Here is a 288,358-nt window from a genome sequence, read left to right as displayed (position 1 = left end):
AACCAAGTGGCCTGTGAAAACAGGGGCCTAAGAGAAGGGGCAGGCCGGCTTGAGGTAAGCAGGGAGTCACGAGACCAAGCAACCCCAACACTGCTTTGGGGCCTAACCTACTTTCCTTCTAGTGAAGCAAAATACTGTATGGCTTTGTTGGGGAGCTCTCTCAGCTACAGCTGTAAAAAAAAAAAAAAAAAAAAAAGGTTGTCCTGAAGTAGAAGTAGAAGTAAAAGAAATATGAGATGAAAGGATCTGCAATTCAAAATACTTTAAGAAATCCACAGTTCGATAGGAAGAATAAAATTGAAGTGACCTGGAAGAAGTTTCCAGTCTCTAAAGTAGGGTTTGTGTCAACTAGAATTTCTCTAGCTAAGGTGAGCCAGTTAGCAAACAAATATATCTCCCACTGAAAAGAAAAGTGTGGTTTTTAAAAAATATTTTATTTATTTATTCTTGAGAGACAGAGAGAGAGAGAGAGAGAGAGGGAGAGAGGCAGGCTCCCTGCAGTGAGCCTGATGCGAGTATCATTACTCAATCCCAGGACTCCGGGATCACAACCCTACTGGAAGACAGACGCTCAACCACTGAGCCACCCAGGCTTCCCAAGAAAAGGTATTTTTTTTTAATAGTGCTTACTTTTTAAAATAGGAAATTCTCATACATCTTTTCGTTTAAGTTCAAAAGTTACAACGGAGCATATAGTAAAAGTCTCCCTCTTTCCAAACCATTCCCCAGTCACTCAATTCCTCTCTAGTTCAGAGAGATTCTGAGACAGTTCATCTCTATTGGCTAGAAATATGGGTGAGTTGTCTGGTTTATGGGTAGGGGCAATAATCCAAGAACAAATCCCAGCAGAGTGGAAAAGCTGTTAATGATGCCCCCCCTTTAAGGATTTTTCCATATATGCACAATCTATCAGCAGCAGCATTATCTTTAGGTACGAAGCACAAGTGAACACCATAGAAGTTGTCGGTGACTCAAAAACATTTTGGCAAAATGGGAAAAGATAACACAACTTACCTTCTTTTGATTTTCTACAGGATGTTTGAAGGCTCTTGACGATCAAGATCTTCCTGCAAGTGTTTGAGTTGGGTTTGGCATCTGGTTTGACCTGAATTGCCCAGGCACAGCTGGCCCTAATTATCATGAAATCACGTGTGACAAGAAAGGCCTCTCTTGGCTTTGGAATGTTCCAAACGATCGGGTGTAAGATCAAGTCATTTTCCATTAATTTTTCCTTTCTTCTGATACAATTCTAGACTCCGCCTATGAAAGAAGCTCCTCACATCCCAAACATCACTCTGGTTCCAGGTTCCAGGAACCCAAGAAATGATCAGTGACAATTTGAGTGATTGCCTGTTAATCTTCTTCCCCATGGGGTTGCGTGGAAGAGAGGGTAGCAAATGTTCATTTCAGTGCCTGGTATTTTATATGTTTTATCTCATTTAACGATAGATGCCTACCCACTTCTCATATTTCCAACTTAATAAATGTCATGAAATGGAATCGATAAAGGCTTCCAGCTGTGGTCTGTGCATCCTGATCCCAGCAATTCCAGAATCATCTGTAGCTTAAAAGGGGGGGAATGAGTGGCACCTGGATGGCTCAGTGGTTGAGCATCTGCCTTCAGCTCGGGGCATGAACCTAGAGTCCTGGGATCGAGTACCACGTTGGGCTCCCTGCATGGAGCCTGCTTCTCCCTCTGCCTGTGTCTCCACCTCTCTCTCTCTCTCTCTCTCTCTCTGTGTCTCTCATGAATAAATAAATAAAATCCTTAAAAAAAAAGGAAGGGGGGATGAAGGGCCATATTTATTAGGCAAACATGTACCTTTATAAATGAGTACTTAAAGTTTTTCAGGAGTCACAAATATATTCAGCCATGGGTGATAAAATTCTGTAAAGTCTCCATATTACAATCTTCTGCACCACTGTCCCCAAGATAATTCGTGATAATTTAAATAATAAACGCGTGTGACTTGAGCTTCCTGGGTGTCATGACAACAAACAAATGCCAATGGAGATTTATCTCAATCAGTTCACAGATTATTGGGAGGTTACAGTCTTGCCCGCCAGTATTTTCCAAAGTACTGTCATATGCATCATACTCTTATAACTTTTTAAATGGATTTTAAAAATTGTGCCAAAACTATTTTGTATATAGTTAAGGGTCAAATAGTTCTACAATACTTGTTACAAAAAAATAAAATCGGGGCAGCCCTGGTAGCTCAGTGGTTTAGCGCCGCCTTTGGCCCAGGGCCTGACCCTGGAGTCCCGGGATCGAGTCCCATGTCGGGCTCCCTGCATGGTGCCTGCTTCTCCCTCTGCCTGAGTCTCTGCCCCTCTCTCTCTGTGTGTCTCTCATGGATAAAAATAATAAAATCTTAAAAAAAATAAAAAAATAAAATAAAATCGTACTCCACCTCTTGAAGTTAACATTTTTAGTGCTTCTAAATTATTGTTTTCATATTTAGCTTCAATTCTCTATTTTTAAAAACAAACCCTGACAGAGGTGCCTGGGTCAGTCGGTTAAGCGTGGGACTTTTGATTTCAGCTCAGGTCATAATCTCAGGGTCATGAGATCAAATTCCACATCCGGATTTACACTCAGCAGGGAGTCCGCTTGAGCTTCTCCCTCTCCCTTTAGCCCTCCCCACTCATACACACTCTCTCTCAAAATAAATAAATAAAATCTTCAAAAAAAAACTATAATATTTCTACTTAGGCTTTTAAAAAAAATTTTAGCATTATCTATTGATTTCCTATTATAGAGAACTGACATCTACTTTCTACTGTTTTGTGGCCAGGATCTTTCTCTTATTTTATTTACACTATTATGTGCAAACTATGTGCTATTGTAAACGCTTTAAAACAAATATTTCTAAACCCAGCGTTTTAGACTGATAATGTTTCCAGTTTTTTTTTCTCCATCCTAGTATTGTCTGGACTCTTGTTTACATAATATTTGTCTTTATATTCACTTGATTTTTATATGTTCATTCATCCTCATCAGCAATACTCATAAAATTATGGTTGGATAGAGCTATAGTCTCTAAAATGGTTATATTTTCTAAAATACACTAATAACAAAATCTGGTGTTATTAGTGTGTGGTATGCACTCCACTTAGGGAAGCATTACTTTAGTCCAAATAGAAACTAAGGCCTGGGGAGGTCACATGGGCTTGCTTTGGGTCTAGCAAATGGCAAAACTGGGACAGTGTTTGGATCTCTTGAATCCCCGACTTGTTCTTTATTACCACGCCAGGCTGCCTGGGTCTCTATCTAGATGTGCTTTTTTTTTAAGATGTGCTTATTAACTGTATACCTTCCTTAAGTTATCCACCACCACTTAACAATGTTGTGCCACTATCAGATTATCCAGCCAGCCACTAAGTAATAGACCTGATTTAAGCTCATAGTTTCAAATATGACCCACGTGTAGTCCCGAATAGGGAGACACATTGATGGAAAAACCAATGAGGTCACTCAGTATTATTTTCTACTCATCTGACAAGAATGGCTAGTTATTAAGTAAGCAAGTTTTCCATCACGGTTTCCAAAAGTCTGTTCATTCTACGGGAAATAAGGAAGGGCTCCAGAGCAGTGTGTATTCTTCTCTCCACCATGTGCAATGTATGGGACCTCCAAGTCACAGGGACCTTACGTATTTTCCCCAACAGAAGGTAGTACAGTTTGTAAGTGGTAGGATCAGTTTGTAAACACCATTTTTTCCAAAGCCATCATTTAAATAGAAGTGGCCCGATGCCAGCATTACTTCAAGCATAGGAATTCTCACATAGTTTATCCTCACCAACAAATTCCACAGTACCAAATTTAGCTTGCTGAGACCAGCATGTTGCTGAAAATACTTCCTGCGCTGTTACTTGGCAATGTTTAATAAAGGAGGAGCAGATGTTGAACTACAGAGACAGGTTAAATTTTGAAATTACAAATGTCATTATAGCTAATTAAAGCCAGAATGAAAGACACAAATTTAAGAATGATAAAATTATTGAAATAGCACTTTGGAGTTTTTTTGTTTTCTGGTTGTGCTGTTGTTTTTGTTTTGTTTTGTTTACCAAGACTTGATCTGTGTAACATATTTTGGTGCCCTACAGGGTATGTATTATACTTTTTAATGTACAACAGTCTAACTTCAAATAATATTATTCCACTTTAAAAAAAAAGATTTTATTTATTCATTTGAGAGAGAGAGTGAATGAGAGGAAAGAGAGCAAGAGCCAGGGGAGGGGCAGAGAGAGAGGAAGGAGCTGATCGGGAGCCTGATGTGGGACTTGACCCAGGATCCTGGGATCATGACCGGAGGTGAAGGCAGACGCTTAACCGACTGAGCCCCCAGGCGCCCCAATATTATTCCACTTTAAGTATAGTAAATGAATCTAACAACAGTATATTTCCATTTCTTCCTTCTTTGTGCCACTTTCATACATTTTGCTTCAACATGGGTTATGAACCTCACAATACACTGTGATTATTTTTGCTCTAGACAGTCAATCATTTAAAGAAATTATGCACGTATTTACCATTTCTGGCACTCTTTGGTCTATTTAAGTAGATCCTTTTCTCAAGTGGTTATCCTACCTACAAAACTTCTATTAATATTTCTTATAATGAAGAGCTTCTAGCAATGAATTCTCTCACCTTTGTTTGTTTGAAGTTTTCATTTCACACTTATTTTTATATTGCTTTCACTGTCTTTTTATATTGTTTTATTATTTATTTATTTATTTATTTATTTATTCATTTGTTTATTTTTATTGGAGTTCAATTTGCCAACATATAGCATAACACCCAGTGCTCATCCCACCAAGTGCCCCCCTCAGTGCCCATCATTCAGTCACACCAACCCCCCACCCACCACCCCTAGTTCGTTTCCCAGAGTTAGGAGTCTTTATGTTCTGTCTCCCTTTCTAATATTTCCCACACATTTCTTCTCCCTTCCCTTCTATTCCCTTTCACTATTATTTATATTCCCCAAATGAATGAGAACATATAATGTTTGTCCTTCTCCGATTGACTTATTTCACTCAGCATAATACCCTCCAGTTCCATCCACGTCAAAGCAAATGGTGGGTATTTGTTGTTTCTAATGACTTTTATATTGTTGTGTATTGTTTTTGCTGAGCATTAAATCCAAGATTGACAGTTTTTCTTTCATTTCCTTAAAGACATTGCTCCATTGTCTTCCAGATTCCAGTTTGTAATAAGAAATCTGCTGTTATGGTCATTTTTGTTTCCAGGTATGTGATGTGTCCCTTTTCCTCTGGTTGCTTTTTAAGATTTTCTTTTTACACTGATTTTGAACAATTTGCTTATAATGTGTCTTGTTATGGTTTTCTTAATGTTTATTCTGCTTGGTGTTTGTTGAGCTCCTTGAATCTGTCAATATATAGTTTTCATCAAAGTTAAAACATTTTTATTCATGATTCTTCAAATATTTTCTCCCCACCCCTCACATCATTTCCTTGACACTTTAATTATACAGATGTCATCCACTTGGATTATACATATACAGCCCACAAGTCACTAAGCTCTCTTAATTTTTTCAGTCTTTTTTCTCTCTATGCTTCCTTGTGGATAGTTTCTACTGCTCTGCCTTCGACCTCACTTATCTTTTTTTTCTGCAGTATCTGATCAACTATTATTCTCATCCAGTGTTTTTCATTTCAGATACTGCATTATTAATCTGTATTTGTCCCATCCATATCTTTTTTTTCTATGTCATCAGTCTGTCTTCTTATCATGTTTATGTTTTCTTCTTCTTTCTTGTACATGGGTAGCATGTTTTAAATGGCTGTTTTAATGCTCTTATCTGCTAATTCATCATTTCTGAAATTTTGGGGTCTGTTTCTATTGATCAGTTTTTCTCCTGGTTAGGAATAATATTTTCCTGCTTCATTGCATGCCTGACACTGTAATTCTATATTGTTCTTTGGTGGATTTTGTTGTATTCTTTGAAATAGTGGTGAACTTTATTATAGCACAAGGTTAAGTTGCCTAGAAGCAACTGGATCCTTTCAAGGTTTGATTTTAAGTTTTATTATGGGTGGATCCAATGCAACCTTTAGTCCAGGATGTGTTTAGTTCCAATAGTATGGTAGAACTGAATGAGAAGAGTCTCCCTCCTGCCTATAAACTATTCCCAGCCCTGTGTGAGCCCCAGGAAATGTTCAGCCTGCTGCTTTGAGGGGTTTTTCCCCTCCCATATACTTTCCTCTTGTGTGTAGATAGTTCAGTACTCAACTAAAGTTTTGAAGCAACCCCTCTGCAAATCTCTGGAGCTTGCTCTCTCTCGGTAGCTCCCTGTTTCTCATACCCATATCTATAAATTCTAGTGCCTTCAACATCCTTTCACCTGGATCTCTATAATTCTTCATTCCAATGAGATTATTGAGTTCTGTTTCTCCCTCTGCACTGCAATTTGGAAATTGCCCCGAGGTAGCAAGCTGGAACAATTATAGAACTCCCAGCTTCTCCTTACCTTCCACCTCTCCTCTCAAGGCCATAGTTTAATGCTGCCTGTTGTTTAATATCTGAAAACTATTGTTTCAATATTCTGTCCAATTTTCTAGTTACTGAGAGCAGGAGAGTCAATTCATTTCCTGTTATTCCATCTTGGCCATGAAATAGAAGCCTTTGTGCCCTTACAGTGAATGTCTGTGGTTAGAAAAAAGCTTTTCTTTTTCTTTCTTTCTTTCTTTCTTTCTTTCTTTCTTTCTTTCTTTCTTTCTTTCTTTCTTCTTTCTTTCTTTCTTCTTTCTTTCTTTCTTTCTTTCTTTCTTTCTTTCTTTCTTTCTTTCTTTCTTTCTTTCTTTCTTTCTTTCTTCTTTCCTCTACTACCACTAGTGATTCTATAGTTCCTTACCAAGTTTGAAGGTTGGTTTTGTTTTTTTTTTTTAAAGGTATTACTCATTTTTTTGAGAGAGAGTGGGAGAGAGAGAATACAAGCAGAGGGTGGGGATGGGCAGAGGGAGAGGGAGAAACAGGGTCCCCATGGAGCAAGGAGCCTGATGTGGGGCTCAATCACAAAACTCTGCAATCATGACCTGAGCCAAAGTCAGATGCTTAACGGACTAAGTGACCCAAGTACCCCTTTGTAGGTGTTTCACGCTAATTACTCATGCTGGAAACTTCACTTTGGTTACATTAGCAGCAGGCTCCTATTCCTTTCCCAACACCTTCCAGATCTGTAAAAGAAGGTAGAGTCAGACCCTTGGCTTCCCAGGTCGAGTCTCACCAATTTACTCACATATACTTTATGTAGTGACCACTGTTTTCATGTTTAGATCACCACAAATCATGATTGTGTGGAGCCAAGGAACTAACTATAGCTGTTGGAAATGATATATAACCAAAGTTGTGAGAGGCCAAAATTCTTTCAAGTGCCCTTCTTTTTTTCTCCTTCCCTGTCCTGGAGCCCCTACTTCTTAACTTTAGGCATTCAGTGGCATTCAGTTAGTTCCCTGATTCTCCAGAATCCCTTCTAGAGGCTTCACATACAAATACATCCAGTTTCAAAATCATATTTTCTTCTTTTTTATAAACCAATCAAACTCCAGTGATCTCGTAGGCTTAACCCATTTGCCATAAGAGGCTTGAAGGCAGAAACTAAAGTTATTTTTGGTGTTTCATCAGCCTCTAGAAAATCATCTGATGATGGAAGGAGATTCCCTTTCTATGCTCTGCAGCTGTGAAGCTAATAAAAAGTTGGGGACTTGGTGGCCATCCCTGCTACCAGGTAGGGAGAATGAGAATGAAGGCCACAGGGGAGATGTGGAGAAAAAAGAGAGCACAAAATACTGTCATGGAGACATGATCTGGGTTCCTGGATTCAGCTGCCTAGATTCACCCTTAGACTTCCCAAGGCCTGTAATTTCCCATCTTTACCTAAATTAGTTTGAATTGGGTTTTTGGCATCAATGACTTGAGGTAATCTTTTACAGCAAACACCAAGATGGGATTGAAGTATAGGGAAATGGTGAGGCACACATGCCAAGACAATAGGTGTCTTACAACACCTGCTGCTGCCCCATCTGAGGCAGCTGAGTCTCAGGAGGTAGGAATCAGGCAAAATCCAGAGTCCACCTGGAACACTGGAGGACCAGGGCTGGACAACTGCAACCTGCAGGGTCTTGCCATTTTCAAGTGCTGCCAAATGTCCCTCAGTAGGGGTGGGGAAATGGGTAGAGGCACTCCGTGCTGGCTTGAACAGAGACCAGAGACCAGAAATTCCCTTTCTGTGCCCCAAAGCGCTGTGGACAAGTCAGAGCAGTGGTTTCACATTTCACAGGGTTTCTATTCCCCAAGTCCTCATGGAAGTTTCCCTCTGTTCCACCAGTCTGTCAGGTCAAGCCCTGGTGACTACAGACAAGCATGTCTGGGGGTGGCTAGGAGAGAGGAGCACCCTACAGCCTCAGTGCTGATGGACTAGTTAGAAAAAGCATTGCTGCCTTTATTTCCCCTGGTTGGCTTTGGCCTCCGTCTCCCGGTTGTCGTTTGGCAGAGTGTGGAATGCTGATGAAGTACCTCCTGGACCTCTTCCAGAAGAGTCTCTGATCCAGGCATTTAGGTGAGAGCTGGAGGACACTTGAGTGGGCCATGCAGTGGGGCCAAGTGTCTCCTGGGTCAGGAGACCAAGTCTCAGCTGTGCCACTGATGGACCCTGAGGAAGGTCCCAATGAACCTAAGACAAATAATAACTCTTCCTTTTGTAAAACACCCAGGATGTTCAAAATAGCACTGGGTTATATTGCCTTGAATAAGCATAATATGTTTTGCAGTATCAACTCCATTTCCTGGTTGCTAAGATGAATTTGGCAGGAACCACATCCCTGACAGACAAATCATGGCAAAAATGTGTCTAAAAAGTAGAACTTTAAAAAAATGACTATTGTGGGGAGACCAGTGATAATGAACATTTTTGTGGGTAATCACTATGTGGTAGGTACTTTCAGAGACCACTTCTCTGTTTCTGCAAAGATGTTATTCCCATTTTACAGATAAAGAAAGTGAGGCTCTAAGAGGCTAAATAACTACAAAACTAGAAGTAGGAAGAATCTTTCCTCACCATCACCATGCCTCTTGCTGCCCCCAGGAGCTAATGAGTACCCCATGCTGTCCACTCGCACATGCAGACGAGAGGGAGGCAGATGGGCCCCCTTTCCTAAGGAAACTTGCCTTCCTGCTCTTATTTTCTGTCTAAAAAATCCTGAGGAATTAGCCTCTCTCTCCATATTAGTTTGTGGTTTCTGGGACTGCTTCTCCAAAAGAAAACCAGCAGCAGCTACCAGAAGAGCACACTCAGGCTAGTGTGATAAGCTGGCTACTAGTCACTTTTCTTCCACTGTCACAAGGTCCTTTAATCTCCAACGATGTTTACCTAATTTCCTTACTGTGATAAAATATGCATTACAAAATATTTACCCTTTTAACTATTTTCAAGTGTACAGTCGGTGCATGAAGTACCTTCACCTTGTTGTAACACCATCCCCACCACCGGTTCACAGAACCCTCTTCTTCCAGAACAGAAACTCTGTACCCAGCAAACAGTAACTTTTGAACAACCTTAAGAGATAGAAAACCTTCCTCATGTGGAACCCAGTTTGGTCTCCTTCTAACTGGTGTTCACAGGTCCGAGTTCAGTTCCTCAAAACATTACATGATATAAGCCAAATCCCTTCCCCCATGTCAGTCCTCTACTTATTTTAGGATGATTCCAGGTTGCCCTAGGACTTTCCCTTTTTGACCTTTGAAATCAGAGCCGAGGATGACATGTGTGCCCAAAGAGCTGCTTCTGAGGGGAGATACCTTCCATCTATCCATTTCCTGCCTCTAGGACACTGGGGATCCTAATGCCATTCACTCCATACCGATGGCCCCCTGCCTGGAAAACTGGCCAAGACAGTGGCTCATCTTCCCAGTCTTCTGGGGGCAGTACTGTCCACCGTACTCACCCAGCCCCGCAGAGCCACCAGGTGCCAGCCCCTCCTGAGGAGAGCAGAGCTCCAGCCTCCACCTTCAGACCAGGGTTAACAGAGCTGAGGAACAGCACGTGGGTTATTGGCCCCACGATATGCTTGTGAGAGATTTTCTAAACACATATTCCTGCTTCAGCCAATTATCTCCAAGAACACAGTAAGGATGGATGCCAGAATGAGAAACTAAATTGGTTACTCCTAAGATGGCCAATGCCGATGGCTTTGCTCTGGGTGGAAAGAGGAGATTTCACCACATGCTTCTCCCTAGAGATGGAGGGGGCCGATCAGGTTTCTTCTCACTCCTGCCCCACCCGGAGGAATGGACTCAGTGACACTGCAGGCCTTTTTCTTCCCTGATATCTTTGAGTCAAGGCGCCGTGTTGACCAAGTAGGTCAGATAAAGGACTGCAAAAGCATTGTCTGTATTGCCCGGGGAGGATGTAGCCAACATTCCTAGGTGTGTTTGCAAATATGGCTGAGAGAGTAGGTGCAAAGTGAGTGGTGTTGGCAAAGCGCACCCATGGGGGAGACCAGGAGTTCTCTCCTACTGTGGGTCCTTCCAACACAGAGGTACCCTCCTTCACACTCAACCACAGAGGGTGAATTCCACACTCCAGACTCCACGCAAGTAGGTTCCAAGATAGGACTCTGTTCCTTACAGTAGAGTTCTGCTTTTCCAGAACTTAGTAATCCATCAATTGGCAAACTTCCCTGGTACGTATTTTTAAGATGCTATTTATCACTTGCTCATTATTCACTTTGAAAATCATGGAAACTTACATTTGATGAATACCCGTGAAGTCACTACATCAAGGACCTATATACAGAAGTCATGTAACAAAATAGGTTCAAAGAAAATAACTATTCTATCAGAAGATTGAAGCTAATGAATTAATGAAATTAAATAGGAAGTTGAGCTCTGAGGTTCCTGGCAAAAAAACTAGGAAAGGAAAAAAAAAGTTAGGCTGCATATGTCCTATTATTTAATGAAAGAGAGCATACTGATCCATCAGGAGATGTTGCCTTGATAATTTCAAGTAAAAATTATTTATAAAAACTTAAGGATGACTTTTTAGGGATTCATCTACTATGTATGTAAGACCGATCTGCATGCGTAAGTGTGTCTGTGGGTAGGTATAGATGTATATATCTATCATCTACAGTTTCTTTGTGTGTGAATTTAAGAGATTTAAAAAAAAATCTATCAGGCATCTTAGCAAGAACTCATCTGTTTCAGTTTATAAGAACGGCTGCCTCTCAAGGGAAGAATCTGGTGGGGAGGATGAAGATAGAGGTAAACCTAGATCCCTGGAACATCTGCACACTTACTCTACTCTGCTAGGTAGCTGATCTGATCCTACACAAGCTTATTGTTTCATAATTTGGGACCTTTGGCCACTAGTTGGGGGAAAGGGACTCGATCAGTCTTGCTGTGCCAAGCCCAGGATCCAGGTATATGAGGAAAGCTCTTTGGCACCCAGGTGCCCTGAAAGCAGAGCATTTCTGTCTAAACCCGCCCCGTGGGCCAAGTCTGGCATATGACTGGGCGCCTGCTCAGCTCCCATTTGGCATTCCAGTTCTCTGCTGGCCCTGGAACCCGGCCCCAAACCACAGCTGCCTGGCTTGGGGCCTGACAATCTGCCCACGCCTTGCCAGAACACTCCTTTCTCTCTGGAGGGCCAGGACTTGTCATCGCTCCCTCCCCCCAGCTGCTGTGAGGGGTCCTGCTTCCACCACGATGGCCCATACAGGCCCTGCCTCCATTGAGGGCGCTTGCCTGTTGTGGATGTTTCTCTGCCCGGCGATGCCAACCACCCCATGCTTCCAGCTTTCTGATTAAACACCGTAGACTCAAGTTCACCAAACCCTGGGTAGTCATGATGTAGATTCTAGGCTGGGCTCCTTAGAAACCAGCTCGGACCAATCCTGGTTCCTCCCTTCTCCCCACAGACCCGCTGTCTGAAAGAGTTATGAAAGCAGATGGAGGTCTCACCACTCCTAGAGGGCTGCCCTCGTGAAGGGTGTGTCCAGGCCCCCAACGTCAGGGGGCTGTTTGTGGGACAGGGACTATGGAGAGGGCTGTTCCTCAACCCCACAAGCAAAATCAGGAAGGATTATTCAGAAAGATCCAAAGTTAGCACATTGGAGTGAACAAGGTTTGCTGGCTTCACCTGGCCTTGCTGTTAGACAGAGACTGGGACTATATGACCCATGGCCGTCGCCTTAGAGGGGAATACAAAGAATAGATCCCTTCTATGTCCCCTTTAAGGTGAGGAGAGCCACTGAGAGCTAAACTAGGTCCTGACCCCTAGGGCTTGCTGTGAGAGGTCAGCGGTTTGCGTTGATCCTAAAATAAACCAAGGTTGGGGGCAGGGGCAACAGTGGAGCTGAAAGAGCCAACTGTGTCCTGCAGGAGAGTTTCCAGGTGCCCCCAGCCAGGAGGATTTGTGATCCTTGGGAATCCCATTGGGAAACCCTGCCAAGCCCGGGCTGTGGAGTGTGTGCTGCCCAGGGCCGAGGGGTCCCAGAGAGTACCGACCACCGAGAAGGCCACCCGATGACGGCCACGTGTAGTCCCACCTGCTGGAGGGAAAGAGATGTTTGTAAGCGATCAAACCATTTCTACAGTGCCCAGTCCATGGTGGGCAATCAATAAACTTCCATGCGTCTTCTCCCCACCAGAGAGCTCTCAGCTGAGGTAGAGGGAGGGACATACCCCCTGGGTTTGGCAAGTTGCATGTGTGGCAGACCAGGGCCCCTTTGGGTGAAGTGGAAACATGCCTCTCCACACCCCTTGCTGAGGCCAGGCCTCTGGGGAGAAGCCATCACCACATGGAAAGAATGGTTTTCTCTGGGTTGACTCTGCCTTCCAGGAAAATATTCCTGTGGTGAGTGAGGGCCTGGAATTGCATGGTGGCCCGGTGGGGGCTGAGGCAAAGCGTATCCATAAAACAGTGATGGGTCACTGCAGTTTTGCTCTTCAGAGCACCTAACCCATGTGAGCTGGGCTCCCCCCACCCCCCCACTTTTTTTGTAACTCGAGACGCAAGTACGTAGGTATTTATGCTCTTGTAATGATTGAAAAGTAGATAAAATTCACAAATAGTGAGCCACAAGCCTTAAGTGACCTTCAAATAAAGTAGTAACAAGAAACAATTACATAAAGCAGTACATCTGATTTTAGATGTACCAGAGAGCTAAACAAAGAAAGAAAATCCATTATTTAGGCCAAATAAGACAGGGAACGATTCTGGACAATTTCATTATTTTCTTAAAGGAGAAGCGGCGCACTGAAGTCATCACCTGCAGTTCCGCTTGGAGTGCTGAAGATGAGAAGATGCTCACACCAACCTCTCCCATCCCCTCTTCCCTGTGGCTGCGAAACCACACGCTCTGAGCCTGCTGTGGGCTGGGGCTTCTGTTCTGGAGGAGCCGGTGTGTGGCGGCGCTTCTGTGGCTGGAGGCCTGCTGCTGGGAAGTCACAGAGCCAGGCCTGGGACATGGGGACAGCGATCGCAGAAGAGGCTCAGGGCAGGACAGGAGCGAAAAGGACAAAGTAATCATTCAACAGCAAAAATAGCTTCAAAGTCAAGTTTGCTAATGCTACTCAGATTTGGAAAGATGACTGCACAAATAATAGTTTTTTTTTTTTAAGATTTTGTTTATTTATTCATGAGAGACACTCAGAGAGAGGCAGAGACACAGGCCTGGAGAAGCAGGCTCCACGCAGGGAGCCTGATCTGATGTGGGATTCGATCCCAGAACCCCAGGATCACACCCTGAGCTGAAGGCAGACGCTCAACCACTGAGCCACTCAGGATCCCCTCAAATAATAGTTTAAAAAGATGCTGGCAACAGGGTAGCTCAGTCAGTTAAGCATCTGATTCTTGATTTCGGATCAGGTCACCATCTCAGGGTTGTGAGATGGAGCCCCGAGTCAGACTCCACACTCAGCACGGAGTCTGCCTGAGATTCTCCCTCTACCTCTTCTACTCTCTTTTTTCTCTGTCTTAAATAAATAAATAAATAAATAAATAAATAAATAAATAAATAAATAAATATTTTAAAAAATAGTTTAAAAAATCTATATCCATTTTTTTTTTGGATATAGATTTCTACATCAAAGCATTTCTACAGTGCCTAGTTCATGGTGGGCAATCAATAAACTTGATTTAGGTTCAGGTCGCGATCTCAGGGTTGTGAGATGGAGCCCAGAGTCAGGCTCCACACTCAGTACATGAATCACCGCTGGTGCATGAACTTGGAGAACAGCTGCCCCCCATGTTGCCTGTGCATGGGAATTGGGAAAAGAAGCAAAGACCATGGCAGTTCTGGTTTTCAGAGTGAGCTTCACAAGCCCCTTTCCTTATAGCCTCCAGGGTGCTACAGAGCTCTGGGCCCCCCTTCCAGAAGCTGGGTCAGAACCTCCAACGGTGGGGGGCCCAGGAATATGTATTCCTAAGCTTGTAAGTACGGTAATTTCGAAAGCCATTAACCCAAGGGGTAATAGACCAAATTGTTAACATGTATCTCCCCCTTAATCTTGCAATTGGGCACTGGAAAAGCACATTGGATTTGGAATCAAAATGCTTGGGTTAAAATTATGCTGCTTAGCCTGGAGCAATTCACTTAATTTCGTATGGCTCCAGTTTTTCTCATTTGCAAAATGGAAACTCTACCCAGGGTTGTAAACATTAATTGACAAAGAATGTAAAGGCATTTGCAGTGGAAACCCCATAGGAGTATATAAATGTTTATGATTATCATTATTCATTGTCATGGTATCAGAAGTCCCCACCCGCAGTGCCAGCACCCGGGTCTGGGCCTACCGCATCTGCCCGGGGGGCTGCCGTAATAGCCACTCTGAAAGCCACTCTTGCATCCCTCCCTCCTGGTTCATATTCTACAGATTATGCATCTCTTTTGCTTAAAAGTCTTCAAAAGCTTCCTGTTGCCCTTAGAATCCAGTCTAACGTCCTTAACAAAAGTAGCTCTTAACCTTACCAAGACCCAACTGACTGAGAGAAAGTAGTTGAAAAGGCACAAGATCCAAAGTATCAGTGGCTGCAGAAAATCCATCCAGGCTCAATGTTAGGATGTGGGAGCCTCAAGATGCTGAGGCCCAGTACAGAGGATGGGGCCCCTGGCTACAGCACAAGCCTGAGTCAGAGGTAGGGCAGGATTAAAGACAGAGCCGTGATATCACAGGCATGCCAAAGGCAGGCCCTATTAAAAAAAAGGACAAAGACACAATATTAAAAACACAGCCATTGGACAGGGTGGGCCTAACTCTGTGATTCTAACTCATCGTGTTCCGTAACCTGATTAGGTATGACGTAGGGGGTTAGAAGTGGTTCGGTTTTTTTTAATGCCAAGCTACTTGCTGATAGGCATGTTCGTTGATGGAAGCACTTCAATTTTTTTGAAATGACTTTTTATTTCATGATAGTTTTACAGTTACAGAAAAGTTACAAAGATAGCGCCAAGGGTTCTGGTACCCCCCTCAGAGAATCTCCCCTAATGGTATTATTCCTACAGAAACTGTGCTACAATGATCAAAAGTAAGATGTCAGCATTGGCACGACCCTGTTAACTCAGCTCCAGGTTTGGTTCGGGTTTCCTTGCGTTTTCTACTAATGTCCTTTCTCTGCTCTGGGATCTAATTCAGGATCCCACATTGCTTTTCATCCTCCTAGCTACATAGCCTCCTCTGAGCTGTGACTGTTTCTCTGCTATGCCTTGTCTTTGATGACCTGAACGGTGGAGGAATGCTGGCCAGATGTTCCGTAGAAAGCCTCTTGGTTAGGATTTGTCTGGTGTTTTCTCAAGATTAGACTGGGCCCAAGTTTCTTTTTTTTTTTTTAATTTTTATTTATTTATGATAGGCACACAGTGAGAGAGAGAGAGAGGCAGAGACACAGGCAGAGGGAGAAGCAGGCTCCATGCACCGGGAGCCCGACGTGGGATTCGATCCCAGATCTCCAGGATCGCGCCCTGGGCCAAAGGCAGGCGCTAAACCGCTGTGCCACCCAGGGATCCCTGGGCCCAAGTTTCTTAGTGTGGGAAACCACAGATACCGAGTGCCCATTTTCATCACATCATATCAAGGGCACATGCTGTCAACATGACTTACCGCTGTTACATTGATGGCCATCACCTTGCCAAGGTGATGCTCGTCACTGTAAAGTCCCTGATCTCCCCTTTGCGTGCTGCACCCACAAAACACAGCTCTCCGTGTTCAAAGTGCGGGGGTGGTTTCTTTTATTTTGACTGGGGGTGATTAAGCTCCACCTCCTGGAAGTTGGGTAGGCTCTCTGAAAATGAGTTGGAGTTCTTCTGTAAGGAAGAGCTGTCTCTGCCCCCATCCCTCATTTATTTATTTCTTTAGTTATTCACATTACATTTATATCATTTATTACTATTATTATTTATATCACGTTAGGAGCTCATGGATATTTATTTTATACTTTGGGTTACAATCCAATACCATGTCTTGTGCAGCTCAGACTATTCTGGATTTGGCCATTGGTTGGTCCCTGTATCCTTTTGACATGTAGCTTTTTTTTTTTTTTTTTTTTTCCTTTTGAGCTTTTTCTTATTCTCTGGCACTACAAGATGTTCCAGGATCATCTTAAATTTCCCTTACCCTAACCCTGGAGTTAACCTTTTTTTTTTTAAGGAGCGCAGGTTCCTTTTATTGGAGAATGGGATTAGAAACCAAGATCTGGGTGCTACATGTAAATTAAAATTCAAAAACATTTTCAGTGTTTATTTTTAATTATAAAATTAATACGAACCATTGGTAAAGTTTTCAAATAACACAGAAATAGATCAAGTAGGACATGGAAAAGTGCCACCTATTTTTTCCCCCAATCTACTTTGTAGCAAAACTATACTATAGTATGTATTTCTGCTTTTTAGAAATTAGTATAGCTTTATAGTGCAACATTTGAAAACTACAAAAACATATATATTAATTAGATTTTAGAATATTTGGAATGGTTTATACAAAAAACTATGTACTTCGCCCACAATGAGAGATTAGATAAAAATATTGCAGTTCATACATAAAACGTAACACTAGAAGCCTGATAATAACTATGTAAAAGAAAAAACACTTAATGACATGAGCAGTTACTAAACTATGCATAGTATTATACCTCCTTTTTTGTAAAAAAAAAAAAACTCCATATATTTGCATAAAAAAAGATTAATGAGGATATATATATAAAAATGTCATAGTGATTAACTCTTAATGTAATTAAGAGTGCTGTAATCAGAGGTGATTTTACCTTTCTTCCTTTTCTTTATATGCATTTTCCAAATGGTCTAAAGTTGGCACGCATTACTTTTGAATTAAGGAAACAAAGTAATACAGTCGTCACTTTGCATAGTATCATGTTAACTAAAACTACCTATTGGAACTGGGACCTTGATTTGCACAGTCTGTGATAACTGGTTATTATTAAAAAGAAAACTTTGGACTTAAATAATACGCAGTATGAAAAAAACACTAGCACCTGGAATGAAAATCAAGGTAACATATTCACTCATTCACTCAGCAAATATTTTAGTGAACAATTACTAAATGCCAGGCTCTATTATAGGTGTCAGGGATACCACAGGGTATAGACCCAAAGATGTTCTCCAATTAATTATTTATGAAAGTGAAACATTGAAAACAATTTAAATGTCAAAACTACATAAGAAAATTACATTATAGCCATAGACAGAGTAATATGTGGCCATTAAAAATCATGTTCTAGATCAGAGTTGTTGACACTAAAAATGTTTAAAATATATTTATAATCGTGAAAGGGCAGACAACAAAAATACATGTAGAGCATAATGCAATATTTTTTACTAAAAATGTACGTATTTTTAAGTTCGTGTATAAATATTTCATAGATACCTGCAGTCTATCTCTGAGTAAACCACCTTTCTCTTCCCAGGTAAAGACTAGGGAAGAAGATGACCCTTTTCTAAGAATTTATTCAGACTCTTTAAGGTGAAACCTCAAAGCATCTGCTAAATCCTTGGATGTGTAAACAGAGGCCTGGCAATAGCTCTGGGGTGGAGCTTCAAGAGAGTGGTATTGCTTTGTGTAAGAAAAAGGTACACATTAGAAGGTGTTCAGAGTGAGCAGAGAAAGGATGGCTGGAGTGGATGTCATCCACCTCCCTAAGCTTTCAATCAAGTCACCACGGGACGGAGGCTTTGACTTAATATTGCGTGTGAGTGTGTATGTAAATCAAGACTAATAGCCGACTTTTGTACTTAGGCTAATGCCTGTCCGTCAATGGAGAAAGGGCTACGAATGCAAAGAAGAACTCAGTGGAGGCAAGAAGTTGACACTAATGAGGGCCATGAGGACATAAACGTCATTGAGGAAAAAGGCAATATCACATTCGTGTTTGTATGTGCATCCCTGGCACCCAGCTAAGTGGCACCTTCATTTAAATTTAATTTAATAGGGGCTGGGGTACTTCAAAACCAAATAAATTTGCTTTTCTCAACAGTTGCCTCTATAATGGCAAGTACTGCAACAGTAAGAATGAAAGTTCAGTTTTGTATCCTTTCTGATTTCATTCTGTATATCTAGACTCATTTGTGATAAGCACAATCTTACCTCCAGGTTATGCATTAACCCCGACTTCTGACACTTCCTGCCCCAGTTTCTTTGCTCTTTACAGTGTCTTCATTATCAACATCAGCAGCACCTCACACATATCATAGCTAAGATACACAGTTGGCTCATTATACAGCATCATTCTAAAAGTTTAACTTTCAGAACAACCCCATGGGGTAGTTATAGGCAAGGAAACTGAGATACACAAGTTAAATTTCTTTTTATTCTTACTCTATATACAATTCTCAGGTACTCTCATTCACCCATACACCTCAAAGATCACTTATACACTGATACTCAGACTTTTTTTTTTATATTTTTTTTCAATTTTTATTTATTTATGATAGTCACAGAGAGAGAGAGAGAGAGGCAGAGACATAGGCCGAGAGAGAAGCAGGCTCCATGCACCGGGAGCCTGATGTGGGATTTGATCCCGGGTCTCCAGGATCGCGCCCTGGGCCAAAGGCAGGCGCCAAACCGCTGCGCCACCCAGGGATCCCCTGATACTCAGACTTAAATGTAAACTCTGTGAGTCCAAAAAATTTCCATAGCATCAGCCTTCGGCTCAGGTCATGATCCTAGATCGAGTTCCACATTGCTCGGCAGACAGTCTGCTTCTTCCTTTCCCTCTACCCCTATGCCCCATTCATCCTTTCTCTCTCTCTCTTGCACATGCATGCACTCTCTCTCTCAAATAAATATATAAAATCTTTTTAAAAATTTCTATGACTATAGAGTTCTCCCATATATCCCCATTAATCTAGTCCAATGGCTCCCACAAAGCAGACCTTTAATAAGTATTTGTTAAAAGACTGAGTGAATCCAGCCCAGAGCTTTTTGTTCACCTGTGGTCCTGCCATTTCTATTTGCATGCCCCACAGACACTTCATACTCAAAACATCCAGAACGCAACTCATCGCATTCAACTCTTTTCCACCCCCATATATGTCCTCTGTTTGGTATTTCCTCCTTCTCTATGAGTGACACCATCATCTCCCTGACATGGAAGTCATGTTTTCCTGATTCACATGTCCAGCCTGTCCCCAAGTTCTACAGCTCCAACCATCTACAGATCTCAAATCCATCTGCTCCTCTCCCTTTCCACCTTGATCTAAGAGGCAATTTAGAGCAAATACTCTGGAGATCAATTTCCTGAATTTAAAGTAAACATAGCTACTCACTAACTATGGGATCTTGGGCAACTAATGTCAATGTGCCTTAGGCTCTTCATCTATATTATTCAGGAACATTTGGATTGTAGGTAGCAGAAAACTCGAACCAATAAGAAAGGGAATTTTTTGGTTCATTTAACTGAGTCAAGAGGGTCCAGCTAGATCTAAGAGCTCATCATAGCACTTTCTCCCTATATTTATTTTATTTTTTTTCTCCCTATATTTTAGATCAGATTTTCTCTATGTGAGGCTCTACTCTCCATAGACTCCTCCTCCATAGTGGTAAGATCTCTTCCAGAGCTCCAGTCATGCATCGTAGCCTTTCAACTGCCCCAGAGGAGAGAAACTTTTTCTCATTTCCTAGCAAAATGCTTAGGATTAACATGGTGTTGATTGGCCAGAACCTATGACATGGCCACTCTGGAACCCAAGACTGGAATCAATCTCACCCAACCTCATGGAACAGGAGTGGTGTGGGGGGGTGGTAATCAATGAAAACAGGGTGTTCTTTCCAGGAAAATAAAGGGGGATGGGTGTTAGTGCTACAAATAGCAGCTATCTATAACACACACACATTCATGTGCATATATACATACTTATTGTTTTCTTTATATACAAATATACAATTTAGTTGCTTTTCAGTCAATTCTCCCGCCATTGCTGGAAATAGCTATCTATGATACAAATCTAATTATCAAAATACATACCCGTCACAGAGCAGTTACCAACCCATGTGCATCTTTAAGTCCCAAGCCTTAGCCCCATACCCAGCACAAGGTTGATGCTTAGGAAATGTGTTGAATGAAAGCCTCACAAGTACCAGGAGGTGCCTAGGTAGATGCGATGACCCGTGTTTCATACAGCAAAAATAAACCAGGAGAAAACAAATACAAAATCAATTTACTGAATACCAAGATGGGAAAGCAGAGGTAGGGTTTTGGCTACATCTTGAAAGATAAAGAAAATGCTTATGAATGTAGTACAGTGTCCCTGCTGAGCTGGGGGTGGGGAGGATGCTGGGGATGGAAATCTCCTTCCTGAGTGTGTAGGTGAACTAAGATATTGCTCAAATTCTGGCAGAGAAAGACAGATCCATAGATAACTTCATAATACGATAAGCCCATACTCTCCTCTGAGCTTTGCCCATGCTGGTCCTTGCACATGAATGCCCTTTACATTACCAGTCTCCTTTGCTTTATTTGGGGTTCAGAACTAATGTCACCGCCTTGCAGAGATTCTCCTTGATGTTGATATTTAAAGCGGCGTTAACTACATCATAACCCAGTTGCAATTTCTTCATTGTGTAGTCACTATCTGAAATTACCTTGTTTACTTGTTTGTTGTCTCTCTTTTTCCATAGGAACATGTGTTTCATTAAATCAGGGATCTTCACTGTCTAAACAAATGAATTAGCAAAAGGAATCACTCTTCTGGCTCAAGGCAAAGTAAATAAGTAACAGGTTTTGAGCAAGTCCAGCACATTATCCAGTACATAGCAGATCCTAAAAAAAAAAAAAAAAAAAGGTAGCTGTATGATTATGATTAATGGATGTCGTGAAATATCAGAAGCCCTGACTTCAATGCCTCCGACCCTTTTCAAAGGCAGCTGGGAGCCCAAGGCTGTAGGGGCTGAGCATGCCAGACAAGCAGAGGCAGGAGGGAAGGTGTGGGGTAGCTGCTGCTGCTTGTCTGAGAAAAGACCTTAGGTAGCACTGGGGCAGGGTGGCTCACCGAGGTGCAGAGCAAGAGATGGGGGTTCCTCAGACTTCCATTGGAGGCTGTGGGGACTGAGACTAGAACGGAAAAAGTCCAAATCTGAATCTTGTTTTCATTATAAATCGATGATGCCAAGGTCTAGTTCAACTCAACCTCAAAAGTCCAGAGTACAGCTTTCGAGCATCTGCTATGTTCAAAACACTTAGCCCAACATAGGATAGAGGCTGAGCCAGATACGGCTTAGGCCTCTTAGGAGACATATTCTCTTGGAGGAGACAGAGAGGCGTCCAGCTACATCTAGGAGCTCACCATAGCACTTTCTTCCTGTATTTTAGATCAGATTTTCTCTATGTGGGGCTCTGCTCTCCATACACTCCAGTAGGAGTCTCCATAGACTCCATAACTACAGTCTCCAATAGTGGTTCCCAGGGCATTGGAATGATCTTACAAAGGACCCCTTAGTAAGAGAGAGCTTGGCTGGCAAAACCGTGTTGGTAACTGAAGACACAAAATGCAGGGAGACTATCTATTTCTTGGGTTTGGGTTTTGTTTTGTTTTTTTTTCACTAAACTATCAACAAGTTCAGGGTCACCTCTAACTGGCAATAATACGGTTGGAAAAGATCATTTTGCTAAGATAGCCTGTGTATCTGAGGTCAGCATAGCTATCAATAATTGGTTTTTGTCTTTTCAGAAGCAAAATATGCTGAAATTCAAGATCTGGGCCTGAATGACTATCTGTGCGACTCGCCAAAGCTAAGCCACCTCCACAGTGAGCTGGGCAGAGCACGTGGGGCCCTTGGAACAGTGTCCCAGCCCTCTTTGCCGTGTCACTGCTCAGCACTCTGACTGCCCTCTGGGTGTTTCTGACTCTGTAAAAAATAATCAGATAAAAAAGCCAACTTCTCATAATCATAAAATATTCTCCATTTGGACTTTTCCCAGGACCTTAAGTTTAAACTGTTGAAATTCTTTTTTTTATTATAAATTTATTTTTTATTGGTGTTCAATTTGCCAACATATAGAATAATACCCAGTGCTCATCCCGTCAAGTGCCCCCCTCAGTGCCCGTCACCCAGTCACCCCCACCCCCCGCCCACTTCCCCTTCCACCACCCCTAAACTGTTGAAATTCTTTATCCCTGCTGCCCTTTCACCAACGTTTTGAAACAGAGAATTTATCTTTAAGGAAAATCTGTGCTTTAGTATATGAATGGTGAAAGTCAAGACTTTGGTTAACTCTCAAAAGAAACAAATTTTTGCTTTTAAATTTATCAGATTCTGTGTATATGTATATGTATATATGTATGTGTGTAAGCATATGTATATAATATGTATTATTTGTATATAATATGTAAAATATTTGTTGAGATGTATATATATACATCTCAACAAATATTTTACACGAAAAGGAAGAATTAAGGCACACTGACATGGATCATGCACCTGTAAAGATGTCTGTTATTAGGATTCTGCGTGTCATATACGGAAGTTAATTGAAAATGACTTACAAAAAAAGAAAGCAAATGAAAAGAACATGATAATCTTTTATAGAATAACTAATCTATCAGGCATAAAGTGGTCATCAAGCACTTACCATATGTTCAAAACCACCCTGCATTTACCCAAGTACAGTACAGACTGTCTCCAGCTTTACATAGAAGGTGTGTACCTAAGTTCATCGGTCAGTTTTTGTTTTGTTTCTTTTTTAAACTCAGAACAAATTTCTTGTAGGCATAAAGCTTTGTTCCTATGTTCTGCTTTTAATAGACTTTGGTGAGCTAGTCCAAGGTGTAGCCAGCATTTATCATTTATATGGAAACTGTTACCCACAGTTCAGTTTATGGTTCTGGACTGAGACTCACTACCCCATCCCTTTCCCCAGCCGTGACAAAATCCAAGGACTATGGTAGGAGGGATGGTATCACCACATGGCCTCTGGGCTGTATTCCATTCCCTCTGAACTTGACTTCTCAGGTGCTCAGCCACTTGGTCAGCTTGTAAGGAAAGGATTGGCCTCCCTATGACTTCTGGCTTGGGACTCTACCTTTCCTGATTTAAGTTGTCTTGGGGGTCTTCTGAACTCTGCTCTTGGACTCATGTCCTTTCCATCAGCCCAGAGAGGTGCAAGAGCTCCAAGGGCTGGTCAAGATCAGAATGGGAGATGATCCTGGGCCATCAGGAAAGGAGAAAATCTTGGCAGTTTTCCCTGGCTCCTCAGTTTAAAGTAGACAAGGTCTCAGAGCTCTGTCTTCAACTTCCCACATCCAAGCAGGAAACCCAACATTCCTTGCCTCAGATGACATGGAGATTAAAGCACCAACTTACGAATGTGAGGAGTCATCCGGGCAAAGGACTCATTTTCCAAATTTACCAACCATCATCAAAGTCCTCTTGGTTAGCACCCAACATTCACTCCTAGGACAAGTTCAGCGGCAATTCCAGGGACAGAGCATGAAGTCACTCCTGTCTTCAGTGGGCATTCTCCACTTGTCCTGCTTTTGCGGGGCCAACATGACAATGTGCTGAGTGACTCTGGGCAGGACTTTTTTTCTTGGAGTAACATGTAGTCCAACTACTCTGCCATAATTGAGGCTGGACCAATCTGTTGCAGAGATTCCCTTTGGCTGGTTTCCCAAATAGAGTCTGGCCACAGAACTCCAGCATGATTCTGATTTCGGGGTTGTGGGTGGGGGATAGGCACTTGGTACATGAAAAATTGAAAAATCTCATTTATTTTTAAAAAGTACATTTGAGATCCTGATATAGCCTCACTATATCTAAGTGTAGAGATCTATAAATGAAATTGCTTTCATCACTTCCAATGAATGGTAGAAGGGTAAGGAAGTCCAGGAGCCAGGAAAAACTGAGAAAGGAAGTTCAGTCCAATTCTGGTAGAGGAGGATGGTGGTCAGGAGTTCAAATTCAGTGTTATATTCAGGAGTAATTTAGAGCGAGCTCAAATCCATTGCAGGCACCAAAGTCTGAGAGAGCCAATGGATTGGGGGGAGGGTGCAACTCAGGCAATATTTAAGCTTCTGCAGGCAGTAGGAAATCTTGAATGAATCAGGGAAGAGTTGAGTCATCAGGATTCTACGAGGATTTATTAGAAGCATATCCTAGCCCCAGGGTTAAAAGCTGGCGTCAATCTGACAAAAGAGCAGACTCACCTGTTGGCTGGGTTTAGATGAGCTGTGGTGCTGGCTGAGAACCTAGACTCTGAAGATCCAGGCTCGGGGTCTATTAGGCAGTCCAGCTATGTACAGAAGATGGGGTGAAGGCCATCACACAACCATATCACTGGCATTTAGCACCATGTATCTATTGACGCAATTGTGAGTCATTCATAGCTTGGCCATGGACTCTTTATAGAGCATCTCCTTCATAGTGAGAAGTTAATGAATCAGTCAAGGCTCTTTTCACTGCAAGTGACAGAAACTCAACTCCAAAGTCTAAAGTGAAAAAGAAATCCATGGGCTGGATAACTAAAAAGCACACGAATGAAACCTCAGAGGTTATGAATTCAGGGATGCCAATGATGTAATTCAGAATATGTTCTTCTCCATCTCCTGCTTGTCTGTTAGTTTCAATAGTTTATCGTTAGCTTCAATCTGGTGATAAGATGACCATGAGCACCTCCAGACTTAATTTTCCTAAGCTTCTTAATTCTTCTAGTTGAGAGCCCCTACCCGGTAAATTCCAGAATCAAGTTTTTATTTACCCGGCTTCATCTCAGAAGAATCATTTCTGAACCAGTCACTGAGTCCAGATTGGCCACACTTGATTGGTACTTTGATTGGCCACACTTACATCACATTGGGCAGGCCAGTCACATGGATTAAGAAGTAGGAAAAAGATATTTCCATGGAAAATTGTACTATCATCAGAAGAAGATGTACATTTTTTGGGGACAGATTAAAAAGCAAAAACAAAAACAAAAATGTCCACTACCAATGACCAAATACAATTAATGTTTGGGTATCGTTAGAACTATATATAGGGACTGATGAAGTCATGGTGCGATAAAATATCACAGCATGTCTTACGAGGTCTTGTATTTGCTTAATGTTAGAGTTTTTACCCAGTGCTTTTCTCAAAGATTATGTTAGTAAATATTTTTTAATTAAATGGGCTACTTAATAAGAAAAAAATAATATCATTTCCATTTCAAGGATGGCAAAATTGAGGCTCTGAAAGCTTAAACAAAAGGCCCTTTTAATAACAGCTAATCTGGGTTGTTGACAGAATTGAGGCATAAACCCCGCTGCTAAATCTACTATTTATTTGACTCCCCTACAACTGCATTTGGGGGGAAAATATGAATTCAAACATTGCAGAAAGCTTGGTTCTTTATCTGTGAGGTGATAGGGAGGGTCATCTAATGAGACAATACCTTCCTTCAATACTCCTTGAAGGAAGGAGTAGTTCAAGGTTAATCTTACCGGTCAAGATAACCACATGGTTGTGTATACATATGATGTTAAGCCCATGTTTAAAATCCAATTAAAACAAATCATAAGGGTAAATAATAATACCGGGGTATCTTACAATACTTTTTATGTCTTTGTGCATTTATAAGGTACATAAAAAGATACTTATTTGGTAAAAACACTGAAAACTTCACAAAATTATTGAGAGAAACAAATCAAGCCCTTATAAAAATGTAGCTTTGAGGGAAATGGGAATTTTAAAGGCTTCTAATTAATTATTAATGCAAATGACCAAAACAGCAGATGATATTTTTATATTGGTAATGGGATGTCGGCAGAAATATAACTTTGTGCATATTTCTGCAGATTATTAAGGCAGCTGTATCATCACACGCATATACCTGTAGACAAGTGATTCAAATACTTTGACAACTGAAGAAGAGCTTCAGAGATTCACAGCCAAGACATTGTCAAGAGAGCTTCTTGAGAGAGCCTAGACCATACCAAGTTGGCTCCTTTGCCAACAGAGATCTGCAGTGAGCACAGCCGTGAGTCGGGGAGGTGTTCACACTTGCGTTGTCAACTCCAATAATGTGTTTATTTGAACTAAGCTCTCCTGGATTTATTTATTATTATAATCATGAGGGCATACTGTTGCATTTGAAATTTATAACTATATGGAAATGTTTACAATCTACTATATCACAGCAGGTTCCCAAGTTTAATGCATACTTTCACAATATTTAGACTGTGAAAGCTGGGGCACCTGGGTGGCTCAGTTGGTTAAGTATCTGACTCGTGGCTTTGGCTTAGGTCTTGAGCTCAGGATCCTACCATGGAGCCTCGCATGGGGTTCTGCTCTAGGGTGGAGCCTGCTTGGGATTCTCTCTCTTTCTCTCTCTCCCTCTCCCTCAGCCCCTCTCTCACACTCACTCTCTCTCTCTCTCTCAAGTAAATAAATAAATCTTTTAAAAATAAATACCATGAAAGCTTTGGAATATTATTTAAATTTTTGAGTTTTTTGACACTACAACTGCAAGTTGAATCCTCATTAGTGAACGTGTTCATTTTCCTTCTTTGGACGTTAGCTCCTGTCAAGCACGGTACGTAGAACTTTCTAGAATAGAACTCCTCATATGCTAGCTCTACAGCATTCAAATTAGATTCTTCTTGAGGCCAACTGTTCATTTAGGCACCTTAAAGCACCTCTAGTGCCTTCTCTACCCACAGTGCTTCTGCTCTGAATTCTCCACTTATTATGGATATTTTGAGTAGCTGTGCCTTTATAGTAATATAAATATCACACTCTTCCTTTTCTCCATGAAAAGGTTTTCAGCCCAGTGAAGATCATCTCTGATTTTCTTCTTGCTAGAGAACATTTCTGCAGGATAATTGCCACCCTTGGGCTATTCCCTTTGCTAAGTTGGGACCTTATGTATAACAGGGGTAGGCTATATCTCTGTCATCTTACTTTGCAGGGCTTCCCCCTAAAAAACCCCCCAAAACAAAACAAAACAAAACAAAAAAAATGAAACCTCCATTTCCCCCTCCCTCCCCTCCCCAAAATTGAACCTAGTGTTTATTATCTTATTCCTGAAATTTCAGCCTTGGCTTAAACCATGATGAATAGCTGTAGACCTTGCCAACCTTGATTGGTAATGACAGATGGATTCTGAGACCAACTCCAGGTTTAGCACAAAAGTGCTGTTGGGAGGACATGGAACTATAATGCAAGTTCCCCAGGAAGAAAAATCTTCCGAACTGTTGACAGTCATTTACATTTGCGTGGGGAAGAAATTCCAAAAGTAAGTGGAAACCGGAAGGAGAGGCATCAAGCGTGGGAGGAAGGACAGTGAAGGTGTCGTGGGATGGGGTGTCAGAGAGCCTCACAGTCGTCACTGGCTGTAACAAAATAAAAGAACGTGTTTTCAGAATGGAATTGTTAAAAGAGTTTTCCAAGGCTGGATATGAGGTCATTAAAGGACATTGTCTGTCCATTCTTGCTGGCCCCAGCACTTACTACAGTGCTTGGGATATAGTGACAGCTCAATGAATGTTGGCGTTTTTAATGAATTTTTAAAATTAGTGAACATCTGTTTTTTATTTGATTAAAAAAGCCTCTTCACTGACGGGGACAAATCCCCTGGCCAATGATCTTAGGAATGCATGCCTCTGGATCACAAGTGTGGACAAGTGAATACTAGGTTCATTCTCTGCCTTGATGGCAGCTGGGGTCCAAAGCAACCTTACCTTGGTTGAATAAGGGGAAGGGATGCAGATGGCCTAAGGGGTAGTAGGTGAAAACAGTTGCGACCAAAACGCATCTTAGAATATTTTGTCATTGCATCTACCATTCAAAAGAAAGCTTACAGTCACTTCCTTACAGAACACCCCACCACAGAGTCATACACATGCACACGCCACTCTAGGAGCGTCTCCTTTTATTATCCTCTAACAATTAACAAAGAGATTGTCTATGCTGGAGCCTGAGGCTAAGAGGGGTGAGGTGACATGCTTCTGTGGTCCCACCTAGATCATGGCAATGTTTCCTGGACTCAGATCTGGTGCTCTTCCCAGTATGCAAACAACAAAGCCCTAGAAATACTGCTCCAACGCATAATCCCAATCTACCCAGGTTTCTGTATATCTTATAATAACAATAATGTTGCAGGTCTTTAAAAGAGGGATATTTAAATGGAATTGGAGTGGACTTCATAAGGCTCTTAATTTAAGGTACACAAGAGGAGGTCAATGGCAACTTCACACCACTCACCACAGTTTGCTTCTTTTTCCGTGTTGTTGCTTGCCTCTGCTTGGTGACTAGGTCATTACCTGGTAATGCTAACTTCTCTTTCACCTTCCAGTTTTCTGCAGTTTCCATTTGAGATTATGCTGTAACTAATAAGAGCTGAAACTTGGTACCCACCTTCGCCACATTTGCTATGTGATCCTTATCTATTAATACTGGACCCCAAGAGGATGGAAATAGATCCCAGGAATCTCCATGGTACTGAGATGTGAGGATCTCTCCAAGGACTTCTCCATTATAAGGGGTTCACACCATAGATCATTAGATGCCATGGACCAATAATAAGGACGTAAAGGCATCAGCAAGCCCATTGAGGACAAAATCTAACTGGCTGTAAATGCCACCTAAGCTGGCTTTCTCTTCTCTGCTCTCCGGGTCAGAGGTCAGCACACTTTTTCTGCAAAGGGCCCGACAGCCAGTATTTTAGCTTTGTGAAGCGTACAGTCTCTGTCACGGTTCCACCCTGCTATTGCAACAGGAAGCTGCTTAGACGTTACACAAACAAATGGACGTGGCTGGATTTGGCCCCCAGCCATCGTCTGGCAACACCTACTCCAGGTGATAATATGATACATAACATTTTGAGTGTTACATACCAGGTACATTATTTTACTTAACCTTCTCAGCAACACTATGAAGTGGGGACTATCATTTTCATTCCCATTTTATAGATGTAAAATGTCTTACATGGATTAAAGGAGGGTGCTTCCTATAACACAGCTAGAAATCAGCATCATCAGGGTTTGAGTATGGGCTGGTCCCCTCAGAGCCTGCCCTGGTCCTTGTTAAGGGAGAAGAGTTGATGAGAGGGGCGGGCAGTGGGGAGGCCCATGTGAGAAGGGTTTGGGGGAAATGTGAGAAGATGGAAAGAGAATTTAACTGTGAACCTTTGGGTGATGTTTATTCTTCCGAGTTGTACTTGAGCTGTAGCATCACCTCCTTTGAGACTGAAGGTTACCATAGTTAGTCATGCCTAGCCCAAAGTTCTGGAAGCTGGGAAGCTAGGCTTTTTTTGGAATAGCTAGGCTATTTTATTACCTAGAGTGGCCATGGGTGCTGGGGAAGGTGAGCAGTGACCCCAGTAGAGGTAACAAATGATATTTTACCACTGAATCGTGTTTTATAGTTTACAGACTCATTCGGTTGTCATGGAGACCTATCTCTGTGCTGTGTTCCTATCGCCCCTCTACTTGGAAAGTCTTCCAAACCATCCTCCTGCAGGGTCTTGTTCAAATGCTTGTGCTTCCACAAAGCCTTCTCCAATGGCACCAGCGAGAATTAAAGTTTCTCTTACTTGAGTCTGCATCACTCTGCACCCCATCACCTAGATGATGTGATATTGTCTATTGTAAACATGTATCTACTGGTCTTCCTTCTTGTCTTCGTCCCTAAGTTCTGTGAATGCAAGAAGCAAGCCTTTTCCTACTTCTGTGCCCACAGAATATGACATGGTTGAGTGAGCGCTAAATATATACTTCATTGGCTTAAAAGTAATTCTCCTCATAACAATCTTAGGAATAAAGTGGGGCAAATGTTATCCTCTTTTGCAGATAAGAAATCTAAGGGCAAGAGAAAGAGTTACTTGTCCAAGGCATCCCACAAAAAAGGTGTTTGCTAGAATCTTCATGCATTGATTGTGTGTGTATGTGTGTGTGTTTCTTAAAAGATCTTATTTATTTATTTGAGAGAGAGAGCAGAGCAAAGAGCAGAGGGAGACAGACAATCAGACTCAGCAGTGAGGATCCTAATGGGGGGCTTGGGATCCCAAGACCCTGAGATCATGACCTGAGCAGAAATCAAGACTCAGATGCTTAACCAGTTGAGCCACCCAGGCACCCCTTCATGCATTCTTTACTAGACTGCCCCTCCCTGCACTGAAACTGCTCCAGTGCTTTCAAGTTCCTGGTGGTAACGGGCTTCCAGTGGCTCTGTGTATGCAGAAATTGAGTTAAAACTTGAGCATTCGTAACCTATGAATAACGGTTGCTGATGGCAGCTCTCATAGCCACAAGTATTGTCTTTACTCAACAATCATACCAATTGAGTTATTGTTGGGGGCACCGACCAATACATAGATCCACTCAAGAGATGCTTAAACTCTCATTAAATTTGCCACAAATTTGTAAACACAAAACTCCTTCTTCTTATTGAGGTATAACTTACACATACCACAAGGTACAGATCTTCAGTGAGTTTGTGGCAATTGTACACACTCCTTGTAAATACATCACTTCTTGTAGATCTAAATTTGTGTATGTGTGCCAGAGAGTGTATGGTACACTTGAGTCAGAAAGGACCAGAGCCAGGCACCAAGAGACGGACCCAGAAAGACAACATAAAGACAGACGTGTGAAAAGGACCAGAATTACTCACCACTTCTGACATGGTAAGTGGCCAAAGAAAAAGCAAAATAAATGCTGAACTCCTAAATAGCTTTCCTAGAAAAAGAGGTTAGGGACTGCTGAGTGATTCAGGGGTACGTGGGCAGAAAGGAAAAGATGAAGTTTCTGAGATCAAAAGCAAGTTCCTTTCTTTGACAACTCCATACACATGCACAAAGATAAAACCGTTCTTATCTGGGAAAAAGCCAACTATTGACAGCTACATTCCTGAAGAATAATTGGTCAGAGGAAAGAACTGTCAAAATGGCCTCAGGAGGAGGTCTTATATTCCAGAGGCTGAAATAATTTTGGCTCAGAGGCATGAAGAGCTGTGAAAAACAGCACATCAAGACTGAATCTGTTGTCTACTGTATGGATTTATGGGGTAAATATTTCTGTTTTCTTTATTCTAACTCTTGGTTTTTGGGACACGCATACACAAGCCACCAACAACCACTTCTGAGCATTTAGTTCAACTAAACAAGTCAAACAGTAAATCATGTTTCCATATTTCACATCCCTAGTAGCCAGACTGAGTTAAGTCATTAAGACGTCAGTTGTAAGTGAAGAATATTCCAGGAACACTGGCTTCAGATTATATTCTAGGATCTGAAAGTGTGACTCAGTACTTCCTTATCTTATCTGGATTGCAAGTCCCCTGGGTTGGCACAAGGCTTCCTTATCCAATGATTGTCCTTACATTCCACTTGCTCGATGATCCCTGTGTTATAAAACCAGTAGCATCTAGAACTGCAATACCGAATTGGATCACGTTTCTGAAGTCTTTAAACAGAACGCCATTTACCCAGAGAAAAGCTCTAAGTCAAATTGGCACATTCTTTTCACAACTCCTTCCATTTTGCACACAGGCCCGTGGTGCAAGACTCTGGAGTCGGGCTGCCTGGGCTCGGATGGCTGTGTGACCTTCGGTAAATCACTGAATCTCTCTGTGCAATTTGCTCATCTGCGGAGGAAGGCGCACAGTACCTACTTCACAGACAGGCCGTGAGGATTAAATGAACAATATCCATTCGTTTAACAAATATGTATTTTCTTGAGCACCAAGTAATTTCCAGATAGTGTTTTAAGCTCTGGGGACACAGCAATGAACAAAAGAGGCAAAAGTACCTGCTGTCATGTAGGTCACGTTCCAGCCTGACAGGCAGACAATAGACAATGCCAGATGGTGGTAAGAGAAAAGATAAGGGAAAAGAAAAACAGAGTCTAGGAAATAGGAGGTGGGGGGTTGCTATGCAGGGTGTCTAGGGACAGCCTCACCGAGGTGACCTTTGACACTTAGCAGGATATCTACCCACAAGCAAGCATTTAATAAGCATTACTGTTGTGTTATTATCATTATGAATGAGACCCATACTTAACCAAATTGGCTTAGGACAAACTCCCAAGGGATCTGAAGAGTGCTACCTTTCTCCCAGGGAGATTGCAATTGCTGTGAAATACCAGCCCAACCCTTACTATGTGCCCTCTCTCTCCCTACCGCCCCCCAGTTCCCACCATCTCCCCTGATCCTTGACATCTCCCCATAAACATCATCTTCCCAGATGCTCCAGCCTGGGCCGTGTTGTTGTATGACCAGCTCTTTTTTTTTTTTATCTTATCTTTTTTCTTGCTTGCTTTTTTTTTTAAATTTTCTAACATTTATCTCTCATATAATGAGAGTCTTATATTATTTATTCTGATTTCTTTAAGTCTGTCTTCCCAGTAGACTATTGTCCATAAAAGGGCAGGGATGGTATCTGCCTTGCTTACCTCTGAACTCTCCTCATTCTGTATCCGGCCTGCGAAGTGGATGGCCGTGTGGCTCCAGGTCTCCATTCATCTGGGCCCGTGATTAGGCAAATGGGGTGGGTAGGGCGTCCCCATCGTGGGCCTCTGGGTCATGCACATCTCTCCTCGTACTTCCACTCCACATAGTTTGACCTCCCCAGCATTTTCGTTGTGGACAAAGATCAAAGTTAATCTACAAGCAAACAGTCTTTGAAGAAACAGTAAGTATCCCAAGGTAAGGCCCGAGCTTATCATTCTAGGGAAACAGAAGGACCACCCCCACCCCCTCACCCCCACCACCAGGGAAATCAGAGTCTCCTTGGTACAGCCTGGTGTGTAGACCTTCTTGGCACGGTCTTATCTGCGGTCATTATTCTAAACCAGCTCTAAGCATCTCAACAGAAACTCTTGATTTCGTGACATAGGGAGGAAAGAGACCTCACGTTCCAATTTTGAGTTAGTAACCAGAAGACGCACGGAGACGGCAAACCAGCACATGGAGGGCGAGCGTGCGTGTGTGCACACACCAGGGAAAGGGCTCAGGGCAGACCACGGCAGGGCTGCACAGGCCGGATCCAGGGGCCAAACTGGTGTGTTCTGACTCTTCTCTGCAAGGCCCGGCGGCCAGGAAATAGTCATAACCACAGCATCACCTGCTGGGGGGTGGCGGGGGGTCATGGCACCCACACCAGTCGTAAGAAGAGGAAATCCAGCACCAAGCAGACAGAGGCCAGGAATGGTTTTCCAGAAGGTGGTCTGGCTCACCTGAGCACCGGTGATGTGATTCAGCAGGAAGTAAGTGAAACGTAGCGCAGCTGAGGGCTGTCTGCCTGGCGTATAGGTTAGTCAATCCCTCTGTCAATGCCCCCTCATCACCTGCATTTTCTTTTTTTTTTTTTAATTGTATTTATTTGAGAGAGAGAAAAAGAGAAAGAGAAAGAGAGAGAGAGAGAGAAAACAAGTAGGAGGAGGGGCAGAGGGAGAAGCCTACTCCCCACTGAGCAGGGAGCCCCATGAGGGCCTCAATCCCAGGACCCTGGCATCACAACCTGACTCGAAGGCAGGCAGACACCCAACTGACTGAGCCACCTCACCTACATTTTCTTACTGTAAGCCGTGATCACTCTCCATCGGTAGGTAAGCAGCAAGCAGAAGGAAGCTCTAGCATTTCGTTGCCCACTGATACTCCAAGCGAATGGCAGGATGTCATTTGCTTTGCTGTTGTTTTATTTCTTTTCTTTCTTTTTTTTTTTTTTTATTTATTCCTGAGAGACACAGAGAGGCAGAGACACAACACAGACAGAGGGAGAAGCAGGCTTACTGCAGGGACCCGATGTGGGACTCGATCCCAGGACCCTGGGGTCACGCCCTGAGCCAAGGGCAGACGCTCAACCGCTGAGCCACCCAGGTGTCCCAGTTTCTTTCTTTTTATACAGGATTCGCTTTTCTAGGCTATTTTTCTTTACTCCTGGCCCCACCTTCTAATACAATAGATGGGCAAGAACAAATTGTCAACAGCTTTGTGTTTTCCCACTTCTACTACAGGGCCTACCTACCACCCCCCACTCTGGGGGCAGAGGAGAAGGTTGCTTGAGGGAAGACAAGCGTGGGTCTGGTGAAGCCTGGGCCATTCTAAGGAAAAAAAGGAGGCATTTCAAGGGGGGAGGTAAAGAAAATGGCCAGGGTTCGGGTATTGACTCACCCTGAGAAAGTAAGTAGGGTGAACGTCGCTGGTCTATAGGAAGGGCCAGGTTGACCCCAGGGAAGAGAATGGGCTGCTAACGATTCGGTTGTGGTTTCTTCATGCAGAGCAGACGAGAGTCACAGAGGTGGCCGCCAACTCAAAAGAGGAAGCCCACTGACGAGAAATCAACTGGAAAGTCATGAGATGAAGAACCGAGGGTAGGTGGGGGCGGCCAGGGGAGGCGAAGAACTCAACTCATTGGCTGTGTTTCCAGAGGAAGACGAGAGTCTTGTCTCCCCTGCGCCCTGGGGGACCTCGCATGACATGATGGATTTCACACCCTGTAAAGGAGTATTTAAAAAGAAGCCTGGCTGGTTTTGAAATATGAGGCCATGGTGGGGCCAACTGTACATCTCTGGCTATTTTTTTCGGCAAGGCAATTATGTTAAGTGCTTAACATCAATCCAGACAGGAGAAATGAGGGCGCTGTGTTTTTGGTGGGAAGGTTGGGGGGGGCTACACTGTCTCCCTGCCATGGACAAACATGGCATATATAGAAAAGGAACCCCAGAGATCCTGCGTTCTGATGACAATGGCAAGGGAACACATAAAGGCCCAAGAGCATGAGGTAATATTAGTTGTGTCAACAATCGCATGTTACAAATGCTGAAGGTGAGTGCAACTTGCCAAGTGTTAATGGAACTGCTGGAAACAGATACAGCTGGGCACCTGCTGCGAGCCGCCTGACCTGGCCCACCCCACCTGAGCCCGGGCCAAGTGAGCTGTTTCTCTCCTTTCTTCTTTCCCCTTGGGTCAAAATAAAGGTTGTTCCTGAATGTGTTTTAGAACCTGGCCTGACCCCAGAGCCATCAGCCAATGTCTGAAGCTGTGCTGGGCAACAGATGCCAGGGAAGAAATGCCCCTTGCAGTTGCAAATGCCTCCCAGGGGCTTCCCAAGCTCTTGTGTGATCTTTCCTCCAGCTGTTGTTGTCCCTTCATGGCAGAGTTGGCACAGAAGGGTCAGCAGAGCCATCGGGGCAACGAGAGTCCCTCTAGAACATTTTGTGGAATCCGTACCAAGGACTGGTGGTGAAGGAAATACACAAGCAAATACCCCAAACTGCTGGTGCTGTTAGCTCACCTGGAAGCTGGAGAGACCACCTGACCTGAGGGAGCCCTCCACACATACTTGCAAAATTGATTAAATGATTCTATCCCGCAAGAAACATCAAATAATGGAGATGACAAGGCAAGTAGGGACTCTCCCCACAAAATCTATACAGATAAAAACCCAAACAAACCAAAAAAACAGGCTCAAGGAAAGAACATAATGACACAGAATAATCCCTTTGCGTTTTTCTTACTTGACTTTTGGTTTTTGCTTACTTTTGGTTTTGTTTTGTGTTTTTAGAGAGAGAATGTATGTGTGCAGGGATGGGGAGGATAGAGGGAGGGAGAGACTCCTAAGCAGCCTCCATGCTCTATGCTCAGCACAGACTCCAATGCGGGCCCATCTCATGGCCCTGAGGTGGTGACTGAGCCAAAATCAAGAGTTAGACGCTAACCGACTGAGCCATGCAGATTCCCCTTTCTAACTCGTTTTATAAGTATTTTCAAAAATAGAGAAAAGTAGAGAGAATAGTAGAACGAACCCCCATGTACCCACCACTCAGCTTTAACAAGGATCAACATACACACTTATTTTATCATGTCCCACCCTTCTTGTTTCCTGGAATATTTGAAAGAAAAATCCCAGACATTTTGCCCATAAGTATTTCAGAATGTATTTATAAAAGATTATTTCATTTGTGTTTTCTACAGAAATCTCTCTCTGGAATATTGAGAATTTAAATAGAAAAATTAGGGGAGATGAGCCTCGGGAAGGTGATGACAGAGTTTTGGGCACTCGTTCCTGCCTACCTGCTTCTTCTGGGGTGTCATCCAAAGTCTGGGGTGGGCACATGGTACTGACCACATCTTTGTGCAGCCTCGTCAGCACCCATTGGTTTCCGGCACCCATGGATGGACCTCTAGTGGTGACGTCTGCACAGATGGCCTGGGTTGTTTCAAGGCTAGAGACTTTAGGCCAATCAGATTCTCTCTGTTGGGGATTTGAACTTGGAAGCAGAAAAACGTGATCTAGATGGAAAGAAAAGTTCTCCTTGGTCCCGCTGCTGAAAGCTTGGAAGCTGTCCTTTCCCAAATGTTGGGAATCTTGGAAAAGTTCTTAGCCATCCCAAAGCTTGGGATGGACCAACATTTGATTAGATTCCGTGAGACACCCATAACTTTTGTAATAGGTTTCCCTTGTGGCTCAGTGGTTGAGCGTCTGCCTTGGGCTCAGGTCATGATCCTGGGGTCCTGGGATCGAGTCCCACATGGGATCCCCACAGGGAGCCTGCTTCTCCCTCTGCATGTGTCTCTGCCTCTGTGTGTCTCTCATGAATAAATAAATAAATAAATAAATAAATAAATAAATAATAAATCTTAAAAAAAAAAAAAAGATTTCCCTTTTGTACATTAGCTAGATGGAACGGACTTTCACTGTTGCAGCAAAAGGACTTTCCTACGGGATCTCTCTGAATGGAGAGCGTGGCCTAGAGATGCCAGCCGCACAAGACTATTACCGTGGTGAAAATATTATGAAACAAGCCTTATATGTCCCGTTTCACTGCTGTCCCCGCAGCACCCAGCACCGTGCCCAGCACAGAACGAGCGTTCATTACCTATTTGTTGAATAAATCGAACACTGATCTTCCCAGGAGGGAGAAGATTGTGGACTCTGTCCATCGTGGAGGAAGTCCTAGTGTCCGGTTAGGAACTTGGGTTTGGCTCCCACTCTGCCACTTTCTCTCTGGGTGGGTGAGTCACTTAGCCACTTTGGACCTCAGTCTCCTCATCTATAAACTGGTGATTATAAACTTAGCCAACCTTGCAGAGATACTGGGAGACCCAGATGAGGTCATGCTGCATGAAAGTGCTTTGTAAACTGTAAATTGTTTGCAAATGAAAGGTGTTATTATCTTTTCTAGCTGAGGATTCCATTCTGCCTATCTCAGCCTTCTGGCCTGAGAAGACTTTAGGGCAAAAGTGGGTGATGAATTGCCTCCTTCATAATTCCCCCCACCCCGTTCCCATCCTAAGCACTTCTTTTAAGCTTGGTGTCCACTCTGAGGGCTCTGGTTTTTTTAGATTCCACTGGGAGAAGCCAAGAGAACAAAAAAGATTCCTTTTTTCTAAAACCCATTGCTTTTCCATTCATCCCATCAGGTACTCGAGATAAATCTCGGCCACGTTATCGCATCCAGATGTCCCTCGGATGATCATTGGCGTAGAGGCAGGTAGAAATCCACTCATGTCACCCCCCCTTGGAAGACTCGCTCATTCATCTTCCAGGATGTGGGGGTCTGTGGAAAGCACGAGGCAGAGGAACAGGAGAAATAAGTCACTGTCACACTCCGTAAGGCTTCCATACTCATCTCTCCTGCCTGGGAGGGCCACCAGGTTGCAAAGAAGCAAGTAGGTTGTCCTAGTACCTGAGTCATGAAACAGCTTGAACTTGCCCATTATCTGAACGACGCAATGGTTAGAGAACATTGCTGCATTGTTCTAGGCCCTCGGGTTTCTCGGTGGCAGGCCAATCCTGGGCTGTGCCGGCGAGCACATGGCTGTGATGATTTGTCCGCACCTACAGTCATTCATCTAATTGAGTACACTGGGACATCATGTCATAATGTTACTCCCCAAAGAAACAGGAGTGGGGCTGTGGGGGAAGGGGATTACATCATCATTATTATTGTTATTCACTTATCAGATGATTATTAATTATACTTCAATTAAAGGCTTGCACTCTTTACAAGCATGAGCTCATCAGCCCTCACAATGCCCAAAGGAGGTCAAGAACCAGGAGACGGCTGATTTGCTCATGAATGCAGCTTACTTGAGCTTCAGAAATCCTGTGATCTTTTCTCCCCCTCCCTTCCCACCGGGGACCCCCAGTGGGCCCCAGGTATATGTTGCCCACGTTGCCGACTCCACACTCTAAAAGTAGCAAGGATTGAATTTTCCTTCCTCAGCCCTAGCATGGGTTAAAAAAAAAAAAAAAAAAAAAGCAAGAAGAAACGGTTAATCACCAGACACTCCAAAGCAGCCAGCTCGCCTTCAAGATAAATACGCCCAGGGAGGTAACTTCACTGGGGATCCGTGAATTTCGGTGAAGCCCTGCACAGTCCTCGGTCCACATCTTGGCCAGGGCAGGCGGGTGGGGCCCAGCTTTGGCAATCAGGAAGTCGTTTGTTGCCCGAGAGGTCAAAGAACAGGGCATCGAGGAGGGACAATAAACGGTGAGGGGGTGCCAGGGCCTTGCAGAAGGGGCTGTGCCACAAAGAGACGCTAAGTTGAGGGCCCTGGGGTGAGGGGGTGGGGGGCACAGGCCTGCCACCTTTGCAAGATGCAGTTCCTATGCCTGTGACAGCGTCCCTGGGGCCCTGCTTTTCCACCCCAAGGCACCTTGTAGCCATAAAACACTGCCAGCACTCAGCCAGACCCTAAGCCAGAGGAAAGCTTTCCCTTTAAAATCAAAATCCTATAGGGGTGTCTCAGGGGCATGAGTTCAGGCCCCATGTTAGGCTCCATGCTGGGTATGGAGCCTACTTAAAAAAAAGAAAAGAAAAAGAAAAAGAAGAAAAAGAAAAAGAAAAAAAGAGAAAGAGAAAAAGAAAAAGAAGAAAAAGAAAAAGAAAAAGAAAAAGAAAAAGAAAAAGAAAAAGAAAAAGAAAAAGAAAAAGAAAAATCATATGGAACAACTGCAGCGTTTAGGAGAGTTTTTTCCTTTTTTTTCTCTCTCTCTCTTTCTTTCTTCCTTCTTTCTTTCTTTCTTTCTTTCTTTCTTTCTTTCTTTCTTTTCTTTTCCTCTCTCTCTCTCTCTCTCTCTCTCTCTCTCTTTCTCTCTCCTCCCCCCCCCCCCACCAAAGAAGAGGATGGAGTGGGATCTCAGGACAGCAGGGGAAGATACAAAGTTCCATAGTGGGCCAGACACCCCATCCCACAGCCGCCACCCTCTACCTGGCTACGGAGTTAATAAAAGCTGAAGGAAATGGAAAAGAGACTAGAAACCTGAGGCCCAAAGAGCTTTATCTTGAAAGAGATCAGCGTTTTAGTTAAGGGAAAGGTTTACTAATTAAAAAGCCCTTGAAAGAAGTAAATAAATAAATCCCCAGTTAGTTATCCTGAGCTGGGTCAGGGGATGGGGCGGGAGTCCTGGGCTTTGTTCTGTCAAGGGTATGGGCTTTGCAGAATCATTTTGAGTAAAAGGAGTAAGGGCTTTACTCTCCCCATCCCTCCTCCCACTAGCTTTACCCAATGAGGCTTGTAGTGATCTAATCTGAAAGAGATAAAGCCCAATTTCCTCAGCTCGGGAGCTGATAAACACCAAGCCAAAGACCAGCTCGGTTCACAGGGTGACAATTAAAGCTCTCAGGAATCCAACCAGGATGGTGTTCAAAAGGACAAGGACAAACTCATATCTCTCAATGCCATTCTGGGCAGCTGTAAGCACCTGTCCTCCTGGTGGAATTTAACCCAGTGGAATTAGCACTGCCAGCATCCATGTCTTTATGGGTTCAGCTAGACCATATCAGCACAAGACCAGTCCAGCTAGCATATAACTCGCTGATCACAAACACCAAACACGCCTTCAGTTAGCACTCTGTAGGGAGGAAAAATTCTACAACCATAAACACGTATTTTCTGACTGGTTAAGGAAGAACCTAAAATTCTAGAAATTATGAATCCCACATGGAGGTATGGTGCCTTCGTATTGAAAAAACACACAGGGCAAGATACTACCTGACGCTGTTGCAATTTAGTAGTTCTGCAGAGCAAATTCTGTTCTTTGGAGTACGTGGGAATAGTACAATGCTGTGTGTGTGGAAGGAGATGGGGAGCAGAGGAAGCAAAGCAAAAGGGAAGAATATGCATGGTCATGCTCTCAACACCAAGAGGCTTCTCAAAGGTATAACCCTGAGAGAAGTGTGGGAAATCGGGGCAGAGATGAGGATACCCACCCCCCCACCCAGGAAGTCAGCTATACCTTAGTATGTTCCCCTGAGAACACATATGCCAACAGGACAAGTCTCCATTCGGAATAGAGCTGGTCCTGGCTGGAACAGAAAACATGCCTGTGGACATCTGGTGGTTCTTCTCTCTAATGCTTCGGGAGGACATATTGTGAATGCCTTAATAGGATCAAGAGAAAAACAGTCTTCTTGTAGTCTTAATGGTTCTCACTTTAAAAAAAAAAAAAGGTGTTTTTAACTGAATGCTTACTTGGAGCTCAATTACATAAAATAGATAAATATGATACTTTACTAACACAAATTTATTTTAAACATTTAGATTTTTAATATTTGTTCATCCATCAATGAGAACAGCAGATAAGTCTAATGAACATAAATATCTGAAATTGAATGTTAACGCTTTGCTTCGTATCGACTTCTGCATCCAAATTATTTCAGTTGTATTTGGTTATGTTTGGCCATTGAAAAAAAATGTGTGTGTGTGTGCGTATTTCAAAGTAACTAGAAAACCCTAGTTCACACAGAGAAGTAGATGAAAAAGGAAAGTATGTTTTTTTCACAGCTCTCTTTCCATCATAGTGTACCCTACAAATGAACTAATCTAAAAACTTAGTCAAGGAGTCAAAGAGATTTTAGTTTCAAAGTTTAACCACAACAATATATTACAATGGTGTGCACTTCTCATCATGATATACAAGTCAGCAACAAACACCCCAACCCTCAGTAAGTGCTAAAATATCTCTAGTAAAATATGATACTTTGACGTGTAGAGATACATGTGCCTATACCGTGAGTCTGAGCCTTGTTTGATATTTAATGAGCTGTATAGCAAGGATACACAATTTTTACTTGAGTAGAATTTTTTACTTGGCCTTTTAAAAAAATAATCCCATGAAAAATTACCAACTTTTTGAATCAATGATGCATTTAGCAGAATTTTAAGTATATAGTCAAAAAAGGTTGAAGTTCCAGGGGTACCTCGGGTGGCTCAATCAGTTAAGTATCCAGCTCTTGATTTCGGCTCAGGTCATGGATCCCAGGGTCACAGGATCAAGTCCGGCATTGGGCTCCCTGCTCAGCAAGGAGTCTGCTTGAAGATTCTCTCTCCTTCTCCCTCTGCCTCTCCCCCGCACCCCGCGACTCATGCATGCACTCTCACTAAAATAAATAAGTAAATCTTAAAAGAAAAAGGTAGAAGTTCCATCCTAAAGAACTAACTTGCAATCCAAATTAATGTATTAATGGTCCTCGGTACACAGAACTGTGATATACATTTGAGAAAGTTTTTATTATAGTTTCTTAAAGAGTTAAAATATATTTAAAACATAAATTTGTATCAAACATCATAGAAATACTGAAGAGCCTTCCCAGAAACCTACGTATCCAGTATGAGTGGAGTTTGGTGGAAAATGAGGAGGAGCAATAGATCAATGATAAAGGAAAGAGGGAGTCAGATTCTAAAGGGCCTTATACACAACATTAAAGAAGCTAAATTAGATTCCGAGACTCACGGACAAGAGAGTGACATAGTAAAGTCTGCATTTTAGAGAGATCACTAGATATGCTGTGGAAAAATAATAGGTTTGGGTAGGGGTGACAAGGAGGGCAAGAAGGGAGACAGACTGACCAGTTCGGAGCTGCTGTGGCATTCCAGGTAAGGGATGGTGATGGCCAAATCTAATGTTACAGCACCATGGCAGGAAAGAACAGGAGTGCAATTCTTTTTTTTTTTTTTTTAAAGATTTTATTTATTTATTCATGAGACACACAGAGAGAGAGAGGCAGAGACACAGGCAGAGGGAGAAGCAGGCTCCCCATGGGGAGCCCGATGCTGGACTCCATCCCAGGACCCTGGGATCATGCCCTGAGCCAAAGGCAGATGCTCAACCACTGAGCCACCCAGGTGTCCTAACAGAGGTGCAATTCTGAGATTGCTAAAGAAGACAGAGTTGACAGGATACAATCATTGGTTAGATGGAGGTTGAAGGATTAAGGAACAGAGGAGAAAGAGTGATGCTACATGCCCGGGCATGGGCAATGAAGTGGGCAGTGTCCCTATCACCAGGCTGGGGAATTCCAGAGGACGTGGGAATGGGTGCCGAGAAAGGAGCTGCTGACTTCAAAATGTTGGGTTTGAGATTCAATTCAATAAGTAGTCACCGAGGCCCTGCAAAAACTCTGCCAAGCGGAGTCTCATGCATAAAAACAAATAAGCAGCAGATGTCTCCTTCATGGAACTTACAGCAAATGTAAACAAACAATCTGACTATAAGGCAGAAGGGGTCAAGGTGTTAAGGGAGGTACGGATCTTTGGAAAGAGAAGAGACCGTATCTGAAAAAGTTTCACAGGCCTTAAAAGATGAATCTGATTTTGCTTTTCTGGAGCTGAGAAAGACATTCCAGGCAGGAACAACAGCATGAGCCAGAGATGGAGGCAAAAAAAAAAAAAAAAAAAAAAAGATGTGACATTTGTGGGGGAACTAGAATAATTCAGTTTGTTTGATTTGGGGTAAAGAAGTGCCAAGGAATGCTGAAAGGCAAACTAGTGCAGATCTGGGAAGGCCCCGACAGTTCTGCTGTATTGGGGGGCCTATTCTGTATATGTGGGGAGCCCATGAAAGGCTCTGACTGGGCAAAGTATGAGTTCATGGGTTCCAATCCCCGGAGGCCTGGTTTGCTCCCTCCACTCCCAAGGCTGAGGACTCAGGAGCTGCCGGGCAAGTAATGTCATCTCTTCCCCCACCCCTCCCCCCAGGTAAATGTCACTGTTAGTACAAAGGGAAATACCAGCCAGCAAGTGAAAAACCACTGCAGTAGGGCCATATGGGTGAAATCCTTCCATCTGAGTCACTAACGCTGCTCTTTAACTTATTGTGGAATCTTTGGTTTGTGGTGTGGGGGTGGATTAATTGGCAGAAATTACAGAAGGAGCTATTACTCCATCTTGATTTTAGGAGTTGTGCAGAGATTTCAGAAACTCTTCTTTTACTTTGGGGTCAGTGCCTTATCCATAAGCTTAAAAAGAGAGAGAGAGAAAGAGAGAGAAAGAGATCCTGATGTAATGAGGTGACATCCACATCCTATGTCAGTGGTCCCAAGAAGGCCCAGAGTAGTTTGTCATCAGAATGTAAAAATTAAACTTCGTTCCAATAGGAAGTAGAGGGGTTTGATAAACACTGAATGTAGAGCATGGAAAAGGAAAAGAAAAAAGTAAGAAAATTCAGTGCAGGCAGCTATTAATGCCATCTTAATTCTAACCACTGCCAATGGAAAAACCATGAGAAATGAGTCTGAAAAGGTCAAGGTTTTTCCAAATCAAGGAAGTTTCTCTAAGCTTCTCATTTTGTTTATTTTCTGTCTGGCTACATCAGACTACGACATACCTAGCCCGTATATCAATGGTTGGTTTTACACACAAAAACATATGCGCGCACGCATGTCAGGAAGGTAACAAGAAAACCACTTGTAGAGTTCTTTCTAGAAATTGTTTATTTAAGTGTACTTCAAAATTTTCAGATGATAAAAGATTTTACCCCATCTGAGATCTCTCTTAAAACATTTAGAAGCTTCCATGGATTACCAAATCTTAAATTAGTACTTCCCAGCCAAATAAATGTGTATATGTTGGAGAAGAAAACTGTTAAGAGTTATCATCAGAGACATCCAATTAGAAATGACTCCTGTCAGGAGAGTTGGAGAAGCAGACAACCAGATGGTCCCCTTCCAGCTAAGACAAGTTGGATGAAGCCGTAACAGGATTTTCCTATAAAAAGCTAAAGGAGGAGTAAGTGTCAACTCCCCAAAAGTAATTAGAAATGTTCAGAAGATCAATAAATTTGTTTTCTCCAACAAGTTACAAATCATGAGTCAAAGCTTTTAACCTGGTATGGAGGGAAATAAACTCTAATTGCTCTAGAGTTCCAAAGTACTAGAGACAAAGACAAATGTTTTTGTCCAGAGACATTTTTTTTTCCTGTTCTGGTTTTTTTTATTATTATTATTTAAATTCAATTAGCCAATATATAGGACATCCTTAGTGTTCAGTAATTTATCAGTTGTGTATAACACCCCTTGCTCATCACATCATGTGCCCTCTTTAATGCCCATCAACCAGTTATCCCATCTCCCCACCTACCTCCCCTCCAGCAACCTTCCATTTGTTTCCTATAGTCAAGAGTCTCTCATGGTTTTTCTCCCTCTCTGATGACTTCCCATTCAGTTTTCCCTCCCTTCCCCTGTGATGCTCTGTGCTGTTTCTTATATTCCACATACTAGTGAAACCACATTATAATTTCTTCTCTCTGATTGACTTACTTTGCTCAGCATAATACCCTCCAGTTCCATCCATGTCAATGTAAATGGTAAGTATTCATCCTTTCTTTCTTTTTTTTTTTAGTATTCATCCTTTCTGATGGCTGAGTAATATTCCATTGGATATATAGACCACATCCTCTTTATCCATCTATTGATGGACATCTCGGCTCCTTCCACAGTGTGCTATTGTGGACACTGCTGCTATGAACATTGGGGTGCAGGTGCCCCTTCAAATCAATACAATTGTAAATCCCTAGCAGTGTAATTGCTGAGTCGAAGGGTAGCTTTATTTTTAACTTTTTGAGGAACCTCCACACTGTTTTCCAGAGTGGCTGTAGCAGCTTGCATTCCCACCAAAATGTAAGAAGGTTCCCTTTTCTCTGCATCCTTGCCAACATTTGTTGTTTGCTGTCTTGTTAATTTTTGCCATTCTAACTGGTGTGAGGTGGGATCTCACTGTGGTTTTGATTTGTATTTCTCTGATGTCAAGCAATGTGGAGCATTTTTTTCATGTGTCTGTTGGCCATTTATATGTCTTCTCTGAAGGAATGTCTGTTCATGTCTTCTGCCCATTTCTTGACTGGATTGTTTTTTGGGTGTTGAGTTTGATAAGTTCTTTATAGATCTCGGATATACACTAATGATGAGACAGAAGAAAGAGAAATTAAGGAATCGATCCCATTTACAATTGTATCAAAAACCATAAGATAACTAGGAATGAACCTAATCAAAGGGGTAGAGGATCTGTACTCTAAAAACTACAGAAAATTTATGAAAGAAATTAAGGAAGACACAAAGAAATGGAAAAACATTCCATGTTCATGGATTGGAAGAATAAATATTGTTAAAATGTCTATGCTACCCAGAGCAATCTACGCATTCACTGCAATCGCTATCAACGTAGCATGGACATTTTTTCACAGAGCTGGTACAAACAATCCTAAAATTTGTATGGAACCAGAAGAGACCCAGAATAACCAGAGGGGTGTTGAAAAAGAAAACCAAAGCTGGTACCATCATGATGCCAGAGTTCAGGGTGTATCACAAAGCCATGACCATCAAGACAGTCTGGTACTGGCACAAAAATGAACACATAGATCAATGAATAGACTAGAGAACCCAGAAATAGACCCTCAACTCTATGGTCAACTCATCTTTGACAAAGCAGGAAAGAATATACAATGGAAAAAAGTCTCTTCAATAAGTAGTGCTGGGAAAATTGGGCAGCCACAGGTAGAAGAATGCAACTGGACCATTTCTTACACCTTACACATAGACAAATTCAAAATGGATGAAAGACCTAAATGTGAGGCAGGAATTCTTCAAAATCATAGAGGACAACACAGGCAGCAACCTTTTCGACCTCGGCTGCAGCAACTTCTTGCTAGACCCATCTCTAAAGACAAGGGAAACAAAGGCAAAAGTGAACTATTGGGACTTCATTGAGATAAAAAGCTTCTGCACAAGGAAGGAAACAGTCAACAAAACTAAAAGGCAGCCTACGGAATGGGAGAAGATATTGGAAAATGTCCAAAGACTTTTGACTCAAAAACAAGATTCAGGTAAACCAGGCAGGTCTCCTAGAGAGCCAGTTAGATGAAGCAATGGTAATTAAGTATTAATGTTAAATACTTATATCTGGCTCTGAGTTGCTTTTGTTTTTTTGTTTTGTTTTGTTTTGTTTTGTTTTTTGCTTTTGTTTTTTTAATGCAAGGTTAGTAATTAGTGAACCAATGATGGCAGTTACCTGAACTGGAGGCATAATTCTTGGGAGTAAATAACATCTGGAAGGCCATTCTTGTTTTCTTTTTTTTTTTTTTTTTTTTTAGGATTTTATTTATTTATTCATGAGAGACACAGAGAGAGAGAGGCAGAGACACAGGCAAAGGGAGAAGCAGGCTCCATGCAGGGAGCCTGACGTGGGACTCGATTCCGGGTCCGCAGGATCAGGCCCTTGGCTGAAGGCGGCACTAAACTGCTGAGCCACCGGGGCTGCCCCCATTCTTGTTTTCAATTGAAACTCATAAAATTGACCACAAATATCAAGTAGGTATTTGGGACTTCTGGCTTAAATAACTTAGTTTGAGCCTGCCTTTCAGTGAGTGACATTGGAATGAGCCAAGTTGAGTGTCTCCGTGTAGAAGTCTGCTCCTGGAAAACTCAAAACAGATCACAAACTGTCCTATGTTGCTCTCAGTGTAAGAAGCCTTAGCAAAATATTCTTGGAAACAGTATAAAAGCACCAAGATACAGCAGTGGTTAGTTTCATGGAGACAGCTGAGGACGGTCGCTAGAGATTGACAGTCTTAGTTCCCAGTTCCATCCCAGAAGGTGATGCTTCTACATGACTTCTGGCAAATGAGCTGAGCACATTCATGAAGCAAAGGATCAGAAAATGCCCACGGCTGGTTAGTTATCCTGGGATCCTCCTGGGATGTATACAGAAAGCTTCAGTCAAGGCCACACTCCTCTTACTTTTGTTCTTTTTGAGGACATTATTATTGTGTTACATGTTTTCATTTCACCAGAATATTGGATATTCGATTGATTGTCATTTTAAAGGATATTGCAATGATTTACTCTTACCAAGGGATAAAAAAGGACGCTATAAATAGATAAGAACAACATGGCACAGAAAACTCTCTTGGCCTTTCTGCCTAGCTTCCGTTTAACAGCTCAAATTCTACCTTCTTAAAAGCTTCTCTGGCCAAAATCTAATTCTTGTGGAATGGTAGTCAAGAATATGGAATTTGCCATCAAAAATATGTGTCTGAGTCAAGTCTGGCCTCTTCCTCGTAGCATTCTGTGACCTTGGGTGACAGAAGGTCATGACATCTCTGAACATGTTTCTTCTTCTATGATAATAAATAACAATAGTCCCTCACTTGATTCGAGAATTAAAAATACTAGCACAACATCTGACACAAAGTGAGCATTTAATACACATGGTCAGTCAGTAGTGGTAGTATTTTATGGTGCTACTTTTCAGCCTATTTAAAGTATGTGATAAACTAGAAACTCTCTATACCAAGGTTTGCAAGCGGTGACCTGTAGGTCGCATTGGGTGTACCTGACACAGTGTTTTTGAATGTATGAATTTTAACTCTACATTTAGGCCTGGCATTTATTCTTATTGAGCTATCACTTCCTATCATGATTTCTTGTTGCTTCCCATATCTGCATAACTTGTATGGTCCATGAAGGCATTGGAGTTTGTGATGACTGATCCAAGCTTTTGCTTTCACATCCTAAAAGTTCAAAGGAAGAGGAAGTAAGACTGGCCAACCTTCAAAGGCTATCATCAAGAAGGGGGACAGAGGAGAGACTGGGTGGAAGTTGGGAAAAACTCGCTCCGCTGACCCATGTCCCAGGACTTAAGAATCCCTGTCTATTCAGTAAGCACTGAACAGTTGACTGACATGTATTACTATCTGTTTGCCCATGTTTGTCTTATCTTCCCAAGAAGCCTGCAATCTTCTTGAGGACAGGAATGAAGTTACAGGGGCGCCTAGGAGGCTCAGTCAGTTAACCATCTACCTTTGGCTCAGGTTGTGATTCCAGAGTCCTGGGATTGAGTCCCGCATCAGGCTCCCTGCTCAGCTGGGAGCCTGCTTCTCCCTCTCCCTTTGCCTTAGCTCCTGTTTGTGCTCTCTCTCTCTTTCTGTCTCAAATAAGTAAATAAATAAAATCTTTTAAAAAATCAAGTTACGTACTTTTTAAAAATGATTTTATTTATTTATCTGGGGGGGGTGAGCACACGAGCATGGGGGAGGGGCAGAGGGAGAGGGAGAAGCAGACTCCTCACTGAGTAGGGAGCCTGATTCCGGGCTCAAACCCAAGAACTTGAGATCATGACTTGAGCCCAAAGCAGACACTTAACTGACTAAGCCACTGATTAGGTTTCCTGATTCCCCCAACTTTTTAAATTTCTCACACCTACCTCATTCCCTTCCCATAGTAACATGTCAGTAAATATATTTTCAAAATAACACTATGGCGCATCCATGGAGCACTTACTTTATGCCAGTATATTCTATTCTACCATAAATGCTTTGCTGTATTTATCCTGTTCAATCTTTTCAATTACCAAATGAGGCAGGCACTACTCTTAGCCCTACTTGTTAGATGAGAGAAAAAAAAAAACCAAAAAAACAAAAAACAAAAACCCTGAATCTTACAAAGGTTATGAAACTTGCTCCAAATCACATAGCCGGCAAAGGGCAAAGCCAAGACTGAAACCCTGGTCTATCTCATCCCAGAGACCATACTTTTCACCACTTTTGGATATTGCCTTCCAAATAAAGAAACCAACCAGCATTTCTTGATTAATTAGATGCTGAATAGCCAGACATGAATGAACTTTTTAAGCTCACTTGTAATATCTAGGTCACTTGGCAATAACTAGATATTTACTATTGTGGACGTTGGAATTTGTGTTTTAGTCAGTCAGCAGAAAGCTTTGCTAAGCTTGTGCCCCCAGGGATAGATGAATGAGATAATGTCATGGAAACAAATAATTATAAAACAAGGTAATACAGCTTTAATACCATTTGGAAAAATGCTATGGAAACAGAGAAGGCAAACTTGTTTTAAAATAATTCACCATAAAAAATAATAAAATAAAATAAAATAAAATAAAATAATAAAATAAAATAAAATAAAAGAAATAAAAGAATTCACCATACACAGCCAGCAAGTCGAGAATTTCCACTAAGTGCCTAGCACTGTGCTAAGCAATTTACAAATATTTATTTGTTCAACCCTCATAACTACTTTTATGAAGCAGGTTTCATTATCCATATTTACAAATAAGTAAAATGAGGTCTGAAGTTGGTAAGTGGCTTGGCCAAGGTCACACAGCTAATAACTAGTGGTGGAGCAGAAATGTAACCTCAGGTCTCCAAGACACCAAAGTCCATGGTTGTTTCCGCCTATCATGCTGTTACTTACTACACATTCTTCTGGTCCTTAGCATGAACCAGAAATCACCAAGGGAAGCAGTGTGTATAATAAAGGAGGCTCCGGATCTGTTTCTTTAAGGCACCTCTAGCCAGATGAGGGAACCAGCAGGGTCATGGGGCTGAGTCATTGTCTGACTTGGGGAAGAGATTATTTTGGTATTTTGTTTCTCTTTTATTTTTTTCCTCAGCTAGGGTTTGTAATCCCTATTGCTCTTTAGGATGGCACCAGTTTCTTTGCTTACTGATCTTGTTTAATGGTTTTTTGTGTAGTCCCATTATTGTATTGAAAGTAAGCATGGTCCTTTTGGTTTCTGTGTTCTTCCCTTCCCAATGAGTCGGTTGTTTGATTTGCCATTCTCATATGAAGTTTCTAGATGAAGGCCAAAGCATGATCAATAACCTTTACAACATATTTTAGGAAAAGAGAAATCAAGCAAATGTGGACCATTTTCAGGGGAACCCTCAGGAGATGCTTTGGGACTGCCCTCCAAAGTAGGATGAATTCTGGAGTCTGGCATGTATGTCTTCTATATGTAACTGAGGAAATGCGAGAGGAATGGGAGGACTGTGTTACAAAAGGAGAAAACAAAAAAGTTGTTGCTGATGGAGGGTATTTTCACATCCTGGAACTAACACCCTCAATACAAAGCCTAACTTGGGTCCACCAACTTCATTTACAGGAGTCTATTCTAAAGAAACAGAATCGTGTATAAAACAACGAGGGCAGCCCAGGTGGCTCAGCAGTTTAGCTTCGCCTTCAGCCCAGGGCCTGATCCTGGAGACCCGGGATCGAGTCCAATGTCAGGCTTCCTGCATGGAGCCTGCTTCTCCCTCTGCCTGTATCTCTGAGTCTCTCTATGTGTCTCTCATGAATAAATAAACAAAATCTTAAAAAAAAAGAGAGAGAGAGAAAGAGAATACTGTATAGTGATTTACATATCTTTAATGAACAAAAAAAGAAACCACAGTTTGACAATGGAAGTTTTGTCACTGAATTTTGATACATCTACACAATGGAATGCTACATTGAAAACTTCCTGTGGTAGAACAATATTTAACGACATGGAAATATGTTTTCTATGTATTTTAACCTTTTTATAATAAGATGTTTCAAACATCCACAAATTAGTGAAACTATTATTATAATGAGCCCGTCATCCAGCTACAACAATTATCTACTGTGGCCAACCTGATTTTGACTATAATCATGCTTATTTTCCTCCCTCCACTACACTGAAGTCCCAGAGCTCTCATCACTGTGTTTGCAAATATTTCAGCAGATCTCGCTAGAAGATAAGGATCTCATGAAAGAAAAAACCAGAACACTATTAATACTCCTAAAAATTTGACAATAATGTCTTAATATCATTAATGATCTAGACAATGGTTAAATCTCTTTGATTGTCCCATAGTGTTTTGCTTTTTTTTTTTTTTTTGAAGTTGGTGTGTTCCAATTAAGATCCAAACAGTCCGTAACTTGTACTTGATGATAGGTCTCTAAAGTTTCTTTTTTTTTTTAAGGTTTTTATTTAAATTCTAGTTAGTTAATTATAGTATAATATTGTTTTCAGGAGTAGAATTCAGTGATTCATCACTTACATACAACACCCAGTGCCCATCCCAACAAGTACAGTCCGTAATGCCCATCACCCACCTAGCCTATCTCCCCCACCTCCCCTCCAGCAACGCTCAGTTTGTTCTCTATTGTTAAGAGTTTGTTTCCTGTTTTTTTTTTCTCTCTCTCTTTTGTTTTCCTTTGCTTATTTGTTTCTTAAATTCCACATATGAGTGAAATCATATGGTCTTTGTCTTTCTCGGACTGACTTATTTGAGTTCACATAAGACACTCTACCTCCATCTATGTCATTGCAAATGGCAAGATTTCATTTCTTTTGATGGCTGAGTAATATTCCATTGTATAAATATGCGCCACATCTTCTATATCCATTCACCAGTCTATGGACATTTGGGCTTTTTCCATAATTTGGCTGTTGTTGATGCTGCTGCTATAAACATTGGGGTGCATGTACCCTTTTGAATTTGTGTTTGTGTATCCTTGGGTAAATACCTAGTAGTGCAATTGCTGGGTTGTAGGATAGCTCTATGTTTAACTTTTTGAGGAACCCCTATACTGTTCTCCAGAGTGGTTGCACCAGTTTACATTCTCACCAGCAGCATAAAAAGGTTCCCCTTTCTTCACATCCTAACCAACATTTGTTGTTTCCTGTCCTGTTAATTTTAGCCATTCTGACAGGTAGGAGGAGGTATCTTGTGGTTTTGATTTAAATTTCCCTGATGATGAGTGATGTGGAGCATAAGGTTTCTTTTAGCCTTTAGGGTCCACCTCCCTTTTTTTCCCTTGCTATTACAATTATCTGTTGAAAAATCCAGGCTATAAGTCCTATACTGTTTTTACTCCCTAGATTTTGCTAATAGTTTCCCTATGGTATTTTAAATATGCTTCTCTGTGTCCTGAATTTCTTTGACTTGATGTGTGATTTTTGACAAAAATACTTTATTGATTGTTTTGGGTTGAATTGTACCATCCCTCCCCCAATTAATTTATGTTCTAAATTAACATAAATTCATATGCTAAAGTCTTAAACCCCAGTATCTCAGAATGCGATTATATTTGGAGACAGGGTCTCCAAAGAGGTAATTGAGTTAAAATGAGATCATTAGGATGGGCCCTAATCTAATATAACTCATGTCTTTATAAGAGGAAATTTGGACTCAGACTCAGTACAGAGGGAAGATAATGTGAAGACACAGGGAGAAGAGGGCTATCCGCCAGCCAAGGGAAGAGGCCTTAGAAGAAACTACCCCACCAATACCTTAATCTTGGGGGATCCCTGGCTGGCGCAGCGGTTTGACGCCTGCCTTTGACCCAGGGTGCGATCCTGGAGACCCGGGATCGAATCCCACATCGGGCTCCCGGTGCATGGAGCCTGCTTCTCCCTCTGCCTATGTCTCTGCCTCTCTCTCTCTCTCTCTCTCTGTGACTATCATAAATAAAAAAAAAAAAAGAAAGAAATGTCACTGACTTCTGGGCATTGATTAAAAAAAAAAACACCTTAATCTTGGACTTCTAGACTTCAGGACTGTGAGAAAATAAATTTCTGCTGTTTAAACCACTTACTCTATGGTACTTTGTTACAGCAATCCTAAAAATGAATACGTAGTTGATATTGTGCTCTTTCATCAAAAGGCAAACAATCCATTCTTGAGTAGGGAATCCTATGGTGGTGAGGAAAAAACATACTCCAAACAGTAACTAAAAGGAAAGAAAAACTGTATAATAAGAACGGCTACCATTTCACAGTACATTCTGTGCCAGGCACTGTGCTAAATACATTACATTGATTATATTATTTGATCCTCACAACAGCCCAACAAAACAGGTGTTACTGCTACCATTTACAGGTAGTGAGACCAATTTAGTGACATTCAGACACTAACCCCAGGAGACACAACTATTTAAGTGACATTATTGGGACTCAAAGGTAGATCTGTCCAGCTCAGGCCATCTGCCTATAAGATGCCTGCCTGGGTCACTTCTATACCATGCACGCAATCGTTGGAAGTCTGGGCGATATCTGTCAAAGCTGAGTACCAGCCAAAATGGCTAAACTCAAACTGGAGAAGAAGCTGGATAAGGGAGATAGTTCTCGGTGAGAAAAAGAGGACCTCTTCCCCCCGGGGTACCTGGCATCTGAGGTCCTGACCCTGATGTTCATAGTTCCCTCTGCAGTTGCTAGCAGCTCTCTGATGCTCAGTGTTACAATGATCACAGCACTGATTGCTCTTAGATCATCATGGAAGATCACTGAGGCATTATCTTTCACAGACCTCCTGCCTCTTCCCTTGCTCCCGTAAGCCCACTAACGACACTGAACTTCACCTTCACGATCACAGCTGTTTCGTTCTATTTTCACTTACTTTGGATCAGATTTCTTTTCAATTTAGAATTAAGAGCCGGTGTGTAGGAGGCCATACAATGTGGAGGTTGAAAGCATAGGCCTTGGAATAAAGCAGACCTGGGACAAAGTCCTTGCTCTGTCCCTTTCCCTGGGCCACTTTAGGTGAGGGCCTTGTTTCCCCTAGGCCTTGGTTCCTTGTTTTAAAAATGAAATTAAAGATAACACCTACCTCACAAGGCGGCTGTGACAATGCATTAAATGAGGTAATGCATATAAAGCACACCTCGAGGGGCCTGGAATTTAATAAGGTAGCTTTGAAATGTTGGCCCTGAAGGGAGGAAGGATGATAGAAGGGAAGGATGTCAGCACTCCACGTTGGAAGGATGACAGCGTTGCCTGTCTCTGCAGGGAGTGGAATTCACCAGGGAAAAGCAGGTCAAGTGAGTCTCGGTGCTTTGTCACTAGCAGTACTGGACCAGAAAGTTTCAAGCACTCTTACTTTCCCTACTCTGGCTCCAGATCACATTTACGCTTTTTTCCAGTGACTTTTTAGCTATCTTATCACCCAATCAGCTCTGGATGAATGATGCTGACTTTGAAAGTTACAATCTGGTTACAGTTAACTAAATAACAGTAAATCTATGAAAGAGCCTAGAGCCAGTTTCCTCTTGTTTCCTCCTGCAATTCCTGGCCACTCGCTTTGACCAGCACTGGGAAATCTCAGGTCTGTTAAGCATGCTAAGGTTTTGTTGTTGTTGTTGTTGTTGCTTAAATTTGCTTATTTTAGAGAAAGAGAGAGAGAGCACACACACATGGGGGGAGAGGCAGAAGGAGAGAGAGAGAGAGAAAGAGAATCTGAAGCAGACTCCCTGCTAAGCGAGGAGCCTGACACAGGGCTCAATCCCACGACCCTAAGGTCATGACCTGAGCTGAATGGAGAGTGGAATGCTTCACTGACTGAGCCACCCAGGTGCCCCTAAATCTGCTAAGGTTTATTTTAGTGTATCGGTCTATGCCAACATTATCTCCCCCACTTCCCCAGTGGGAAAAATGCATTATATTTAGGATCAGCTGGCTGTGTTGTTTTTACCTTTGTTGGTGAGACCCACTGTGTTGCAGTCAGGCCTGGTCTAACATCTTCTCTCCATTGCCTCACCATCAGCTTCTTCATGCTTGCTCTCTTACTTGTTGGCCTGGTCATCATGATCATTGCCAGTATGGGTTTGTCTTCCATCTTCTTCATGATGGACTCCATGGCTGGGGAAGCACGATGCTGATTTGGTGAACCAGCATTTCTCCGAGGGTTGCTCTGCCAAGCATACGTTGGACCTGAAATGCCTGGGGTCTCTGGAAGTGGGGCAGCCTCTAAATAGTGTTCTTGCGGGTGTGGACACTTCCAGTATGGCCTTCTCAGCTTTTAAGACCTTCACTCCGCTGGGGTGGGGTGGGAGGTAGAGTTCAGTACAGAGAGAGCCTTTAAAGCTTCCTTTTTCACTTTCTATACTTTTTGCTGAGAAGAGTCTGAAGTTACATGTTTGAAGTAACTATTTCCAGAAAAGAGAACCATGTTGTTTTATCTGACATCCCACAAATGCCATCAAACCCAAACGTTCCTGGTAATCTTTGCAGTTCAAGTAAGATTTGGGAAGGCAGTCAGTGGTTTTTCTCCCTGAGTCATTTTTCACCTTTATTTCTGCTTCTTCTATTTTTTAACTACCCAAAAGGAGCAATTGATGTTTTTTGGTCAGTAGGTTTGAGGGCTGTCTTCCAAGTAAAATGTTAAAGAGTGACAGTCACAGTGAAATAATATTTTATCCTGTGAAAATAAGTTGCAAGAAACTTGCATTGGGTTCTGTGTTATATTTCACCAGAAATGCCCTACACGGCTTCTCTGAGGGGAAATGATGAGCAGAGCATTGGAGGTTTTGATGTTTGATTTACTTTTATCAACAACAATATTTCAGATGGACTCCATCTTTCATCCAAGAATTGCCACGTACATGGCATTGACTGCCCAGAAAAATAAAATAAATCCCTCATTCCCCCATTTGGGAAGCTAACTTATGAAAAATGAAGCATCTGTCTGGTTATTCACTGGCCAGTTCAGTGAGACCTGCAGTGAACAAACGGAAAAGGATAGATAGCTCCTAACTTTCAGTTCTCAGGAATCAAAAGTTAGCTTTTTCCCCCTTCTTTTTTTGTAAACTTCTGGAATTTCTGGAAATATAGGCTATGATCCAACTTTTATTCTTTCTTGGTCAGTATGAACTAATGTTACTATGATTAGACCTTTACTTGAGATCAGATTTTTTTCAAGATACAGATTCATATATTGCACCTAATTCTATGCATAGACCCACAATTCTCTTATCCTTGTTTGAGTCTTGGGCGTTGTTTAAGAATTCTTCATACAGGGAAGGAAAAGGGAACCAATAGACACTGTATATCAGCATGTGCCAGGCAACCACCAGACATCTATAAACATGACTTCAGCCAATCCTCCCTACCATCTCTAAGGAAGGTATTTTTTCCTATTATTTCTGAAGAGACTGGGACTCAGAAATTAAATAATAGCCTGCCCAAGATCATACAACCAATAAGATGATGGGAATTGGATTTTGACACCAGGATTCTCCGACTTCAAGATTGTACTGATTAAAAAAAAAGTTACATAGGAATCCAAATTCCTTACTTTCATATTCTCCCAGAGAAGGGAACATACAGACACAATGAATAGATATAAGAATATCTAAAGTTCAAGTGAATATGTGGCCTCTCTGAGGACTTGGCTATTTTCCACAAAGGATCTAAAAACAGACCAGAACCCTTATAGAAAATAATTTTGAATTTTCTGTCAAGTGCTGAATAGGAGCGAGGTGCTGATAACTGTCTGAAAATGTTGCTGGCAAATAGTACTATTTGGTTCAAAATTTTTACCTCTCAAGCACTGTCATAAGTAATCTCATTTCCAAATTTCTCTATATCATCCTAACCTCTGATAATAGTAACATGGTAACATCTAGAATGGGTACTCTCATTCTAAAAGTCAGACAAAAAAAAATGAGTTACCAAAAATGTAAATTGGCTACAGGCACAAAATAAATTATTGAAAAATAGACTGGTGCTGGAATCCTGACCCCTCATATTTTCTTTCTGACAGTATAGTTTCTTTCTAGATCATTTTATGAGCACAAATACTGATTAGAGGGACTTCCTGTTTTGAGCATATAGTTTGCTGTAAGGTTTAATCATCAGACCAAGAAATAATTAGTTACTATTGCCCTCATGGTACTGCTAACATTCAAAATTTTTAGACTTGGAGTTATGTCTATATTGGGACTCCATCATCCTATTTGAATGTGCTTTTATCTGTTCCAGTGTTCTCCCTCCTAATTTCTATGTCCAATAGAGGCTTCTCAATGTGGAGCTTTGGTGTGAAGTTGGAGACCTGCATGCAGCACAGAACAGTGTTTGGTGAGCATTGGCTAAAGGTGAAGATGTTCAGGACGTGCCAGAGTACCTTCACAGACAGCTCACCTTCTCAGAGCATAGCTGGGAACAGTGCCCCAGGGGCCCAGATCACATTACTCAATATTGAACTGGCTAAATAGCACCATTGCAACAAAGGAGCAAACAAGGGAAAAGAAAACTGAATACAAGTATAAAACCTACAGAGGGGAGGGAGTGAATGGGAATATAGGTGTGGGGATCGCATTGCTGAGAGTATTACTCTCTTGCACAGATTTGCAATAATAAAAAATATATATCTGGAAAGGATTAGAGAAAATACTAATCTTGATCTGCTTCCAGTATTATGAGACCTGGAATATTTGAGAAGGAATAAATATTTGAGAAGGAATATTTCGCAGTGTTAGAAAGAAGAAATCCATTTTAGAAGCTGCTAAGAAATTAGCCTTGTGTATGTGTCCACATGTGTGGGACATGCAACCACATGCCACATTTCGATCAATGTCAGTCTTATCCAATAGACTATAAGCTCCATGGAGCAAAACCTGATACGTAGTGAACTCTCATTGCTGAATGAATGGATGAATGATAAATATGTCTAGAAAGATATAAATAATGAAAATACTCAAGTAATTTTTCTTTGTGAGAGTCTCTGAATCTTTCTTTTTATAATATGTATTTGTCACTTTTTCAAAGATCCATCTCAAAAAGAAGCTATAGAGATGTATATGATGCTTTAAGCCCAAAGGAGAAAATACTTCTTGTCGAACAGTCCAAATTCTCAGGAAGACGTCTGCACAAAGATCTTCTACAGCATGTTATCTTTTAGAGAGAGAAGTGCCTGGGTGGCTCAGTTGGTTAAGAGTCTGACACTTGATTTCAGCTCAGGTCATGATCTCAGGGTCGTGAGATTGAGCCTCACGTCAGGCTCTGTGCTGGGTGTGGAGAATGCTTCAGAGTCTCTCTCTCTCTCTCCTTCTCTCTCTGCCCTTCCCCACCCCCTGCTCATGCTTGCTCCCTCTCAAAAAAGAGAGAGAGGGAGACAGGCCACTTGGCCACAATGTCAGGACTACAGCCCTACCTTTATCCCAAATGGCCCATTTCTTATCAGAGGAGAGACCTTAATCTGGAATCTTACACCCTATCCATCAGGAGTTGCCCCTATATTGGACTGTTGGGTCTTTGTGTTAGCCCCATGGGGAGTTGCATTAATCAGGGTTCTCCAAAAAAACAATGCTCATAGAAGGTATAGAGATAGAAAGAGATTTATTCTGAGGCATTGGCTCATGTGATTATGGAGTCTGGTAAGTCCCAAGATCTGTAGGGTGAGTTGGCAGCTGGAGACCCAGGAGAGTCAATGGTTTAATGCCAATCTGAGGCAGGACAAGTGATGGTATAATTTGAGTCCAAAGATGAAAAAAAAAAAAAGCCAATGTTCTAGTCAAAAACTGTCAGGCAGGAAGAATTCCCTTTTACCCTTGGGAGGCTCAGTCTTTTTGTTCTATTTAGGTCTTTAACTTCTTGGACAAAATCCACCCACATTATGGAGGACAATCTGCTTCACTTGATCCATTAATTTAAAAGTTAATCTCATCCAAAAACCCCTCACAGACAAAGTAATGTTTGCCCAAATATATGAGCACCCCATGGCCCAATCAGGTTGACATATAAAATTAACCATCATAGGAGTCATTCAAGGGCTGGAGCCTTTTTTTTTTCAACTCATGCTGAATGGTGAAGGTTATTTAAAGGGCTTGAGAGACTATCTTTCTTCTTTTCCTATATCGCTCAGAATTCCTAATTGCAAGCAACAGAAATCAAATCTGGTTAATTCAGGTGAAGAGGTATCTGTCGGAAGAATATCAGGTCATCAACAATATGGATAGGAGGGCTAGAAGAGGCATCCAAAGAGTAGAAATGAGCTTGCCAGGGCTCCACCATCACCAAATCACATGCAGCCCCCACCAATGGACACCACAAAACTGCCATTGCTAAAAGACCACTGCCATTGCTAAGAATTGAACCTCACCATTTATCTGTCTCTCTGTCACTTGGTCAAGGTCGAAGCCCCTGGTGGGAGGGTCCAACTGGTTCAAGCAAGCTATATGCCTTCATTCTGATGCCAGAGGGATGGGAGAGGAAACATTAGCTTTCTATTCTGGCTTCCTTTGTGGGAAGTGGGCACCTGCCCTCCATCTCTGCTACCACAGTGGGGGACTCCCCACAACTGGAATGTGGATTCAGATGCTGGGAAGCCAAAAACTAGCAATTGTGCACTACAGTCCTGTTGGAACTAATCTGCTATTTACGTGATTGGTCAATGCTTAGGATACAGTGGACTCAAGGCAAATGAGCCAATTAGCAAGCTTGGCATGGGGAATTACAGTCAGAAACAGGAAGCAACATCTGAGAAAGTGCAGTTTGCTAGCTTGTAAGATGGCCTTAATGTTTGTGTCCCAATCAGAAATTTTGGAAACAGTCCCTTAATCAATTAGCCTACTGAAAAGTACTTAGTGCACATTGGTTATGCACCTGGTGTGCAAAGAACAACCCTTGCAAAATCAGGAGGCCGCTGTCTCAACTCCTTGCATACTGTTTTCATTTAGCAGGAGAGGAAATGGAGGAAACTCTCAGAAGCTGGCTCCTTGTTCTGTCAGGAATCTGTTTCTCTTTACCTCTTGTACTTTCCTGGCTTCTCTCTTCATGTGCCCACAGGTTCCCAGGCATTGGAGCAACACTCACCATAGAAGGAAGCTGAGTGTGGGGGCGCCTGGGTAGTTCAGTCAGTTAAGCATCTGCCTTCCGCGAGGGTGGTGATCCTGGGGTCCTGGGATGGAGCCTCACATCAGGCTCCTGCTCAGCAGGGAATCTGCTTCTCCCTTTGCCCTTCTCCCCCACTTGTGCTCTCTCTCCTACTCGCATGTGCTCTCTCTCTCAAATAAAATAAAATAAAGAACAAAGCTAAGTGTGGATTGAGCCAGTAACTACACTCAGCAGTCTCTCTCTATGCAAAAGATTCTTTACCTATTTGGAAACCAGATCTTGTCTGATGAAAGCTGTAGTCCCGGTGCAGGTGTCCCAGCGTTTCATTGCATCTGTATCTTTGGGGTAAATCCCCAGCAGTGCAAGTGCTGGGTCGTAAGGCAGGTCTATTTTTAACTCTTTGAGGAACCTCCACACAGTTTTCCAGAGTGGCTGCACCTGCACCCCGATGCTTCTAGCAGCAATGTCCACAATAGCCAAACTGTGGAAGGAGCCTCGGTGTCCATCGAAAGATGATGGATAGAGAAGCTGTGGTCTCTGTATACAATGGAATATTCCTCAGCCATTAGAAATGACAAATACCCACCATTTGCTTCAACGTGGATGGAATTGGAGGGTATTATGCTGAGTGAAGTAAGTCAATCGGAGAAGGACAAACATTATATGGTCTCATTCATTTGTGGAATATAAATAATAGTGAAAGGGAATAGAGGGGAAGGGAAAAGAAATGGGTAGGAAATATCAGAAAGGGAGACAGAACATGGAAGACTGCTAACTCTGGGAAACAAACTAGGGGTGGTGGAAGGGGATGAGGGCAGTGGGTGGGGGGTGACTGGGTGGCGGGCACTGAGGGGGGCACTTGACGGGATGAGCACTGGGTGTTATTCTGTATGTTGGCAAATTGAACACCAATAAAAAATAAGTTTATTATTAAAAAAAAAAAGCTGTAGTCCCTTCCCTCAGAAAAAAATCCAGGTTCTTCACAAAACACCAAAACTTTTCTGAAAATCTTCAGAAACTTTACGAGCTCCCTGAAACTCAAAAGAGTTTAAGAAACCAAGATTAAGAATTTGTATTCTAAAAAAAAAAAAAAAAAAAAAAAAAGAACTTGTATTCTGAGGTTAAGAAAAAAAAATACCCAAAACCCACCATAACCATTACTTCCTTCCTCTACCTTGGGGTTGAGTGTGAAATGGGAAGGAAGAGCCAGCCCTCTGCAGAGAAGCACTGGCCTCAACCGCCTTCCACCAGACAAGAGTCTTTGGCAGCCAAATGTGCTAACAACTCAGTAGAATTTCCTGCTCCCCCTTTATCAGTGCTCAAAGACACTCATTCACTTCTTTGCTGTCCTGCGGTTTTAAACTGTTCAAAGGTCCAAAACTTTTAAAATTCTCTCAATATTCTAATGCATTGCGATAGAGTAGAATAACCAGTCTATTGGAACAGAATAGCTTTTGAACAAATGGTTTCCTTTCAAGGATCACAATCCTCCTCACCACCCAGAGTCAATACCTCAAAAGCCGTCATGCCCTCACTCTGCAATTCACCTGCTTAGCAAACACTATCAATTCTTCCTTTAGAATATTTCTAAATCTAGCACTTAATTTCCATTTTTCCCCCTGCAGCTCTTTCTCAGGCCTCTGTAACTTCATGCCCAGATTACTAACAATCAACTTTTAGTCACGCTGTCTCCTGTTTCATCTTCCTCCAGACCATCACCTACAATATAAGACTAATCCTCCTCCAAATACCAATTTTGCCCAATAGATGCCTCCATCATAATCCTCTCTGTTGCGACCGCCTGTACAACCCTGTGATGGGTTCTTGTTGGGTTAATTTAGCTAATCTGGAACAATATTTCCCTGATTTCCTTCTCCAAAGGGTTTAAGGTGGGGATTGCCTGCAAAAGGGCAGCTTTTCTTCCCAATTGCCAGCCTCTGACCTAATGGAGATTTGGGGCCCAACACCACAACAGGCAATGGCCTTACATAGGTCTTTCCACCAGTGCCGACACCAGGAGCTAGGACTCTCCCTCACGGCTCTCAGAAGGAACCAGCCCTACAACCACCTTGATTTAGACTTCAAGCCTCCGGAATCATGAGACATTAAATGTATGTTGCTTAGGCCACCCAGTTTGTGATACTTTGCTACAGAAGCCCCAGGAAACTAACACAGGCCCCCAACCCAGACATCTTTCCCAACCTGGGGCCCCTCCATACTGCTAGTGCTCTGCCAAGACCCTGCACCCGAGGCTTTTGAAAAGGCCACAGCTTTGAGGGCACCAGACTTTGTATTAGATACTTGACGTTCCTCATCCCATTCAATCCTCGGCTGGCCCTAGCAGGTATTCATTAGTATCCTCATTGTAGAAATGAGCAAATGGAGACAAAAGATTGTTCAGTGCTTGCCTGGGGTGATTGATGGAGGCGAGATTCAAATCCATGTCCAACCCCAAAGCCAATGCTCTTTCATCTTGCTTCCTCCTCCATCAGATTGGAAAAGAGTCAACCTTCCAAACCCTCCTGTGCTCTGACTTTTCTCGCTATCTACATTTCCCGAAGAAGACTCTCATAATTACAAGAAGAAAACAAGAGGCAGGGTTCACTTCATAAGGCTCAACTCCTACCTTCTGGCACTTGGACTCCGCACACCTGCCTATCTCATAGAGGTATTCATGGAAACCTCAGTGCATTCGACTGATTGTAGGGAATGCCAGGAAAAAATTGAAAAAACTAGGATTTACTAGATGGCTTTGGTTGCGATTTTATGACTTTCAAGTGTACGTAGAATACAAAATATGCCAACAAAGTACTGCTTGGGAGAGAATCCTTGGGGATCGGCTTTAATGAATAAATACGTATGTTTTGAAGTTAGCTTTCCATTGTCTATAGTAAATCCCAATGCAGGCCTGAAAGTAGTTGCTTTCTTATTCATGAAGAGAACTTCCCTCTATTGTCTTGTCTGTTGAGGGGATGGTGGTTATAGAGAACTTCAGTTCAGGGAGGGCCATTGATGCTCAACCCATCTGTCAGAGCCAACATCAAAGGGCAGAGGCAGATGCTGTCAGGCTCCGCCTAGGGAGGGCCCAAGGCCCAGAAGGAGTCAGCTAACCTGGCATCCTTGGGTCCTGAGAGGCTAAGCTGTAGGCCCTACTGCAATGAGCACTTCAGCAAATACAGACTTTACTGTTATAACCAAAGAGCCCTTGACTTGATATATTGGTGGGCTTGGACTCAGCTTCCTATATGTAGCATCTTGGTCTCGTTCATTACTTTATGCTGGATGGTCTCTGCTTGCCTCGCCCCCACTCCCAACCAGATCCATTTTCCACCCTGCTCTATATCCATACCCCATTCTTAGAACTCTAAAAAACTGTATCTTTGGACTTTTACCTTCTTGCTTCCATCTGGGTTCATCAATATTTGGAGTATTTAATACCCCAGATTCCTCAGCACTGGGGCCAAATTTAGCAGTAACTGCTTCCATCTATCAAAGGCCAGCACTGCTCTCTGGAAGTCCCATTCCAGTAGCTACATTCCTGGCCTGATTCCTTCACCCGTTGCTTCCCCTTCCCTCTCCAAGCTTAGCCGGTCACACTTCCTGGTACTGAGATCCTGGGGAGCATCCTCATCTTCTGCTTGTTTCTTTAGCTCCACCTTCTCCTCTGCAAATAGTCTTTTCATTAACCACCAAGTGTGCTACCTCCTTTCTGCTGGGACCCTGACTGATATGTCACCGGGTCTTCAATATCTAGCACTTTAGCGAATAGTAGGCACTTGGTAAAAAAAAAAAAAAAATCTGTTGGAGAAAAAAGAAGATTGATAAAGAGGACTGATGGCTAGGGAATAGATTTTGCTTCAGCTCTGAAGTAATTCTACTCTTCCTTCGCCCTCTCCCCAGTCACCCTCCTCTCCATTCCTTTCTTAAATTTTTGCCTCTTTGGCCTTTGTTTTGATGATCTTGCTCCCCACTTGCATCCAGGAGCAGATGAAGGGATAACAGCTTAGCCACAGTGACTCATCACTAACCCCCAAAAGAACTTGAATTTGAAACTTGGGACATCCAAATACCTGACTCCCTAAGCCAGGGTTTGGTTCCTGCCTAACATGTCAGTGGAAAATGTGACACAAGTGGTTGCTGAGAGGGGAGATGTCTACGTATGGAAGTCGGTGAACTGATAAATGAGGAGTACATCCCATCTGGCACAAATGGGCCACAGCAGAAAATAAGCCGAGCCCGTGGAGGGGAATTCTGGACTCCTACACACTGTGCCAGAGAGTTTCTCAGTTGGCATTTTAACATGCTGACAAGCTGTACTGAAAGGCCATCTCATTTTCTGGACCCATAATGAAATGATAAAGGAAAGAGAGGTTGTCAGCCGCCCTGGGCCCTTCATTTATTTTTTTCTTGCTTTTTTTTTTTTCTTTCTTTTCTCTTTTTAAAGTTGTTTTTTTTTTTTTTTGAAACATAGTTGAGGACCTAAATAGACATTTTTCAGAAGAAGACATCCAAGGGTCCAACACATGCATGAAATGATGCTCAACATCACCATTATTGGGGGAAATGCAAGTCAAAACCACAATGAGATATCACCTCACACTGGTCACAAATGGCTAGAATCAAAAAAGACAAGAAATAGCCAGTGTTGCCCCGGGCCCTTCTCTAGGTAAGGCCACCAGTGCTGAATTGGTACATCTGGATGGGGAAAGCTGACTGAAAACTAGTCCCCTGAAGTTTAGCGCAAGAGATTGGAACTAATCAGAAGCCAAGAGGAAGGTGTTCAGCTGGAGCTTCTGGCCTCCATAGCATCACTATATGAGAGGTGGGGGACTGATGGCTCCATTATTAATAGGAACTTTCACCTCCGTTTCATTTTATCCTAACTTTTCTCATAAACACTTTTTTCTGTAAACACCCTTGCTTTGAGCAAGGACACTTTCTGTGGCTTTTTTAGAAGAAACTCCGTGAATCCCTTCATATCTTTTTGGCTTTGTTCCATTTCCTATATTTGCCGAACATCAGGGACATTCTAGGCCTTCCAGATCAGCATCCCCAGAGGTGACAGGTTAGAGGAGGGGACTGCCCTTGGCCTATCAGGAGTTCGTAGCAGGTACATGCAGAGGACAGCGGTCAGCCGGAAGTGGGCCACGCTGAGTAGGAATGCTGGCTCTGCTGCTGTTAACTAGCTGGGTGACCTTCCCCTCTTCACGTCTCCATTTCCACAGGCCCACCGTGGGGATAATCCCTACATCACTGCATTGTTGGGGGGATTCAATTAGGCAACATGTGCCCAGTACCTAGAATTATCCCTGGCCCTCAGTAGGCCCTCAGTAGGCCCTCAGGAGGCAGTGTCTGGAAGGGCTCCTGGCTGCAAAGCCTGGCTGCATTGGTTGTCCACAAAGACCCTGGTGAGGGTGCACGATGAAATGAATCACTTTTGTTTCCTGATCCCCACTAAAGAAGTCCCCTGGCTCTTGCTGGGTGTAAAGCAGCCAAAGTAGAATGAGTCCTAAGAGCCCCCTTTGTCCCGACAGAAGCCTCATTTGTTGGACACAAATGCTGCTCTGGCAGTCCTGGGTGCCTGTGCCACTGTTACAAATCTGTTTGGGTTGGAGTCCCACCAGTTCACCGCTGTGACGCGGCCAAGCTCCCAGGCTGCCTGAGCCCAGCTGCAAATTCATTCAGGGTGGCCCCACGCACAGGGCTCTCCTAACCTCGGGCTTTCAAATCTGAGAATCAGCGATTAATTTTGATGACCTCGCTCCTCTCTGGGTGGAGGGTTCCCAGGGGCCCTGGCCTGCCAATGGGTCAGATGACTCCTGGACACACTCCTGGGACGGGGAAGCCAGCCTTCTGGGTGTTGGAAGTGTGGGGACCTGGCGGGATTCCTTCTTAAAGCCCGAGCATCACACACGTGAGCTGAGGAAGGCCGATGAATTGTCATGTAAGTTGTTAAAGAGACAAGCATGGAAGACGTCGATGGAATTTGATGGAGAAACTCGTGATGATCAGTTCCTCATTCTGCTCAGATGAACTGCAAACCTGAAAAGAAGAACAAATGGAAACTCCCTTCTCTGGCAGAGCATGAAGCATTTTCCCCCCAGAACTGGGGCTCTGCCAGGGAGAGCCTCACCCTCACCCCCATCCTTGTGGGGCCTTTACTGTTTCTACCCTCCTACTTGGAGTGGGGTGAATGATCAACAGAAACACACCACCAGTCTACAGAATTTACTGCTGGTGAACTCTCAAGCCATCTTTTTTTTTTTTTTTCCATTTTTATTTTAATTGTGGTAAACACATATAACAAAATTTGCATATAACAATTTTAAAAAATGTATTTATTTGGGAGAGAGAGAGAGCACAGGGAGCTGCAGAGGGAGAGAATCCCAAGCAGACTCTGCGCCGAGCATGGAGCCCGACATGGGGCTCAATCTCACGACCCTGAAACCATGACCTGAGCCAAAACCAAGAGTCAGACACTTAACTGACTAAGCCATCCAGGTGCTCCCCCCCCCCCCCCATCTTAGCCATTTTTGAGCGTACACTTCAGGAGTGCCTAGTATGTTCACACTGTTGCACAACCAGTCTCCAGAACTCTTTTCATCTTGCAAAATTGAAACTCTATACCCAATAAATAATAGGTCCCATCCCCCCCCCCACGCACCCCCAGCCTCCAGAAGCGACTGGCCTTTCCATCTCTGTGGGTGTGACAACTCTAAGTACCTCCGACATGTGGGCTCTTACCATATTTGTCTTTTTGTGGCTGGCTTTTTTCATTTAACCTAACGTTCTCAAGTTCATCCAGGCTGTCGCACATGTCAGAACTTCCCTCCTTGTCAAGGCTGATTAACAAGGCAAGTTATCTTCTAGAACTACAGTTTTTATCAGCGATTGTCTGAATATGCAGGAGAGCAAGGTTGTGTGTGGGAGACCCTTCAGGGTTTGAAGTTTTCATAAAGCCTACAAAGACTGAACCTCTTTATGGATGGATTCCCCTCACCATAGTTGGTATCCATTGTCGTGGCTGCCAATCAGGCAATCAAGGAATCTTGATCACTGACCACGAAGACAGCCTTGTGTCATGTCTGGCCCTCTGTACTGAGTTCCGGAGAGGACCAAGCCTTGAGAGGGAAACCCACCACAACAGGGCTCTGACATTTATTGGTGGTGAGATCCTGGGCCAGCCACGTCATCACTATAGTACCTCTGGGATAAAATGAATGATGTTATGAACCCACTCTAGGATGAACGGCAATTAAATGAAAGAACGTATAGCAAAGCTCCGATCATGGTACTGGGTAGGTTTTCACAGATGAATGCTAAATATTAATACACAGCAAATTAAAAATTAGATTCCTCCCATCACCAAGGGTAGCACCCACACAGACCAGTGGCTCTTCAACTTTTTTTGAGTCGGGGATCCCTTTGAGAGTCACGTATACAAAGACAACAATTTGGTGTTGAATTTCCAGAGAATTCTTGAGTCTTGTGATGCTCATCCACAGACAAAGCACAAGAGCAGGGATCCAGGACTAGACCGCAGAAGAGAAGGCCCTCATACACCAAGCAGATCATATTCTGTCCCAGAGTGAGTAACTGGCCTGAGTCCCATCCAGTGCTGAAGGGACACCAACACAGAGGACCAAAAGAGTCAGGTGAATCTAATCAGGAACACAGCCATGGATGTTCCGACGTTTCCCAAGAGCTCAGCGCTTACTCTTCATACTTCTGTGGGTCATTCATCAGTCTTAAGAATTCTTTGTCATTCACCCTCCTTTGAAAGCACCTATCCCCTGGGTAGCCATACAATGTAAATAGTGATTGGTGTTTGTCTTGTGGCTGGGTTGATGCACTCGCCCGCACAACTTTTATGCATTCTTCCTTGTGTCATAGGCTCTGGAGGGCCTGTCTGGTGCTGAGTGCCTCTCCCAGGGCCCCACAGACGCAACCCTTTTGATGAGAGTGGGAGTGAAAAATCACTCTGGGAATTGTTTTAAACTTTCAGATATACCACTGTCCCATAAGATGGAGTCGGTTCTCCACTGATTTAAAGTCACTCCGTATGTATTTCTATGGATGCTTGGCAAGGCGTGGACACACACAGCTTTGTATTTCGGACGGAATGTTTGTAAGGGCTTGGATGGCTGAGCCCTAAGATCCAGGGACCATCCTCTCCCTCATAGAGTTTTCTGTCTAAAATTAGGGATCAGGGCAGCCCAGGTGGCTCAGTGGTTTAGCACCACCTTCAGCCCAGGGCCTGATCCTGGGGACCCAGGATCGCGTCCCATGTCAGGCTCCCTGCATGGAGCCTGCTTCTCCCTCTGCCTGTGTCTCTACCTCTCTGTTTCTTTCTGTGTGTGTCTCTCATGAATAAATAAATTTTAAAAAATAAAATAAAATAAAATTAGGGATCAAAGGTAACAATGCAAGGAATTAATCTGAGTCCGGTCACCCTGCCTGCCACCCTACACCATTCGCCTGCCAGTCCAGGACATGGGGCATCTTACAAGCAGTTCTAGAAGAGCTGTCAATTCCAGCCCACTTCCACTGGCATGGTTTCAACGCTGATACAGATACCACCTCTGCACCCTTCCACCTGTGGCCTGGTGTGAGCATTTTACTCAATTTCAGTATCCTTGTAACCAACGCTTGGAGTGTAACATTAAAGATTTATGTGGTAACAAAAAGCCTCTTGTCTGAGCACGTAGGGGAAAAACATATAGGGGGTCTAATCTTCTAATTGCCTAGGAACTGGCAGGTTACCTAGCTCTCTGATTAGAGAACTTTGATTTAAGTCAAATGGCAAATCTATTAAATCTGATACCTTCAAATGGCTTGAGTAGCTGTACTGTTACAAACTACTTTAAAATGGCAGTAATCTGAGGAATCCAGGGTAAGATAAGAAATGAGTCTACTCACACAGCCAGAACAAATAACACAACTCCCCAAAATATGTTAAGCGTTCCAAACCCAGGACTACGGAAAAGAAAGCATCAATCAAAAGGATTGCTACCATTTCCTCAACCACCTCAATTCCAGCGAAGCGGATTCTTCTTGGTGGCGAGAAAAACAAGTGCACCTGTACGTTTTGTTCAACTTTGTTTTTAAAATAGCTCTTTCTAGCTAATTACAAAGTGTGTTTGTGCTTGGGGGGGGGGGCGGGGGTGGAGGCTTGGAAAACAACTAATAAGGGAAAGGTTACTTATCATCCCACTTACCAGCAAGGACAGCTTTAAGCATTTTAATATATGGCTTTCCGTTCTTTTGTTTTTATGTGGAAAGATAATTATTGTTAGAAAAGTGATATGCTGATACAGAATGTCATTTGGTTTACTGATCTATTTATTTCACTTAGCTAGATATAAATAAATATGTTTCTAGACCAATTGATTTTTTTCCCTTGGCATGTCACCTACTAGCTTTATGCAGTTTCATCATTTGAATGCACTATAATCACGTCCAGTTAGACATTAAGGGTATTATGATGCTTTTCTGCCATGAATTAGGCTGGGATGGACATCTTTATGGGAAAAGCTTTGAATTCATCTCTGTTCTTCGGACAACTTCCTACAAGTTTTACCTCCTGCCATTAACATATATGCATATACTTTTAATCTTGGGCAATCTTCAAGTGCTTCCTTTGATCCAATTTGTTTGGAAGTGATTTTACCACCAAACAATAACACAAATGTGGATGTAAAACCAGTGGAGCAAATATGCCTCCTGTAGACCCAGGAATATATCAGAAATAGAAGTTATTTGTTAAGGAACACTGTAAGGCCAGACCAGAGAGGAGCTATTTCCTGAACAGAACAGAAATGAGCTATCCCCTGGTGTTAGTGGAGAGACTCAAGAGAAGTTACTAAAATGCAATTGCAAATTGAATTTCCAACATATCCGAAAGCAAACGCCATCAAGGAAGGTAATGCGTTAGGAAGGACACAGGTACCCTGTGCAATAACTATGCATTATTTACAGTGAGTAATGTATAAAATTGCAATATGTGTAGATCAAATTGTCAAAGATAAAAACTGCTGATGGGAGAGTCACATCCGGTTCTGTTTGTTCCCTTCTCCCCATGTTATGTATGCATACATGTAAGGAGTGAAATCGTTTTACAAGGCTGATTACAGAAAATAGCAGCGGGCAGGGGCATTGTCTCTCATTTTCTCCTTGCCAGAGGCAACCACTTTTTTAAATCTGCTTAGCTGTGTCTCTTGCCATTTACTTTCATATTCCCAATAGCTTATTTATATGCTTTTGTCACCTAATATTTTTCTAGGGTTTTATTAAATCAGATTATTGAGATTACTTCCTCATTTTTCCAGATAAAATTGTCATACCTTGACGTTCCACTCTGGAGGATGAGACTCTCGCCCTCCTCACTCTCATCCACGTACTCATGCAGCCTCCCAACAAATGATCCCTCAGTCTGTGCGTGTAATTTTGGTTAGATCAATAATGAGTGATCACATTATCTTAATAGTACTCTCTGACCACTTTTCTGCACAATTTTGTTTTCCCGGGAACTAATTCTTATTCTCCCTGTTTGCTTAGTTTTGTATGTTCTTACTATTGACTCAACCTCAACCTCTCCATTACTTTCGTCAAGACTAAAGTTGTCCGAATCAGGACATTCGGCTGCACCAACCTTTCCACCATTTTCATCCTGAAGCCATCTCTCCTGGAAATCTCGACTACTCCAGTCGGATTCAATTGTCCTCACGCCTCACCCAGGTACCTCACCCTCATCCAGGGGAGTCCATTGGGGTTAGATCTTCTGTTTCCCTAAAACTCACATCTTCCTTTTTCTTGATAATTCTCCAGGAGATTTTCAACAAAGAGTGCTTAGGAATTAAACATTTTGTGAGTCAGAAATTGTTCTTATGTTACCCTCCCATTGGAGTGATATTTGACTAGAAGTGGCGTTCCAGTCTAGAAATAATTTTACTTCAGAAGTTTGATGGCAGTGATTCACGACTGCATAGATTTTAGAACTGTTGAGAAACATAGGCCATTCAGATTTCCAATCATTTGCGTAGGGCTTGGTTTTCTCCTCTGGAAGCCTATAGAAACTTCTCTTGTTTTCAATGGTCTGAGAACTCATGATGACATACCTTAACATGGATTTATCTTCACCCACTCTTCTGGTGCTTCATTCTGTGAAATTTTTTTGAACTAGTGATTGTTTCATCCCCTCTATTTTTCTAGTTTTATCTCTTCTCTTTTTTCCATCACTTCTGCCTTTTTGTTCTCTTTCTGAGATATTTCTACAACTTTCTTTTCCAACACTTCTAGTGAGTTTTCCATTTCAGCTATAGTGTCTTTAACTTCCAAAAATTGTCCTTTATTCCCTTGGTGTTTTTGTTTTGTTTTGTTTTGTTTTAAATAGCATCCTGTTCTTCTTTCATGCATGCTTTCTCTGGAAATATTAATTACAGTATTTTCTCCTATGGTTTGTTTCTTCAAGTTGTTGGGGTTTTTTGTTTGTCCATTTTTGCTGTTTGCTTGTGTTAGTCCCCATCTTTATTTTTGAAGGCTTACTTCAATTGTCTAGTGACCTTTTGTTGTCTAATCATATTTAAGAACCAAGCATTAAAGCTCTGCTTGGAAGCTCTGAGCACATGGGTGGGGCTTATCTGATGTCTGCTTCAGTGTGAGATGTTATGTGTGGGCCATTCCCATACAGAAAGTCTGATGTTAGTATCTTTAGGTCTTTTCTCTTGATCTGATTAAATTTCCCAGAGAAGGGTCATTTGCTCTCCTGCCTGAAGATTACAGGCCTGTCAATATTCCAGAAACTTAATGAGAGAGGAGAGGTGGGGGTCAGTCTCCTTTTTTTATAATATCCTTACTGTCGACTGTGGCTGCTATTGCTTAGGCCATTGGCCCTCTCTTTTAGCCTCTCTAGAAAACCATATTATCTTCTGCTGGAACAGGTGAGGAGCAGTCCCTGGGCTACATAGGGTAGGAGAAGATATCTGGAAATCTAATTATCTCTTAAAAGAACCTTTTGTCAATATTCAGGTTTCTTGTTTCACCTTTAAACCCAGTTCCATAGATAACTATATCATGGATTCCTGAGTCTTTGAGTATCCTCTGTAAAAAACTGGGCTGCTTTTTTGCTCTCCCTACTGTTGGTGTAGGATTCCACCCCCTTGGTTCAGTCAAGTTGGTCAACGTTCATCCATCTCCTTACTAGGTTCCAAAAATCATTGCTCTCATCTTTTCTTTCCTATTGAGGTCATGTCATGTAAAAATACTGTCGCTTTATTGAGGTTTCAAAATAAAAAAAGAAAGAAAGAAACATAGGTGCATGTATTCCTAGAAGCAGGGAATACTTTTAAGGAAGAGAAATCACAATAGGAACAACTATCACTGAAAAAATCAGAGGGCAGTACACTAAGGGGAGGGTAAGGGGACAAGATGATTCCGCAACTCAACTCTTTCTCCTAAAGACTGAAGCAGAATGCAACTGCATGACAGAGGAAGAGAGGACACTTCACGATAGCAAACCATGATTGGAGCAGAGTTTAGTATAATGTATGATTTTTATCTGCCCCTACCAATAAAAATAGCTACCATTTCCAGACTGAGTCTAAGTGTTGGTGTAGATAATTCACCTACATTAACTCATTTGATCCTCCTGATGTTATCATGCTCACTTTTCAAATGAGGTAACTGAGATACAAGAAGTTAAGCGAGCAAATCTAAGATTCTAGAAATAAGTGGTAGAGCCAAGACTTGCCCTGCAGCCATTCTGACACTAAATTTATCTCCCTGGGCCATATTCATAATATAACACACACAGGCTCTATTTCTAATATTGTGCTTAAAATTGGCCAGCCAGCCATATTTTCCCCACAGTTCCCCACTCCCCCGCCTTCCCATTAACATCCAGAAACATGTGCTTTGGATTTCTTATTTCTCTCGTTAGATTGTTTGCTTTCCTTTCTTTGTCACCGTGCTAATTTGTTTCCTTAACTTCTGGTTCTTCAATTAGTCAAGATCCACATCACTGACAGATGAGATCAGGGTGTGGTTCTTACCAATGTTTGTGGACAGCATAACTCAAGCAAATAATATTTTATGGCATACTTTGAGAACTTTGAGAAATTTAGCAGATTTGAAGAAAAGAAACTTGGCTTTATCTTTACCAAATGGATTAATAGCTAAGGACAAGAAATGATTTCTTGTGTGCATTATCTGTAACACAGAAAATGAGTTTTGTGTCTTTGAGTAATTAGTTTCTGGTCCATGCTGGGATGAACCAGGAATAAAGGTCATTGGCACTCTGGTTTTATATTCTGTTTTTTACACCTTGAGATTTTGTATTTTGCTACTCAGTTCTCCTCCCTTGCTAGGCTAACTTCTCTTCCCAGAATTAGCATGTTAAGATATTGGGGCATCTGGGTGGCTCAGTCAGTTGTGTCCAACTCTGGATTTCAGCTTTGGTCATGATCTCATGATCATGGGATTGAGCCCCATGCTGGGGCTCTGTGCTCATTGCCAGGTATACTTCAGATTCTCTCTCCCTCTCCCTCTGTCCCTCCTCCCAGCTTGTTCTCGCTCACTCTCTCAAATAAAGAAATAAATCTTTAAAAAAAATTAACACTTTAAGATATTAATATTCTGCAGTGGGTGTGGTCTAGTATGAGACCAATGAACCAGTGCTGCTCCTGTCCCCAATTCAGAATGTCACCACTGAATCTTCACAATGGTGCAATGTACCTCGGCCTAGAGAGGGGACAAGGGATAAGACAAATGAGAGATAAAAGAAGGGAGGTCAAGAAGAAATGGAGAGGGCACCTGTGAGCCACCTTAGTGAGTGTTGAGACTTTGGTTCAGGTCATGATCCTGGGAGTTCCAGGATCGAGTCCCACATTGGGCTCCCCACAGGGAGCCTGCTTCTTCTGCTGCTTTTGTCTCTGCCTCTCTTTCTGTGTTTCTCATGCATGAATAAATAAAATCTTAAGGAGAAGGAGGGGGGAAGAAGAAGAAGAAGAAGGAGAAGGAGAAGGAGAAGGAGAAGAAGAAATAATGGAGGAAGGAAGAGGAAACAAATAAAAAAAGGGATGGCCTTGGGTAAGGATGGCTAGTCTGGTGAAGGGGAGAGGTGCCTAGTGTCATCTCTGGCTCCTTATCTGGTTTTCCCAATGGGGACTGAGCAGACCATCCCAGGTCCAATGGGCAGGAGGCTTCCCCTTCCATTTTGGCCATAATATGGTTGTTTCAGTTCTTCTCTCATTGGCTTTAACTCATCCTATTTGCCTGTTCACGTCAAAACTCATGAATTACATCAGCCTCTGGGAATGATATAGCCCTTTAAATGTATTGGGATAGCCCACAGAGTGTTTTTAAAAGTGAATTTGAATGTCTTTAGACAGACCGGCATTTCTCCGTGTCTCAGGCTCCCACATGCCTTGTTTCACCCTCCACTTCTCTTGCTTAAGTAGCCTGCCTGGCTTTGAATGCATTCGAGTACATGACACCTGGCTCCCATACCTCATGTGCCCTTGCAAGTTTTTTTTATATGTTCATGTTCTTCACCCACCTCCACACAGTAAATGGATATTGGTATATCATTTCCTAAAGGCAGGCGCTCTCAGGAAAGATACATCCCTGATGCTCTGGTTCCTCCCAGCTGTAACGGGAACCATATGTGTTATATTAACTGCCATGTACTGAGTTCCTAATATGTACCAGGCTCTGTCCTAAACATTTTACATGTAATAACTCATTTAATCCTAAAACACAATCAGGTGGGGACACATGAGGACACTGAGTCACAAAGCTAGACCAAATTCACCACATAGAAAACCCAGGACCCCAACCCCTTCTGGCTTCACAGCTTGTGACCAGTCATCACATACCAAGTCAGTTGCTGCCGTTGGCCATGGACATCTATGGAATTGATTAAACTGGGAAAATCATGGGGAAGGCTGGGGGTCAAGGCCTCAGGATTCCAATCTACTCACTCAGTTCCTTGACTCATTTCCTCTCTGTGTGAAAGGGCATATTAGGCAAACAATTTCTTGTGTGCCGCAGGTGTTCTGTCTCTAAACTGGGGAGAACTGGGGTGCCCAGGTGGCTCAGTTGGTTGAGCATTTGGCTCTTGGTTTTGGCTCAGGTCATGATCTCAGAATAGTGAGATCGAGCCCTGCATCAGGCTCCATGCTCAGTGGGGAGTCTGCTCCAGGATGCTCTCTCTCCCTCCCTCTCTGGCCCTCTCCCTGCTCTCTCCTTCTTTCAAATAAATAAATAAATAAATAAATAAATAAATAAATCAGTCTTAATAAAATAAAATGGGAAGAACAGGCCACAATATCCAACTGCCAACCAGAGGAGCCTCTGTTGTTTATTATGCAATTCTTCACCAAAAAACAGTTAAGACTGCAACTCTTCTAAAGAAAGGTTAGGAAAAAACACTAAGCAAAATTGGAAAAATACACCTTTCAGAGCAAAGCAATAGCTTACTTTGTAAAGGCTTGGGACACATTTCTGAGTTTTTTTTCAGCCCTGTCTTTGAGCACTGTAGGAATGCAACACGCGGGGCATAGGCTATTTTCTTAGACAGTCCACAAGTTTGCAATACAAAAGCATTTGGGATTGCTTTTGAATGCTAGGTATTTAAAGTTCCCAACATAATGACTTATTAATAAACTCTCCACTGCTCATAAGTGAATGTTATTAACAAATCCTATTTAATCAGTCAATATAATCTGATTAACTGCAATAAAAGAGGCATCTACATCCTCAGTAATTTGCTGAACTTGCACTACACCAAGAGATGTCTATGCTGCAAACCAAAGTAAGAGCATTTTTTGAATGTGTGTGATAGGTATGACCGATACCTAACACATTTCCCAGGGGGCTATTGGCTTCTGGATTCATCCATACTCAGCAGCAAGCTCACCCTAGCCAAACCCTGCTGGCAGGATAGCTCTCATTCCTCTGTCTTCCACCTTCTGAAGTCACAAAATTATGCAGGCTCGTCTAATACCCGAGAGGCCATGAAGGTGGGGCAGGCAGGGAGGGAAAGGGACAGTGGAACTAGAGCAACCTCTGATTCATAGGGACAGAGAAGCAGAGGCAACCACCTGGGATCACCACCTGGGATCTATCACCTGGGGCCACCACTGGGTTCTTTCTATAGCCAGAGGTGGTCAGGACACCTGTTGCCACCTCCAGAGCTTGGGGTCTACTGATTGCCAGCTCCCATTGCCTTCCAGCAGGCTCCTTGGGGTACTTAAGCAGATAGCTGCTTTACACTGCTCAACCCCAAATTTGGGCAATCCCTGAGGGCAAAAGGGTAAGAATTAAGTAAAAAGTGTCTGCCTTAACATTATTTTTAAGCTCCCCAAATTCAAGGCCCTGATCCACTTTCCACTTGTATTTACCATAATCTATTGTTTTTCCCTCCACATTGCAACCAGCCCTGAGCATGCCTTTCATGTTTCCACCATGTGCCTTTGCTTCTGCCTCTCCCCGACCCCAAGTACCCTCTTCTTTACACTGAGGGGTGGGTGGGGCAAATGAAGAGGCCCCATGTGCTCGGATTCTTCTTCAAAATACAGGCCAGGGGACACCTGGGTGGCTCAGGGGTTGAGCTTCTGTCTTCAGCTCAGGGTATGATCCTGGAGTCTATCGAGTCCCACATCAGGCTCCCCTCCCTGCAGGGAGCCTGCTTCTCCCTCTGCCTGTGTCTCTGCCTCCTCTCTCTGTGTCCCTCATGAATAAATAAAATCTTTAAAACAAAACAAAACAAAATTCAGGCCGGATCTCACCTTTGGGGCTTATTCTCTGACAACTTGAATTTTGTTCCCAAATAGGAATTCTTGTCCTAAATTCTGCTAATATTACAATCAGTGAGTCATTTATTAACATGCAATGAGCCCAGATCATTTACACTCCATCCTCAGGGCTGAGGAAACAGAAAAAGAAAGCCTGGCTCCTGCCCTCAGGGGGTTTCCAATCTAATGGGAAACTTATGGGTGATATTAGGGCATGGAGGTGCCAAAACAGCTGTATGAACAAAGACGCTGAAGTGCTTCCTGATGGTGGGAGAAAAAAGTCCCTGTAATGGTCACAAAAAGCATGAAACACATCATTAGGGGTGCCCATGGGTGCCCACGGCTGCACACTTGGATGGCCGATTCAGTCATGCTCCACTTTGCCTTAAGCCTACTTCAACATACCATTCAAAGTATTTTTACTTGGATTTTTGTTGTTGTTGTTGTTTCATAAAGAGCCTTCCTTTTTTCCTCTTCCTTATGACTTAGCAGCTCTCGGTCCCCTACATCTCCCCAGTCCCTTGTGTGCCTTGCTGGGGCTCCAATCTGGGCTTCAACAGCCACCGGCAGGTAACAGTAACATTCCCAAACATTGCCATCCTGTGGCCACATGAAGCTATAACTGGAAATGGCCACCCCTGCCGCCATTTCAAGGGGGGAAGCCAAGCGGGTTTGCAGTCACCCACCGCCCCCAGAGGACGGCCAGCAACCCTAATGACAAATTCCTGACTAGGAACAGGTGTTCCTCAAAAGTAGCTCTGTGAGGAAGTCAGGAGGAAGCTCTGCACCTCAGGATATGATATTTCTCAGGAGGGCAGTTTCTAGGTGTGCTACAAGCCAGTCACTGCTTCAGAAAGCTCTGGGTTTAAAGAAAGTTGTAGAAGGCACGTTCTCAGAGGCTGCTCTCATCTTTTCCAGGACAAAGTTGCTGCCTTTTGTTTAAGTAAGACTGCTTGGAACACCACAGATTTCCAAAGATCTCCATGCAGGCCCCCTGGCCCTGGTAGCCCGGCCGTTAGGCCCTGACGGTGTTGACCGTATCTTCAGGAATCGTGAAGAATGCTCCCTGGCCAATGATGCTAGCAGGAGAGGGAGGGGTCTCTTTGTCTCTTGATGAATGTGGCCAATTGTTACTGAGGGTGCCTGGAATCGCACTTGGGAAGCCAAGCATGAAGAGAAGAATGGACCCCAAGCTCTGTCAAGGTGCTTGACCTGCTCGTGGACACCTGATAGGTAAGGGTACCCACCTGGGTTATTATGTGCCCGCCAGCACAGTACTGGTCTGGTTTAGGTAGCCAGTCATTCCAGACTGTCTTACATCGGTGACAGTCTCAGGTTTCTTTGCTCTGAGTCATTTCCTCTGCTCCCAAACACGGAAAAAATTGATGAGACACCTGCCGATTTGGTCATCTCTATAGCTTATCACACAAGGTGATGGCCAAATGACTTTGTTAAGCTGGCTGCAAATGTATTGGATTAGCTGCCCACCGACAAGGAAAATAGTCTACGCCAACCTCCTCACCCATGGTAATGGCAGCAATAGCTTCCATTTTCGTTGTGCTTTTTAATCTATGTACCATGAGAGAGATACTAATGGTTTGATTAGGAAATTGAGACTCCGATTATTTAGATTAGCAGAAATCAGAGAATGGAGAGAAGTTTCATAATTTTAAAACATAAGATTTGTTTTTCTAGCCTTGAGAAAAAATTACTAGTAAGCATAGTATAAAAACTGATTACTTTCTCTTATCTAACAGAAAATGATAGTCGTTCATGCCCATGATTAGAATTCTAATATTTGTTCAATGAAATAACACATTTGATGAGTCCCTATGAAGTATGCTGTGCAGACTCTAAAAGTGTGGGGGCCTGTGACCTAAGCAAGTATCTCCATTGCAAGGCAGTTGTGTGACCATGCGTCACATGCGTCGTAACCGTCCATTGCTACAGCACTGCCACTGCAAAAAGAGCTGTTCCCAGGCATAATAATCGTTGGCATGTGGGAAGAGGGGGGATTTTGAAATGATACTCAAGAACACCCAAAATATTTTGAGGAGCAAAACCAAAATAATGGGGGGAGGGACATTTCATACAGAAGGAACAGCTTGAGCATACACTTCCTGAAGCAGGAAAGTCTATTGGAAGGAAAACATGTGGTTCACTTTGGCCAGAGTAAGGGAATCTGGGAGATAAGTTGAATGGATAGTGTGAGGTGATATGAAAACCCCTGAAAGCCAATGTATGGTAACTCAAGGATCAGTCAGAACCTACAGTGCCATACGGGTGGGCCATTAGAAAGAATTTCCTTTTTTTTTTTTATTATTAAAGTTTGATTTGCCAACATATTAGGTATAACACCCAGTGCTCATCCCATCAAGTGCCCTCCTCAGTGCCCATCACCCAGTCACTCCATCCCCCTGCCCGCCTCCCTTTCCACTACCCCTTGTTCGTTTCCCAGAGTTAGGAATATCTCATGTTTTGTCACCCTCTCTAATTTTTCCCACTCATTTTCTCAGCCATTGGAAAGGACAAATACCCACCATTTGCTTCAACATGGATGGAACTGGACGGTATGATGCTGAGTGAAGTAAGTCCATCGGAGAAGGACAATCATCATATGGTTTCACTCATACGGGGAATATAAGAAATAGTGAAAAGGATTATAGGGGAAAGGAGAGAAAGAATTTTCCAAAGAGGGATTAACCACAAAGGTGTTGGGAGAGCTGAAGAGCTACCTAGGGGTTGGTGAAGTCACCGTAGAATGAGTACCAGCAGGAAGCTTTGAAGGGTGGAGCTTAGGAGCAGAACTGCCCCCAAGGAGAGCTGGATCCCCAGGAGAGGTGCCCAGTAAGAGCGGGGTCCATGGAGGGGGAGCTGGTCTGGTGGGACCTGTGACACAGGGAGAGCACGGTCCCTACAGAGACGCTGAGCTGCTCCATCTCCCTTGCCTGAGTCAGATGCACCTTGGCTGCTTCCTCCTGTCCTCCAATCTCCCACCAGTGCCCTGGCCAAACCCAGCCTCGTTGGCAAAGGCAATTTGCAGGGAAAGGGCCAGAATGGATCTGGGAGCAATCAACCAGGCAGGTTACTGCACAGTCGGGTTCTAGGAACAGGCTGTGTTCAGTCAGCAATGAGAGGCCATAACTGGGTTTCTGAAGTAGAATGGAACAGTCGTAGCGCTGGATGGTGACAGTGAGACCCGTTAATTAGCTATTTCAGTTGTGTCAGCTTGGCAGGCTGAAGACTGGCCCCGGAGGATCCCCAAGCCCTGATCCTCAGGATGTGTGAATGTACCTTTAAAGGTGGAAAGACTATAATTGTGATTATATTAAGGCTCTTCCCTGCGGGGGCCCATCCTGGGCTAATGTGCTCACAGGGTCCTGATAAGACGTGGAAGGGCCACCAGCCAAGGAACACAGACAGCCTCTGGAAGGTGGAAAGGCAAGGAAACAGATTCTTCTCGAGAGCTTCCAGAAGGAACCAGCCTTGCCAATAACTTGACTGTAGCCCATTGAAACTCATTTCAGACTCCTGGCTTCCAGAACTCTAAGACTCCATCCACATTGCTTTAAGTCACCAAGTTTGTGGGCATTTACTACAGCAGCTGTGGGAAACTAGTCTAGTACAGTAGCTTTGAGATAAAACGGGCCAGATGGGGGATCTGGGTGCTTGAGCGGCTGCCTTCAGCTCAGGCCGTGATCCCGGGGTCCTGGGGTGGAGTCCCCACATCAGGCTCCCTGCTCAGCGGGGAGTCTGCTTCTCCTTCTCTCTCTGCTGCTCCCCCCATCCCACTTGCTCTCTCTCTCTTTCTCTCAAATAAATAAAATCTTAAAAAAAAAAATGGGCCAGATGAATGGGTTATAGAGTCTTCATATTCCTGGGTACAGTTTCCAGGCCCTCCAGGCCATAACTACTCTTTCTCGCCCATGTAAATCCTCTGAAAATGTAAGTCAGCCCAGAAGCTCCCCAATAGGCGGCCACGCAAGTCCCTGCGGGCATGGCCAGGGCTGTGTGTCCGTCTGACACCCGAGGTGAGCTGGTCTTACAATGGCTCCTGGCGTTTGTGCCCTTGTGGGATCCCTGCCCTGGAGTGTGGCCTGGACTTAGTGACTTGCTTCTGATGAGAAAGAACTTGGCAAAAGTGATGGGATGTCACCCCCAAGATTAGATTATACAAGACTATACGACTGCCCTCCTGTGTGCACATTCTCTCCCCCTCCTTCCCTCTTCGTCACCCCCATGACCCCACTCCTGTGTGTGTGTGTGTGTGTGTGTCTGTGTGTGTGTCCTTCTCGGGAGCCAGCTACCAGATGCATCTAGGAGACCTCCCTGCCTGTGAGGACTCATTTTCCTCCTGAGGCCTCAGGCCTTGGATATGAGACCAAGAAAGGTCAGTGTTTATTTGTCTTGGGCTGCTTTATTTGTGCAGGCTGTTTTCCTGAGGTAACCCGACGCGTCCTCCTAAGCAGCGCCGGGGAGGACGGGGTGAGCGGCAAGCTCTGCAGCCTCCTTGTCTGAGCTACAGCTCCTGGTGAGAATGCTTGCATTTGTGTGAAGGCCTCCACAGGCCCCAACCACGATTGTTTATTTACATTCGAGAAATAAATCTTGAAAAATGCAAACCAAAACCAGCAGGAATTCAGACAGCAAAATTCTGGGTGGTAGGGAAGACGTGGTGATGATCTCACACGCAGGATTTCACAGAGGATTCCATCCTGGTACTGAATCATTTGGGGAATGGAGCACTCCCTTTGCTCACCGCTCCGGGTTTGATTCCAGGCCCGGGCTCCTTCCCACAGGCTCCTACCTTGCCTCCAGTTATAGCATATCTCATTTTATTTATTTTTTTAAGAGATTTTATTTATTTATTCATGAGAGACACAGAGAAAGAGAGAGAGAGAGGCAGAGACACAGGCAGAGGGAGAAGCAGGCTCCATGCAGGGACCCTGATGTGGGACTCGATCCCAGGACCCCAGGATCACGCCCTGGGCCAAAGGCAGCCACTAAACCGCTGAGCCACCCAAGGATTCCCTAGCATACCTCATTTTATTCCACTTTGCAGATACTGCATGATTTACACATTGAAAGTGTGTAGCGACCTTGTGTCGACCACATCCATCCAGGCCACTTTTCTAAAGCATTTGCTCACTTTTTAGTTAAGGTTTTTACGTCATTCTGTTTTTGTTTTGTTTTTGTTTTTTTTAGATCTAATACTATTGCACACTTAGGAGACTACAAAATGGCATAATCATAACTCTGATATGCACTGGGAAACCAACAAATTCATTTGACTGACGTCATTGCCTCACTTGCCATTGTGGTGCCATTGTGGTGGTCACAAGCAAATCCATAATATCAGCCGCGTGTACCCGTAGTGGGTGCCTACTGAATGCTGTGCTTGCTGCCACATGCTTCACGTGCCCCCCTCACTTAATTATCACAAATCAAGGAGGCTAGCACATTTTATAAGCAAGGACACCGAAGCTTAGGGAGGTCAAGTCATTTGCTCAAGGTCACAGAGCAAGAAAGTACAGACCCTGGCATCCAGCTCACACCCACTTGACTTTACAGCCATGCCATTAACCACCGATCTCTGCCTCCCCAAAAGACAACAGGCTTCTTGGCTTCTGCCCTTTTAAAAAAAACTTTGTTCTTTAACTTCTAAAGTGATTTCATTTGTCAACAGCATTGGGTAGAAACTCTCCCTCTTTTATTTTCAGAGGTTGATGTAGCGTTTAGGGTTTCTCGGTCTTGGCGCTGCTGGCACCTAGGCCTGGACAATCCTTTGCAGTGGTGCTGTCCAGTATATCGCAAGGTGTTTAGCAGCATCCCTGGCCTCTGCCTACTACCTGTCTCCTCTCAAGTAGTGACAATCAAAAGTGTCTCCGTATATTACCCGATGTCCTGAGGGAGGGGGACACAGTCACTCCCAACTGAGAACCGCCGGGCTAGGGTTATACCCAGTCACTATTTTAAAAGAAGCAACGGATTCCAAATGTTTCCTCCACGCATTCCCCATCAGCTCCTTCCAGAAAGTATTTTCAACCTTTGCTTAGGTTACATGATCCTGCCAGTAAGTTCATTTTTTATATAACCCACAAGAAAGAAGCCTGGAAATGACTTGAGGAAAAAAAAAAGTCCAATTTTTGGTAGGCAGTACAGCTGGGTAGCAGGTCTGTGGCTGGCTCCAAGGTGGCGGTGGAATAGCCGATAGAGGACTCGGCAGAGAGGAGGAGAGAGCACCAGCCAATCTGTCCCTTTTGGCATCAGCCTCCACAGGATCCTTTGGGGCCAACTGCACAGCTTCACTATTTGCTCCAAAACCTGCATCGTTCATGGCTGTCGTTGTCCCAAGTCCCCGGACTCCTAGAACCATGCAGATTTATGAAATGAGAAGAGAGATGTAAAGTGTTGAGGAAGTGCTCAAGAGAATCCTGCTTCGACTCACCCTGAGCTCGAGGAGATCCGTCACTGCCTTAAGTAGTGAGACTGAACACAACTTTTGGAGGTTGTTAGAGGCTTTATCTGAGTTTCGGCTCCTCCAAATATAGATCCTGCAAAAGGATCTGGGTGCTAGTGGTTTGTGTGGGTGGTGATCCCCGGAGCAGCGTAAGCAGTAGGTGAAGTAAGACCGGGAAGGGAAGAAAGCCAGTAAAGTCTGTTTCAGTGAATGGGTTACCTCTGTGGGGACGATGGCCTAGTTCCCCGGGGGGGGGGGGGGGGGTGTTCCTCGGAGGGACTGTGTGGAACACTTAGCATGGCCCCCCAAGAATTAGGCAGCTGGAACATCTGTCCATTGACTTCCATAAGTCGTTGGTTGACATCTCCCGGAGACATGGACTCCAGGACGCTTCTGGGCTGCACTTTTGTGGCTGAGCATATTCCTGTGGCCAGAGAAGGCCCTCGGTCAGGGAGAAGCAGGTGCTCGAGCTAAATAGACAAGTGAGTTGGGTTAGTTACCTATGGCAGCACCACAGATTTCCCCAAAATTCAGTGGTTTAAAACAACAGACATTTGGGGGCAGCCGGGTGGCTCAGTCGGTTAAGCACCTACCTTCAACTTAGGTCATGATCCCATGACCAGCATCGGGCTCCCTGCTCAGTGGGGAGTCTGCTTTTCCCTCTCCCCCCTGCTCATGATCTCTCTCTTCAAATAAATAAACAATATCTTAAAAACAAACTAAAAACACGCATTTGTTATATCCCAGTGTCTGTGGGCCGGGAATCCAGGCCCAGCTTAGCTGGGGGACTCTGCTCAGGTGTCTTATAAGAGCACAGTAAGGTTTCAGCTGGAGTCCCAGGCACCCAAAAGCCCCCAAACTGGCTTCCAGGCTCACACAGGTGGTTGTTGACAGGATTCAGTTGCTCACAGCTTGAAGGGCTGAGGGCTTCAGGTCCTTGCTAGCTGTTGGTCAAAGGTCTCCTGGAGGTCCTTGCCATGTGGGCCCTCACTTAGGGCAGCTCACGGCACAGCAGCAGGCTTCCCTGGAAGAGAGCGAGAGAGGGCGAGCGTGATCGACGTCACAGTATTGGTAACCTAACCTCAGAAGTGACATCCCATCACTTTTGTTGGGTTCTATGCATTAGAAATAAGTCACTAAGTCCATCCCACACTTAAGGGGAAGAAGTTACACCAACGAGAGATCCCCTGGGAGCCACTAAGGACGGTGACCAGCTCGGAAGTGTATGAGAACTGCTCACCAAAGCTGTGGGTGACCTCTGGGCTGAGACAAAAGAATGTAACCAGGGGCACTGGTACATGTCCCCCAGGGAAATGACCTCATGCTGTTACATCGTCCCTGGTAAACATTCCCGTTGTCTTCAAACTTGAGAGGCCCTGGAAAGCATCATTTTTAAAAGATAAGTGTTACTGTAAATGGGGAGATTTCATGAACCTGGTACAGACCAGAGAGCCCTTCTGGTTCTAGGCAAACCTGAAACAGACTTGACCCAAGTGACAGGCAGTGGGCTAAGTTCCAGAGACACAGAGTTAAGTCCAGAGCAGTCCCTGCCGGGGGTGGAGGAGATGAGCCAATGATTGCAGAACAGGACCAGAAGTACTGTAGTCCTCCAGATGTAGGAACATCAGACTGCAGGGACCCAGGCATCTACTTCTAGCTGGGCGGGGAGGGTGACAAGGGGACAAGGAGGGCTCGGCAGGTGGATTGACGAGGGGGTGACGTGGGCCAATCTTCCTGTGGTTATGGAACGCTGCTGCTGCCTCTGCTGCCCCGGATTGTCACCAGCATCCCTACCATATGCCTTGGCGTGCTTCATCTTTTGGGAGATCTACTCAGGGCCTCAAGAGGCTCGCTGTGCCCAGGCCCTGAAGGAAACCAGGGACAAAGGAGGAAGAAGGAAAAAAGGAACAGTGACAGAACCAAACTAAGTGATTCCAAATACATCAGAGGACAAGCACTGCCAATCAGTGCTCACTCACTGCCCCCCCAGCCCAGCCCTCTGCCCCCCCCAAGTATGCCACCCATACCTCTCTGCTGTGGACTGGGGTGGGGGTGGGGGGAGATCCAGGTGCTAATCTAATCTACACCTGCCTACCTACTACATTCAAACCACAAATGCCTCCAGAGCAAACAACTCCCTGCTGTGCCAGCATTTCCACCACCCCCCCTCCGCCCTTTTAGTTAAGAGAGACCTCATCTTCAGGTTAAATCCATTATCCCCCACATCGGAATAAAGCCCAACACCTGATGAACAGCCCTGTTGCCTCATTCCTGCCTCTCATCCATTCAGGCTAAATGGAGGGAGGTACCGAAGATAAAGCCCAGGGAAAATCCAGTGGCAGAAATTACTGACCAGACTTTCTTACTAGCGCATCCTGGGGCAAAGCTATATCTGGGTTTCTCAACACCTCTCCCCTCTTCATTAACTTCTATCTCCTTTGAACTTCTATTTTCCTTCTGGTCTTTTTTTTTTTTTTTTTTTTTTTTTTGGCCCCTTATATCCTTTTCCTTCTCCTTACACTTCTTTTTATTATTTTAAAACTAGCTTCTCGTCAATCACTCTCTTATCAGCTAACAATGAATAATTATTGATGTGAATAATAATTTAACTTCTTCAATGATTCAAATAACCACTTGCATATTTTCACTGCTGGCTGGCCAGGACGAGGGAGCTTGTTTCACAAGGAATGGGGGGCATCCAGCCCAACTGGAGTGGATACTAGGACCCCCATGGGAGAGCGCCACCCACTGCAGCCCTTCACAGGCGTCTTCCAAATTACACCTCACATAACCCTGGTGAGGGAAGAATGAGCTTCTTGTTTTACAGATGAAGAAATGAGACTTGGTTAGGCTCCCTTAAGTATTGAGCTGAAAAGCTGAACTCATACCTGTGTGGTTCCAAAGTCCACACTTCTCCGTCCGTGCTGATTGCTCCAAGTGCCCAAAACAAACAGAAGAACACTACTACATTTTTAGTATCTGCATTTAAGTTTAAAATCCATTGATCTTACCCTTTTTTTCCATTGCTCTGTCCTCACATGCACTCATTCCTTTACCTTTATTAAATCCCATGGCCGATCATTAAAATCTACTTTCAATCAAGATCGCTCCCTCACACGTACTTTATCAACTACCTTCCCTCTCTTTTAAGTAATCTCAGTTGACAAGTCTCCCATCTTGATAAAACCCACTCTCTCCCTACCTGAAAACCGCAGTTGACCTGGAGAAAAGCACACACGAGGATGATCACAATGCTCCCATGGGTCCTCTGCGTGACCGGCCATCCAACCATGCTCCCCCATGCCTCTCCCACCGTCCTCGCTCCTCCCCGGCCTCCTTCCCTCTCCAGCCAACCCCTCACCCTTGCCTGGTGATCCTGTTTTAGGGAGACACCTAAAACCCTCCAGAGAGACCTCCCGGATCTCCCCGACTGTATCCACACCCTTCTGTTACCACAGAATTGTCCGCTCCTGCCTAAGGATCACACTCCCTGCCCATCCTAGGCCGTTCGGGCTGCTATCACAAAATTCCACACACCAGGGGCTTATCAACAGCAGAAGTGTGTTGTGCAGAGTCCTGGAGGCTGAAGTCCAAGATCAGGGCGCCAGCAAGATCAGGTTCTGGTAAGAACCCTCTTCTGGGTTGCCAAGTTCTCTCTGTATCCTAACGTGGTGGAAAGGGTGGGGAAGCTCCATGGGATCTCTTCCAAAAGAACACTAATCCCATTCATGAGGCCTCCATCCTTCTGACCTAATACCTCCCCGAAGCCCTACCTCCTAATACCAGCACATGGGGGCATTAGGATTTCAGCATGTGGAAGCCATGGGGGGAGACACAGGCAGACCCTAGCAGTGCCTATGCCACCCGTGGGTCCAGCTCCAGCCATCCTCCCTCTCTTCTAAGGCATCAGGGTCTCTCCACTGAGTCATTCCCATCAGCAGTGAACAGCTACCTCTTCCCACTTAGAAACCCTCTCAACCCCATTTCCCGTACAGCCCTGGCTCCACGTCTCTCCTTCCTTATATGGTTAAACTCTTCAAACAAGTTGTCTACATTCTCCACCCCTAATTCCTTTCCTCTTACTCCCTGGTAGACCAACTATAATAAGACGTTTGCATCCTCGCACTCAAGCTCATCTTGTCACCAGTGACCTCACAGTGTAAACCCAGTGGTTGGCGCCCAGACCTGCTCTTCTCTGGGTTCTCTATATTTGACTCTGCTGATCCTTCCTTCCACTTAGAAACACTCTTCTTGGCTTCTGGAACTTCATGCTCTCCAGGTGTGCCTAGAGCTCACTCGCAGCTCTCAGGTCTCCTCTGGTCCCTTCATATCTCCCCACCTCCTACTATTGGGGTGCCCCAGAGACAATCCCTTTTATTCTTACCAACTCTTAACCCCCCGGGCGAGCTCAATCATTCTGGTAGCTTTACAAATCTATAAATGAAAAATATATGTATATATTTATAAATGCTGCAGACTCCCAAATTTACCTCTCCAGCCCACACATTTCTTGCCTGAACTCCAGTCACAGACTTATCTGTTTATTCAACACTTTATGTGCATGCCCAACAGATGTCTCAAAGGTAATCCGTCCAAACCTGAACTGCACCCATGCTGGTCCTTACATCCCTGCCAAACCTGCTGCACCGTGACTTTTCTCTACCCTTGGCCATTCTTAGTCTAGTTGGCCAGCCCCAAGCTTTGCTGTTACATGAATCTTTTTTTTTTTTCCTCAAACCCCATATCCAATAAATCAACAAATCCCTGTTTCCTTTCCTTTAAATATAGTCTTTAAATCTGACCACTCCCAAGCACTCCCACTGCTACTACCCTACTCTGAGCAATTATCCTCTTTCCCAGATTTTTTCAGTAGCCTTAGCATAGTTCCCTCTGCTCCTGCCTGTGCTCCCAGCACTCTACTCCTCATACTGCAGTGATCCTTTAAAAAACTCAGATCAGATGACACCCCACTGCTGAAAATCCTCCAATGGCTAAAAGAGTGAAAGCTGGGGTCCTCTGAATGACCTGAGATGCCTGTGCGCTCTGGCCCCTGCTACTTGTTGGTCCTCATTTCCTACCACTCTCCCCTTTACTCTTCATGCTACACTGGCCCCCTCTGTTCCTTAAACACACCAGGCATGTTCCTACCTCAGGGCCTTTGCACTTGCTGTCTCTCTGCATGAAATACCTCCTGCAGAAATGCACTGAGCTTATTCTTTCATTTCTTTGCTTGAATATTACTTTCTCAGTAAGGCCTCTCCTGAGAATCCTATTTGGAATTTTATTACCTCACATTTCCACACACTATTTTTTGTTGTTATTTTCTTTTCTTTTCCTCCATAGTGTTTGTCACTTCCAATATTCTATATTTTTTATTTTGTTGACTGTCCCTCCCGTGAAGAGATTAACTCCTTGAGGGCAAAGATTTTTGGTTGGTCTGTTTACTACTTGTATTAGCCAGGGTTCTCCATAGAAACAGATGCAGTAGGATACATATAAATTATACAGAAAGAAATTACCATGACGGATGGGCTCACACAACTATGGACACTGACAAGTGCCACCATCTTCTGTCTGCATTTCTGGAGGCCCAGGGAAGCTGGTGGTATAGTTCCAGTCCAAACCCAAAGGCCTGGGAACCAGGGCAGCCCATGGTGTAAGTCCCAATATGAGTTCTAAATCCAGAGAACCAGAAGATTAATGGTGTAAATCCCAGTCGGAGTCTAAAGGCCCAGGAAAGCCTATGTCTGAAGAGGAAAAGATGGATATCTCAGCTCAAGTCGAGAGAAAATTCACCCTTCCTCTGCCCTTTTGTTCTATTCAGACTCACAGATTTTGGGTAATGCCCATTCACATTGGCAAGGACAATCATCTCTATTCAGTCTACCCATTCAAATGTTAATCTCTTCTGGAAACACCCTCACAGACACACCCAGATGCAATGTTTTGCCAGCTATCTGGGCATCCCTTAGACCAGTCAAGGTGATACATAAAATTGACCGTCACTCTGCTCTTTCTCAGAGCCCAGAATTGTGACTGGCACGTAGTAGGCACGCAGTTCTCTACAGTGTCCACAGCCTTCCTTGGTAACGTAGGGGATCAGGAGATGCTACCCCATTATATGCCACTTTGGCATACTGATTATTTTGAGCTGGAGACACTTGAGAAACCACAGGTGCAGGAAGGCCTCTGTGACCTGATCCTTTCTACCTAAAATCAGGACACAATTTCCCATGAGAAAAGTGCCCTCCATGTCCCAGGAAGAGAACGTTCTTACCACCAGAGACTGGGAGTCAACACTGAAAAGAATCTGTACCAACAAACCCACTAAAATAATCCTTATCACCCATTAGGTTCCCTCACATATTTCCAGTCATTTTCCCACAATTTATCGCCCCTAACCCAAACCTTTGTCTTGGCCCAGCTCCATGATTTATCATTCTTCGTTGAATTGCTACATCTTTGGGTCTTCATGTCTTTCCTCTGAAGGCTCCCCTACCACGTAAAATATGAATATAAAATGAAATATGTATGTTTTTCTCCTGCTAATCTGTCTTTGGTTAATTTATTTCTCAGGCCCAGACCTACTGTCGGTGAGCCCTCTTACTCAACTCTAGACCTCAACAGTCCAAACCAGAAATAGACAAGCCTACTTAACTCATGCTGTAGCTGAAACCATTGCACTTATTTCTTATTGCACCTTCTTGAGCACTGACAAAGATGTTTTATAATGACCAGGCCAGAAAATCCCTGGCAGAGGCAGGAATTACCTAAAAGACCACACTCCAGATGTCCCCTCCCTCACCCGTGATCACTCATCGACCACACCCGGCCCCCTACCCATGATCATGTGCCGCCCCCCACCCCCACCCCCCGCCTGCTCTCTTGCATGGACCCCTGGGCCTCTCCCTAAAAAACCCTAGTGTCTGTCTTGCAGATGGAGGGGTTGGTTGTTAAGGTTTTAGCCTGCCACCTCCCTTGCTGCCCAAATAAAGGTCTCCCTTTTTCTTTTCCAAATCACCATCTCTTGAATTATTGGCTTCTCCTGTGACAAAGTTTACCCGAGTTTGTTCAGCAACTGGCTAAGGCTGTGCTCAGGATTTGTCCAGCACACCAGGGATTCCCTGGGACAGAGCAGTTGGCTGGGGCAGCATTTCCTGAGTTAGCCTCAAGGACAAATACATAGGTAGCACTAAGAGAGTAGAGGAAAACCTCTTCTATGCTCCTCAGCAAGAAGTCAGCTGCCCAGAAGCACCCAAGAGTCTTTCAGGTCTGGGAGGCAGTCTAAGAGTCAGCAACCTGTGGTCCATGGACCTTGTACTAATAGTGCCAGTGCCCTCCAGTGAGCCCTGAGCTCCAGGCTAGGCTTGACTCCCCACCCCAGCCCCCTGGCCAGGGAGTTAAATTTGAGATTCAACAGTGGAGCCGAAGAGGCAGCCCAACTGCAAGCCACCTTCCTGTCAAGCATTCCTCTGGCTGGTCTTCCTCATCTTCCCAGAATTAGGACTCATCCAGCACATCAAAGGAGACTGTAGCCACCCAGAGATGGTGTGGGGCTGGCCCAGGCCCTTGGGCAAATCCCATCCACAGTTGCTTCCCAGATCATCCCCACAGGCAGGGCCTGTCTTGGGGCCATGAGCTGCCAACTCCAGGTAACATTTGTCACAGTGATAATAAGGACTCCTATTCACCAGCTCTGACACTTTCTTAATTTCCAGAATCTGGAGAAGGGGGAAGAAAGTGAAGAAGCTGCAGAGGGAAGGCTAAGGATAACATTTAAAAGGCTGGATTTTCCCCTTCTTTAAGAACTTCATCAGTTGTGTCTCTAGGGGATTTAAAGAATTAACCCACCAACTGATAAAAAATACAGTATGTCCATATAATGGAATATTATTAAACAATAAAAAACGCAGTTTCGATACATGCTACAGCATGGATGAATCTTGAAAACATTATGCTAAGTGAAAGAAGCCAGCCACAAAAGACAACATATTATATGATTCCATTTATAGCAAATGCCTAGAACAGTCAAATCTACCAAGATAAAAAGTAAATTAGTGGTTGCCTCAGCCCAGGTATGTTGGGGGAAGCGGCTAGTGACTGCTAATGGGTACAAGGTTTCTTTTGAGGGTGATAAAAATGTTCTAAAAAGGAGTATGGCGATGGTTGCAAAACTGTGAATACACAAAAAGCCACTAAATTGTATACGTTTAGGTGAATTGTATGGTACATGAGCTATATCTCAATAAGGCTGTTATTTCAAAACAAAAAACTGTTAACACACCTTCTGGGGAAGTGGGGTCGAAGGTGGGTTGGCTTCTCAATTTTCTGGAGGGAGCCGCAGGGGCAGATTCAAAGTGACACCAAGTGTGAACTTCAGGCTCCTCACTTGCAGAGGCCCCTTTAAAATGTAGTCACTAGTAATTCTATATTCATAATTTATTATTCTTTTCCTTAAACATCTAGCCCTACATTGTATACGTTTTAGGACTCAGAAAACCCTGATCTGCCTAGATGCGAAAACATTACTTTTATAGTCAGAAAAGGTAATCATGATTTTTTTTTAAAATGTCTTTTTATTTGTTTTTTTTTTTAAGATTTTATTTTAAAAATGTCTTTTTTAAATCATCAATGTGCCTCCCCTGGTACAGTGCTAGAGCCCCAAAGAAAATAACCACTGAGTCTCCAGAGATCATGTCCCATAGTCAGTCAACTGCGACGAAACTGTCACATGACCTGTGGGACATTTGATTGTAGGATTCAGTAGAACAAGACACAGATTTCTCTGGGCACACAGTGCTGCCATGCAGACCACAGCTTTAGAGTATGGGCCCTCCAAAAAGACAGGGAAAACGTCCAAAGAAAAAACCATCCTTTCCTCGGGTCACTCAGGGGGTTGGTGGGGATCTGGGCACACAGTGTTGTTAAACAAAGGCAAGGGAAACAAAAGCAAAAATGAACTACTGGGACTTCATCAAGATAAAAAGCTTCTGCACAGCAAAAGAAACAATCAACAAAACTAAAAGACAACCTTAAGAATGGGAGAAAATATTTGTAAATGCCTTATCAGATAAAGAGCTAGTATCCAAGATCCATAAAGAACTTATCAAACTCAACACTCAAAAAAAAAAAAAATTCAGTTGCGAAATGGGCAGAAGACATGAACAGACATTTCTCCAAAGAAGACCTACATGTGGCCAAGAGACACATGCAAAAATGCTCTGCGTCACTCGGCATCAGAAATATAAATCAAAACCACAATGAGATACCTCCTCACACCAGTCAAAATGGCTAAAATAAGCAAGTCAGGAAACAACAAATGTTAATGAGGATGCAGAGAAAGGAGAGCCCTCTGACACTGTTGGTGGGAATGCAAGCTGGTGCAGCCACTCTGGAGAACAGTATGGAGGTCTCTCAAAAAATTAAAAATAGAGCTACCCTTCCACTCAGCAATTGCACTATTAGGTATTTACCCAAAGGACACAAACACAGTGAACCAGAAGGGACCTGCACCCCAATATTCATAGCAGCAATGTCCACAATAGCCAAACTCTGGAGCGAGCCAGATATCCATCAACAGATGAATGGGTAGGCCACAGCAACTTCTTGCAAGATACATCCGTGAAGACAAGAGAAACAAAAGCAAAAATAAATTATTGGGACTTCATCAAGATCAAAAGCTTCTGCACAGCAAAATAAACAGTCAACAAAACTAAAAGACAACCTACAGAATGGGAGAAGATATTTTCAAATGACGTATCAGACAAAGGGCTAGTATCCAAGATCTAGAAAGAACTTTTTAAACTCAACAGCAAAGAAACAAACAATCCAATCATGAAATGGGCAAAAGACATGAACAGAAATCTCACAGAAGAAGACGTAGACATGGCCAACAAGCACATGAGAAAATGCTCCGCATCACTGGCCATCAGGGAAACACAGATCAAAACCACAATGAGATCCTACCTCACACCAGTGAGAATGGGGAAAACTAACAAGACAGGAAACAACACATGTTGGAGAGGATGTGGAGAAAAGGGAACCCTCTTGCACTGTTGGTGGGAATGTGACCTGGTGCAGCCACTCTGGAAAACTGTGTGGAGGGTCCTCAAAGAGGTAAAAATAGATCTGCCCTACTACCCAGCAATTGCACTGCTGGGGATTTACACCAAAGATACAGATGCAATGAAACGCCGGGACACCTGCACCCCGATGTTTCTAGCAGCAATGTCCACAATAGCCAAACTGTGGAAGGAGCCTCGGTGTCCATCGACAGATGATGGATAAAGAAGCTGTGGTCTATGGATACAATGGAATATTCCTCAGCCATTAGAAACAACAAATACCCACCATTTGCTTTGATGTGGATGGACCTGGAGGGTATTATGCTGAGTGAAATAAGTCAATCGGAAAAGGACAAACATTATATGGTCTCATTCATTTGGGGAATATAAAAATTAGAGAAAGGGAATAAAGGGAAAGGAGAGAAAATGAGTGAAAATATCAGTGAAGGTGACAAAACCTGAGAGACACCTAACTCTGGGAAACGAACAAAGGGTAGTGGAAAGGGAGGTGGGCGGGAGGTTGGGGTGACTGGGTGATGGGCACTGAGGGGGGCACTTGGTGGGATGAGCACTGGGTGTTATGCTATATGTTGGCAAATTGAACTTCAATAAAAAAATTTTAAGAAAAACAGATGAATGGGTAAAGAAGATGTAGTATAGATATACAATGGAATATTACTCACCCATCAAAAAATGAAATCTTGCCATTTGCAAGGACATGGATGGAACTAGAGGGTATTATGCTAAGTGAAATAAGTCAATCAGAGAAAGACAATTATCACATGATCTCACTCATATGTGGAATTTAAGTAACAAAACAGAAGATCATTGGGGAAGGAAAGGAAAAGTAAAATAGGACAAAATCAGAGAGGGAGACAAACCGTAAGAGACTCTTAACTCTAGGAAACAAACTGAGGTGGGATGTGGGGTAACTGGGTGACAGGCATTAAGGAGGACACGTGAGGTAATGAGCACTGGGTGTTGTATGCAACTGTTGAGTCACTGAACTCTACCTCTGAAACTAATAACACACTATGTGTTAATTAATTGAATTGAAATAAAATTAAATTAAAATAAATAAATAAGCAGAGTAAGAACTCCACCATTTGGGACATCCCATCCGGAGAGGGTAGGATGGGAGGGAGGCTCTTCTAGGTTCAGAGTACATGGTGTTTCCGGAGCTCGAGAAAGAGGCTGAGAAGCAGTCAGAGTGACAGGACTCGTGTGATTCTGCCAATAGAGGGATGTCATCAGAGAAAGAACTACTCTGGGGGTTGGGGTAAACACACCCCCACTCTCCACCCGCTTCCACTGTGCAGACTCAGTCAACAACCATGCCACTTAGAGACTCAAGACTGCTACACTTCAAGCCGATGTAAGGAAAACAAAATGCAGTGCTTTTTACATTAATAGGAGATTTTATTGGTGGCCGCTAAAGAGATCTTATTAAATTCACAGGGTTCCAGGGTCCTGACAGTAATCCTTCACCACTGCTGGCTGGCCCTGCCATTTCCCAGTTCCTGAAGGAAGGTGCTCATCAACATTCAGGACTCATCTCTGCAGGCAAAACCTCTCATGCCTTTGGGATTTCCCTAGAAACCATGGATAATTTTAAATATTTAAAATGCCAAAAACATTTTGCCAAGTCTCTACACTTAAATAGCCAAGCTACACAAAATGGGAAAGAATCCACCTGAACACATAACATGGTGGGACATGGCAACGCAGTGCGCAGAGTGTGGGGAGCGGGAGGCCCAGCTCTCCCCTCCCACCCCCCCGGAGCACCCTCCTCACACCACAGTGCCTTGCCCCCTCCCTGGGGTTAGCCTCCTCATCGCTGGTGAGACACTTGGCCATAAATACCGTTTAAGCAGTCAGTATCAGGGGGAACAGCTAAGGTCAGTCAGCACCTCTCCGCTCTGGACAAGTTTAGCCATTATCAGATTTTAGCGTCACACCATTCTACAGACGGGCAGCCTAGTTGCTGCTTTTCTAAAGGAGATGCTCAGAGAAGTGGAGTAAGTAGCTCCAGGTCACCCAGCCACATCATGCGGTAGGGCTGGATTCCAACAGGCCTGTCTGGTGCCAAAGGCCTTTTCTTTCCTCTTCTTCCTCTTTTTTTTTTTTCCTTTTCCATCCTTTTTCGATTCTAAACAATAGGATTTTGGGCAATTAACAGAGGCTATGAAAGATGTTTCTGAGATTTTTATCTGGGGGCCCTCATTTAATTTATAAACATTCTAGAAGCCAGTAGCGGCAAAAGCGACTCCCAAATTTTTAACCAATCCAGTTTCTGCTCCCCCACCACCCCCCCGAACTATAAACCATAGATCTGATTGACCCCTCCACTTGGATGTCCGACAGATCTCTCCAATTTAACATGTCCAAACCAGTCTCCTGATCGTCCTCAAAGCTACTGCTGTCCAGGCCTTCCTGGCTCAGAATGGTGACTCCTCTGGCCAAATACCCTAGTGGCATCCCTGACTCCTCTCTTGCTCCCTCCCTGCATCCCACCCACCAGCAAATAACGTCAGCCCTACTCCCAAAAATGCACGCAGAGTGCAACCACTTCTCACTATCCTCCTCTCACCTTAATTACTATTTTGGAAACTGAAAGGGTCAACCATGCCTGGCCCTCCAACAATCTTAACACCACCAGTTGGAGTAATTGTGTTGAAGGGTTAAGTCTTATTTATCTTAGAGTAAGAGCCAAATCCTCACCTGACCCCATCCCTAAAATCCTGTGCTGGGGTCCCAGCGGCCCACTGCCTGCCTTTCTCCCTCACATGGCCCCGTCCCAGCTACACTGCCACTGTCACAGCTACATAATTACAGGAATATGTGGGTTTTTTGTTTGTTTGTTTGTTTGTTTGTTTTTTGTTTTTTTGTTTTTTTTGGAATATGTGATTTGTAAGCCAGTAATACCCAAAGTAATCACAGGAAGATGGTGCCAAAACCTTATATTCATGTTCTCATGCTTCCATTGGAAAATATTTTGTTTTCAGTGTTGTTTTTATTGCCCCATTTATTGCTTTTCACTTGACTCAACGTTTTTTGGTGTACTTAAAAAAAATAGGGGGAGACCCCTGGGTGGCTCAGTGGTTGAGCGTCTGTCTTTGGCTCAGGTCATGATCCCCGGGTTCCAGGATAGAGTCCTACATCGGGCTCCCCGCAGGGAGCCTGCTTCTCCCTCTGCCTGTGTCTCCCTCTGCCTGTGTGTGTCTCATGAATAAATAAATTAAATTAAAAAAAAAAAAAAGAGATGGATTGCTGTTGGGACCCCAGACAGGCAGCTCCTGCATCCTGCTCTGGCCCCAAGTCAGCCTGAGGTGAACCTCTGTTTTCTCTCAGTTTTCACCCAAAAGCCACCTTTTAGAGAAGTCTTTCCTGCCTGCCCTTTTAACTCTGCAACCCATGCTTCCTCTTCCCCACCCTATTTTGGTTCTGCCCACTAGTTACTGTCTAATACTCTCTGAATAAACTTTATTTTCTTTGTTACCTGCCCCCTCTGCTAGAATAAAAGCTACAAGAGAGCAGGGAAATTCATCTGTTTGGCAAAGTATCCCTACACTTGGAAGAATATTTGCACATACTAGGCCCTCAATAAATATTTATTGAGTGAATGAATGAATGAATAAATTCCCTCCTCCTAATCATAATTTTTAGTGCACACTATATACAAAGAAATTGGAACTCCATAATCCCTAAAGAATATAATTTGCCCAATGTTGTCTATGCTTCCAAATTCAGTTTTGGCATCACACAATTTTTTAAAATAATACTTTATAAAGTCTCTACAAAAACATTAGTATTTAAGACAGTAAATTTCTCTGTATTAATACTCAAGATGTGTAGGAATTAAAAACTTTATATAGATAAACTAGTGAATGAAGCACAAATAGATAGGCAAAATGGCTACTCAACTTGAGCTCTGTTTGTTTTTTCTTTGTTTTCCTTTTATTTTATTTAAATTCAATTAATGAACATAGAGTGTATTATAAGTTTCAGAGGTAGAGTTCAAGGATTCATCAGTTGCATACAACACCCCGAGCTCTGTTTAAATAAAACTTATTTAATGTAAGTCTGTTTCAGAGAGAAGACACATCCTATCACTTGGGTCTCATAATAGTGAAAAAGAATTAGCATTCATCTAAAACTTGGAGCACTACAGTCCTTCTGAAAAAGGCTTCCTGCCAGAAAATGTACCAAAAGTCATGTCATAATTAACTGCACAAACAAAATCTATTTGTAAAGAGAAGTGTCTTAGAGAATTGAAGAGAAGAGACCCATGGGGAAAAAGATGGTGTCAGCAGTCAAATTCTGATTTAACAAGAAAATGGATGGGTGGAGGATTAAGGAAAATATAGATTATAATAACCAACTTCTTTTTAAAAAAGTGAAAAAGTGAAAGCAAAGTCCACAAGGAAGCTGCCTGAATAAATGCCTCTCTTAAAAGACTGGTAGTCTTTATATGAACCTCTAATAAAGAAAATGAAATATAATTCACCAGGGAAGTTGGGGAACAATGAAAGCACCACAGAAGTCTAGTGAAATAACTCAGGAAGGTTTTTAACATTTTATCATGACAAGTTTCCAATATACACAAAAATATAGAGTATATAGTAGAACGAACACCATCTTGTTTCTTTATAGACCCCACTGAAAGGAATTATTTTGAAGCTGATCCCAGACATCACATCATTTCCATATGTATGTCTTCAAAGTTAAAGACACATTTTAAAAATCATAAACATGATACTAATATCACTCTGAAAAAATTAATTGGCCTAGAGATGCTGCATGTCAGCAGAAAGGAATGAACTGCACTTTGTTCTAGCTAACGCGAGTGACAGGGCATAGGAATAAAAATTCCCAGAAGAGTGACAAATCCCACACCCTTGGTATTCACACTGCTGGGGCACCTGGGTGGCTCAGTCGTTATGCATCCGACTCTTGGTTTCAGCTCAAGTCATGATCTCAGAGTTGTGGGATCGAGCCCCGCGTCAGGCTCTGCTCTCAGCAAGTCTGCTCGAGATTCTCTCTCTCCCTCTCTCTCTGCCCCTCCCATACTCGCGTGTTAGTTCTCTATCTCTCTCTAAAATAAATAAATAAATCTTTAAAAAAAATTCACACTGCCAGCTTACTAGTCAACATCTCCAGCTTCCTCTTCACATGCTCCTTTATGACTCCAAGACCACCTGGCCACAGAGCACAGCGAGTGAGAGCACAGGCTCCTGGAGATGACTTGATTCCTGCCATGTCACATATTATTGTGTGACACTGGGCAGAGCGCCAAAATGCTTGAAATCTAATCTGTAAAATGCAGACAATAAGAGTACCCACCTTGTAGGGGTTTTTTTTAAGATTTTATTTATTTATTCATGAGAGACACAGAGAGAGAGAGAGACAGAGACATAGGCTGAAGGAGAAGCAGGACTCCAGGATCATAACCTGAGCCAAAGGCAGATGTTCAACCACTGAGCCACCTGGATGTCCCCTCCTTGTAGGTTTTTAACAAGAACTAAATGAAATGGTGTTCTCATTCATTCAGTAAAGTATAGAGCACATTAAAAGTGTACAAAATCTGTTAACTTCCGTTATCACCGTTGGGAAGTATGGTAGGTGGAGATATCAAAATTAGGATTAAAAGTGATGGTTTTCTAAGATATAAGACATAGGTAGTTTTGAGCCAGTCTCAAATAACTTAAGAATGTTTTGAATATTTTATCATGATAAGTTTCCAATATACACAAAAATATGGAGTATAGTACTTCATATCTTTTAATATAGATGCCCAATTCCAACTAGCATGGCCAATCTTGTTTCTTTATGGATCCCACCAAAAAGAATTATTTTGAAGCCAATCCCAGACATCACATCATTTCAATATGCATGTCTCTGAAGTTAAGGATACATTTTTTAAATCATAAACACAATACGAATATCACTCTAAAAATTAATTGGCCTAGAGATGCTGCATGTCAGCAAAAAGGAATGAGCTATTCATTTCGAGTATCTGAGTATCTAGAGCCCCATTGAAATACCCAATAGAAATTATTTATTTAAGCTCAGCAAAGCATGTTCTTCAAAAGCATGTGACATTTTTGTTGTAATGTCAACTTTGATGTTGGCCAAGAGCACCTTAAAAATTAGCTAAATCCTAGCAAAATCTAGCAAGGGGGATGATTCGTGTGAAAGAAAAGACCAATGACCATTTTGGAGATTAAAAAACGTGAATGTTTTAGCGACTGATGGAACAGAAAAATAAAATGAATTGATAAGGCTTTAGAGTGGCTATCAGTTGAAGGCATGAGGAACCATAGGAAAAATGGGAGGGAAATCTAAGATGTCATAAAATGGAGAGAAACTGAACCTAAAACAACAGATGAAGTTTAAAAGGCCAAAAGAAGCTAAAGCATATATTGCCTGGAAGAGGTAAATCCAGAGAGAGAGAATCCTGAACAAGACCCATAGCCAATGGTGGAGCACAGGTAAAGGAAGAGGTGAGCCAAGCACCATCTGAAGATAGATCAAAGAAGCAACATCACATGGGCCACTTCACACAAGATGCAATCATTCTAGGCTCCATTTGGGACCTCTGAGAAACAGAATGACTCAAAAGAATAAAGATGCAGAAAAATTAAGTTGGTTCATTTCTTTTCAGTCTTCTTCATTGTATCAGTGACTTGCGGAGGTTGGATGGTAGCAGCGCAGCTGCCCTGGTGTCTCTTGCCTCTGGAACTTTGCACATGCTGTTCCCACTGCTTGGAAGGCCTTGTCAGAACCCACATCACCTTGTTGATTCCTACTCACTCTTTTGGTGAGAGCAGAGACATCAGCCCTGGAAAGCCTTCCCTGACTTCTCAGAACTGGGTTAGGGGCTCTACCTGGTCACCCCTTATGGCAATCTCAAATCCCATCCTATGATGCCCACTTATTTACTCACCAGTCTCCCATCTCTATACTGTGAGCTCCCGGAGAATAAGGAATGCATCTGCCTCATTAACCTGTCCTCACCATTTAACACAGTGCTTTATCAATACTGGGCACTTATTAAATACTGTGGGGGGAAAAAATCAATGTTTATATGTATCCAATGCTTACTGGATGTGTGCCAGACATCATCCTGAGCACCATTCATATTGTCTTCACAACCTTATAAAGTAACTAGTGTTTCTTCCTCTATTTATGGGGGGAGGGAAGGTCCAACTGAGGTACATGATCACTCAGTTAGCAAATGATAGGCTTAGCATTCAATGGAAAGTTCGACCCCATACCTACCCTCTTCATTTTTTTTTTAAGATTTTATTTATCTATTCATGAGAGACACACAGAGAGGCAGAGACACAGGCAGGGGGAGAAGCAGGCTCCCTGTGAGGAGCCCAATGCAGGACTCAATCCCACGACCCTGGGATCATGACCTGAGCCAAAGGCAGCTCAACCCTTGAGCCATCCATGTGCCCTACCCTCATTACTGATCACACTCATGGAAGGAAGGGAAGGTGGAAGAAAATCAAGGAAGGAAATACACACATAGAGCCCTCAGAAGCTTTGCTAACCATGACTAATGGCAAGGTGAGGAATCCTGAACTCTTCATCTGAAACCAATAATACAGTATATGTTCATTAATTGAACTTAAATTTTTAAAAAGCAACTTTAATAAATAATATTATACTTGAAAGAAGGCACAAATATTATTTTGTAGAAATCTAAGAAATGTAAAAATATACAATTCCAGGCAATAAAAAGACTCTCCTATAAATGGGCCCAAACAGATAAGGACTGTGATTTTCTGATTTTTGTGTTTGAAGATATGGGGTTTCCATGCCAGGAAATACTTGAAAGGTGACCCAGGATGTCCTTTCTCAGGGAGTCAGCTGTACACCAACATTTATACTTGCAACCCCTCAGTGCCTGCTTTTACAAACCTTTCATTCCTACCTCCTAAAGTCTCACCACCTGATGCCATTATTTCCTGAAGGAGGGTTCTTGGAGCACAAAAAACAGAGGTCACGTTTCTTACTTACTAGAATAATAAGGAAAGACTTTCCTCTTTCAAGAAGTAAGAACTGAAAGAGGAAAGCCAAATATTCTCAGATGAGAACCAAAATATACTATAAAAACTAGTTCTGGAAAATGTTAACTCTGTTTCTAATCTAAAAGCCAAAACATTTAAAGGAAGATAGAATTAGTAAACTGGTTAGTTTAGCTTCTCAGGAAATGTGACCCACCACCAATCACTGCACTTTTGCCAATCTTGGCACAGTAGGGACATATTTTCACTCCTCCAGAGTTAGGCTATTTACACAAACATTAATTTTAAGCAGCTTTGTATATATTTCTATCTTTCTTTGAAAAAAAATTCAGGAACTAGAAATAGCTTTCAACATTGAGTGGTTTTCACCTTGCCCATCCGTTTGGGTGTGTGCACTGTGTGACTGTTTCACACGATGGCACAAAATGGAACCAGACCAGCTAAAAGAGACTGGGAGCTGAACAAAGTCTTGCTGGCCAAGGGAGGTCACTTTAATGAATGGGTCAAGGCAGAGAGTCAACAATTAGAGGCAGACCCTCTGAGATCTGGGCAAGTGGGCTCCCTTCTGACCCTCTTCTGACCATGTCCTTCCCCATGAGGTGAGAAGTCTACAGGAATGAGGGAATGAACCCCCCTAGAGCCAATGGCTAGATTATATTCCAGATACCTAGGACCCTGGAATTTCTGGGACCCTGCTTTCTAGGCCTGGGGGGCGTCTTCTCTGAGTTCATCCTCAGGATGCATCTCGCTGCCAGGATGCAGGTGGCTAGGCCCAAGTGATTGCCATGGGTCAGTCTGCATGTCTGAGATGGGATGTGCAGGGTCCTGAGTGCCCTTCCTTTTACAGCAGAAGACAGATTATGGGAAGAAGCCAGTAGAGATGTCTCCACTCCCCTGACCCGTTCTGGCCCAGGCCCCTGAGGAGTCTGGGATGTCTACATTCAAACCTGGTCCTCCTTGTTGAGGGAGAAATGAGAAGGGAAAGAGAAAGGCAGTATAGCCCCATAAGCTGGGCTTGGTATCAGCAGGAACTGGCCTTGGCACCCAGGTGAGCGGGGCTGTCCTCCAACTGAGCATAAACAGTCTGACGGAACACAAGCAGCAGATAGGCCGCACTGTGACCACGAGAGAGCAAGAGAAAACCAAGACCTCTTTGTACTCGTGTGTGAACACAGACCAGATCAAGAACATTATTGGGATGCCTGGGTGGCTCAGTTGGTTAAGCATCCAACTCTTGATTTCAACTCAGGTCATGATCTCAGGGTTGTGAGATCAAGCCCCAGGTCAGGCTCCACTCTCAGGAATCTGGTTGACATTCTCTCTCTGTCTCTAAAAATAAATAAATCAAAAAAAAAATATTGAGAACTGTATTCAAACCACAGCATGACCACTATCCCCATACCCTGGCTAATGAGACTGTTGGGGTTTGGAGGGGAGGTTGTTTTTAAGATTTTATTTATTTATTTTAGAGAGAGATAGTGCAGAGAGAGAGCACAAGTGGGGAGGAGGGAGACAGAGGGAGAGGGAGAAGCAGACCCCTGCTGGGTAAGGAGCCCCATGAGGGGCTCGATCCCAGGACTCTGAGATCATGACCTGAGCTGAAGGCAGATGCTTCACCGACTGAGCCACCCAGGTGCCCCAAGACTGTTGGTTTTGTTGTTTTTCTTTTACCAGTCACAGCTCTTAGTGGCTATGTTAAGATACCCCCACGACCCTCACTACTTTAGACCATCCATTAACCCAAAGCAAAGCCATGCCTTCTTGAACTCTCCCCCAATCACCCATCATATGCCAAGATCTCCACTAGGCTCTTGCTGACACTGACTGAGATGTCCCTTGGTTCCCCATGGGGGGTGGTGTCTCCCACTCATGCTATGAGTCAATCCACCCAACTTTGTTCCCTTACGTGTATGTTCCTGGTGGTCTGTGCCCGGATGGCACTGACAGGAGATATATTTGCAAAGATAGGAGGATGGAATATGGTTTATTTAACAGTTCATAAACTTACTTTATAATGTTTGAACACTCAGACATGTGGTCTATGGCCTCCATTTGGACGCTAGCCCAATCCCCACAAATGTTACAATAGGCCTGACTCTGAAGTGGGGCCTGTGACTGGAAAAGCAGAGCCATATCCCAAGGAGATGTGTAAAGGTAAGCTCACCTGGAGAGAATAGTTTCTAGGGGGGCGGTGGGAATGGTCAAAATGGACCCAACTCCCAAGGCAGACAAACTGGGAATAGTGCTTCAGAGTCCACAAAAACACTTTTAGAAGGCCAATACAATAAGGTTTCGACTATGGACCCTAGATGTGTGTCCATTCGGAGCTGGCCAGTGAGGACAGCGGACCACTCTGTCATGTGAGTGAGCTCAAAGAGGGCTGTGGTTATGGTGCCCACGAGGGGCCGGACATTTGGGGAAGGCCTATTGTGGGTTGGGTTTTCAGTATCTGGGAGGAGGAGTCCCATACCTGGAACTCTAGGCTGTAGCTGCATTCCCGAAGACGTCGATATATCTAAATAAACAAAAACATATCTGTAAATCTGAGTGTAAGCTGTTTTCTGTGGCAAGACTATAAGGCAGAGGTCAGTACCTAGCTCATCCCAGATTTACAAATAGCTCTAAGAACATCCTCCAGCAAAGGTCTCAAAGCGGCAGCCTATAGGTTGCCTCCAGACAACAGATACATGGTACATGTTTCACTCAATGCATGTGTGCCTGTGTGTGTTTCCTATGAGTTCATTGCCAAAATTAAAAAATTCGGGGATGTTTTTCAGGGCTTTGGGTTTCTGGTTGTTCTTCAAAAATGAAATCAGAAGAATCGGTAACACTGGCCCCCTAGTCGCAAAAAACAACTGGCTGAAATTAAGTGGCAGTTGCTTCCTTCAGGTGAGCCCGGGCCTTCCATCTCCGCAGGTCACAAGCTAGATGATGTCTTCTGGTATCAGTTGCCAATTCTCACTGGCATGTGACGGGGACTGGAACTTTTCTAACACCTGGTCTCCAGCTCTCTCATTCACATCCCCTGCCTGGTCTCAGCAGGCGTGGGTAACCCACACCATGTGCCCCTTTATGACATGCCAAGCACCTTCTTCACCTCACCATCTTATTCTTGAACCAGTCCTATGAGATAAGTGGGACTGTTCCTATACTCCCCGTTTTCCAGACAAGGAGACCGAGTAGGTTCCCCCGTAGGAAGACAGCCTTTTACTGAGACAGAGGAATCTGGGGGGAAATGACATGTGCAGCATCTGCAAGGCCGAGGGAGGACTTCCTTCAGAGACAGCTTGAGGGATCCGGCTGTGCTCTAGAGAAGGGACACCTATTTTAAGTCCTGTTACATCATTTTCATTAAGGTCATTGTGGACGGACTTGAATGGTTCCTTCAGCTGGTTGCCAGGGAAACCATGAACTGGTGAAGGCAGCCTCCTAGCCTGAGTCAAGTGAATTTAAAAGAAAGAAACTTTTGAAAATACCGAACTAAAAAAATTCCTGGAATGAGAGGAAGGATAAACTAGTCAAGGTGCTTTCAGATCTCATCAGAGAAGCACAGGCTAATCAGAAATCATGACTGAGGCCGAGGCCAAGCGAATGAACCTTCATTCCTTCCTGTTTAGCTCAAATGCCTGCTTGGACCCGAAATGAGGACCTCCCAGCTCAGGCCTCAGGTCTTCCTAGGCTAAGTTATTGCAAAGAGATAAAGGAGCTTTTGTCTTTATCTTAGCTAAACACGATCTGGTTACAGGCTCTTCTCCCTGGTTTCTTGCCTCTGCTATATGGAACATCTGCTTATGTAAAAATATAATCAACAAAGCTTCACAAAGACTTTCTTGTCTGCTGAGGTGGAACGGAGATCCCAGGCTTCGCCCCCAAACTCAACTTGGTTTACATGTTCTTGCTCAGATAATTAACTCTCCAATTAAACTCAAGTCTGGAAAACAGGGTCACCAAGTCCTCTGAAATGTTGGAGCCCAAAGCCAATGGACATAGCTTAAGAGAGAACATAGCGTTCTGGGACAGTCAAATATAGAAGCTTTTAGGGCCAAAAAATTCACTGAAACTCCTGAGTGATTTATTTTACAATTTAGACAAGTCTCAGGATGAAGATTTTAAAACTTATTTATTTTTAGGTAAACCCTCCACCCTCTTCTCAGAAGGGGATGCTCAAAAAAAAAAAAAAAAAAAAGAAGAAGAAGAAGAAGGGGATACTCCCTAGCTGTTGACCGTAAGAAGTCAAACTCTCTGTATAGAACCAACAATAATGAGTAAAACAGAATGTATTTCTCCAGCACGTCCTCCGAGACTGATCCAGGTATGCAACAGATACGCTTTATTAAAAATAGTAACCAGTCTTCATAGTAATTATCGTGACAGAGAAGATCCGTGTTAGGAGGGAGAGTTCAGAGCACATGCTTAACAAATCAGTGCAGGATGATAGGAGCCCCGGGGATGTGGGGGAAATGCCGACACCTGTAGACATCGTCACCAGGTGTGGGGTCTTCAGGAATCACCTCTCATCCACTCTGATTTTTACAGGCAGCAACAAAGGAAGCGACACTGGGCTTCTTCTACTCTAAATGTTTGTAAATGTAACCATGAAGAAGAAAATAGAGCGCTAATACGATGGCATGCCTATAAATCTTCAATCTCGGTTATCTCTTTTTTGGACCACAGCCACGCACAGTGACATAATTTTCATTCATTTCCAGAGCTACATTTTGTAAATATTTCCCCTTCTTTTGCCCATCAGGATAAGAGAAAACACAAAGAAGCCACATATCCCCACAGGTGAATTCTAATCCAGTTCTTGCCAGGAACTGGGTGAGATCTGATAAAACACTCGGTGCTAACCAACTCTGTGCTTCAGGTCTCTTGTCAACAAATGTCAATAATGAAACAAATCCTGTCTACCGCCATGAGGATGTTTTGAGAACCTGAGAGTCATAAATATTTAGAGCTGGAAACTCAGAGTCCATCGGTCCCACCCCTCATTTTATGGATGAGGACAGTGAGGCCCGGATGGATTGAGTGTCCATTGAAGGTACAGCTAGGGAGGGGCCCAGCCACCACCCGAACCCCAGGTTTGCCCCTGTGCTCTTCCTGCTGGAACATACTGTTCACACAGGGAATGTAAGATGGTGATTCAAATCGGTCAAAGATGGCTTCAGTGTATTGGCCTCTAGGCTCTGTATTTTTCCACTGGAGGCTGAGACTCATTTGTTCAAAAGCCCACTGGCATCAAACATAAATTTTTACACATCAGGTTATTTTTTTAAAGATTTTATTTATTTATTCATGAGAGACACAGAGAGAAAGAAAGGCAGAGACACAGGCAGAGGGAGAAGCAGGATCCCTGCGGGGAGCCCGATGCAGAACTCGATCCCAGGACTCCGGGGTCATGCCCTGAGCTGAAGGCAGATGCTCAACCACTGAACCACCTGGGTGCCCCCATCAGGTTATTTTTAAATCATTTTTAGCGAGAGAGTGAGCGCGTGTGCATGAGGCAGGGGTTTGGTGAGTTGGGGGCAAAAGGAGAGAGAGGGAGAGAGAATCTCAAGCAGACTCCCTGCTGAGCACAGAGTGTGACTCTGACCTCAGTCTCGTGACCCTGAGATCACAACCTGAGCTGAAATGATGAGTGGGGATGCTTAACTGACTCAACCACCCAGGCATCTGCATCAGGTTATTTTTAAAATAGCCAAACAAGCAGATTTTTAGCCATTTAGAGCCCACATCTAGAGTTTCACACACCCCTTGAAACCTCACCCAGTAGCCATTGACCATTGATGAGAGAGAGAGATTTGTAAATACAAGACGCCAGGCTACCACGACCCTTCCGAGCTCTCTGACCCCCAGACCACCCAGCATGTGCCGAGCCCCACTCCCCACCTGCCCCTCTCTGCCCAGAGCTCCCCTTCTGGATGTTGGCCTCCTGGAGCCTCTGGGTGGTCTCAGGCTGTGCGAGACTTCCTCCTTCATACAACCCCATCCCACATGGCCTAATAAAGCTTTTGTGTTACTGCCTGTCATGGTCATTTCTTCCTTGATCAGCCCCAATCTCCTAAAACCTCCTACAAAAGATACAAATGTACTTGGAGCAAATGTCACGGAGATGTTTGGCGCCACCACTAAAACTAGGGATGAAGGCAACCTGGGCTCTGAATGGTTGTCAGTTTCCCAACTCCCTGTGGGTCTTCTTCATACCACGCAGCAAGTGACAGGAGTACTTCCCAGTCTTGGCCCCGTGAGGACAAGCCCTGACAACTTGGCCCCATCCAATCTTACGTGTCTTCTTATGCTCATTCACAGGCGCCAAAGCAGGGATTAAGGAAAAAGCTTCACATAACAAATTGGCCCCTGTGACCACAAAGCAAATGCTCCATTCCTCTGGTGTGCTTCTGAGCACCAGAAGGAAACCCTGAGGTCAAGGACAACGTGGAAGTCAACCAGGATGTGACTGTCACTCAGAGGCAAGGCCGCTTTAGAAAACAAGGCAAGGAATTCCAACTAACGCTGTTTTATTACTTTTAAAAGCTCCGACTCACCCCCTCAAAACCTAAATGCCTGCGCTTTTACAAACACACAAAACTATTCAGTTGCCTTGAATATAACTGACAAGATGGAGGAAAAAAACCATAGGTAACTGGTTGAACTAGTCTTGCTTTCTCTTACCATAGGTGTAGGTGGAAGGTCATTTTACGTTTTCCTGGTTTGATGAAATAAAAAATTGAAGTACTTCGAGTCTGTTTACCTGGTTTGGGCTGATAAAGATCCCCGCCTCTTTCCCCCTAAAAAAGATCTAAGCTCTAAATTTAACACAGTTTCACTTAGTTTGGAAGTACCTTATTTTGGAGAAAAACTCGTGTACTTGTGGCAGAACTGATCATGATGGTTGACATAGATTGATCAAATATAGGCCAGGCACTGCACCAAGGGCTTTAAGGGTATTTACACATGTTATCTGCACAACAAACCCAACAAGCAGATCCCATTATTATTATTCTCATTTTACAGATGGGGAAACCGAGGCACAGGAAGCCTAAGTAACTTGCTCAAAATCAGGCAGTGTCTAAGTCAATACAATTTGACTCTAGAACCGTCCTGCCCCATATAGTAGTCGCTAGCCACATACAGCTACTGAGTACTTGAAATGTGGCTAGTTGGAATTGAGGTGAGCAGTAAGTATAAAACATACACTATATTTTAACGATTTAGTATGAAGAAAAGAATATTAAATAGCTCATGAATAATTTTTAAAATATCGATTACATGCTGAAATAATATTTTGAACATATTAGATGAAATGAAATGTTATTAAAGTGAGTTTTGCCCATTTGCTTCACTTTTGGTCTATGTGGCTTCTAGAAAAGTTAACACGTCCTAAGTGGCCTGCACGTGTGGCTTACATTATACTTCTATTGGACCGCATTGCTCTAGACCCTGAACGCTTTACCCTTTCTGCATTACCCTCCCCCCAAAAAAGGAGCTTATGCTCTTCCCAGTAATGAAAAAAGTGAGATCTTCATTCACTGCAAGATTTATGTTTTGTTTGCATGGGAGCAAACCACAGCATAAAATAGTTAAGACCCAAAGTCAAACATTAACCCTGAAACAATCTTCAAAGCCTGCAAGAACAAAAGAACACACACTCTACCCTCGGCTTGACTTGCTTGACCTGCTTTCCAACCTGGACTAAAGCCGCAGAGTTCAAGAAGTTCAATGACTGTCTGAGCTTTAATGTCTAATCAAAAGCCAACATTTGCTTGTGTTTTTGCTCTTGCTTTATGCCCACTTGTGCTACGTGCAGACAGAAGAGCACAGTGCGGTTGGGAGGAGGCCAGCCTGTGTGGCATTTTCACCAGGGCCCATGGGTTGGTTTTCAGAGGGTTAATACTTCAATGATTTAATGATTACTGTTGGGTGTCCATTTTCAAGGAAATATATAAAAGACATGTCTGTCCATTGGACATTGGACGGCCTAAGGACTCCTTAAGAAAGCCCAAGCCAAGGGCGCCGGGTGGCTCAGTGGTTGAGCGTCTGCCTTTGGCGCAGGGCATGATCCCAGGGTCCTGGGATCGAGTCCCTCACTGGGCTCCCTGCAGGGAGTCTGCTTCTCCCTCTGCCTGTGTCCCTGCCCCTCTTTCTGTGTGTCTCATGAAAGAATAAATAAAATCTTAAAAAAAAAAAAAAAAGAAAGAAAAGAAAAGAAAAAAAAAAAAAAAAAGCCCAAGCTATTCATAAGCTGTAATTGTGGCTCAGAAGCTGGACTGGTTCAGAGCTGAGGCTGGGCTTTTATGTTTTCCTCTTGAAAGATCCCTAAGTAGAAAATATTTCCTGAAATGCGAGCAACTCCACAGGTGCCATCTAATAGGACAGGACTTGGCTATGAAAACCAAAAACGTCCTGGTCCTTTCTGCAGAACTCTTGGCCCAGACCAGCCCCAACCCAGCTCTGGCCATTTGACCTCTGTGCTCACTTCCTTTACTCCCTGCAGCCCCGGGAGGCTGTCCTGTGTCCCCGCCTTCACCTGTGACAGTGCTATTTCGAGAGCCTTTGTAATGTTCGGCACATTTACACCCGAGCCAGGCCTTCAGCCGACCCTGGGCCCTCTCCCTCTCCTACTTTCCCAGTGCGTCCCCCTCTTTCATCCTCCAATCCTTCTTTCTCCCCTGCAAACATAGAAAGGAAGAGGCCCTGGCACTGGAAACCTTCCTGGGGTGGTGGTGGGCTGGACCCTCCACCCTACAGCCCCTCCTTAGGTGGGATTAAGTGTTCCTCCCAGCGTCCCAACACTGGGCAGCTGTCCCTGAGCCCTTAATGGGGGATCAACCAATGAGGCTCCGAGGGCTGCAGCGCAGAGGGGCCCTGCGTCGGTTAGTCACAGGGCTGCGTGTACTCACATAACCTCTCTCTCTCTGCAGTAGACCCAACTGCCACCTCGCCCACTTCCTCATGCTCTCGCCTCATCTTTCTGGATTCATCAGAGGCTTAGCATTCCCAGTGGATAACACTCCATGTGGCAAGGTGGAAGGTGCAGGAAAACCCCGAGGCTCAGGCCGCTCACTCGCTGTGTGGCCCCATGCGTGTCGTGGAACCTCTCTGGGCCCAGGCTTCAGTGAAGTGAAAGACTGACTTGGATGAGACCTAGAAGCCCTTGCTGTCCTACAATTCTGGGGTCCATGAACTTCACAGATCCTCTGTGGTCATCCCTACCCATGTCCCTACATCTTTATTTCCTGTGACTCTGGACTTCCATGGTATCCCATTTTTTTGGAGATTTGTGAACCGAACAGGTCCACTTACATCCCAGGCTCCAGGATGCTGTTGAGTTACATTATCACTGCACAGGATTTTTGTTTTTTTGTTTTTTGTTTTTTGTTTTTTAATTAAAAACTGGGCAGCCCGAGTGGCTCAGTGGTTTAGCGCTGCCTTCAGCCCAGGGCGTGATCCTGGAGACCCGGGATCGAGTCCCACATCAGGCTCCCTGCCTGGAGCCTGCTTCTCCCTCTGCCTGTGCCTCTGCCTCTCTCTCTCTCTCTCTGTGTCTCTCATGAATAAATAAATAAAATCTTTAAAAAGTTATTAAAAAAATAAAACCTTAAAGGGGAAGAAATTACCACAAAGGGTAATTTGGAGTGTGAATGAGGCCTACGTTTATTTGTACAAGAACTGTGTGAAATGTTATCATTTGTTTATATATTTGCTTCTTTGTTTTTGAGTTCTTGGCTAAGGGGAAGCACTCTTACCCCACAGGGTACTTGCAGAGTCACTGCTGGGGGCTTCAAGATGCTATCTCTCTGCCGCTGACTCTCCCCACCGCCTCCCAGTTGACACACTGCAGACGGATAACAGTCACCAAAGCCGCCCTAACCACCCTGCTCCTGCCCAAACTCCTCCTTGACTCCCTCTGGGCCAACTGGACTGAGCGCAACCCACTCAGCGTGGCAGGTCAAGGCAACCCGCAGCACGGCCTCCACATCCTGACCCGCCTGTCCCCCTGCCATGCCTCCCCCACTCCACCCAGCATCCCTGGCATTAGGACGGTCACGACACAACCCGGTCTCCCCGCTCCCAGGAACGTCCTCCGCCCTCCCCACCTGACAGACCCAGTTCTGTAAAGCTACTGTCGAAACTCAGGCTAGGCTTTCTGTCTTCAAAATCCCCTAGACAACACCACTCAAGAGAAATGAATACAAGTCACATGTGTAATTTAAAGGTTTCCAGGAGTCACATTTAAAAAGAAACAAACAAACAAACAAAAAACAGATGAAATCTATTTCAATCACATATTTTATTTAACCCAATATATCCAAAATAGTATTACTTTAACATGCAAACAAACAAAGTTATCAATGAATTCCTTTACGGGGGCTTTTGGGGTGTTTTTTTTTTGGGGGGGTGCATTTTTTAGATGCACCACATCTAAATCCAAGGTGCATTTTATGCTTGCAGAGCCTCTCACTTAGGATCCTAAATTGTCAGAAAACACACAACCTGTATTTAGATCTCATAAGGTCTAAATTGAAAAAGATTTGTGCACCCGAGTTGTTCCAAACGTGCTAAAAAGTCTGTTAGTAACTGTGCCCAGTATTCTTTCAGTTAAACTTAAATGAATTAAGCGGTGCCTGGGGGGCTCAGTCGGTGAAACATCTGTCTCCGGCTCAGGTCAGATCCCAGGGTCCTGGGATCAAGACCTGCATCGGGCTCCCTGCTCTCTCTCTCTCTCTCTAATAAAAAAAAATCCCTAAGTAAAGAACTAATAAACTTAAATTAATTAAAATAAAATAATATTGGGCAGCCCGGGTGGCTCAACGGTTTAACGCTGCCTTCAGCCCAGGGTGTGACCCTGGAGACCCGGGATCAAGTTCCACGTCGGGCTTCCTGCATGGAGCCTGCTTCTCCCTCTGCCTGTGTCTCTGCCTCTCTCTGTGTCTTTCATGAATAAATAAAATCTTTAAAAATAAAATAAAATAAAATAATATTAAATTTTCAACTCTTCAGTCACACAGGCAGCTTTGGCCAGGATACAATAGCCACGAGTGACTAGAGGGATGGTGCGGGGCCGGGTGGGGTAGCCCCAGGCCCTTGGAACCTCCCCAGAGGCATTCAGCCCACTTGGCTTCCTTTGGGATGGTTTCTGCGTGTGTCCTCAGCTAGATCACAAACCCCACAGGTGCCACAGGCAGAGCCACACCTTTCCCTCCTACGGTCCCAACCCCGGTGCCCGGCATGGAGCCCCCCTACACCAGGCTCTGAGTGAATACTTTATGGATGAATGGAAGAAAGAGTAGATGGATGAGAGATCTCACTCTTCCCGTTAGGTTATCACTTATTTCAGCACCTATTTCATCCTTCTGGCCTGTCCTATTGTGCAAACAGAGCGTGGCCCACTAAGGGGCTACTAAGCATGGCCCACTAAGGGGCTTGCTGGCTAGCAAGCATTTGCTCCTCTTCGAGATGTTCAGCATGCTACCACCACCTAAGTCACATTTTGCACCTGATTTGATACTCATCCCTACGAGGACACGTGTGTATACCATACAGAAAAAATCGTTCTTAGGGAAAATGGTTCTCAGGGGGTGACTCTTTCAAATTCCTCTTAGTAGTAGAGTCATCTAACGGGCCCCCCGGATGTGTTAGGACCACACTGCACAGTGAGAACCGAGATCGGTTCCCCCCCAAGCAGTGCTCTCAGCGCGGATTTCCCAGATTCCCCACCTGTGCCCCGGCCCTGCCTCCCTCATTCGCGAATTCGTTATTCGCTAAACCAAACGCCTGACTTCTAGTGATCTGCAGGCACTCCACTAGAACAGCAACTTTAAATGGGGAGGAAGGAAGGAAGGAAGGAAGGAAGGAAGGAAGGAAGGAAGGAAGGAAGGAAGGAAGGAAGGAAGGAAGGAAGGGCATCATCAGAGGGCAGAGGAGCCTGGTGTGCAGAGTGTGCAGAGCAGCCGACAGCTCCCCCCTCGGGGCAGGGTGACAGCAGGCTGCGGCCTGGTGGGTGCAGCTGCGATTACACCCATTTCCAGGATGCCTGGAGCCTTATCCGGACATTAGTACCTGGAGACACAAGTCTTGCTTCTAGGACAGAGGAATTAGTATCAAAGAATTAGGTGGATTCTTATCAGCTAGGCTCTGCAGGGAATCCCTGGGTGGCTCAGCGGTTTAGCGCCTGCCTTCGGCCCAGGGCCTGAGACCCTGGAGACCCGGGATCGAATCCCACGTCAGGCTCCCTGCATGTGTCTGCTTGTGTCTGCTTGTGTCTCTGCCTCTCTCTCTGTGTCTCTCATGAATAAGTAAATAAAATCGTTTAAAAAAAAAACTAGGCTCGGCAAACCATAAATCAGTATCAGTGTTGCCGGGAAAACCTCCAGATGGAGCAAGGTGAGGGTGGGTGGTGGGGCTGAGCCCAGGCACGTGTGCGGCCCCTGGACTTTTATCACAGGACGTGAGCCCTGGGGCTCTAGGATGTGGCTGGGAAGATTCCTGAGGAACCCAAGAGTTTCTCACCCCTGCCACACGCTGCCAGGGTCCCTTTGCACCCCGAGGAAAGGACATCAGCCTCCCTTGCTCCCTGAGTCTCAGCAATGTGGAACGTATGATTTTGTTTTTTCTCATCTCCCATTGTGTGCACCCTTCCCCCCATTGTCTGTACCCTGCAAGCCCTCCACATGCAGCTCTTAAGGGGGTAGGCCTTGCACCCTGCAGATCCCCTGCCACTGATCCTAATTAAGCCCTTCTGAAAGATATCAGGACTCCCACTGAAATCCTCCTACAACACACCCCATGGTCACTGCTCCAGTCCTCTCCGAGATTCTATTTATCCAACATACCTGATGTCTGAATAGGAGAAGGAAGGAGTGAGTATCTGCTCAGAGGATACCGCCCAGTCCAGGTGGTCACTTGACCTGGATCTGTAACGATGCCCATAGGACTGGGGTGGGGGGTGGGGGGGCAGGCAGGACTCTGTTCAGAACTTCCTTCTTTGTTTCTTGTCTTTTCATTATTTTTAAGTGTATTGGGGCTATTCAAAAAAATTTGTTTTGAAAACATTGGAATTACAAGAATATCCAAGGCAGCAATTATAAAGGGAGCCTCACTTTTAGGTCCAAAATGTCCCACCCGAGTTGGAATTTCCTGTCAAGTTTCCTCCCTTGAATATTTTTCCTTATAGCTACATGATTTCCAATTGATTTTATATTTAGTAGTGGTTCCCAGAATTCCTGAGACAATAGACATTTTACCAAAAAAAAAAAAAAAAGTTACATGACTAAACGAGTCCTCATATTAAAAGAATTAATGGCAATGGAACAGATGGGATTAAAAGTGTCCTTTGTCACCAGATGAAGGCTAGTAGAACACTGACTTTCTGTCAGGCTTGGTTAAGTGACTGCCTTAGCCAAGGTACAAATGACGGAAACTCTGTTTAAGCAAAATAGCTGCGTATTGCCTTATGAATCTGGGATATTTATGAATGAATGGATAAGGACTTCAGGAAGGGCTGGATCCAGGTACCAAAGCAAGGCTGTCAGGACTCTTACTTTCATGATCTTTGTTTCTCACCTTGGCTTTCTTCTGAATTTTATTTTATTTTTTAATTTTTTAAAGATTTATTTATTTATTTGTTTAAGACAGAGAGAGGGAGAGAGAGAGTGGGGGAAAGATCAGAGGGAAAAGGAGAGAATCTCAAGCAGACTGAGCCTGGAGCCTGACACAGGGCTCCATGTCATAATCCTGAGATCATGACCTGAACCAAATTATGACACTTAACCGGCTGAGCCACCCTGGCACCCCTTTCCTCTGAATTTCTTTTTAATTTGGAGGATCCCTGGGTGGTTCAGCAGTTTAGCGCCTGCCTTCGGTCCAGGGAGTGATCCCGGGGTCCTGGGATCCAGTCCCGCATCGGGCTCCCTGCATGGAGCCTGCTTCTCCCTCTGCCTGTGTCTCTGCCTCTCTCTGTGTGTCTCTCATGAATGAATAAATAAATAAAATCTTTAAAAATAATAAAAATAAAAAATTCGTATTCTCTCCTGATGCAGCAGTGGCCTTCAACCACTGTGAGCAAATGGCTATTGGCTGTTTCTAGATCACATGTCCTGGCTTAGAAACCCTAGCGAGGGGGAAAAGAATAGTAGGTGTCTAAATAAATCAATCTTTCAGATTCTTGTGGGCCCGGCTTTTATCACATGTCCTCCTCTGCAACAAGCGTGTGTGTGTGTGTGTGTGTGTGTGAATAGGTTGCAGTCCTGCAACCTGTGAAAAATGAAAGTTCAAGAAGGAAAGGAGGGAAAGGGAATGATTTGGGAGCTCTGTGCTACTGAACAAGGCAAATTTTACAATTTGAGAGGAGGAGAGAGGTAGCCGGGCCCTGACTTGGAGGTGGCTCAGAGACCACTCGCTGCCTGGACGTGCCTGCTCCCCGGCTCCCGTGCTAGAAGCTGCAGCTCAGTCCTCGCAGGTGCCCCTCGCACACCCACGCGTCCTTTCACAACTCCTTAAAAAAACAAAAAAAAAAACAAAAAACAAAAAAAACACCACCCTGAGTGGGCTATTAGAGGTGGAGGCAGAAGGAAAAAGGCAAAAGAAAAGAGTGTCTGCTGGGCCAGTCCCTGGGCCCCTCTCCGCTGCAAGTCATCGTCCCACAGGGGTCCCCGCACTGTCAGCCCCTTCCCTGCAGGGGCCACGACCTGAGACAGCCCGGATCCGAATTCCCACCCCACGCTGACTTCACGGCCTGGATCATCTGACCTGGACACTGAAGAAAATACCCCACCCAACCTTGCACAAGATCCTCGTGACTGATCTGACTACCTCTGCCCCTGAGGCCAGGATGGTGTATTAATCTGGCCCGTTCCCAGGGGGTGATGAACTTTCTAGAAGCTGAGCCAACTGTGCACACCGGGAGCCTCGAAGGCCAACAAAACAGATCTCTCGCCCATCAGGCCACCCTCATCCACGTAGACTCTTGGGAGCAGCCAGGGGTCTCTCTTCTCTCTGCTCTCCCTCCCTCTCTTGTCTCCCAAGACCCTTCTGGTGTCCCCACCCCATTGGTTCCAGCTCCAGTGTCTGATTCTCCAGGTTCCCAGTGCTTCTAGAAGGGCCCCCGGGGTCCTTCTGATTCTTCAGCACGGAAGAGTGCAAAGGAAGTGCATGTCTTTCTCCTGACGACGTTGACCACTTCTCACAGCTGAGCCAGGCTAACAATGTTTTCATCTCTTTGCCCCATGGTTACCCCATTCTTTCAACACTCCATGTTCCGGCAAGTTCTTTGCCTGTTGTCTGGCCACCGGTATTTTCCCCGATCTGTCTACAGGTAGCAGAGCAATCGTTCTGCATTTGTGAGCTCATTTTCTCAGGGTGGATCGTTTGGATGAAATGAGGCCAATCAGGTGAATTTCTTTCTTCTGAGGGGCCAACTACCTTCTACGCTTCCCTTGTCCAGATTATCATCTGGGCAACAGAGAGAGGGAATAAGGGTGCGTTGTCTCTGAGGTTGAGGTACGCTTTGAAGAATTTCATTACTTATTCGTGTTCCAAATATGCATCTAGGCCAGGCCCTCACTGGTAGTGGTAAGCCAAGCAGACATAATCGCCACCATCATGGCAAATTAACAGCTAATTCCCAGTTGCCTTTTATAATTCCTCAAGAAATCACATGTCAAGGCAGCAAACAGCTAAAACCAGCAGGTAACAGGGGATGAAAAGAGGGGGGGGTGCGTTATCTCTGCTGTAAAAAATTTACTGCAATGGTCACAATTATTACACAGCTCTGGCGGTCAGAGGTCTAAAATGGGCCTCTCTGGGCTAAACTCAAAGTGTCAACAGAGCCGTGTTCCTTCTGGAGGTTCCAGGGGAGGATCCAGTCTCTTGTCTTTTCCAGATCCTAAAGGCCACCTGCGTCCCTTGGCTGATGGCCTCCTTCCTCCATCTTCAAAGCCGACGGTGGTAGGCTGGGCCCTTCCCGGGCTGCCGTCTCTCTTGCTTCCCTCTCCTACCTCTCCGTTCCACTTTTAAGGACCCTTGCAATTCCACTGGGCCCACCCAGATGATTCAGGATGGTCTCTCTATTTTAATGAGCTGATCAACAACCTCGTCCTTTACCACAAAATTTAATGAACTCACAGGCTCCAGAGTCTAAGGCATGGCCATGCTTGGGAAGCCATGATTCTGGCTAATGGAACTTCCGAATCCCCTCTTCAAGACACCAGGAAAGATGGGATCCTAGCCTACCAGGCTGAGGCAGCAGGGCCCAGAGTGCTGTGTCTGCCCGCCGCCCCCACCACCACCCCTGCACCTACCCCCTGGTCAATGCGCTGAGCTGGGCCTCTTGGGGCCTCCACTTCATCACCTCAGACAGCGAGTCTCTTGCCCTGATTCCTCAGGCTCTTTGATTACCTGGTGTTTCTAAAGTGTTCTTCCATTCCCAACCCAGACTTAGCCTGAAGCAAGGGAAGAAACAAGAATCCAACTGACCTCCTATGACCTCAGTTTCCCTCACGTAACTTGTAGCTCTCACAAACCCAACAGAAGACTCAAGACTGCTCTCTCCCCCACATCCCTTACCTGTTCTGGGCTGATGACAGACAGCCTCAGGACTAACTCATCACAGGCAAAGGGGGGAGAAGCTTCTCCAAGATCTTCTGGAGAGATTCATGGTTCTTCCATGCTAAATTAACGTGAACATTCTTCGATTCACACTCTCGCCTTTCCTCATTCCCCCAAGACCAGGATCTGACACGCGTCTCAATCCAAACCATTTTAATCATCAAAACTGACCAACTATTTAGTGGTTTATTGGCTCTCTGACCTCCACCGGAAGTTCCCCAAACCCATTGCCTCACTGAGTGCCAAGCCCCCAGAATAACAAGATTCAAGGGCTGTGGAAACACATCTGAAAAATGTTTCTAACTTTTCTCATATAGAAGTGTGCACGGACAGGAAAGAGAAAGGGGGATTAAGCTAGAATCCAATCTGAAAAAAATGGTTGAAGTCATTTCTAGCAAAGTCCTGAAATGGAAAGAGAAACTTCTCTACAAAAGGCACATCATGTGGTTCTCACAACAGGCGACTGACACGGGGTGTTTAGTTACAGACTGAGAATGGTGAGGGAGAGAGTGCTAGAAACAGTGAGGCCTCTCGTAACACTCACAAATAGTCTAAGACCACCAACACAACCCTCTGCCGAGGCATGCGGTTTCTGAATCCATTTGACTGAATATTCCATGTCCTTGAATTTAAAAGCAAGAGAGCTTTCCCTTGGGACATTGTGAGGTAGGTCACAGAGTTTGGTCTGTTATTAAAAATCCAATTCTGGGCAGCCTGGGTGGCTCAGTGGTTTAGCACCACCTTCAGCCCAGGGAGTGATCCTGGAGACCCGGGATCGAGTCCCACGTCGGGCTCCCTCCATGGAGCCTGCTTCTCCCTCTGCCTGTGTCTCTGCGTGTCTCTCGCCTCTCTCTGTCTCTCATGAATAAATAAATAATATCTTTTTAAAAAAATCCAATTCAAAGGCCCATCACTCAGGGAGTCCCCCTAATGCCAAGCCAACTTCTTGTGCAAAAAAGGCTTTCAGCAGAGTTGCACACATTTTAATTGAGGGAGAACTGGAAGGGGGTGAGTTTGGTGCTATGGGCTCTCATAAAAAGGAAACCCTGGAGCACTCAGGGCCAGAGATTGCAGACAGAAGGCAAAGACGATTGGATGTGTACCCAGGCTTCCTTTGGAGGAACTACTTGTGGTGGGGCACATCCTGAGGCGTAGGAGAACTTGAGAAGCACTCAGTATAATTTTATTATTACGAAGAAAAGAGAGGAGATTTCTGAGCCCTCTGCGCTATAGGCTCAGTTTCTTCAGGCTGTGTTGCTAAGAGGTGACCAAACAGGGTCCTCCCGGGGGGGAGGTCCCTAGAGAGTTTTCACAATTTATGCCCTCACCAGTTAGTTCATCCCCTGTGTCATCTCTCTAGCACAATGCGGAATCCATCACACAAGGCTGTTAAGAGTCCGCTGAGCTTAATGGTGTGGGACATGCCTGCCACATACAACTTCGGGAGAAAAAGCAGCTTACAGTATAGTCTCTACTCCACAATTCTGATCTTGTTATTACAAGCGTGTCTATACATATGCTTTATATGTATGAGGTTGATGTTAGAAGGAATTCCGCAAAAATTGTATAGTGTAAAGCTCATGAGTGAATTTTTCATCACCCTTTTTTATTTTCCAATTTTTCTACAATCAATATAGATTGCTTTACTATCCTCCCCCCCAAAAAGAGAGAGAGAGAGAGAGAGAGAGAGAGAGAGAGATTAATTAAAACAAAATGTCAGGTAAGCCTCTTGCTATAGAGACCAAAGTTTAAATTCTTCTATCTCCTACTTTGGCATAGGATCCTGTCTTCTATGTGGTTTATGTATACAATGGAATATTACTCAGCTGTTAGAAATGACAAATACCCACCATTTGCTTCAACGTGGATGGAACTGGAGGGTATTATGCTGAGTGAAGTAAGTCAGTCGGAGAAGGACAAACATTATATGTTCTCATTCATTTGGGGAATATAAATAATAGTGAAAGGGAATAGAAGGGAAGGGAGAAGAAATGTGTGGGAAATATCAGAAAGGGAGACAGAACGTAAAGACTGCGAACTCTGGGAAACGAACTAGGGGTGGTAGAAGGGGAGGAGGGCGGGGGGTGGGAGTGAATGGGTGACGGGCACTGGGGGTTATTCTGTATGTTAGTAAATTGAACACCAATAAAAAATAAATTAAAAAAAAGGATACTGTCTTCTTTTTTTTTATTTATTTATTTTTTTATTGGTGTTCAATTTGCCAACATATAGAATAACACCCAGTGCTCATCCCATCAAGTGCCCCCCTCAGTGCCCATCACCCAGTCACCCCCACCCCCCCACCCACCTCCCCTTCCACCACCCCTAGTTTGTTTTCCAGAGTTAGGAGTCTCTCATGTTCTGTCTCCCTTTCTGATATTTCCCACTCATTTTTTCTCCTTTCCTATCTTCTAATGCGCTAAAACCAAATTATGCAGAAAAGGAGAGAGGACAAGAATTCTTGAAGCCCCAGGGTCCTAGTAACCAAAGGGCTGGTGAGGCTGTGGGGTCAGCAGACTTCTAGGTCCTGGCTGGAGCAGGTCACCATTTTGTGAAGAACCTACTCTTCTCTCTTTGGCTTTAGAAGGCTTCATCCGGGGCTCTTTGCTGGACAGAGAGGTTCCTCACCCGGGTCTGGATGACCCAGATTTGTCCACAGCATGGGGAGGTCGAGACCCTGGGCTGGACTCGTTGGGTCTGTCTAGCGTCAGGTGTGAAGCAGGGAGGGTGAAGTCACTGCCCGTGTTTGCCCAGCTTGGCCAGTTCTGTTTGGCAGCTGGGTGTGGAGGACACAATGCCCACTGCAGCTGTGAGTACAGCAGGCCGGGTCCGGCACACGTGGTTCCCACGGCTGCCTCCTCCCAGAGGACAACGCCCTGCCCAAGGCCAGGCTTTCAGAAGGGTGCTCCCCCCCCCCATGTCCTTCACTCTACGTATTATGGTGTAATGGAAGGAATGAAACAGACATCAAATCACTAAGTTGGAACCTGCTACCTCCTAGCTGTGTGACCTTGGTACTTAGCTTCCTGAACCTGTGTCCTTATACATAAAACTGAAAATTATCTTTTTTTTTGTTTTTGGTTTTTTTTTTAGATTTTATTTACTTATTCATGAGAGACACAAAGAGAGAGGCAGAGACACAGGCAGAGGGAGAAGCAGGCTCCATGCAGGGAGTCTGTTACAGGACTTGCTCCCAGGACCCCGGGATCATGCCCTGAGCCAAAGGCAGACCATCAACCACTGAGCCATTCAGGCGTCCCAAGTTGTGGGTTTTAAATGAGAACATGGTATGAAAGACACTTTGTATTGCACAGCAGTCCACACAGGGTTGTCATTCTCATAAGGAGGCAGGGCCTACCTAGCCTTCTGCACCCTTGTTCCCATCATGGCAGGACCTGGGAAGCAAGAGTCACAGTCCTAAGCCACCTGGATAAAGAAGTCCCTGCCCACCTTTGCCATCTCATCTGCCACCCTCGTGACAGGTGCCACCTCCCAGCAAACCACCTCCTCGTAGCCCCCAGGGAGGATGGTGGTGGCTAGTTTGGGAGGAAGTTAGGAGGGAGGTTTCAGCTGAAACAATGAAACAACAGATAAATGACACCAAACTGTGTTGTGAGAGGAACCCACCTGGAGCCCTGGCAAAGGGTGAGCGGCCGGGAGAGTCCAACGCCCCATCCCCGTTGAGGGCAACAGGGCCCTGGGAGGGAGGGTTTGCACAGACGACTATTGCTTTAGGCTTAGGACGGTGGGGGCCAGATGCAAGAGAAGGTCCCACTCCCCTCATCGCCCCCTCCCACACCACCTCCCAGGGAGCCCAGGAACCACGGTTGGTGACTATGGGAGGAGGTGAGCAAGGAAAAGAAAGAAGGGACCCTCTCCCTGCCCTGCCCAGGCAGCCAGCCCCCTCCGGAGCAGAGACAGAGTGACTGGAAGATCCCCCTGTCTGAGAGAGCACACGTGCTGGTTTACGTGTGGAAATGACACTATGACATTCCTCAGAGCACCCAGGAAAGTCTGGAGATGTTTCCAGATGCACGGGGCAGTGGGGGGAAACACAAAGCTGCTTTGTGACTACAGCCCAGGAATGTGTGATTCAGTGCATTGATGTCCTAATCATGTGTTTGTTGAGCACCACTGAACACTGGTCCAAGCGCTCGCTTGTATTAAATCGTTAGGGCCTTGCGACCCCACTATAATGCATAAGCCCCAAGTTTCAGAGGAGGAAACAGGCACAGAGGAGCCAGGTAACTTGTCCAAAAGTCACAGAGGTTGCGTTGGAAGCCAGATTCACCCTTCAGGCCTCAGCCGAGGCCCTCTCCCCGGGGCCATCTTGGATCCTCTGGATCCCAGAGCCCCTCACCTCTCAGGCTGAATTGCGATTGCCTGTTTTGGTGCTGATGTCTCCAGTTACGATGACCTTCTCCAGAACAAGGACTGGATCTGTCTCATTTGTATGGGGGCAAGTCTGTGGAGGCCGAGAAAATTAAGGCCATTCCACCTCAAGTTTAGCACAAGTCCAGCCATCTTGGGCCCCTGTGAATAAGAGCTGAACTCTACAGGAAAAACAGCAGAATGTCCTCGGCAGGAAATCCCATATCAGATCTTAACTCCCCCACCATGTCCCCCATATTGGAATGGAAAAAATTCCTCCACCCCTTATGAAAATCCCCTAGACCAGCCCATAAAAAACCCAGCTGGAACCCACCTTGGGGTCCAAGCCCCTGCTCTGTTGTGTGGAGTATCCTTGGACCCAGGCTCGAGCTTGTAAATAAACCCTCATGTGCTTGCATCGGTGTCGGCTCCTTGGTGGTTTCTCGGATTTGCAATCTTGGGCACAACAGGCCCAAAGCACAGAACATGCTGCCTCAGTGGCTGCCTGTCCCACCTGAAGCCGAGCTGCAGAGAGCTGTGGCTCTACGCACTGGTGCCCAGCTGGCCCTCGGGAGCCACAGAGCCTAGAGCAGGGCCAGGGATGAGCAGAAGCAGCCTGGAGGTGAATCCCAATGAAGGGGTTTTGGGGGAATTTGGAAGAGGCATGGGACAACTGTGGGGTGTGGAGGATGAGAGAAGAGGGTGTTTGGAGACAAGGACTGGAATCCTGGAATCCTACTTAGGGATGCCCAAGAATCCCATACACATATTTGCTTGAAACAACATTTTTGGTGGCTGGAATGAGGCTTTTGTGGTGGTGGTTTATTTTATTGTGTTTGTTTCCAACACTGCTCTGAGACCGAACTGTGTCTTGGCTTCCCGGTCTCAGGGAGATCTATATTCCTGGAACCCGGTAGGATGCATAGTAGGTGTTTGGTAAATAAGTGTCGAATTGAATGGAAAGGAAATTGCAAAGTATCCTGTAGGCTCTTAGTCATCTGTCTGCTTCTGAGAGTCGAACGTGTCCCGGAGGAGGGGGAGGCAAAGCCGTCACAGGGATAAACCCTGAAGAGCAGCCTTTGGGCAACTGGACCCCAGCTAAAAACCCAAAAACCATTGGTGTGCGGTTCATGGTCAGGCAGCTGGCAAGAGCCTGGGCCAGTGCTCGAAAGGTCAGGGCTTGAGCAGAATGCATGAATGTGTGGTACCCCTGACCCCCCAGGGCTCAGATGAGCAGTTGCTTCTGGGGTGGTGTGAGTCAGAGGTGAAAGCTGGAGATTGGACACAGTCCTGGCCTTGTCTGTCACCTCGGCTTGGTTCGAGGGTGTCCTTCCAGCCCTTTTTGATTAAATTCTATTTACCATTTTCTACTTTTAGGTGACCTTTGACAATATCCACCCTTTGAAATGGTCTGCCCAAAGGATTCCGAAAGGTCAACATCTTGTATCGGGTATTTTATAAAAGGGCCCTTCTTTTCTACATGTGGAACCCAGCTGGGTGGAAGTTTTTTTGCTAGAGAGGCCAGCCTTGAAATATCCATCTCACACATAATCAATTCAAGACTGGTCCTTGGTTTTCTCTCACTTCCTTGGGGGGGATTCTTCTGACGCTATGGAGCAGAGGGGGCTGTGAGAGGGGTTGATGCCCTTTGTAGCGAGAGTTAGTTCAAAGTCTTATCATTGGCAGCCTTGAAAGGAGGGCGGAGAGGAGGGAGTCTCTCCATGTACAGCTGGATGGTCGTGGCCTCAAGAAGAAATGTGAACTAGCCAGGACTCCCTAATGAGGACCAGAGGCAGCATCCTCAGATATCTTCAGTTCTGTGGGTCTTCAGCACAGCGTCTGTCCACAACTTCCAACCACACTCTCCCACGTCAGAGTGCCAGTGCCACAAAAGAAATGCCTCAAGGCAGAAGAGCCCAGGAAGACAAATTAGAGAGGGCGAAACGAGACCTCGGACTTTCATGCCCCCTGGAGACAACTCCTTCTCTTCTGCACCTTTTTCAAGAAACCCAGGAATTCCAGCTTACTCTCTACAAGCAGCCGAGCTTGGGGTTCTTCATAAACACAAAAAACAGAGAAACATGTGAACAGGCACTTTGCTGACTTTCATCGGAGTGGTTTTAAATGTTTGACACGGATGATGAGAAACAGGGATTTTGTTTTCCAATTGGTGTAATTTGGGTAGGAGTTTGATGTCTCCTTTTCTGCTGGATGTGCTTCTTCGTAATGCAACGTGGAACCTTTTGAGGCAAAGATTAAACAAGTATCTGCTGCGGTATAAATTATGGCAGCCATCCCGTGCCTGGGGAGAGCTCCAGGTCACCTCAAGGGGAATCATCATCTCCTCCTCCACCAAGAATCATATCTGGGGAGACGCCTGGGTGGCTCAGCGGTTAAGCACCTACCCTTGGCTCAGGGCATGATCCTGGAGTTCCGGGATTGAGTCCCACATCAGGCTCCCTCTATGGGGCCTGCTTCTCCCTCTGCCTATGTCTCAGCCTCTCTCTCTCTGTGTCTCCCATGAATAAATAAATAAAATTTTTAAAAATTAAAAAAAAAAAGAATCATACCTGGAGTCTCTTTCTGGTTACATAAGTTACACACAGGTTATATGGAGCCGGAGAGCATCTGCTGCCCAGAGGGAGGGGGACAATGGCACCATCTGTGGTCATAACACGGGGCTCTGAACAACAAATACCAAAGGACATGGCCAGCACTTCTCTAGGGAAACAATGATCCAACTTTCATGTTTCACAACAGTAGGCAAAATGGCCAGTATGACCGCGTGCTTCAAAATGGTGCTCAGCAGGAAAGCCAGGGAAGTGTGGGTGAGGAAAGGTGGTCACTCAGGCGGGTGGCACCAACGGTGTCAACAGGGGTCTGGAGCTAAGCCTCCCAGGACCCAGGCACCCTGCCCAGTAGCCCTGCCCAGGGCATATGGGTGAGCACAGGCATGTGCATTGAAGAACGTAGGCAGCCCAAGTAGCCCACCTTGGCCCAGCACGGCACTGAACAAGTTGTGGGGCTGCCATCTTTCCAATAACCCCTGAAGCCTGTGCGGGATGAGGACCAGCCAGGAACCATCCCTGTGGAGGAGCAAACCATGCAAGACTCGTCTCCAACAGCGACAACGTTGGCAGCCATGTGCAACGAAGTAAGTATGTGATGAGGCCCTCTTCTTGCTCCAGTCTGCAGACCCAGAACTGAAGCCCTTTGGTCTTTTTAGATAAGGCCCTGGGATCTTTAACCTTGTGCCTCCAGCTTGTGCAGAAGCTCATATCAGTCCTATTTGTTTCCATCTCTCTCACAATCCCTGTAGGTGTGAGCTCGAATGGCTTTTCACAATACTGATCTATGAGTTACTTGTATTGAATTTCTGGCTTCTCAGTAAGTTCAGGGCTACCCTCAAGTGGCCCCAGGTTTACAGAAGGTCTCCTGGCAGTCTCTCTAGGGCGGCCAGCAGCAATGGGTTACACGCTGCTGGAAAGGTACAGTTCCTCCCCTGACCCCACTGGCTGTTCGGCACTATCAGACCCCTTCTCTTCAGCCCAGTGACCACCACATGGCCCTATCTGTTATGAAACTGTGACTTCCTAAGTCTGCTTTTTTTGGCTGGAGTTTCTCGTCTTTCTTTCCACAGGGTCTCAGGAGGACCGCACATGCCTTTTGCCTCTTCCTAGCATCTTCCTGGGGTATTATGAGTCTATGCAGAGAGGGGAACTGACCCTGGTTTGCTTGGGGACCAGGAAATCAGGTTTCAATCAGAGAAGCATGAAGACAAATGTCACCACCTTCCTTCCCTGCAGTGGCAAAAAGTGCCCAAGAAGAGACCAAGTGGGCCGGGCCAGCCTTTGGTATTTTTCTATCTCTCAGTTATGCAAGGAAGCCACTTACTGGTGAGTTTTAAGTGGGGAGAAGGAAATGGATCTGGCAAATTAAACGGAAAGCTGTCTGAAGTAAGATGAAGGCCGTGCTCTGCAATTTGTCCCCAGCCTCAGGTCACAGACTGGGGCTTTCCACTCCATTTCTGTGTGTCCTGTCCTTAACCCAAAAACACAGAGACGAACTGCCCCAGGTATGTTGGCTGTCCCCAAAGACCACGAATGAATATAAGATTATTCAGACCCTGCCACCTGTCTTAGCAGCCTGGATTTCCCAGAAAGTCAAATCTGAGGACTCACAGGATTCAAAACTTTGTTAGGGAATGTAATCTCCTAAGGATTATAGGGAGCAGGAGTAAGGAAGAAGGGGCGGGGGGAGGAGAACCAAGCCAAGGAAGCTGGTCACTGAGCTGCCCACCTCTACTAAGGCACATGCTGACTACGTAGGTGGGCATTCGTTCAAAATATTTTTCTTTAACACTCATTACCCCCCAGGTGTTACACAAAAGCTATAGAGCTGGTGCCTGTCCTCACCCCATGGTGGGTGGGGAGGGAGTAATTTACCCATCAGCCCTTGCCTCCCATTGGTGAAAGGTTCACCCTACAGGACTCACCTCCAGCATGCACGTGGTGGGCATCAGGCAGGTCTCGTGGGGGTACCCACAGAGGTGCCCCAAGCAGGGAGATGAGAGGTGACCGGCACGCACATCGACAAAACACTGTTGGGTCCACGTGAAGTCAGCTGGAGCCCAGGTGCCAGGGGCTTGTCCACTGGAGCAGGAGACAGGCAAGGCCAAGAGGAGGGGAAACAGCAGCCATGGGAAGAGCAAGGAAGACAGGGTCATGGCGGTTCTCTGCAGCTCCACACTGGGCCACCTAGAGCCAAACGTCTAGGCCACAAGGAGCACCATGTGAAAGAGCCAGACTCTCTGAGACAGATGGAAGGGACAATAAGCACATTCTAAGTCTGGGGAGCGAATGGCATTTCACAGGCCTCCAGGGGTTTCTCAAAAGGTGCCATGCTCTGACTCATAGTCCATATCCTCCACCAGTTTGGGACCCAGCGAAATCACAGTTCCTGCCTCCTGGGGAGACAGTCACCAACGAAGCCTTAGAAGTTTGCAGGCAGCCTGTGTTCCAGTCCCAGGTCTGCCACCTACTGGCTTTGTGACCTTCTGCAAGCCTCTGTGACCTTCCTGAACAACCTCAATCTCGGTTTCTTTATCTGTACAAGGGGAAATTGAAAAAAAATAATAGGCGAAATGAAAGAGAAATCAATATATCCAATGAGATGACTCAATGTAATGTTTAGCCCATGGTCTGGCACACAATACAGTCTCCATAAATAGGAGCTTCTGTGGTTATCATGCCACCAAACTCCGTGCCTCCAGGAGTATCATGTTTCTCTGGGGAAAATTAGGATGGTATGACACTCAGAGAGGGTTCTAATCCCTTAAATATATCAACTGCTTCTATTTTAACACCGCTGTGAGCAAATAAAAAACTTGGCAAAATCACCTGAAACAAAAATATAATCAAGTAGTAAAATTAGCATCACATTTTTCCATCTTCACTCCGGGGCACAAGTCCTCGCCAACCCCCCGGAGTGAGTCAGTTCTGGCAGAAGAGAAATGATTTCATCCTGCAAGAGAATCTCTTGTTCTTTACGCCACTCATCCTTTTCTTTCAGACTCAGTGTTTCAGCCTCAGGGAGGACGCTTGTGAATGACTCCGTAGGCTTATGACGTGGCCCCGTGTGTTTGTAACTTGTCACAGGCAGACGTACCTACTCCTTGACACTCAATGGTCCCACCTTGCGTCAGTTTTTGAGTGCCTGAGACTCTTCTGGTAGCTTTCTTCTTGCTTGCAGTGATAGGAGTGGTCTCTGTCACCCAACCCTGATGAAATATCAGTGATGAGTTTACAATTTCCTTGGCTCCCCACCCCCCCAAGATGTCTACAGAGCCCTTAGGGATACAGGCGAGTCTCTAGGGGAACACATCCCCCAACAAGGGAGCACAGGCACTCAGGTGTGCTCAGTAGACACTTACTGAGCACTTACTGAGCCCAAGCACTATGATAAGAGCCATCGACTCAGGGGGTCTGCCTTCAGGGAGCTTGTGAGCTAGAGGGGGGGACTGACAAATAGCAGATGATTGCAATACAAAGAGACGGGCAGGGCATATGGGGGAACGTGCCATTGCCCTTTCCAGACATGTACTCCAGAGGTCCCCACCAGGCTGCACTCCAGCAAAGCCACTCCACGCCCGGCTCCCCAGCACATCTCAAACTTTCAGCCTCTGGGAATCTATTCAGACCATTCTTCTCTCTTGAATGAGACTTTTATGTTCAGCAAATAGAGCAAAGACTATTTTTTTAAAGGATTGATAAACATTCCTCTACAAGATACTTCCCTGGCTGACCAAAAGCCACCAACCTGGATTATCACAATGTCTCAGAGCTCAGGGCATAAGAGGCCAACCTAGCAAATTCCCATTTCCAGGCTCCACCTAGCAAATTCCCATTTCCAGGCTCCAGACTGCCTCTTCCCAGTGGGAAAGCCCACTCCCTTCAGTGGAGAACTCTTCTTTCTCCCTGTCAAGCCTTTGTCAGTCTAATTAATACCCATGCACTGGCTGAGATGAGGGGGTCTGTATCTCTATCTCCTAAATTACCAAAAATTACCCCAAAATGGACAGCTCCTTTTTAATTTTATAAATTCTTTATCAATACTCATAGAAAATTGCATAACTCATAAAACATAACTGGATGGATTATCTCCAAGGTACACCTCCCTCCCATGACAGCCCCCTAGGTTAACAGGTGTGTTTTCAGTTTTGATATGTCTTAAAGTCTAGATCATTCCTAGACCTAGAGCTGAGATTCGCCAAACCCAGTCCAAGTCTCTGTTATGGCTCCTTCTCCAGCAGGAGGCCAAGGCAATGCTGACGTTCTCTTCCTCTATCACGCCCTGTGAGCATCGAGCCAGGCCCAATGCACACGGCTCCCCAGAACAACAGTCTGCAGGCACTGCAGGGTTTGGATCCACCACGGAATAGAAGTCATTTCCCAAAGGCAACATCGGCTGCGGAGAGACCTCTCCGCCTCCCATGCAGACAGCCTTTGAATCATTACACGGAGCAGCAACGACCTGCTTCAGCTCCAGCTTCGCAATGTAACAGCCAATTCAGGTGGGCTTCTCTGTCAGAAACTGATAGAGGACAGTTTCTATCAAAGTATATTCAAGACCCCACCTTTTGCATGATTGAAAACTATTGAAAGTGCAGAAATGATCTTTTCCCGCCTCGCAAAAGGGTGTCAGAGAACTGCCATTAAATTGCACTTTCCCCCAGTGAGCTCTGAAAGAAGGATGCTTCTTCCCAGCACATGGCCAAGGACAGGGAGCTTCACTCTCAGCCAAAATTCTATCTCTGCTCAGCTTTCTGTGCCCACTCCAAGAGCCACAGTTGATATTTGTCATCTGCTTTTTTGTATGCCAGACCATCACACTTGCCCTGGCTCTTGGTGGCCATCTAAGGCTCAAACAAATTAATTGACCCCACAGCCATCCTAGATATCAATTTTAGTGTCAGACATTGGGTAAGGAGCTAAGAATACAAAGGTAAAAATGTTTGGGACAGCTAGCTGACCACCAAGTTTTGTGTCCCATCCCCCATCCCCTTTATAAAATTGTCACAGAGAACTGGGTTTCCAACTAGGAATAATGCCTCCCAGTGTCCCCTGCATTTATATGGGACTCTGTGACCACTTCTCCACAATGGAAAGTGAGCAGGAGTAATGTGTGTCATTTCTGAGCCAAAACGTTAAGAAGTGTGGCTTCTGTACTCTTTCTTCCCTTATCCACTGGAAGGATACAGGATTCCTAAGACTTAAGTCATGGAAGATGCACCAAAAGGAAGAAGTCAGAACCCCCTGTATCACCACATAGAGGAAACCACTCATCAACCAGGAATGTCTATTACGTGATTGAGAAATGAATTTCTGGGGCACCTGGGTGGCTCGGTCCATTAAGCATCTGCCTTCGGCTCAGGTCACGATCTCAGTGTCGTGGGATTGAGTCCAGCATTGGGCTCCTTGCTCAGCAGGGGAGCCTGATTCTCCCTCTACCTGCCACTCCCCTTTCTTGTGCTTAATCTCCATCTCTCTCTCTCTCTCTCTGTCACTCTCTGATAAATAAATAAATAAATAAATAAATAAATAAATAAATAAATAATTTTTAAGAAGAAGTGAATTTCTGCTGTGTTAAGCCACTGAAACATGGGAGATTGTTACAGCAGGTGACATTACTCTAACTTGTCCTACAAACAAGATACAGTCTCTATCCCCAAAATGCTAATATACCAGAATCTTCTGACTTGGATTTCAGAAATCTCTTTCTAGCAATGGGAAGGAGAATAGGCCAAAATGAGACCAGTTCAGGAAGAAATCTGGTACATAATCTTATATATACATATACATTTTTTACATGCATGATAATATATTTTTATGACACTGTATAGATATCAGCTATTATTTTCAGTCTGCAGGCCCAGCATTTCCCCTTCTTCTTACAACACCTTAATTTTTCTCAATCTGTATGGTTTAAGTGGGACTAAGTCATCCTTGTTCTGAAGGTTGGTTTGGACAATCGGAGCCGATCAGTTCTATACTGAGACTTTTTCTTTTTTTTTTAATTTTTTATTTATTTATGATAGGCACACAGTGAGAGAGAGAGAGAGAGGCAGAGACACAGGCAGAGGGAGAAGCAGGCTCCATGCACCGGGAGCCCGACGTGGGATTCGATCCCGGGTCTCCAGGATCGCACCCTGGGCCAAAGGCAGGCGCTAAACCGCTGCCCCACCCAGGGATCCCTGAGACTTTTTCTAGAAGAGCGAGAGGAAGGCATTCTCTTTTTTTGTTGTTGGGTTACTGATAGGTCCAACAGCAGGACTAGGTCTCAAGGCAGATATCTTTCCTCTCTCGGGGGGAGAAATTGCTGAGTGCAATGGTTGAGGAAGAAAGAGTTAAAACAGTCTGTGATCCATCCCCCCCCCCCCCCCAGTTACTAGAGGGACCCCTGGGGAAGGGAAGGCAAGTGGCATGGCCTCGTCCCTCTGTAAATGTGATAACTGGCCTCCTGAGAACAGTTAACATTTCAGGAAGGAAAGTCCTTATCTATGGAATTGTCTTAGCAGGATGTCCCTGGTTTTAGCTTGCTTCTGGTAAACAGCTCTAGAATCCATGGATAGCTGAGGCATGGCTCCCTAGAAAATACCACATAAGCTCAGGGACAGTCTTGCTGTAAAAATGGAGATATTCATACCATGAATGCTCCCTGCTGTGTAGGATGACTACAACTATTACTTATAGACCTTGTTTTATTAAAAGTGTATCTTAAACAGCAAGGAAGGATGGGGGGGGGCGGGGGATATCCACATGGGGTGCTTTTCTGTGTATTCATTTATTTATTACTATGTAACAAATTCCCTCAAAATTTAGCAATTTAAAACATCATCTTATTTGGGGCACCTGGATGGCTCACCTTTGGTTCAGGTCATGATCCCAGAGTCCCAGGATGGAGTCCTGCATCACGCCCCCCGCAGGCAGCCTGCTTCTCCTTCTGCCTATGTCTCTGCCTCTCTCTGCCTCGCTCTCTGTGTCTCTCATGGATAAATAAAATCTTTAAAAAATAAGATAAAAAAAAATAAAACATCATCTTACTTATGCTGTTAGGTGTGTCACACAGCTGGGAGGACCCAAAAACTGGAGGGGACTTAGTGGCTGACGCTGGAATCATGTGGAGTCTCATTCACTCACCTCTCTGAAGATGTGTGCTGCCCGGGGAGCCAGCTGTCACCGAGATGGGGTTCCCCTCCACAGCTTGCTCGGCCCTCCCCATGGCGTGATGGGTAGGTTCCAAGGGAAAGCATCCCAAGAAGACAGACAGTAGCCATATCACCTTCTATGACCTAGACCCAAAAGTCATATAGAGTCACTTTGCAACATTCACGAACCGATCCATATGCAATAAAAGGTAATCTAGACCCCACATCTTGAGGGGATAAGCGACAATCTCACATCACAAGAGCAGCCCGTTATATGGGAGGTCTGGTTACAGCCTTCTTGGAAAAATGCAATCCGGTTATGCTGTTTGATTATATTTTTTAAATCACTAGTAAAGACTACTCATCAAGGTAAGATCTCTCATTTGACAGAGGAAATCAGAGCCAAGAGGTGATGAACCCCAGGAAGCCATAACGACCACGTTTGTGCTCTCTCTTTGACTATGTTTGAAGGCAAAATCATTCTTGTGCTGCCCAACTGCGTGAGCCAAAAATGTCCTCCTTTTTTTATTTAAGCTGATTTGAGTTTTCTTTCACTTGGAATCAAACGATTTCAAAATAACATAGTGTGTATATATTATTTACCACTTTGTTGGGTGGTATTTTAGGCTGCTTATAAAAATACACACATACTATGCAGCAAGATAAAAATGGTTTTTAAAAACTAAGGAAATTAAGCCCAAGAGAAAACAATAGAAAAAAATGTTTAGTTAAAATAAGGCTGAGGTTGGAACTCACAATTCATGCTGGAAGATCATGAACGCTTAATAGAAGGAGAGGAGAGCAACTGAGAAACTGTGGAAATAATAATAAAACAGAAAGGACATGAGTGGCTGGATCCATTAGGGTTTGTTGACTAAATGTGAAGAATAAAGGATAGAGTAGGGTACAGTAAAAGTCCTGGAAAATTCTTATGTTTCTGGCTGGGTGATTGGGGCAGACAGAAGTCCAACCCACTGAGGTAGGAATATGTCAGTGAAAATATGAGTTTTGGGGAGGATTATTTGGAGGTAAGCAATTCTTTCTGGACACTTTGAGGATACGGTATCATGAGCGTGCAAAATGGGGTTGCAAATGGGCAGTTGGCTTTCTAGGAGAGCAAATGGGGAATAGCTCTGAACTAGAGATACGATATAGTTAACAATATAAATATATATTTTTTAAGATTGATAATGGGCCAGGCACTGGGCTAATTACGGGGGGTAACCGGATAAGCACAAGAGGCAGGATTTCTGTCCTCATGTTGCTGACGCTTCACCAAGAATCATCAGCAGATAAGTGATGGTTGAGGTCATGGACGTGCGTGAGGTCGCCCAGGAACAGTGGGGCGAGCCAAGGGAAAGGACCCACAGAGGAGACTGGGAGGGGTGCCTGGGTGGCCCAGTCACTAAGCATCTGCCTTTGACTCAGGTCATGATCCCAGGGTCCTGGGATCGAGCCCTGCATCAGGCTCCCTGCTCAGGGAGGAGCCTGCTTCTCCCTCTGCCACTCCCCCTGCTTGTGTGCGTGCTCTCTCTCCATATCTCTCTCTCTCAAATAAATAAAATCTTAAAGAAGAAGAAGAAAAAAAGGAAGAAGAAGAAGACGACAACGATGACCACGACTGGGAAAGCCTGCCAGAGACATGGAAGAAAAACCAGAAGCGATGGTCCAAATGCCACCCAGGAGAGAGGATGTGGACTATGTACAAAGGGACTCAGTAAAACCCTATGTAAATATGTTTTATTATTATCATTTTTGGCTCCCATCTCTCTCCACCTTTTCTAAGATCTCCTTTTATGTACTTGCCTTACCTAAGTTTCTTGAGGGCGGGGACATTTTTCACCGTGGTAGCCCCAGGTGGCTGGGCTAGTGTCCGCCCTTATACTCAGGCAGTGCGTGGGGAAGTATCACGTCTACTAATCATCACGAGTGTGTGAGCACGTGTGCTTCTGTGTGCATGCATGCACATGGGGCCGGACCTGAGGACAGGGGCTGGACAGGGCCTTGGGCTCGTGGTCCTCTGATCTAAATTCAGTCTCTAACACGTTAAGTCACCCAATCAGTACGCACTAAACTGAAATTTCTGCCCTGTTCCAGTGGCTAAGCATTCACATCTGATATCTGAGCATAAATGTACAGCCTGTAGGGAAACGATTTGTTTTCTGCTCTCCGATCCCTGTTGCTCCTTTGCACAGTGTGTTCTCACAGGGCTGTTTTTATTCCAGTGTTGAAATAAAGGTTTCCAAGGTTAGTAAGCAGGGCACTTAGCCTAACCAAGCCCTAAACAAAACAGGTCTGCTGGGATCTGAAAAGGCAGCCCTAGCAACCGGGAATTTAGGACCAGAGGGACCCAAGAGATCATCTAGCGATGGCAAGAGTCTAGTCCCGCCCCTCTTTTACAAGCAACAGAACAAATACTGAGAGAATTTCCAAAAATTGTCCAAGGACACAGCTAGTTAATGGCAGAGCTGGGATTAGACCCAAGTGCCCAGGCTCCCAGGCCTTTGATCCTTGCACTACACACAAGGTTTTCTCTTAGACTGACTTTTACCTATAAACCTGGAGTACAGTACCCTTGGCTAGCCTTCCTACCACATGGGATTTGAATAACGCTGCAGGGGCACAGCTAGTAGCCCGTGCTTGGGGTGGCCCCAAACAGGAGCACAAGTGAGGGCCCTTCCTAGCACTGTGTGGCAGTCTAACCTTTTATTTCCATAACATTTAAACTAGTGTCTCTACACAACATTCACCATGGCATAACAGTTGCAAAGGCTGGAGACCAGAAGTTTCTCCAGATTCTTTTTGCAAGACCTCGGGCTGCCATCTTTCTGTAACTGACTATCACTGGAATGGCAGGGCAAGGGAAAATATCATTAACAAATACAAAAAAAAAAAAAAAAAACATTTTAAAATGGTCACCCGCTCCCATTTACGTCTCACTTGAAGTCCTAATCTTCTATTTACGACATTAGAATCCTCTCCAGTGGCAACTAATTGTGGTGTCACAAACAAAGGATTATAACTACTTGAGGAATAAGCAGTGGAGAGGAAAGGTCCTGTCTCCATGTCAGTGTTTCTGGCAAATCTGTTCTTCGAGACACAAAATACAGCATCCATCTGATTCTCACATGCGATAGTAACAATAAGGCCTAACATCTCTTGAGTCTCTGGGTGAGTACTTTTTCACATATGTGACCCCAATTAATGTTTGTAACAGTCTCTCAAAACAGAAATGATTCATGATTCACCACAATGGAAAAGCAGAGTTAGAAAGGTTAAATAAATTGCCCAGTGTTGTTACAGATGGTGAGTGGCAGCGCCAACATTTCCTACAAGAGGGCGGGAGGATTAAATGTGATCTTCAAAATATGAAATACGACACGGACAAATTCCATAGCCTTATAGGTTCTTAAAGAAATCACAAATGTCAGATTAAAAAGTTATCATCCCTTGGGGCGCCTGGGTGTGCAGTCAGTTAAGCATCCAACTCTTGGGTTTCGGCCCAGGTCATGATCTCAGAGTCCTGAGATCAAGCCCCACATTGGACTCAGGACAGAGTCTGCTTGAGAGTCTCTCGCCCTCCCCCTGTCCCTCCCAATTGTGCACTCTCTAAAATAAATAAATAAACCTTAAAAAAAAAAAGTTGTCATCTCTTTTACAAAGCTCCCAGGACCTGGAGAAGTTAAAGGAGTCTTTCCCAAATTCCCGGAGCCAGTAAATAGCAGAATGGACTCCTCGTTCCTTATTCATACTCTAGCACACTGACCTGTAAGGTCACCTCAGTTATTACCAAGCATCCAATATGGGCCAGGGACAGTTCTGGGCATATCCCTTATCTCATGGAATCCTTGCAATAAACTCATAGGGCAACGATTACCATGCCCATCTTACAAACAAAGAAACTCAGGCCAAGAGAAATGGGAAGTTAGAATCCACCGGAGCCTAAATGGCAAGCCAAGTCTCCCTACTGCTGGCTTGTTCCCTTTGTCTAGATCAAATTATGTCCCCCCCCCCAAAAAAAAAAAACCAATTGAAAGGGTCTGAATCACCTTTATAATAAAAAAAAATGTCCACCCATCTATCATTATGTTTCAAATTTCCACTGATTCATTCCTTCAGAATTATATTTTGGAAGAGAACGCTAATGTCCACCACTTTCCTCCATGTTACCTAGGCCCCCCTTGCATTACCAGTAGGATGTGAGAAGTGGACACACCATCCTGGCCTGAGCCCTAAGACCACAGGTGTGTATCCCTTGCACATTTTTCCTTTCTTGCTGCCTGGATGATGGCATGGAGGCAACCAAACTTGGACCACGTAGATGAGGGTAACACTCTCAGGGACGGTGGACGACTGAAATGAAAGAAATGTAAATCCTTGAATGACTGCATGGAGCAGACCTGTGCCAACCTGGGACATTTACCTCCGACCATTATCTGAGAAAGAAATGAAATTCTATCCTCTTCGAGCCACTCAAATTACTGAGCAATGATAAATAGCCATCATTTCAAGCCACTGAGTTATACTGTGACGCTGCAATATCTGCTGATGGGAGCAGCATAGGGAGCCTCCCTCAGGAGGCCATTCCATGGTTCTGGCAGCAGGAAGTCACGGGCCAGTTTAAGCAGGAAATAATCTTTCAAGAGAAGAGTGAGTAGTGGAGAGGCAGCCTCAGGAAAATAGGCAGGAAAAAGGGAAGTTGGGCAACTGAACCCATGGCCCCAAATTACACCCTAGGAACAACCTGGAGACACACTCCCATGGCCACAGCTGGACACCGATTGGACACCAGAGCTGTCACTGGGAAGTGGGCATCACTGCTGCTCTGGAATCCATGCTTGCTGTTGCCAGAACAAATTCCCCCACCATCCTCGCCTCCTTGCCTCTCCCTTTCCAGAGTCTGAGTCTAAAACCAGAGAATCTGATTGGCCACACCTAGATGAAGTACCCAAGCCCGGCCTTCCTGGGAAGGGGGTAGATATCTGGCTCTTCCAGCAACTCTAGTCTCACTATGGCTCCTATAAGAGAGAGGTTCGGATGCTGGGCAGGCAAAAAAAATAATAATAATAATAATTAATAAAAGCTGCAAAGTGTCCTCCCAGAAGAAAAATGCTTCTAGAACAATATGGTTCTATGGAAACTCTTAGGTTTGAAAAGTACTCTCCGAAGGTTCTTGCTTCCTCCCAGCTTGTTACATCCGACCCCCTGGTTTGTCTTCATCGGGACTCTCAGTTACAAATGACAGAAACATCATTAAAACTACTTTATGCGTTTGAAAAAGGAGGAGAGTTACTGGCTCAAGTAAGCAAATAGGAGGGACCTATTGGGGTGCAAGGCCTGAATGGGGTCACGGGTGCTCACTAGTTCTCTGTTCTGCTTTCCCTTGGAAGGCCCTCCGTTGCCACCACAGGGAGATACCTCCTGCCTCCTGAGGCACGGACCCTCTCCTCTCCGGGTACCCAGAGTACAACGAGAATCTCTCCCTGGCAGTTTATGGTGTTTGCTGACCCAGCCACAGCAGGCAGGTGGCACGATGGTCACATTCCCGCAGCTGCAGGCAGCTCCACCCAAGCCACGGGGACGGTGAGTACAGGACGGCAATTTCACAAGGAAAACCAGGCTACTGCTGCCAGAGGGAGGAGGAAAAGCAGCAAGAGATGCCTGTCAAAGGGTCACACTGACGCCCTCGCCTCCGACACCCCTAGGTTACAGAAGGGGTTGAAAACCATCGCCACACAACCCAAGCCGAACAAAGAAGCCCCCCTAAAGCAGAGCTCCGTCTCCCATTTTCTGCGAGGCTCAGCTTTGCATCCCCAAGACAGGTCTGAATGCTTCTTTAGGACAATAAACATCATTTGATGTAGGTAAACTGGGCTCCTCGACCTTGGCACTATTGACATTTGGGGTTGGATCATTCTTTGTTGTGGGAGATCTGTTCTGGACACCGTGGAGTGTTGAGCAGCGGTGACGTGGTCTCCACTCCCGGCTATGAAATGCAAAATGTCTCCAGAAATTGCCAAATGTCCCTTAGGGACAAAAGTGCAACCCCCACCCCACCCCACCCCACCCCGGGTAAAACCCACCAGACAAGGAGGCAGGAGAACAGAGCAGCAGTGGTCTGAGTCCTCACCGGGAAGGACACACCCGAGTCACCGGGTGCAGCCGGGCCCCCTCCAGCCCCAGCTGGACTCCCGAGCAGACCTGGGCTACGGGACACTAGAGGCAGAGCCAGAGACCTTCTAGTCCTGCTCCAGAACTGCGGCTCAGGGCCGGGCCTGGCCTCCGCGTGTCCTTCAAGTTCTAGATCATCATCACACCTGTCGCCGCTTGCTGAGCGCCTGCTGCATACACGGCTCCGCTGGATGCCTGCGTGCACCTGCTCGCTCAGTCGCCGCAGGGATGCTCTCACGCAGAGGTTAGGCCCGTTTTACAGAGGAGGACGTGAAGCGCTGGGAAATTAACTGCCCCCAAATCACACTTTTTAGTAAATGTTCAAACTGAGATCGGAATTCGTGTCCGCAGTCAGGCTGCAGAGCCCTCGCCTTGGCTGTCGCGCCCCGCAGCCCCTCTGTCGTCCGCTTCCCACGGCTTTCGGCCCGCGGGCTGCCATCGCTTATGATTTATATTCCAGTTTTTCTTCTCTTTGAGGTTTTACTTTGTGTTTCCTCGTAGGATCCCCGTGCTTTCGGTCTCCGCCTTGAGACTGTGATCCCTGCAGACCTCAAACAACGGAGGACCAAATGACGATGACCATCACTCTCCGTGGAGGACCGCGCTTCGCTATGTCGCTTGGGGATTTGGTCACTTTAGAGATCTGCTTCACGATTTCCGTTGGAATCGGGGGTTCAGGGAGGTCAGGCCATTCACTGGATTTAGGTTTATCATCTCAGAGGCCTCATAGCATGATTGATGAAGGGGCTTATGCTTGGGACTCAGGCGACCGAGGTCTTACTTTGGGCCCCACTGCAGACTTGCTGGGTGACCTTGGGAAAATGATTTAACATCTCCGAGTCTCATTTTCCTGACCATCAAATTGGAGGCCCCAGGCTTACCAACCTATGAGCACTCCCCTAGCCAGCTGAGGAAGGCGCTACGGCTGAAATTAATTCCACGAAATTTTGAAACTAGGCCCCAAATAAGTAGCAAGTGCTGCTTTGCAGGGGGGAGGCTGGAGAGAGCTCCGCGTGTGGAATAACAGCTCACCGCTGACCTCAGCCATGCTCCATGAGGACAAAGTAGGGGGTAGGGCTGTGTCATCTGAGTCTTGATATAAAAGTTAATTAAAAATGTATGCCCAGGCTGAAGGAGGACACCTAGTGAATTAGTGATGGCCCTCGGATGTCTACGTTTCAGGGGTGACAGCATCCGTACAGAAGGCCGGAGGTGGCCCTGGAGGGAGGGCCTGCGAGGAGCCGGGTAACCGAGAGCCTGGCTCGGAAGGTCCTCGTCGCCTGGTTTTGGGTGTAGCCATTGGGTGTAGCCCCGGTGCAGAAGGAGACTGCCTTTGAGTATTAGGTTAACATGACTCATTTAGCAGGAGTCGTGGGGCGAACGCTGTGCCTCCCGCAGCACCGGGGCACGCGCGGGCCCACCCCGCCGCCTTCTGCGGCCCAACCTGCTGGCTGCAGCGAACACAGCACCACTGGAGTCGAAAAGAGGGGCCCCGTCGCAGGAGTGGGGACCCTACAGAGATGACAGAGTGGCCTGGCCGCCTGCCAGGAGCCCGTGACCTCTGAGGTCGAGCAGGCCCCTAACCTCTCCCTGGCACACTGAGGCCTAGCCCAGCTGCTGTCAAATGCTTCTTCTGTCCTGAGTCCTCGGAGGGAGTCTCTCTACTGGATCCTCACCGCCTAAGAACTTGAAACCCACCAGAGCTGGAGGGAACCCTCCTGCTTTTCATAGGAAGGGTGGTAGGGGAGCCAAGAAACCCTCCAGGGAGCACTCAGGAAAGGGGCCTCCTCCTGTCGGCGGGCACCAGGCCGTGGGCCCTGGACTGCATGCCCTGCCCGTAAAGGGAAGGCCCGGGGCGGGGGCTCTGGGAAGCCACCCAGGCCCTCCCTGGCTCCTCCTGTCCCGGGCAAATGCACAAGCTCCGGTCTTAGGAGCAGGGAAAGTCATCCCCCAGCAGTGGTGAGGAGGAGACAGCTCAGAGAACGATCCAGTGTGAGGAGAGCAAGATGAGGAATGCCAGGTGGCCCCAGGCTCGTGAAACGTGTGCCGGAAGCTGGTCACTGAGGTTGGGAGGTGGCCGCATCGGGCTGGCAGGTGGAGAGGGGACCTAGAGCTCAGAGAGCGTGCCTTTGGGGTCATTAGCCACAGGGAGTTAACACTTAGAGGGTGAAAAAAGAAAAAAAAAACACGTAGAGGGTGGATGAGTCTGTGGACAGGGGTGATGAGTAGAGGAATAACCAAAACACCTCATTTTAAGGTCCATTCTTTGTTCAAGAGATGCCAGGTTTTCTCTGCCAGGTCACTGTTCAGTGATTAGGAAGTGCAAATGTGATGATTGTCACATACAAACCTGGAAACAACTTTAAAGTCCCAGTTAAGAGGACAGCCAGCGGTCACGCCTCAGCACCTTCCAAGCTTTGACAGATGTGCTGGGGAAGCTTCCCTGACGCCCCCTCCCCAGGCCCGATGGATGCCTCCTCCAACTGCTCGACACGCACCTCCTCGATTTCAGGACTTCCTCTGCTCAGTGTACTCAGTCCCCCGAGTGCTGGAACAGTCATTGGCGCCTGGAAGGGAGTCATGAATGAATGAATGAATGAATGAATGAATTTAATCACCAATCTTTCTACTAAACACTAGACCCCTTCTTAAGGGCCATTTCTATAGCCAAAGCCCCTATTCCGGTTCCTGACACACAATGTTTCTCAATGAGGCAAAATTGTCCAATACCGACCACGGGCAGTTTGCTCTCGGGCTGCCCTGGGCACCGGGTGCTCCCACCCAAGTCTCCCCACACCACCCGAAGTTTCGATGAGTTTCTGAGCTGTTTTCTAGACAAGCAGTATAGCCACTTACTTCACCTCTAAAAACATGTGTGCACATTATTTCTTTTGGCTCAAGATCAAGCCAGGCAAGAGTCCACCCTCCTCCAACAGCAGAAAAATAAACACAGGACACAGGGCGAAGCTTAAAGGAGGAGAAAATGTCCACCTGTTTTCATTCTAAGAGCTTATTCCACAAGAAACTGCGTGCTGTGGAATCATACACGAGAACGTCCCGGTCCCCCAGGCTCTGTGGGTGGATGCGCAGCCTCCTCCGTGGACCCCCTCGGTAGCCCGGGTAGCAGGACAGCACCTTCCCCATCCAAGCTGCATAATAGCCATAATTACCACCATCAGGGGGAGTGACAAACACTGTCATTAAAAATGTTGTGTAATCTTCCTTTTTTGTTTTTGCCTGTGGCAAATTAAGACCATTCTCCTCTCCTCTTGAAAGGATTCAGCTGTCCTGCTCCTCTTGCTCTGTCCCCACCCCCTTACCCCCCTGCACCCCCCACCGCCACCCTTGGCTTCTCCCTCCTATTCCCACACCCGTTACCCACTGACTCACCTCCACTGTTCTTCTCTGGGACCAGACCAGAAGCTTCCCCTCTCCCTTCTAATTCAGGGCTGCTGGATCCTCTCCTGTAGTTGGGACACTAGAGCCATGACCCGCCACCACTCACCACAGAGAACCCCCCCAACCCTCCCCTCGTGGAATCTGGTGTGAAGGGAGCATTCCTGCCACGTGCGGGCCTCCTGCAGGAAACCTGTTTGTTGCACAAAATTCGGGCTGTGGTTTGGGGGCCTGTGGCAACGAACTTGAAGTGGGCCCCCTTTAAAGGCTACCCAGCAGGGGTGAAGTCCCATGGCCAAAGGTTGACCTTCTGCGGCAGGTTCATGCCCGCTCCGAAAGGCGAAGAGTCCGAAGCAGAAACCAGCCAACCCAAGGGGTCATAAAAAACTCAACCCGATTATAAAATAACCATTTGTATTCGTGTCCTAGGGCTGTAATTACCACAAATTACCACAAACTGCACGGCCTGAGACAACAGGCCTCTCTTCCGCCCCAGTTCTGGAGGCTGCACGTCCAAAATCAGTGTGTCAGGGGGCTGTCCTCCCTCCCAGGCCGGTGGGGGAAGATACTTCTTTGCCTCCTCTCAGCTTTGGGGGGCTCCCCACCATCCCTGCTATCCTCTGCTCATCCTGGGTCACCCCAACCTCTACCTGCTTCTCCACACGGGCCTCCCACCCAGCGTGTCTCTCCGTCGTTCCAGCCTCTTTTGAGCACACCCTTCTCTGGGTCTGGGATCCCGTCCCACCCAGTATGATCTATCTTAATTAGTTACACCTGCAAAGACTATTTCCCAATCGGAAGTTCCAAGGGGACCCAACCCACCCAGTTCGCTGTTTAAAAGTCACAGGACCAGAAATAGATTTTAAAAATAAAATTTTCTCTGGATTTTCTCTTTCATATTCTCTTGCATATGTTTCAAATATCATCTAGAGAAGGGAAGCACGGAAAGGCTATCTTTTAAGGGGGTGTTTTGAAGGGCAGTTAACCCCAAAGAGTTCCCACAAAGCTAATTTCAATGTAGGGGGCCGAAAGAAAAAAAAAATTTCAAAACAATCCTCCTCCTTAATGTGATTTCAGCTCGGTGTACACACCTCCCTCCTTCCGTGCAGCCCCCCCGGCCCCTACCTCCCAGATTCAGGGGCTGAGGAGTGAGGGACACACTGTGGGAAGGCCAAAATGCCAAGAGATGGAAGTACAGAAGGAAGATCCCTCAGGGCCTTCAAGGCCTCATTTTGGAGTGAATTAAAATTTATTTGTATAAGCTTTTCTTTAAATTTAAGTAAAAAAAAAATGTTCAGCAGCTAGAGCTAAAGTTGCCTTCCTACTTAAATTTGCAGTTCTTAGGGGCACCCCCTGGGTGGCTTAGTGGTTGAGTGGCTGCTGCCTGGGGTCCTGGGAGTGCTGGCTTCAACCAGAAGTGATTTTGCCCTTCCCCCGCCCCACTCCCGGACATGTGGCCACAGGGGGAGACACTTTCAGTGGTCATGGCTAGGAGGGGTGTTACTGGCATCTAGAGATGCTGCTAAACATCCTGCAGGGCACGGGAAAGCCCTTCACAACAAAGAATGACCCGGCCCCAAACATGAAGAGTGCTAAGAAGCCACTGTCTAGCTTGTAGAAAATCTTTCTGGAACCACACTTTGATCATGCCTCTTTCCTGCTCAAATGGCCCATTGTCCTTGAGAGTTCAAGCCCGTTGGCCTAAAGGACCTTCCAGAATTTTCCCAGGGTTGCCTTTCCAGCCTTTTCTCTCACTGCTCCACCCACTATGAGCTCTTCTTACCCACCACCTTAGGCCATGGTGTGCCTGGCCCAAGCCTTTCCCAGCTCACCCTCTTTGCAAATGTTTCCTTCTCTCAGACTCAAATCTTACCTGGCTGCAAGGATCAGCTCAAGCTCCACCCCTCCCAGAAGCTCTGCGGGACCAGGTCTCTCCTGTCAATCTCATCTTGCATCAGTGTCCCCTCACTCAATACACTCCAGCCCCACCGGTCCCCTTGCTGTCCCACTAACACGCGAGCTCTTTGCCACCTGCCCGGTCCTGGCCCTCCACGGGGCTTCATCCTCCGGGTTCCAACCATCACGTCCCATGAGGGCCCTCACTGACCCTCCTACTCACCCCCCACATTCTCCATCATCACTCTACTTGGCTCCTTCATGACATTTATCACTATATAATATTCCATCCGTTCACACCCTTCCCTTCTTCCTACCTGCCTTTTACCTCACCCTAGAATATACACTCTGAGGCGGGAACCTTGTCCTGTACTCATCAATATATCCCAGCCTCGTCTGACTCAAAGTAGGTATTCAAGGGGCACCTGGGTGGCTCAGTCGGTTAAGCATTGGACTTTTGATTTCCGCTCAGGTCATGATCTCAGGGTCATCCAATCAAGCCCCACATCAGGCTCCACAGTGAGCATGGAGTCGGCTTGAGATTCTTTCTCCCCACTCCCCGTGCCTCCCCCTGCTCATGCTCTCTCTCTAAATAAATAAATAAATAAAATCTTTTTTTTTAATATTTTATTTTTTTTATTTATTCATGAGACACACAGAGAAAGAGAGGTAGAGACGCAGGCAGAGGGAGAAGCAGGCTCCATGCAGGGAGCCCGACATGGGACTCGATCTCGGGTCTCCAGAATCACACCCTGGGCTGAAGGCGGCGCTAAACTGCTGAGCCACCCAGAATGCCCAATAAATAAAATCTTTAAAAAAAACCCACACACCAAATAGGTGTTCAATAAATATTTGTTGAATGAGTGAGCGAATAAATGAATGATTGCCCCATTCACACGCACACGCTCTGCGCTGAACTCTTAACATACATCTCTGTCATTCTCAAGAGCACAGCTGCCCCACTCCCATCGCACGGTGCGTTCAACAGCTACACATCGAATGAATAAGGGCCTGCCACGACTTTAATATCTCCAGAGCTTACATTCTAGTATTTCTAGATTTATTTCTAGATTTAGGCTCCGCAGCAGGCCCGCTTTATTGTTCATTCCAAAGAGTTGGTGACGGGAGCCGGAAGCAGCCTTCTGACTGATTAGGGGAATTACCTGGTAGGTGCCGCATTCTGAGGAAGTCTTCAAACTCGCTACATCTCTGTTTTACGGCACTAATAGGCTCTTATTATCACTGGGCTTTATATTGGTGCTAGGGAGAAGTTGTCATCAGTCGGTTTTTCCAGACCTACAGTCTGCTGTGCAAACACCTGGTGGAGAGCCTCTCAGTTTCTAATTGATTTTCCTCCCTGGGCCGGTTGCAAGGGATAACCATCACTGTATTCACAAGGCATTTTGCCTTGATGTCCCCCAGTCACCTGTGGCAGAGATGCTGCTTCCGGATCCACCGTTTCCTCCTCTCTCACGGTTGTAGAACTTTTCGTTGGGATGTGGCCACCCAGTTCAAGACCACTTTGGCCAGACTCCTACGCACTGAGGTACATCCATGGACAAAGTTCTGGCCAATGGGGTATGAATGGAGGATATGTGTGCACCTTCTTCACGTTGAGCTTGAATGTTGAGTGCCTTTCCCTTCCTTTTCTCTTCTAGCTTAAATGTGGATGTGGTAGGTCCAGATGAGGCCAATGTCCAAGATGGTAGAACAAGGAGGAGAAGGCAAGGGGATCGATGACATCGTAGCTGCTGTGTGACCCTGCATTGCTGAAGTGCAGGCTTTTGTTTAGTTGACTGTTTTTTTTGTGGGTACCTTGTTCCAAAAGATGGCATGATACCCTCACCACTTCCTACCTTCCCCACTAAGAAAGTCAACAGTAACACCCTCGTTCGGTCAAACTGAGGTAAAGAGGGAGCATGACCACACTGTGCAGTAAAATCAGCGGAAATGCTCACCTTGGGCCCCCACCTTCTGGGATGTGTTTTCCTCAGCTTCCTCCACCACCCAAGCTTCTCTATCCTTGGCCTATCCTTGGCCTTTTCCTAGCTCCTTCCAACCTTGATCTTGCCCATGGGCACTGACCAGGTTGGCACAACATGTTCAGGATATTTAGAGAGACCCTGAGTAGGCCTATCTCCTGTCGGCAGTGCTTTTTGCTTTCCCAGATGGCCTCAGCCCATTCCCTTTCCTCAGCTTTCCCTAAGGTTTCATTCACTGCAGGACAAGAAGCACAGTTTCTTCTGCCTTAGAGAAGCCTCCGGAACCGGTGATCGGAGCCTGTCACCGTGGATTGTTTTCAGGTTATCAGAGACCCCGCAAACATTAAGGCTGTTTATGGATACCAAAGTTCTTACAAATGATCCCCATTTCCCTTCCTTCATTTAGCCTTCATTGAAAATAGGTGGTCAGAGTGTCTGCAAGTGTTCTCAATGGAAGCAGCCAAGGAAAAAGGTAGAGTGAGTCACCGGATTCACACAACAAATGCATACTGAGCACCTGTTCAGGTACCAACCCGGGCACTGAGATACCTGGAGCAAGACAGGTAAAGGGCTACCTTGTGGAGCTCCTGTTTTAGTGAGGGAGACAAGGAAGGAAATAAAGGCAGCACAAGGAAGAGAGAGAGAAGAGAAGAGGAGGGAGGAGGGAGAGAAGAGGAATTAAACAATTTTGTATTGTGATGAAAGCGCTATGAGGAAAGTCCAAGGCTAATGGGTCAGGCAGACCTCTCGCAGGAGATTCTGAGCTGAGAGGCCTGAACGACACCCAGCCAGTGCTGGGGATAATCTAGGGAAGGGGCCCCGGAAGAGAGAAGAGCAGGTGACAGGCCTCCGGGGTGGGAACACCTGGATGTGTTGAGGGGTACAGGGAAGCCCCCCATGGCTACCGTGAAATGAATGAAGAGGATAAGGTATGAGACGGACTCAGGTCAAGGTCCTTCCAGCCCCATGAAAGTTCACACGTGTGTCCTTCCAGAACAGATGTGCCTGGAGGTCAGGAAAAGAGATGAGACTCTTACTCTTTTTTTTTTTTTTTTAAACTATCTATTTATTTATGATAGTCACAGAGAGAGAGAGAGGCAGAGACACAGGCAGAGGGAGAAGCAGGCTCCATGCACCGGGAGCCCGACGTGGGATTCGATCCCGGGTCTCCAGGATCACGCCCTGGGCCAAAGGCAGGCGCTAAACCGCTGCGCCACCCAGGGATCCCAGACTCTTACTCTTAACTAAGGTTCTTCCTGAGAAGAGAGAAGCTTAAGAAATATCTGGAAACCTGGCTTCAGTGGAGCCCAAAGTCCTCTAGAAAGCATCCTGCCCGTGTGCACACTTGAGTGATGGTCATGATGGCAGGTACGAGGAACCAACAGCATCGCTCGGCTTTGGTGTTACAGGTATCCTCTCCCACCTTCTCTAAAATATGTACCTTCTACACAAGCAGGAAGGAAAGAGTCTGTTTCTAAGCCTAAATGCTTCATAGAACAACTCATTCTAAAAGCAGAGCCTAGAGGGGTGCCTGGGTGGCTCAGTGGTTGAGCATCTGCCTTTGGCTCAGGGCATGATCCTGGGGTCCTGGGATCGAGTCCTGCATCGGGCTCTCCGCAAGGAGCATGTCTCTGCCTCCCTCTCTGAGTCTCTCATGAATAAATAAACTCTTTTAAAAATAAATAAATAAAAATAAAAGCAGATCCTAGAGTCTAAAGCAAAAGATTCTTGCCTTGAAACCCTTTCCTTCCTGCAGTTATGACATTGCAGCCCCGATGGCTCACTCTCAGCCTTGATTGCCCCAAAACAGGAGTTTCCAGCAGGCCTCTGGGATGACGGAGACGAGCACCTGCGACTCACCCTCTATACGTGGGCCTCAGTTTTATCATTGAAATCAACATGAATGCTTTAGAGACTGTCAGCTCGTTGGCAAGTAGACTCTAGGGTCTACCTTTGTCCCTGTTTGGTAAATCATGATGACGTCAGCCTCTCCCTGTGGCATACCTCCCATTCTCCAGAAGTTCCCAAAAATCACTGCCAGTAGGTCTGTGGCTATTCATTCATCACCTGGGCAGCCAAAGGGGATACCATGAGGGACAGGGGGGCTGTAGCCCTGCCTTCAGGACACTAAGTCTAGTGGGGAACACGGAGACTGAGCAAGTCCCATCTGGAGCAGGTGTCATGCAAGAGAAGCTTCCGTCTGGAAGCAGCCGTCTTATGACAGCAGGTCTGGGCTTGGAGAACTCGGCTCTCCTTCAAGGTCTCATTCATCTTAAGAAATGTGTTCTATTTTTTTTTTTTTAAGATTTTATGTATTCATTCATGAGAGAGAGAGAGAAAGAGAGAGGCAGAGGGAGAAGCAGGCCCCATGCAGGGAGCCCACCGCAGAACTCGATCCCAGGACTCTAGGACCAGGCCCCAGGCCGAAGGCAGGCGCCAAACCGCTGAGCCACCCAGGGATCCCTGTTCTAGCTTTTGAAGATTGTATTGCTTCGTGATGAATTGAAGAAAATACAGATGCAACTAGTTTTGCTCTCTATCACCTGCCCGCAGGACACCGTCTCCTGAGTCACGGCCCACCCGTCTTTCTCTAGACATGCTTCTGAGCCATGTAACAAAGTGATGTGGTGTGGTGGAAAGGCCCAGCATTCGGCCCAAGACGATCTGGGCTCAAATCCCAGCTTTGCCTCTGAGAAGTCCCCACACACTCTGAGGATAATAACTGCCCCCACCCCCACCACCCCCCACCACCCCCCACCACCCGAGGGATTATTGTGAGGATCCATGTGATCATTTACATGAAAATGCTCTGCAAACTACAGAGCATTATTCTCATGTCAGCTGCTATTTCACAAGTCTTAGCATATTCTGGACTTCAGTTTTCCTGACACTAACATACAGATTCCTGCTATTCCTTTGTGACACCCCTCATTAGCGCCCCTCCTTCCATCTTTTGTTTGCGTTCATTTAAAATCTGAGCTATGGTGGCTCTCCCTCTGCACCGCGTTGGCTGCTTCCTCCCTTTCTTTCTTGTGATTTTTTTTTTTTTTTTTGTAATGGTACAGATAGGATGTCATTTAAAGGTTCATGACTTTCCTGGGTCCTTTAATCACCCTCAAATCCAAGCCCCCCACCCCCATTCCATTCCATTCCATTCTACCAACTTGGAAAACCAGAAACCTCCTTTTAATCCAGATCAAAACTGTGTCTCTCAGCCTGATACTGAGGAAGGATCAGCATACCCTTCAGCTTGCCCATGAAATCTCACCCATTCAGTGACAGTCCTGGAAGAACCTTATGGAAGCCTCAGGGAACAGAATTTCCTTGAGAGCCCGATAGGGCGGCCTAGACAACCTAGTAGCTGCCCATCTGGGGACTCCTCCTCCTATCCCAAAGTTGTCTTAGGCCTCCCAGACACACCTCCCAGTAGACCTCATCAAACCAGGGAGCTGGGCATCTGTTTGCTGGCCCCCCGCTCTAGAACACTGCCCCAGCCTTCAGGGCAGTTGGAGGCAGGATGGGAGCCCGGGGGAGGCCAGCCCACGCCATCTGTCGCAGTGCCCTCCAGAGGCAGCTCAAGTGTGCAGGATTCTTTTCCTGTCCAGACAGGCCACCACCCATGGCAAGCAGCCGCAGCAGCCTTATCACCCTCTCTGTTCCCGACAGCGCAGGGGGCTTTGCCCCGGGTCGCTTGGAGTCAGAGCAAGAGAGGCCTAATCCTCCACTTGGGAAGGTCCAGTGGTTGCCAGGTAACACTGCAGGCAGAGGTTGGGGGGCTGCAGAGGACAAGCAAGGTGGGGCGATGGATGAACCCAGAGTCTAAGTACAAACCCGTGAAAGCTCAAGCCCACGGGAGGGGCATTAACATCACTTCCCGCCCCCCACACACACACTTCGGTGCAAGAGGTCACCGGGTGATGCAGGCCAGACTCCGCTTCTTCACTGGAAGTGTCTTGCTGCCAAGGACAGTGAGCAGGGAAGCCAGTGGGATGGATGACAAAACCCCAGGTTGTTCCCAAGGGGGCGGGGGGCAGCACACTGCTACGGAAGCAGCCCTTTCCACACTGTGGGCACCTCAGCCGGGGTTCTCCTCCCTGGGGGGACGGGCAAGGGGATCACAGCCTGCCTCTCTGGCCAAGGCGGTGTGGTCCCTGGAAACACACAAAGGAACGCATGCAAAGGGCATCCCATTGAAAAAGGAGGCAGCCCAGGCACCTGGGTGGCTCAGTCGGTTAAGTGCCGGCCTTTGGCTCAGGTCATGACCCCAGGGGCCTAGGACTGAGGCCCCTGTCTCTGCTCAGCGGGGAGTCTGCTTCTCCCTATCACTCTTGCTCTCCCTCTCACTCTCACTTTCTCTCAAATAAATAAATAAATACATCTTTAAAACACACACACACACACACACACACACACACACACACACACACACAAAACAAGGCAGCCCTTGAGCAAAGAACCAAAGCAGGGAGGGCCTGTGGCCGCACACGGCTCTCAGCCTCCGACCTCTGCTTTACCAGGTGACAGCACCGTGACTCCCGAGCGATCCTGGGGGAGTGTGCCTGAAACAAAGACACCAGGGCCCCTCAGTTCCCGCGGGAGGGGACCAGGTCTTCTTTTCTTAGCCCTCTCCAATCAATCTACCCATCTTCCATAGTCATGCCCAAATGTCACCGAGTCCCCCATGTCAGAAACAACCACTGTTTGCTGGAAACACAGGTTCGTTTATATGCGGGCCTGTGACACATCTCAGACGGGGCAGATCCAGAAGCATTCTGAAAACTAAGCACTGTCGAGAAAACAAAAATGTAACTTTATATTGTCCAAAGCACTCAAACGGGAAACACCATCGTTGGCGCTGGCTGCAGCCAGAGCCACTAATGGACCTCATCCTGCTGATTCTGAGTACTTTTTTTAAAAATGTGCGCCCTTTAAGTCCTGGCAATTAAAGCCTGGGGTTTCTGTTGTTGTTTTGGTGATGATTGCAGAACTGTTTAAGGATTCCTTGGCGCTGTTTAAGTGTGGCCTTATTTTCTCTTTTTCTTTCTCTCTCTTTCTTTTGGGTGCGTGGGTTGGGGGCTGTGCAGTGAGGTGGGGTGGGGTATGGAAATATTGACCTGCCCCACGAGGATTTACTTAAATCCTCCTTGGTTATAGGCCTCTGAAGACAAAGCCATATCCATGGCAACCACAGGCGACCCAGCAGAGGAGAGAGCACATGAGACACGGAGCATAATAGCTCTGTTTACTGATGACTAAGGTCTTGAAAGCACTACTGTACATTCCAACTCCCGGCTCAGGGCAGGACTCCAGGCTGCCCTCATCCTCCAGACCCAGCGATCTATAATCAGAGACCCAGAAAGGAAGAGAAGCCCTCTTCCCAGCCCTCAAATATTCCTCCTCCCTGGGAGGGACGAATGTGTCCCTTCTCACGAGCCTCCAGAGGATCCTGCAGGAAAGGAAACAGCGGCCAACCAGAGAAGGAGGCAGAGATAGGGCAAGTCACGGGCCTGGGGTGAGGGTGCACCTGCCGGAGCCCTCACAACCCCGGGGTCCCCCTGTAGGAACAGCTCAGGCAGAGGCTACCTCCAGAGCTAGAGGCACCCAGGGCAGGAGCAGGTCCTACTACTGCTCAGTTGGCACCAGAGCCTGGTTCACAGCTAAGTGTCCTGTGATTTTACCCTTTGACCCCCTTCTTGCACCAGCATGCCTAATTCTATCAGTCTTCTCCACGTGCACACCAACCCCAGCAAAGGGCCGTGCACCCAAGTTCTTCCCCCCCATTGCTGACACAGGCGCACAAAACAACTCGCAAGGACTCACCCCTGGGCTGGGCACGGGCTCTCAGGCAGCTAGTCCCTGTCCCTCCGAGAGGGGGGAGTTCATCAGAGAAAACACCAGGGTGGAAAGAACTCTGACCCAAAGTGCTTTCGTTTAAATCCAAAACACACCGGAGCCCTCCATGGGAAGCTTCCAGCTGCCCGGACCCAGGAGGAGTGGGAGCAGTGGAAAGTGGGGAGCAGCCCAGGTGGCAGCAATCCATGGTGCCCGCGTGCCCCAGGGTCTCCCAGCGAACGAGAGAGGCCAGCGCTGTGGCCTCAAATCTGCAGGAGGCTTCTGCCCAGGGGAAGAAGAGGGGACAATGCAGGGGCTTCCTTGGTGGCAGCTTGGGGCCTTCATCCGTTCTCTATGCTGGGCTTCAAACCTACACAGGTGTTGGAAATTTTTTTTTTTTTAAGGTTCCAGCAGTTAAAATAGTTTGGAGAAATCATAGCTCTAGAGACAAGAGAAGCAGGTGGAGAGAGGGGGAAGGCTAAGAACCTGGGGGGGCCCCGGGGCACCCCGCCTGTGTGTTCAGCCATCCTCACATTGACCTTACCATGCACGCACTGCTTTTGAATTTTTTTTTTTTAAGATTTTACTTATTTATTCATGAGAGACACAGAGCACGAGAGAGGCAGAGACACAGGCAGAGGGAGAAGCAGGCTCCATGCAGGGAGCCGGATGTGGGACTCGATCCCGGGGTCCCCAGGCTCACAACCTGGGCTGAAGGTGGCGCTAAACCCCTGAGCCACCCGCCCCCCAACCCCGTTGCTTTTGAGATGAAGAACTAGGCTTTGAAGAAAATTCAGGATGCGCCCCTAAGGTCGCCCATGGGAGGAATCGATTCCAAGTCGTCTGTCTACGCAGAAGCCGTGCTCCCGGGGCTATTGGACTCAGCCCAGCTTTATTCCTCCGTTTGTCTACACTTCCAGAGGCCAAGATAAAGGGTACGCGGTCTGGGGCAGCCTGGCCAAGAAGTTCAAAATATTCGGGGACCCACCGAAGCCCCAGCAGACCCTAAGTGGAAGCGGTCACCGTGACCAAACCTTTGAGGCCAGATTTACTCTAAATTCTGAAAGTGGGGCCCTGTGTCTTGTCACGAGTGCCCCGGGGGACTCTTTGTGGCAGATCCCAGGGCTCCGAAGATGTTTAGGCTGCTCCGTTTTCACCCTCACAAGAGAGAGAACTTCGTAGAATCACTAGGAACCCGAACCAGCTCCCTATGTCGGGGGCGGGGGGGGGCTTGCCAGGGAGGGAGCGAGAGCTGGGGTTCCTGGGTGAAGGGACAGGCACCTGCTGTGTGCCCCCTGCCCCTGGCCCCGCAGGGGTGGCCTGACCCCGAATGCTGGCCTCTCAAGGCTCTGGCTGCCCCAGGGGCCTGCCGCACGCCGTCTGGCCCAGCGTCAGCATCCCCGGCGGGCGGCCGGCGACGCAGCCTCGTCCCATGGGCCCGGCCTCTGCCGGACATCTGGTCGCTGAGGTCATCTGACTCGACAGTGGCCGCTGGCCCAGGCGGAAGCTGGCCAACAAACCCATGGCACGACGTAAGAGAGAGCCTTCCTCTGGCCGCACGCTTGATCCCTCGGAGCATCCCCACGGCTCGTTGCCCTGGCGTCCCCCAGCTCGGCCCTGGGCGTTGGGCAGTGGGTGGCGAGGCAAGGACCTCGAGTGTCTCCCCCGGAATCAGCTGCAACGCCGGGGACAGGCATCGACACCGAGTCGTCCACAAGCCGACGAGGACCGCGAGGGCAGAACCAAAAGACTAACCCCCGCAACCACCTGGAGCACCGGCCCTTCCCCCGCCCCACCCCAAAAAGTGTCCCAAAAAGTGTTCAAGGAAACGCGAGGGTTGCTTCCCGGCTCCCTGGCAGGCAGGTGGGACCCTGGCTTTGCTCTTGCAGAGTCTCCGCGTGCGCTCGCGCTCTAGCTCGGCTTCCAAGCCCGCTGGCCTGCACGCACCAGCACATGCCCTGACCTCGGGGTCACCACCCAGCCTTGTAAGCCGTGCCTTGAGCCTACGTCATCCCCACCCCGACCCCCCAGCTCCTTACGTTGATCCTTCTCACTTAACTTCTTTTAACTTTTTATTTCGAAGAAGCTACAGACTCAACCAGAAGTTGCAAGACACTTAAATTTTCATCATCGTTTACCCGAGGGAAGGGCTGGAGCCTTACTTCCTTGGTCTCCCTTCCCTGGAAGTCCCTTGGCCCTGTGGCCAGGACACAACCTGAGCAAAGGAGTGATTGGACAGGAGACTGGAAATTTATGAAGGCTTGGGGTCTTTCTTGGAAGCAGAATGATTTTCTATGTATAAATGCATCTGCATAGGGGTCTATTTATAGCATGTCCTCAGAAGATCATGTTGAAAAGGTAGAGAGCTCTCTCTGAACATCCAAGTTTTTCATTATGGGCTTTTTTTTTTTTTTAATCATCGCCAAGTCTGGTACGAAATGAGTTCTGTTTTCCCTTTTTATTGTCTTATTTGTAATACCTGACATTGGCCTCTTCAACAGCTTGTGAAAGTACCGGTTGGTTCTGCTAAGCCTCCAAGAAGAACTCAAATAGAAATTCATTTTGATAACTCTCCCCCGGGTCTTCCACATCCAGCTAAGGAGTAATAGATCAAAACTCAGCCTGAAAATAATTTTAAAAGGGAAAAAACGACTTTGGTTTTCATTTGCAACAGAGCAATAAGGAAAGGCAGCGCCCTGACTGGAGGAAGTTACCGGATGAAGAAAATCTAATGGAGATCCGAGTTGTGTGCTTAAACAGTTTGTAAACTCTGGAGAGTCTTTGGTGAAGTAAACCAAATAATGGGTTTAGTTTTTTTTTTTTTAATTCTAACGGTTTTTTGTTTGTTAAGATTTTATTTATTTATTCATGAGAGACCCAGAGAGAGGCAGAGACACAGGCAGAGGGAGAAGCAGGCCCCATGCAGGGAGCCCAATGTGGGACTCGATCCCGGGACCCCAGGGTCACAGCCTCAGCCCAAGGCAGACGCTCCACCCCCGACCCCCCAGGTACCCCAATAATTGGTTTACTAAAGGAATCTCACATACAACTAACCTGGCATTTCCTGTGTGCGGCCTAGAGCATCCAGGCTTCATTTCTGGATGAGAAGATGGACTGTCCACCCTCACACCCCACCGGGGGCCGGTGTAGCAGGCCTGGAGCCTTGTCCCTTCCCTGCCCCACTGGAACCCCAAATCTGAAGGGTAAGAACAGCAAGTAGAGGCTGACAGGAGGTTGCACAGCTCTGAAGTCTCCTTGTGCTGAGAGCCCGAGAAGGACCTCTCAAAACACTGACTCCCCAGATGTATGGATTTTTTTCAGGGAAAAAGGGCTTGTGACTATAAAAGCATTTATATACTCATTTCAAAGAAGCTGGAAAATTAAGATAAGCGTAAAGGGACAAAATCACTTCTAATTCTATCATCCAGAAATAACCGGTTAACTTTTTAGTGTATTTCTTCCCAGTTTTTATGTGCGTGCATTTACTTACACAAACATCTTAATATCACATACAAAGCTGGACCCACACTACACATATAGTGCGGGATCCTGCTTTCTTCTGTGTCCTAAAATAACCTTGACTGCAAATAACACCAGCTGTACGATATTCCATTATAAGGACATATGGGTTTGTTCATTCATTCTCCTATTTTTATCATGTCATCGTTTCCCACATTTTGAATGATAGGTGACGCCGTAAGGAAAAATATCCTTGCTCCGAAATCTATCCTCGCTCTTAAATCTATGCCTTTGCTCTCCCCCAACTCTTCCCTCAAACTGGTCTCTGGAAGTAGGATTAGCAGGCGAAAGCAAGGGGACACGTTCTGGGCTCTTGCTGTGTAGTACGTGCTGAGCGGCGCCCCATGACATTTGTACCACTCACCCTTCCAGGGTGCCCCGCAATCCCACACCAAGCGCATGCGGGAAGCTGTGTGCCGAGCTGAAAGTTCCCAGTTTACAAAATAGTCAGCAGCACAGGGGCTTTGACCGCTTCGTCACATGATGTAGCCAGATCAGAAAAGACTGGAAAATTTGCAAGGCGAATAGAAAATTAATTAATTAATTAATTAATTAATAATAACCTAACAAGTAGCCCAGAGCCTTTGCCAGCTCATAGAGTACCTTGGCACAAATTAGAAAAAGTCACACCTTCCCCGAGACACTTTGCTGCCATCTGCCAGGGAATCATCACATGAAATGTCAAATCCACGCTGCCTGCCCCCGAGATGCCTGTCACGGCAGGTCACACGCACAACAGAACCTGTCCCACCTTCCCAAGCCCATGCTCCTCCCTCTCCTTCCTTTCTACCACCGGCCCCCCTGCACCAGCCAGGCCCTGCTCGGTGAGAAAACCCCAGAGGTCCCCTCCTAGCTGCCTGAAAATGACAATTGCCCCCAAGGTGTCTGCTTTCACAGGTGTCCCCGCCTCGATTTCCTGAGCTCGGAGGTTGCTCCATTTAGACGTCCCAGCAGCGCCTCGGGTTTGTCAGAGGAGACAAATATCATTCTCTCTGCCCCACTTCTCTGCCTCTCTGGGGATGCTTATCATCTTGGGGTTGTCAACAAATCATCCCTTCCCTTCACACCCCACCACTGAGCTGTTGCCAGCTTCTGATTAGTCCCCCTTCCCTTCCCTCCCCTGCGCCACTCTCTCTGCCTCCCTTGAATCCATTAACCCCAATCAGGACATTAACAAGCACAGGTTATGGAAAATTACTCCGGCTTCTGATAACCGTCAGGTTCAGCGTTTCCACCTCCACTCAATGAACACATGGGATGCTTACCAAATCCCCTGCCCTCCTCTCCATTCCCCCACTTCCAATTTGTCTGTATTAGAGCTTAGAATGGAAAACAGCACTAGGCCATGAAGCACCCAGAGGCAAGAAATAAACGAGGGGGGGTCGGGGAGGTGGGGGTCACTGCCCTTGGCAAATAGACTCTCCAAGTGTATACAAATGAGAAGGTCCTGCAGACGTTGGCCAACAGAGCCAAGGCCCACTGGGGTGGGGGGCAGGGAGAAGGTGATCTCCCCAGGCCCACTCTCAAATGCTGCCAGAACTGGACAAACCCTTTACAAAGCCTCCATTTTCCACCTGCAACTCTGTGATTTTAGCTTTCGAGCTTCCGGTGGCAATCCTAATGCAGGTGACATTCCCCAAACTAACCTGGGGCCCTGGGGCGGCAGCAGACACACCCAAGGGCTCACTGTTTCCATCTTAAAATCCGAGCACGGGGCCATGAGACTGCTGGCCAAAGAGCTTGGGCCTCAGAGAAAACCTGCTACTCCTCCACCCCCCGTTTGTCCCAACCCCTCTTTTGGGAACTTCCCCTCGGGAAGTCTGGAGAGAAGCTGGGAGGGCAGCCCGAGCTGGCATGAGCTGCTGTCCTGAGCACTGATCAATGTTTTGCAGTTTGTGACAATAACCAATCCTCTCTCCTCTGTCTCTAATGAGGAGAAAGTTAGGGGGAAGAAAAAGGATGGATAGTAAAGGATTTGGACTTGCCCGGAAAGGGGTCTGGGAAGATTTAATCTATGTCATATCTGCTAGGAGTATCTTTCTTTAGGACAGGTGCTGGGCACACCTGACAGTTTTAGGGGGTAGCTGGGCATGTCCGAAAGACCATGTGACTCAGAGTCTGGGTCACTTGTTATCATTAAGCCTAGAGACTGAGTTCAGCCACTTGGGTGATCCATCAATCATGCCTACATAATAAAGCCCCAATTAGGGGCACCTAGGGTTGAGCAGCTGCCTTCCGGCTCCCCGCAGGGAGCCTGCTCTCCCTCTGCCTGTGTCTCCGCCTCTCTGTGTGTGTCTCTTGTGAATAAATAAATAAATAAATAAATAAATAAATAAATAAATAAAGCCCCAACCAAAACTAAGATGAGCCTCTCTGGTTGGCAACATTCAATGCTTATTGTCACACACCAACACTGGGAGGGTGATGCATCCTGATTCCGTGGAGAGAGAAGGCGATGGAAGTTTGGCACTTGGAACCCTCCCAGACTTTGCCCCATGTGTCTCTTCCTTTGAGTGACTTCATTCTGTCTCCTTTCCCTGTAATAAACCATAACCATGGCACTACAGCTTTCACGGAGTCCTGTGGTCCTTCTGGGACAGCATCAAACCTGAGGGTGGTTCCGGCAAGCCCCTCAAGCTTGCAGTTTGGGCTTAGCGACTGTGCCTTCCAACTTCGCAGGTTGGCTAACTATGGGCAGACGGGCTGAAAAAAGTATAATGTGATCTAGGTTGGCCCAAAAGGAAACCTTATCTTATGACAAAGTTGCCACATTCTGAGGATGAGGTTGTGAGGCCATCTTGAGAGACCTGTTAAAACATTCTCTTCTTCCTACAAAAAAAGTGTGCTTGCTGCTGACCCCAGACAGAGGGCCAGGCCAGAAGATTCTCAAAGCCCCTCACATCCAGGGAATCTCATCCTGGGGTAGATCTCCCTCCATGCTTAAACTTCCAGAGATTTCCCAGCACATTGACAATGCAATCCAAACTTCTTACCTGATGTGTGTGTGCGTGTGTGTGATTCCCCAACTAAATTGTAAATCATCTAGGCCACTGCTGGCATATAAGAGACACACTATAAATGTTGACTGAATAAATGAATGGCTTGAATAAAAAGAATATAAAAAAATGTTTATTTTGCCAGCAGGATTTTATTTCTGGCTTACTTTTTATTATTTTTTTTATTGAGATGGGATTCACATACCATAAAATTCCGTCTTTTACGGCTGAGAGGGTTTTAGTACATTCACAAAGTGAGGCGACCATCACCACGATTTATCCGGCTTGATTCTAGTCCGTTCCTCCTTCCTCTCCACCGCGGGATTCTAAGGAGGGCTGCCAACCCTAATACCCCAGGAGCATCCACCACCAGGAGGGCATCGGACCCAGGCAACACCGAATTCCTCCCCAGGAACTTTGCAACAGAAATTAGGAAAGGCCTTCCCTCTTGGTTGGAGAAGCTGGGCAGAATGAATTTGGGGCTGGGAGTGCCCAGATGCCTTGGAAGCAGCTGGCCTGCAGGGGATGAGAATAAATCTGACCGTGTGACACACACACACACAGAGAGAGAGAGAGAGAGAGCGCGCACTGGTTCTGGTTGTTCTTGAGGCCAGCCACACTACCCCACTTCCCACAGTTGGGTTATATAAGCCTGTGATTCCCTTGGGCCCCAACTAGTTCCAGTGGCTTTCTGTAACTTGGAGCCTAAGGTGTCCCTTAGGACAATACAGTCCTTGTCCGGCTCACACCGCCCCTCAGCACATGTTTATTAAGCACTTACTGGGTGCAGGGCGCTGGCCTTGGAGCACATCATGTGGGGCCACGGTAGATGCAGGGAGACAGAGACGTGCAGAGCCGAGTAGGACCCCTGTCCCTGGCGCAAGGCAGACCTTGGGAGGAAGTGACATCTGAGTCAAGACCTGAAGTTAGACAGGAATGAGCATCAGCAGACGGGTACACATGACACGAACGGGGAGTCCGAAGAGCTTCCCAGTGGCTGGAAAGGTGGGGGAAGCTCCGAGAAGGACACCACATTGGAAGGAAGCCTGATAGGATGGGTAAGAGGCAGATATTTGGAGAAAGGGCACAAGAGCATTTCAGGAGAGGGGACACAGAGTAAAGGCAGACACAGGACCCCGTGAGCAGCTGACGGGGTAGGTTGTGACTGGGAGTAGAGGAGAAAGAGGAGCCAAACGTGCTGGCAGTGGGGACGCTGGTGCTAACGGTGAGGCCGACCGGGGGCCACCCGCCTCGCCCGGGGACCAGCCCTTGACATGCACGTTCTGATCTCATCTTCACCATGCCGTGAGGCCGGTCCTATTATTAATCCCAAACTAGAGTCCAGGAAACTGAGGAACCGATGAAGTGATGTCCGTAAACAACACCTGAATGACATTTTAAAAATAAGGAATCAAGCAGAGGCCTGGGAAAGGTTGAGGTCACTTCTGCACATATGGAGTGTAGGCTGCCCACCTGGGTGAAGCCCAGCCTTGACCTTGGGTTTGATGTGTCCCTGCCAGGTGGCAATAGCCTTACCTACATTTTCTTCATGAGTACACGACAAAGGGCAAAATCCCCGGGTATCTAAAATCGGGATACGGTACCTCGGCTGCTCCCCCCCATCCACCGTGCCTGTCACTCTGTGACAGAAGGAAATTAGATTTATCCGATAAGCTTTGTTTTCCACAAAGCTATGTGCGATGATTACTGAGGACCCTGTGGTCTTCTAGGTGTTTGCAAATTGATTTTTTTGATGATTTGTTCCAGTGATTTTCCAAGTGTTCAGTGTTTTTCCAAGTTATGCAGCTTTACAGTGTGGGTGAGTTAAATTCTGAGTTTGCCTTCCCTTTCCTGTATTAATATGAAGCTTTAGTGTTGTGATCATTGAAGATATTTCCTGCGTGCAGCATCTCCCTCTGAGGAGCCATACGTACCTGTCCACAGGACTGCAAGTCTACATGTGGATGGACATACAGCAACCTTCATGCAGACGCCCTCAGACTTTGACCATATGCAAAAATGGAAGCGTACAGAGAACCTGTGGCTGCTGCAAATATCCCAAATAAAGATCCTCACTTTCTAGAAATGTTTATATGACGAATTTTTTAAAACCTCCAAATCTGTTATGACTGCGCTCATGCAGGCATTCTGTGAACACTGACCAAAAGCCAGACACAACAAAACTTAAAAACTCATCTTTTCTGCACCCAATGCCCTTCCCTGAAGCCAGGATTTGGAAAGAGTGGTGTCTGACCAGGATGCCATGCAGAGATTCCACCTTTTTACGGATAAATCTAAAGTCCAAGACCAAGAAATCAGAGGAATAAAATCCCAGATCCAGTGCTTCATGACTAACACCAGGCTCTCAGTTAAATGACTGCTAAGGACCTTTGCACCTCAAGCAGTCACTGAATCTAAAGACCGATTATGAGTATTAGTAATGAAGATCATGGCAAAATGTTTTGCAAAGATGCAAGGCTTTAAAAACACAGAATATAACTCAAACAACCATCTCCCCCACAAACTCCTTCATTTTATTAAGCATGTCCTTAAGAAGTACCTACTATAGGGGAGGCTGGGTGGCTTAGTTGATAGCGGCTGATTCCTGATTTTGGCTCAGATCATGACCTCAGGGTCATGGGATGGAGCCCTGCACCAGGCTCCATCCCCAAACAGGGAGTCTGTTGGAGACTCTCTCTCTCCCTGCCCCCAACTCTCTTGCATTCTCTAAAATAAACCCATTTTAGAAAAAAAAAAGAAGAGTACCTATTACATTCTGAGTCTCAACTATCATAGGCATCTGAAGAAAGCTTTTGTCAAATCCATGAGCCCCAAAATCTAGTTTATGGGAATGAATTATTCATAGGATGAGTACACTTGACAGCCTTCATGTGAATGGAACTCACTTACTAGATAAAAGCAAATTTTGAAACAAACAAAAAAAGCCTCACAACTCCTCACTGGCAGGCCTCTCCATCAGCAACCCTCCCTCCCACCCCCCACCCATTTAGGCCCAGGAGCCGGGAGAACTACCAGCATTATCCTTTGTTTCCCTAAACTCTAAATAAACCTGCAATAAGTGCCTTTATTAAATTCTCTGCTAAGAATTTATCATCAGTCTCCTACCGGGCCCCTGGCTGATAGAGGCATAATAACATTATCCAGTAACGAAATAAGGATTAAATCGAAAAAGGTATGTAAAGCATGTAGCCTGGTTCATAGCAAGCACTCGATGGACATTACCTAGCAGGATGATGATTGGGCTTTTTATTTTCCTATCAGTCCTGTCCTACTTGATTTCCATAGCCGCACATCACCGGCCCAGGGTGAAATCTCTCCTCCCAGCCCTTTTAGTAGGAATTTTGAAATAAAGGTCTGTTTTCGCCTCCTAAGTGTCTCACGAGGGAGGGGCCGTGGCTTTCGGTCTTGCGCCCCTGAGGGTGGATCCCCATAAGGGACCTCACAAGGAGAGCAGATCGCGGAGTCACTGGGGCTCCAAGGCTCTCTTGGTGCTGGTGGCAGTCTGGGAGCAAGGGGGTGAGGCTTCCAGACCCAGGGAGGGTGGGTGGCCTGCGGGCGCCCCAGGAGGCCGGCGACCTAAACCTTGCGCCGCAGGGGAAGCACTTCTGGGGCAACAGCTGGAAGGCGCCTGGCGACGGGACTCCTGGTTCTAGTTCAGCGGATCGGGAGTTCTGCGAGGCTTAGACTCGGCGTGTGGGATGCAGCGGGTCAGCGGCGGCTCCGCAGTGACCTCCCCGCCCCCCGCCCCGCGTCCCTAACCCGTTAGGGAGGCTCTTCCGGGGGCGAGCGCTGCACCTGCGCCGACCCGCTGCCCTGACCGCCCGGCCTCGCGCAGCCCGAGAGCCTCCGCACGTCCCCATCCCCAGATGCGTCTTTTCTGCTTTTTTTTTTTTTTTTTTTCCCAAAGAAGAGCCCTTCGCGGCCATTGGCTCCGGACCCACGGAGCAGGGAGCCGTCCCACCAGTGCAACGTGTGTGAGCACCGCGCGCGGCCCGTTGTCTTCGCTGCGGTTTAATCCCCTCCCCCGTTTCAAAAGCTGCCTTTTTCTTAAGAAATTAAAATAAATTAAAAAATAAATAAAATAAAATAAAATAAAATAAAAATAATAAAAATGAAAAATAAAAAATAAAATAAAATAAGATAAAATAAAAATAAAATAAAATAATAAAATAAAATAAAATAAAATAAAATAAATAAAAATTTTTAAAAAGCTGCCTTTCTCCCCACCGGCCGGCGCGGCTCTGGGGAGGGAGGCCCCGCGGCCCTTCGAGGCCCAGGCTTCCCTGCTGCTCTGAAATTCAGAGATCGGTTTTTCTTTAAAAATAAGTAAAAATAAAACATAAAAATAAATTTTTTTAAAAAAAAGCCTTCTTTTGGGGGAGGAGGGCGTAAATTGGGTTTAGGGTTTGCTTGTTTTTTTCCTAAAAGGCTTGGCGTTCCCACACCGGGAGTCGAACCCGGGCCGCCTGGGTGAAAACCAGGAATCCTAACCGCTAGACCATGTGGGAGACGACGAGCGAGGCGGCCGACGGAGGTAAATTGAGTCGCTCGCCGCGGCTTCCGCCCGCCCGCCTCGCAGGGCGGCCGGCGTCAGACCCGCTTCTGCGCCTGCGGGAGCCCGAGGCCGCCGTAACCCCTTCCGCTCCCCGCCCGCCCCTCGCGTCCTCCCGGAGCGCAGCGCGGCTCAGTTCTGGACGCCGCGTCTGCCCGCCCCCCGCGATCGGAGGATCGGCGTCCGGGCTCCGGGGGACCCCGCAGAGCGCGCGGGCCGGGCTGTGAGGCCGACTCGGGGAGAAGCCGGCGGAGCCGCGCGGCCGTCGTCCCCCGCCGCAGCCGAGGCCACCGCGGGGGCGCCCCGGAGCCCGGAGCCCGGCCTCACCCCCACCCCGGGGGCCCGGGCAGGTTCCCGCTGCGTCTCCGGGGCCAGCCGCGGCCGCCTGGAAGCCCGGAGCATCCCGGGGTCTTGGGGACCCAACGGCAAAGGCAGGACTCGCGCCGCCGAAGCAGGCGACTGTGGTCTGCGCATCCGGCCGAGGAGCCCGCGGAAGCCCCCGGGTCGGCGGAGCACCTGGCGGGGAGCAGGGCGGCCCTCGGCGGCGTCCCGTCCCGTCCCGTCGGGGCTGGGCGGGTCCACAGAGCCCTTGGGGTGCGGGCTCCCTGCCCCCGCGCTTCCGTCCTCCCGGGAGCTTGATGGGCACCTGGCGCCGGCGCCCTGGCCCTGCAGGGCACCTGGGACACCCTCGCCTGTGCCCTCCTTGCGCCTTTGAGCAGTTTCGGACGCTGGGGTTTGTAATCAGTGAAAGACACTGGTCGTCCTTGGGGGGGTGGGGGGGACATCTGAGGACACCAAAGGCTGCAAAACAAACCTCATCGTGGGCGGAAGGCCTTCCTTAACACCCCGCGGTTCTCCACCAAGGGCCGAGGTTTCCCGTGTGACCTTTCAGGTCCTGCGTGGCCGTTGGATGACAGTCTTTTTCAAAAAGTCATTTGCAAGTTTTTAAAAGTCACCGAGGTAACCCGTACACTGCACGGACACCACCTTCACATAGAACGAGAATGCCACTCGATTGGTGTTTCCTCCCGGCCCCGAGCTAAAATCTGCTCAGTCTTTCCCCTCGCCACTGGGGGGAAATGTGGGCAGTCACGGAAAGCCCTGAGGTCACTTCAGATAATAAAGCAAGGTTGCAGGACACAGGCTTTCCAGCAACTCAGTCTTCCTTCTAGAGAGTTCTGTCCCTCCAGCCCAGCGTAAGCATGATTTCAGGCTGGGAGCACTGGGCCCCTCTCAGCTCAGCAGGGCCACCTGTGGGCTTCCCGCCCTGCGCTCAGTGACATCCCACTGGTAGCCTGCAGCCCGAGGTGGCCATGCTGGGACCTGTGACACCATAGGAGGCGGCAAATGCTCCAAGGGCAGGGCTTTTTACCTTGGGAGCCGGTGTGCGGCTAAAGAACAGCGGTGCGCTGGTTCAATATTTACGCCACCGCACTGGGCCCCGTCCACTGTGGAGGGAACAGGGTGCCAGCCACTTCGCATGTCACTTCCTTTGGCCCTCTTCCTTCTGAGAGTCCCAAGGCCCCCCAAGATCACAGTGTAGGGAGAGCGAGAGAACAGGGGACCTGCCACTTCCCGCTGGCCTGGTGATGACCGAGGTGGCTGTCCTGCTGCCCGGGCCTGAATGGGTTCTAGGGGCGACTCTCTTTCTCAGTGGCTCTCTGTGGCTTCACCTGCGGCTTCCGTGCTTGGGGCCCTTGGACAGTAGCTCCCAGGAGGCCAGCAGTGTTCCCCCGGGGTGGCTCCTTCTCCAGTGGTACCAGGATCGGCAGTGGCAGTTTAACTGCAGGTTCCAAATCAGAACTTCTGGGAGCAGGGCCTGGCAGTCTGAATTTTAACAAGCACCGCCCCCTGTGATGATTCGGATGCCACCAGACTGTGAGAGACACTGAACAACATGACTGTGAGTTCCCTAACACTGTAAGTCTCTAAAAGACCATGATCCCTAAAGCACGATGTCCATCATTTCCCTTTCCTGCTCAAAAACCTGAAAAAAAATGGCTTGTAGTTGCCTGTGGAGGATGTGAAAGGTGAAATGAAATGGGGGTCACTTATGTCAAGGCCATTAAGGAGGCGGGGCCTATGCACGTGGAACCACACACACTTTTGAACTGGGCCAAAGTGCAAATATTCTAAGGACTGAGCCCCAGTACCTGCTACCGTAAGGAGGTTCACTTAGTGACAGACTCAGCAACCAATTCTATTCCGTTAAGACTAGCTTTCTGCCACCAATACCAATAAAAAATTCTTCGTAAAAAATAAATAAATAAATAAAAATTTAAAAAAATTTCTTTGTAAGCCATGTATATGGGCAGGGCCCGTGGGTGGCTCAGTCCATTAAGCATCTGCCTTCAGCTCAGGTCGTGATCCCAGGGTCCTGGGGCCCTGTGTCAGGCTCAGTGGGGAGTCTGCTCCTCCTCTTCCCTGGGACCCTCTCCTTCTGACCCTCCCTCCCTGCCTCCAACTCATGCTCACACTTTCAAATGCATGAAATCTTAAAAATATATATATACATATACAAGCATTCCATTTTTGCTTTAAAAACCCCTGACTTTTGCTCCCTAGTAGGACACTCTTTGGTTTGCCACCCAAGTCTGTGTACCCTAAATTGCAATTCTTTGATCCCAAATAAACACTCTTGCTTAATTATTGCCTCCTGACAATTTTAGGATGACACGTAAGATCTAAATTCCCTGGCCAAGCCTTCCACACTCTCCATAATCCAGCCCTCCCATACCCGCTAATCCTCCCGTGCCCCTCTTCAGAGACCACTTTCCAGATCACCCTACTGGTCCCACATGCTTTCCCGCCTGGTCCCTTCGCTCCACCTGTCTGTGTACTGCCCTCCCCACTCTTCTTTCCACATCTGACCACAACTCCAAGGACATTTCACCCCAACGAATCCGCCTTGGACCCTCCTGGTCACAAGTCACTCCCGTTTCCTCTGAATCCCAAAGCGCAGGCCTTTAAAAAGTGGTGAAGTACACTAAAATGCCTTGCCACCCTTACTACTTGAGTTATTTACTAGGAAAGTCCATGAATAAAAATTGGACTCCATAATCCCCCTGGGAACCCAGTCCTGCGCTCAATCATTCTACCAAATAGTCCTTCCTTTTAACCAACTTAAATACTTCCTGCCGTACTTCTATGTGAAAGCTGCCCCCTTTTAACCACCAGCGTGAACAAAATGTTCCTGGGAGGAAGAAAAAAACACACACACAAATTTTTGAAGTTTAGCCAGACCAGTAAGCGAGCTGCATTTCTTTAGTTCCGCACACACTAAAAAGCCTCCTTGTTGACACAAGGAACAGCTATTCCTGTTCCCATGCGTCTAAGGCCGCCTCTCCCCGGCCTCATTTGATACTGGGAAAAAGCCCCAAACATATTGTACTCGCCGGGCATCTCTATTAGCCAAAGTGCTGGGTGCGATTCGGGTCCCTGCCTGCCAGTCATGCAGGCGTCAGGACGGTTTCCATTTCAGTGGGCTCGGGACATACCCTTTCTAAGGGCGCCAATTAAACCCCACTCTCCCAGGGAGCGATCTGACCAGCACGGTCCCAGCCTAGGGCACGAAGTCAACCTCGAAGCTCTTTTGGGTAACAGCACCTGCCCCTGCTGACCAGTTGGGGTGAGTTCATCTTCATGGCCTAACACTGGGTTCAGTTTCTAAAACTGGATCTGAGCTCAGGAGGCCACTGGGATGACGGAGTTTCCTCGGGGCTGGTTTAGGTTCTCTCACTCTGCCCTTCACCTTACCCCAAATCTAGCGACTCCTACTCATCCCGTGACTCAGGGCCAATACCCTTGAACTCCTGAAAACAGGCTAGTGCTGTTCCGCACACGCACGCCACGAACCCTGGGGCTGGTGGCCCGCAAACTCCTGATGGCTGAGTCTGGTCCTTATCCTGTTGTATTCCCAGCTTTCTAGCACAGGCCTTGGCCCATGGAACCATTTATCGAATGAATCAGTCTCCTAAAATAACTTTGTTTTTTGGGGGCGGGGGAGACCTTCCTTATGTAAAGGTGACTTCTTCCCCTTAAATCAACACATAACAGGAGGAACCTATTCTTCTTGGGTCAGGCAAAAACATCTGCACAGCATATCTTTCCTGACATGTCCTGACATATCAGTGGTTGCTGACTTGATTCACTTATCCATTCGGGAGCCAGTCAATGAGTCCCAGGGGCATAGTCTTGGTTCCGACACAGCACAGAGGTGGCAAGGCAACTCCGGGTCTCAGGGAGCCATCGTTTCAGGCAGGATGGAAACCACGTGGCTGTTCTGCTAATACCCTTCCCCACCTCACGGATGCTCTCATTTCTTCCCTAATGCCTTCCTTTCATCCACTTTGCTCACAGAAGACAGGCAGAGCTTTGGCAGACCGTCCTCATACCCGCCTGTCTGTTGGCTCCTGCCAGGGACCAGCCCTGGGACAGAGAGACAGAGCTCTTCTCCTCTTTCTGGAGAACCACCCTCCAGAGTGGTGCGAGTCCAGGTGCCCCAAGGCCTGGCATTGAGAAAACGTGGCCGGCCTTGGTAGCTTCCTGTTCCATGTGGGGCAGCCGCCCAGATATTGAAAGTAGAAAGTACGGCCCTCTGAGGCCTTCGCTTAGACCTTTACTTTGCCACTTAAGTGCTAGGTGGACATCGAGTTGTGTGGGAGCTTAGAACTCTTTCTGGTTCCTTTCTGAGCTTCCCACCAGCAGTTCTGCCTTGAGTGAGCTTCCTAAGCTCATTTTCCCTTTTCCCTGTGAGATAATCTGTCTCAATTACCATCAGTAGATCCACAGCCAGGAATGATGTCAAATCCAGTGTTCATCGTGGCACCCAGTATATCGGTGGTGCTGGATATAAAAATAATACCCATCACATAGAGGAGCGACTACGTGCCACATAATTCTAAACACTTTAGTATAGGAACAATTGAATTCTCACGACGACTCACTGCGATTAATATTACACCCATTTTACAGATTAGAAAACAAACACAGGAAGGTCAAGTGATTTGCTTAAAGTCTTACAACGTATAAAGGGAAGAAGCAGAGTTCAAGAATTCCAGTTTTAGGATATGTGCTGCCGAAAGGAGCGCGAATTCAAGAATTCCAGCATCTGAACTCTTTAATATCAAACCGACTCTCCTATTATACGTAGTGCATAGGGGGCTGCCACCGGCGATACTAATGACGGTGACGCCTTCAGCAATAATGATGACTTACATCCTGAGCCCCGATGGCATCTTCAGGGGAGAGTAAAGATGCTATGGGCTCTTCTTAAACCAATGAAAATAAGTATTTCATGGCCTAAGACTTCACAGATGCTGACCCGGGCACAAAGATGACTCCCGGGTTGCCTTCTCGCTCATCATCTTCCCATTTTCAGGTTTTACCACCTTCACAAAAAATGTTTTTCCTCTCTCAGGATGAGAAATCTCAGAACCTTCTCCCCTAACCTCTACTCAGAATCATTGCTCACTGTTGGTTGGTCGACTCATGCAGCCACCAACCAAAGCACGAAGATTTATAAGGCATGAGACCTCCTGCCCTTCCGAGGCCACGACCTGATGACCTGCTTGACCTCTGCACACGGGTGATGGATGAGCACCTCCAACTGAACAGGTTTAGAAACTGAGCTGGTGAGCATCCGCCACCCCCACTCCCCGCAACCTTCTGCTGTCTTTCCCATTTCCGTTAATGGCAGCAACATGCTCCCAGTTGCTCTGGCCGAAACTCCTAGAATCACCCTTGATTCCATTCTCTCTCTTTGTCTCTTTTTCTCCAGCTGATCCCTTGGGAAATCCTGTTGGCTCCATCACGAAACCATATCCAGAATCTGATCACCTCTCCCCATTCCTCTGGCCCAAGCCTCCAATATCTGTCATGTAGACCACTGGGATAGTCTCACTCCTGCTTCGGCCCACAAGTTCCCCATCCCACAGACTTGTCTCAACACTGCAGCCTCAGGGCTGCTTTTAAATATTTATTTATTTTTTTGAAAGGTTGAGCCTGATGGAGGTGGGGAGGATCTCCAGCACACTCCCCCACAAGCGAGAACCCAATGTGGGGCTCCACGCAGGCCTTAGTCTTATGACCCTGAGATCATGACCCTGAGCTGAAAGGAGGCTTAATGGACTGAGCCACCCCAGCGCCCCTGAGGGCTTCTTTTAAAACAAATCAGATCATGTCACTTCTCTTTCCACAACCCTCCAGTGGCTTCCCCATTGCACACAGAAGTCAAAATCCCAACAATGACCGACAAACCCCTCCATGGCAACCATCCCTTCCCATTAATTATCCCCTCCCATCAGCCAAAAGCATTTAGCTCCAGCCATGCTACTCTTTTGTCATCTTCACATCCTCCAGATATGCTGCAGCCTCAGGACCTTTGCACTTGTGCAGGGAGGAAAGCGCTTTCTGTAGCAGGGGAATATCTTCATAACTTGCTTCGTGACCCCCCTCTCTCTGGTAGAAATGATCTTCTCAGTGAGACCTTCTCCGTCCACCCTATCATAAATTTCAGTAACCTGCCTTTTCCTGCTTTACATTTTCTCATGAAGACCTACTGGCACTTGATACACTATGTGTTTTATGTATTTCTTTATTTATCTTGTTCATTGCCTTTCCTCCCAGGGTACAAACACTTCTGTGGTTTTGATCACTGATATATCCCCGCCTTGAGCAAAACTGAGAATTTAGTGGGCATTCAGTAAATTGGGCGAATGCACAAATGAAGACAGTTGCACAGATGAGTGCACTGAAGGGCGCTTTGAGCGGTTCGGACAATAACCACCATGAGAATTAAGAGTTAAAAGGTCACTTCTGGAAAAGGCAATCACAAAAGTGTCAAAAAGTACATAGAATCTGAGCTGGGCTTTTAAAAATAAGGAACCTTTCGGGGCAGCCCAGGTTGCTCAGGGGTTTAGTGCTGCTTTAGGCCCAGGGCGTGGTCCTGGAGACCCAGGATCAAGTCCCACGTCGGGCTCCCTGCATGGAGCCTGCTTCTCCCTCTGCCTGTGTCTCTGTCTGTTTCTCTTCTCTCTGTGTCTCTCCTGAATAAATAAATAAAATATTAAAAAAAATAAATAAGGAACCTTTGGGCAGGTGCGGGTAGTGGGGAGAGAGCATGAAGAATGTAACATGAACAAGATGCTGGAAGCAAATACATGCAGGACACACTTGCGCACGGCCGGTGTCCCTGGAACTAAGGTTCCCGGGGAAGACAGCTCCAAAAAGTTAAGATGAGGTAGTCGAGGAAGCTTTGCATGTAAGCCAAGGAGGTGGGGCTTCCACAGGGAGCCCTCCTCCCCACTTCATTTGTCAACATCATCATCCTACTTGGTTTTGCACCCATGGCGTGTCAAACACCTGATGTGACAGTAAGGCACGAGGAAAGGAGATGTAAGGGTTTCTTCTACCCAAACATCCGAGGCTGGAATGAGGACTTCTGGCAATGCACATAGCAGAGATATATATAAAAAAAAAAAAAAAAAAAAAGGAAAAAAAAAAGAAACTCAAGAACAAAACGATATGATTTTCCTGTACTGCCTTTAGGCATCTAGGGCTGAGACTCAGCAGATGAGAAAGCAGGCTAAGTAAGTATTGCCCCAAATCTTGAAGCAAATGTGATTTTCAGAGGGGGCACTCAGTAGAACGTATAATTAACTTCCATGCCGCCGATAGTGCCTAACCATTAGACTCTGCTGAACCACGAGATCTTTCTTTGGAGCCACTCTTAGGATAATAAAACTTTTATAAAGAGGCCTGGGATGTACTACTAAGTACAGGGTAAGTCAACTACTGATTACTGACCCAAGAGGAGTTGAATTTCTCCTTACCCATCCTTTAAAATTAAAAAGCTATCCAGGCCACATCAGAGAGGCACCGTGTCCTAGTGCCTGTTCCGTTGGAGCCCATGCTCTTGCCGCCCTACCCAAAAGGAGACCCTCAACAGCATTTCCTAGTGACCCTTAAAAAGCAGACTCCCACCGGCATTGCTGTTAATCTATCTTTTTCTGTTATTTCTCTGGGTCAGATGCCAAGCAAAGGACAAACGATGCTTGTTGAAGTAGAGACAGAAACGCAAGGGGGGAAGCTATGCAGCAGGTGAGGCCAAAGCAGCAGCAGCAGCCCTCCTGTGGAAGCCAAGGTAAGAGCAACCGAAGGAGAAAAGCAAAGGCTATTTGTTCAGAGCTTGCTGGAGGAAGGTTGTCAGGCGTTGTCACTAGCATTTTGGCAGAGATTCCAAGGTAGGCAGAGGACTGGGAATGTTTTATAGTGACACAGAGGGAAGGCTGCGGGAGTGCCCTGATTGGAGGCTGTTGCCACGGGTCAGCTGGAGTCAGGCTCACTAGAAGAGGCTCATCCTATGTGACTGGGTAGGGGGTACATATTTAGCTTTCTCTGATTTATCCTTAGCTGGAAAAGGAGATAAAATAGGGAAGCTGTCACTTATGAATCAAGTCCCGGCCATTTGGGGCTGATTGTGACAGAGGTTAGTGTTCAGCTTCCTGGATTGTTACTAGAGATAGCAGTCAGTCACACGTCCTGCAAGCCTGACCCGCAGCAGGCTGCCTTCCTGGGTGTCTTATTGTAGAGCCTGGGCTGTTTTCCAGGCAGGCTGCTGCAGGGTGTCACAGTCTCTGATGCCCAAGAGGGTTAGTATCTCCAGCAGTTTCAAAGCACCTCTTCAGGCCAAGACACATAAGCCAGTTACTTCTCACTCCTTCCTTCTGCTTTGCAGACCGATCCCTCACCTAAGGCTCAGCAACATGGACTCCTGCCTTTGTTCTGCTGGAACCATCCCTCCTACCCTGCATGAGCAAGAGCTCTCCTTCACACTCAAAACCACTTGGAAATCACCCGATGACAGGCCTCCCAGAAGGTTCCAGTTCCCCTTCTTGCTGAAATGTTCACAGGCCATTTACTTGTTTCCAGGCACTTGTCCTTATCGTACGGTGTTAACATAAACAGCGGTGATTGTGTCCTTCTTCCAAGACTGTCCAGGGCCTGGAACAGTGCCACACCCAGAGTGGTATAGAGTAAATGAATGGCTCTGATGGTTCATGACCTTTGCCTTAGGAGAGCGGAAGGCAATTCCAGTCCACCAGTCAGGGCAGTTACTGGTAACTTAACTTGAGGGGGAATCTTTCTCTCCTCAGGCCCTCTTCTTGTTAAATTTAGAAACACAGCAAAGGCATTTCAGAAGTGTGTGCATCCTCTATGTTTAGGGGAAAGAAATTTTCCAGCTCTGTTTGAGAAGTAATTATTTATTTATTTTTATATTATTATATACATAATATTTAGCATATATATTTTAAGCATATCATATATTATGTGTATATAATCCAGCTACTGATTCAACTCAATTCTCACTTATGGCAACTATCACAGTAAAAGTCATAAGACAATAATAATGAAATAGGCCCTTTCCCATAATCCAAATGGCAAAATAAACTGATAGGTAGGATAAAGGCTGATAGAACGGCACCCTGTTATAACAATGCCCATTACCTAGATCCAGATTGATGTCTGATTATAATTTATTTAATATTATTTAATATTATTATACTATTATATTACCATTATCCACCAGCGAAGTCTGATGTGGCATGAGCTTTTGTCCAATTTCTGGTACCAGATTCTTTTTTTTTTTTTTTAATTTTTTTAAACTTTTATTTATTTATGATAGGCACACAGTGAGAGAGAGAGAGAGAGAGGCAGAGACACAGGCAGAAGCAGGCTCCATGCACCGGGAGCCCGACGTGGGACTTGATCCCAGGTCTCCAGGACCGCGCCCTGGGCCAAAGGCAGGCGCCAAACCACTGCGCCACCCAGGGATCCCTGGTACCAGATTCTAAAAGAATTCCATTCAATTAAAATAAATGGAGATTGAAAAGAAAATGTGTATTATTAGACTTTCAGATACTGACATAGTTGAAGTCAGTCCCTGCCATTTTGAAACAGCAACAATACATGGACTAGTGCCCTCTATTGAGATATTTGTCCAATTTATCTAGGTCCAAATTTTGACTTCAAAAAGCACAGTCAGGAGGGCCATTATTTATAAATACCAAGTCTCCAAAACTCTAAAACTGCTCTGGTGATTATATAAGTTCTGAGATTTTGCTCTCTGTTCTCTTTGTCTCCTCTGAAATCCTTCCTCAGATACAGAAACCTCCCTGGAACTCAGCCAAAGACCAGAAAGAATACAAATAATAAATACCACTTCTCATTTGCATTATGCTTTACAGCTTATAAATCAGCTCATATACAATGAAGTCATGTGGACCACAAATTATGGGTGAAATATAATCAAACATCTGTGGTGTTCTATCTCTTAAAAGGTATCAGTCATTATCAGGGTGTAGGCAGACATGGGTATTGCACAAGCCTATGACAAGCTCATAAAATTGTATGCAATCTAATAAAGTTGCCGGTGGGCCTATCTCTCTGGATCATGTGAACATGTTTCTTCCTGCCTCCATCCAGCATACTCCACAAAATAGGCCAGGTAATTAATTGCCCGTGGTACCAAGCAATAATACAGGATGTCCAAGTCAACTGTCCCCGGCTGCTCCCTTCCCCGACCTAAAGATACTAAGTTCAAGTCAATGCTAGAGACTCTTGAGGCGATTGCCCAACTACCCTCAGGTAATGAATTATCTCCTCCCATTTTCTAACCTCTAGTTAAATAGGCGTTTTAAAAATCCCATGCAGGGGGTACGTGGGAGGCTGTCGGGTAAGAATGCAACTCTTGGATTTGGCTCAGGTCCTGATGGCTTATGGGATCAAGCCCTGCATCAGGCTCTGCCCTCAGTGGGAATCAACAGCAGGAATCTGCTTGGATATTCTCTCCCTCTGCCTCTTCCCCCACTCTCTTTCTCTCTCTCAAATAAATATTTTTAAAAATAAACAAAAAATAAATAAATAAATAAATAAATAAACAAACAAACAAAAATAAAAATCATATACTGGTTATTTCTATCCTCTACTCTGTGATGCTAGGGTGTCATTCCATAGCCATGCTCCCTTTGCCAGCTGGCTCCCTGTTTGGCTCTGTCAGTAGGGGGCACTAGAAGGAAATAAGGAAGTGGTCTGTGTCCAGTTCTCGAATGTGACCATGACCACACAACACGCATCATCGTAGCAGCAGCAACTGCTTCCAATGCTCCCAGAACCAGCCTCATCACCACCATCCCTCCCTGCTCAGAGGCACCCATGTTAACTGGCCAGCATCCCCTCATCAGAGATCTGAGTACAAGCTCCACAGTCTCCCTTTTAAGCTCCCAAGGAACCAAAACCAACCAAGCAGATCTTGCCCAGTCTAGAGGTCTGGACCTTCCACCAAGCTTCTAAGTTTCAAAAAAATCCCAGTCTCATACTTTTGTTACCCTAGCCCTAGGGGTGATTGCTGTAGTTCTTACCTCTGTGACACCTTAGCATCTCTAATACCTGGCTGACGACCCTTCACATTAAGTTCTTTATAAAAATACCTGCTATGGTTCCTGTCTCCTGATTGGATTCTGACTGATGCAAGTCCAGTGAAGTCCTATCAATGCTTTAAGAACACTGTGCTGGTTGTTATCTTCCAGGAGGTTTTTATCTCTACTAATTCATTCTCCAAGGCCAGGAACCAGTCCTCAATTTGGCAGAATCAGAATTGACAATGGAAGGAGACAAAAGCAAATCAAGGGCAGCCCGGGTGGCTCAGTGGTTTAGGGCCACCTTCAGCCCAGGGCCTGATCCTGGAGACCCGGAATTGAGTCCAACATCAGGCTCCCTGCATGGAGCCTGCTTCTCCCTCTTCCTCTGTCTCTGCCTCTCTCTGTGTTTCTCATGAATAAATAAATAAAATCTTAAAAAAAAAAAAAAAAACAAAAGCAAATCAATCCCTCGTGTCACTGTCACAAGGAAAGAGACATCCAAGTCCGCATGACCACAAGTTAGCCAGCCACAGTCGCATGGGAGCCAGAAGACACAAAACTCCTGGATCAGAGACAAAGGGCTTTCTACTCATGGCGATAGTAGTAGAGTGTCAGTATTTCCACTGGTACCTCAAGTCCCAACTCTCACGTGACACCGAGAAGAGGGCTAGGTGGCACCTGCATATGTAGTGGGTTGAGTTGGAGGAGAACCCTACATTCAGGGAACCTAATTCTTTTATAATGTGCAGTAAGCATACTTGCCCAGTGCTCCAGAGCTAATAGGTCTTTTAAGGTTAGCTGCCATACAAACAGTCTTGTAAAGACAGTCTAGAAAAAAAAGAAACACAAGAGACCCTGGGGGAAACCCAGCATTCATCTGAAACTTGCATGTAAACACATAATTACATAAGAATAACTAGTTGTGTAATTGAATTGCTTATGTTTCCACACCAGCCATTTGTCTAAAGGACCTAGAACAGTTGGATCTTTGGGCCAGGGCCTCTCCTTTCCTAGTGTCAATATGTCTCTTCGAATCGATTTTTGTAAACTATAGGCTATCAGTCCCTTTTCTCATTGAGATAGACGCAGCTTGGATATATATCGTCACTCTGGTCCTGTTCTGGCCAGTAACGAAAGCATCCTGTCTCTATAAAATGAACACACTTTCCAGATGTTGTTACCCCATTGTAAGATGACTATATGGAGAGGGCCATCATGTTTGCAAGTAGTTAAAAATTACCTTATTCCCCTTTGGTACCATCAGCCCCAATCCCAAAATCTACCTCAGAGATCTAGTTTGAACATAAAATTGCTTTCTGCTGTTTTTTGTTATATTTCCTTAAGGAAATGCATCTTCTATCTATAGATCATATCTTTGTAACACACACTGGCTGGTAGAAGTGTAGGAAAAAGTAACACCCAAGATATTAGCCGACTGAGATTCTTGACTTCCTACATCAACGGCAAACATGAGATTATAGCTGGTGCCTGACATCTATAAGAAGTACTTAATAAACCGTAGTGGTACCGTCAGGACTCAGGCAAGTAACAGAAACCAAGGAGTATAGTCATGCACGACAGGGAATTAATTTATCATTAGAATAAGAGAGTGTCTTCTAGAAACCCACAGGCAGGAATGCAGTCAATTTGGGAATGCCCACCCTGCCCTTGCAGCTGTTTGTATATGTAACTCCATTCATTCAGCTACTACGTGCCAGGCCCAATGTTTGTGGCTGGACCACAAGAGGAAACACAAATTGATCCACCCCTTTACAGCCTAAGTCCCAGGGCTTACAGTCTAGTAGAGGGAGACAAATCAAGTTATCACACAAGTAGATATACAAAGGCAACTGTGGTGATGCTGAGAAGGGCAGGTACGTGGTGCTGAGTGTGCAAAGGAGGACCTGACCTACTTAGGGAGGTTAGGAAAGGCTTTCTGAGGAAGTGATTGCTGAGGAGAGATCTAAGTTTAAGCAAGCAATAACATGACACTGGGGAAAAAGAAGAGCTTTCCAAGAAGAGAAAAGGCCTCCTGGCAGGACAAAAGCATGGCAAGGCACAAGGGCTGGAGCTCCGTGGCTGCAAAGTAGATGATGGTCCCTGCCCAAGGTCACAATAAATATTACCAGGGTCAAAGCACAGGGATTTCCACCCAGATCTGCACCACTCCTCAGCTATTTTCATTCTGCCAAGCCTCCCCAACCAGCAAACATCTTTCTACTCGAAACTCTTCTTAGGGATAGAGGTTCACCAATTAATGCTCCCAAGAAAATCGCCATGTAGAACAGGAAAAAGAAATGCAAAGGTTCAAGCCAGAGAAACCTTAGACCTTGCCACAGAATTGTTGTTGCTTTGAGTGAGACCAATCTGGAATTGAGAAGTCTTGGGGAAGATCTGTCAGTAGTATTCAAAGTGTGGTCCATGGGGCACCTGGGTGGCTCATTGAGCGTCTGCCTTCGGCTCAGGGCTCAGACGTGATCCTGGGGTCCCAGGATCAAGTTTCGCATGGGGCTTCCCGCAGGGAGCGTGCTTCTCTCTCTGCCTATGTCTCTGCCTTTTTCGCTCTCTGAATAAATAAAATATAATCTTAAAAAAAAAAAAAAAAAGTGTGGTCCCCGGACCAGCAAAAGCAGCATCTCCTGGGAACTTAATAGAATCGTGAATTCTCAGGCCCAACCAGAGAACTATGAGTCAGAAACGTGGGAGGGGGTGTCCCAGCAATCTGTATTTTAATCGGAAAGACGCCCAGCAGGGGCTTCTACTGCACACACAATGGTCTACATCAGTGCTTCCCAAACCTGTCAGACCACATTAATCACCTGGGGAACTTGTTAAAATATTCCTGAGCTACAACCTATTATCTACAAAACCCAGAATCACAGGTAGAAACTTATATTCACACGATCAGCTGGGTTTGGGAGTCCCTGCTTGATACCAAATAATAGTGACTGACACAGTGAACAATTAATTTTCAAATGCCATTTTTCCTTCCTAGGTGATTAAGGGTAATAAATACTGGGCTCTACAAGTCTGATTCAGTACCTAACGTGATTGATACTTTCTTGTTTTGACTTGATATCTCATTTAATGTTTTTTGATGAATATCTCATCTCACAGTTTCACATCATCACATCCACCAAAAACTGTATGAGATCTAACGAGTGCCTACCAAATTCAAACCTTGTTATTTTAGTTATGGTCTAAAAATCTGTTCTCGAATATGTCCCCATGATTCAAAATATCCAAAAGAATGCACCCAAGCCTTGGAATACAAATATGTATCTAATTCAGAACTTTTTCTTTTTCCTGCCTCTGCAAGGAAGTAGATGTTCTATTACAGTGATTCAGCATTGTTTTAAATATATATAAAAATAAATATGGGAGGAATTGAGCCAATATTGTCTAAAAACAAAAAACAGAAAATACTTTCAGAGCTGAAAGAACAGATATTACCATAGATTCATTTTAATGCAATAACATTCTCAAGAATTTCCCATTTTAGAATTCTTCGATATTCTGGAATTTATACAATTCATCTGCAAATAATACTGATTGGTCTACTGTAGAGAATTTTACATGTTCTCAGACAAGGTAATAACATACGACTTCTCTCAAGATAGAAGAAGGCCACAGTCCAGTGAGAAAGGACCAAAAGAAATCAGCAGTCACTGTGACATAAAAAAAGGCCCCAATTATTGGTTATCTTAAGGTAGTTTAGTGGTTAGAACCAGCAATATTTGTGTAAAATCAAAATTTGTGAAGTGGCTGCTGCTACCACTCCAGTAAGACATGGAATCAATTTCAGTGGTTTTTAAAACATGGCAAAGAACATGGGAAGAAAATGTAGCCTGGATTAAATAAATGTCCATTTAGATATTAAAAAGAAATCACTCTGAAATTAATAATGGATTATTTCCCATTACATGTTATCATCTTCAAAAAAAGAAAAACAGAAACCCTTCTATAGAGCACAGAATCTAGAAGGCAGAATCAAGAAGGTAAACTGTTTTTTTTTTTAAGATTTTATTTATTCATAAGAGAGAGAGAGAGAAAGAGAGGCAGAGACACAGGCAGAGGGAGAAGCAGGCTCCATGCTGGGAGCCCGACGCAGGACTCGATCCCGGTACTCCAGGATCGTGCCCCGGGCCAAAGGCAGGCGCCAAACCACTGAGCCACCCAGGGATCCCAGTAAACTGTTTTTTTAAAGATTTTATTTATTTATTTGAGAGAGACAGAGATAGTAAGAGAGAACACGAGTGGGGAAGAGAGGGAGAAGCAGGTTCCCCAGTAGGCAGGGAGCCTGATGTGGGGCTCAGTCCCAAGACCCAGGGATCATGACCTGAGCTGAAGGTAAATGCTTAACCAACTGAGCCACCCAGGTGCCCCCAAAAGGTAAACCATTTTATCTGTAAAAATAAAGGGACTAGAACAGCAAAATAAGTTTAAGTTCCTCTTCTACATTTTTATAGAATAAGGAATTAAGTCACAGATCCTTATCTCATACTATATGCAAAATAGATTAAAGATCAAAATACAATATCACAAAAGTATTAGAAAACATATACTTATATGTTTTAGGATAACACAAAGCCATCCCAGAAAAAGTAACAGAACAAACTTCTCCCCAAATAAAAATGCTAGTAAGAGACTGCAATACTTAACAAAAGATTAAGATCCATAATAGAGTATGTGTACAAATCAGAAAGAAAAAAAAAAAACAAGCAATCAATAGGAAATAAGGAATTAGAACACACAATTCACAGAATGCAATGGCCAAAAAAAAAAAAAGGGGAGGAGAAATGTTTGGCCTCTAGTGTCAGGAAAATGCAAAAAAAAAAAAAAAAGAAAAAGAAAAGAAAAAGATGCCATTATCTCACCTGACAGAGTAACAAAATTACTCTACTTGCTGTTTGGGGATGTTCTCATTCCTCAACAAGGTTATCTAAGTTCAACCTGTTACATGTTGAAAGGTCCAACACTAAGGACCTGCTACTGCTCTGGACCAGTATCTGCTGATGGGACCAACTCCTGGGGTAGGAGTATTTGAAGGAAAAGCACATCCACCCCCACCCCCCCTGTCCCTGAGGCCACGTGGGATACAGAAGGGGAAGCCTGGGCACCACCTGGTCCTTCTCTTAGAGTTTCATATCCTCTTCAGGCATCTGAATGTAAAGTGAACTCTGAGGGAATGTCAAAAAAAAATTTTAACTTTAAAGCCTTAAAGTCTTACAGCACCTGGTGTATTTCATGCATCAGCAAAACCAGTAAAAAGATTAGTAAGAGCGTGGATAAAAAGAACCTCTTGTGAACCTGTCAAGGAATAATTTTCAAAAGTTGGAAACAACACAGTAAACACAGGTCAAAGATTTCACTTTTTACCAAAGAATCCCAAAGGATGACAAAAGACAATACCGGAAAAGGATAAGGGGAATAAGATTACTAAGTCAAATGATCAATGTCTTACAAGGCTAAACAATCATGACATCCTTTCTACCAGAGAAAATGAATAGGTCATTCTACCAAATAAAAATCACATGCGGCTTATCGATATTGTACAAGTTAACACCAGACGTTACATAGTCTGGGCCCTAATCAATCAGTCAAACAAAAAGGGTCAGTTAACCATTAGATGGATTTGTTAGATACTGCTCTAGTACAGTGACTTCCCAAACATTTTAGTCTGAGGACTCCTTTACACTCTTAAAAGTTATTGAGATCTCCAAGAGCCTTTGTTTATGTGGATTCTATTTGTTAATATACATAGCATTAGAAATTAAAACAAAATTTAAGCATATTAATTCACTTAAAAACAACAAACCATTTACATATTGACATAACTTTTTTTAAATCTCTATTTTCTAATACAAAAAATATTAGTGAGCTGAATGGCATCATTTTACAGTTTTCCAGATCACTGGCATTTCAAAAAAATAATTTATTGATGACATTAATTCAATAATTACAAGGTTACAAAGACTATAACAGGCATAACTAAAGATAGCTAATAAGAGTACTGAGAACGTGAGTTAAGCTCTAAAAACTCATGTATGTTCATCCTCAATCTACCACTTTAGAAAATTCTAGATCACACACGAATACCCAAGGACACTTCCCATTAGCTGTCACATATTATATAGCATCACATATTATATAGCCTTTGGAAAACTCTATCCAGTCATAAAAAGAATGAGAGTGAAAAAGGCAAATGTCCTATAATTATGAAAATAGTTTGAATTTCACAGACCCCCCTCTAAATTTAGGGTACACTTTGGGAACCAATGATCTTGTAGGACACTGAAAGGGTATACAGGAATCTATTTTCCTTATTTCAAGTTTCGATATGTTTTCTAAACATATTTTTAATAAGAATGTAATTTAACATAGCCTTTTAAAGGCATTTGACCTGTGAGCCCAAGACTCCTACAGAAATACTCATAAACACACACACATATGCATACACAGAGTATCACTGTAAATTCAGTAGTGTTCACTGCAGTCTCATTAACATTGGAGAAAAACTGGAAACAAATTTCCCCATAGGGGAATGATTTACAAAGTGAAAGTGCATATATGCATATGTGCATATATTTACATATATATAAATATTCATGACATACTGTCAAGTGAAAAATTTGCAAAGCAATATCTATCGGCCACCTCATCACAAAATTTATATAAGCATATTTAGGTATTTGTAAATATATGTATTTTAAAAGTCTGGAAATACACACCAAACTATTAGCAGTGATACCTCTGGGTAATAGGATAAGAATAGTAGAGGGCAAAACAAACCTTTTTTATCTTATATACAACTGGATTATTTGAATTCCTACAATGAGCATATCGCTCTTGTCATAAAAAAACAACAAAATGAACAAGGCAACTGAGAAACACAGTGACTAAATACAGCATAGTATCCTGAACTTAATCATCAGAAAGGACACAATGGAAGACTGGAGAAATCCAAGTAAAGCCTATAGTTGAGTTCTACAAATTAAATAAAAATATAAAAATAACCAGAAAAATGTATAGACACTAAACTGCAAATACTTGACCCAGGCAATGGTGGTATTGCCCTCAAATAGCCAGAGATAAAAGACTGCTGGAAACCACAATAATGGAAACTTTCACACAATCTATGAAAAGGGAAAACTATTATAGGTTGTCCTGGGGGTACACAGAGACACATTCAAGTCAACAGGTACAAAAGACCGAGAGAAGACCCAGAAAGCGTTCCAAACACTAGCCACAGGTTGTGTTTCACAAGGGTACACTGCTCTGCAGGGCACAGTCTAGGGCAACAGCGATCAAGAACAGAAATTTCAATTCAGGTATGTTCTGCATATGTCTTCCTTATTACTCCATTTACTCACATTTACTAGTTTTCTCCTCTCCCAGTTTTGAAATAATCAATTCGTATGTGCCTCCCAAGAAGCCCCCAGCTATGCTAACAGCAGACTGTTTTGGAGCAAGTCTGCCCTCTGAAGCTCCAGCTTCCACATAGTAGAAGTGGCTTCTCTTCTCCCAGAGCGACCATTCAGTCCACATCAGCCTTGCGTATGGGGCAAATAGTTACTGGACAAAGGAAGTCAATAGGGCAGCTTTCAAATGAATATTAAATATGTGGCAAAACCTGCCCTGGTCTGTTCCTTCAGCAGGAACAGTCTGTTCCTATCTTCCTCCACTCCACTCTCACAACAGTAGTAGCCACAAGCTCTACTACAGTTGGCATGGCCATTTTCACAATTAAATGAAGATATAGCATCCATTTCAGAATTTAAAAGGTCTACTACTTCATGGAGAAAAGGAAGGTGATAATAATAGTAAATACAACACAGGAGTTGAGCAAATATTAAATATGTCCAATGTATATTTTTCTAATCTGGCATTTGTGATAAACAAGGTATGAAATGAAATACACATAATGATCTCAACTATGTTATCTTAACAAGTTATAGAAATTTAATTTGTCTGATTGGATAGCTGATGGTCTTAAGGAATTATTAATTGTAAAGATATGGTGGGGATTTTTTTCAAGTCCTTATCTTCTAGAGACATATACTAATTATACAGGAATAAAGTAGTAAGATGTCTGGGCATTTGCTTCAAAATAATCTCAGGTGGGGTGGGGAGGAATAGGTGAGTTATAGATGAAAATAAGACTGTCCACAGATTGATAAAGCATCGAAGCTGCTATCTGATAGTTGGGAAAAGGGGTATCATTACATGATGCTCTATACTTTTACATAGGTTTGAAATTCTCCAAAATGAAATGCTTTCTAAAAAGCCAGAAGAAGAATTTTTTTAAAAGATGCTTACTCTAAAACAGAATATAATGAATGAAGAAATTAAGTTAAAAGTAGATTAAAACAGCTCTTTTTATGTCTCTTTATGCTTCAAATTCCTTGAAGTGGTATTTAAAAAAAAATAACTGGAGATTACAACAGGGAAGGAGTACAAGATAGAAGGTAATATTGGGGTGCCAGTGGTTTTGAGAAACTTGTAAGTTCCCCACAGTGGTTCTTAAAATGTGGTCCTCCAGACAAACCTCAAAAGCATCACCCATAAACCTGTTAGCAATGCGAATTCACAGGCCACATGCCAACCTCCTTAATTATAATTTTTAGGGGGTAGGGCCCTGCAACCTGGATTTAACAAGCCCTCCTGGTGATTCTGGTGTCCATTAAAGGTGGGGAACCACAATAAAGCTGATCAGACTGATAAAAAGCAAGAGTGGAAAGCCTCAGCCCAAACCGGCCCAAGAGACAACCGAAAGATAAAAGCAATCCCAAGGATACACTAAGCTGAGTGTACACATGACAGAAAGGTGGACGCCTCCAGCTGTGACCATCAAGTCTTAACCTTGCCCACCTCCAAAACCAAATGGTTGGTGGGAGTGGGAGAGCTCTGCCCTGGAGAGAAGAGGTCTATCCTCAGAATAAGAGGTGAAGGTGAGGATGGGACAAGAGCAGAGATCTGCCCATTTCCCATCCATGTACTCCAAACAGTCTGCGTGAACAAGTCCCCGTTTCTCAGTCAAGGTAAACGTCTTTTTTTTTTTTTTTAATATTTTATTTATTTGAGAGAGAGAGAGTACAAGCAGGGGGAGCGGCAGGCAGAGGCAGAGGGAGAAGCAGGCAACCCTCAGAGCAGGGAGCCCAACGTGGGGCTCGATCCCAGAACCCCAAGGTCATGACCCGAGCCAAAGGCAGACGCTTGACCAATGGAGCCACCCAGGTGCCCCGGTAAGTGTCTTTTGAAGAAGGCTCATGCCAATGTGGGGAAAATACACACCCAATCACCAATATATTAATCAAGTGAATATCATATGTAAGAATGATCCTTTAAAGAAAACAAATAGTGTAAAGATAATTAGTAAACTGAACAAATTAAAACAATGGAGTTGGCAATGGAGAATACAAGTAATTGAAGGAATAGAAAATAACATGGAAATTCCAACTGATATCCTCAGAAATGTAAGGATACCACATCAATGAAAAAAGCAGTGAGGCCAAGAAAGCCATCTTGAATATTTAAAAACAAATTACTAAACTTAAAATGAAACAGAAGCTAAAATACTAATGTAATGGACATGCCTGAAGAGGGAATCAGTGATCTGGACATTAATATCTGAAGAAGTCTTCCAGAACAGAGCAAAAAGCCCAAGACAAAACATAAATGTCCAGTGACAGAAGATCAAGGCAGGAGGTCCCACACTCAAAAAGAGTTCCAGGAAAATGAAACAGATAAAATGGAAAGAAAATCATTAAAGAAACCATTTTAGAAACTGTTCTTCATCCAAGAATGGTACAATTCTACAGAGTGAAAGGACCATGGGGTGTGACAAATGTCCCACACACCTAGACACATAATGGTAAAACTTCTAGAGCTCCAAGCATAAAAAGAAAATCCTAAAAGCTTTTCAATGACAGAAAAACAGGTTTTTATCAATAAATAAAAAGAGAAGGTGAGAGAATTAGATTGGTGTCTGATTTTTTGAATCAGCAATACTGGATGCTAACAGACCATCACGTGAATGCTTCAAAATTCTGAAGGGAAAGGATTTTGAACTTAACACCCTAAACTCAATTAAAAAAAAAATTCAAATGGAGGATTCAAACTGATGGATTAATTACCTGATGATACACTGCAGTAAACCAAAAAACTAATCTTGGGATGAAAGAAAAAGCAGTGAGAAGGAAACAGTAATACTTGTATTTGTCTAAATAACTACGCATACTATTAAAACACACACAAACACACACCAAGGTAACAGAAATGAATCCAAAACAAATCCCACACGATGACAGAAGGAGATGTCCAGGAAGGGAAGTGCTACGATGCTAACGGAGAGAAATGGAAGATAGGGCCACTGTATCTACAGACTCAGAGAAAAAGATAACCACTAAAGGAACAGCAATAGGTTTAATTGTCTCCGAAGCACTAGAAAGAAAAATGAAGAGAAAAAAACAACAATCATGCCACTGAAATGCTGAAATAAGATACAAAAAAAAAAAAAAAAAAAAAAGGCTAGGATGGTCCCTCCAAACATTTCAACAATTTCAATTAATATAAGTGGATTAAATTCCCCAGAGGCTATTAGACTGAACTCCCAAAAAGCTGTTTTGACTACATTAATTGAGGGAAAATAGGTCAATGCAGAGAGTACTGAGGACAAGAGTATTTCACAGTTATAAAAGACACAACTCACCACAAGTCATCATATAATGCTTTCTTTTACATTCAGAAATCAGTTTGTTATACGAACAGTTGGACAGGAATGTAGATGGTATGAACAATTAACAAGCTAAATCCAAAAAAACCTTGTATCCAAGGGCAGGCACCCTTCCCCCTGAAAACACTCACAGAATATTTACAAATATTGACTGTGTATTTCATAAAGTAGAAACCACATAGGCTATATGGTGCTTAGAAATTAAATGCACTTGAATTCCTGGGTTAAATATAAAGGCAACTGAATCTGAAATTACCCACTAGAAATAACTGACAGTCACTAGAGCTCAAGACGGCCAGATATAGACAAGGCAATACTCAGAAGAGCAGTTTCAGTCTTAAATACATTTATTAGAAAACAAGAGAAATTGAAAATAAAACTTTGTACAATATACTCTAAAGCAGTGATTGTGAATATCCCTGGAGTTATGGGGGTCTGTGAAAGCAGCCTAGGAGTCTGAATTCATTTAGTATTTAAAGCCTATGGAACTTGCATGCCAGCCTATGATAAAACTGCAGAGTAAGTCAGATTTTAGGATATCAACCCAGTGTATAACGCTGGTTACTTCATCCTGATGAGATGAATTGGGTTAAGAGTCACAGCTATGAATAATGTAAAAATTAAACTGAATCCCTTAAAGTCAGGCAAGCCTCATTCATTTTTCTATTTTTAATCCATGTATACTGGCAGCACATAAATAAGCACTCAACAGTGTTACATAAATTGAATTAAGTAATGTGCTGGACAGATAATTTTCTAAAACATGGGATTCATTGCAGGAGGAGAGTTAAACAGAATAAAAAGGTCTGTATGGTGGGGCAGCCCAGGTGGCTCAGCAGTTTAGCGCTGCCTTCAGCCTGGGGCATGATCCTGGAGACCCAGGATTGAGTCCTAGTCGGGCTCCCTGCATGGAGCCTGCTTCTCCCTCTGCCTGTGTCTCTGCCTCTCTGTCTCTCATAAATTAAAAAAATCTTAAAAGAAAAAAAAAGTCTGTATGGCAGTTACAAAGTTGGGAAACACTGACCTAAATATGAATTTTGATCTTTGGTCTGTAGTATCATAGCGTTATATGCCAGGTGTTCCCGGATTCTGGATAGGATCTTATAAATATAGGAACAAGAGATCTTTCTTCAGGGCTGCCATCAGCTTTCTTGCTTGCCTTTTTCTTGCAGGCAAGACTCATGGACTTCAATAATCACAATGTTAGAAAAAATTCAATTTTTCAACCACATCAGATTAATTTTCTTTTAAATTTAAAAAAGGAAGGCTCCAGTTCTAGCTAGCACAAGCGACTAGGACATAAGATCAAAACCTCTGATATTGGGACACCTGGGTGGCTCAGTGGTTAAACATCTGCTTTCGGCTCAGGGCGTGGTCCCGGGGTCCCAGGATCAAGTCTCGCCTCCGGCTTCCTGCAGGGAGCCTGCTTCTCCCTCTGCCTGTGTCTCTGCTTCTCTCTCTGTGTCCCTCATGAATAAATAAATAAAATCTTTAAAAAAAACAAACTCTGGTATTAAAAAGACTCAAAAAAGATCTGTTTATTTAAAAACATTTTAAAAGGGTTCAATTAAGAAATATGCTCAGTTTTAAATATTAAAACTGAGGTTTTACATTATTTCACGAACTACAGTTTTTGCTACAAATTAGATGGACCTCATCAAGTACCATGCTTTACATTTGAGAAATTAAAAAGGTCCAATTCTGAACCATACCAAAAAGAAGCACTTCCAGTGAATCTAAACATACACAGAGGCCTTATCTATGTCAATATTCCAAACATTCAGTATTTGAACTACTTAAATAGTGTCAATAGGTGAATTTCCGAATGTCCTTGGAAATAAACTGGGAAATTTTAAATTTCAAGACCTTTTGAGTGTATTAATTTGATATGGTTTATTATTTAAATAATCCCCCTTGCTACAGTTAAAGGATGATTCTCATTTTCCTGCATTTAGACAAAATGACGGGGCAGGTCGGGTGGCCCAGCAGTTTAGCGCCGCCTTCAGCCCAGGGCGTGATTCTGGAGACCCGGGATCGAGTCCCACATCGGGCTCCCAGCATTGAGCCTGCTTCTCCCTCTGCCTGTGTCTCTGTCTCTCTCTCTCTGTGTCTCTCATGAATAAATAAATAAAATCTTTAAAAAATAATAAAATAAAGACGAAATGACTGTACTTCTCTCCGTAACCTACAGCTTTGCTCAATTATGTTTGCTGAATTAAACATTTTTAAGGTCTTTTTCTTTACTACTAACCCAATATCTTCAATTTTTGACTGGTCCCACAGCAGACTTCCTTACCTGACAGCAATAATACAAATAAATATAAGTAAAAAGTAGAACTCTACCAGCAAATATTAGGCAAACCCCAACAATAGAGACAGAGTCTTAAAACCAGTTATGTATTTATTTGCATAGATTCAAAGGAAAGAATTAAAAATCCAACATAATATTTCATAAGGTCTACAATTATTAATCCAGTTGTTTTTTTTTTTAAAAAAGGTTTTCCTCCACTAACTTTAGGATGGGCCTATTTCACATGAGTGCTGGTACCTATACATCTTTAGTTTTTGCAGAATTAGTATTAAGTCCAAAAAAGTCCTTTTTGATGATGTACCGAACACACTGTAAAATCACATTTCTTTCATGTCGAATGTCTGGAGCTAAAAGCTAAAAAACAATAAATAAAATGATTAGCTGGTAAATAAAATATATCCAGGAAACACAATCTAAAATATTATATATACCTTCTCCATATAAAGAATACAGAATAAAGATATATATTTATAATAACTTATATTTATAACCTATATATAAATATATATTTAAATCATTTCACTAAAAAAATAATGCAAGAACATTTCCTCTTAACTTACACCAAGACTATCTAGTTTTTAAACAGCATAAATGTTCACATTTTCAGTCCTTTCTAGGAGTATCTAAACAAAGGACAGGAAATGTAGGTTTAAAAGTCTGTAATTCTTTAACCTACAAATCATGTCAAAGAGGACCCTCTTAAACCTAAACCTACAAACAGTATAGAAACTTATAAGCAGATACAGTAAATATAGTAGTGATGAAACCAGCAGTAAAAAATCCCAACAGTCCTGGATTTTTACAACTTTTCATTTTTGTGCCTGTTGCAATTGAAGGCAATCTAAAAAAATTCCTGGTATTTAGAAGAAATACATAACCAAGGAATCATATATGATTTGCCAAAAAGGGTAAGATCATTCAATTTATTTTCTGATGTTATTAGTTTAGAAACATCACAGAGGAATGAACGTTCTGTGAAGAGATGATTTAATTTACCACTTACAAGGTATTTTAAAAATGCAACTTACTTTATATAAACACTGAAATTTATAAAATAAAGAGTACACTTCAGATCAATTCAAATAAGAAGCAACTGGGTCTCCATGTAACACCTCAAAGAGGGTAGCCACAGAACACCTTAGCTACAGTGTAAGCATTTAGCTGACAGGGCAAAAAGGACTTTTCACACACTGTCAAAAGTTCTAGGGGATCCCTGGGTGGCTCAGCGGTTTGGCGCCTGCCTTTGGCCCAGGGCAATACTGGAGTCCCAGGATCAAGTCCCGCGTTGGGCTCCTGGCATGGAGCCTGCTTCTCCCTCTGCCTTTATCTCTGCCTCTCTTTCTCTCTATGTCTATCATAAATAAATGAATAAATCTAAAAAAAAAAAAAAAAAGAAAGAAAGAAAGAAAGAAAGAAAGAAAGAAAGAAAGAAAGAAAGAAAGAAAGAAAGAAAGAAAGAAAAAAAAAGTTCTACAAGTCTAGTAAAAATTTTGGAATATTTTTCTATTACCCTTAGTATGAAAGAACTGGATCTTTGAACAGCTTCATGTCCATTACTTAGAATCAAAAGATGTGCTGCTTCCTCTTAAAATGTGAAGAAATAAGATTTTTCAGCACATCACACTGAGAATAAAGCCAATAATGCACAAAATAAACACATAAAAACCTCTTCCTCCTTTTAGTCTGCCATTGTACTTAGCTGTGCTTTCAGTGAAAACTTTAAAAATGTCAGTACACCTTAATACATATTTCCTTATCAATTAAATCTACAGATTCTTTCATTTTTAGCAGTTTTAAAAAGTGTAATGATTCCACATTTACTAAACATCAGCTATATGCCAAATGCAGCTTCAAAATTAAGATACACAAATAAGTCTTCAAAGAATAAAGGTCTTTGGTGAAGTTAAAAAGCATGCATGCATGAACCCATGCAGAAACCCAGTGGCTCTGGCTTCATCACCTGAGAAGAAAAGAGAGATCAGAATGTAAAGAAAAGTCACTTACCATTTCCAGGAGATATGGATGGTGTGTCCTTGGTTCAAATAAGGTATGATAGTTGTGATAATCTTTTTTCCTCTTAGGGTTTGTCTTTTTAAAACTTTTCTTTGGGCTCCTATAGTTTTTAACAGTCACTTTAACATTGTTCCTTGATCTCTTAGGAGTATTGTTATGAAGAACCTCATCTTCCACCAGAATGTCTGCTTCAGTCTTAATGGGAGCTTCTAAATGTGATGAGAACAAATACAAAAACAATAAAAAAACAGGTAAACTTCCAAAAATAACCCAAAAAGTCATAATACTCCCCCCAGTAGCCATAATCCTGGCTACTTATTAATAAAAACTAGGCATTTTCAATGCAGTACAGTATTTTTCAGATTGGAAATATAACTGCCAATAATTGAAGAGATTACCACAAAGAGCTGCAGGAAGTGATCTCGATGAAGGAAATAGTATCAGATGGAAACTTGCATCTACCCAAAGGAATGAAGAGTGTCAGAAACCGTCAATATAGGGGTAAATACAAAAAGACATTTTTTTCTGATTTGAAAAAGGTTTTAAAGATAACTGACTACTCTAAGCAAAAATAGAAACAATGTATGTGGGATTCATAACACCTGTAGGAAAATCTGATAACAAGAGCATAAAGGAAGGGAAGAGGAAAATGTAAGTATATTGCTATAAAATTCTTAAATTACATATATGAAATGGTATAATACCACTGAAAGTATATTGTGATAAGCTGAAGCTACATACTATATATAGACCAACTCCTAAAAAGCAAAACAAAGAGGTTCAACAAATAAACCCATATTTACACTGCCCTAATAATAAGACAGCATAAATCCAAAGGCAAGAAAGAAGGAAAACAGAACAAAGACAAAAAGAAACAGCCATATCAATAATTACAATATATATAAATAACTTAAACATCCCACTTAAAAGGGTGAGTGGTCAGACTGGGGGAAGAGAGAATGTGGGGAACAAGATCAACTACATAATGTCTACAAGAAACCAACCTTAAATTGTTGGCAGTTCTTGCTTTGCACAAACAGAACGGAGATGAAATCTCAGTTATCAAGGAAGTATGAAGCAAAGACTGTCTGTGACCAGACACAGATTAAAAGCAAAAGGAGGAAAGAAAATACGATACATATAGCAATCATAAAAAAGCTGGATCGGCTACATCAATATCAGACAAAGGAGACTTCAGAATAGGGACCATCACCAGGGACAAAGAAGGACAGTTCATAAGGATAAAGAAATCAATTCATCAAGAAGATAAAACAGTAACACCTAATAACAGAATTTCATTATACGTGTAGCAAAAGCTTAAAAGAACTGAAACAAGAAAAAGACAAATCCATTATTAAGGTTGGAGACAATTTTAACACTTTGCTCTCAGTAACTGAAGAACAATTAAACAGAAAATGAGCAGGAATATAGAAGACCTGAGTACCCTAACAACTCAAACTGACAAACACTCAATCCAAGATACGTTTTTGTCAAGTTCACATAAACATTCACTTGTGCTAGGCTATAAAACAAGTCTCAATAAGCTGGAAAAACAAAAAACAAAAAATGCCTGGCAAGTGTACAAAGTATGCTCTCTGACTGTAACAGAATTCAAGTAAAATCAGTTAACAGAAAACTATCTAGAAAACCTCCAATCTCTGGAAACTAAACAACATATGTCTAAATAACCCATGAGTTAAAGAACAAATCATGAGATGTTAGAAAATATTTTTTAAAAAATAAAAATGAAAACATAATGTAAATTTATAGGATGCAGCTAAAGCAGTGCATGGAGACAAATTTATAGTTTTGATTGCTTTTATTAGAAATAAAGAAAAGCCTAAAATCAATTATCTGAACTTCCACTAAATCAGATAGTGAAAAGAGAGGAAATAACAGAGTGAAAAATCAATGAATTACAAGCAGACAATAAAGAAAAATATAAATAGAAAAATCAGAAGTTGGTACACTCTAAAAGATTAACAAAATTAATAAACATCTAGCAAGATTGAGCAAGAAAAAAAGAAAAAAATACCATTTAATAATATGAGGAATCAAAGGGGGGATATCACTACAGATCCTACAGATATCACAAGAAAATATTATGAACAACTTTATGCCAATAAATTTGACAACAGAAATGAAACAGATTTTTTTGAAAAACACAAATTACCAAACTGAACAAGAAAAATCAGAAAATCTGAATAGTCCTCTACCTATTAAGGAAATTTAATTCATAATTGAAAGTCTACCCCCTCCTCTAAAATGCCAGGTACAGATAACTCCATTACTGAATTCTACAAATAAGACAAAATGGTAGCAATCCTACACAAAGTCTTAAAAAAGAGGTGGAGGAAATAGATCCCACTCATACCAAATCCAGACAAAGTCATTATAAGAAAAGAAAAACACATCCTTCATGACCATGGAGGTAAATATCTTTAACAAATAAATAAAGATAGTAAATAAATATCTTTTATAAATTATTAGTAAAAGACCAAGTAGATTTTATTTCAGGAATAAAGGTTGGTTTGATACTTGAAAATCAATCAATATATTTCACCATATTAAGAAGAATAAAGAAAAGAACCATATGATTAGTTGAAAACTGACAAGTTTTAAGGATCTCCTCCTCTCACTCCTAAAATGGTTATTCTGTATTTCTGACAAGGTGATATGATATAAAGAATTCAATTCTAGAAGGTGGGAGACTGGGTTCAATTGCCTGGACAAGAGTATAGGAATCTAATCATATCCCTCAAAACCTTCAACACCCAAGTATTACATAAGACCAAATGTGATAACTACCTTTGAAACAAAGTACAGGGTAATAAGTCTTAGAAGCATAAATCCTAGTCCCAAACTGTTAGGTTCAAGTTCTAGTTTCATCACATACTAGTTGCGATCTTCAGGCAAGTTACTTATCTCTGCCTAAATATCCTCACAAATAATGGCACCTGCTACATGAAGTTACTGTGATAACTAAATGAGTAAAGCACATAAAACAGGACCTGACCCAGAATCAACAATATATAAAGAATATGCTATGACAGGGGTGCCTGGGTGGCTCAGTCAGTTAAGCATCTGACTCTTGATTTTAGCTCAAGTCATGATCTCAGGGTTGTATGACTGAGCCCCCAAGCCAGGTTCTACATAGCATGGAGCCTGCTTGAGATTCGCTCTCCCTCTCTACCCAACTCAAGTGCACATCATGCACACTCTCTAGCTCAAAAAGAAAAAAAAAAAAAAGAATTTGCTATAATGATAGTGGTTTTGATGTGCCCTCAAAGTGATAGAAAAAAGAAAAAAAAATCAGAAATGTAACCATAAAAGGAGCAAAGAATTCAAGTGGTTTATAGAGTTCAAAACTATGAGAATAATAACAAAAGGCAATAAGAAAAGACAGAGTTCTAATTTCTATTATTCCCTTCCCCTTCAAGTATTGGTCTTCCAATCCAGGAATACAAAAGTCAAATGAATCAGAGCTTACACTGTCAATTTTCTGCTAAGGAACGAGGAACCAGAACCATTTATATTTTTCTTGAGGCTCACAACATTTCCCAGCTTAGTATCATATTTTAATGCAATGTTTATCAATTCAAATAAATTTAAAATATAACCACTGCACTTTTTCAAACCTATAAATCCTTTTTGGCATGTGGTCTTTAAACATGAGTTTTCAATGGAGGACCTCCAGTCACAGCCCAAATCATTTTGAAAAAACAACAATTTTGGAGAGCTATAAAACTGTGCTTAACTTCTAACATGGCAAAACAAAAACAAAAAACTAACATGTAAAATCTGGAAGAGATTTCAAACTAATTGATTTGGAAATATTACTCATTGAAATTTTCTTTCCTATGTATAGCTTAATGATTTTGAAATCCCCAAAGCCAAGCTTAGCCTCTTGTTTTGTTTCAGTCTTTCTTAAGGGACTCCTTCCTTGTTTAAAACTGTTTCTGGAAAAAAAGCACAATTCATGTTTAAAATCCTCTATATACCTGTATTAACTCCTAAGTTGAGATAGATATTAACTAAGATGATACAATTGTTTAAATCTGTGAGGAATCAGAATGCTCCCCTCCATTTAAAATCCACTTAAGTAAGGAGCCTTCTAGATGCTATTTCATAGCTCAGAGAAAGCCCACTTTATTTCTTTGGTTTATTTCTTCCAAAGTCCCTATGTGTCAATATGCTATCCTACAGCCCAGAATTTACAATGGAAGTTGGAAACTTGCTAGTGACCTGGATGGCTCAATAAAGCTGAATTCAAACTACATAAAATAATTCTTAGGCCTTAGGAATGTGAAGCAAAGGCTTTTTCCTTCAAGCAGGGCATTTTAGACAATCAGTAAAAATAAATTCATATAAGGTAAAATTTATCTTTTAATAGACAATATCTTGTTATCTTTAAGAAAAGGCTATGCATTTCTGTTCAGGAAGACAGTAAATGTAACACAGAGAATGCCTAAAACGAAAGTTGGTGTTTAAGATTTTTCAGTCCCAAACCTAGGCTTTACAACAGCTCTGCCACATACTAACTTTGCAAAGAAGTTAAGCTTAAGGTTCCATAAATGAAGGAGTGGAATCTCAAAGATCACTCCCAGTTTCCTTTCTTTCTTCTAATTTAAAAATGGTGGCAGCCTCAAAATTAAGACATGAGAATGAAAGTATTAAATGTTTCATCTTAAGAGAGAGAGAGAGAGAGAGAGGAGAGCATTAGTGCAACTTGTTTTTATAAAATTCAGTAATCTGGTAATAGCTTTCATTGCTATCACCCGTCATAAATACAAGCGATAAGCAAGAAATGTAATATGTGTTTAAAGAATAACTCCATCTTCATATCAGTGTACTGGAAACAAGAGTAAAGAAATAAATACTGTTTTTCTTAAAATTAAAATAAAAACAAGAAGAGGCAACCATCAGTTAAGAAATACTCTGATAAGGCCAAAGTAGTTTGTATTTCAAAATTCAAGTAGCTTTTAACCAGCTACCACAGTAAACCACGGTCCATTAAAAAAAGAAGAAAAATCCCTATGTTACGGATACATCTAAACATTATCCTTCATATTAAATCCCAACTCTTTCTCCTTCAACATCTTCCAACTACAGAGTGATTATCTCTAATTTAATCAACATTAAAAGTGCTGCCATCTTCATCCAATTACACTCAAATCTTCCTTTCTTTTTACACACTCACTTGCAGACCCTGTACTCTTATCTTCAGTACAGCTCCTACTGTGATTACACATCTTGTACAGAGACACATACACAGGAATTCTCTCATGGTTGGTAAAGCCCAAATAAATTCACCATGCAGAGCCAGGTTTCCAACAGAAGGACACAGACTTATTCATTAAACAAATGCTGATTATTTATATGAACCTTGGGTTTATAATTGACACATTAGATTAATAACATAATAACTCTTTTAGGTGACCCTAAAAAAAGACGCTACGTTAAGCTGGTTTATTATCATCTTTAAAGGTCAGACATGTATCCTGCACATCACTGACTCCTCAGAAAAAACCTTGAAGGAATTCCATTTTATCCAGTCTTTGAAACATACAGGCTAACTCAACCACAAGCACAGAGTTATTGTGTTCTCCAAATGAGGCAATTTATGTAAATATGCTCTATAAAAAATAACGTTCTATATACATGTAAGGAATTCTACCATCCACTTTGTCACAAAGGACCTCTATTCATCTACCAAAGGTGCTATAAACATGTTAAGACAAGAATTGAGAGTAGGAAACAACAAATTAACTTTCTTTGCTGTATCTTTTAGAATTGTCTTTGATTCCATTAATGGCATATTATCTCTTCCCTTTCCTATTCTGTCACTGTATTATTTTTGCCCTTTTCTCCCAGGCTAACAACACATTTCCTCATTTCTCCAGCTTTCCTTTATCCCATGCTAACATCACTTCTGAATCAAATGAAAAATATGAAGATTAAATAAACAATGCTCTTGATACATTTTGTCCTCAGAAAGACATACATGAAATGATGCTACTGATGCACAGTATACATCAAATTCAAAGAGCAATAAAACAAACCTATCAACTGAGGCCATGACTTACCTTCTGGCTCACTCTCTGACCCTGAGAGACTACCATAGCTGCTCATTAGTGAGCACAGGGCTGGTGTCACTTCCTTGGGTATGACCGTACTTTGTGGTTTCTCCTCTTTATCAGATTCTGAAAAAAAAAAAAAAAAAAACAGGAATGAGATAAAACAGTATACCAAAAACATCCACCACCATAAAAAAGAAAGCTGACAGGTCCCCTACTCCTTATATGTTAGTGAAAAGAAAGTAATTTCTGATCATTTCCTTAATCTTTCCCAAAAACAAAATTCAGGAAACTTGAAATTTTTTCCTTGGTTTATTTACATCTTCATGGTCAGAGAAGCTACTTGCCCCAAAGAGAACACAGAAGGCCAATGGAAGCTATATACAGCTTAGTTACTTACCATGCTTCACACATTACGGAATTTGAGCCTTCTCTAAGTTAATTATACAGTCTTTGCTAATTAATTTATTTTACCTTATTAGGCTATTATGCTATTAATTAATTTTATTAGGTAATAGGAAGGCCAAGGCCAGAAATTTATTTAACTTCACTGGATTAGGAATAAATAATAAAAAAATATCTACTTTTCTTGTTTTTAAGACTAAGTTTTGAGGGCACAAATAAAATTTAACCATTCTATATATAAAAGCTTAGTCAAAGACTTATGCTGAAATGAATTCACCCAAAGTTTTTATTATTTAGAACTTCTAAGAACTTAAGTAAACAAGCCAAGCCAGAGAACTTAGCAAGTACCAAAGAGCCTGCCAAAGGTAAAGCGTTTGATCAGAGCCCATGGAGCCTAGTTGTAGCCTCAGGACACCACCTATTACATTTGTTTTTGGCAGCTCTAAAAATGTATTACATTTAGTCTAAACAATCAATAAAAAATAAAGCCTGACTGAAGAATGAAGACAGGAAGTAACCTGTCTATGTAATGTACCGGCTCAACCCCCAAGTAATATGAAACATTTCAAGACAGCATTGAACATTCACCAAGTCAGTCTAGGGGAAAACAAAACATGCTAGTAGAAATTGGGGCTATACTTCTATGTGAATATGGAACTGCACATACTGGTGGATGAAGTTAAATCCCCTCTTCTCCACCCATCCACCCTACCCAGCACCATACCCTCCAAAAACTGCTCGTCAATTTTAAGGTAACTTCTCATCTTTTCTTATGAATTAATAAAGAGAAAGAAAAATATGCAGTTTATATATAAATTACTAGTGGACTAAACAGAATCTACAAAATATTAATATGGAGACTGTTCATCTCATTGTTTATTTTTTTTTCATCTCATTGTTTAAATGATGATAAGCCAAACTATTATTTCTTTCTAAGACTCAAAGAGAGGTACTGAAAAGCACAATACAGTTGACTATAACACTCTTAAAAGAATGAGTTTATTTAATCCTTAGGAGGTATCATTTTCACTATTAATTACAGATGATGAAACTGAAATTCAGAGAATCTGAGTAACTTTTCCTTCAGGTAACAAAATTATGCAACAATTGGATCAAAGTTAAATCGGGGCTGATTCCAAGTTCCAATTCTTAACTAATGGGCTAGAATATCTCCTACAGATACATAAAGTCCTCTTATTAAAATGAAGCCATCCGGGGGATGCCTGGGTGGCTCAGAGGTTTAGCACCGCCTTCAGCCCAGGGCGTGATCCTGGAGACCCAGGATCGAGTCCCACATCAGGCTCCCTGCATGGAGCCTGCTTCTCCCTCTCCCTGTGTCTCTGCCCCTCTCTCTCGGTCTCTCACAAATAAATAAATAAAATCTTTAAAAAAAAAATGAAGCCATCATACCAAAATGTCTCTATGGTCAATAAAAATGCTAATAAATGTCTTCTTCCAGCTATGGTGCCATTTCTCCGTTCCCTGTTACAGCAAAACGATAAACAACTACCTGAAGTACTTAGATGTGAACAAGTACAAGCTATAGGAGAGAAAGGGTTTGGCTTTGTTCAGTACTGTATCCTTAGAGCCTAGAACAGTACCTAAGTGCTGAACAAATATTTGAAGAACAAACTGTTGCATGAATGAGTAAAGACGAGTTCAAAAAGGCTAACTGGTACTGAACGATAGGGCTAGGAAAAGGTGGAGCCCAACACAAACCTAGTTCTGTCTGGATTCAAAGCTCGTTTTTTTTTTTTTCTTTCTTTTCTTTAATAACATGATTCCATTTTTATTTTTAAAAATAATATACACATGATAAGAAAAATATTAAAAAGATATACAACAAAATGTGAGCAGTGGCTGTCTCTGTAGATTAAGAACATAGGGGTTTTTTTAAATGCTCTTCAGTTTTTGTTTTTATAATCAGAACATAACAGAAAAATACTGGAAAATAAACTCTGAAGGAAAATATTTCCTCGCAATTCAAGAAGTGGAGAGCAAGGCTTTAATTGGCCTACATATCACCTCTTTCCCTGTCTTTTTTTAATAACTTTATATTTGAAACAATTTTAGATTTACACAAATGTTGCAAAGATAGTACAGAGAACTTCCATGTACCCTACCATCCAGCTTCCCCCTTACATAACCGTGACACATTATCGTAGCTACCAAATAAATTAACATTGGTATAATACTACCAAAGCTACAGACTATATTGTAATTTCACTAGTTTTTCCAGTAATACTCTTTGCTTGTTTCAGGATCCAATCCATCATATCACATTATACATTTAGTTATCGTGACTCCTTATCTGTGTCTTCCCCAAATCTGTGACAATCTGTCAGTATTTCTTTGTCTTTAATGAACTTGACACTTTTGAAGACTACTGGTCAGTTGTAGAATGGCCCTTAGCTAGGGTCTGTCTTATGTTTTTTTGATGATTACATGGAGGCTATGGATTTTAGGTAGTGCACTTCTCATCACATCATATCAGGAGTCCATGACATCAACATGGCTTATTACTAGTAATGTTAACCTTGATCTCTTGGTGGTCTGCCTGCTTTGCTATATAAAGTTACAATTTTTTGTATTATTCTGTTTTTTAAAATGATTAAGTTTAGCCCATACTCAAGGGGAAGGAAATTAATTAAGCTCCCGCCTCTTAGAGTAAGGAATAGCAAAGAAATTTAGACATATGTTAAAACCACCACGGTAACTAATATTTAGGGGGAGATATTTTGAAACTATATAAATACTCTGTTTTACCTTAAAGATTTGCCACTAATTTTACCACTCATCAGTGGATCTTGGCTGAAATAATTATTACTGTGGTGTTTTTAATGGTGACTTTTTATTTCCTTCACTTCTTCTACAATTATTTATTAGAATTCTTCGTAAGATCCGTCCCTTCTTCCTTATTTTTTATTTATATCAGTATGGATTCATGGATATTTATTTTATTCTTTGGGTTATAATCTATTGTTATTTATTTTGTGGTTTGAATTATTCCAACTTTGGCCATTGGGAGCATTTTCCAGTTGGTCCCTATATACTTCTGACATGTTCACAATTCTGATGCTTTCTTGAGCACTTTCCTACCTTCTGGCACTATTAAGATGCTCTAGGTTCACTTTGTATTTTCTCTGTCCCAGCTCTACAATCGATCATTTCTCCAAAAGGCCCTAATTTCTTCAATTGGAGAATGGTAAAACCACAATCTGGATATGTGGTGTATTCATTATCAGGACTGTCACAAAGTTCACTATACTTGAGTGCCTCCCCATGGGTAAGAGTTAGGACTTCACACAAGTGAACAATTGCTCTCCTAGGCTGCTCTCCCTCGGTTATGTTTCAGGAATCCATGACCTGTAATAACACTTTGAAAAGAGGTTATCAGTCGTTTTGGCCCTATCAAAACATCCTTTTTAGTGACTTTTCATCTGGAAAAAAAAAAAAAAAAAAAAGGCTGTTCCCAAAGTCCCTTGGATCTACTAGCAGTTCGAATATAGGCATTTTCAACAGCTGGAAAGATTTATGCTGAAGGCACTGTACTGGCTGACAAAATAAGACTCCAGGAAATTCACTCACTTTTTAACAAAAACAGTCAAAACCCCTCTCTAAATGAAAAATGCGGGATCCCTGGGTGGCGCAGCGGTTTGGCGCCTGCCTTTGGCCCAGGGCGCGATCCTGGAGACCCGGGATCGAATCCCACGTCGGGCTCCCGGTGCATGGAGCCTGCTTCTCCCTCTGCCTGTGTCTCTGCCTCTCTCTCTCTCTCTCTGTGACTATCATAAATAAATTAAAAAAAAAAAAATCTTTAAATGAAAAATGCCAGTATAAAGATGGGAGCAATGAAGATGATAAAATCAAACTTTAAAATGATTACAAAATACCAGCTCAAATAATTTCTCTTACTGTTAAAACCTTAGCAATACCTCTCTATCTCATACATACACATCATATGCCCTCTGACCAAATATATAAATATATTAATCTAAAATTTATCAATGGACTATGATTTTTTGAAGTCAGAGAGACTTCTCTGAATTATAATACTGGACAAGCAGAATGTAGCACCTCAAGTAAATCCCTACTGAAATGAAAAGAGAGAAAAAAAATACATCTTTTTTTAAGGCCTGCCTAAGTACAAACACTAGTTATAAAAGCTTCCCATTCAGCTTCTTTCTACAACTTATTTACTTGTCTCTCCCCCTTCATCCCCCTACTCTATCTTGTTGCCTTTATGAAGTAAAACACAATTACATGCTCTAGCCTCAAGAAGATTTCTAGATACCCTAAAGAAAAAGCAATCTGTTGAAAGTCACCCTAAAAAAATGGAAACCTTGCTTTCTGCACCCCGATGTTTATAGCAGCAATGGCCACAATAGCCAAACTGTGGAAAGAGCCTTGTTGTCCATCGAAAGATGAATGGATAAAGAAGATGTGGTTAATGTATACAATGGAATATTACTCAGCCGTTAGAAACGACAAATACCCACCATTTGCTTCAACGTGGATGGAACTGGAGGGTATTATGCTGAGTGAAGTAAGTCAATCGGAGAAGGACAAACATTGTATGTTCTCATTCATTTGGGGAATATAAATAATAGTGAAAGGGTATATAAGGGAAGGGAGAAGAAATGTGTGGGAAATATCAGAAACGGAGACAGAACATAAAGACTCCTAACTCTGGGAAACAAACTAGGGGTGGTGGAAGGGGAGGAGGGCGGGGGGTGGGGGTGAATGGGTGACGGGCACCGAGGGGGGCAAACTGAACACCAATAAAAAATAAATTTATTATAAAAATAAATAAATAAATAAAATAAAATAAAATGAAACCTTGCTTTATGGTTTCCAACTCTCAAAAACAAACATTAACAATGAACATTCACGACAGCTAATATGCTGGCTTATTCTTATTTTAACATCTATCTTTTAAATACCAGAAGCCCACCTCACTTAAATGTCAGTGCACACACTGACATCCTCCAGTGGGTTCTATGACAATAGCTATATTTATACTATAATGAATGACTAACAAATTGTATCTTTTGTGTTCAGGTAGATGCTGAGGCACTTCAGTCAGTGATGCTTAATGTACATTAGTGAGCAGCTCTTCTCTTTCTAGCTCAGACAACGCTTATTAAAACCACGGGTCAGGAAAGACATAAAACATGCTGCATTTACATTTAAACAACAGCAACAAAATAAACATAGTCCTAACTAATGAGATACCAAAAAAAGATTTAAAACAACAACATTGTGAGGACACTAGTTAGCAGAACATACAAGGAACTAAAAAAAATATGGTGCCATTAAGAACATCTAGTGAAAACAGGTCATATTCAAAACTGATAAACTGGGAGACTCCAAATGACAGGCTTTCCCTTTGAAGCAATAACAATCCCCAGTTTAAAGCACCTAATTAATGAGAGTTCACTTACTACCAACTACCACAAAAAATACTAATTTTCTAAGCATGATCTGGTCTGTAAATATCCTGGAAAACTACTGTCTTATTTAAATGTGAATGCTGATATCTAGATAAGGTTCTGAGTCCATCCCGTCCCCCCCCCCCCCCCCATCTATAAAGGAAAGAAATGTAAGGCATCGGGCCATTTTCATTTTAAAAGTGAAATTAGTGATGAAAAGTACTAACTGCCACCTTAGAGCATGAATAGGGTCAGATCATTACAATGCTGCCCCATGACAACAACCTTGAATAATGAACACAACTGATCTTAATGTTGGCTCGCTCTGGCCTAAGAAGGAAGTTGCCTCCAAACAAGTGTAAAACTAAGAGATCAGAGAGTAGGCATGCTGGGAATATTTAAGCATGTGGAAAAATGGTACACATAGTTTTTTGTAGCTATACCTGGAGTGAAAAGTTGAAGAACCAACCAAACTATTGATTTGGGAATTGTAAATATCCAGAAGAAATTCCAGGTAAAAGATGACATGAATTTAAATGAAATCTTTTCTACAAAATTAAGTTACCCTAACTTGATCCTTTTTTTATTTCCTTAAAGAATAATATTATTAAAAAAAAGAAAAAATAGTAATATTATAAATCTATAACTTACTTGTAAGATTTTTACATTCACGACTTACATAATTATCTTTGGCCCTCAATATAGGTAAAGGTCTCCACATTGACACCAAAATAAAATTACTTGAGGTCTCTCATATCATTACTCCTAGGAATCTGACTAAACACTTTCTATCACGAGGATGAAAGATACTTACTACTGTTTCTCACATCTAAAGTATCTCCTGAAGACCTAGATACAGGCTTAATAGAGCAAAATATATAATCATCTTTTTGTTGGTATTTCACCAGATTACCATATATTGAAATACTGCTTTAAAAATGAGAAACAGGGACGCCCAGGTGGCTCAGTGGTTGAGCTTCTGCCTTCAGCTCAGGGCATGATCCTGAAGTCCTGGGATGGAGTTCCGCATCAGGCTCCCCACAGAGAGCCTGCTTCTCCCCCTATCTATGTCTCTGCCTCTCTCCATGTGTCTCTCATGAATAAATAAATAAAATCTTTTTAAAAATAAATAAAAATAAAAATGAGAAACAGGGGTGCCTGGGTGGTTCAGTTGGTTAAGTGTATGCCTTCAGCTCAGGTCATGATCTCAGGGTCCTGGGATCTAGCCCTGCCTCAGGCTCCCTGCTCAGCAAGGAGCCTGCTTCCTCCTCTCACTCTGCCTCTATGCTCTCCCTATCTCTTTCTCAAATAAATAAATAAATAAAATATTTTTAAAATAAAAAATAAAAATGAGAAAACAAAGAGGGGCCTAGCTGGTTCAATCAATAGAGCATGTGACTCTTGATCTAGGGTTGGGAATTTGAGCCCCATGTTGGGTGCAGAGATTTATTTTTTTTTTTAAAGATTTTATTTATTTATTTATTCATGAGAGACACAGAGAGAGAGAGGCAGAGACAGAGGCAGAGGGAGAAGCAGGCTCCATGCAGGGAGCCTGATGCGGGACTCGATCCTGGGTCTCCAGAATCACTCCCTGGGCCGAAGGCGGTGCTAAACTGCTGAGCCACCAGGGCTGTCCCAAGAGATTTTTTTTTTTTTTTTAAAAAGAGAGCAAGAGAGAAAGAGAGAGGAAGAAAACAGAAGTACCCATCTACCAAAGCTAACAGAATGATGACTTCAACATTAGAGTCCCTTGAATGTTCATTTAGAGAACTGCATGAAGAATTACATAATTTTCAAATTAGTAACTTACTAATTATAACAGTATTCTCAGTATTCTTTGTATCTGTGTTTCAAGTATTCTAATGACATGAAAGTTCATATTTGGATATAGATGGTTTTAATCATCAAGGTCATACACTGTAAATCTGAAAAAGTGTGGGCACTAACATCTTTTGAAGGAAAAAAAAAATCAGTGCCCAAGAGTAATCTTGGCCCCAAACATCATCTGCCTTTTCTTTGCTATCATCAGCAAGGATAAAAAGATGCCTTTTCTAAACTCTCTCCCACATCTCAACTATCCTAGGCTCATACAGTATTTTTTTAGATAAATTCAAACTTCACATTTAGAAGCATAGAGTCTAGTGGAATCAGACTCCTAAATTCAAACAGCTGGGCTAAGGTAAATTATTTACCCTGTGTCCCTCAGTTCTAAAATGCAAGTAGCAGGACACCTGGGTGGCTCAGTTGTTGAGCGTCTGCCTTCGGCTCAGGGCATGATCCTAGGTCCGGGGATTGAGTCCCACATTGGGCTCCCTTCAAGGAGCCTGCTTCTCCCTCTGTCTATGTCTCTCTCTCGCTCTCTCTCTGTACCTCTCATGAATGAACAAATAAAATCTTAAAAAAAATAAATAAAACACAAGTAGCAACAGTATATATGCACTGTAAAAGATCTGAAAACTGGAAACACATGTATAAAGCATGTAGAACACCATTAGTACCTTACTCAATAAGTATTAGTTGGTGTTAAAATAATTATTATTATTCTAACTAAATTATAAGCTGTTATTCTTAGCCAAGATCCTTTCCATCTTAATTCCGTCATTGAATTAGTTATCTCATTTCTTGCCATCTGTAAGTTTAATAATTTGCCATGTTTATCATAGAAGCCACTATCTTCCAAGCTAAACAGGGCCTGCTAGCATCAGTCCACTCACTTATATTCTTTCTTTGCAGAAGAGAAAACACATGCAGTAAGATAAAGCCTCATAATGTTATTGGAAGGAAAGGTAGTAGAAATATTTACATCTACATTTACATTTTGCGGAAGGGAAAACGGAGCCTCAGAGGCTGGATGATATCTATGTGGTTAGCAGCATTTTGGTCCTTTAATTTTTCAACTTATTAAGGCAGAGTAAGGGAATTCAAAGCTAATATAAATATATTCTATACGCTGAGGAAGAACAGTATCAATTATAATGAAACAGTAATATTTACTCAGAGGGATCTTATTCATGCTCAGCAGCATAAATGATAACTGGCTTCCGTTGAAATACTCACTTCATAGGTGGGGAAAAATTAACCTAATTGAGCAAATTTGAATCTGTAGCATCAATATATTGAAAACAATTTCTTTTTTAAAAGACTTACTTATTTTAGAGAGAGTCAGAGCACGGGAGTGGAGGGTGGTGGGCAGGAGGGAAACAAAGGGAGAGAGAGAGAGAGCATCCCAAGCAAACTCCTCACTGAGCATAGAGCCTGACATGGGGCTCCATCTCATGACCTGATCATGACCTGAGCCAAAATCAAGAGTCGGATGCTTAACTGACAGAGTAACTAACCCACACACTCCCATACAAAACAATCTGAAAACAATTTCCAAGGTTACACCATACAATGGGGGCACCTGGGTAGCTCAGTTCGTTAAGTGTCTGCCTTCAGTTCAGGTCATGATCCCAGAGACCTGGGATCCAGCCCCACGCCAGGCTCTCTGCTCAGCAAAGAGTCTGCTTCTCTCTCTCATTCTACCTCTGTACTCTCCCTCTCTCTGTAATAAATAAAATATTTTTTAAAAGATTATACCATACTATGAAAATTAGCCAATAAATATAATTTTTTCCATATCCTGCCTGCTTCACACACTCATTCCCCAAGATTCAGAAAAGATATCCTGAAATGAGGGTTTTGACAAGACACTTCTATTATAAATAAAAACAAAAGCATCATTCTATTTTTTTTACATATTTGTCATTAAACTCTCCACAAACAATGCTGTGAAGAATCAACTGTAGGATCATGTTCTATGCATTTGTAAACACGCGGCTTTCCTGTTTAGCTTACCAGAATCAGTGTTTACTAAAACACCCAGAGGGTCTGAATTTGCTTCAGGTGGATCTTCAGGTTTCGAATCACGCAAGCAATTGCCAGATCCAATGGCCGCTTTCTGTCCAACACAGTCATTTTTCCATTTGTGATGCCTGCCGGGACTTCTGATCTTTGCCATCTGTGAATGTCTGGACATCCCCTTCATCTTGCTGGAGTGAGAAAAATGCAACTCTTAATATGAAAGGCAATGACCTCTCAAGAAAAACCTAAAAAATACTGACCACAAAAGAAATTTAGCTGCCGTATCAATCATTTGTAGCCTAGTACATTAAAGAAATCAAAATAAATAAACTCGATGGCTTCCAAAGACAGAGAACTTTATGGTAGATCTTTAAAAGAATAATACACCACAATATATTTTACTTTTATCAATTCTGAGATGCACATTTCCTCCCGTATTTTAACCCCTCTGAAAATGGTCCACGTTGTATGATGAACAGCAGGTGAATTTAATGGGCAGAATTCTTTCATTCTGATTGTACATAAAAGTGTTTTTTAGTTAACTTTCATCTATTCATTCTCTAAGAGTCTTAGTTTCTAACGCATTTACAAATACTCTGCCTTGTTTGATCTTCATAACAACTCTTTGAAATAAATTAGACAGGTAACTATTCTCTTTACAGGATAAACTTAAAGATTATAAACTGAGCACAATTTCACAGCTACTTCAAATCAAGTGCCCTCTCAACAACTATAATTACTCCTCTTAGAAGAACAAATGCTTATATGAGCATATTCTAGGGTAAACTAGGTGTAGAAAAAATTTCAAAAAAAAAAGGTTCATTATACATTCTCAGTAGACAATAATACAAGGTATCCTTCGGTAGGGCTGAGTTTTCATAAAAATACATGTTTTTTTTCTCATTTGTCATTTATCAGAATTTTTTTCTTCATTAATAATGGAAGCTGCAGTTAGAAATACAGAAATTAGGACTCTGGGTTTAAATCCCAATTTTGCCACTTACTAGCTGTGCCTCTTTGACAATATTAATATCCAATATTAATGTTTGTTTACTCTCATTTGTAGAAAGGGAATCTTAGAGACATAGATTTAATATAAAGTGCCGCAATGAGTCCTTAATAAATGGTAATTATTACTATAACATTCTCTAAAAATTTGCTAAACCAACATATTCAGTTAGTATTTCTATAATCCAAAGGTTCTTAATCCTTTTTAGGGTGGCCATAACCCTTACAGTCTTGTTCCAAAAAATCATATATATACTCCAAATTTTGCAGAAAGCCATAGACCAATTTCCAATGTTCCAACCATGGAAGGTAGGCCTCAACAATGTCATCACAGGTAAAACAAGTAGTTTCTGCCTCTGGCCCACCAGCCCCATGAGGATAATGCTTTCGTTAGACGCCATTCACAGATGCCTTCCCTGTTTCCTGCTCCAATGGCACCTGACCACAGATGGCTTTTAAATGATCATCTTTAAGGTATTCACTAATAAGCAATGAGTTAGAATGACATTTTTAAAAGATTTTTTTTTAAGTAATCTCTACACCCAACATGGGGCTAGAACTCACAACCCCAAGATCAAAAGTCTCATGCTATACTGACTAAGCCAGCCAGGTGCCCCTAGAATGACCTTTAACTGATCAGATCAATAAGACTTCGTTGAAAGTGGTATATCTGGTATTTGCACTACCCCTACTTTTGAGGGAGGAGTTCCTTTACACTGTTGCTTGACAATCATTTAAAAGGAAAAGTTTATTTAATCAACACTTAAAAATACTTATACAAAGTACAGATTTACATGAATGTGGAGAGATTAAGGAATAATTATAACTAAAAAGCTAACAGGGAAGTAGAATATCAAAACATTATTCATTCAGTTAATCCAAAAGAAGGCAAGGGGGCATCTGAGTGGCTCAGCTGGTTAAGCATTGAACTCTTGATCGCCACTTAGGTCTTGGTCTCAGGGTCATGAGTTCAAGATCCATGCTGGGGCTGGTCATGGAGCTTCCTCAAAACAGTAACAACAAACAAAAGAAGGCAAGGAAGGAAATAAAAGAAAAAAATAGGACATGTTAAAAAAAGGATAATGGGAGACTGAAACCCAACTATATTAATTACTTTAAATTTCATGAAAAGATAAAGATCATGGACTTAGATAATAAAAAATAAAACCAGATTATATATTCTCTAAGAAATATACTTTTTTTTTTTTAAGAAATATACTTTTAAATACACACATATGAAAGTCTAAAAGGAAAAGGTGGAAAACTATCCTTTCCCTTGTACCATATTGCCACCAGTCCCAAGTCAGGTGACTGCTTTCCAGAGGATCTTTTTTGGACTCTATTCTGTTCTATTTACCTATCCTTGGACAATACCACACTACTGCCATCTCTTTCTTAGCTGTCTAGATCCTTTGGATTTTCATATAAATCTTAAACTTATTAATACTAACCCCTTCCACTACCTACAAAACAAAACAAAATTAAACTAAACTAGCTGGGGTTTTGACTAGGATCAATTTGGAAAAATAATCATATAGAGTCTTCTAGTCCATGAACATTATGCATATCCCTCCATTTACTAGGTCTTTATTTTTCTGAGCAACATTTTACATCTTTTAGTATAGAAATATTACAAGTCTTTTATTAGATGCATTCCTAGGTATTTGATATTTTGATAGTATTGTCAATAGTATCTTCTAAATTTTCATTTTCTAATTGTTGTTAGCATGTAGAAATGCAATGGATTTTTTTTTTTAAATAGTGACTTTATATATATTTAGCACCCTTGCTAAATTCACTTTATTAACTCTAATTACAGATGTTTGGATTTTTTTTTTTTTTTACATATACAGTCATGCTGACTCTTAACAAAGGACAGTTAATTCTTCCTTTTCTTTTTTTTTGAAAGATTTTATTTATTTTATTTATTTAAGACCCTAGAGAAACCAAGATACCTAAAGGATCAAGCTGTTCTAAGTACTTTAGCTGTGTTCCTAGAAAAAAGTCCAAAAATATTTTTAGTAGGGACCCCTGCATGGCTCAGTGGTTTAGCATCTGCCTTTGGCTCAGGTGTGATCTCAGGGACCTGGGATCAAGTCCCGCATCAGGCTCCCCCCACTGGGAGCTTGCTTCTCCCTCTCTGCCTATGTCTCTGCCTCTCTTGATATGTCTCTCGTGAACAAATAAAATCTTTAAAAACATTTTTTTTAGAAATATGAAAATATGCAACAAGTTCCTAATGTCTAGTATCCAATAAAAAATTACCAGGCCTGAAAAATAAGGCAGAAAAATATGACCCATAATAAAGACAAAGATCAATCAAAACTAATCTAGAACTGACACAAATATTAGAACGAACAGAAAAAGAAATTAAAAGTTATAACTATATTCCAAAATGTTCAAAAATTAAGTAGAGACATGAAAGATATTTTTAAAAGATCCAAAGCAAACTTAAGATGAAAACCGCAATGTCTATGATGAAAAAAGGCAAAATATACACCAAGAGGTTAAAGAAAGATTAGATACTGCATAAGATAAATGAACATAAAGGCATAGCTATAGAAACTATCCAAAATGAGACAAAGGGAAAAAAGAATTTTAAAAAGTAAGAAGAGCATTACCACGCTAAGGGACAAATTTAAGCAGCCTAATATGCATCTAAATGGAGTCTCAGAACATGAGAGACTCCTAACTCTGGGAAACGAACTGGGGGTGGTGGTGGAAGGGGAGGTGGGGGGGGGGCAGTGGGAGTGACTGGGTGACGGGCACTTGATGGGATGAGCACTCGATGTTATTCTATATGTTGGCAAATTGAACACCAATAAAAAATAAATTTATATTATAAATAAATAAATAAATAAATAAATAAATAAATAAATAGATAAATGGAGTCTCTGAAGGGCAGAGATAGAAAAAAATATTTGAAGAAGTTATGATCAAAATTTTTCCAAAATTGATAGAAATCATAAACTCATTTACACCAAGAATTTCAACAAATCCTAGGCACAAGAAACATGAAGAAAATGATGCAAAGGCACATCATTATCAAATTGTTTAAGCCAGTGATAAAGAAGAAATATTAAAGTAGCCAGCAAAAAAAGCATTTTATGTAAAGGAACCAAATAATGATAACAGCAGATTTCTTTGGAAACAATGCAAATGAAAAGACAATGGAGCAAAATCTTTAAAGTTAATTAAAAAAGCAAAACTAAAACTAACCAAAAAAATCTGTTAAACTAGAATTGTGTATCGAAGAAAAATATCTTTCAAAAAGGACAGCAAAGAAAGATCTTTTTCAACACACAATGCTGAAGGAATTCACCTCCAACAGATTCTTACTACAAAACGTCAAAGAGTCTTTTAGGCAAAAGGAAAATGCTATCAGATGAAAAGATGGATCAACACTAACGAGTGAAGTGTACAGAAATGGTTAACTATGTAGGTATCCCAGCCTTCAGCCAGGCTAGATTAGTCATCAGCTAACCAATCCCCAGCTGTGACTGACCCTTGTCAAGATCAGCAGATATGTCTAACTGAACCCCAGCTGACCCCAGATGTCTGAGTAATTAATACTTACTACTATATGGGGGGAGGGGGAGAGGACACTCATTAAGAGAGTAAAAAGGCAAGTCGCAAATTATGAGGGTATATTTGCAATATATATGCTATACTCAAGAAAGGATTTGTGTCCTAAGTTAATAACTCCTAGAAATCAAGAAAAGCAATCCAATTAAGAACTGGTCAAAAAACTTGAACTGGCACTTCATGAGAAAATAACAAAATGCTAATAAGCATATAAAAAGGTGCCCAACATCACTAGTCAAGAGAGAAATGGTAGGACATGAGGAAAAGGTGCAACCAAGCATTAACCAAAGAGAGCAATTAGATGCACAATCAGTAGGAGTGTAAATTGGTACAACTGTTATGGAAAACTGTTTGGCTTTATCTATTAAACCTAAATATATAGATGCCCAATGATCCAGCATATACATATATATGGGTCTGTGTGTATATATAGATACATATACACATATATATATGACCAGTAAAAATGGGTACTTATGTCTCCAAAAGACATGTAAAAGAATGTTCATCGCAGTTTTATTCCTTATAACCCAAACTGGAAACAACCCAAATGTCCAACAGTAGAATGGATATTCTCAAAAATGAGTTCTTCACGATAATAAGAATGAACAGTTTAGAGCTACACACAGTATGGATGAATACGACAAAATAATTCCAAATTACAGAAATCACAAACCAAAGAATATACATTATATGATTCTACTTATATAAGGTTCCAGAGCATGCAAAATAAATCTATGATGACAGAAATCAGAAAAGAGGTCATTTTTGTGGGGAAGCAATAAACTAGAGAGAGCCAAAGAAAGATTTATGAGGTAAAGCTGTTTTGTGTATTATTAATCTGTTTGGAAGTTACATAGGTGTGTAGGTGTGGGTATGTATATAAATTCAAGTTGTACATTTGAGATTTGTATATTTTATTTATATTAAAAATAAACTTCAGGGCAGCCCGGGTGGCTCAGCAGTTTAGTGCCACCTTCAGCCCAGGGTGTGATCTTGGAGACCCGGGATCGAGTCCCACGTCGGGCTCCCTGAGAAGCCTGCTTCTCCCTCTGCCTGTGTCTGTGCCTCTCAATCTCTCTGTGTGTCTCTCATGAATAAATAAACAAATCTTCAAAAATAAATAAATAAAACTTCAGTAAGAAAGTGGAAAAAAATTCTATGAAGGTGAGGGATTGGGAAAAATAGGGTGTCTCACTCATTGCTAGCAGGAGAGTTAACTATGATAGTTATTTGGCAATTAGCCATTAATATTACAAATACACATACGTTGGGGGCACCTCAGTAGCTCAGTCAGTTAAGCTTCTGACTCTTGATTTCAGCTCAGGTCATGGTCTCAGAGTTGTGGGATCGAGCCCCCATTAGGTTCCACACTCAGCGGGGAGTCTTCTTGGGATCTCTCTCCCCTCCTCCCCATGCTCTCTCTCCCTTTCGCTCTCTAATAAATAAATATATCTTTAAAAAAAAATAGCAAATTGAATTTAAATTAAAAAAAAACTACACGTACATCTTTTGACTCAGCAAATCCACTTCTAGGAATCCATCCTCAGAAATACTTGTATCTGTGTAAAATGTATGTAGAGGGTAATAATGACAAATTTTTATTAGTAAAATATTGGTAAGAACTTCTGTATCTGCCAATAGGAAATTAATTTAAAAAAAAAAAAAACCCTGGGCAGCCCTGGTGGCGCAGCGGTTTAGCGCCGCCTGCAGCCCGGGGTGTGATCCTGGAGATCCAGGATCAAGTCCCGCGTCAGGCTCCCTGCATGGAGCCTGCTTCTCCTTCTCCCTCTGCCTGTGTCTCTGCCTCTCTCTCTCTCTCTCTCTCTCTCTCTGTGTCTGTCATAGAATAAATAAATAAAATCTTATAAATAAATAAGTAAATAAATAAAAATAAAAATAAAAATAAAAGCCTGTGGGAATCCTTAGGGTTCTACACATCCTTGAAGAATGAGGACACTAGTTAAGCATTAATATCTCCAAGTATATCATTTGGCTAAAAAAAATAAAATGTAAAATAATGTCAAAAAAGGGGGAAAAAAGACTATTATCTGATGTGCTGTATGCAAATGAAGTATCTCTGGAAGGATAAAATGGGTTGTCCCTGGGAAGAAGAACAATTTAGCTAGGAAACAAAGACAAAAGATTTATTAGCAATAGATCTTTTTGAAAACCACATTTAAAAATACAATTTAAAGAAATTTGAAGTAAAAAACATAAAAGCAAAGATTTTAGGGATCCCTGGGTGGCGCAGCGGTTTAGCATCTGCCTTTGGCCCACGGCGTGATCCTGGAGATCCAGGATCGAATCCCACGTCAGGCTCCCGGTTGCATGGAGCCTGCTTCTCTCTCTCTCTCTCTCTCTCTCTCTCTCTCTGTGACTATCATAAATTAAAAAAAAAAAAAAAAAAAATTCAAAGATTTTAGAATTAGGAGTGTAAAATTTTAGGATTTTGTTACATTCTCTTGTTTATTATTTATTTGTAAGAATACTCATTTAAAATAAGCAGGGAGGGCAGCCCAGGTGGCTCAGCGGTTTAGCGCTGCCTTCAGCCCAGGGTGTGATCCTGGAGACCCGGGATCGAGTCCCACATCGGACTCCCTGCATGGAGCCTGCTTCTCCCTCTGCCTGTATCTGTCTGTCTCTCTCTCTCTGTCTCTCATGAATAAATAAATAAAATCTTTAAAAAATAATAAAACAAAATAAACATGGAGAATGCAAGCAATTTTAAGGAACTTACCCATACTGTGTTGTTGTCAAAACTGCTCCTCTCTTTTCCTTTTCAAGTTTTAACTTTTTCTTTCTTTCAATATTGGCCAGAGTTGGGTAGTTTCTAGAAAACAGTAAGTCGATTATAAAAGGGTTTTAAGAGTACAAATTTAATTAAGCAATCAATTACTGCATTTAGCAAATTTTATTTAATTAATGACTAATATAATAAATCATTTTAAACCTTTAATTCTTTCTAGAATTTTTTTAAAGGAAAAAAGTATACTGTGACAATGCTACTCAAAATATAAACCAGATTTCAGTCCACAAGCTTTGCTACCAGTCTATGAGGTGAGGCACTTACACTAGAATTTGAAACAAATAGATTGTAAAATTTTTATTTTACACATTTTTGTGCTCAAACTGATAGTTCATTTATATGTCATGTACCCATAAATACTATTAAAAAAGTAAGTCTATGCAACTACTTATTCAAATACATACTAGGTACACCCAAACTTACCAAAATGAGGAAGAAAAAGTTCACAAAAAAAGTAGTCTGATAGAAGGATAAGAAAAGCACACAAGGGCAGCCCCGGTAGCCTAGCAGTTTAGTGCCACCTTTGGCCCAGGGCATGATCCTGGAGACCCAGGATCGAGTCCCGTGTCGGGCTCCCTGCATGGAGCCTGCTTCTCCCTCTGCCTGTGTCTCTGCTTCTCTCTCTCTTTCTCTCTCTCTCTCATGAATAAATAAAATCTTAAAAAAAAAAAAAGCACACAAATAACTATAACAAAGATCAAAATATAATATAAGCACCCCAAAGAGTATAAACACTAGAACGTGGGAGGAAAAGATTTTCTCTAGCTGGAGAAAACCAGAAATTCAGAAAAGAAGGGAGAAGGAAGGAAGGAAGGAAGGAAGGAAGGAAGGAAGGAAGGAAGGAAGGAAGGAAGGAAGGAAGTCGGTCTTACATGGTTTTAATAAATAGAAATTAAATGGAAAACTTCCATGTTCTTTTTTTTTTTTTAAGATTTTATTTATTTATGAGAGACACAGAGAGGGGCAGAGACACAGGCAGAGGGAGAAGGCAGCTCCCTGAGGGGAACCTGATGCAGGACTCAATTCTAGGACCCCGGGATCACAACCTGAGCCAAAGGCAAATGCTCAACCACTGAGCCACTCAGGCATCCCAAATCTTCTGTGTTCTAAGCAGAGCAAACAATACAAACAAACCAAGGCCTCAGAAAGTGCGCAAAATATCCAGGGAATGGCAAGTGGTTCATTTTATATAAAACAGTTATAAGCAATCAGACAGAAAGGGAGCCTAAGGCCATTAAACGTCCTTGAATAGGAGATTAGAAAATTTATATTTAATTCAGTGGCAATGGGGAGCCACTGAAAGTTATGAACAGGGAGAGCTACGTACAAGGCAGTGATTAAGATTAAATCTGACAGCAGTGTGCAAGGTGAATTGCCCTGACAAAGCTTTCTTTATTCCTTGGCACAGCTGTGTGGTGATGCGAGCACCAAACGGTGGTGGTGGCGGGAACAGATCCTAGGAGTATAAGAAAGCACAAAGGGAGGGGAAACACAGACAGCCCTCTACCACTCAGCTTGGCTGGTCATCAGAGTAAGTTTAAGAAAGATCAACAAACTGTATTCTCCCATTGTTACTAGGACACTGTTTCCACCCCCTTCTTTTTCTTTCTTAACATTTGCATCGGGGATCCCTGGGTGGCGCAGCGGTTTGGCGCCTGCCTTTGGCCCAGGGCGCGATCCTGGAGACCCGGGATCGAATCCCACGTCGGGCTCCCGGTGCATGGAGCCTGCTTCTCCCTCGGCCTGTGTCTCTGCTTCTCTCTCTCTCTCTCTCTCTCTGTGAGACTATCATAAATAAATAAAAATTAAAAAAAAAAAAAAAAAATTTGCATCGCTGACTTGAATGGCACAGACAATATGAAGCCTTTGGATTGACCACACTGGAAGATAAGCATAGAAATGACATTGAGTAAGTGGTGAAATAATTAGGGAAAAAAGGCAATGAATTTCAATGAGGACAGTGCAAAGCAATCCAGCCAAGATCTATCCAGCCAAGAAAAGTAAACTCCATAAATAAAAGATGATGAATATACAAGCTATAAATAAACATAAGAGGAAAAGATCAAGGTCATAGGAGATAAAAATCTGACGGCCAGTCAGCACCATATGACTGGACTTTTGGAAAGCAAACATAATCTAAGGTTATGTGAAATGGAGTCTGGCACATGTACAAGTGTGAAATCTTCCTCTCCCAAGACTCAAAAGTGGTCAGAAACTCTCAGGGCACTGTGTTCAGTTTTGTGCTTCTAAACTGAAAAGGAATGTTAAGGAAAAATAAAACTTGGAAGGGATTCAGAAGAGACTCAAAGATGATTAACAGCATGAAAACTAAAACCTCTGAGGAAAGATGAAAGGAACTGGAACTATCTGCAGCCTTTAAAAGAGGAAGAGAAGTGACAATAAATGCTCTTACAGAAAGGATGGTAGCCAGCTGGTTTCAATCTGAAGACAGAAATATGCAGAAGCAGAAATGGTGAGAAAAAGTGATGACTTTCACAGGCCCCACACTGTCTAGGCGTGTAACTCACAGCTATTCAACACCCTTCACCTCTCCGAAATGCACTTATTCTTACTAGGGTCTCCAACATTTTTCTTCTGAGTATTGCAGACCCTAAACATGTTGAGCCACATGCTGAACAATAAAGATTTGCTACTACAGTGTACAATGTACAATGTACAAGTGAGCAGATGCTACCTAAGTGCTTACCAATGGTAAGAAATCTAAGTGTTCTAGCAAGTGGATTTAACGTGAGATCTAAGAAAGAATTCCTTAAACAAGACATCAAGGATGTTTTGCAAATTCCTTTGGTGGAAATCTTTTAGAACAGCTCACTTTCTCTTTCTGGCCAATTAAAGTAACACTTCCTAAAAGGTAAGGGATCTTTCGATATCCCTTGCAAAGCAAAAAGATGTCATTTTTCAGTGCTTAAATTATAAAACCCTCTTCCAAATGTATACCATTCTTATTTACATAGAACCTAGAGACTAAAAACTAGGAAAAACAAAGGCAGTGGAAAGCAAATTATCTAAAAGAGAAAGAAACTAGAAACACAAGACCTTGTTACACATTAAAAAAACAAAACAAAACAAAACAAAAAAGCAAAAACCACCACCCAACCAGAAAGCCCTTTCCAGCAACATAATGGCAAAATATAACACAAAGAAAAGTCTGGAGCTTTGATAAACAACAAAAAAAAAAAAACCAAAACGTAGTTAGGGTTCCTAAAGTACACCTGAAATAAGTCCAAAGACTGTTAAGGAAAAAAATCACAAACTGTCTTACATTACACAATTACATACAGACAATATAGTTCAGTGTCTCCTGTTAGAGAATGGGTATTATGAACTTATAAAACCCGTGACAAGTGCTATTTTCACAGCTGGTTTCTCTGCTTTTACCTGCAAAATCACTTTTTCCCTATACTTCCATCTCTCCCCAGTATTCCCCAAGGAACTGGCCCTGAAACCATATGTCTTTTCTCCTTCTCCTCCTTCTTTCATGTCTTCCCAACTCCTTGCCCTCCCCTTGCCTAAGCCTTAAGCCTTCAGTGACAATCCTTAAGCACTACCATCGATAAACGGGCAAAACTCTGCCAACTGTGATCTTAGCACATACCATTTTGGTTACATTATACTCTGACTCTTTCCCTCTCAAATCACCACCCGTTTATTGACTTTTCCCCTAAGATGATTCTCCATAAAACCACAATCCCCCTACTGGCATTGACCCACAACTGCTTCAACACCAGCTATACCACTGTATTTTTATTTCAAAGTCTTTCTACATTTCAAAAAGACATAGTATTTTTTAGAAGCCTACCCCCTCTGTTGGAATTCTGAAAGAAACTGGGGATACAATTTTAAAGGATTTGCTCGGCACCACAATAAATATTGAAAAATGTATCACAAAACTACTCCACCTAGTGGACTCATATCTACTGTAAAATATGTTTCAGCGTTTCTAGCAAACTTCTACCACTGTTATCTGTAATGCCAAATCATACAGCATTTGTACCTCACGGGTCCGGAATTAAGAAAGAATCACTCCTGGCAGGGTGAGGTGGGGTGAGGGGTGGGCTGAAAGTGGTTAGTAGAGAGCCTTAAAGCTTTTAATTAAACACAACGGGCATCTCTGGGTTTGGCTAGCTAAAGGAATAAAAAAGCAGAGATGTGTTTTCTTTAAAGACAGAGGACAAAACACCAAGTAAATCTTTAGCATTTTCTTCCATCTCTAAAACCCCTACTATATGAAAGTCTTTAACAAGGTTTTCTAACACAGCAGTTACATACAGACCTTATCTTTCCTGCACGTTAAAGAATATAATGCTTCCCTCAGAAGGTGGCACTCAGATAAAATTCAAGACATGAGGGCTATTCTGCTACATTAACATGAAATTTATTCTTTTTAGGCTTCAAATAACATTTTTTTAAACTGTGAATGATAGATATTTAGACAGCAAATATAGTTTTATAATGGGTTTTTTAAAATCTGCTAGTGGAGAGAATGTTAATATATTGTTGAGAAATCTATCCAATGTGCCAAAAGAGAAATGTCTCCATGCTTTTTATTGATAAAGTACATTTATAGAAATAACGTATGGGCATGTTAAAGCAAAAGAACTTCAGAAACAAGATCTGGAATAACCTCAGGTGAATCAGCAAGTGCCAAGTGATGATTTCAGAGCACAACATTAACAAGGCAACATCACAGGTACAAGTAAACTCCATCCCAAATTGTCACCCTCACCCAATTTCCTCATTCTCTTTAAACATCTCTAAATTTCATAGATCTGTAACTTCATTTATTCGCTTCAAAGGTTTTTGCCCATTCCTCTTCCGAGACATTTCTATCCACTATCACAGTATACCTTCAGTCTACGTTCTAGAAACTAGAACTACACTCCACCCTATCCCCCATGTCTTCACCTATCTTACATAAAAATCATCACTAATAAGCATATTAAATCCTTGCTCAAGTTTTATCCTTTATTGGGGCACCTGGGTGGCTCAGTGGCTGAGCGACTGCATTCGGCTCAGGTCATGATCCTGGGGTCCTGAGATCAAGTCCCACATCAGGCTCTCCACAGGCAGCCTGCTTCTCCCTCTGTCTATGTCTCTGCCTCTGTGTGTGTGTGTCTCTCTCATGAATAAATAAATTAAATCTTTAAAAAAAAAAGTTTATCCTTTATTCAAGATAGACCTGCTTCCAAATACCACTTAAGAGTTTTAAAAAACAATGAGCTTTAAACTTTGCCACCAAGCAATGAGGCACACTGTCTATTCTCCCCGTTCCTTAACAATTTTGTTTGGGAAGTTCCATCAGCTCTGTTGTCACCAAAGGTGACCAAGCAACCCGCTCGTAGCCAATGAGAGCTACAGGGACGTCTCCTGGTTGGATCTAAAAGCTATTGTTGTCCCAATGAAAAGAGGCAAACTCAGCTTTGTGTGCCTTTTGCCTTTTTCTCATCTCCTGCCTAGAATGAGGGCTTAATATTTGCATATGCAGGAATCTCCTTGTGGACATTTAAGACAAAAGCCACTTACTAAGGAACAACAAGCAAGAAAATGTGCCTAATGGTATTGCTAAGCAGCAACAGTAGCCTTGGACTTTTTTCTACTTGGGAAAATAGACCCCTTTGTGCTAAACTAAGGTAGTAAACTCATTGTTTCATTTCCTGAAACAGATCCTAACTGATACAAGCACCACTGCATCCTAGCCATCCTCTAATCTGAGTGCTGTCCAAGCCCGACTAGGAATATCTTGATTTAAAAACTTGCTTCCTGGGCAGCCCAGGTGGCTCAGTGGTTTAGCGCCGCCTTCAGCCCAGGACCTGATCCTGGGGCCCCGGGATTGAATCCCACATTGGGCTCCCTGCATGGAGGCTGCTTCTCCCTCTGCCTGTGTCTCTGCCTCTCTCTCTCTCTCTCTCTGTGTCTCATGAATAAATAAATAAAATCTTTAAAAAAATTAAAAAGATAAAAACTTGCCTCCTAGAAGCAGTTTTTTTATAAAGTTAAATATATGCATCTTATGAAGTCATACATATACTTATTATATGACAAAACAACCCCACTCCCAGGTATTTACCCAAGTCAAAAAAAAAAAAAGTCTAAATAAAACAGAAACCTGTCTATCAATGTTTACAAAAGTTTTACTCATACTCATCATATACTGGTAACATCCCAAATGTCCCTCAGTTGGGAAATAAATGCACAACTGTTACATCCACATAATGGAACAGAATAGTAACATATAAACAATATCTTTGTATGTTCTGTAAAGATATGAATATAGGAGCAAGAAGATCAGTGGTTGTCAGGGGCTACAGCTGGGGGTAAAAGGGAATTTTGGGGGGTTAATGGAACAGTCCTATATCTAGATTGTGGTAGTGATTACATTACATACATCTGCCAGAATTATGTATTAAAAACGATGGGTTTCACTATATGTACAACATACCTTAAAATAAATGGGGAGGATAGTGGGTGGGCACTATCCCTCCTACAAGAAGTCTTGCAAAACAAATTAGTAGCCCTGCCTTCCAAAGATTTCAAGTACCCCTTGACCAGACATTATTACCCTTTCATGGCTAAATTAATGCTTGAGTTGCCTGTGGTCTCATGGCTACCTCATATACGCTGATCTTATATCTCACATTAGGATAAGAGTCTTAAAGGCAAGTGTCTACTCCTATATGTTTTTGGTGACCTCATTCATATATAACAAAATCCTTGCCTTTTCAAATACTGAATGTTTACCTCTAATTTTTATGCTAAACGACTGTCAAATTAGTCAAAAGTATTATACATTAACATAAGGTATCATAACAAACATATTGTAATCTACATTAACATAACAAATTCAAAGTTCCTAAGATTTCTCACTAATTTTAGAAAATCAAATTAGCATTCTATCAAAGCTTTTACACTTGCTACCTAAGCTGGGTTCTGTTTTCAAATATTAATATACCTTAAATTTCTCTAGCCAGTGCTTTTTCCCTTTAAAGCACTTTTTACACAAAACCACAAGAGGGCATAGTTCATAGTTCATACGGGGAATGCTACTTTAGAAAGTAATGCATTCAAACACAGATCAATGTGGTTTGCCTAGTGATGGTCTGTCCTATGTGGTGAGAATTTAATATTTAAAACAACAGCAGTTTAAGTACCATTAGCTATTATTACTGATTTCCAACCACAATTATTAATCAGATCAACATACCTTTACCCTTCTTGAAAAACAACAAAGGTAAAAAAAAATAAAAAATAAAATTACCAATGTATCATTTGAAACATGAATTAAAAACTTTTTGAGTCTCAACAAGATATCTATAACCACTTACTTGGGTATGTCAAAATAGAATTACATCCATAAAAAAAAATTATACCATAATAAAAACATTTTCAAACCCCATTTACATATACCAACATTTACAAGCATCCCTTCAATCTGTGGCACCAAGGAATATAAACAGTCACATAAAAAATAATTCTTATATTTCTAAGACTATAACTTAGATTTTTTTTTAAAAAGACACATATGCAAAGTTCATTAACAGGATCATTAAGGCCATCCATACTAAAGTAGCAGATGGAAAAGGATAACAAGATATTCCTTTAGCCAGAAAAAAAAAAACCCTCTAGCAGCATGATTTCAGCTAGTCTAAGGGTAAAACTTATTAGATGGAGTGGGTAAGATTTTCTAGAAGCTAGAGCATGAGCAACTGAGGCTGAAAGGTCAAAAAACCTATTTGGTTTTGGGATATGCTAAATAAGGAGTCTGGCTAGAACAAAGAACTCTTATGAACAAATAATGTAGGAATAATCAGAAAAGACATGTTAAGCCCACATTACAGAATCCTGACTGCCAGTTTAAAGGAGCTGTTTTCACTGGCATTTCAGTTGGCTAAAATAAATAAAGTCAGTTTAATGACTTTATTTTTAAATATTATACTACTTAGTCACCTATGTAACTAAGAAATATATGCCTACTGAAGATCTAATTTTGCACAATAAAGAACAAATACAAAGAAAATAACAACATTCTCATCAGTCAAGCCAGTTCCTTAAGTGTGATAGCACTGCTGAGTATTCGCACGAAAAGAACACTTCAACTGTGTGATTTTCTTGAACAGCACTTAGCAACTAAGCCAGAGCTGAGATTTTGCCAGTTAGGTGCAATGAAGGATGAAGGAATAAGGGAGCTGGCATGTTGACCAAAGAAGCTGAACTGAGTGAAACTGGGTAGAGAGAGGTGCCTTGGGGCTCAGTCGGTTGAGCATCAGACTCTTGGTTTTCGACTCAGATCATGATTCCATAGGTCATGAGATCGAGCCCCAAGTGGGGCTTCGCATTCAGTAGGGAGTCTGCTTGAAGATTCTCTCCCTCCTCCCATTCATGCATGCACATGCGCATGCTCTTTCTAAAATAAATGAATTTTTATTTTTTATTTTTAATAAAGATTTTACTATTTATTCATGAGAGAGACACACAGAGAGAGAGAGAGAAAGAGAGAGGCAGAGACATAGGCAGAGGGAGAAGCAGTCTCCACGCAGGGAGCCTGACATGGGACTCAATCCCAGGACTCCAGGATCACGCCCTGGGCCAAAGGCAGGTGCTAAACCACTGAAGCCACCCAGGGATCCCCAAATCTTTTTTTTTTTTTTAATAAATAAACAGGGTAGGGAGGTAAAGACAGAAGCAGATGACAGAAAGGGGTAAGAGATCAGAGGTCTCAACTAGTCCAAGAACACACAGAGGCGATAGTGAGAGCTAGACAGAATGGAAGTTATGATCAAAGAGAAGTATGCCCAGAGGAATCTGGCTGGCTCAGTTGGTAGAGGATGTTCGTGATCAGGGTTGTGAGTTCAAGCCCCACACTGGGTGTAGAGATTACTTAAAAAATAAAAAAACATAAAAAAAAATTTTTTTTTAGAAAGAGGAGTATGCCTAACTTTAAAATTTCCATTGCAAAAAGTCCAGAATAATAGGATCCGGACTGTGATCATGAAGTAAGCAGCTAAAATTGCATGGAAGTGAAAGACACCATAAATCCGCATATAAAAAGGTCCTGAATGAACTATTATAGCTATGAGTTTCAAAAAGTCAGGGGAATTCCAAGTATACAAGCTTTTGTTGGAGCATCTACTATGTATGCCAAGGGCAGATGGCAAAGGCAACTGCAACCCACTGCAACCCATCTTGTTACCAATCACGGGGGAGGCTGTTAGAACTGCAGAGAAATAAACAAACAAACAAACAAACAAACTGCAGAGAGCTGTGTAGTCAGAGGGCAGGAAATTCAAAGAAGGGTGAAGGAGCAATGATCTCCATCCACATCAAGGAAGGAGGCCCTAGGTGTCACAAAATCACTCTTTGTTCTTGTTTTAGTTCACCTTTCCACAGCAAACTACATTGCTACTACTAAACCACATCTTCCTTCTTGAAATCCTCCCCTCTACTGGCTTCCATGACATGTCATTTTCTTAGTTTTCTTCTACCCCTCTCTTGGCAGTATTACTGGTTTTTTACTCTGTTAGGCTGTCTTCTCCTTTAACTCCATCCTCTCTCTGTGGGGAATGTCTTTACATTTCCAATTTCATGATTTAAAAATATCTATCCAGCCCAGTCTGGTCCAAGTCTTAATGTCTATGGAACATCTTAAGTAAGTATCTCAGAATCTCCTTATATTCAACAATGTCTAAAATCAATACCTCCAAACCCTCTTTCAGGATTCAGCTTTCAGAGGTACTCATATCAGGAACTTGGAAGTCTCCTCAAAACCTCTTTCCTCCTCAACCTCATTATCATTTAATCCCAAATAGTGCCCATTTATCTCCCAAATGTTCTATAGCCACCTAGTTCTTTCTGGCCACACCACCACCATCTTTTAAAAAACTTCTATCATGTCTTACCTATACTCAAGTTCCTAGAACATGCCAATCCATCTGACACCACACTATGCTCTCCTTCATCTTTTCCTAGTTAGATCTGAGCTCAGCTCAACTTTCCTATGCCAAGGAACACTGCACTCCTCCAGACTACATGAGGGAAGGATTGTGAGAGAGTGAAACAGCTAGACTTGTAGAACAGTCATTGAAGGTGGGGATCATTAATAGCAGTCTAATTTTCCCAGAGTTCAGGATTCAATTTATACAGCCACTACAGAGAAGAGAACCAAAGCTGGCAAATCAGAAACTCGGACCTTTCCTACTGCCTTAAGTGAACTCAAGACTTGAGAGATTGAACAACTAAACTAAGTTGCTTAATTTCTTAGTTGCTTTATAATCTTTGCTGACTGGCAACCATGGTAATCCTCCCCAAAAGAACTAAACATTCATAAGAGGGGCCTGGCAGCTGAGCTGCACTAACTTCCCACTGATCAAAGTCAAAACTAGGTAGCAAGGAGAATAGCGTAGTGTTTTTAGCAGTTAGGTCACTTCCATCCCATTTAATAGAACACTGTCAGCATCCGCTCTTCGAAAACTTAAGTGTCAGACAGGAAATGGGAGTTAATTCTTCTTGTTTATTATTCCTCTGTGTAAAATAATAAAAAGATACAACCAATTGACAAAAACAAAAAAGCAAAGCAAAAAAACATATAGAGAGTTGTGAGGAAAATAAACTGTATCTATAAAGAAGCCAGTTAAAAGGAGCGAGGTGCTTCAATATGCCTTGCTTCAGAATTCTTCTTAAGTCAAGCCATATCATGGTCCTGACTATTCTAAGTTTGACCATGCAATTGGCTAAACTCCCTTCAAGTCGAAATTCAAGTCTTCCTACCCTGCACCCTTTAACAGAAATCCAATCAACAAATATTTATTCTCTACACCCTAAATTCCAGGCGCAGTGCAAAGTGCAGCAGAACCAAAGATGTCCAAGCCTAGGGTTAACTATGATACAATGCAACAGATGCTAAAGTTGTATTCAAAAGCTACATAGTCACAAATGAGGTAGTAAATAGTATCTTAGGGTAGGGTGGTCTGTGGATTGGCAGCCAATCCACACACAATTCACACACTGATGCCAGAGTATAAATCAACTATGTTACTAAGTAAAATATTTAGATCAGCTACCATCTTTTTCCTAGCAAGATTTTTCTCTCAATAAAAAAAGTAATGTTTAAATTTACATTCTGGTACAAGTTCCTTATCTTATTACTGACAAGCACTCTGGCAGCACCAAGATAAAGAAAATAAAGATTAAGGAGAGAGTGACAAATCAGGTGACATTTAAGACTAGTATTTCAAGATAGCAGCAGTCTGCCATGGAAATAGAGAAAAGGCATTCTAGTACACCCTATTTCTGATGGCCTGAACTCCTTCATTTGTTAGCCAAAGATGTGACTGAAACTCTATTAAATCAACCGAGTCCATGCTGCTGGCTAACCGACTTGCCTAAAATTAAACTCTCGCGTCTTCCCCCCCTCAATTCACTTTTGAATCATTCAACTTTGCTTAATTACTTTAATTAATTTTAAACTCTTTCAGCGGGTCACTTCACCCTCATCCGTCTTGCCCCCGTTTGCCAAGACTGATCTGTAAGAATCCGTCAATCCACTCAATTCCGTAAATTGTGTTCTTCTCATTGGTTCTAAATCTTTATGCTTGCCACCCTTGCACTTCAGAAATTAAAACCTTAATTTAAAATTAAATAAATTACAAAGCTTTAAAGGGCAGTGACTAACTTTTTCACCTAATGGTATAACACCTGCCACAACACTATATATATAAGTGGATTTAAACTAAAAACGTAAGATACTATGGATGGACCTAGAGGGAATTATTGTAAGTAGAGTAAGTCTGAAAGAGAAAGACAAAAACCATATGATCTCACATATGTGAAATCTGAAAAATAAAACAAGCTAAATAATAAACAAACAAAAAGCAGAGTAAAACCAATAGATACAGAGTACAAACTGATGATTACTAGACAGGAGAAGGTGGGAAATGGGCCAAATGGCTGAAGGGAAGTGGGAGACACAGGCTTCCCATTATGGAATGAATAAGTCACTGGGATAAAAGGCTCAGCATAAGAATATGGTCAATTGGAATATAGTCAACTGGAATATTACACCAGTGTTGTACAGTGACAGACTGCAGATACACTCGTGGTGAGCACAGCTTACCATATAGACTTGTGGAATTACTATGCTGTATACCTGAAACTAATTTGACATTGTATGTCAACTATACTCAAATACTTTTCAAAAACACAAAAATATATATTGTAAGAGGCTTAAAAGTGAGAAAGTGCTGTATAAAAGCATTAAGATACGCTGCCATGTCTTTCATCGTACATTTACTCACAACCTCATGTTGGACCCAAGGCATGTATAAATGAACGAATATAACATGTCATGTTTTATTGTTTGCTGGGCATCTGATCAAGCTTATCTGACTCACATATTGAAGACTTTGAGGATGATGACTGTGGTGATAATACCTATAATTTTACTAACATCTTCATAAAGTCCACATGGTTTCAAGTTATTTGTTACAAACAAAAATGTTGAATTTAAAAATAAACTAAAAAGTTAAATTAAGAACAAAGTAAAAATTTGACTTGCCAGTCAAGAGTTCTAAGTATTTTTCTTGACCGTGGAAGATAACCATCCTTTTTTCATCTCAGGCTCTCCTCATTTTTTTAATTCCAGAAAAACATCATTTGACTTAAAAATGCATCTCACTATTCTAATAGTTCTACCTAGTTTCGGCTTCAGGATGAGCTGTCATATTCCTTTCTAATAAGACAGTAAAATAGTGTCCTACTGGGATTTTTCCTGAGGATATTCAAGCTAGACATCTATTAAACTTTCTTCTCTGATAAGCATAAAGCTACAAGACACCTGGTAAGGCTCAAATTTCTTAGACATTACTTATAGAAAAAAATTCCTGGTCTTTTAAAATTAAGGATAAACCCATGTATCATTGCTATATTCCCTATACCTAGCATACTTCAGTCATTCAACAAATTTTTGTTGGAAAAAAAAAAAGAAAAACATAGTAAAGTATTATGTATTGTTTTAATAAGAGTACCCACTCATAAAAAAAAAAAAAAAAGAGTGCCCACTCATTATTGCCTGAGCACTGAACATCTAACAAAGGTGGCATGCAGGAGCTCCCCTCAAAGAGTAGAGTACAGTCCCATTATGACTGGTTATTTACAAAGAATTCTTATTAGGTTCTCTTAAAACTTATTCAATAATAGCCTCATGTAATAGATCTCACAGCCCATTCCCTAGTACCAACATTATAAGGGAATTCAATGACTACACTAATAAAAATTGTATACTTCTTTTTAAAACATCAAGTAACAACCTCAAATTCACTATATACCAAGTCTGAAGAACAGCAAAATTAGTACTAGTCATTTTCAGAGGAATATTTGTAATGTTAAAAAAAAAACCAAATTTCAAAAAAAAAAAAAACGAAAACAAAAAAAAAACAACCCAAATTTCCTTTATCAAATCACTCATTAGGGCCAGAATGGTCATTATTTGGAAGTATTCAGCCTTGCCACAGTAAAAGAAAGTTATTTCACTAGTTCTGAACTCTTAACTCACTTCCTTCTTTCTTCTCTCCATCTTGCAATCTCCTCTGGAGTATCTAACTTGATCTTCTTCATACCAGGAGCATGCATCTAGGGAGAAAAAGCCTGCTGAACATCAGGAAGCATATTGTATGTATTGGTTTTTTTAACTTTTTGTTTTTTAAGTAGACTCCATGCCCACATGGGGCTTGAACTCACAACCCTGAGATCAAGAGTCACATGTTGTACTGACTGACTCACTCAGGTGCACCCATATTATATGTTTCTGATAAATTTCAAGTATCATGGGTGATGATGGAGACTCTGTACTCAACATTAAATTTACTAGCAGAGAAAATTTTTAAAACTAAGTAAGCAGGTTTTACCCATCCATTATGACTTCTCCTTTAAAGGAAAAGGAGTAATTTCTTGAGTGTTTAGATTGGCGCAACTGATAAAGAGAAAAGGAGTAACATAACTTTGGTTACGAAGTAGGTATATGACCATTTCTCAACTGACATCAAATACACAAATGAATAATCTACCAACCAAAATTGATTGAGGTAGCTGAAGAAATAATGATACACAGAATGATTTGAAGCAGCACCATGCAGTAAAACAAGCATAGAATTTGTGGTCAAGAAAACCAAGTACAATAATCAGTTCTAAGGCCCTGGTTAAGTCATTTTTTAAAAATCTATTAACTCTGGCCAACATTTACCTATTTCACATAGTGGTTCATGAAGATAAAATTGAATACAAAGTACAAAGTATTCATGAATGTTACTTGTTATTAGACTATATAAAAGAAGAGCTGTGAGGATAACAAATCAATGAAATAAAAAGCATGAATTTTTTAGGAAAAAAAACAAAAATGCAACAAGAACTTACATTTCTCCAATGGAATTGGACAATCTTCTCATGTGCACTAAAAGAACAATCTACTTCAGGACACTGCAAGAATTTAAAAAATATATATATTCAATATATTCCATATTAAATTTATCCTACTACTACATATTCAAACATAATCTGGTTGAATTACATAGTTATCCCATCTATGTGCTGTTATCATCCCATACTTACGTCAACAGCAAAACAAAAAGCACTCCAAATTGGTATTGTATTTAAAAAAGGAATGACATTCACAAAGCATACAGTACAGCAACATTATCATTTATTTCTCTACCTAGTAAATGCAGGACATCGGCAATGTTACAAAATTTTTTTGATTCTGTAAGTTGAAGGAGCCTTTCCAAATTAAGAACAATTTGATTAAAAGAAATTTTTAAGTACTTTATAAGGTCCAAACCATCCTTTGAGAGTGATGGGCCATGGCAAATTACACAGTGTGATTAAATGGTCAAGGATAGCCTTAAAGCAGAAAAACCACACAAAGGTGCATAGAGCACCTGGAGGTGAGGCCCAGGACTCTTACAAAGCAGAAGTGATACACACACAGCTGTCAGACCTCTCTTCTTTGCTGCCATCTAGCCTCTTCCTGAAGTAGTGGGCTCCCCACCCTCACACCCCAAATCCTAGGGTCATTGTCTCAATTTATCAAGTCATCAAACAACTTCTATGAAAACTATAAACTTTTAAGGAAAAAAAGTTCAGAATTTCTACCAAATATACCCATTTTGCTAAATAAATTTCAGGACAGGGGCAGCCCAGTGGCTCAAGCGGTTTAGTGCCGCCTTCAGCCCAGGGCGTGATCCTGGAGACCCGGGATCAAGTGCCACGTCGGACTCCCTGCATGGAGCCTGCTTCTCCCTCTGCCCGTGTCTCTGACTCTATGTGTCTCTCATGAATAAATATATAAAATCTTAAAAATAAATTAATTAATTAATTTCAGGACAACCAATAAAAACCTACTTTCATGTGTTCAGACATGTGTTTATCATACTTTTCTTGATTTTTAAAACCACGATCACAGGTATCACAAAAACAATGAAAAACTGGTTCCTTTCTTTTCTGCAAACAAAAACAGAGAGGCATTAGGCTTTTAATAAAAAATTTTTAACCAATAACAAAAATATAACCATCCTTCCAGTAGTACATACTTTGATTTTTCATATAACCCCTGTATGTGGGAGAAACTTCTAAATACATTTCTAATGAAGGGATAATTCTGTTTATTTTATTTTTAGGAAATGTATTAAGAAAAGCCAAGCATGATAAAGAAATTTTAGAGCCACCAGGGTGGTTCAGTGGTTGAGCATCTGCCTTTGGCTCAGGTTGTGATCCCAGGGTCCAGGGATTGAGTGCTGCATCAGGTTCCCTGCGAGGAGCCTGCTTGTCTCTGCCTGTGTCTCTGCCTCTCTTTGTGTCTCTCATGAATAAATAAAGTTTAAAAAAAAATTTTTTTTAACAGAGTAGAATACAATCTGTGAATATATTTCAAATTGGTAATCTAATTAAGAGCACAGCATATGGGGATGCCTGGGTGGCTCAGTCAGTTAAGTGTCTGCCTTCAGCTCGGGTCATGATCCCAGAGTCCTGGAATCTAGCCCCACATCAGGCTTCCTGCTCCATGAGGAGCTGGCTTCTCCCTCTCCTTCTGCCTGCCGCTCCCCCTGCTTGTGTGCTCTCTCAGTCTCTGTCAAATGAATAAATAAAATCTTTAAAAGAAAAAAAAAGAATCATTTAGTAAAGGTCAGTTATTTATTCCCAATCTGCTATTTTTATGCTTAAACATAAAACAAAAAAGATTACAATGATAAACTATATAGGAAAAGGTCTTCCATTGTTTAATGCTGGGATTATGTTAATACATTATACATGCACAATATTTTGTTAGTGTTAGTTACTTAGTTTTCATGCCAAAACGAAGGACATAATTTCAAGCTGTAGACTTTAGTCACCTCATTCTAAATTAATGACTTTTTTTTTTTTTTTAGATTTTATTTTTAAGTAATCTCTATACCCAACATGAGGCTCAAATTTACAATGCCTAGATCAAGAATCACATGCTGTACCAACTGAGCCAGCCAGGCACCCTGACATTTATACACCTTAAAACAGACCAGATTTATCAGCTTCATCAGAATAAAGGAAGCTGGGGCACCAGGTGGCTCAGTTCATAATATAGGGTCCTGGGATCAAGCCCTGAGTCAGGCTCCCTTCTCAGTAGGGAGTATACCTCTCCTTCTTCATCTGCCTCTATGCCCACTCATGCTCTCTTTCTCTCTCAGATAAATAAAGATAAATAAAATCTTTTAAAAATACATTTAATTTTAATTGAATTTGAAACAAAAAAAAAAGAAACTGCTGCAAATATTTTTTTGATCACAGAAATATTTGTTCCTCAAATATCCCTGTGTCAAAACAAAAAAGATGGGATCCCTGGGTGGCGCAGCAGTTTAGCGCCTGCCTTTGGCCCAGGGCGCGGTCCTGGAGACCTGGGATCGAATCCCACATCGGGCTCCCAGTGCATGGAGCCTGCTTCTCCCTCTGCCTTTGTCTCTGCCCCCCTCTCTCTCTCTCTCTCTGTGACTATCATAAATAAAAAAAAAAAAAAAAAAAAAAAGATTATAAAAAATAAAAGATTTGTATCATTGTAATTTGTTCTTAACTCCATGTTTTCAATTTTACAGGAGAAAAAGTCTGGATTTCCATCCTTCTCCCTAAATTCCATCCTTCTTCCCTCAATTCTCTAATTATGTGTGTGTACGCATATATACATTTTTTTTTTTTAGTTTACCAACGTTTGATAACATTTACTCGTAATCATAATTCTCAATTTATTCAAGAAAATATACTGAAATGGATTGTTTTCTGTTTCTACAATTTCTCCATTTATTTCTCAAAAAGATTTTGCTTCAAGTTTTTACTTAAAGCTAAGATCCTTAAAGATCCCATTATAGTTAAGGCCTCACTGTGTCAATTATGGACGCAAAACACTGAGACAGTTATGATAGAAACACAAGGAATAAAACAGTGACTTAGGGACCCAAGTGTCACATTCAAGAATATCTTTAAAAATACCTTTTTTTTCTGTTTTCTACTGGGAGGGAGGTTGACATCAGTGAACTTTGCATCATATTTTCGTGGAAAATAAGAATGATTAACTAAAAAACAAAAAGAAACCTGTAAATATTTGCAACTATACAATTTTTAAATTTTATTTGTTCTAACATGTCACAAATACTTGAGTAAAAACTGCCGCTTTTAAGAAGAAGTTCAAATTAACAAAGATTAAGACTAGTCTACCAAATAAGTATTTTTCAAGTAAATATGTTGTTACATATTTACATGTAACAATTTACACGTCCATACATGCTTTAGGTGTCAAAGTAAAGAAAGAAATGGCCACTCAAACCTGATAAAATTTGTTACAGTTATTTCAAGCATTAGAAATGTAAATAATAAAATCCCAATACAGCACTTTCAGCATCAACTTTACAGCAGGAAAACAGAGTTGTGAAATACATTTTCTCTCACGTTCTTTCCTGTCTTATTGCCAAGACCCAACTCTGAAACCTTATCTTTCACCTAGATTACTAGCACAGGCTTCCAGACTGTCTTCTAGTTCGCAAGCCCTCTCTTCCAACAGACTCTACACATTTTCACCACAAAAATAATCCTCCAATGGTCACAATCCTGGAAAATCTATAAATGGCTTCCCAGAGCCCTTTAATGAGATCCCAGTTTATTTTCTCATCCTACTCTTCCCCCATACCCTCCACTTACTTTGCTTCACTCACACTAGAACAGAGCAGTTCTCAGAACTCCCCTTGTATTCACACCTCTTTGCCCATACCTAAAAAGTATCTCTTCATAAACCCTACACATCTCCCAACGCGCTTCTTCCAAAAGCCTTCCCCAAATTCCTCTACATGCCTCCATCGCCAGTCATGCTGTGCTGTGACTTATATTTATGAACCCGTCTCACTGGACTCAGGACTGTCTTAGAACATTCATATTCCCGGCATTCGGCAAGCAGTAAACGCTGATTTGGATTCGAGTTGATGTAAATTAAAGCTCATGCAGAATTGAAGGGTTTTAAGTGAACAATCTTGTGGCTTTAACTATGACCTATATGCTGATGACACCCAAATTCACAGCTCCAGACACCAATCTCCCCTGAAAAGTACAACCTAACAGCCTATTCGATATCTCCATTTGACACCAACATATTCCAAGCTCAACTCCCGGGTCTTCCTTCCAAATCTGTTCCATTCCCATCCTTCCACTTGTTGGGGGGGTGGGGGGCGGGGGCTTTGTTATTCTTGTCTTGACCTCACATCTTACATCTGATCCTGGAGCAAACCGTGTTGGTCCTTCCCTCCCCTCCAAACAGATCTAGAATCCAACACTTTCATCCATCCCCCGAGCTCCACCCTGGTGGCCCGAGTCCCCAGTATCTCTCACTTGGGTAACTCCAATACCTTCCTAACTCCTTTCCCTTTAGATCAATAACCATTAGCAGCCACATTAATCCTTCTAAAATGTAAATCAAGTCACGTCACTCCCTTGCACCACCCCCTATCACAAGAGCAAAAAGTCAAAGTCCCACTGTCTACAAGGCCCTAGCAGGTCGGCCCTCTTCCCCGATCTTCTACAGTTCTGTCCCCAGGCTTGTTCCTCTTGGCTTCGGTTCTGATCTACAGCTCCCGCCTCCAAGTCTTTGCACTTGCACTTCATTCTGCCTGCATCCCTATTCCCCCAGATGTCATCCACAAATGTATCCCTCACCTCCCTGTAGCCTTTGCTCCGAAGCTGACTCTTTACGACTGACACTTATTTTATTTATTCTTTAAAAAAAAAAAAAAAAACGACTGACACTTAAAACTGCACTCCCTATCATTCCCCTTTGGCTCTCTATCTCGCCATGGCCCTCACTGCCTTCTAATACACACTGCTTTATTCCGTCTTCCTCCACCAGGAAACGTGAAGCTCCATAAAGGTAAGGATTTTTGTTATATTTCGATCACTGCTATATCCCCAGTTCCTGGTACACTGCTGGAATTCGATAAATAAGTCCTGAACAGGGAATGCCCAGGTGGCTCAGCGGTTTAGCGCCTGCCTTTGACCCAGGGCGTGACTCTGGAGACCCGGGATCGAGTCCCACGTCGGGCTCCCTGCATGGAGCCTGCTTCTCCCTCTGCCTGTGTCTCTGCCTCTGTGTGTGTGTGTGTGTGTGTGTGTGTGTGTGTGTGTGTGTGTGTGTCTCATGAATAAATAAACAAAATCTTTAAAAAGAAAAAATAAATAACTCCTGAACCGGACTGAATAGGCGGGGAAAACATTACTGTCCGACAAATTGTGAGACGTTGATGAGCAGACAGACTCCAGGACTGCAGGACAGAATCAGAAGTAGAGAAGAGGAAAAAGGGGAAAGTGGGAGAGGAAGGAAGGGGAGAAGAAAAGGAAAGTAAAGGGTGGTAAGGAGGGGGCGGGGGTAACAGCCTACCCGGAGTCTTCTGATGCCCCCGAAAAGCACCAGACGACTGTCTCCAGTACCATGATGTCGAAGCCTGGAAGTTCCAGGACGGCTGGCCGTTGAGGGGAGGCTGAGCATCAAGGGGGTACTGGGCGTCGAAGGGAGGCTGCGCCCCGGGGAGAATCTGGGCGTCGAAGGGAGGGGGCGCCTCGGGGAGCGCCTGGGCCTCCCGGGAGGGCCGCCCCTCCGAGGAAGGCTCCGACCCTCCCAGAGAAGGCGACGACGAAGGCGGCGGTGGCGGCGGCAGCATTGCCCAGAGCATCCAGTTGTCCCGCAGCGAGGCAGGGTCGCTCAGAGGCCCCAGCGCCGGGGTCAGCTCGGACGACGGAAACCACCCCGAAGAAGCCACGGAATCGCTAGCCGGCTCAGCCATGCCTCCCGCCAGGCAGCGAGCCGAGCGTGCGAATGCGGAACGGGCTTTAGGCGTCACTTCCGCCTTTCGCGACTTGCGCGGCTCCGCCAACCACAGGTTGCTACGTCATCGGCAGGCGCCGGAAAAAGGCGGGCGGCAAGTGCGGCGCGAGGAGCCGGGGCTGCCTCTTGGCCGACGGGAGTCTGTGTGGTTAGAGTCGTAGGGCCGGACGGTGTCCGCCCCCGCGGATGGCGAGGGATCTGATCGGGCCGGCGCTGCCGCCCGGCTTCAAGGCTCGCGGGACAGCGGAGGAGGAGGAGGAGCGAGACCGCAGCCCCGGTGAGCGGCGGCGCCTGACGCTGCCCGCCTGCCCGCCCCTTCCCGGGCCCGCCGTGAAGAGACGTCCGAGGCCTCGAAGGGCGGAGCAGGGGCAAGTGGGCGCGGCCGACCGCAGCTAACCTGGCTTCTCCAGCGGTAGCGGGAAGTGGAGGGGTGGGTGGCGGGGGGGCGGGGAGATGCTGGGAATCGTTACGACGATGGTGTCTTATTTAGCTCCTGATGGGCTGGAGCCTCCGCTGACGTTCGGTACACACTGTCGCTTCATCCTCCTAGCGACTGCGTAAGGTGGTTATTATATGTGTAAGATGATATCGTTAGGAAGTAAGATTGTTATTATTTCCATGCCACACACGGGGACCCCGAGGCCCGACCGCCGGGGCTCCTAACCTCCGTGCCCTTTTGCCTTCCCGGGCCCTTGCAGAAGATGCTCTGCAGAAGATGCTCCCACCCGCCCTCCTAGCCCCTGTTCCTGTCGTTGAATCCGACACGCACAGTCCAGTGCTGAAACCAGGCCCGAGTTTTTCTAGGCTCTTTCCGGCCTCGCTCCGCTTCTTGACACTCTCCGCCAAACTCCTACCCCGATCTCCAAGGCCCAGCGTGAATGTCAGCGAAGGCCTCAGGGAAGCTTTTCCAAACTCTCCCAAGAATTGACACGCCTTCCTTTTTTTATTTTTTTTCCTCCCCACGGGGTTTTCTTCTACTTAATTTTTTTTAAAGATTTTATTTATTTATGTGTCATGAGAGACAGAGATGGAGATAGAGATGCAGAGACACAGGCAGAGGGAGAAGCAGGCCCCATGCAGAGAGCCCGACGTGGGAGTCGATCCCGGGTCCCCAGGATCACGCCCTGGGTCAAAGGCGGGTGCTAAACCGCTGAGCCACCCGGGGATTCCCCTTAACACACTTTTAAAAAATGACTTGTGTCGTATCTTCCTGCACCGTTTACAGTAGGATCCTCTCGCTGTAACACACAGAGTGGGCACTTCGTATTTGCCAAATAAACGCTTCCTATTTATCTCCTTTAATGTTTGTTCTAATTTGCAGACTGGTTTTGACACCAAAATTGGAAAAGAGTAAAGCCGAAAGAGTAACCCTCTCGTTTCGTTTCTTTTCTTTTCGTTTTTCTTTTCTTTTCTTTTCTTTTCTTTTCTTTTCTTTTCTTTTCTTTTCTCTTCTCTTCTCTTCTCTTCTCTTCTCTTCTCTTTTCTTTTCTTTTCTTTTCAAGATTTTATTTATTCATGAGAGACACGGAGGGAGAAGCCGGCTCCATGCAGGGAACCTATGCAGAACTGGATCCCAGGACCCCAGGATCACGCCCTGAGCCAAAGGCAGATGCTCAGCCTCTGAGCCACCCAGGCGTCTCTGCCCTCTTATTTCTTAATTTATTTTCATCCTTTGACTACCTGGGGGGGCATGTTTTTCCCCCCCAGATCTCCTTTCTGTCATAAGGGCTATAAAGTCATGTTTTTCACTTTTTGCAAGGAAGGATCCGTTTAACTCAAGTTGAAGAAAAGTGCGGTTAACCAGGTTTTTTTGGTTGGGTTTCTACATGCATGTTGTTTTGGATTCACCGTATTTCCTGATTTTAAACCAAGGCAGGATTTGCAGGTAAATAACCACTATCTCCCAAATAGGTACTTCTATTTGATTCGATTCCATCATTCTACAGCATTTATTTCAGGTACTCCTTTCTCTGTCCATTCTTGTTGCTTTTGTGCATTCCTTCTCTTCTCACCCCCCATGCTCAACACTTAACACTGTGTGTATGTACCCTCCACTATCTTTTTTTTTTTTTTTAAGATTTTATTTATTTAAGAGAGAGAGAGAGAATGAGTGCTGGTGTGCATGCAGGCAGGGGGAGGAGCAGAGGGAGAAGCAGGCTCTTCACTGAGCAGGGAGCCCAAGGAGAGGCTCAGTCCCAAAACCCTGAGATCATGACGCAAGCTGAAGGCAGCTCCCTAGCCCGCTGAGCTACTCAGGTGCCCGCCTCCCCCAATCCTGACCAAGTTTTACCCCCGCCTGGCACATAAAAGATCCTTGGTAGATATTTGCTGGCTTCACTTCTTCACCAAACACAAATTCTTGCACATAGCCTGTCATTTTTAACACAAAATATGCCCCCTGCTGTAACTCCATTCCCTTCATAACCTCCTGGATGGCTGATCCTAAAACTGTTGCCCAAAAAATGTTTGAGATTTTTTTTTCTCATTATGCTTCTGTCTGGTTTCTTAAGAAGTTTATGAGTACCAGTATCCTTGAAATGCACTCTGTGACCCTCTAGACGTTCCCTTTGTGCTATTCTTTTTTTTTTAAAAGCTACATTTAATAAAGCATTTATTGTTGGTTTTTCTTTTTTTTTAATTTATTTTTATTGGTGTTCAATTTACTAACATACAGAATAACCCCAAGTGCCCGTCACCCATTCACTCCCACCCCCCGCCCTCCTCCCCTTCTACTACCCCTAGTTCGTTTCCCAGAGTTCGCAGTCTTTACGTTCTGTCTCCCTTTCTGATATTTCCCACACATTTCTTCTCCCTTCCCTTATATTCCCTTTCACTATTATTTATATTCCCCAAATGAATGAGAACATATAATGTTTGTCCTTCTCCGATTGACTTACTTCACTCAGCATAATACCCTCCAGTTCCATCCACGTTGAAGCAAATGGTGGGTATTTGTCATTTCTAATAGCTGAGTAATATTCCATTGTATACATAAACCACATCTTCTTTATCCATTCATCTTTCGATGGACACCGAGGCTCCTTCCACAGTTTGGCTATCGTGGCCATTGCTGCTATAAACATCGGGGTGCAGGTGTCCCGGCGTTTCATTGCATCTGAATCGTTGGGATAAATCCCCAACATTGCAATTGCTGGGTCGTAGGGCAGGTCTATTTTTAACTCTTTGAGGACCCTCCACACAGTTTTCCAGAGTGGCTGCACCAGGTCACATTCCCACCAACAGTGCAAGAGGGTTCCCTTTTCTCCACATCCTCTCCAACATTTGCTGTTTCCTGCCTTGTTAATTTGCCCCATTCTCACTGGTGTGAGGTGGTATCTCATTGTGGTTTTGATTTGTATTTCCCTGATGGCAAGTGATGCAGAGCATTTTCTCATGTGCATGTTGGCCATGTCTATGTCTTCCTCTGTGAGATTTCTGTTCATGTCTTTTGCCCATTTCATGATTGGATTGTTTGTTTCTTTGGTGTTGAGTTTAGTAAGTTCTTTATAGATCTTGGAAACTAGCCCTTTATCTGATATGTCATTTGCAAATATCTTCTCCCATTCTGTAGGTTGTCTTTGAGTTTTGTTGACTGTATCCTTTGCTGTGCAAAAGCTTCTTATCTTGATAAAGTCCCAATAGTTCATTTTTGCTTTTGTTTCTTTTGCCTTCGTGGATGTATCTTGCAAGAAGTTACTGTGGCCGAGTTCAAAAAGGGTGTTGCCTGTGTTCTTCTCTAGGATTTTGATGGAATCTTGTCTCACATTTAGATCTTTCATCCATTTTGAGTTTATCTTTGTGTCTGGTGAAAGAGAGTGGTCTAGTTTCATTCTTCTGCATGTGGATGTCCAATTTTCCCAGCACCATTTATTGAAGAGACTGTCTTTCTTCCAATGGATAGTCTTTCCTCCTTTATCAAATATTAGTTGACCATAAATAAAGTTCAGGGTCCACTTCTGGGTTCTCTATTCTGTTCCATTGATCTATGTGTCTGTTTTTGTGCCAGTACCACACTGTCTTGATGACCACAGCTTTGTAGTACAACCTGAAATCTGGCATTGTGATGCCCCCAGATATGGTTTTCTTTTTTAAAATTCCCCTGGCTATTCGGGGTCTTTTCTGATTCCACACAAATCTTAAAACAATTTGTTCTAACTCTCTGAAGAAAGTCCATGGTATTTTGATAGGGATTGCATTAAACGTGTATATTGCCCTGGGTAACATTGACATTTTCACAATATTAATTCTGCCAATCCATGAGCATGGAATATTTTTCCATCTCTTTGTGTCTTCCTCAATTTCTTTCAGAAGTGTTCTCTAGTTTTGAGGGTATAGATCCTTTACATCTTTGGTTAGGTTTATTCCTAGGTATCTTATGCTTTTGGGTGCAATTGTAAATGGGATGGACTCCTTAATTTCTCTTTCTTCAGTCTCATTGTTAGTGTATAGAAATGCCACTGATTTCTGGGCATTCATTTTGTATCCTGCCATGTTACCAAATTGCTGTATGAGTTCTAGCAATCTTGGGGTGGAGACTTTTGGGTTTTCTATGTAGAGTATCATGTCATCGGCGAAGAGGGAGAGTTTGACTTCTTCTTTGCCAATTTGAATGCCTTTAATGTCTTTTTGTTGTCTGATTGCTGAGGCTAGGACTTCCAGTACTATGTTGAATAGCAGTGGTAAGAGTGGACATCCCTGTCTTGTTCCTGATCTTAGGGGAAAGGCTCCCAGTGCTTCCCCATTGAGAATGATATTTGCTGTGGGCTTTTCGTAGATGGCTTTTAAGATGCTGAGGAATGTTCCCTCTATCCCTACACTCTGAAGAGTTTTGATCAGAAATGGATGCTGTATTTTGTCAAATGCTTTCTCTGCATCTAATGAGAGGATCATATGGTTCTTGGTTTTTCTCTTGCTGATATGATGAATCACATTGATTGTTTTACGGGTGTTGAACCAGCCTTGCATCCCGGGGATAAATCCTACTTGGTCATGGTGAATAATTTTCTTAATGTACTGTTGGATCCTATTGGCCAGTATCTTGTTGAGTATTTTTGCATCCATGTTCATCAGGGATATTGGTCTGTAATTCTCCTTTTTGGTGGGGTCTTTGTCTGGTTTTGGAATTAAGGTGATGCTGGCCTCATAGAACGAATTTGGAAGTACTCCATCTCTTTCTATCATTCCAAACAGCTTTAGGAGAATAGGTATGGTTTCTTCTTTAAACGTTTGATAAAATTCCCCTGGGAAGCCATCTGGCCCTGGACTCTTGTGTCTTGGGAGGTTTTTGATGACTGCTTCAATTTCCTCCCTGGTTATTGGCCTGTTAAGGTTTTCTATTTCTTCCTGTTCCAGTTTTGGTAGTTTGTGGCTTTCCAGGAATGCATCCATTTCGTCTAGATTGCCTAATTTATTGGCGTATAGCTGTTCATAATATGTTTTTAAAATCGTTTGTATTTCCTTGGTGTTGGTAGTGATCTCTCCTTTCTCATTCATGATTTTATTAATTTGAGTCTTCTCTCTCTTCTTTTTAATAAGGCTGGCTAATGGTTTATCTATCTTATTAATTCTTTCAAAGAACCAACTCCTGGTTCTGTTGATCTGTTCCACAGTTCTTCTGGTCTCAGTTTTGTTGAGTTCTGCTCGAATCTTTATTAACTCCCTTCTTCTCCTGGGTGTAGGATCTATTTGCTGTTTTTTCTCTAGTTCCTTTATGTGTAAGGTTAGCTTTTGTATTTGAGTTCTTTCCAGTTTTTGAATGGATGCTTGTATTGCGATGTATTTCCCCCTTAGGACTGCTTTTGCTGCATCCCAAAGAGTTTGAACAGTTGTATCTTCATTCTCATTAGTTTCCATGAATCTTTTTAATTCTTCCTTAATTTCCTGATTGACCCTTTCATCTTTTAGCAGGATGGTCCTTAACCTCCACGTGTTTGAGGTCCTTCCAAACTTCTTGTTGTGATTTAGTTCTAATTTCAAGGCATTATGGTCTGAGAATATGCAGGGGACAATCCCAATCTTTTGGTATCGGTTCAGACCCGATTTGTGACCCAATATGTGGTCTATTCTGGAGAAAGTTCCATGTGCACTTGAGAAGAATGTGTATTCAGTTGAGTTTGGATGTAAAGTTCTGTAGATATCTGTGAAATCCATCTGGTCCAGTGTATCATTTAAAGCTCTCGTTTCTTTGGAGATGTTGTGCTTAGAAGACCTATCGAGTATAGAAAGAGCTAGATTGAAGTCACCAAGCATAAGTGTATTATTATCTAAGTATTTCTTCACTTTGGTTAATAATTGATTGATATATTTAGCAGCTCCCACATTCGGGGCATATATATTGAGGATTGTTAAGTCCTCTTGTTGAATAGATTCTTTAAGTATGATATAGTGTCCCTCTTCATCTCTCACTACAGTCTTCGGGGTAAATTTTAGTTTATCTGCTATAAGGATGGCTACCCCTTTCTTTTGAGGACCATTCGAATGGTAAATGGTTCTCCAACCTTTTATTTTCAGGCTGTAGGTGTCCTTCTGTCTAAAATGAGTCTCTTGTAGACAGCAAATAGATGGGTCCTGCTTTTTTATCCAGTCTGAAACCCTGCGCCTTTTGATGGGGTCATTAAGCCCGTTCACATTCAGAGTTACTATTGAGAGATATGAATTTAGTGTCATCATGATATCTATTCAGTCCTTGTTTTTGTGGATTGTTCCACTGAACTTCTTCTTAAAGGGGAATTTTAAGAGTCCCCCTTAAAATTTCTTGCAGAGCTGGTTTGGAGGTCACATATTCTTTCAGTTGCTGCCTGTCTTGGAAGCTCTTTATCTCTCCTTACATTTTGAATGAGAGCCTTGCTGGATAAAGTATTCTTGGTTGCATGTTCTTCTCGTTTAGGACCCTGAATATATCCTGCCAGCCCTTTCTGGCCTGCCAGGTCTCTGTGGAGAGGTCTGCTGTTACCCTAATACTCCTCCCCATAAAAGTCAGGGATTTCTTGTCTCTTGCTGCTTTAAGGATCTTCTCTTTATCTTTGGAATTTGTAAGCTTCACTATTAAATGTCAAGGTGTTGAACGGTTTTTATTGATTTTAGGGGGGGATCTCTCTATTTCCTGGATCTGAATGCCTGTTTCCCTTCCCAGATTAGGAAAGTTTTCAGCTAGAATTTGTTCAAATACATATTCTGGCCCTCTGTCCCTTTCGGCGCCCTCGGGAACACCAATTAAACGTAGGTTTTTCTTCCTCAGGCTGTCGTTTATTTCCCTTAATCTAAAGACCATGACTATCTTCATGGTCAAACAATTAAGTTTGTCTCTTTTTTCCTCAGTTTCCCTCTTTGCTATCAACTTGTCTTCTAGGTCACTCACTCGTTCTTCCACCTCGTTAACCCTCGTCGTTAGGACTTCTAGTTTGGATTGCATCTCATTCAATTGATTTTTAATTTCTGCCTGATTAGCTCTAAATTCTGCAGTCATGAAGTCTCTTGAGTCCTTTATGCTTTTTTTCTAGAGCCACCAGTAGCTGTATAATAGTGCTTCTGAATTGGCTTTCTGACATTGAATTGTAATCCAGATTTTGTAACTCTGTGGGAGAGAGGACTGTTTCTGATTCTTTCTTTTGAGGTGAGGTTTTCCTTCTAGTCATTTTGCTCAGTGCAGAGTGGCCAAAAGCAAGTTGTATTGGGAAAAGAAGAAAAAGAGAGGAGAGAAAGAAGGAAAGAAAAAAAGAGGGGAAAAAAGAGGGGAAAGAGGGGGAAAAAAGGAAGAAAAAAAGAAAAAGAGAAAGAAAAAGAAAGAAAGGAAAAAAACGGGGTGGGGGAAGGAAACAAATCAAAAAGCAAAACAAAACAAAACAAAAAGAACCACGGGGGAGTATCTTCTGATTCTGTGTACTTTAAGTCCCTTGGCTCCCCCTGGAAATTGTCCGTCCAGCTGGTGTTCTGGGGGAGGGGCCTGTTGTGCTGATTTTCAGGTGTTAGAAGTTGGGGGAGCTGCGTGCCCCTGCCTGGTGCAGGGCTCAGTGGGGGTTTACCCCGTGAGGCCCCAGGAGCAACAGCCCCAGTGGCGGGGCAGCTCTGGAAACCTGGATTCAGCCCCCGCAGGAACTCCGGAGCTCTCTGTCTGCAGGGCCTGGAGGCTCCGGGGCGGGGCCGCTGATCTGCTCAGCTCCGGGAAGGAGCGTCCTTGCTGTCCTGGGCCCTCCCGGCCTCTGCCTGTCCCAGGGGAGGCCGGATCCTGGGCTGTGTCCCGGCGCCCTGTGCTGGGGCCTGCGCTGTTGGATTCGCGCTCCCGCCCCGCAGCCCCCTCCGCGGAGCCGCCCCCGAGCCCCCCCGAGCTGCTCCCGCCCCGCAGCCCCCTCCGCGGAGCCGCCCCCGAGCCCCCCCCAGCTGCTCCGGCCCCGCAGCCCCCTCCGCGGAGCCGTCCCCGAGCCCCCCCGAGCTGCTCCCGCCCCGCAGCCCCCTCCGCGGAGCCGCCCCCGAGCCCCCCCCAGCTGCTCCGGCCCCGCAGCCCCCTCCGCGGAGCCGTCCCCGAGCCCCCCCGAGCTGCTCCCGCCCCGCAGCCCCCTCCGCAGAGCCGCCCCCGAGCCCCTCCGAGCTGCTCCGGGTCCCGCCGTGCGCGCTGCAGCCCTTAGGGAGCTCGGCCGCGGGGTGTGGGGCTCTCCCGGGGCGCAGGTGTCTGTTACTGTCCCGGGGAGCCCGAGGGCATCCCCGCCCCCCTGGGTCCTGCTCCAACTCCCCGCGAGCCCCTTTCCGCCCGGGAAGGTCGGTGCAGCTCCTGCTCCTCCGGGACGGGGCTCTCCTGTCCTGGGGACACTCGCCCCGGCCTCAACCCGGCTCCTCGCGGGGCCCCTCCCCCTTGGAGGCCTTTGTTCCTTTATTTCTTTTTCCCCGTCTTCCTACCTTGATAGAAGCGCGAACTCTTCTCACTGTAGCATTCCAGGTGGTCTCTCTTAATTCTCAGGCCGAATTCATAGATTTTCAGGATAATTTGAAGGTTTTCTTGGTAATTTGGTGGAGACAGGTGATTTGGGGACCCTACTCTTCGCCATCCTGCCCCTCCTCCTCCCTTTGTGCTATTCTCCAGTCACTACCTGCCTCCCCATCCCTTTTTCCACCAGAGGGTAATTACTATCTTGACTTATGATTAGTTTTGTGTGCTTTAAGTAAATGGAAAAATACAAAGATGAACTCTTTTGCAACTGGCTTCATATTTTGGCGTAACGTTATTTTGTGAGATCCATCATGTTGATGAATTATTGTGGTTGTTATTACAGATCGTTTATTGTCAGAGCTACCTAGCGGTGTATTAGTGGGATTTTCTGCAATTTCCTTACCCAGTTTACTCTTCATGGATATTTGAGTAGTTTCCCGTTTTTGGCAGGTAATAAAGTACTGTTATGCATTACAGTACACGTCTTTCAGTGAACACATGGTGCATTCCTTTTGAAATTTTTGGATCATTGATATGCATATATTCTGTTTTAGTGGACACTGTCAGTTTCCAAAGGAGTACCAGTTTGCACTCATTCCATGTTCTCACTTAGTTGTTTCTGTCTTTTTAATCTGATGCTTTGCAGCAGTATCTCCTGGTAGTTTTAATTGGCAGTTCTCTGATAACAAATGAAGTTGACTGCCTTTTTCAGATGTTTTTTGGGAAATGTGGATGTGTGTCAGTCTTTGTTCATTTTTCCACTGATTTGTCTGTCTTTCCTTACCTGTTGGGTTTGTTATTTATATATATATATATATATATATATATATATATTTTTTTTTTTTTTTTTTTTTTTTTTTTTAATTTATGATAGTCACACAGAGAGAGAGGCAGAGACACAGGCAGAGGGAGAAGCAGGCTCCATGCACTGGGAGCCCGATGTGGGATTCAATCCCGGGTCTCCAGGATCACGCCCTGGGCCAAAGGCAGGCGCTAAACCGCTGCACCACCCAGGGATCCCGTTTGTTATATATTCTTAACGGGTCTTCAGTCACGCGTGTTGCAAATATCTACTCTAATTCTGTGGCTTACCTTTTCACTTTCTCGTTAGTAGGTTTTGATGAACAGAAGTTCTTAATTTTAGCACATTTTGATTTTTAATTTGTTTTCTCTTATAGTTAGAGCCTTTTGTACCCTATTTATTTATCTGCAAGAGAGTGGATGAAGTGATGGCTCGTGGTTCCTTTAAGGCTACAGAGTTGTTCTTCATTCTATCCTACCAGTGTTATTGTTTTAGCTTTCATGTATTTGCAGTCCATCTGGAATGGGTAGTTGTGTGTGATGTGAGGTAGGGGTGAAGATTTATTTTTTTCCTCACAGGTATCCAATTGATCCATCACCCTCCCTTCTCCACTATACTATAATGTCACCTTTATAAATCATATGACCATGTATGTGCATCTAGTTTTTTTCCTTTTCATTCTGATAAAATATACATAACATTTGCCATGCTAACCATTTTTAAGCATATCGTTCATCATTAAGTACATTCACTCTGTGCAACCATCACTACTATCCATTTCCAAAACATTTTTCCTCTTGTAAAACTGAAGCTCTGTACCCATTAAACAGTGAGTCCCTGTTCCCACTTCCTCCAGCCTCTGGCAACCACCATTCTATTTTCTGTCTTGTGAATTTAACAACTCTAGGTCTTTCATGTAAGTGGAATCATACAGTATCTATCTTTTTGTGACTGGCTTCTTTCACTTAGCATAATGTCTTCAGTGTTCATCAGTGTTATAGCACGTGCCAAAATTTCCCTCAGGTGGGGATTCTTAAGCCCAGCCAGATATCTGCCCCATGTTCCGCATACTCAGCTACCTCTCTGAAAGAGATCACTGACAGAGTTCAGAGGAGGGAATGAGCACACAGGTCTGAGATGGAACAAATGAACTTTATTCAAATAGTCTAGAATATTGAATGCTGAGGAATGTCCCCTCAGATCATGGGGGAGATGTTTTCTCAAGACCAGTCCTTATACTCACTCCTACAACTGCTTTGTAGAAGCTAAGTGGAGCCTTAACTATTTTTTTTTTTTTTTGAGCCTTAACTATTTTGACTCCAACTCCAGATTCCTCATGTGCAATGACCTTCACCTCCACTAATTTCAGCTGTATTTGGAATCATACCCTGGACTCTTCCATCTCTGAAAACTTAAGTTCAGATTTCATTCAGAGCAGGAACCCGTTATTCAGCCATCATTCTCACTCAGTTATTCCGTTTATACTTAGTTTTTTATTTTTGTTCTTTAACGTCATTGAGCTATGCAGTCTCTGCCCTCTGTATTGGTCTCCTTCTTTTAATCACTTCTGCCCCTGCATGACTTAGACTTCATAAGCCATCACTTCATCCACCCTCTTGCAGTATTTTCAACTGCTTTACCCATTAGGTATCTGTTAAACCTATCCGGCAAAACCCCAGCTCTGGATGAATCCAAATGTTGGCCTCTTGTGAGCCTAAAGCTAGCCTTTCAAAGCTGCTGGAAAAAACTTCAGACCTCCACAGGCTAATGTTATTAAAAATTATAATCTCCTCCCTACGTGGGTTCTCAGCTCTGCCCAGCAATCCTCAAAGGCTTCTCACATGCAGCTCCCTTCCCCCATTATCAACCATGTTTTCTTAAAAGCCTCTTTCTCTTTCTTAGACTATCTCTCCCTCTACTTTGCTGAGCAAATAAATGCCATCCTAAAAGAACTTCCTCGATTTTCTGTCACTATGCCTAAAACTTTCATGAATCTTTTTTGTCTTCCCTTTGATTACTGTAGAAAAGATACACTGCCTTCCTTTAAGGTTAATCCTTCATTTTTACTCTGAATCCCTTCGCTTATTTATTCTGAGGGCTCCTAGCCCATAGCATGTGACCAAAGCATTCCAATCTTTCCCGTCTTTATGAAAACTCTACTTCACACCCCCCTGTAGCTAGTGTTCTCTCTCTCTGAATCCTCTCCATTTTCTCCTTACCTTTTGTGTTGTAGCCTCTTAACCCACTACATTCTGGCTCCTGTTCTTGGCAGTCCACTGAGAATGTTGTCGCCAATTCCACTGTTCATTGTGTATCACTGTGGTAATAAATGAAGACCACCCAACAATTGTTTTTTTTTTTTAAGATTTTATTTTTTTAATTTTTATTTGTTTATGATAGTCACAGAGAGAGAGAGAGAGAGAGGCAGAGACACAGGCAGAGGGAGAAGCAGGCTCCATGCACCGGGAGCCCGACGTGGGATTTGATCCCGGGTCTCCAGGACCGCGCCCTGGGCCAAAGGCAGGCGCTAAACCGCTGCGCCACCCAGGGATCCCCCCAACAATTGTTTTTTAGCACATTTTGCTAAGTCCAAGGCGCTCTTTTGAGTCTTGACCTTACTTGACCTCACAGCAAGCAGTCTAACCCCATGAATCCCTCCTTTCTATCCATTCTTGGCTCCAGTTCCCTGGTTACATTTCAGTTTTTCTACATGTGCTAGGCCCTTATGCTTCCAGGTTCTTGGAGATGCTTTTGCCTCTGTCTGGACTGCCTTTCCTCCAATCCTCACCCCTTTTATCCAGGTAACTCACTTGAATCTTCCAGCCCCATCTCAACCATCACTTTTTCTAGGAAGCATTCTCTGACATAAGTAACTATTCCTTGCAAAAGACTGGGTTGGGTTCTCCTTATTGATATTTCTGTGCCTAATCTCGTCATAGGATCAGCAATCTTTTCCTATAAAGGACCAGATAGTAAATATTTTAGGCTTCGCAGGATAACAGGCAAAATCGAGATTAGTGTGAAAGTATGTATACAATAAGAGAGGAAACAAATTTCCATAAATTTTTATTGTTGAAATTCAAAACAAGGGAGCTTGGGTTGCTTAGTTGGTTAAGCATCTGCCTTCGGCTCAGATCATGATCCCAGTGTCCTGGGATTGAACCCTGCATTGGGCTCCCTGCTCACAGAGGAGCCTGCTTCTCCGTCTTTCCTTCCCTCTGCCTCTCCCCATCGTTCATGCGCTCTCTCTCTCAAATAAAATCTTAAAAAAAAAAAGATTCAAAACATAAAGGAATACAATTTCATTGTAAATAATCTAATGAGAAGAATGGTGGGAATAACATTTTGTTTAATTGGGGTTCTAAGTTAGTGTTCTCTATTATTACAATCCATTCCTGATCTGTAACGAGGGTTTTTTTTTATTGTTGTTTTTTAGAGACAGCACAAACATGTATGTGTGCACCCATACACATGAGGATGGGGGAGGGAAGGGATAGAGGGAGAGGGGACACAAGGAGAGGGAGAGAAAGAATCCTAAGCAGGCTCCAAGTCCAGTGCAAACCCAATGCAGGGCTGAATCTCACAACCCTGCAATCCTGATCCAAGCGGAAATCTATAGAGTCAGGTGCCAGGTACTTAACCAATGGAGCCATGCAGGTGCCCCTGTAATGAGGTTTTATGTACTATACTGAGTACATTTTTTTCTGTGCATAATTTTGTGTTACAGATACTACAGGGGACAAATAATGAAATATAAGGCATAACTCCTATTTTCATGGAATTTATTATTTATTTGTAAAATTATCACTGCAGTGGGAGAGCTACTTTAATAATTATAGGATAGCATTACTGTTTTTGGACAGAGATGAACTAGTTTGTTACAAATGCCTAAAATAATTTTGAGACCATTTATACACCTCTAAAGAAGGATACCTATAAAAAAGTGAAGCCAAGTATGCCTTTAGTTTTATTAGATAAAGTCTATTGTGTGGCTTATATCAACTTGTATTTTCAATATTCTTTTTCCTTTTTAGGTCACTGTCTCTTAGTATTCTGTTACTTCAGTATGTGTATAAAAATTACTTCTTTTGATTCAACTTAAGTGGAATCTCACTCTTTTACATTATTTTTCCTGATCATTTTGAAAAAATAAGGCTTTGCGTTCTTCTCAGATGAGTTTTATCTTCATCTATGGAAGTGTTCTCTTTTTTATGTACCCCACTTGTTCCTTTAAAAATTTAAGGCAAATTAATCTGTTAGTTATAATACCAAGGACAGCATATATTTAGACCATTTAGCCTTGTAATCATTTGAACTATATAAAAGAATAGTAAATTTTTTCTTTTTTTTTTTCAGGTTTTATTTTTTAAGTAAACGATACCCAACATGGGGTTTGAACCTAGAACCCCGAGATCAAGAGATGGGTGATCTCTAGACTGAGCAGCCAGGCACCCTATAAAATCTCTTCTTGATCCAAACCAACCCAAAATTACCCAGTTAGTGTCAAATTGACAAATTACATTGGTAAGAGTTTCATATAAGAAAAGATGGAAGCAAAAGCGAATATATATATTCTCTTTAATATGTAGAGTGAAGAGGAAGATGTAAGAACCAATCACTATGGAAGGGAAATGTAATTCCTCCAATATTTTGATGATAAACTGTGACCTCTAGAATTTTTTTTAATTTTTATTTATTTATGATAGTCACACAGAGAGAGAGAGAGAGAGAGAGAAAGAGAGAGGCAGAGACATAGGCAGAGGGAGAAGCAGGCTCCATGCACTGGGAGCCCGACGTGGGATTTGATCCCGGGTCTCCAGGATCGTGCCCTGGGCCAAAGGCAGGCGCTAAACCACTGCGCCACCCAGGGATCCCTGACCTCTAGAATTTTGAAGAAAGGGGTATTTATGTAAGGTGGTATCCTCCCCTTCTTACTATAGTCTAAAAGGTGTTTTCTCTGGCAATTAATATAAACAAAGAGATAATTAGAAATTAGTAAAGACATTATTCATTACACTTGCAAGTCAGGTATGATCTCCATGTATAGTTGGGAAACACATACTATCTATTCAATCTTTTTTTTTTTTTAAGATTTTATTTATTTATCCATGAGAGACACAGACAGGCAGATGAAGAAGTAGGCTCCTTGCAGGAAGCCTGATGAAGCACTCAATTCTAGGACCCTGGGATCACAACCTGAGCCAAAGGCAGACACTCAACCACTGAGCTGGTTGAGTGAACAGAAATTGGAGATACAGATCCTATCCCTTAATTCTTAATGTTTTCCTCTATTTGCTGTCTAATCTTTTCTAGGCGTGCTATATTACTAGTTTAGCATGTTCTAAAATTCCTACCTTTATTTAATGATGTATAGAAGAATATTGAAAAAAATGCATCAAGTTTTTTAAGATAAAAGTTTGGATTTTTAAGCCAATTTACCGTGAATTGTGTATATGTTCAATAGAAATAAATTCAGAGGAGATAGGAAAAAATGTTCAGAAATAGACCAGGTGTTCAAAACTGGCCCTAACTTTTCCCCTGAGCTTTATACCAGTTTACCCAAGTACCACTGATAGTGCCACTGACATGTTTAGTAAGCATGTTAAAATATGAAAAACAAACTCTTGGGGTGCCTCGCTGGCTGAGTCAGAAAAGCTTGCAACTCTTAATCTCAGGGTTATGAGTTCGAATCCCATGTTGAGTATAGAGATTATTTAAATAAATAAACTTTAAAAAGAAAAAGATGTGGAAAACAAACTCTGGACTTTTCCTCCAAACCTACTTCCCTCTTAGTCTTCCACGTATTAGAGAAGAGCATTACATAGAGAAAAGGCTGGAGTCCAAGATGGCAGAGGAATAGGAGAAATTAGTTTCTTCTGGTCCTACGAATTCAACTAGGTAGCCATCAAATCATTCTGAACACTTGAAAACTCAGCTGAGGATAGAATAGCTGCAACTCTACAAGTAGCAAATTTACCACTTTTCTGCAGGAAGGACAAGACAGATAAACTCACTTCAAAAAAGAGAACATGAGGCAGTAATGACTGCCAGACACCTAATCATTATGGATATAAGTAAGATGTTGGAACTAGAGTTCAGAATAACAATTATAAAGATACTAGCTGGGCTTGAAGAAAGCATGGAAGACACTAGAGAATCCCTTCCTGGAGAAATAAAAGAACTAAAATCTAATTAAGTCTAAATCAAAAAGGCTATTAATGAGATGCAATAAAAAAATGGAGGCTCTAACTGCTAGGATAAATGAGGCAGGAGAGAGGATTAATGATATAGAGGATAAAAGTGGAGACAATGGTGGAGAATAAAGAAGCCAAGAAAAAGATAAACAACTACTGGATCACGAGGGGAGAATTCGAGAGATAAGTGATACCAAGAAGTGAAACAATATTAGAATAAATAGGGTTCCAGAAGAAGAGGAAAGGGGGGGGGGAAAGATAATATTGGAGCAAATTATAATGAAAAACTTCCCTAACCTGGGGAAGGAAACATTCAAGTTCAAGAAGTACAGAGAACCCCCCCTTCAAAATCAATAAAAATAGGTCAACACCCTGACATATAATAGTGAAACTTGCAAATCTCAGAGACAAAGAGAAAATCCTGAAAGCAGACAAGAGATCCATAACCTACAAGGGTAGAAACATTAGCTGGCAGCAGAACTATCCATAGAGATGTGGTAGGCCAGAAAGGACTGGCATGATATATTCAGGGTGTTAAATGAGGAAAAATATGCAACCAAGAATACTTTATCCAGCTAGGATCTCACTCAAGATAGAAAAGAGAGAAAAAGCTTCCAGGAGAAACAAAAGGATTTGTGATCACCAATCAGCCCCACAAGAAATATTTAAAAGGATCCTTTAAGCAAAGAGAAAGCCCAAAAGTAACAGACCAGAAAGGAACAGAGACAATATACAGAAACAGTGACTACGGGTAATACAATGGCACTAAATTCATATCTTTCAATAGTTACTCTTAATGTAAATGGGCTAAATGTCCCAATCAAAAGACACAGGGTATCAGATTGAATAAAAAAGCAAGAACCATTGATAGGCCATCTGCAAGACATTTGCTTTAAACCCACCTCCAGATTTAAAGTGTGGGGGTGGAAAACCATTTATCATACTAATGGATATCAAAAGAAAGCTGAACTGGCAATACTTATTTCAGATTCAAATTAGATTTTAAACCAAAGACTAATAAGAGATAAGGAAGGATACTATATCATAATTAAAGAGTCTATCCAACAAGAAGATCTAACAATTATAAATATTTATGCCCCTAAAATGGGAGCAGCCAATTATATAAGCCAATTAATAACAAAATTAAGAAACACATCAATTAAAATACAGTTGTAGTAGTGGACCTTAATGCCCCACTCACTGCAGTGGACAGATCATCTAAGTAAAAGATCAACAAGGAAACAAGGGCTTTGAGTGACACACTGGACCTGTGGACTTCACAGATACATTCAGAGCATTCCATCCTACAGCAACAGAATACGTATTCTTCTCAAGTGCACACGGAACATTCTCCAGAATAGACCACATTCTGGGTCACAACCCCGATCTTAACTGGTACCAAAAGATTAGGATCATTCCCTGCATATTTTCAGACCACAATGCTTTGAAACTAGAACTCAATCACAAGAAGAAATTTGGAAAGTACTCAAATACATGTAAACTAAAGAGCATCCTACTAAGAATGAAAGGGTCAACCAGGAAATTAAAGATTTTTTAAAAATTCATGGAATCAAATGAAAATGAAAATACAAGTGTTCAAAACCTTTGGGAAGAATCAAAGGCAGTCCTAAAAGGGAAGTATATAGCAATACAACCCTTTCTCAAGAAACAAGAAAGGTCTCAAAAACACAGCCTAACTTTACATCTAAAGGAGCTGGAGATGGGACACCTGAGTGGCTCAGCGGTTGGGCGCCTGCCTTTGGCTCAGGGAGTGATCCCAGGATCCGAGATCAAGTCCCACATCAGGCTCCCTGCAGGGAGCCTGCTTCTCCCTCTGCCTGTATCTCTGCCTCTATCTCTCAGTCTGTGTCTCTCGTGAATAAATAAATCTTTTTAAAAATAAATAAAGGAACTGGAGAAAGAACAGCAAATAAGCCCAGCAGGAGAAGAGAATTAATAAAAATTGGAGCAGAAATCAATGAAATAGAAACCAAAAGAATAGAACAGATCAACGAAACTAGGAGCTGGTTCTTTGAAAGAATTAATAAAATTGATAAACCCCTGGCCAGACTTATCAAAAAAAGAAAAGAGAAAGGACCCAAATAAAATCATGAATGAAAGAAGAGAGAGCACAAACAACACCAAAGAAATATAAACGATTGTAAGAACTATATGCCATACAAACAATTATAAGAAACTATATGCAACAAATTAGGCAATCTGAAAGAAATGGATGCATTCCTAGAGATGTGTAAACTACCTGAACTGAAACAGGAAGAAATAGAAAACTTGAACAAACTCATAACCAGCAAGGAAATTGAAGTAATCAAAAATCTCCCAACAAATAAGAGTCCAGGACCAGATGGCTTCCAGGGGAATTCTATCACACATTTAGGGAATTCGTACCTCTTCTTCTGAAACTGTTTCAAAAAATAGAAATGGAAAGGAAATTTCCAAACTTGTTTTATGAGGCCAGCACTACCTTGATCCCAAAACCAGACGAAAACCCCACCAAAAAGAATTAAAGACAATATCTCTGATAAACATGAATACAAAAATTCTCATCAAAAAAAAATTCTCATCAAGACACTAGTCAATAGGATCCAACAGTACATTGAAAGGATTATTCACCATGACCAAGTGGGATTTATTCCTGGGCTGCAAGTGTGGTTCAACATCCGCAAATCAATCCATGTAATATACTACATTAGTAAAAGAAAGGAAAAGAACTACATGATCCTTTCAATCAATGCATAAAAAGCATTTGACAAAGTACAGCATCCTTTCTTGATTAAAATTCTTCACAGTGTAGGAATAAAGGGAACCTACCCTAATATCATAAATGCCATCTACGGAAAGCACACAGCAAATATCATTCTCAATGGGGAAAAAACAGAGTTTTCCCCCTAAGGTCAGGCAGGGATATCCACTATCACAACTGTTGTTCATATAGTACTAGAAGTTCTAGCCTCTGGAACACCTGGGTGGCTCAGTCCGGTGGGTGTTTTCTTTCGGCTCAGATCATAATCTCAGGTGTTGGGATCAAGCCCACATCAGGCTCTGTGCTCAGCAGGAAACCTGTTGCTCCCTCTCCTTCTGCTTGCTGCTCCCCCTACTTGTGCTCATGCTCTCTCCTTCTCTTTGTCAAATAAATAAGATAATGCTAAAAAAGAAAGAAATAGAAGACCTAGCCTCAGCAATCAGACAACAAAGAGAAAGAAAAGGCATCCATACTGGTAAAGAAGAAGTCAAACTCACTCTTCACAAATCACATGATACTCTGTGGAAAACCTAAAAGACTCCACTCCAAAATTGCTAGAATTTATACAGGAATTTAGCAAAGTAGCAGGATATAAAATCAATGCACAGAAATCCATTGTGTTCCTATAGACTAACAATGAGACAGAAAGTGAAATGAACGCGTCAGTCCCATTTACAATTACACCCCAAACCATAAGATACTTAGGAATAAAGAAGCAAAAAAAATCTGTACTCAGAAAACTATAGAATGCTCATGAAAGGAATTGAGGAAGACACAAAGAAATGGAAAAGCCTTCTATGCTCATGGATGAGAAGAACCAATATTGTTAAAATGTGTATGGTACCTAGAGTGATCTATACATTCACTGCAATCCATACCAAAATACCATCAACTTTTTTCGCAGAGCTGGAACAAATAATCCTAAAATTTGTATGGAACCAGAAAAGATCACAAATAGCCAAAGGAACGTTGAAAAAGAAAACTAAAATCGGTGGCATCACAGTCCCTGGACTTTAAGCTCTATTACAAAGCTGCAGTCATAGGGACGCCTGGGTGGCTCAGCGGTTGAGTATCTGCCTTCAGCTCAGGGTGTGATCCCGGAATCCCAGGATCGAGTCCCACATCGAGCTCCCTGCATGGAGCCTGCTTCTCCCTCTGCCTCTCTCTCTCTTTGTCTCTCATGAATAAATAAATAAAATCTTAAAAAAAAAAAAGCTGCAGTCATCAAGACAGTAAAATACTGGCCCATAAACAGACACACAGATCAATGGGACAGAATAGAGAACCCAGTAACGGACCCTCAACTCTGTGGTCAACTAATCTTTGACAAAGCAGAAAGCATAACCAATGGAAAAAAGTCTCTTCAACTGGTGTTGGGAAAATTGGACAGCCACACGCAGAAGAGTCAAACTGGACCATTTTCTCATACGATACACAAAAATATAATCAAAATGGATGAAAGGCCTAAATGTGAGAGAGGAATCCAAAAAAGCAACTCAGATTATGTCTCTCCAGAATTAAAACCTCTCAGTGACTACCTGTTATTAAAGCCCAGACTCCTTACCACATCTCATATCAGTATGTATTGAGTGCTTACTATATTCCACCTACTGTGTTAGATGCTTTGCATGTGTTAACATAATCTTCACAATAGACTTGTTATATTGGAAATATTAACTCCATTTTATAGATCAAGAGTATGTTATGGGCTCCTGGGTGGCTCATTTGGTTGAGCAACCATCTCTTGGTTTCAGCTCAGGTCGTGATCTCAGGGTTGTGAGATCAAGCCCCATGTCCGATTCCTGCTCAGTGTGGGGTGGGAGGTGTCTGCTTCAGATTCTCCCTTCCCCTCGCTGTGTGTGTGCACACACGGGCTCTCTGTCTCTCTCTCAAATAAATAAATAAATCTTAAAGAAAGAGAGAGAAAGAAAAGAAAGATCACACAGCTGGTTACCAGCTAAGCTGGAATTGAAAGCCAAGGAGTCTGACTCCAAAGCATACAGTCTGGCCCCTTTAAACTATCCCAACTTCATCTTGTTTTGCTAACTTGACTTTAGCCACACAAGTCTTTTTGTCCTTCAAGCATATCAAGCTTGTTTTCTCCATAGGACTTTTGCAATTGCTATTTCTCCATCTAGAATGTTCTTCCCTCAGATTGTTGGATGGCCACTGTCATCTCACCATATAAGTCTTCATTCAAATGTTGTTTTTTTCTGAGAGGCCTTCCCTGACATGTGTCTTTAAAATTATTTTCCCACATATTCACGGTCACTCTTTATATTTGCTTACTTTTTATGTTGTTTTTGTGGAAGTATTTACTCAGCAAGTATTTGTTGGATGGACGAATGTTGACTGTTTGCTGAATGTTGTTTATAGTAACTAAGGGTATAGTCTCTGAAATCACACTCCTGGATTTATATCACAACTCTCCTATTTAATTGTGTGAAGTTGAGCAAGTTGCTCTCTGCCTAAGGTTCCTCATTTCAAAGATAGAAATCATGACACTTCCCTAATAGAGTTGTTAGAATCAAATAAATTGATGGTTAAGGCATGTGAATCTTTTTTTTTTTTTTAAAGTAGGCTCCACACCCAACATGGAGCCCAACACAGGGCTTGAACTCATGACCCTGAGATCAAGACCTGAGCTGAGATCAAGAATTGGACATTTAACCAGCTGAGCCACCCAGGTGCCCCTGCATGTGAATTTCTTAATACAGGGCATAGAAGTGTGCCTGGCTGGTTCAGTCAGTGGAACATATGACTCTTGATCTCAGGGTTGTAGGTTCCAGCCCTATGTTTGGTGTAGAGATTACTTTTTTTAAAAAGTACATAGGCACATCAGAACTCAAGACATGTTATTTCTTTTATTTATTATTTTCAAGCTTTTGCTGTTATTAATATTGAATGAAAGCATACCAGGGAAGCTCTTTGGAATATCATATTTTCAGGCCCTACTCCAGGTCAGCTAAATCAGAATCTCTGTGGAAAGGGCCCTGGAATCTTTTTTAAAAAATATTTTTGAGATTGCAATAATCATCCAGTCTTGGGAACTGGCAGTAGAGGTTTAGCATTGCTTCTCAGGTTCAACAGAGACAAGTGTGACATCATGATATCATGCAGTGGCATCATGTGGTAATTTGTGATTTTGCTAAATTGTAAAGTGAGAGTAAGTCACTGTGAATGGGTCCAGAAGACCACACCCCCATCCCTGGCATCCCCATTCTGGTGCAGCCTCATCCTCTTCTCTGGGTCTCTCTCCACCGGTAAGCAGTAGAGCTTAGAGTGATCTAATTTTTGTTTCTGCTTGAAAAAAACATTTCAAAAAGAAAATTGAGAAGTATGATGATGCCAGTAAAGCTACTTTTTAAAGTGGTGGTTCTTAATTAGAAACCAGAATGGAGGGCAGCCCCGGTGGCGCAGCGGTTTGGCGCTGCCTGCAGCCTGGGGTGTGATCCTGGAGACCCGGGATCGAGTCCCACATTGGGCTCCCTGCATGGAGCCTGCTTCTCCCTCTGTCTGTGTCTCTGCCTCTCTCTTTGTGCCTATGAATAAATAAATAAAATCTTTAAAAAAAAAAAAAAGAAACCAGAATGGATAGTTTTGATTATCTCTATATTAGAGTATGGAATAGCAAGTTTGTTGCTTGGTTAGCACCATAACATAAGTATTGTCTATCAAATGCTGTCTGTAAAGAGCAAAAAGTCACAAAACTATTCTGGCAATTTCACCAACCAAAGTTGCAACCAATGGAAAAATTTTAAGATGTCAGGGAAGTTACAGTTATAAGTTTGGGTATTAATTTTTTTTGTGAATCTCATACTGCATAAGACACGATTTCTATCTTCCTAGAGTTAGAAAGACAAAACCACCACATACAAAACAGGAACAAATAAGATTAAAGTTTATAATAAGGGGTGCTTGGGTGGCTCAGTGGTTAAGGATCTGCATTTGTTTGGCTCAGGTTGTGATCCCGGGGTCCTGGAATCAAGTCCTGCATCAGGATCCCCACCAGCAGGCTGCTCCCTCTGCCTGTGTCTCTGCCTCTGTGTGTCTCAAATAAATAAATAAATAAATAAATAAATAAATAAATAAATAAAATCTTTTTTTAAAAAGTTCATAATAAGAGATATTCAGGGAACGCTGTTAATGTCAGAAAAGAAAGGGACGCCTGGGTGGCTCAGTGGTTGAGCATTTGCCTTCTACTCAGGGTGTGATCCTGGGATCCAGGATCGAGTCCCACATGGGGCTCCTTGCATGGAGCCTGCTTCTCCTCTGCCTGTGTCTCTGCCTCTCTCTCTCTCTCTCTCTCTCTGTCTTAACTCATGAATAAATAAATAAATGATAATAAAAAAGATCAGAAAAGAAAGTATGTCAGCAAGGGGGTTCATTGAAATAGTTGTGGCTAGTTAGGACTTATACAAGAAATTTTCTTTAGTTGCAGGACCAGCTCTGCCCCCTAATTATAAAAGCAGTAGCTCGGAGTCCTCCGACAGCGATGAAGACAGTAGTTCATTGTACGAAGAAGAAAATCAGGAATCTGAAGAAGATGACACTGGTCCAACGGCAAGGTCAGTCACTTAAATGATAAACCAAGCTTCAAACCTAGTATTCGTTGGCTGGATCAGGTAGCCAGTCAGAGAACACCATATCTGTATTTTTACTGCATGGGAAGAAATCCTTTCATACAGTATTGCCTCGTTGAGCTATACATTGGAGAAAGAAATTTATCCTAGTAGTAGATAGCTGTAGAGATACCTAGAATTTCAATTAAATTCTTAGAGAAAGGATTTTCCTGAAGGTATTACTGAAGTGACTACATATTCTAAGTAAACCAGAGCATTTCTTTTAAAAAATGTTAATGCAGTAGATGGTTCTTGCTTAAGTAAATGAATGGTTTCCCTCTAACTACCTTACTTACCGTAGGTGCATGTAAATAAGAAGTGAAATCTTTGTTTAGTATTGGGTAGTTTTTTGGTTACATTTTAAAGATCTTAAGAGAGAAATAGCAACTTAAAACTCTTCCTGAATGAGATTAAAATCCAGAGTCATTATCTTTTTTGTTCAAAAACATATAGCAAGTAGACTGTCTGAAACCTCAGCAAGTAGAATCTTTAACAATGTAGAAAATACAGAAAAGTGATACAGTATTCCTGGTATAGAGAATTAACCAATCTCTATCCTCGGCCAAAAATAAATTCCAGGAAAAAGTTAGTATAAGATCTACTGTGGTATCCATTTGTTCTTATTGGGCAAGATTAATTTATTGTTTCAGTATTTATACAACTAGTTGGAGTTAATGCTTCCTTTAAAACCTAAAACGTCTCTGTGAAATAATTTGCATAAAATTGCACTACTGTGTTTTTAGAAAACAGAGGAGAAATCAAGATGATGATGATGATGATGATGATGATGATGAAGGGTTTTTTGGACCAGCTCTTCCTCCTGGATTTAAAAAGCAGGATGATTCTCCTCCAAGGTGATAACGTATAATAAATAGTTCAAGCCTGTCTCTTCTAAATATTTCAGTTAGTGCTTGTTAATTCATTAAAGAGTTATCTGAAATTGTTGTTTAACTTACAAATTTATATGACATTTGAAATGCATAGGAAAAAGTAGTCATTTCCTATAACAAAAATGGTTATTTAATTGCGTATAAATACTTCTATAGTTTATAAAAACTTCCGTATCTCTTAGTTGATGCTCACAAGAGTGTTTTGTGATTGGACTGATTGGAATGTTCTCCTCCTTCTCCTTTTTTCTTTTTAGAGAATTTTTTTTTAAGATTTTATTTATTTATTCATGAGAGACACAGAGAGAGAAGTAGAGACACAGGCAGAGGGAGAAGCAGGCTCTATGCAGGGAGCCCGATGTGGGACTCGATCCCGGGTCTCCAGGATCACGCCCTGGGCAGAAGGAGGTGCTAAACTGCTGCGCCCTCTGGGCTGCCTCTCCCCCCCGCCTTTTTTTAAATAGATAAGGTTTTGCACACATAGTGACTGGTAGACCTGGGGCTGTGGTATTTGACTTTAAAATCAGATGCTGTCTTAGTTACTTCATGATAGAAGAAGCAATTCCTTTGTGCCCCATTAAACAATTTGACTTCTCTGTACTTCAAATTTGCCATCTGAAAAATAGGTTAACAAGTAGCTTTCAAAATTATTGTGATGATCGAGATTTCATATTTATATATATATATACATACGTGTGTGTATGTCTCTTTCATCATGCCTGCCCCAAGTAAGTATATAGTCTTCTTCTCAGACTATTGTACTTTTTTTTAAAAAAGATTTTATTTATTTATTCATGAGAGACACAGAGAGAAAGCAGAGACATAGGCAGAGGGAGAAGCAGGCTCCCTGCAAGGAGCACAATGTGGGACTCCATCCCAGAATCCTGGGATCATGCCCCGAGCTGAAGGCAGACCCTCAGCCACTGAGCCACCCAGGCATCCCTACACATTTTATTTTATTTTTTTAATTTTTTTTTTAAATTTTTACTTATTTATGATAGTCACAGAGAGAGAGAGAGAGAGAGAGAGGCAGAGACACAGGCAGAGGGAGAAGCAGGCTCCATGCACTGGGAGCCCGATGTGGGATTCAATCCCGGGTCTCCAGAATCGCGCCCTGGGCCAAAGGCAGGCGCCAAACCGCTGCGCCACCCAGGGATCCCCCTACACATTTTAATATTCAAACTTTGTAATCGCATTTGTCAGCTCCAATTTTCACATGACTTTGGTCCTTTTAGAATTAATAGGGAAGACTACTGATTTTGTATGGCCCCCAAGCCAAGAATAATCTTTAAAGGGTCATTTAAAAAACAAAGACAGGCATGCCTAAGAGACCCATAAATGGCCCTCAAAGCCTAAAATGTCCTATCTGGCCTTTTGCAGAAAATTTGCTGACTGCCAGGGCATAACATTCAAGAAAACACATTATTAGCACAGCAATTTCTTTCTTGAGAGTTATACTTTGGCTATTAAATGGTCAGGATCAGAACCCACACCTGCTGACTCTCAGTACTGTTTTTCCTCTGCCAGGAACCTCGTCTGTGAGGCTCTAGTTGAACACAGGGCAACCTGGAAAATTCAGCTCAGTGCCATGTTGGTTGGTAATACTGGCACAGTGATGTCTCTGGGAAAAACACATATGAAAGAAAGGACCAAGAAACTTGAAAGCACAGAAGAGAGTAGAAAATATCTTGTTTCTATTGTTTTTTTCCCTGATGTAAGGCTTTTTCTTTTTAAGACCCAGATTTTAGACACCTCTCCCATTTGGAGTGATGTCAGTTCCCTCAGAAATGTGGCAGTAGGTCAGCTTGAAAGAAAATGAACTTTGGCATCACGGAGACCAGGGTTCAAACTCTAGCTCTGCCACTTACTCGTTTGTGATGTCCTTGGGCATTATTTTGCTCACCTGGAAAATGGAGTGACTTACCCCAACTAGGGTTGTTTGGAGGAAACAGAGGTGCTCTGGTTGACATGTGTTTAGCACAGCACCTTTTCCCTTGTCTGAAGGTCTCTTACATGACTTATGTTCATTCTTGTACACCTCCACATCATTATTAAACTACTAGTGAGGACAGCGTTTAGGTTTTTATACTACCATGGCACATGTAACCATAAATTGCCAACATCTGTTGTCTGCGTGCACTGTTTATGTTTTTAGAAGTCAATTTCTACTTAAGGAGTTCTGACTATAATTATTTTCCCTCTAAAGAGTGTGTTGGTGGACAGTGACTATCAAAAGTGAAAGCCAGGCTCCTGGGTGGCTCAGTGGTTGAGTGTCTGCCTTTGGCTCAGGTCGTGATCCCAAAGTGCTGGGATTGAGTCCCACATCAGGCTCCCCGCAGGGGGCCTGCCTTTCCCTCTGCCTGTGTCTCTGCCTCTCTGCCTCCCTCTCTGTGTCTCTCATGAATAAATACATAAAATCCTAAAAAAAAAAAAAAAAAAACTGAAAGCCAAAGCACAAAATAGAAAAAGATCTCCACGGGCTTTAAGTCTTAATAAGCTTTTATTATTTTTTTTTCTTAATAAGGGCTTTTTAAAAAATTGTTATTTTTATTTAATGTAGTTCTTTTTTTTTTTTTTTTTTTTTTTTAATGTAGTTCTTTTAGGAAGTGGGTTTAACACTACTGCCACAAAGATTGAGAATTACTGGCTTAGTATCTTAGCATTGACTAACAACTAGAAAGTAAAAATGAGAAAATCAGATATTTTTAAGATACTACTAAGTGGAAAAATAGGTTATAAAAAAATCATGTTAAATAAAATTCTCATTTTCAACATTTGTTATTATTTGGCTTTTTGTTATATTTGTGAACTTCTGTTCTAAAAACTGCGTTTTGAAGTCAGAGAGAATGGTAATGGTACATTTTATTTTTCAGGCCGTTAATAGGTCCTGCATTACCACCCGGTTTTATTAAATCTACACAGAAAAGTGACAAAGGCAGAGATGATCCAGGACAACAAGTATCATCATATTTCAACTCTGAGGTTTGGAAAATTTCTGATTAAAGAATAAGATGTAGCAAACTCAAGACTTTATTCTATATTATTATATTATTCTATATTATATTCTATATTATTATAGAATAATAACTGTAATCACTTAGTTCAAATGTAACAAATATGCAGTCCTATTCACATTAATCTAGGATTGTAAGGTAGATAGATGAAATCAAAAGCTTGTCCCAGAACTGAGATGTTAAACAAATAACAAAGCAGTAACATGTTGACAAAGGTGTTACCTATTTGTGCTTCTCATCCTTGAAGAGAAGCTTTAAAGTGCTAGGAAATAGAACATGATGAAAAGTTTACAAAATTGTGATTTGACCTGAAAAAGAGAAAGCTGAGGAATTTGTTGACAATGATCTTTGCTATAAAATTAGCTCTTACCTCTACAGCTCTGGTGCCTGTATATAACAAAGCTGGGAGTTAAGTCATTTTATGAAAAGATAGGTCAAATGATTTTAGAGTCAAATATGAAAGCTGTTTTCTTGTTAGAGGCCTGGCCCTTAACAATAGCTGAGATTTGTAGAGTACTTTATAACTTGTAATGCTTTTTCCCCATATATGGAGAGATATTATTTTTATCTTTTCTATGTAATAGATATGATCCACCATCTTACAGATGCTAAAAATGATAAAAATTAGGTAACTTACCCAAGATTGAAATTTGTACTTATCAAAGCCAAGTCTTAAACCTAATTCTTTTTTATTTTTTTATTTTTTTTTAAGATTTAGTTTTAAGTAATCTCTACGCTCAACTCAGGCTTGAATCCACAACCTCAAAATCAAGGTCACTCACTCTACCAACTGAACCAGCCAGCACCCCTTAAACCAAGTTCTTAAGACTTTAGATCACCTGTCCAGCCTGTTATTCTACAGTAGCTTCTTGTATGTTCATCTCTACTGAGAAATCAGCAGTTACACTGAGGTTGTTACTAAGAAAAATATAATGCAGGCGGTAAGACCATATACGTCAGAGTCATTTACTCCTTCCTTAGAGATTTATAGAGCACCTACAGTGTATCAGGCACATAGTCACAGAAGTGAATCGGCCAACAAATCTTGTTCCTACCTTCAAAAGACATTCATAATCCAGCCATTTCTGCGACCACCCTAGTCTAAGTCAATGTCAGTCATATTTCACCTGTTTTATTGATCTTGATACTTTAGCCCTTGTTTTTATGCTACCTCTTCTCAACACAGCACCTACAGTGGCCCTGATAAAATGGAGTCAGATTGTGTCACTCACACTCAAAACCATCAGATTGCTTCTCCTCTCTCTGCAAAAAAGCCAAACCCTGGGGCCCCTGGCTGGCTTAGTCAATAGAGCATGCAGCTCTTGATCTCAGGGCCATAAGTTTGAGCCCTCTCTTGAGCCTAGAAATTACTTAAAAAAGAAAAAAATGATAGGCAGCCCGGGTGGCTCAGCATTTTAGCACCACCTTCAGCCCAGGGCCTGATCCTGGAGACCCAGGATCAAGTCCCACGTCGGGCTCCCTGCTTGGAGCCTGCTTCTCCCTCTGTCTATGCTCTACCTCTCTCTGTGTGTCTCTCATGAATAAATAAGTAAAAGTAAAAAAAAGTAAAAAAAAAAAAAAAGAAAGAAAAGAAAAAGCCAAAGCCCTTATGGGGCCCTCTACAATCTGGTCTCCTTTAGCTCCCTGATTTTGTCTCTTACTTTAATCTGACCACGCTGTGCTCCTTGCTGTACCTCCTCCCACACACAGAGAGGTTCCTACCCCTGAGTTTTTATACCTGCTAAGCCTCTCCAAAATGGCCTTCCCTTGATATCTATGTGGCTTGCCTCCTAGAACTTCAGTTTTTGGCTGAAATGTCACCTTAATGAGGTCATTTCTGACCTCCTAATTCAGAATTGCTAACTCTTCCCCTGATTCCCATCTTCTTCCCTCCTTTAATTTTCTCCAGAGCATCTATCACTACCTCAAACACCATTTATTTTACTACTTCTTTTTGTTTATTGTGGACCTCTCCCCACCATAATGCAAATTTGTTGAGGACAGAGACTTTTGTCTTCTTTCTAGTGGACATTCAGAAGTATTTGTTTAATGAATGAATGAATGAATAAATAAATAAATTAGACATAGTCCCAGCTAATCACACCTGCAACGTAGTGGGGAATGCAGACATTAAACAAACATCTAACATTATGAGTGATTCAAAAGGTGAGACCAAATACAGTGGAACTATGGCAGATGACTCAAAACTAATCTGAAGAAACAAGAAAGTCTGTCTCTGAGAAAATGTCTAAATTAAAGATTGATGAGTTGGAAATATCTCAGCAAAGAGGGCAGGAAAAATTGTTCCAGAAAATACAGATAGCTTCTCTGAAGGCAAAGAGTGTGGAGAGGGAGAGTTAGAGTTTAAGAAGTCCAATGTGGGGACACCTGGGTGGCTCAGCAGTTAAAGTGCCTGCCTTAAGTTCAGGGCGTGTTCCTGGAATCCCGGGATCGAGTCCCACATCGGTCTCCCTGCACAGAGCCTGCTTCTCCCTCTGCCTGTGTCTCTGTCTCTCTCTCTCTCTCTCTCTCTCTCTCTATATATATATATATATATATATATATATATATCATTAATAAATAAAATCTTAAAAAAAAAGAAGAAGAATTCCATTGTGGTTGGAATAGAGAGAAAGGAGAGAGAAGGCAAGAGCCACTTGAACTTTGAATCCTGGGTAAGCTTAGCTTTTATACCTGGGCGTGTTCCTGGAATCCCGGGATTGAGTCCCACATCGGTCTCCCTGCACAGAGCCTGCTTCTCCCTCTGCCTGTGTCTCTGCCTCTCTCTCTCTCTCTCTCTCTATATATATATATATATATATATATATATAATTAATAAATAAAATCTTAAAAAAAAAGAAGAAGAATTCCATTGTGGTTGGAATAGAGAGAAAGGAGAGAGAAGGCAAGAGCCACTTGAACTTTGAATCCTGGGTAAGCTTAGTTTCATGTCAGTATCACGCCGGTTGTTATACTTACCTTAGAGTGTGGTTGCAAGGATTAAATCAGAACAGTAGGTATTCAACCTGTAATAGCTCTCATCATTGTCATTATTCTTACCATCTTCACTCCTCATGCCATGAGAGTATCTTTGAAAATTTTAGTCTAAGGAATCCTTCCAGCAAGGTTGCTAAATACAAGAATAAATTACCAGGGAACTAACCTCCAGGCACACAGAAGACTGCACTGACATGGTCCTATGGTCATACTCCCATCTCCCTGCCACAAACACAAAGAAACACAAGGGGAAAGTAGTAACAAAGCTAATATACAGCAAAGCTCAAAAGAAAGAAAGGAAAGTCCACAGGTGCTAGTGACATTGAGAGAATTCAAAGCTAGAGCAGTAAACACAAGCTGATGTGGCAGAGGACCAGGGCAGTTTTAGGGAAGCCAGCCATAAATCCTAGAGTTGGGCTTGGGGACCAGAGCTGTAACTTTAGCTGTGAAGGCAGAGGAGAGGGAATTGAGGTCTCTGGATAAAACCTATCGCCTCAAAGTTCCACTCTGTCTGCAAAAAAATGCTGGAGACATATAACCCACAGCCCTTGGAAAGTGGGCAGGAAGTTTCATGCTCTCCATAACCTACTTTCAGGTGATTCCTAATATGTCTTACCTATCGTCTCACACAGAGAGGGGCAGGGAAATGGGGAAAGAAGGAGAAATATGGTAAAATGTTAGCAGCTGATGAATTTGGGTGAGGACACATGGGTGTTAGTAGTGAACTACATTTTCCAAAACATTTGCCAAAGGTGTAGCATAATTCACCTTGACACATGCTTGGAATTTTGTCCTAGCTCACCTAGACAGCAAATGGATAGTTTATGCAATTCCCTGGTGGTATCTATCCTATATTTTCTACTTCCCTTAGCAAAAGGTGAGGGGTTACAACAAGGCAGGGACTATACCATTGTAAACCTGTTACAGGTATACTTGGCTCTGAATTATTTGCTTTATAATTTCCCTCTAAACCTTTTTCAAAAGATACTTTTTTGTTTTCATGTTTTCCTTTCTTGAAGAGGGGCTTCTCTTAGTCTCTCATTTACAACATATCCCCCTATATAAAGACATATGCAATACTAATAGTCAACATCTGTTGAGCAATTGCCGTAAGGCTGACACTGCAAAGGACAGTGTAAACATATATTTGTTGTTTACATGACTTAATTATATTCCCAGGCCAACACAACTTAATTTTAATCGAAACAACAGTCCTGGGAAATGGTGTGTCAGCTAGAAAGCTTTTAGCTGCAAATAACAGAAAATCCTACTCAAGGGCAGCCCCGGTGGCCCAGCAGTTTAGCGCTGCCTTCAGCCCAGGGTGTGGTCCTGGAGACCCGGGATCGAGTCCCACGTCGGGCTCCCTGCATGGAGCCTGCTTCTCCCTCTGCCTGTGTCTCTGCCTCTCTCTCTCTCTGTCTGTCATGAATAAATAAATAAAATCTTAAAAAAAAAATTCCTACTCAAAATGGAACTTTGTCTTAACCTCTATGGTTAAGCAAATGGTTGTTTATATAACTGCTGGGGTGATATATAACCTACATTCCCAAAATAAGGAAAATGTGTTTCATATGTAACAAAAGGTATAGAACTAGGGTCATTCTAGATTGGTGAATTGAGCAGCTAAATGATACCCAAGACTGCAGCTTTTTTTTACTTTCTTCTCTGTCAGCTACAATATGTCAGTTCCCCTTAGGTGACCTTTTATTATACCAGGAAGCCTGTCAAAGTTCTGAGATTCACACACACATGCCAGTGTCCAGACACAGGAGGGAATGATCCTACCCTGTGCCCCTTTTGTAGAGAAAGGAACACCTTTGCAGGTTTCCTATAGACCTCTTCTCGTGTTTCTTTGGCCAGATATGGATCACATGCCCATCCCTTGGCCAGTCAGGTAGGCAAAAGGAATTTGACCAAATTGATTGGCTTAGAATTATCAACATTTTCCCCCAGGAGCTAGGGAAGTTCCCAGGTTCCTAAGAAAGATGTGGCTCCAAAGAGGATGAACAAAACATGAGGTTCTCTTTAAAAATAGAGCAGTTACTGGTTGGAACTGTTATAATCCTGATCTAAAAGACAAAAATCTGGGACGCCTGGGTGACTCAGCAGTTGGGTGCCTGCCTTCAGCTCAGGTCATGATCCTGGAGTCCCAGGATCGAGTTCCACATCTGGCTCCCTGCAAAAAGCCTGCTTCTCCCTCTGCCTGTGTCTCTGCCTCTCAGTTGTGTCTAAATCTTTTTAAAAAATAAAATAAAATAAAAGACAAAAATCTGGAACACCTGGGTGGCTCAGTCAGGTAAGCAGCTGGTTCTTAATTTCGGTTCATGCCATAATCTCAGGGTCCTGGGATCTGAGTCCCAAGTTAGGCTCCACGCTCAGAGAAGAATCTGCTAGAGGATCCTCCCTCTCCCCCTCCCCCATCTCTCTCTCTCTCTCAAATAAATAAGTAAATCTTAAAATATATGAATAAATAAAAGACATAAATCTAAGGTCTAAAAAGGCTAAATAGCACATCTGAGGTCACAGAGCTAATACAATGGCAAATTCAGGCCTTGGAACTAGTTCTAACTATAGTCCAAATATAAACTAGTAAGGTATATAATTTCTACTCTATTTCTGGATAAAATAACTCACCTTTAAAAAAATTTTTTTTACCAGGACACCAAAATGATTAGGTATCTAGATTAGATTTGGATTATGATTCCAGTTTTCTTTTTTCAGTTTAATGTGTTGGGCCCAATTTTCAGTTTGCTCCCTTACCCCTCAGTTAGTTTATAACTCCCAACACCCTAAGCGATTTTTATTTCTAAAAATTCCAGGCATCATCCTACCACGATGTACAAGATGTGCCATATTCTATCTTTATAAAATCATCTCTTGTTCTATGGAAGTAAAAATACCATTTGTATATCCCATCATCTTACATTTCAATACTATATTGATATCATGCCTCTTATAGTTGTAAAAGTTCATTATATTTTTTATATTGGGTCATTTTATGATGTCACCAAGTATCATTTTGTAAGTGCTATAAATATGTTTAAGATAATGTCTTTGACATCAAAGAGCTTACCTTTGTAGAGATGAGCTATAAACACTTAAGGTTAAACATTAACAGTTGAAATTAAAAAAAGAAATAGAGGGCATTCTCTGGTGTAAGTAGAAAACATACTAGCCTCAATCTTAGAATATTTTCATCTTAAATACCAGTTTTATAACCTTGAACAAGTTGTTTAACCTTTCTAAATATGTTTCTCTAAACCTAGGTTTCCTTTGAAAAGAAAACTGGAATAATAATGCCTTTTCACAGTTTTGTTATAAGGATCAAATGGTTCATTGTATACCAAAGTCCATAGTTAGAGAAAGTGAGTGTACTTGTGTGCGTAAATGATTTAGAGTAAGCCAAGAGATATGTAAATATCTAATTATTTATACCAATAGCAATTGCTTTAAGGGTGCAGAGAAGAAACCACAGATAGAAAGTTACCACTGAGTATCTAGTGGGGAACATGTAAACAACACAAATGAGCTTGATCCTGATAGTTTGAAAAAATAAGAGCAAGAAGCTGCCCAGCAGAGCTGAGGACAGATGTCTTATTATTGTTCATCTTAACCATCTCCTCCTTGAGGACAAAGGACTGCTTCAAGCCCTAGAATATATAGCATTTAACACAGAGTCTTATACATAAACTCTTTATTAAAATGATTTATTCTCTCACTCTCTCTCAAATAAATAAAATAAAATAAAAAATAAAATGATTTATTGAGGATGCCTAAATGGCTCAGTCGGTTGGACATCTGCCCTCAGCTCAGGTCATGATCCTAGGGTCCTAGGATTGAGCCTTATGTGGGGCTCCCTGCTCAGTGGGGAGTCTGCTTCTCCCTCTCCCTCTACCCCGCCCCCTGCTGGTGCTCACACTCTCTTTCTCTCTTTCTCTCTCAAAATCTTAAATAAAATGATTTATTGAAAGCAAATTGAATTCACTTATTACAATACTATTATATCTTTACAGTAACGGGGATACTTTGGGAACGAAGTTAACTCATTTGGGCCAGTATTTGTGGGGCTGTTGCATAGCATTTGTTTTCAGTGCACTGTGCTGAGTCATGAAAGTTCATACAGTTTCCAAGAATGTCTTAATTGTGTGTGTCTTATTCCAAAGAGTTCTTTCTGTACCAGGAACGAAAATGGTTTCAACTTGTGTCATCTCTGACCAGTTGGTAGTAACTACCTGGGCCATTATATTAAGAGGAACTGTGAGGCCACATCTGTATCTATCAGGAGGAAAGCAGAAATAATTTAATGAGGCCTGCCATGGACATGGGAGTGTGGGGACAATCCACATTCCGTGATTTTGTCATCTCTGTTCTGTGTACTTTAGGAAGGCAAGGCAAAGGCCCTCATTGCTCAGCAATTAGCTAGCAATATATTGTTTGCATTTTTGTTTTAGTGTCTCTGGGTAATCAGTTTTTGGTGAAATTTTAAGCAATTTAGGATCATTTTCTATAACCTGTAGCTCTGCTCCTGGTTTAAAGGTAATATCTTATTTCAAAAGGAAACAGATAGTAGTGAAGATGAGGACATTGTTGGACCAATGCCTGCAAAAGGACCAGTTAACTATAGCGTCACAACAGAGTTTGAAAAAAGAGCCCAGCGAATGAAAGAAAAATTAACCAAAGGAGACCATGTAAGTGTTAAAAAGACTGTTCTCTGAGAAATAGGCTAAATGAATTAAAAATCTAAATTTTCCAACATTGCTTCTTTCATGAAAGAAATATATGCATATATGTATATAAAGAAAATTTAGGAGTAAGGTAACCCAGAAGCTGGAAAAGGAAAAGACTGGCAAATTTGCCTATATAAAAATTTCATATGGCAAAAGATAACAAAGTCAAAAAAATAATAAATTAGACAAAGGTATTTGTAACATACGTGAAAAAAATCAATCCTTTATATTAAATTCTTTCTCATAAAGTGTGTTTTTAATGTTAAAGCCTCAATTAAGAAACATGCCCACTTACAGAATATTTTATACACACACACACACTCTGTCTAGGCTCCTTTTTTTTTTCTTCCACTTTTTACTTCTCTTAAAGGATTCATCTAAACCAATTACAAGAGAGTCATGGATGACTGAACTTCCTCCAGAAATGAAAGACTTTGGTCTTGGGCCCAGAACTTTTAAGAGAAGAGCCGATGACAAATCTGGAGATCGATCAGTCTGGACAGACACTCCAGCGGACAGGGAGAAGAAAGCCAAGGTGAGAGGGTTTGTTTGTTCCTGTATTTCTGCCCGTGTTCGCTCTATTTTGAAAAGATAAAAGGCATAATTATTTCAAGGTACTATTTTTAAAATTATGATTCCCAAGGGAAAATACAAATTTCCCCCTGAAAGAAAATAAGGAAAGTGATACCAGTTGCTTACTATTTCCCAGTGAGCTGTCTCATTTAAATCTCAAGAAAACCCAGAGACATGGACTTACTGACTTCATTTTATAGAAGGAAAAACTAACTTTATGAGGTCAACTTTTCTGGAACTAGAGGGCTGGTACATAATGAACAGTAGTTTTTTCTAGAACTTTCTATAACTCAAAATCCCCTAGTGTTTATATACAACATCACACTCTCTCCATGAAACCAAAGCCACACATTGGCCTAGCAAGTTAAGTGATGCATAGAGACGCTCTCTCAAACTTACCTCAGGTGCATTAAGCTTTGCATTACTGTCAAAACAGGCAAGAAACGCTCTTATCAATAGTGCTGAATACTGTATGATCTCTCTTATTTGCGGAATCTGAAAAACAAACAAACTAAAAAAACCCAAATTCATGGATATGAAGAACAGACTGGTGGCTGCCTGAGAAGGGGGTGGGCAAGGTGGGTGAAATGAGTCAAAAATACAACGTACCAGTTGTAAAGTGAATTAAGTCGTGGGGATATAGTGTACAGCACAGTGGCTATCGTTAGTAATACTGCATTGCATATCTGAAATTAGCTAGGAGAGTGGATCTTGAAAGTGCTCATCATGGTGGAAAAAAATGTTACTGTGTTTAGTGATGGATGATACCTGGACTTATTTTGATTATTTTACAGTATACACAAATATCGAGTCATTATATCATACACCTGAAACTAATATAGTATTTCATTGATTACACCTCAATTTTTTTTTTAAAAAAAGAAGCACTTTCATTAGTACATTAAATAATTTGGGAAAAAAAGAAAAAAGTATGGATAGAATACATTATTGACTATTTCTGCTTATTGCCAAATATTCTATTGTAAATTAGGAATTGAACCGTTGTAAATTAGAAATGCCCCAGCACTACTTTTGAAATTTATTCCATCTGAAGGCTTAATTCCCTTTAATTCAAGTTTAAATGCTTGAATAATTGGTACACGAGGGTTATAGCTTTATCAGTTTTGATTTGAGTAGTTCCACACTTCATTTCTGCCCCTAACTCTGTTTTAACTCATTACTGCCCATCAGTAATGAGAATTATGAGGCTTTCTATCTTCATTCTGTAACAATAAATCAAATACCTTCTCTGCCAGGAATTCTGTTGGGTGCAGGTAATAGCAAAATGAAAAAAGCTTCTTAAGGAGCTGTCATTTTTGTGGAGAATTGGTTGTAAGATGCACAGTGTTTTTCTTACAATGTGGATGATATGGTGAGGTCTCCAGACTTTAACACCCTACCTTGTATATGTGGCAAAATCACAAGTTCTCTTTTGTCCAGAAGATGAAGGTTGTAATAGACAGTTGAGGTGAACCGACAGGTGATTTTAGGCCCTGTGATTGAGTTCTTTAGATCCTCTTCTTTTCAGCACTGAAAGTGTTTTGCTCAGTATTACAGTGAACTCATAAAGGGACTATTAATAACTCCTTAAATTTTATGCTATACTATATTAAGCATATGGTACCACAGACTTAGATTTATGGCATAAACTACACAGTATCAGAGAGCTATTCATTTTCTTGTATATTTGATCCTGTGTATAATTTATGACTAATTTTTGTTATGGAAGCTCTTACCCAAATTTCCTTTTTGACAGGTTCTCTCCACTCATCTTTCTTTTCTTTTTATTTTGTATTATTCCTATGGTACCATCTTTTTTTTTTTAAGTTTTTATTTAAATTCCAGTTAGTTAACATGCAGTGTAATATTAGTTTCTGGTGTACAACATAGTGATTCAGCACTTCCATACCTCACCCTGTGCTCTTCACAAGTGCCCTCCTTAATCCCCATCACCTATTTCCCCATCCTCCATCCACCACCCTCTGGTAACCATCAGTTTGTTCTCTTCAATTAAGAGTCTGTTTCATGGTTTGCCTCTCTCTCTTTTTTTCTCCATTTGCTCATTTGTTTTGTTTCTTAAATTCCACATATGAGTGACATCATATGGTATTTGCCTTTGACTGACTTAACTTCACTTAGCATAAAACTCTCCAGTTCCATCCATGTTATTGCAAATGGCAAGATTTCATTGTTTTTTTTTTATTTCATTGTTTTTTATGGCTAAGTAATATACTGTGTGTGTGTGTGTGTGTGTGTGTGTGTGTGTGTGTACACACCACCTCTTCTTTATCCATTCATAAATTGATGGACACAGGCTGTTTCCATAATTTGGCTGTTGAAGATAATGCTCCTACACACCAGGGTGCATGTATCCCTTTGAATTAGTATTTTTGTATTATTTGGGTAAATACCTAGTAGTGTGATTGTTGGACTGTAGGATAGTTCTAATTGTAGCTTTTTGGGAACCTCCATACTGTTTGCCACAGTGGCTGCACCAGTTTGCATTCCCACCAATAGTCCACAAGGGTTCCTATTTCTCCACATCCTCTCCACCACTTGTTATTTCTTGTGTTTTTTATTTTAGCCATTCTAACAGGAATTTATCCATTTCTTCTAGATTGTCCAATTGGTTGGCATCTAGTTTTTCATAATATTCTCTTATGATTATTTGTATTTCTGGGATGTTGGTTGTCATTTCTCCTCTCTCATTTGTGATTTTATTTTTTGGGGTCCTTTCTGTTTTCTTTTTGATAAATGTGGCTAGAGGTTCATTAATTTTATTAATTTTCTTTTTGAAGAACCAGCTCCTGGTTTCATTGATCTGTTGTTTTTTAGTTTTTGTCATTTATTTCTGCTCTATCTTTACCATTTCTGTTAGCTTTATGCTTCATTTATTGTTCTTTTTTCAAGCTCCTTTAGGTATAAAGTTAGGTTGTTTATTTGAGATTTTTCTTGCTTCTTGAGATGGACCTGTATTGCTATCCACTTCCCTATGAGGACCACTTTTGCTGCATTACAAAGGTTTTGGACCACTGTATTTTTGTTTTCATTTTTTCCATGTATTTCTTCTACTCCTCTTTTTTTTTTTATTTAAAGATTTTATTTATTCATTCATGAGAGACAGAGAGAGAGAGAGAGGCAGAGACACAGGCAGAGGGAGAAGCAGGCTCCCTTCAGGGAGCCCGACATGGGACTCGATCCCTGGTCTCCAGGATCACACCCTGGGCCGAAGGCAGCACTAAACCGCTGAGCCACCTGGGCTGCCCTCTACTTATCTTTCTTTTTAATATTTGACTTCCCGGCATAATCTCCCATGCCACTAAGTCTCACATTCACTTAGCCAACATGGCCTAAAGAAGTATGATTGCTCTTTAGAAAGAAATGGATGTGTTCAGTATAAATTGACATTTATTATGTTCTCATCTGTCTTTTTTTTTTTTTAAGATTTTATTTATTTATTTATGACAGACACAGAGAGAGAAAGGCAGAGACACAGGCAGAGGGAGAAGCAGGCTCCATGCAGGGAGCCTGAGTGGGACTTGATCCCAGGACCCCAGGATCACACCCCGGGCTGAAGGTGGTGTTAAACTGCTGGGCCACTGGGGCTGCCCCCTCATCTCCCAATCTTGACTAGATATATTAACTCTATTAGATGGTCGAGTTTTTTTTTTTTTTTAAGATTTATTTATTTATTATAGACATAGAGAGAGAGAGAGAGAGAGAGAGAGAGAGGCAGAGAGAGAAGCAGGCTCCATGCCAGGAGCCCGACGTGGGCCTCGATCCCGGGTCTTCAGGATTGTACCCTGGGCCAAAGGCAGGCACCAAACCTCTGAGCCACCCAAGGATCCCCAGATGGTCAAGTTTTTGTCTCTATTTACCATAATACCATTGTTCTCTTAATATTTATAAATGAGAACATCTGGGCAGCCCAGGTGGCTCAGCGGTTTAGCGCCACCTTCAGCCCTAGGCCATGATCCTGGAGTCCCGGGATCAAATCCTGCATCAGGCTCCCGGCATGGAGCCTGCTTCTCCCTCTGCCTGTGTCTCTGCCTCTCTCTCTCTCTCTCTCTCTCTCTCTGTGCCTCTCATGAATAAATAAAATCTTTAAAAATAAATAAATGAGAACATCTGTTTTCAAGGAAAATTTTGTAAGAAAATAAGAACTGAGCTATTTCTGTATTTTTAACATTCTTCATTAAATACGGCATTGTTTTTAAGTAGGCTCCACATCCAATGTGAGGCTTGAACTTACAACCGTGAGATTGAAAGACACATGCTCTACCAACTGAGTTAACCAAGCACTGTTTTGTACATTATTAAGATAAAAATTGCAGATGACCTCCTTGGTTTCCTTAAGCAGATAACAGCAGTATAAAATACTTGAGAACAGTGGTTTTCAATTGTCTTTTTATGAGCTGTTATCATTCCTGGTTGGAACTATAGTCTCTAGAATCTTTTTTTCTAATTAAAATCTGTTGGAAATTTACCTAAGTACTTCATCTTGTGTACGCACTGTTGTTAAATTTTCTTTTAAGTTCTTATTCCAATTGTTCATTGTTGGCATATATTGTATATTGACCTTGTATCCTTGCAGCTTTGCTGTAGTGTACTTGCTTATTAGTTCCAGGAGTATTTTTATAAATGGTTTGGAGTTTTGTTTTTTTTTTAAGATTTTATTTATTTATTCATGAGAGACACACAGAGAGAGAGAGAGAGAGGCAGAGACACAGGCAGAGGGAGAAGCAGGCTCCATGTAGGGAGCCGGATGTGGGACTCGATCCCGGGTCTCCAGGATCACACCCCAGGCTGAAGGTGGCGCTATACCGCTAAGCCACCAGGGCTGCCCTGGAGTTTCCTATAATCACATCATCTGTGAGTAAAGATAGATGTATTATTTCTTTTCCAAACTCCTTAAACCTTGTCTTTTTATTTTTCTACCCAAAGAGTGACTTTACTAGTTTTAAAAACAGGTAATATAGGATTTCTTTTTTGTATTATTAAGAGTTTATTTTTAAGTAATCTCTATACCCAACATGGAGCTCAGACTTACAACCCCCAGATCAAGTCACATGCTCTACCAGCTGAGCCAGCCAGCTGCCCCTATAGGATTTCTTTTAAAGTCTAATTTTCTCTTTTTTTTTTTAAGATTTTATTTATTTATTCTTGAGAGACACAAAGAGAGAGGCAGAGACACAGGCAGAGGGAGGAGAAGTAGGCTTCATGCAAGGAGCCTGATGCAGAACACTATCCCGGAACTCCAGGATCACACCCTGAGCCAAAGCAGATGCTCAACGGCTAAGCCACCCTGGCATCCCTAATTATTCTCTTTGTCATCATTGTTTGTCAAACTCCTTTGTGAGTTTGATAAATAAGGAATTTCTTCCAGTTAGTTGATTGAACAGGTTTCTTCTTGTTTTTAAGAAAATCATAGAGTAGAACTTGAACAATCCCTTCAACTATATGTTGATGATCCCATATCAACTATATGTATATATATTCCTATTGGGAAAAGATTCATCAATCTTAGTTTAGTCTCTTATTACTCAATCTGAATAAAAATAATAGGTTTTTTTTTTTTAGTTTTTCTTAACTATATGGCTCAATAGTATATTTTCTGTGTTCATTCTTCAGGAAACACAAGAAGCAAGGAAGTCATTTAATAAGAAGGATGAAGAACATGTATTGTCAGGAAGGGAAAAGAGGTTGGCTGAGCAGGTGTCCTCATACAATGTAAGTAAGAATAAAATATATAAGCGTTTATTTTCTTCTTTTTCTTTTAAGAGCGGTCATAAGTTTTGTCATTATTTTTTAAAAATTTATTTATGTATTTGAGAGAGAGAGTATGTATTAGTTGTGGGAGGGGCAGAGAGAGAATCTCAAGCAGAACACTGAGTGTGGACCCCAACTTGGGGCTGGATCCCACAACCCTGAGATCACAACCTGAGCCGAATCCAAGAGTCAGATGCTTAACTGACTGTGCCACCCAGGTGCCCCAAGCTTTTTTTTTTTTTCCTATCCTTCAGTATTGTCTTTCTTGTTTCTCTTTCTTTTATACATCTTCCTTTTTACCTCGATCTTTTTCTGCATGTATGTCCTGAGAAATATCCCACTTTGTTGTATTATATACATTTATCTTAAATCCTTTTTATAGGATTTTTGTAGGATTTTTTTTGTATTCATGTAATATTTTCAATTTGTATTTTTTTTAAGATTGTATTTATTTAATCTTGAGACACAGAGGAAGAGAGAGGCAGAAACATAGGCAGAGGGGATCCCTGGGTGGCTCAGCAGTTTAGCGCCTGCCTTTGGCCCAGGGCGCGATCCTGGAGTCCCGGGATTGAGTCCCACATCAGGCTCCTGGCATGGAGCCTGCCTCTCCCTCCTCCTGTGTCTCTGCCTCTCTATGTCTATCATAAATAAATAAATCCTTAAAAAAAAAAAAAAAAGAAAGGAAGGAAGAAACATAGGCAGAGGGAGAAGCAGGCTCCATGCAGGGAGGGACTCGATCTCAGGACTCTGGGATCACGACCTGACCCAAAGGCAGATGCTCAACCACTGAGCCACCCAGGCGTCCCTTTCAGTTTACTTAAGTTATATATCAGAAATTTAATTTCTAGAGATTAGTAACAGATGATCAGAAAACAAGAGCCCTGGCCTTGCAGATACTTCCACCCAGAGCCGCCTGCGCCACCCAGCCATGGTCAGTCCCACCACGTTCTTTGACATCACTGTGGACTGGGAGCCCCTGAGCTGCATCACTTTCGAGCTGTTTACAGACCAAGTTCCAAAGACAGCAGAGAACCTACCTCCCGTGGGTACTGGAAAGAAAGGATTTGGTAGTAAGGTTCCTGCTTTCATAGGATTATTCTAGGACTTATGTGCCAGGGTGGTGACTTCACACGCTATGACACTTGTGGTAAGTCTACCTATGAGGAGAAATTGGCTGATGAGAATTTCATCCTGAAGCACATGGTCCTGGCATCCTGTCCGTGGCAAATGCTGGACCCAACACGAACGATTCCCAGTTTTTCATCTGCACTGCCAAGACTGTGGTTGGGTGGCAGGCAGGTGGTCTTTGGCAAGGTGAGAGAGAGCATGAATATAATGGAAACGATGGAGCAGTTTGGGTCCAGGAGTGACAAGCCCAGCAGGAAGATTACCATTGCTGACTGTAGATAAATCTAATAAATTTGACTTGTATTTTACTTTAACTACCAGACTATTCCTTTGATAGCTCAGGAAAGCACTCCTTTACCCTCATCTGCTCAAAAAATCTGATAATCTCTATGCTCTCACTGCAGTTCAGTGGATTCCACATTTTCCTTACTCCCCTCCCAAGTCTAGCTGGATTGAAGAGTCAAGCTTATGATTGTGAAATAAAAACTAAACAGCAATAAAAGAAAGCAAAAGCCTTACTAATTCCTAGAGATCCTCAGTTCATATTTTATATTATAAGCAGATTTGGAATATTCAATGTGAAGATTTAAATATTGGAGAAAAGAATCTAAATTTATAAACTAAACACTTTAGTATTCATTTGACATTTTGTTATTTCATTATATTCTCTTACTTTAAAGAAAAAAGCAAAAAACAAAAACTGGTGATTGTTCCAGCTCAGAGAATAAATGTAAATTACCAAACCTTTCAGCCCTGCAGTGTTTAGGTATTTAAGGAAAATTACTTGTTCTCAGTGTATTAGTTAATGAAAAGTTCCATAAATGTTAAAAACATAGTTAGCATGATTAGTTGGACATATGTAGACCAGTACACAAACACTAAGCATACATGAAACATTCTTGGAAACTGACCAAAAACTCCACTTACATGGGACATTTTTGAAAACTGACCAGCTTAAGAGTCAAAGCTCAACAAAACTAAGAATCACTATCATTAAAGCCATGTTCTCTGAACTCAAGAAATTGAAGTAAAAATTCAGAATAATTTAAAAGACTTATACAAGGGATCCCTGGGTGGCACAGTGGTTTGGCGCCTGCCTTTGGCCCAGGGCACGATCCTGGAGACCCGGGATCGAGTCCCACGTCGGGCTCCCGGTGCATGGAGCCTGCTTCTCCCTCTGCCTGCGTCTCTGCCTCTCTCTCTCTCCTCTCTGTGCATTCTCATGAATAAATAAATAAAAATCTTTATTAAAAAAAAAAAAAGACTTATACAAGTGGAACTTAGAAAAATTCAGAATTTGAATTTTGCATGAAAAACATGAAAAAAATGAAAAAAAAACATAATAATGAAAGTTAGAAAATACCTAGACATGAATAACACAAAAATATGACATACCAAAAATGTACGCAATGCACTATCAGGTGGTACTTAGAAGCAAAATTTATAGCCATAATGAGTTCTGTTAGAAAAGAATAGCTGAAAATCAATAAGCTGGGCCTTTTTCCAAATAGGCATTTCCTTTTTTTTTTTTTAATACATGGTTTAGTACCTGTGCTTTTTTTTTATTGGAGTTCAATTTGCCAACATATAGCATATCACCCAGTGCTCATCCTACCAAGTGCCTCTCCCCCCAGTGCCTGTCACCCAGTCACCTCAACCCCCCACCCACCTCCTTTCCACTACCCCTTGTTCGTATCCCGGAGTTAGGAGTCTCTCATGTTCCATCACCCTCACTGATATTTCCCACTCATTTTCTCTACTTTCCCCTTTTTTCCCTTTCACTAATTTTTATATTCCCCAACAAATAGGCATTTCCTATACTACACCTCCCCTGTGACCCTACAGCATCACCCTGGGCATCTACTTAAGGCAAATGAAAACCTAACCAGCACAAAGATTGAATATGCTTTATCCTTAATGTCTTCAAAAAGACTTCTATGAGAAGCTCTGCCTCTGAAACTAATAATACACTATCTGTTCAAATAATTCAAATAGTTGAATTTGAATTTTTTTTTAAACTTTCTTTTTTTTTTTTAAGATTTTATTTACTTATTCATGAAAGACACAGAGAGAGAGAGAGGCAGAGACACAGGCAGAGGGAGAAGCAGGCTCCATGCGGGAAGCCTGATGTGAGCCTCGATCCCGGAACTCCAGGATCATGTCCTGGGCTGAAGGCAGACGCTAAACTGCTGAGCCACCCGGGCTGCCCTTGAATTTGAATTAAAAAAAAAAAAAAAAGAAAAAAAAGATTTGCACATTGGAAAAAAGTCTTCTATAAGAATGTTCAGGGATCCCTGGGTGGCGCAGCGGTTTAGCGCCTGCCTTTGGCCCAGGGCGCGATCCTAGAGACCCAGGATCGAATCCCACGTCGGGCTCCCGGTGCATGGAGCCTGCTTCTCCCTCTGCCTGTGTCTCTGCCTCTCTTTCTCTGTATGTGTGTGACTATCGTGAATAAATAAAATAAAATTAAAAAAAATTAAAAAATAAAAAAAAAAGAATGTTCATAGAAGCTTTATTCATAGGGGCATCTGGGTGGCTCAGTGGTTGAGCATCTGCCTTTAGCTCAGGTCATGACCTTAAGGTCCTGGGATCAAGTTCTGTATCGTGCTCCCCACAGGGAGCCTGCTTCTCCCTCTGCCTGCGTCTCTGCCTCTCTCTCTCTCTGTGTCTTTCATGAATAAGTAAATAAAATCTTAAAAAAAAAAAAAGCTTTATTCATAATAGCAACATTCTGGGGACAGCTCAGATGCTTATCAATAAGAGAAAGAAAAATAATTCAATAAAATATTACTCAGAAATAAAAAGGAACAAATAACAGGGTAGCCTGAGTAGCTCAGTCAGTTATGCATCTGCCTTCAGCTCAGGTCATGATCCCAGGGGCTTGGTTGGGATCAAGCCCCACATTGGTCTCTCTGCTCAGCAGGGAGGCTGCTTCTCCCTCTCCCTCTGCTTAACACTCTACCTACTTGTGTATGCTCTCGCTCGCTCTGTCAAATAAATAAATCTTTTTTTTTTTTTTTTCAAAAAGGAACAAATTACAAATAAATGGAACAACTTGGATAAGTCTCAAAGTCATTACACTGAGTACAAGGAAGTATGTACAAGAAAGTACATACTGCACCATTCCATATATATGAAGCTCTACATTAGCAGAATGAATCTGTGGTAGAAAAAAATCAGAATACTGGTTGTTGGGGTCACGGTATGAGTATTGACTAGGAAGGGGCAAAGTGTGATAGAAATGTTCCAGATTTTGAATTATAAAACTCAGTGACTGTACACTTAAGATTTATGCATGTTGGGGGATCCCTGGATGGCTCAGCGGTTTGGCGCCTGCCTTTGGCCCAGGGCGTGATCCCAGGGTCCCGGGATCGAGTCCCACGTCAGGCTCCCGGCGTGGAGCCTGCTTCTCCCTCCTCCTGTGTCTCTGCCTCTCTTTCTCTATGTCTATCATAAATAAATAAATAAATAAAATCTTAAAAAAAAAAGATTTATGCATGTAAATTTACCTTAAAGGAGAAAATTGTGAACAAATGTGGAGTTCTAGCTAATGAAATGAATGCTAAAGTACTTAGGGATTGTGTAATGATGTCTACAGTTTACCTTAGAATGCATCAAAGGGTGCCTGGATGGTACAGTCGTTTAAGCATCAGACCGTTAATTTCGGCTCAGGTCATGATCCTCAGGGTCCTGAGTTGGAGCCCTCTGATGGGTTCTGTGCTGGCTGTGGAGCATGCTTAAGGTTCTCTCTCTGCCCCTCCCCCAGCTCCCCTTCTGTGCTCTGTCTGTCTCTAAAATAAAATAAAACAGGGCAGCCCAGGTGGCTCAGCGGTTTAGCACCACCTTCAGCCCAGGGCGTGATCCTGGAGACCTGGGATCGAGTCCCATGTCAGGCTCTCCCTGCATGGAGCCTGCTTCTCCCTCTGCCTATGACTCTACCTCTCTCTCTGTGTCTGTGTCTCTCATGAATAAATAAATAAAATCTTTATAAAAAAAATAAAAATGAAATCTGTAGGACAGGCCAAATCCTGTCTTGGATTTGGCAAAACCTATTAGGGTTTGTAAAAGCCCTCCTTAATGTTCGTTCATCATGACTGCTTAATCATTTTGCTTCATGATCATATTCTGTCCATACTCTGTACAAGTAAAGTTTTTTTTTAATTTTTATTTATTTATGATAGTCACACAGGGAGAGAGAGAGAGAGAGAGAGGCAGAGACACAGGCAGAGGGAGAAGCAGGCTCCATGCACCGGGAGCCCGATGTGGGATTTGATCCTGGGTCTCCAGGATCGCGCCCTGGGCCAAAGGCAGGCGCCAAACCGCTGCACCACCCAGGGATCCCACAAGTAAAGATTTTCATTTCTACCCCTCTTCCTCTCCCCTAGGAATCAAAAAGATCAGAATCTCTTATGGACATTCATCATAAGAAATTAAAAAATAAGGCTGCCGAAGAGAAAAATAAGCCCCAAGAAAGAATACCATTTGACCGTGATAAAGATCTCAAAGTTAATCGGTTTGATGAAGCTCAGAAAAAAGCTCTGATAAAGAAATCTAGAGAACTAAACACCAGATTTTCACATGGCAAAGGCAGTATGTTTTTATAAGTAAGTATATCTCAGTGAGGTATATTTTCAAACTGATAAATTTGAACTTTTCTAAATACGCTGTTATCTATAAGTAATTGTGTGTAAAAATCTATTTCCTTTTATAATAAAGTAGTTTATAACCTGAAAATCTTTTTTGATAAGTCCACCATGAGTTTTTGAATATTCAGCCCTGTGGGATAAAAAATGTAGTTAACTGGAAAAGTAGCCTTGTCTTCAGGCATTGCTATTAACCAGGCATTGCTATTAAAAACACTAAAATTACATTTTAGTTTAAAAGAAATGGCAAAGGAAAGAGTGGTTTAAGGTTGGGTAAATATGCATGCTTTTTTAAAGAACAGAGAAAGATGTGTTTATCGTTTCTGTGTTAAACAAGGTCACAGTTAGAAAACGTTCATTGCTTTGAAAGCTTCTAAGTTAAGGTTTAAAATCACATCCTTCATCCAAGCCCAATCTGACCAGGGTTCATAAAGGTGAGTAAGGAATTACATAAAAACTGAGGTTGCTCCTTAAAATCTTTAATTGTATGAAACCTACATCAATATTAAAATATGGCTTTAAAGGAAAATACAGGGGTGCCTGGCTGGTTCAGTCGGTGGAGCATGTGACTCTTGATCTCAGTATTGTGAGTTCGAGCCCCACGTTGGGGTGTAGAGATTACTTAAAAATCTAAAAAATTAAAAATAAAGGAAAATACGGTTAAGGTTAGAAACATTTCCAACTTACTAAACTTTCTTATTCTTACTTCAGGGGGATTTCCCTGTGCAATGAAGAAAAGTTGAAGAACACTCTTTTGTCAGTCTGTCCACCTTTATTCCTTTGTTTTGAGTTTCTTAAAATTAGAGATTACTTTAGTCTTAAAAACCATACAAACGTACCTTGTGCTGTATGTCCTGTAAGTCACGTGGAAACCTAAAGTCAGTATTTCTTATGTGGAATAGAATTTTATGTGTCTTTGGCTTCTGAGGAAGTGTGGGCTTTTCTTCAAATAATTATTTTGAGGGCAGCCCGGGTGCCTCAGCCATTTAGTGCCACCTTCAGCCCAGGGCATGATCCTGGAGACCCGGGATCGAGTCCTACATCAGGCTCCCTGCATGGAGCCTGCTTCTCCCTCTGCCTGTGTCTCTGCTTCTCTCTGTGTGTGTCTCTCTCATGAATGGATAAATAAAATCTTTTTTTAAAAAATAATTATTTTGGGGATCTCCCACCTATTCCCTAATTTTTGTGGTGTCTCCCAAGTATTGTGTAAGATCTGTTCAGGACTATTCACTGAATCTCCACCAGTGTAGACCTCCTTATCAGCTGTTCCTAACCTGCCCTGGAGTAAGTGTGTTGAGTCCTTGCAGTAAATCCATGCATCTGAAATTGTTCGGGTTTTCCCTCTAAACTGCAGCCAGTGAATACACATTTACAAATAGAGGGCTTGGAGGTTTTGTCTGTTTTGTTGACGTTTTGCTTGTTTGGGCAACCAGGGCTTTTCGTTTCTTGTTTGGGTTTTTTGTGTTGGTTGGTTGGTTGGTTGGTTGGTTGGTTGGTTGGTTGGTTTTTAAGTAAGAAAGAAGGGCCTCTATGTTATCTCGTGTACTAAGAAAAACTAATTTGATTTTTCCAACTTTAATAAGTACTTCTAGGAGAGGCGATCTAAGGGACAAAATATGCCATTAACAATTAGCAGTGTGAAGTCAAAGACTTGGTCTCTCTGGGCTCAGCCAAAGCTTTCTAAGTCTTTAAACTTTGCTTTGAGGTTATCTTATTTTACCCATTTATATTTAACAGATTTTAGCTAATTTATTGGGGACTGATCTTTTATATCAATCATGAGTAGTCTTTTTTAAAAATCAAGTTCATAATCTTGAAATATAAAAATATGAATGGAAACTCTAATCATAACCACTCTAATGAGAGTACGTAACGGTAATGCTTTGAGGCACTGTCTCTTAAGATGTTAAATAGAACATTCTAAATAGTTAAAGCCTAAATTCAAATTCTCTTAGTTATGTTTTATTACAGAGTCATCCTAATTGTTCACTAGTTCTGTGTTATAGTTTTGATAAAGCATGAGGGGTTTTGTTTTTTTGTTTTGTGTGGGGGAAAAAAAGAACACAAAATGAGAGACTAGGTAGGAGGTGGGAGGTTTTAATGGAAAAACATTCTGATTCTTAGTTCATTTAGGCTTTGTGAAAATTGAGTACAGTGAACTGTTGAGATTATGGCACAAGTTATTCCTCGTTGCTCTTTTATGATATCAGCGTAAACAGTAGCCTACTCAAGGAGTGTAGCTTTTAAAGAGATGAATTCTCCTAAGCAAACTGAAACAGCTTCTTGTCTAAGCAAAATTGAACAGAGCTACCATTTGACTAAAGATGTCATTTTTAGTAATATTTTCTGAATGCAGAACATTGTGCAAAAGCATCCACTGCTCTCATTTAATTTCGTTATAATTTTCCTGGACGAAAGGAAGACATGTTTTCCAGTTCCTCACCCTTCTATAAATTTCTAACATACAGTTTTGGGAAACTTTGTATTTTTTAAAGTAAAAATATCACCTTTGGTTACTTCTTTTTCTTTGTTTTATTCATCTTAAGGGGATAGGATATTTCTGCATCACGTAGTTACTGTTTTTCCCGTCACCTTGAAGCGTCTTTGTCCTCTGCAAAAGAGAGAAAAACCTCTTCTCTCTGCCTGATGCTTTCCATGAGTTACCATCTTACTGCTCCCTTGGGTGTAATGCTCTTTCATGCCATCCCAGTTTTAATCAAACGTGAGGCCAGACCAGAGGTTTTTATGCCCCTCGGAGAGACTAAGCCCAGTAGAATAGCATTGATAATAAAAGAACAGAGTTGCTATTTACACAGAATGGAAAGGTGCTCAGGGCAGCCCCTCCCCTCTTCCAAAGTGGTAAAAAGCCTAATTAATTCAAGTCTCCATTCATCTGGCAGAAAATTAGCATCAGCTGGCATTTTATATGCAGTAGTGGATGAGTGAAGGACTATAATCATAGCTCACTACTTGCTATTGTTTTTGTTTTAATATTCAACTATAGTAGTGTTTTAAAAGTTAAATGAAGAATAAACTCAAATATATTAAAAAAAAGAAAATTAGCATCATTGACATCTTCTAATAAGACCTTTTTAATTTCTTGTACTTCTTGGCTAAGTCTTATAGAACTGTGGCCTCCTTTGAAACTTAAAAATGAAGGGAAAAATTAAAAAGCCAACACTAAGTTCAAAAGATGAAGCAGGGGCAGCCTGAGTGGCTCAGCGGTTTAGCGCCTGCCCTTGGCCCAGGGTGTGATCCTGGAGACTCGGGATCAAGTCCCACGTCGGGCTCCCTGCATGGAGCCTGCTTCTCCCTCTGCCTGTGTCTCTGCCTCTCTCTTCTCCGTGTGTCTCTCATGAATAAATAAAATCTTTAAAAAAAAAAAAAAAAAGATGAAGCAGATACTGTAACATTCTTTTCTGTTGAAGGTGACATCTAAGTTCATTGTACCTGAAATTACATGATTTTTGTCCACCTCTGTAAGTTGTCATCTCAGATAGACTGAGTTACTTCCATGAATAACCACATTACTGATAAATAAATGGTGGCGTTAGCAAGGGAGGGGATTGGGAGCGGGAACAGAAGATGAGAGATGGTGGCTACACCATTCATTATCACATAAATTAGAACCTTTTTATATTAGCAAAATATTGTAAATTAAACCATTGCTCTTTAAAAAAACAAAACAGGGATCCCTGGGTGGCGCAGCGGTTTGGCGCCTGCCTTTGGCCCAGGGCGTGATCCTGGAGACCCGGGATCGAATCCCACATCGGGCTCCCGGTGCATGGAGCCTGCTTCTCCCTCTGCCTGTGTCTCTGCCTCTCTCTCTCTCTCTGTAACTATCATAAATAAATAAAAATTAAAAAAAATAAAAATTAAAAATAAAAAAATAAAAAAACAAAACAATGACAAAAATCATGGTCTTACTAAGAGGTTTTCAGTCATGTTTGGATATAGCAGCCATTTCGCATTTAATTTATCTTTTGAACTTTTAATAGTTCTTTTAATTAATGAGTTTTTTTAGAAGCGAGGTTGAGATTGACATGGTACCAAAACTTCCTTGCTCCAGAATAGATTAATAGTTATTCTATAAATTATTTGGTCCCGAAACATCACGGCACTTTTTATTTCTTATATGGGGTAGATCATGTTAATATTATTACTCAGAAACATATAATCATGGGAGATAGGTTTCTTAAACTATAAGAGTCCTTGTCTTGTGTCTTTTATACTTCTTTCATGGTGATGATAAACATTGTTAGAAAAAATAACTCTCTGTTGAGTATTGTACCTACGAGGAAGAATTAACATGGAGGAAAGTGATTAGAGATAGTGCCTGTGTAACATCCGTGCCAAGTCTTCTATTTCATGATATTAATTTATTTTACTTTGGTTTTTACACCATCATGAGATCTAAGTCTGCAGTTACAGAGGTCATGCATTTCCTGTTATAAGAGAGGTATATTTTTTTGCAGCTTCAAAAATTGTTTTACTGTGCCTGTGGTTTGTAAAATACTATAAAGAGCTATACACTGCCCCCTTTGAATCTTTTCATTTTGAACTTTACAATAAAAGACTGTTTTTAGAAAAGAATTCCTGATGTATAATTTTTTATGTATAAATAAAGTTTCATCTCTATCTGAGAAGCTGAGGTCTTTTCTTTTTCTTCTGTTTTAATATTACTAACTCATCTGAAGCAAGCAATCTTGGCAAAGAGAATATTCCACAAAAATACATTCTGGCCAACCGGATCATTTTAGGAAGACAGCTCACTTGCCAGGTTTTCATTATCCCAACATAATTACAAACAGTAACTGTTTTCTTTAGACATGCAAGACAAATTGGAAATGCTCTTAAGAGCACCATGGCACAAGAGGGCTAGCACTGGCTTATCACCAAGATTCCATTGTTTTGGAACGGTCGGTGGATGTTTTCAGGAGTGTTTGATTATCAGCTTTTTTCTTTCCTACTTCCCAAATTCTTTCAGAACACATGTATTCTTTTATCATTTGGGGTGGAGGGATTATCCCCCCCCCTTTTTTTGTAAATCCTACCCCCCCTTTTTTTGTAAATCCTAATTTTTTATTATATAGGGTTAGTTGAGGATGAGAAACTTTTCAGGTAAAATGATAAGAAACGTCTTTCTGAAGAGATGTCATTTAAGCTAAAACCTAAAAAATGAAAAAGATGCTAGCAGTGTGAACAGTGACTGACCACACATGCAAAGGCCTTGAAGCATTAGTTCTGAGGTGTTTGAAAAACTGCACCAGGGTGGACGGTATGTAAGAAATACAGGGGCTCAGGGTTGGTCCTTGCTACTGATGCCAGGAACCCCAGATAAAGGCATCTGAGCAGTTAGAAGGTGAAAGGAAGCCTCCCAGAGGAGAGTATACTTTGGCCAAGTCATAAACATCACACAGGAGTTAGCCAGATGGGTCCTAACACCAAAGATCTGTCCTCCTGGCCTTCGAGGATTCCCAGCCATGTCTGCACTGGTCCTTCAGGTCCTTGCTCTGAAGACTGCACGTACTCCACTAGTGTCAGCAGCAGAAAATAAGTGCATTGAACGTCTGCCTATACTTGTCCCCAAAACTACTTCAAGCACAGCCGGGGCCTTTTGTCTTATCTTTCAAAATTTGTCATAAATTATTGTTCATTTCCTCCCCATAGGCCTAATTATTAAGGATTATATACATTCTCTTTAAGAGCTAAATAGCACCAGATACCAAATGAGTAAATGAATCTTTAAAATTCAGGGCTTGGAAGGAGATTTTCATATTTCTATTTCTTGTGATCCTTGGACCGCCATCAGAATCAACTGAGGAGATTGATTAAATGCAGGTTCCCAGGCCCACTCCTCTGGGAATCCTTGAGGTTAGAGCCCAGAGAATCTCTGCTTTTAACCATCTCTCAGGTCATCCTTCGTAAAAAGTTTGAGAATCACTGCACTTACTATATCCATGATCATCTTAGGTCGCACAGCTGCAGCCACTAGTACCAGCAATAACTTGCATTACGAAGAGTAGGTTGTCCTTCCTATCGGGGAATTGATGCCTAAAAGGGTATATTCTTCAAACATTTTGACCAGCCAGCTACCACGGGGCTCAAGATTCTACTGTCAGTGATAGTTTGGTTTCATTAGATTGCCTTCTCGTAGGCTCCTTTTAAAATGGAAGAGTCTTCAGGAGGAGTAGTACGTTATAAGATCTTTGGCGCTGGCTGGTGGCTCTCAAGAGATCGCTGAATACCCTGGAAGCGCAGAACACACGCATGCGAACCATGAACTCCAGAGGTGGTCTCTGCCTTGTGACTTTTCCTTAGCAAAACTCACCAATGTTGAGGTCTGAGATAACTGTGCCTTGACAGCTAATTATTTTAACTAAAGAACGTTGAAAGCAAGTGAGTTTACTTTTTGGATACCATTTTCTACATTTGCTAACAAAAGAACAATGACAGTAGCTAAAGGAACGTCAAGGAGAAACAAAGGGGCATGATTGTTTTAAAGCTGAAAATTTTCAAGGACCTATGCTAGAATATTTAAAAGAACTGCAGAACTCCTGTCAGGTCTCTGATAACCGCCTCTCTGCCATCCAACCTTTCCATTTGGTCTCCTTAGGATGAGGTAATGTTGGCCAAACAGGGCATGTGATGAGTTATTTAGTCCTAAAGTTTTCATACAGTCAACGCTCTGAGATGAAAACAGATGTGCTCCTTCTATCACTGGGCACAAGAGCCCTCATTAACATAGGAGAATTAGTGATACTATGCTAATTAAGAGCATAAACATTGGAAACCAGCCTGGAATGGAATCCTGGCCCTGCCACTAGCTGTGTAGACTTGAGAAAGTTCCTTAACCTATCTCAGCCCAAATAGGTCTTAAAATGAGACGAGTAATACCTCAAAGGGTGGCATGAGGATTACAGAGATGACACATGCCAACAATTAGCACAAAACCCAACAATAAATGGTGGTTATCCCCTGGGTGAGAAGCCCGCTGAGACAACTTTTGTAGACATATCCACTCATATAATCTCAGAGTAGTCCTATATTTATCAGGGATCTTGGCAGCAAGTGACAGAAACCTAATTCAAACTGGCTTAAGTAAAAAAAAAAAAAAAAAGATCGTTTATCCCCTCATGTAATGAAAAGTACAGAATGTAGCCCTGGCTTTGGGTACAGCCGGATCTGAAAGCCCAAATTATGCCATCAGGATTCCTATCCCTCAGCCTGCCTTCCTTTGTGTGGACTTCGTGGCTAGGTGGGCTTCCTAGTTGATGACAGATGTGGGTAGCAGCACTTCTAAAGTGACATCCTACCAGCTTAGCCACCCAGTGAAAGGAAAGCTTCTCCTTCCCATTAAATTCCAGCCAGAGCCCAAGGACTAATGCTGACTCTGAGGACAAGCTTTGGTCATTTGTTCATCCGTGAGTCAATCGTCAGGAGACACAACAGCCCGCAACCCAGGCTGGTTCCCATCCCCTTCCTGTGGAGCCAAACCTTACCCAACCACACAGACTTCAGAGTTGGGGGTGGGGGGTAGTTCCCTAAAACAAAATGGAGGTGCTATAACTGGCAGCAAAGTAACAGGCAAAAACAGCTGATGCTTCATTAGCCCCCATCCCAGTTTTCATTCCCACCTATTTTCTAATGAGAACACCAGTATTCTGTTTACCAAAATGAGAGATCACCCCCCTACCTGTCAGTTCTCCCCCGGTTATCAGTATTACTCCCTGGACATCGTGCATCTCCTTTCCATTAGGAATATTCTGGTGCAGGTAGTGGGGTCCGAGCCCGAGTGCAGGGAAGCGCGGGGAGGGAGCACGCGCTGAGTGCTGCGCAGATGCCTGCGCCAGGTGAGGTTCCACCCAGTGATTGCTCCTACTTTATTGGCTTCCATCAAGTCCTCTGATACCAAGAAGCACACTCAGCACAAAGTCGATGGGAAATGAAGCCCCCACCGGATCTTCAGCTGCGACGTGTGGCTCACGATACAATCCAAAATGATTGATTCAGCCTTTCTTTCTACGAATGACAAGAAAAAGGAAAGGGAAATGACAAATGATGAAAAGTTGCCAGCTTCAACCCAACCAATAGCAAGGAAGCTTGCCTGACCCTGCCAGTTAATCACGGATCTGGGATAGGAGGTGTTCAACGTCTGAGGAGGCTCTCGAGAGGGGGTAGCCAAAGTGAGAGCCACATCCCCCAGATCATAAAACTAGGTGGAAGCAAGAGGAGGGAGGAGAGAGTCTCCAATGTCTCTCCCGAGCACCTGGAGGACTAGGCCTGGAGAAGAGCCAAGGGCAGTAGGCCGCACAGTGGCCCCCAAAAGGCATGTCCACCCAGAGTCTCAGAATGTGACTCATTGGGAGCGAGGGTCGGGATCTCAAGATGAGATCATCCCGGATTTAGGGTGGGCCTTACATCCAACCACTGGTGTCCTTATCAGAGAAAGTTATACTTGCCACAAGCCAAGGAACTTTACAAGCCCCCACAGGCTGGAAGATGGGAGGAAGGACTCCCCCCTGGAGCCTTCAGAGGAAGCCTGGCCCTGCTGACACCCCTTGATTTCGGACTGGTGGCCTCCACAACTGTGAAAGATAAATTCTGCTGCTTTCAGGCGCCAAGTCAGCGGCAGGTTTTGGGGGTTTTGCAGCAGCAGCAGCCCTAGGCGACTAGGAACAAGACGGGAGCTGGATTCATCTTCACTTTCTCGAGGCCAAGACGGCAGCCTCGTGGTAGCGACCCCTCCGGCCGCTGGCACTGCGAGGGCTCCGGGGGCCCTGGGTTTGCCGGG

General features: G+C 42.9%; 3 protein-coding genes, 3 long non-coding RNA genes and 1 other non-coding gene across 20 annotated transcripts; 3 read left to right on the top strand and 4 right to left on the bottom strand.

Annotated features, from left to right (window-relative positions):
• The first annotated feature begins 413 nt into the window (after positions 1-413).
• On the top strand, positions 414-1,508 carry LOC125753346 (uncharacterized). Its single transcript, XR_007404944.1, has 2 exons — positions 414-606; positions 1,035-1,508. It is a non-coding gene; the product is annotated as an uncharacterized LOC125753346 (long non-coding RNA).
• Positions 1,509-20,674: 19,166 nt separating this feature from the next.
• Positions 20,675-36,256, bottom strand: LOC125753367 (uncharacterized). The gene is made up of 2 exons (XR_007405024.1): positions 32,896-36,256; positions 20,675-21,293 (listed from the first exon to the last, which is right to left on the bottom strand). It is a non-coding gene; the product is annotated as an uncharacterized LOC125753367 (long non-coding RNA).
• Positions 36,257-81,151: 44,895 nt separating this feature from the next.
• On the bottom strand, positions 81,152-141,763 carry LOC118351956 (uncharacterized). 6 transcript variants are annotated; one of them, XR_004808244.2, is made up of 7 exons: positions 141,697-141,763; positions 140,805-140,873; positions 132,892-132,948; positions 132,128-132,279; positions 131,853-131,990; positions 126,925-128,208; positions 120,389-124,669 (listed from the first exon to the last, which is right to left on the bottom strand). XR_004808244.2 is itself a non-coding variant. In XM_049099323.1 (5 exons), exons 1-5 carry the CDS (start codon positions 135,289-135,291, stop codon positions 84,345-84,347), a joined length of 717 nt encoding a protein of 238 aa, XP_048955280.1. In that variant the 5' UTR covers positions 135,292-135,444; the 3' UTR covers positions 81,152-84,344. The 6 variants fall into 6 exon arrangements, 2 of the variants coding, with proteins under 2 accessions (XP_048955280.1, XP_048955279.1); XR_007404894.1 differs by lacking the exons at positions 140,805-140,873; positions 141,697-141,763 and adding exons at positions 125,000-125,150; positions 135,055-135,449; XR_007404893.1 differs by lacking the exons at positions 140,805-140,873; positions 141,697-141,763 and adding exons at positions 125,000-125,091; positions 135,055-135,449.
• Positions 141,764-158,038: 16,275 nt separating this feature from the next.
• NUFIP1 (nuclear FMR1 interacting protein 1) lies at positions 158,039-232,530 on the bottom strand. 3 transcript variants are annotated; one of them, XM_049099194.1, is made up of 12 exons: positions 232,084-232,530; positions 229,656-229,738; positions 227,544-227,642; positions 226,560-226,622; positions 225,703-225,779; positions 212,070-212,162; positions 204,731-204,924; positions 195,066-195,182; positions 188,971-189,188; positions 181,294-187,320; positions 158,709-158,817; positions 158,039-158,464 (listed from the first exon to the last, which is right to left on the bottom strand). In XM_049099194.1, the coding sequence occupies exons 1-10, from the start codon at positions 232,484-232,486 to the stop codon at positions 187,204-187,206; spliced, it is 1,464 nt and encodes a 487-aa protein (XP_048955151.1). In that variant the 5' UTR covers positions 232,487-232,530; the 3' UTR covers positions 158,039-158,464; positions 158,709-158,817; positions 181,294-187,203. The 3 variants fall into 3 exon arrangements, 2 of the variants coding, with proteins under 2 accessions (XP_048955151.1, XP_025334020.1); XM_025478235.3 differs by having other exon boundaries at positions 158,039-158,443; XR_007404804.1 differs by lacking the exons at positions 181,294-187,320; positions 188,971-189,188; positions 195,066-195,182; ... (5 more) ...; positions 229,656-229,738; positions 232,084-232,530 and adding an exon at positions 163,315-164,261 and having other exon boundaries at positions 158,039-158,443; positions 158,709-158,847.
• Positions 162,385-162,456, bottom strand: TRNAE-UUC (transfer RNA glutamic acid (anticodon UUC)). Its single transcript has one exon. It is a non-coding gene; the product is annotated as a tRNA-Glu (tRNA).
• Positions 164,274-172,951, top strand: LOC118351957 (uncharacterized). 5 transcript variants are annotated; one of them, XR_007404805.1, is made up of 4 exons: positions 164,274-164,420; positions 170,530-170,643; positions 171,238-171,755; positions 172,186-172,951. It is a non-coding gene; the product is annotated as an uncharacterized LOC118351957 (long non-coding RNA). The 5 variants fall into 5 exon arrangements; XR_004808249.2 differs by lacking the exon at positions 172,186-172,951 and adding an exon at positions 167,920-168,133 and having other exon boundaries at positions 164,274-164,403; positions 171,238-171,844; XR_004808251.2 differs by having other exon boundaries at positions 164,278-164,420; positions 171,238-171,378.
• Positions 232,531-232,592: 62 nt separating the features above from the next.
• On the top strand, positions 232,593-284,210 carry GPALPP1 (GPALPP motifs containing 1). 3 transcript variants are annotated; one of them, XM_025478237.3, is made up of 9 exons: positions 232,593-232,804; positions 255,640-255,772; positions 256,570-256,680; positions 259,587-259,695; positions 267,281-267,412; positions 267,822-267,986; positions 273,656-273,754; positions 279,307-279,525; positions 280,276-284,210. In XM_025478237.3, the coding sequence occupies exons 1-8, from the start codon at positions 232,714-232,716 to the stop codon at positions 279,523-279,525; spliced, it is 1,059 nt and encodes a 352-aa protein (XP_025334022.1). In that variant the 5' UTR covers positions 232,593-232,713; the 3' UTR covers positions 280,276-284,210. The 3 variants fall into 3 exon arrangements, with proteins under 3 accessions (XP_025334022.1, XP_025334023.1, XP_025334024.1); XM_025478238.3 differs by having other exon boundaries at positions 232,601-232,804; positions 259,598-259,695; XM_025478239.3 differs by lacking the exon at positions 232,593-232,804 and adding an exon at positions 234,282-234,412 and having other exon boundaries at positions 259,598-259,695.
• The last annotated feature ends 4,148 nt before the right edge of the window (positions 284,211-288,358 follow it).

The sequence above is a fragment of the Canis lupus genome, chromosome 22 (assembly GCF_003254725.2).
Source record: "Canis lupus dingo isolate Sandy chromosome 22, ASM325472v2, whole genome shotgun sequence".
Lineage (NCBI taxonomy): Eukaryota > Metazoa > Chordata > Mammalia > Carnivora > Canidae > Canis > Canis lupus.
Note: the sequence above shows the minus strand (reverse complement) of the source record. Positions and strands in the feature narration are given on the sequence as shown.

Coding starts and splice junctions, on each gene's coding strand:
- LOC118351956 (XM_049099322.1), bottom strand. CDS start 135,291: ATGTTAGGCCTTATTGTTACTATCGCATGTGAGAATCAGATGGATGCT. Junction 132,280..135,054: donor TGAGACGTAAATGGGAGCGG/GTGACCATTTTA, acceptor TTTTGGGTCTAG/GTCATAGAAGGTGATATGGC. Junction 131,991..132,127: donor CAGCACACATCTTCAGAGAG/GTGAGTGAATGA, acceptor TATTTTTTAAAG/ATTTTATTTATCCATGAGAG.
- NUFIP1 (XM_049099194.1), bottom strand. CDS start 232,486: ATGGCTGAGCCGGCTAGCGATTCCGTGGCTTCTTCGGGGTGGTTTCCG. Junction 226,623..227,543: donor ACATGTCTGAACACATGAAA/GTAGGTTTTTAT, acceptor AAATTCTTGCAG/TGTCCTGAAGTAGATTGTTC. Junction 225,780..226,559: donor TCCAATTCCATTGGAGAAAT/GTAAGTTCTTGT, acceptor TTTTCTCCCTAG/ATGCATGCTCCTGGTATGAA.
- GPALPP1 (XM_025478237.3), top strand. CDS start 232,714: ATGGCGAGGGATCTGATCGGGCCGGCGCTGCCGCCCGGCTTCAAGGCT. Junction 232,805..255,639: donor GGAGCGAGACCGCAGCCCCG/GTGAGCGGCGGC, acceptor AATTTTCTTTAG/TTGCAGGACCAGCTCTGCCC. Junction 267,987..273,655: donor ACAGGGAGAAGAAAGCCAAG/GTGAGAGGGTTT, acceptor TTCATTCTTCAG/GAAACACAAGAAGCAAGGAA.